Consider the following 257,038-nt stretch of genomic DNA (forward strand, 5'->3'; position numbering starts at 1 on the left):
TTTCCAGATAGCGAAAATTCCACAACCCCAGTGATGTGGAAGGGATCACTGAACTGACTTGGATGAACTGAGGCTACTTCATGTGCTTTCAGTTATGACGCACTGCTTCCAGGTCTGGGCTGTGGCGCAGTGATAGAAGCTCAGCCTGGTATTTAGAAGGTTCAAATCCCAGCCTCTCCAGTTGAAAGGACCAAGGGAGACGGGAGTTGCCTGAGACAGTGCCTGAGCCAATAGAAAGTTGCTACCAGTCTCGGTACGCAATGCTGCCTTTGGAGGACCGAGGGTCCGATTCAGCAGAAGTCAGCTTCATGTATTCACAAGCACATGACCACATGTTCAGACCGACCTGGGATTTAGTGTGCCTGTTTATGCAGGGAATGGGTCAGTCAAGCAAATGTTTGAAACATCACATTAGTTCTCGGTGGAGGAAAGGGCTGTCAAGTCATAGCCAACTTGTGGTGACCTCATCAGGTTGTCAAGGCATGAGATGTTCAGAAGGGGCATACAGGATACAACTGGGGCGTGGGATGTCCTCCCTGTCACGCTCCCAGTAAAACCCATCTGAGCAGCCAAGGCCATTTCCAGTAAAGAACTCCACAGAGGCAGCACAGCCAATTGCCAGTTTCTGGGAGTGCAGAGTCACGGAGTGAAGTGCTTTTGTAAAACAGTCAAGCTGAGCACACCCTGGAACACAACAGTCACCCCCATTACATTGCTCTGAATGGCAATAAGCTGTCCTCAGGAAGAAACCCCAGAAAGACGATTGCCCAGGGATACTTGTCTCAGCCAGTGGATGTTGTTTCATTCCTCGCACAGACAAGACACACAAAGGAAGCTTGTCTCTTTGATCCGTTTCCTAGTCAGTGGAAGTTTGCAGAAGGCCGGCCATTTCTTTGACTGTTTCTGGCTCCCTCTTCTTGTTCCTTTGTTTTCTTTCTCAAAAGCTGGGCCAACCCGACAGCCACCCGTGACACAAACAAGACCAGGTTCCTGGCAGCCAGTCGGATGGGAAGGTGGGGCGGGAGGGGGGGGGTCTTTTTCTTGAAGCAGATGATCCTGCTGCGTGTCTGGCCGGACCACAAGCACTGTGGTTGGTACCCGGGATGGCTGCTGGCATAATTGGGGGCCCTGAAAGAGGGGTTCTTTCATTCAAACGCCAGTTTCTTTTCTATTTCTTGGTATTTTCCTACTGAGAGCTGGGCTACTTGAGCGTACAGGGAGTGAGCTTTGCCTCAAAATGGCTCCAGTCTTTAATATGGTTATGATAACTATTCTGAAAGGAAAACACAAGTTGGTAATATTGGGGAATTTTAGGATCTGGCTATAGTAAGAGAAGCAGCGTGGTGCAATGGTTAAAAGCTGGTGGACTCTTATCTGGTGAACTGGATTTGTTTCCTTGCTCCTTCACATGAAGCTTGCTGGGTGACCTTGGGCCAGTCACTGTCCTCTCAGAACTCTCTCGGCCCCACCTGCCTCACAAGAGGTCTGTTATGTCCTATGGCCTGGCATCCGGGAAAGTGTGCAGGCGGCCGCTGGGTGGCCATGGCTGGCACCACACAGGGAAGAGGCAAATCTCACCCACAGCCAAGCTGGTCGGATGTGGAGAAGCAGCTCTTCTGTCGGCTGGAGGTGGAGCCTGTGCGTGTCACCCTGGCTACTGCGAAAAGCAGCATCACCACACAGCACTGCCGTAATCTCTGCCACACGGCCAAGAGAGGATCGCAGCTCAAGGCTGCCCAGTGCAGATGACTCCGTGCATCCTGAACCAGTGGAATGGCATACTTGAGCTGGTGAATGAACTACACAGGTGTTGACTGTTGTGGGTTTTCTGGGTTGTGTGGCCATGGTCTGATAGTTTCCGCTCTTAATGTTTTGCCCATCAGCAAAACATTAGAAACAAAAACTACCAGACCAGACCCACACAAGCCGGTAACCCCTCAACAGCCAGTTGCTTCTGCACATGAAAGTCTTCAACAACACAGCCCAGGTGTCTTCATAGCACGTAGCAGGCAAGTGGGGGTTGGAGGCTTCCTTGGCACAGAAGCCAGCCCTTGGGTAGTCATCCCACCTGGCGATTGAGGGTGTGGTATTGTCAGGTAAGAGAGGGGCCCTCTGCTGTGCCTGCTTTCCCAGCTGTCGATTTTTAAAAAGGGATCCAGACAGGATCCAAGGAATTACAGGCTGGTTAACCTAACATCTTCTCCAGGGAAATCAGCAAAAACTGTAATCAAAGACAGAATTATCAGGCAACTAGAGGGATAAAGCCATCTGAGGGGAAATCAGCACGGGTGGATTCCACACAGAACAAATATAACATCTTTAATATGTTATAAAAAGCATTTTGGGGGAGAACTTCATACAGCAATCTTCCCCAAGACGAGTTCCAGCCCGTTACTCTGAACCCTGGTTTTTTAAAAAATGGCTAAACTATTGACCTTTCCCCCCCAACCTGGGTGGAAAACGATTCCCGCCTGCTGAGCGAACACAAGCAGGCAGGAAATGCTTTTCTTCTCCCACCCAACCTCTTACTTTTGTTTCAGCCGCTTGCACCCAACAACTTTGTTGGCTGCGGCAGATTCTCCATGAAGATTCCCCACAGAGGTTTCCTCTGCTTGCAGCTCATGTGCACGCAATTTCACTGTAAATAGTAGACGAATAAAGTTTGTTTAGCCCAGCGATCCCCTGGACGCAGAGGCGTATCGAGTGGAAATGGTGCCCGGGGACCACACCTGCTCCAGGTGCCCCCCGCATGCACACACCGCATCCCCTGCACTTGGGGGCGGGGCTCAGGGCTAGGGGCAGCTTGGAGGGGCACCACAGCAGCAGCAGGCTGGCAGCACCCCTGAGCCCTGCCCCTGAGAGCCTGGGTATGGAAGGAGGCAGCTCAGGCAGGCGCCACAGCAGCAGGCCAGCTCCAGGCAGCAAATCGGGTTGTAGAAGACAGCAGGTTCCTGAAGGTGGTCTTCATCCACTTGCTGGAGCCGCTGCTGTCTAGTACCCCGATTTGCTTTACTATTTTTGACTCATTGACCATTGGTGATACTGACTCTTTCAATTTATTGGAACGAAATATGAATGTTACAGGTTTCTTGCCTTATGTACAATGTTTATGAGATCTTATAAGTGTTTGTTGTGAGGGGGGAAGGGCAAGGAGTGTTTGTTGTGAGGGGGGAAGGGCGAGGAGATTGTCAGCCCCTTTGAGTCTCCTACAGGAGAGAAAGGGGGGATATAAATCCAAACTCTTCTTCTTCTTCTTCTTATACAATGTTTATGAGAATTAGTTACTAAGTACTGTCCCATTACGCTTCTTAGGTTGCCTAAGTGCCCTCATTGTGTGTTTTGTTATTACCTTTATATCCAGTTGCATATTACTTATAATATAATCACAATATATCTTTATGAATGGTGTATGACTTATCTACTGACTTTATACTCAAAGTAATTGCATATACCAATTAGTTCATTGCCTTGTGTCTCTATATATACAGTCCATATTTGTGTCAATACAGCTTCACTGACACCCCCTACAAAAAAAAGGAAAAACGACATGCACACGGGATCGCTGGGCTAAACAAACTTTTTTCATCTACTTTTTACAGCGTGATAAATAGCAAACCGAGAAGCTGCAAGCAGAGGAAACCTCTGTGGGGACTCTCCACACAGAATCTGCTGCAGCACACAGACACAAAAATGTGAAACTGACAACAGATCCATGCAACAGTGGGAAAAAAGATCAATTTGGGCAGACAACACTCGTGTTCTCCTGTGCTGTGGGAACACAAAATCCCCAAACGGATCTTTTAATACCTTCCTAAGGATGTTATATTTATGCTGCGTGGAATCCACCGTGGCTTCTGCAAAGAGAAATCTTGCCTCACCAGTCCTTTGGAGTTCTTTGAGCAGGCTAACAAAATTGGGAGTAAGGATGATCGGGGTAGATAAAGGTGGATGTTGCAGATGAAGGTGGATTTTATATATTTGGACTTTTTGACCAGGCTCCTGTGTGAGCACAGCAGTCATGAAATAAGAGACCGGTCCTCTTATGGGCCAAAGATTGGCTGAATGAAAGGAAGTTGAGAGTAGGAATACATCGACGGCTCTCTCAGTGGCGAGAAGTAAGCAGCAGGGTCCCGCAAGGATTGGAACAGGGATCAATGGTACTGAATGTATTAATCATGAGCAGTAAAGTCCACTTTATGGCAGAATAAAATGGGCTCTAAGCAGGGAAGAAGGGTGAATCTTTGGTGAATTTTGAATAGTCTCCTTGCCCTGCCCTACAACCTTTAAGGGGATTGATCCGCCCCCAACTCAGCCCTGGCTACTCAGGCCCCCTGAGTCACCCCATGGCCCTTTCCTCAAGGCCCCAAGTGCCTCTCTGGGCTGCCCCTTTAGGCTGCTGCCCGCTTCCCACACCACCTTCTCCGTGGCCTGCCCCTGTGCCTGGCTGAGTTTCTCCCCTTCCTCCCTTCTCTCAGTGCAGATGCTGCTGGCATTGCTCCCTGTCCTGTCCTGGTGAATCTCTGCTGTTGGGGGGAAGACTCACAGGAGTGGATAGTCCTCTGCCACGGATGGTGCTGAGCAGCATTCACAGTGGTGGGGACCTGGCAGGAGAGGCAATTACTGGGCCCAAGTGTCTGCACTGATCCCAGCTGGCCCCTCGTGATGGAGATGCACTTGGAGAGACTGGTGCCAGTGTGCGTGTGCGTGTGCGTGCGTGTGTGTGTGTCAGGACTGAGCCTGTCAGTGCCAAATGGCAGGTAGGGGAGGTGGTTTACCATCCTCTGATATGGGGCGAAAGTCCGGTGTCTTCCCCTCGGCGCCCCAGGGTATCCCAGACACAGATCTTATCAAAGGAAGGTGTGAACTGTTCCCAGGCTCACAAAGCTTTGTAGTGAATGCTTTGTAGTTTGTAGAGGGGAGTAGGAGCCATTTGGCTCGGTGGGAGGGGGCAATGGGATATAGGAAGTGGGTTTGCGCGGGAATTGCCAGATTCCTCTTTTGACAATATTACCAACGCTCTGAAATAAAGGCTTAAGAACATATCTACAGTTTCCATGATTTCCAGATCCGAGGTCTGACCGGGGGGGGGGGGGGGGGCACCATTTCCCCGCTGGCACCATTTTCCCTTCTTTCCTAAGATACTGGGACCAGAGGAGGGCAACCAAAATGGTAAAGGGTCTGGAGTCCATGCCCTACGAAGAGAGGCTTAGGGAGCTGGGGATGTTTAGTCTGGAGTAGCATAAGTTAAGGGGTGACATGATGACCATGTTTAAATATTTGAAGGGATGTCATATCGAAGAGGGAGTAAGCTTGTTTTCTGCCGCCTCAGAGACTAGGACATGGATTCAAGGTGAAGGAAAAGAGATTCCGCCTAAACATTAGGAAGAACATCCTGACCATCAGGGCTGTTCAACAGTGGAATTCACTGCCTCGGAGAGTGGTGGAGACTCCTCCTTTGGAGGTTTTTAAACAGAGGCTGGATGAACATATATCGGGAGTGCTTTGATTGTGTGTTACTGCATGGCAGGGGGTTGGACTTGATGGTCCTTGCGGTCTCTTCCAATTCTATGGTTCTAGGATTCTACTGTCAAGTCGCAATTGACCTATGGGGACCCCAGCAAGGGGCTTTCAAGGCAAGTGAGAAGCAGAGGTAGTTTGCCATTGCCTTCCTCTTCAGAGACCAGGGGGCGGAGCAAGGGGGAACTGCGCCCCTGCCGTAGTGTCACCCGCCTCCACTTTGCCCCAGAACGCCCCAAACCTGCCCCTGCCCTGGGGCATTCCCGGGGCGTCATGCCCCCCCCCCCCGGCTCCTTGGGCACTACACTACTGGCAGAGACTTCCTTAGTGGTTTCCTGCTTAGCTTCTAACTTCTGGCGACCCCAGCAAGGGTATTTTGAGGCAAATGAGAAGCAGAGGTGGTTTGCCGTTGCCTTCCTCTGCAGAGACTTCCTTGGTGGTATTCCATCCATTGACGGACACTCAGCTTCTGAGATCTGATGAGACAGGGCGATACCATGCTACCTTCCATCCCCATAAAAGTTTGGGGAGAACAAATGTTGGTGTTTAATGTGCTCCCTGGACCTCACAAGATATCTCTAGTCCAGCACAGGTAAAACCTGCTCCAAGAGACAATTTCGAGCAATAACTCTGGGCTGGTGTTCCCAAGTCTGGCCAAATTCCCCTGCAAGCGGAGACAATTTCCTCCCCTGCTTCATCAGAGCTGTTAAAGGCCCTGCCCAAGGTCTCATGTGGGCCTCCTGTTAGCTCTTAATGACCGCCTGGCCAGGTGCAGGGGGCCTCCGGTAGCATCGCCCTGAGATTTGTCAGGCTCAACATGTTAATCAGGGCAAAGTAATTGGTGAGAACATTAATGAATACAAATTGCTCCCAAATGCTCCATTCAGGGCCTGCCAGGCATTATCCTGCTGTAACGGATCTTATTATCTCACAAGGAGGGGTTCCTGTCAAGTTACTCGAGGAGAGCTGGAGAAGATGAAGACGGATGATCTCCTTTAGAGGTACAGGGAGCCATCAACGTGTCTAATGGCCCCTGAAATGCAGAGCACAGTTTAATCAGACGCCCAGTAATTGCTGGCAGGTGCTGAAGATGACCTACATGAAATGCCCAGTTAACAAGGACAGTTTACAGCAGCCAACTCATCTCATTCACACCCTCGCCCTCCTTCTCAAGACTTTGAGAGATGCCAGCTATGCTGAAAATAATAATAATAAGCCTTTATTTGGCATAACCTATGCTGAAAATGCCCCACTGGCAAATTTTATCATCAAAATATCTAACTAGCAGGATACCCGTGCTTTGCTACGGAGATTATAAAAAATGCCCCCTCCTCTTCCCTCACTACCCTTGCATGCCACCCCTCTCTCCCTCCCCTCCCCCTCCCTCCGCTAGGGTGGGTAGGCAATGTCCAGATGCCACCCCCCCTTCCCTCCCCTCCCTTGCATGATACCCCTCACCCCCTCCCCCTCCCTCCGCTAGGGTGGGTGGGCCATGTCCAGATGCCGGGCCCCCTCCCCTTCCCTCCCCTCCCTTGCATGCCACCCCTCACTCCCTCCCCTTCCCTTGCATGACACCCCTCACTCCTTCCCCTCCCCCTCCCTCCGCCAGGGTGGGTGGGCCATGTCAGATGCGGGCCCCTCCCCTTCCCCTCCCCTCCCTTGCATACCCACCCCTCCTCCCTCCCTTCCCTTGCATCACACCCCTCCCTCCTTCCCCTCCCCCTCCCTCCCGGCCCCAAATTGGGTGAGCCATATCCAGATGCGGAGCCCCTCCCTCCCCTCCTTCCCCTCCCCTCCCTTGCATGCCACCCCTCACTCCCTCCCCTTCCCTTGCATGGCAAAAAAAACCCTGAAACTACTGAAAAATACTAAAAATATGAAATGTACCTGATAAAATTACTCTTGAAGTTTGAAATGGCATGAATTCATAAAAATATACATACTGGAAAAATACTGAAAATATAAAAAGTACGGCATAAAAATACCCTTAAAGGTTGCAATTTAAGGAATTCATAAAAATAAAGATCCTTTAAAAACAATGAGAATACTAAAACATAGTGAAAATATAAAAGTTACCTGATAAAAATACTGTGAAAGTTTCAAATGTAATTAATTCATAAACACTATTAACTGTTTACAAACGGTAGGATGAGTTTCTGTCACAGGATAAAACATTAAAAGGTGAATACAGTGGTACCTCGGTTATCATTGACTTCGGTTTTCATCAGTTTTGGTTTTCCTCGACTTTTTCTGGGCAAAATTTGTGTCGGTTTTCGTCAATTGCCTCGGTTTTTGTCCTCAAACCCAGAAAAAGTTTGCCCAGAAAAAGTCCCCGAAAACCGAAACCCACTAAAAGTCCACGAAAACCGAAACCAGCTGGGGTTTGAGGAAGCCCAGCCAGGAGGCAGAGGGAGCTCCTTATTTGGGCAGTGACACTCCCTGATGTCACTGCCCAAATAAGGAGCTTCCTCTGCCTCCCCGCTGGGGTTTGAAGAAGCCGATTAATCCCTTTCAGGCACTTTTTGGAGTCCCTCGAACTGATTAATTGGATTTACATTGATTCCTATGGGAAATGGTGCCTCAGTTTTCGTCGATTTCGGTTTTCATAGATTCCTTTCGGACAAATTATCCATGAAAACCGAGGTACCACTGTAATCACCACCCCATGTTTTGTGGTCTACACTAATAACTTGTTCAGCAGACAGTTTTCATTTCTCCCTTGGATTAAGTGCTCAAAACTTCCCTGTAAACAATATTCTTGGTTTTTCTCTCTGGTTGAAGGATGACCAAGCTGTCAGGTGAACTAACTCTGGAGCACTCTGAATGTCCCTCTCATTGTTATCACCCCCAACAAAGTATATCTGAAGAAATGACGGCTGCTGCTGGGGTCCCGTCATGAGGCTTCCTATCCTGTGGTAGACCTGTCCCTGCACTTTGAATGTTGGCATGAAATTGCTCTCTTTCACCTCTCGGGTTCCAAAAGATGTTATTTGGAAGCATCCATTGTATTTCCGGGAAGCAAAAGAAAGTGTTCTGCCATTGGATGCTGATGCGTGAGAAGGCTGTGAAGAGGTTCAGGTTAGGGTTGAATGGCAGGGAGCTGAACTTTACCGCCACTGCAGCACATTCCTGGGGGCTCATCCTGCCACTTCAAAGCATGACACCAAGCACAGGGCGATCGAAGTCCGAGATCAATCACCTTGTCTCCAGTAATCAGTAATCAATGTGAGATCCATATTCAAAACCCACCAAATATTTTTTAAGTCCAAGGTGATAATTTGATTTGTAATCTTTTTTTATTGTATTTGGCTGTAGCAGTCTGGTTAACATGAGGGTTGTTAGAGGAATACTTTTTCACAGCCTCTCTATTTACTTCGGGGTGACATTCAGCATACCTCATCACAGCCTGTCTGTGAACTTCTGGGTTGTTTTTCGCATATTTTGCAGCAGCTTCCTGTAGTTGTCTTTTTCTAATCGAATCTGTAAATCACTTTCTGTGTTTAATCCCTCTCCTCCTTTTAGCTGTTTCAACAGAAGGAACAGCTTCGTATGCAGTGAGGAGGTCGGTGGTAGAATCCAGTTGGGCCACCATTGGCTCAATCGTGCTTGTTGTTTGGTGGGCATTATCAGAACTTGTCAATTCGACACATGGAAATAGAGCGTCAAAGTGCCCTTCATTAAAATCTCCTGTGAAACGAATAATTTGTACTCCCTGTACTGCATCCTTTAGCTTGGCAGGCAGGTTTTTAACTGTCACCTTTAGGGGCTTTCCGCACTGGCAGAGTTGTACTGGTTTCTACCTAGGTTCGCCTCAGTGAATCCGCACTGCAACTGAGCTCAACATTGTTTTGTCTCAGTTCCCCCCCCCCTCAGAACTGCGACATCCTTGTCACAGTTATGAACTACACTTTTCTGCCAGAACAAGGTTGATACCGCTTCGAAGCTTCGAAGTGCAGACGCATCAAAACGACACCTCATCCGTTCAACCAATCAGGAGCCGCTTTTGTGGCATCGCGCGCCAGAAACGAGGAGGAGAGTCGTGGCGGGGACAAGCTGTAAACTGTAACCAAAACTGTAAAAAAAAAAAAGAATGCTCCCGTTTCCTGTGGTAACACAAGCTCCAATCACGATCGAGGAGCGAGACAGGCACCAAGATGATCCCGCCCACTTAGCTCGGTTCCAGGGGACCAAGTAAGTTGCTGTGCGGACAGCCTGGAATCGCCCTCCACTGAAGGGAACTGAGTCGACCTTAGCTCCCTTCTGTAGTGCGGAAAGCCCCTTAGAATGTTCATGCAGATGGCCAGAGTTCAACAGAAACGCAGATGGCCAGAGTTCAACAGTAAATGTGTCATAACTCAAGTAAAACTGAATATTTTGAAAAATCCTTTCTTAGTGAGCACCTAAACCACATAATGAACCGGTGTGCCAAATTTCAACTTTGCAGGTTCGGTGGTTTTTGAGTTCTTTTGATGAGTCAGTGAGTCAGTCAGTGGTATTTCACGTTTATAGATATAGATTGTCAGTGTTTGTAGAACAACTGTGTTTGTAGAAAAAAACTTTAAAAAAACTTTTAAAAAATACAAAACACCCAAAACAAGTATCTACTGTTCTGTGTTAATGTATGTGTACATCTGTAGCCAAGTAACCCAGAGAGATACAGACCTAGGGGCAGACTAGAAGACTCAGTGAGGGGCTTGACAGAAACACATTTGCTCGGCATGCAGGAAACTCTAGGTTCCCTCCCCAGCATCTTGACTTAAAAGTTTAAAAGCACACGCTCAGCAGATCTCTGTTGCCAAGCTCAGTTGGCCCTGTTTAGTGTTCGGATGGGAGACCACCAAGGAAGCCCAAGGTTGCTATGGAGAGGAAGACAGTGGTAAACCACCTCTGAGTGTCTCTCGCCTTGAAAACCCAATGGGGTTGTTGTAAGTCCGCTGTGACTCGACCACAGTCTCCACCATCACAGAGATCGCAAGACAGGCAAAGTTGTGCTATGGAATAGTGACATCTGCTGGTCAGTGGAACCACGTCAGATGGTTCCGTAAAACCTGAGTGCCCTTCCGTAAAACCTGAGTGCCCTTCCACCGTCAGATGTCACCCGTGGCTTTATATTACCAGTGACTTGGTTTTCCCCACATCTAAAACCAACATGATAAGAACAACAGTGTTGCACATACCTGTAACTGGTTTTTATCTAGTGGTCTTCTGAGCAGGCCCACATTGGAACCGCACATGAAGACCACGCAGATGAACCTAATTTTCACTGCCACCCTTAATTAACTCTGATGATTTTGTGCCCAGATGAACACAGCACTTTTTTGAGATAATTCAATGGTAACAGTCTAAGGGAACCACCAGAGCAATGTAGAGACTCTCGTTTCTCAAAGACGTGATGATGATAGCCAGAATTCCGTACAGTACATTCAACTCAAGCCATCATGTGGCTCTGTCAGACTACGTTTTGTGACCCTGTAGCCATCTTCCTGCATAGGCTCGGCACCCCCTTTCCCCATACCCATCCCTAGAGGCTTGCTTGCCTCTGTAACTGGCAAGTTTGAGCTCATTCAGGTTGCCAGCCAGATGGTTCTGTCAAGCAGGCCCAAACTTCATAGTGGATTTTTGTTTTCAAATTAGATTCTAAAACCTGTTCAATGGTGAAGTGGCTCTCTAACAATATTAGTAACTTTTATTGGGGTTATGTACCATATTGGTGCAGAGTGGTAAGCTAAAGTCCCGCAGTCAAAGTTCTATCCCTGACCAGAATTCAACCCTGACAGAAATCGGTTTCAGGTTTCAGGATCCAGCTTTATTACTGCTCAAGGTTGACTGAAGAAGAGGAGTTTGGATTTATATCCCCCCTTTCTTTCCTGCAGGAGACTTAAAGGGGCTTACAACCTCCTTGCCCTTCCCCCTCACAACAAACACCCTGTGAGGTGGGTGGGGCTGAGAGAGCTCCAAAAAGCTGTGACTAGCCCAAGGTCACCCAGCTGGCGTGTGTTGGAGTGCACAGGCTAATTTGAATTCTCCAGATAAGCCTCCACAGCTCAGGCGGCAGAGCTGGGAATCAAACCCGGTTCCTCCAGATCAGAGTGCACCTGCTCTTAACCACTACGCCACTGCTGCTCCTGAGCCTTCTGTCTGAAGCTGCTAGGGGTAAAGTATAGGGAACTGGGGAAAGACAATGGCAACCCACCTCATAAATCAGCAAGATTCGTGTTCAGATCCATAGTGAGGTAGCTGGAAGTCACCATACATTTGTGTAGGGATGTGCATGTGTGTGTTCTTTTCTTTTATTATTATTGTTGTAGGGGGGGAGGGGAGACCAAATGTGGACTTTTTTCTTTTTTCTGTATATGTTGTCTATATGTGCAAAATAAATAAAACTTTCTCCAAAAAAAACACCCCAACAACAACAGATCCTTTTGCACACTCAGTTAAAAGCCTCGGGGTCAGGCAGGACCCAGCTTTATTACTAGAGAAACCAACTAGTGCTGCTACAAAAAAGGCTTTCTGCCAAGGAAATGGTCTCAAATGTACAAAGGAACATCCAGCCAATGCTGGACTTGGCAACAGCAGGAGGGCTCTTTATTCGTCTGTGGTGGACGTGGAAACAGGCAAAATTGTTTTAGGATATGATTTTAAAAGAAATGCAAAAGATTTTGAAAATATCTGAGGCATTTCTGTTGGGGTTGATGGGGGAAAGTATATATGACAACTGCAGCAAGGATTTTATATGCATACAAATGGAGGGACAATAAAATTCCAATAAAACAAGTCTTGAAAGCATGCGGAGATGGCAAGGCTGATGGCAGTTGTAAGAAACAAGAACAGGGACAATTTTCTGAAAGACTGGAAATCCTTTGCGGATTACTTACTGAGAACATACACAGAGAAACAACAGCAGGATTCAAGACTTAAATGAAAACAGCGTATTGGATTAAGACAACATTATAAGAAGGACTCAAATTGAAAAAAAATGTAGATATCAATTATAAGCACAGAGTTAGATTTAAGTTTGAATCCATAGTGAGGTAGCTGGAAATCACCATATATGTGTGTAGGTGTTTGTGTAGGTGTTTTCTCTCTCTCTTTTTTTCATTTAGTAGTATTATTATGCGGGGAGGGAGAACTACATTGGGATCTTTTATTTATCTTTCTATGTGTTATCTAAATATGTAAAATTAATGAAAATTCTCATGAAGTAAAAAAAAAAAGCTTTCTGCCAACTCAGTCTAGCTCTTAACATGGCCCCTTACCTCGGTACGGCTAACCTTGTCAGCTGGATCCATGCCGCATTAACCCTGAGTCTAGACTACTGGAATGCACTGTACATGGGTCTTCTCTCAAACTCACCCTGGAAACTTCAACTAGTTCAGAATGCCTCAACTTGCTTATTAGTGGGAGTGAGAATAGCGTGCATTTTACTCCCGTTCTGCAGAAGCTCCACTGGGTTCAGTTTAAGGTGTCAGCTATCGCTTACAAAGCCCCTCATAGTTTTGGCCCTTCTTATTTGCAGGACTGCTTCTCTCCCTATGCTCTGCTAGGCAACTTCACTCATGTTAGATGGGATTCTGCCGGTGCTAACCTGCAAATGGGCAAAATCAACAGCTACCCTTACATGCGCTTTTATGTGGAATGGACCACCTGAGGTCAGGAAAGCTTCCAGTCTCCTGGGTTTCCACATGACACAGAACAACTGTTCGAGAGGACTTTTCTCCATCGGTAATAGGGTTGCGCTGCACAAAATAATTTTACCAACTTGCTGGAATCAATGTGTTGGAACTGTTGTCTATAGTTCTGTGTTTAGCTGAGTATAAGCAAGATCCAATTTGTGTAATTTTTGTAGTTCTTAGTGTGTCATGCGAATACTTACACTTTGCACCACTGCTTTCAGTGGCTCCAGATTTCTGAAATCCTAGGGTTGATGCATCGTTGAATGGCCCATTTTTGAATGTCTCATTTTTTAAACTTTTATTTTTGATTTCTGTCCTGCCCTGCCCCAGCCTGAGTGGCTCACAACAGCATAAAAGCAACACAGACAATGTAGATACATATACACTCAATAAATAAAATTAAAAAACCCTTATCCTATTAAAATAATGTAGCAACAGCAATCTTATTTTTTTCCCACTGGGACTGTCAGCAAAAGACCCATGGTATTAGGCTTAGCAGCTATGGAACAAACCTTTGATATACAGATAAAGCTGGGTAAACCATGCCATTTGTTGCAAATCCAGTTTGGTACAAATAATTACTTTAGCATGTGTGCAGTTTTGTATAGTAATGTTCAATCTGTGTACATCTTAGAAAGCAGGGAATTTTGCAATCAGTTTTGGCTAATGATGATGGGCAACAATTGAACATAAAACTATTAAGATACCCCATAAAGAAAGAGATGTGTTTTGTAATTTGAGGTGTGGGTCAATTTGTGGAAGATTCTGCTTAATCTAACCCATAAGGCTTGATCCTGCTCTCATTCCCAACAGTGGAACAACCAGGCTTTTCCAGCACCAATTTGCCCAGTGGAAATCAAAGGCAGACACAGGAGAAGCGGCTCAGATATCTACTTGGCCGTGAGTAGCCTCCAGCTGCATTTGATGGCGTCTACCTTGCTCTCCCAGTCTCCGTTATTTTATTATTGCCTTCACATTTTGTCATATAGCATTGAAGGCAAAAGGCCCATCATGGCCAATGTATAACCAGAGGAGTGCTGAGGAGAAATAGGGCTCCTTGGTTTGCTCTGGTCAGTCTGCTTCCAATTTTTTTTACCCAGATGGGAGGAAACCCCTTTACAAGAAAAAGCTCTTTCAGCATTCTTGACTTTGCAATTGCCCGGATGACAGGAATGCAGAAGCAAGAACTTGCAAGAGTATTTAATGATTCCCACCCCTTTTGGGGTCTCTTTCCAGCTGGGGAAAAGGGTCCATCCACTCCTCCTGCCTGCTGATTCTCCCCTAGCACCGAGACAGGCCTGGATGAGAGAAAAGAACTTCTCTAAATTCACGGAGAAATAGAAACCCTTCACAGACCTTTTGCGTAAAACAGGAAAAAACAATGAATTATGATTTGTGGTTTTGAGGAGTACAAGATCAAGGACAGGGTTAAAAGAGAGAAAAGTGTGAACTGTTTTAATGATATCGATTAGGAGCCAGTAGCAAACATTTAAGTATATTTAAGCTTGATGCAGATGAAATCAGGAGCCCATGTGAATGTCTGTCTTCTTCTTTATATAGTGTGATTTTCTTTTTTTCTTTAAAATATTGGGTTTTTATGTCATTTAATAAGTCTTAATTTGAAAAAAAATCACACACACAAAAGACAGACCTGGCCTGGGGAGTGCTTCTTCTGTGGTCTCTTATGATACACAGATTGCCCCCAATCACACAGTAAAGGTGTGCCGTTGTGTACAGAAATATGCAGAGGTGAGCCTGGAGCAGCAGTGCTCAGTGGTTGAGAGCAGATGTACTCTAATCTGGAGGAACCAGGTTTGATTCCCCGCTCTGCCGCATGAGCTGTGGAGGCTTATCTGGGGAATTCAGGTTAGACTGTACACTCCCACACATGCCAGCTGGGTGACCTTGGGCTAGTCACAGCTCTCCGGAGCTCTCTCAGCCCCACCCACCTCACAGGGTGCTTGTTGGGGGGGGGGGAGGGAAAGGAGATTGTCAGCCCCTTTGAGTCTCCTTACAGGAGAGAAAGGGGGGATATAAATCCAACTCTTCTTCTTCAGAGATACTTAGTGATAGCAAAAGCAGTGAATTCTGGTCAAGGATTGTTTTCTGTGTTATTTCCCGCACTGCCTCCTGAGATCATTTGCCTTGTCAGAAAAAGTACAGAACTTCCAATGTAAGTACAAAGTCTTTTTCCCCCCTTTTGCTGCTGGTTTGTGGCCTTTGGGGTATCCATGATAAAATTGGGAAATACTCTACCTGAGAGACAACATTCAAAACATAATGCATGTTATTACTTCTTCTCAGTAGTAGTTCTCCAGATAAAAGGAAGTAATATAGTAATCACAGAATCATAAGAGTTGGAAGAGACCACCAGGGCCATCCAGTCCAGCCCCCTGCCACGCAGGAAGACATAGCACTCCTGACAGGTGGCCATCCAGCCTCTGTTTAAAAACCTCCAAAGAAGGAAACTCCACCACCCTCCAAGGCAGAGCATTCCACTGTCAAATACTGCCTTTACTGTCAAGAAGTTCTTCCTAATGTTTAAGTGGAATCTCTTTTCCTGCACCTTGAAACCACTACTCTGTGCCCTAGTCTCTGGAGCAGCAGAAAACAAGCTTGCTCCCTGTTCGACACAACACCCCTTCAAATATTTAAACATGGCTATCCTGCCACCTCTTAGCCTTCTCTTCCCTAGACTAACCATACCTAGCTCCTAAGTCGCTTCTCATGGGGCATGGATTCCAGACCCTCCTCTGGACCCGTTCCAGCTTATCAACATTCTTCTTGAATTGCAGTGCCCAGGACACCGTATTCCAGGTGAGGTCTGACCAATTCAGAATAGAGTGGTACTATTACGTCCCTCGATCTTGATCTAGACACTGTGCTCTTGTTGATGCAGCCAGAATTGCGTTGAAGCTGCCATAAAACCTCACAGATGTGGAGTTAGCAAGAAGGGGCAGAAGAGCATCTGAAATAAAAGTTAAAACCCAAACTCCTTTTGTCAAAGGGATCATCCATGCAGAAGATACTGGTAAGATTTAGAAAAGGCAGGGCGAAAGGGAAATGCGTTCACAGAACATGAGCTACCTGACTTGAACCAAAGCGCTGTCAAGGATATGCCTGACATGTTCTGGATCATGGGGGTGTGACTAGATTTGAAGGTATATGGAGGGAACTCACCTTAAGCAGTGCTTGTTCACTCAGTGCTGCAAGGGAAAAAGACCTTCCATTTTATTTCTGCTGGCAAAAGCCATCTGGGAGAGAAAACGGAAACACCTCCTTCCCCCGTACAAGGGCTCCCCTGCATCACTGAGAGGACAAGAGCTTTTCAAGGTGAGTTTCCCCCCTGTGCATCTGTCTGTGCATTTAGTCGTGTGTTGGACATATTGTATGGTTTGGCCCTGAGAGAAAGAGTGGAAGCACATTTCATCAAGAGGACTGTCCTCCAGTTTAACTGGTTAAAGGTTGTGTCCTACTACTGACGCATCTCAGCAAGGATTCCAAGGATGCTGGCAGCGAAGACTGGCCACAGCCTAACCTCTCAAGCCAAGAGATGAGGTCCAGGGGCACCTTTCCTGGAGAACTCTGTCATGGGAAACAAAGCAGGTCCATCCAACATGCTGCCATTGCATGAGGGAAGTGGGGAAGAGAAAGCTCTTTGGAACCTCCAGATGTCTCAGACCCCAGGAAAATTCCCTCCCAGCCATTCACCCCAGCAAATTTCCAGGATGCCAACAGATCATTACAAATACCAGCAGAACTGAATTTGGAGTCAAGCGTGTATATTTCATAGTTTGGTCTCAGCCACATGTCTACTCTCGGCACGCCTACGTAGGTAACGGTTTAGAACGCCATGCTTTTCAAACGTGGATCTGCAACCAGCTGTGGTCGTTCGTGCTCTTGGGGCATCTCGATGGAGTGGACTGCAAGGGACAAAGAGGGAGACGTGGGACAGCAGAGCCTTCCCTCGTGTTCTGAAGGTTCGTCAAGACTTCAAGCGCTGGTTTGCAGCTGGGAATTCCTGATCAGATTGTTCTTCAGGACATCGAGCGCCAGTTCGTAGCAAAACATGTACTGCTCCTGCACATGAAGATGGAGAGGCTGCATTTCAGTCCAGAAGAGAGGGGGTGCTGGAGAAGCGGCCACACTTAGGCCGATGACACACGGGTGCTCTGCCCTGTGCTGAAGGGGGATTCTCTTCGGGACAGAGATTCTGTTACGAATGCCCCCCCCCCCCCCACAACTCATTGCTTGACAGATCTGATCATCTCCACTGTTTGTGAGCGTGGGCAGAGGGGCCTTTTCCTCGGCTTCACAGGGAAGATGAAAGAACTAGCCCTGTGTTACTTTTCGCTTGGGCTTTTCGGCTCCACCTGCCTCCTCCGTTCTATTTCCACCCCCTTGATGATCGGGAGGGCTTTTACATTTTTCCCCCAACTTTAAGCAGTTGTACAGTATTAGATCTATCAAAATAATGATAGATCTAATAGAGGAATATTGAAATACCCTAATATCAAAATACCCTGGAAAAAGGAGGACTGAGAGCTTCTCTCTCCTCTTGCAGCAGCGGCAGCAGAAGCTACAGCTGGAGAAAGAAGGGTGAGTGGTCTGGCGACTGAACTGTGCACCCCTCAAAACCAGTTCAGGGCTGGGCTCAGCTAGGTCTAGATTTAAAATGCAGGCTCTGCTGCTGGGCCCAGCCAGACTGAGCTCAGCCCTGAATCGGAGGCTCTGTTCTGGCTGGGTCCAGCTTAATACTGCTGGCTTCACTTCTGAGGTCATGCGGGCCTGGCACAGTTGGGCCCAGGCCCAATGTTGAACTGCACCTCCAAAGAGTTCAGAGTGGGGTGCAATTTGATGGTGAGGGGCCAGGGCTTGTAAGGGGACTCTTGGCTGCCTTGCGTCGCGCCCCCCAGCCTGTTTTGCCCCACCCTAGTTACACCCTTGCATTCTTGAGTAGGAGCCAGAAGTGAGATAGTGACAGTAGCCGTGTGTCGGCAGTGTGACATGTTCCCGCGTGTCCCCACTCTCCAACCCTCCTGAAGGACGCCATCCCTCTATCTATCATCCTTTCGCAGTTTCCAGGATGGAGCGGCCTGTGGAATAAAAATAGGCTCCCAGAGAGTTCCTGACTGATTCCAGACAACACTGAGTCTTTGTATATGAGCCTGATCTTTGCCACACTGAATCTGAGTGATCCACTCTCACGGGAAGCTAAAAATGAATCAGCTTGCCATTCATTGGCTTGAAGCTGAATCAACTCGAAGCCCGTAGCTCTTGCACAACTGGTCAGCTCCATTCACTTTGTGCAAGAAGGGAACCCAGCCCAGAGTCCTTACCTTGGTTTGCACCATGCCGAAGCGCTGAAGTCTCAAATCTCTTACTATCTGCTTGATGTCAAACTGCAGGAAGACAAGAAGGTTCTTTATTTGCAGCCTTGGACCACACCAAGCATCTGATCCTAGCACCTGTGATACGCAGGGAAGATGCTGTCTTTTTGACTAACCCATAAGATGAGTCAGCATTCAGCATTCCCATCCTGCAGATGGCAGGGTGGGACTGAGGGTGAGAGAGAGAGAGAAAGAGGTCATCCTGAACAGTCCAGGGCACAGGTAAGTGGCAGGTAGAGGGACATCCTGACATGCAACTCAGGGCACTCCAGTTCCTGACGACATGGCGTGGGGCAAAGGGCACCTGAAAACAACCAGGCAGCAGGACTTCCTGCTGACCTGCCATCTTCCTGGTCACGTGGGGGGCCGATTTTGTGCCCACCGCATGACCAGATTAGTGGCGCCCAGGGACAGAGGGCATTAGGCATATATGCCATTGCAAACTTGGGATCTATGAACTTTGCTAGCATAATTCCAAACTGATTGATTTCTGTTGAAAAACTGAGGCTTGTATTGTCGAAGTCTTTCACGGCCGGAATCACTGGGGGGTTGTGGGGTTTCCAGGCTGTATGGCCATGTTCCAGTAGCATTTTCTCCTGACATTTCACCTGCATCTGTGGCTGGCAGCCAAAGATGCAGGTGAAACGTCAGGAGAAAATGCTACTGGAACACAGCCATACAGCCCGGAAACCCCATAACGCCCCAACAGAGGCTTGTTTCTGGCAGCAGAATGACGTTTTAAACTCAACTCACAGGCATATCGTTTTCTATGTAGTTCAACAAAATATCTACACAGAGCAACACTCCGCTCCTGCCGACCCCGGCACTGCAGTGGGCGATGATGGGGCCCGACGTGTGAACTTTTCTCAGGAAGCGGACAAACTTGATGAGGTGCTGTGACGATCGGGGAGTGCCATGGTCCGGCCAGCTGGTGAACTGCAGGTGCTGTACCTGGCGTTTTTCCTGCGTCTGCAAGACAGAGACCCGAAAGTACACTAGAACCGTGGACTAGAACCGTCAACGCTGGCCGTAAGAAAATTAAAACAGGACAGGGAAAACATGCGTGGCTGCTGCAACCAATCTGCTGTGATAGTTGCAGATAAAGTTGCTTAAATTTGTTCTAAACCAGCATTGCTATCAGATACAAAAGGATTTCTGTTCAGCTCTGCACATAAGAACCCACTTTGGGTGGCCCAAGCTAGCCAGGGATCTGCAACCTGCAACTCTCCAGATGTTCATGGACTACAAATCCCATTGGCCATGCTGGCAGGGGCTGATGGGAATTGTAGTCCATGAACATCTGGAGAGCCGCAGGTTGCAGACCCCTGGGCTAGCCCAATTTCATCAGATCGCAGAAAGAAGTCAGGTCAGCCCTGATTAGGACTCGGACGGGAGACCACAAAGGAAGCCCAGGGTCACTACGCAGAAGCAGCCAACGGCAAACCACCTCTTGCCTTGAGAACCCTACGGGGGCTACCTTAAGCCGGTTGGGGTTTGACAGCACTTTCCGCCACCACCGCAACCTCGTGGCTGTTTTCCATTTGTCCCCAGACCCCCCCGTGCGCAGTCGGAGTGCCTTACCCTTTTGCTTGTCATTTCTATTATTCTAATGATAAAACAATCCAGGATCTGATAGTTATCCAGTCGCAGCTGAAACCGAAGCAAATCCAGGAACGTGTGGGGTGGCTCAGGCCAGTACCGATGACATTTGGTTGTCCCACGTTCAGTCTCCCTTGTAATCATGGCAATGACGTCAGAGTGGTTTTCCCAAACCATTTGCCAGAAGTCGTTCATTGTGCATGGCAGAGGACCCTGCGTGGAGATGTAGAAGAGCTCCTCTTGGCCAACTCGTACTTGGATATAGCTAGCATTGATGTATCCCTTCATCTCCCCAATGGGAACACGCGTCTCATCATCTAAAATATGAGAGAGAGAGAGAGAGAGAGAGAGAGAAGGCCCTCAATATTTTCACCTGTCTTCAATCTGTGAACTTTTCACACACAAAGCAGATTGTAAGCTAATGATCTCCTAGACCCGTGGTGGCGAACCTTTGGCACTCCAGATGTTATGGACTACAATCCCCATCAGCCCCTGCCAGCATGGCCAATTGGCCATGCTGGCAGGGGCTGATGGGAATTGTAGCCCATAACATCTGGAGTGCCAAAGGTTCGCCACCACTGTCCTAGACTATTCTTATTATTACTGCTAACTTTTAGAACTTGACTTTCTGAACATCCATCCCTCGAAAGCCCTAAAGACTTCCACAGGTGTGTGCACCAAGCTCTGGGAAAACCCTGAATGTGCTGGAAAGGCACTGTTTACTACCATGAGCTTTTGGAAGAATGGGGTATAAGGGTTAAAGTAGATAAATGCTGAATGGCCTACTGACTAGTCACAGGTTGTGACAGTGGCCTAGCCCCCAATTCTTGTACTGTCAGACTCTTCCTAAATGTTCGGCCATTTGTACTTCTTGCCTCTGCTGATTCACTGCCCACAAGTCAAGGGAGAAAGGTGAGCATGGGGTAGTAATTAAGAGCAGTGGACTCTAGTGAACTGGGTTTGATTCCCTGCTCCTCCTCATGAGCAGTGGACTCTTATCTGGTGAACTGGATTTGTTTCCCTACTCCTACACATGAAGCCTGCTGGCTGACCTTGGGCTAGTCCCAGTTCTGTCAGAACTCTCTCAGCTGTACCTGCCTCCCAAGGTGTCTGTTGTGGGAGGGGAAAGGAAAGTGATTGTAAGCTGCTTTGAAACTCCTTACAGTAGAGAAAAGAGAGGTATAACCCTCCTACTTCTTAAAAATATTTCAACTAGTATAAAATAAACTAATATTGTAGCAGCAAGTTGAGTTAAAACCCCCACTTCTCTCCCTGTTCTAGAAATCTAACATTGCCACAGCAGGATTATCCCATTCTTTTTGTATCACCAAACTATCCCTTTGTCTGGATCATGGAGTATGACATGATTTGCTCTTTTGCTAAAGGAGTCTTTGCTCGGTTTCCTCGGCTGCAATTCCCTCCTTTGGCAAGCAAAGAGTTGTTGAGGATTCAAGTCTTGACAAACCCTTCCCTGTGCCACGCTTCTAACTGATGGTCAGCATCAGTTCAACATGTCAGGATCACACCTCTTGTCAACTGTGTGGAGGCCCTGCGAAGATGCCAGCAATGTTCTAATGCAGGAGTCTCTGGGCCTTTCCCCACTTACCATAAGCCCCGCGCTACTTGAGGAGAGTAGCGCGGGGTTCCTCCTCCCTCCCCACGGCAGGGGCGGCCACAGCGCAGCCGCCCCGACGCTGCCGCTGTCGCGCCCCCTTAGCGTGCGGCATCCCAGGCACTCTTCCAAACGGCGCCTTTTGACGACCCCGCACAGAGCGCGGGGTCGTGGGGACGCCTGGGCGCGCGCCTGGGATGCCGCGTGCTGAGAGCAGCGCGCGGCATAGGGGGGATGGAAGGGAGTGGGGAAAGGCCCTCTGACGTGATGCCTGCTGACACTTCCGAGTAGGGCCTACGAAGTGTTTTTAGAAGGGGGGGAGGCAAGGGGAGGGAATAATGTCCAGCTGATTGGCCATTGGAGGTCTGATTGGTTTTACAGATTAAAATAATGCCGATCCAGGGAGAGCTGCCACCATGCCGCTAGTTTTATTCTTGCTCATTCCTTTTTCCCAGTATAGGTTTTTTCTCCAATTTCCCCTCTTCCTCCCTGTGGTTGGGCTTCTTCTGTGTGTATGTCTCTGCTTCCAGTGGCAGCCATTTTGTGATTGATTCTGCCTTCTCTGGCAGCCATTTTGTCTTTGAGCCCAACACCATTTCAGAATTCCCAAGGTGTCCCCAGGAGCAAAATGGGTGCCTGTCCTAATATAATCACTGTCTAGAAGAGAGTTCTAACTCTTGACAGAGTTTCAACCAAAGTTCAAACCAAGCCAGTTTCTCTCCCTCCCCCCCCTCTTTCAAGCTCCTTTGTGCTAAAGATCTTGAGCAGTAAAGAGGGAGCTTTTATTTCTTTGATGAAAATATGATGGAGAGATACTTAGCCACTGCCAGCATGATTCTTGGACCTCTATCCGCCAACAATAGGGGATTATATTATATTTTATTATGATAGAAGGTGGCTTAGTCAAATAAGGGGCAATCCATAAATCACAATAAGAATTATAATGAGGGCATTCCGAAATCATGTGGGAAAGAAGAGGAGGAGGAGGAGGAAGAGGAGGAGTTTGGGTTTATACTCTGACTTTCTCTCCTGTCAGGAATGTCAAAGCGGCTTACAAACTCCTTTCTTTTTCTCTCCCCACAACAGACACCTTGGGAGAGAGGTGAGGCTGAGAGAGTTCAGAGAGAACTGTGACTAGCCCAAGGTCATTTAGCAGGCTTCATGTGGAGAAATGGTGAAAACAAACCGGGATCACCAGATAAGAGTCCTGCTGATGTGGAAGAGTGGGGATTCAAACCCGGTTCTCCAGATTAGAGTCCACTGCTCTTAACTTCTACAACCTTTGCACTGACTATATAGGGTAGATTATAGATTATAGATATCTCCCAAACAAGACTGGAGAAAGTGCAGCGTTCAAAAGTGCAAATATGAATGCTGTACAATACTGTTAGGTTTCCAATGTAAGCTGGGATATTTAAAGATATTTAGAGGGGGGAAAAGGTTAAGGAGATTTTATCAATGGAGCCTGAAGAGGGGAGGGTTTCAGGAGGGAAGTGGAGAGACTTCAATGGGGTATATAATGCCACAGAGTCCACCTTCCGAAGCGGCCATTTTCTCCAGGTGATCTGACGTCTGTTGCCTGGGGATCAGTAGAAATAGTGGGAGATCTCCAGGCACCACCTGGAGATTGGCAACTCTAGTGGCAACGTTCACAGCCTTTTGTACTTACATGGCAGAATGTCGCGGTATCTGTTCTTTTCCTGGTTTTCTGGTGCTTTGCCCACCAGGCAATCGCCAGCTGGCCTGATGTGTTCTAAGTCCTAAAACAAAATAAAACCGTCAACATGCTTCATTTACAAAGTAGCCACTCCTGCTTTCCAGCACAGAAGGAACAACAGTAGCTCTGCTTGTATGCATGACCACACTTCAGTACACTCTTCCGCTCTGGGAAAGAAAAAGGGCACCTCATAAGCAAAGTCAGATGCTCCACCACTGAGCTGCGGCCTCTCCCCAGTCCGATATGCAGCCAGGGTCGCCAACCGAGAGTTGGGAAATTCTTGGGGATTTAGATGTGGAGCATTTGGGGAGGGTAACAACCTCAGCAGGGTAATATCTCCAAAGCAGCAGTTTCCTCTAGGGCAGGGGTCCTCAAACTTTTTGGGACTGCCGCCCCCTTAGTCTCATTAAACTCATCCCCAGTGCCTGCCTACCCCACCCTATAAAAAGCATTATTCAAAATAGCAATTTGCATGCCTTACTATTGACATCTGAATTAAGACCAGTAACTATTAATTGCACATCTATTCAAAATCCAATTGAAACTTTAATTTAATTTACTCAACGAAATTGATGAAGTTGACCCAGTGATATCAGCTTTTCAAAGTCAGAAAAAAATTCTGATAGTTGCCCACAGACAGATTTGCCAGCATAGTTCCATATCTTGACCTATTGTAAATAAGTGAACAACACAATTGAAGGGGCCCCTGTCCAGCACCCCCTGATGCCCCCTTGCCTCTTAGAGCCCCCACAGGTAATCCCACCACTCCCAAGGGCAGTACCACCCACTTTAGGAACCACTGCCCCAGGGGAATGGATCTCTGTCATCTGGAGACGAACTGTAACTCCAGGAGATCTCAACTACCACCACCGCCGCCGCCGCCGCCAGAGGTAGGCAAGCTTGTATGCAGCAAGGGATTATCCCTGTCTTCTAAACCAGGGGGGTCGAATTGACTTGTTACAAGGGATGGAGGTGACATAAATGTGACTTGTTTCGGTTGGGTCTGGGGGTCAGTGGCGGGTGCCTCAGTCAGGGAGTGCCCAGCAAGCTCGCCAGTCCAGAATGGCCTGAGAGATGAGGTCGGCGGAGCGGGGGGGGCTGCCTCAGCTGATAAACCAAGCTGGGCACAGAATATTGTTTGAAAACACAGAAATTCTGGACCACTCTGACAACCGCTATGCCAGACTACACAGAGAAGCCATTGAAATCCACAAGCACATGGACAATTTCAACACAAAGGAAGAAACCATGAAAATGAACAAAATTTGGCTACCAGTACTGAAAAACACTAGAATCAAGACAGTGACGAATGTACACCACCCAGACAAAGGATGTCCCCAGGCAGTAAGCAATCAAAGGGGTCAAAAGGCCAGGCTAATACATTGCAGATGCTCTCACTAATTGGCTTTCTGTATTTTTACTGTTTTTTTATTTTTGGCCTGCAGGGGGCGCAGTTTTTAGGCTAGTGGCACCAAAATTTCAGGATATCATCAGGTGACTCTCCTGATGATACCAGCCAAGGTTCGTGAAGTTTGGTTCAGGGGGCCCAAAGTTATGGACCCCCAAAGGGGGTGACCCCATCCTCTCTTGTTTCCAATGGGAGCTTCCAACGTTTCGCCTGCATCAGTGGCTGGCATCTTCAGAGGTGTATCACAGAGAGAAGTCTGTCATAAGAGAAGTCTGGACACATCATATAACAGACTTCTCTCTGTGATACACCTCTGAAGATGCCAGCCACAGATGCAGGTGAAACATTAGGAACAAGATCTACCAGGTCACAGCCACGCAGCCTGTAAAACCCACAATAACCAACATTGAAAATGATGCTGTTTGGGGGGTGGGTGGGGAATCTACCCTGAAACAGCATCATTTTCAATGTTGTTTAAGCTAGGGAGCCCAGAGTCTCTCTTTAAGGTGGATTTAAAAGGGGAATCTGTGGTCTCTCGTTTAAACAACATTAAAAGTGATGCTGTTTCAGGGTGGATTCCCCCCTTCCAAAAATAGCATCACTTTCAATGTTGTTTAAACTAGGGAGCCCTGGGTGTGTTCAGATTTGTGTCTTTGGGGCATGTTCTATAATGTGATGGTGACTTTGAGATGACTTGGTGCAAAAAATGTTGTTTGGTCGTGGTGGGGGAGGGACGCTGGGGGGAGGTGCCCATATGGGGGGGCGCAAAACTCAGATTTTGCCCCAGCCTCCATTATCCCCAGCTACTCCACTGCTTGATGGCACCTTCTACCACCACCTTAGGCTTGTGCAAACAAAGCTCTCTCAATTGGGGAGGAGGTGACTTACAATGAACTCCTTCAACGTTTCTTGATGTTTAATCTGTTTCTGAAGACTGTGGACATGGTGTTCAAGATGCTGCTGCAGGCCGTTTCTTCTCGGCACTGGCTTTATCTGTGCCAGTTGTGCCAGCTGCTCTTCGGTGACGAGGTTTAAGCCTGTTGGATTGACCCAAAGAAACAGTCATTGGTTTCCAGTTGGGGAGGTTTGGTGGACGGGGCTCTCCCTGAAAAGAAAATGCTACAGGATTTTAGAAAACTCAGCATGGGACAAATGAGGGCTGGAAAAGGGTGGGGTTCTGGCCACGAGCATTGTTGTGCTTCCAGATAAGACAGGCACTTGGAGGTGTTGTCATAAGTGATGCCTCTCTGAGGGGTGGGCAGCACAATCTTGGCGGGGGGGGGGTGCAGTTGAGTGGCAGCTGGCCATGGCACAATCTTACAGGCTCCGCAGAGGTTTGTGGTGCCACACCCAGTAAGAAAACAGGCAACCTCTTCCAATGGCAGTCAAAGGCCCCTTTGCAACCCAATGGGCTGTGCCACCCCTATTGCTGTCCTAAGTCAGCAAAGGGGGCTTTCCTGGACTGAAAGGGTTCAGGAAGTTGACTAAAGTCAGCTCTGCCCCCAGGAACAGCCCCATTAGTGCAGGTGTGCACTCTTGTGACAGAGAAACACTGGTGCTTCTGCAGCATTAGCACCTGGGTATTGTGTGTAGCTGTGTGGCTCCCCAGTGACAGCAGAAGTTCCCCAGATTACTGTAGATGCCCCTTACACACTGGGATTAAGTAGCATTCAGGCTGACTCTGGAGTCAAGCAGCATCGAGTGCCCCTTTCCCCCCTTCATTCAGGATTGCACTGTTCTGGGCCCACTGACCCTTAGTGTCCTGGTGCAATTGGACCGTGTGATATATGAAGGTCATCTTTATCTAACTTCTTCATTGTGATGAAGAAGAGGAAGAAAAGTTTGGATTTATATCCCACCTTTCTCTCCTAGACTCAAGGTGGCTTACAAACTCCTTTCCCTTCCTCACCCACAACAGCTACCTTGTGAGGTTGGTGGGGCTGAGAAAGTTCTTAGAGAACTGTAAATAGCCCAAGGTCACCCAGCAGGCTTCATGTGCAGGAGTGGGGAAACCAATCTGGTTCACCAGATAAGACTCTGCCGCTCATGTGGCAGAGTGGGGAATCAAACCCAGTTCTCCAGATTAGAGTTCACCTGCTCTTAACCATGACACCAGCAGGAAGGTTCCTCTTCTGCATGTGATTTTTAATTCCTTTCCACCTTGATGTGGAACATCAGCAACCACAGTTTCACTTAAGATGCTGTGACCTATTTTGTCTTAGGAACTTAATGGGCATTCCCATCATGCTCAATATCTGTTTAGGGACAGGAATTCTTCCCTGGTCTGTTTGGCCTTTCCCTGGAACACAAAAGACTCTGGTAAATTAGCACAGCGCGCACAGTTCAAACCCCAGACCCTCCAGAGATGAGTGTTTCAGACTTTTGGCCAACTTTCCTTTTAAGAGTGTATTCGCAAGGACAGCATAAGTTCAGAGGGGACAACACGTGCAACGTTACCTCTGGGCATAGCAGAAAGTCTCTGGGCGATGATGTCATCTTCACTTTCACATGGTTCCAGTCTTTGTTTTTCATTCTTCTGCAGGCTTTAAACCAACAGCATTAATCACTCAAGATGCTGTATTGGGTGCGGCAGCAGCAGCCAACGACACCACAGCTGTAGTGCAATACCACGCTCACTTGGAGGCACAAAAATGAAACGTCCTCCAAAGAAATGTTGACGTTTCCTTTACTGCTCAAGCACCACGTGAACCAAGCAGTCCACCAATCCCAGGTCCTACCAAGTGGGGACAGGACAAAGGCACTCCCTCGAGGCATTCAGGAGGAGAGCCCCTGCGCAGTTCAGATTAGTAGGCTGACTTTATGGATTTCCCTGGGCTCTTATGATACACCAAATACACCGAACTATCTTTACCTGGATGACCTACAATGCATCAAGAAGTCTGACACTCTCACTCAGTCATGTCTTAACCAGGACCTATCATTCCTTGACCACTACCGGAGCCTACTATCTTGCATATCCCACCCCTTTATTAAGTTAATTACTTCAGCTATAACCCTGAAGTAATTAGGGGACTTTGCATCACCCATGTGATGGGAGTTTTGCACCTCTTGTTGTGATGCAGTTGCATCCTGTAATTCCAACAGGCAAACTCACACCAACATGACATGTAGCTTTGATCTCCGGATGGAGAAACCGGAAAGGCTATAGAAATTTACCCAAAACAAGATAGGAGCCAAATGGGCACTTCAAAGGGTTGGAGGGCTGAATGGCAAGAAGGGGAGCTTTCCTGATGGATAAAAGACAAAGGGAAGGGGCATTCCATCATGGACCCAGCCTGCAGAAGCATCTCTCTTGGCTTGGGGTCTAAACAGGAACAATAAGAATGTGCTGAGCTGAGAAATCCCTGTAACTGAAATTTATTTTTATTTCTTTGTTTTGAATTTTCACAATAAAATCCTTGAGAACTCAGCTGGTTTGGAGTTATTGGAAGAAAGAACCCAGGTTTTACTGAAACAAGCGTGGCTCTCCCAGGCTTCATTTTGTCAGATAGTAGCAGCGATAGAGGAGTTGATCTCCCTGATCCTGGCTATTCATCATACTTGTCTACATATTTACCCATACAACATAGTCCCATGGTGGCGAACCTTTGGCAATCCAGATGTTATGGACTACAGTTCCCATCAGCCCTGCCAGCATGGCCAATTGGCCATGCTGGCAGGGGCTGATGGGAATTGTAGTCCATAATATCTGGAGTGCCAAAGGTTCGCCACCACTGACATAGTCACTGTCCCTAATAATGCCAACCGCGCCGTCTCAGATTCATTCACTTGATCATTTTACAATGTTGTATATGCTGTCAAGTGGCAACAATGCTTTCCTAGTCTCAGCATTGGACAAATAGGCCAGCCCCTGCACATAAGAATAAATGGACATAAGTTTGACAGGGGGTGGCTGCTGAGAGACCCTGGCCTGCCTATCGTCCCTGAGCTAGTTGAAAAACAGGGTCAGTAGAGCCAGGACTTAGTGATTCATATTAAGCCACATCAGTTCGATTGCTCTCAGTTTTTTCTTGGCTTGGATTTCATGCTGGCAACTCACGTGCCTTAACCCCACCATACCTCAATATACAATGGTACTGCAAAAGCAACCACACGCATTCCCATTCTACTAATGGACAATGCTATTGTCCTGGATAGTCCACACTAACTGGAGAATGACATATATCAGAAGCTTATCAGGGTTGGTCCTGGTTAGTTATTGCATGAGAGAACAGCAAGGAATACCAGGATTGTTATGCAGAGAGAGACAACTGAACACCACCTCTACTAGTCTCTTGCCTTGACAACCCTATTGGGTTACTGTAAGTGGGCTGTGACTTGCTGACACTTAACACACACGCTTGGATTCATCTTCTGCCCTGACCTGGATAGACCAGGCTAGCCTGATCTTGTCAGATCTTAGAAGCTGAGCACAGTCTGTCCTGATTCGCATTTGGATGAGTCGTGATGCAGAGGCAGGCCATGACAAACCACCTCTGAACATCTCTCACCTGGAACACCCTACGGGTTGCTGTAAGTCAGTTGTGACTTCACAGTGCGCGCGCACACACACACACACAAGGTAATGGACAGGGAGAACCTCAGTGTCATGGGTCATCCCTTGGAGAGTGATGAGTCCTCAGGGGATGAGCAGAGCCCAGTAAACTCAGACCAAGTTGGGAACCAATGAGAGGGGCCCTGCAAGTTTTACAGGGTGAGCAACAGGAATGTCAAGACTCAGAGCCAGAAGTGCCTGCAGACAGGCTGTGCATCCAGCCCTGCTCCAGCTGCAGAGACTCAAGCACCTAGCTCACCTGAGCCTACATGCCAGCAAAGGCAGAAGGAGTTGTTGTGTCTGGTAGCTCACAGAAGGCACCTTCTGCAGCAGGGGGAGGCAGGATGAAGTCTAACATGCTGGAACAGCCTATAATATCAAGCAGGTTCATAGAATATCCCGGCCTGGATGCAACAAAGCTCATGACTGCTGCAACGCTTCCTCTGACTTGAGGATTCTGTGCGGACCGGACTTCTGACGCTGAATTCTGACACTTGGGCTGAACTCGGCTCCCTGCTGTAACCTGATACCTCTGCCTGGAAGCTCAAGCCGGGACACTCAGTTTTTCTAATGCCTGGTGGGTCTGCTCACTCCTCCGTGCGTGTTGATGTCTGACACATGAACCACAGACTCTTCACAAATGCAAATCAGCCCCTCCCATTATCTGCCTTTGAGGGGAAGGGGCTCAGAAGGATGGGTCTGACAAAGATCGAATTCACACGGGGAAATTCAAACTAGATCAAAGCAAGTTTGAGAATAAATCGCACCTTTTCAACGAGGTTTCAACCTCCCCACCACAGCATATTTCCACTGAAGACATCTAGGCCTATCTCGCATTCAGGAAATATAACATTCCCCACTACCACGTAATCGCCATGGCTGGTCTCTCCTGATTGGCTGGCGTGCCGTGTCGGGGCGGGACCGTTTCCCCCCGCAAAAACATGATCAGACGTTCCAGCCATTGCCGACTGAAGTTCTCCCAGTCACTTGCAAACAAATTGAAGTTTGCTCATTTGTGAGAGTGAACGTTAAACCGTTTACCGTTTAATCGGCTAATCGTTTTACTGTCTTCCCGTTTGAACTATTTACTGGCTAACATTTCCTCACACACGTGCACACTGAGGCCAATATCAGAATTGAAACCTAGAGGAGGCTGCGCGCGTATTGCGCCAGCCCACCACACGCTGATTGGTTAGAAGACATTTGTGTCACGCTCAACGGCGGGAATTCAGAAGCCAGATTGGACCACCGATCCTCCCCTCCAAACTGGATCGGAGGCATGTTTGCAGAAAAAGTTGTACTTGCAACCAGGTTCCACAAAGACGCGAGATAAGGGGGAGAATGAACGACAGAACCTGGATGAAGCCTTGTTAGTCGCTCAACCAGTGGGGATTTCTTCCAGAATCCTTGATATTTTGCGTGAGTATCACGCGATTAATTGACCGTGGGGAATCGACCAAAGTGCTGGAATGCTCTGCACAGAGGGTGGGAATGCCTTTGGTGTCTTCAGTCTTTGTTTGGCGTCTCCCAGAGATACCTCCGGGCCATCTCTTGTCCTCTAATAGGGAAAGATCTGCTGCCTTTGATTGAAAATTAGTTACCATCCCCTTCCACAAAAGAAGGCAACTACAACCTCCATACACATAAACTGTTACCCAAAAAAACATACCTTTCAACGCACCCAGGTTGGTGAGGGGAGGCATTTCTATCATCTGATTCCTAGAAGAACAAACACAATCAACAAAAATGAGCAAGAGAGGAAATGAGCAAGAGACCTGGAAACCAACTAATTTGAACCCAGTGGCTAACAGTCCAAACGTACTATATAATTTATGAGCTAAATAAAACTTATTCTTGACTGAAATCGTGCCTTGCAGTCTCAATTTTAATTTAAACAAAGCATAAACAAGGATCCTAAAATAGGCGTCCTTGATAATCTTACAATCTAAATATAATCTGAGTTTATGCTCTAAATAAGTCCATGTTCATAAGCTTTCCATTGTTCAGAGTGATTGTTTGCATTTTGCTTAGATTAAAATTGAGACTGCAAGGCATGATTTCGGTCAAGAATAATTATTTAGCTCATAAATTATACAGTATGTTTGGACCGCCAGCCATTGGGTGCAAGTTGGTTGGTTTCCAACTTCCAGGTGAAGCCTGTATTATAACTGATCTCCAGACTACAGACACAGATACCACTGAAGAACGCTGGGTCAGGGGGTGGGAGGTGCATAAAACTCTAGGTAGGGTTAACAACTGGGATAGGAAATTCCTGGCAATCTGGGGGTGGAGTCTGGGGAGGGGAGGGATTAAGCCAAGTATAATTCCATAGAACTGCACCCTACAAAGCAGCCATTTCCTCCAAGGAAACTGATCACAGTGGTATTATCGGCAGTAATTCCTACGGCCCACCTGGAAACCCTAAGGGAGGAAGGGAATTTGCAGAAGTGGATCTGGATAAAGAGAACAAGAAGTGGTGGGGTTGGAGGGAAGGGTTTCAATTCCTGCACAAATTCTCTGGGGCTCCCTCTCTTTTCTCTTTGAAACAGGGTTGAACAAGGAATTCCAGACTTCTTGATTCAGGTATATTCACTTCTTTTTAGCCATTGAAGAGATTCTTCAATTGTATTTGAGTCCCAGACTAAGCTTGAGCATAAAACTATTGTCTTTTGTGATGTTTAAAATCTGTTGTTCTTGTTTTTTAACAACAATCCCACATTCCTTCCTTGTCTTTCTTTTGTAATCTGTTTGCTGCACCACGCTGGATTTTGTGTGTGTGTGGCCAATTATACAGGGAACTCTTTCCTCAGGACTTTTCTCTGCACAGTGGACTTGCAGAGAGCTTTCCTCACATTGTTGTTTACACGTGAGGAGGCAGCCCTGTGCTTGCCATGCAACTGCTTCCTAAAGTCTCAACCCTCTCCTTTTGCTGCTTCTCTTTAATTCCACCTTCTAACAACCTTAAAGGCACAGATCTCATGATATTCTCTTCCCCTCCCTTCCCCTACACACACACTCTCTCTCTCTCTCTTTCATTGTTGCTGCAAGAGAGAGGCTTGTTTTTAAAATTGAAGATTGTCTGAAAGGAGGTTTTTAAAATGTACTCCCAATCATTGGGGAGGGCAGAAACAGAGCAGAGAAGATGGGGTGAAGCTAGAAAGAGACCCTGCTTAATATCAATGTATTGATACAAGCATTTAGAGAAGTGGGAAGAAGTCAGCAACAGGGTGGAGGGAGGGAAAGCGTGCAAAGCAACGTGAGGGCTTGGGGGGTGAGATTATGTGTGCTGGCTTTGGGCGAAGAGATATGGGAACAAGTTGTGCTCGTTGGCAAAGTCTGCCCACTCTAGTTGCAAAGCAAAATTAAATTCATGCTAGAAGTGGTCTCACTTGCTGTGGGGAGAATAGAAAGAGAAAGCGGAGCTTGAGGAAATACATGTGTCCAAGAAATGTTGCAGCAATGTACATTTGCCCCAATCGTGCAGCTATTGCCTTGTGTGTAATCGGCCTGGGCGTGCATGTGTGAGAAAGAGATAATGACTAGTTGTGTTGACCTTGCTTTAGGGGCTCACACTCAGACCAAGTGTACTTTTGGGACCTGCAACAGTATTTTAAAACTATTCCACCAAGCCTGCATCATGAGGGGTGGGACCACGGAGAAATTTAGTATGATTTCTTCAGTCAACTGAGCTCATGGCAGCTGTGTAAAAAATTATTTCTGGGTTGGTGGGGGGTAGAGGATTATTGGGGAAGGCTGAAAAAATAAAATGGCCAGAATCACAAAGTTGCGTAAAGGGGTGTCTGCATATAACAAAGACGTTTAATCTCTGTACTCACCTCCATCCAAAACAACAAACACTGGATCACATGTTAACTCAGCTGCCCAGGAGAAGTTTCATTCTCACCCTACCTGGCTGTTCATTTGACTGGATTCTTCAAGGCTGAAATCCATCTGGGATCCTATCACTCCCATGCCACCACATCCATCTAGACACAAGAGTTAACAGTCAGCGAAGGAGCAATGGTCAAGGGAATCTGGAAATCCCTCCCCGCTCTATTCAGATGCAAGCTACAAAATAAAATAAAGGTGCAGGATAGAAAACGCTGCTCCTCTGGAACATGCTGGATTTAGTGAGGGAGACATTTTCTACCACGAAAGAAGCAACGTATTTACTGAGGTCACCCAATCAATGCTGACGAAGCAGGCCTAAGAGAAAGGTCGAAGAATATTGCCTTGAATTTTCACTTGCTGCGGCGGATAGAAGTAGTTGGTGAAATAACGCCCATTCTTCTCAGATCTTCTGACTTCCACAGCTTCTGACAGGAAGATCCAGGTAGTGATGCACAGTCTAGTCCCTCCTCAAAAAGCATTTAAGCCCAGCAGATTTCTTTCTTTGACATGGAGGCAGGGCCAGCACCTGGAGGGCTTGTATCTTCTGTACCCCCACATATGGGCTGGATGCGCCCTCTCCTACACTACAACATCCTTGAGAGCAGCCTTTCTAACTGCTACAGTCCCCAATAGAACCTTTCCCTCTAAGAGTCTGTGATGTCACACAAGTTCTGACCTACCCATTCTTCTCGAAGGTCCCATGTGATAGGAAAAGACCATGTCTTAGAAATCCCCAAACTCAGCTCAATGTGGGGGTTTTTCAGGGTAACAACCTGTGCAATCCTAGAGAGAACTCCAGTCTAAGCCAGTTCATTTTTTAATGGATTTAGACTGGAGTAACTTGGCTTAGGATTGCACTGAATTCCTCATTAAATTAGCTCTTTGAACAGTTCGCAGAGCTGTTGTAAGGTTTATAAACAGTTAGCATTCACAACTTCATGGATATCACATGGGGACTAATAAATTATGCTCCAAAGGAAAAGAAATAGGCACTTTAATTCAGAATACAAGGAAACATCTGGAAATAAAGGTGGTTGTTCTAGGACAGGGGTCTGCAACCCAAGGCTCTGGAGCCGCATGCGGCTCTTTCAGCCTTATACTGCAGCTCCACATGGCCCAGAGGTCGGAGGGTAGTGCGGGTGTGTCCCTCCAGCCCTTCAGAGCAGCGCTGGAAGGAAAGGTGTGTGGGGGGACCGAACCGGAGGAAGCTCCGTGCATGAGGGCGCCGCTTTTCGTGTCCCCTCCACTCACCTCTCCTTCCATTACTCTGGAGGGCTGGAGGGACACACCCACACTGCCCTCTAACCCCTGGAGGTCGGAGGGTAGCATAGGCGTGTCCTTCCAGAGCAGCCGCCATCCCCCCTCTGCCCCATGGAACCAGGCGCCTGCCTGCTCCATGGGGCAGAGGGGGCTTCCCTGCCCGGCACCGCTGCCTCCCACAGCGCAAAAGGTGGTGGCACCAGGCAGGCCACAGCCGCCATCCCCCCTCTACCCCACGCAGAGGGGGTTTCCCTGTCTGGTGCCTCCACTTCCCAGCGCTGGAGGGAAAGGCGAGTGGAGGGGCCGAACCAGAGGCGGCTCCGTGTGGAGCTGCCTCCCCGGCTCGTAAATCTTTGGGGCCATGGAAAATGGGTCCAAATGGCTCTTTGCGTGGTAAAGGTTGCTGACCCCTGTCTAGGACTTTCTTATCTCATGATATCTGAAGCTGCTTGGTCCTATGGCCCATGGTCTTATGGCCCATGTTTTCACGCTGTACCTGGATTTTAAATAATGTTTTGTTCTTACAATTTTGCAAGCTGCCTCAGGTATCTTTTTATGGAGAGGTGGCATGATATTTGTCTAAATAGAGAAATTTCATCCTCTGCCAGAACAGCATGTCTTGCGCTTGCATTTCCATCATCCAAGGGTCACCCCACCCAGCAGCAACGTGCCTTTACTCTAGCCAGGTACACTGCCATCCTCCCTGCAGCTGTTTTACCTGGAAGATTCCCAGCCTGGAAGGGCAAAGCCACATTGAAATCATTTCACTTTTTTTCCTACTGTCCTTTTTATGTTACTATTTGTGTCCATTTTATTAACCCATTTCTTTCTAATTGGGAAGGACTATCTGATGAAGCCAAGGTATCGTTTCTCCTGGCAAGCCAGAATCCTAGTACAACTCCATGAGTTGCAACATTTTTGCAGCAGGCCACAAGTCTTCATAAATCTAGGTCAATTAATTTCAAATTATATGACACTGTAGTATATGATTGTGTATTTTGCACGCTAATAAAGTTTCCGATTCGAAGGTGCCAAAATAATGAAATGCTCTCTCGTTTCTTCCAGCATCTTAGCTAGGGGTGGGGCTTGCATATCTATGGGACTGCCTCTTCCAACATGTCCCTTGAAGGTCGCTGCATTCAGCTAATGAAAATCTGTGGTTGACAGTGGCGTACCTAGGCAAACTGGAGCCCTGAGCAAAACCTGAGCTTGATGCCCCCCGCATGGGTGGCCACCCTCTCCCACCATGACCAAACAATGATTTTTTCCACGAGGTCGTTTCAAAGTCACCATCACATGCTCCAACTCACAAATCTAAACACAGCAATGGGCCATGCCACACAGCAGAAATATTTATATATATATATATATATTTAAACAATTTCAAAATGCTTTCAAAATGTTTTATTACTGCTATGAAAACATTTTATGGTGTTGTATCCAGTCCCCCCAATTGGGGGAAACAGCATCACTTTCAATGTTATTTAAACTGGGGACCCCAGATTCTCCCTTTAAGGTGGCTTTAAAAGGAGAATCTGGGCTCCCGAGTTTAAACAAGTGATGCTGGAATCCACCCCCAAACAGCATCATTTTAAATCCACCTTAAAGGGAGAATCTGTTTTGGGGTGGATTATCCCCCACCCTGAAACAGAATCACTTTCAATGTTTAAACTGGGGACTTCAGATTCTCCCTTTAAATCCATGCCGAAGGGGGTGAATTTAATAACAACAACAACAACAACAACAACCTTTATTAGTCATTGAGAGACTAAAAGAAAGAAAGAAAACAAGCATTGGCAGGAAGGGGGTGGATTTAAAAGGAGAATCTGGGGAAATTTGCGGGGTGCCTGCTGTCAGGGGTGCAATTGTTAAGATAGCAGCACCAAAATTTCACAGTATTTTCATGAGACCCTACTGATAATACCACCCAGGTTTGGTGAAGTTTGGTTCAGGGGGTCCAAAGTTATGGACCATCAAAGGTGTAGCCCCCATCTCCTATTAGCTCCCATTGGAAACAATGGGGGATGGGGGCACTCCCTTTGGGAGTCCATAACTTTGGACTCCCTAAACAAAACCTCACCAAACCTGGGTGATATCATCAGGGGAGTCTCCCGAAAAATCCCTGAAATTGTGGTGCTGGTAGCCTAAAAACTGCGTCCTCTGCAGGCCAAAAATGGAAAAACACTGAAAATACAAAAAAATCCCACAAACGAACCTGCAGTTTTTGCGCCCACCACAAGGTGGTGCCCTGGGCAACTGCCCACTTTGCCCAATGGGAGGAACGCCTCTGGTGGTTGTTCCCTGGCCAAGGGAAGTTTGGCTGGCCTCCACCAGGGCCAGGCCCTTTTCAGTCCTGGCCCGGTGGAACCCTGTCTGGGGAGACCAGAGCCCTGAGGGATTTAACACAGTTCCTCACAGAGCTGTTCCACCAGACATATGCCTGCTGGGGTCCCATTCCAATCAGATAGTCAAATTATAATAGAAGGTGGGATCCATGTATTGAATTGGACTGTGGGCCTGTGGGAGGTTTTTGCTGGTATATATTTTAAATTTAAATGGTATTTGTAAGTGTAATTTTACAGTATTTATAGTGCGTTATATATTGTTTTATTGGATGATGGAAACCACCCTGAGCCGCAGGGAAGAGTGCTGAATAAATCCAGTAATTAATAAATAAAATAAAATTCTGTGACTACTAACCTGACCCTTCTCAGATGAAAAGGCTTACACTAGTAAAGAGACCCCAGATCACCTCCCCGTCCCACACACTCCAAGGCTGGTTTTGCTCTCGTTCAGATCCTCAGCCAACGTTACCATTTTTATTAATGTGCATTCTCTTCCAACAATCCCCCATGAAGACTATCTAGTGTGAGAAAACTGTCACTAGTATCTTCTTGGGAGTTAGACTTATGGAGGAATGTCTAAAATTTCTCAAGATACCAGTTCCTTTTTCCCCACATGATTTTCACCAAGGCAGTGATCCTCAGAAGTGCTGTTATAAACAGAAACTGTAGACTGGTTCTGGTGGGTTTTCTGGGCTGTGCGGCTGTGGTCTGGTGGATCTTGTTCCTAACATTTCACCTGCATCTGTGGCTGGCATCTTCAGAGGTGTATCACAGAAAGAAGTCTGTTACACATTAGGAACAAGATCCACCAGACCACGGCCACACAGCCCGAAAAACCCACAACAACCAGTTGAATCCAGCCATGAAAGCCTTCGACAGAAACTGTAGAGCCAAAAGCGGCCTTTATGTTGGGGCAAATGTAGACGACAGGGATGGATTTGGGTGAGGAGAGGCCCTAGGGTATTCCACCTGTAAAGCCCCCCTCCCAGCCCCCCACCCTCACGACTAGAGGAAGTTGGAAGAGTGTTTTAAAGCTCAGTAAAGCTGAGGATGATGATGGGTGTTTAAAATTCCACAATTCCCCCTCTGAAGGATGGACATAAGATGTTATTGTTCAATATCGTAGTGATTGGGAAAAAATGCATAAGTGTTAAAATTAACATTGTGAAAACTTTTGCCATAACCGTGCTTTTTTTGTGGAATAAGCAGGAATGTTTAGGAAAATGAAACTGTAAGTTGACTTAAGTTCTTTAAAAAAACCAAAAAAAACTTGAGCTTTCACATTTTATTGCTTTGGAAGTGTTAATAAGCTGATGATGATGACCTGACAGTGTGACACTTTTAGATCCTACTTTATGCTGTAATTAAACAGTCAGTTTTAAAATACATATTAAGAAATAGAGAAACTACAATCATTAAATACACCAAGATGAAAAAAGTTTTTTTTCTGGCCTTCCTCATAGCAAAATGATCCAAAAGTTCATCAAAATTTGTTTGCCTAAGTTTGTCACTTTCAGTTCACAGAATGCTCAAGGTGGACATTTTATGTTTAATTCTTTTTTGTTTTGAGGAAGATGGCTTCCATATTAGGGAAGACCATCTGAATTTTTTACTTGAATATAATTTGAAATAAAAGTCTGTATGAGACAGATAATGCTCTTCAGTAGGCCCGTGGCTTTGTCTTTCGTACAAGTGAAAGTGCAAAAGTTCATTAGTAAGTTTCACGTCAGCTTCTTCCAGGTATGCTTCCATCAACAAACAGTTCCATCAACCTTGCTGAATTTCTTGCTCAGATGCTGTTAGATTAGCAAGAAAGGAAAATATTTGCACAATATCACTGTACACAGTAGCTCTCCTTAACCTGGCTTCAAGTGCATCTAGTATAGGAACAAAGGATTTAATCCTAAACTAATCTCTTGAAGGAAGTTCATCTAAGACATCAAGACCAGATGCACTTCCGTTATTTGTAGTAATGCACTGCTGACCCAGCAGCACCGTGGTAGAACGTTGGGACGCCAACGGACCTACGGCCTTCTGGTCGCACCGCACCCCCACTCCTCATCCCCCCATGAGTCACGGGTCATGAACTATCTGGCTCAATCACCGGGCGCAGGGACAATGGTCTTGCCCCCAGGTGAGGATTAGGCTCAGACGCTTACGCTCCTCTCCGCACGTAGCCAGGTGAGATCATGCATCACATGATGATCTCCCGACCTCCCGCCTCCCGCTCTCCCGGAACTCCCCCCGGTCCTCCCTCCTACACGCCCCGAGTAGAATAACAATAAAAGGTGCCAGGAACCAGCAGGCGGGAGACTTGCTAGGAACACGGACCTCCGGGCTCCCGCTGCTGGCGATCTCCACCAGATGTTATCTCCGCGTCTCGTCTCGTTCTTACGCTGACCACGTGGGTCGACTACAGTTATTTCCTTGCCATTTCCTTACTCTTTGTCTCCTTGTGACAATTCTGTAGCTAACATTTGGCAAGGTGACTTTTGCTTGCTGCTCAAGCTCATCAAAATCTTCTCTAATTTTGTTTTTAAAATCCTGAAGTGAGCTGTATAAACTTGCACAAGTACTCAGTAACAGACTTCTGAATGGCTTTGCTGACCCAGTGGAAATTACTCAGCACTTGGGTCCAAAAATGCAGCATAAATAAAAAAGCAAGTTCTTCCATTTTCTGCAAAAAACTGTTAGCTTGAAACCTGGTGCCACTCTTCCCATTAACATCAGAGTACAAATGACAGAGAGCATCAGTGATAGCACGTAACTTCCCAACACAGCTTGTGTGGCTTTTGCATGTTGCTCCCCCCAGTGTCTGACAAATATTCAGGCACTTTTGACTGAGGTTGAAAAACTGATTTTGGAACTGCCCATCTATTTGTGAAGGATAAAAGAAGGTATAAATGTCACTGATAATGCCAAAACAGTTCACTGCATCTAGGCAGCAGTCAACAGCCAAATAACCCTTTAAATTTAAAGAGTGACCAATGCATGGAATAAAGCATGGTGGTATAAGTGGAATAAAAAATAAACACTAATAGCCTATTAATATAAACAAAATTCCCCCTTCCAGCAACCAGTATAAGAAATTCTCATGCCTAGAATGTTATTATTATTTAGTTTATAACAAGGTTGGAGTTGTTCTGAGGGGAACTACCAGTGAATCGGAGAAGACTACACCTATTCTTCCTTATATGAAATACGCTGATTCTTTAGCTCCCCTGGTGAACTCAGGGCTACACAAGGAAAATTACTGAAGGATTGTTTAGAGACTACAGTGTGTTATGACAGCATGTTTAAGAAAGGCCTACATCAGTGTCAAAAATATACCCCTTGGTCGGAGACTGCACAGATTTTGAGGCCCTAGAGTTCAGCCTGCCGAGACTAGAGATAAATCCGGCCCTGGAGGACGAGCACACCATAGTATTTGCCAGTTGAAGGATACATCCTGGCGCTCACCAAGCTGCGTCGATTCATTCTGCACGGGAGACTCATCCCACTGGCTATGCACGGAAGCCCACTGAAGCGCTGCACTCCGGCAAACAGTCAGTTGTACCAACCCATGAGTTTTGCGCAAAATGTCGATCACCGTATTGCGTGTTAGCCCAGACACAAGATGCCCGTTCACCTGAATGTTAATGAAAGCAACATTCAGTTTTGTGATGTTGTTTCATCTGTTCTTGACAGCAAAAGCACACCTGACTTTCATCTGGCACACAGCATCCAACGGAAGAGATGTTACCTTCAGTAAGATGTCTCCCACTCGCAGTCTTCCATCCCGATCAGCAGAACTCCTGGGGCTGATGGCTTTTATCAAGATTGCCCGGCCGTTCTTGCCACCTACCAAAGCAAATCCCAGGCTGCTGTTGGCTGGTTTTTCCAGCTCGATGTTGATGATGCAGTCCTGTAGTGGAGAATAACTGTAGCTCTAAAGGGAGTGAATCAGCAGCCGAAGAAGGAGAAGGAGAAGGAGAAGGAGAAGAGGAAGAAGAAGAAGAAGAAGGAGAAGAAGGAGGAGAAGGAGGAGGAGGAGGAGGAGTGTCTCAAAGTGGTTTACAACCACTTTCCCTTCCCCTGCCCTCCCCACAACAGACCCCTTGTGAGGTAGGTGGAGCTGAGGGAGTTCTGAGAGAACTGTGACTGGCCCAAGGTCACCCAGTAGGCTTCATGTGCAGCAGGGAAACCAATCCAGTTCACCAAACTGGAGTCTGCCACTCATGTGGAAGAGTGGAGAAGCAACTCAGTCCATCAGATTAGAGTCCACTGCTCGTAACCATTACACAACGTTGGTGTGGTGTATGAATCGTCATATCAATACCAGGTGTGAAGGACAGTTTAATATTAGGAATATATTATCATCCCCCAGACCAAAGTGCACAAGAGGATTCTGAGATGGAAAAAGAAATTAGAGAGGCCAACAAAAACAAAAATGTAGTGGTAATGGATGATTTTAACTATCCCCATATAAACTGGAAAAATGCATGTTCAGGTCATAGTAAGGAGAGAGCATTCCTGGATATGCTAAATGACTGTGGCTTAGAGCAGATGGTTATGGAACCAACCAGGGGAGAGGTGATCCTAGATCTAATTCTAGGTGGGACCCAGGACCTGGTGCAGGAAGTCAGTGTTGTTGAGCCGATAGGGAACAGCGACCACAATGCTGTCAGATTCAGTATCTCAGCATGCGAACAAGTGGCAACTACTAATGTAGTTACATTCGCCTTCAGAAAGGGAAATTTCTCAAAGATGAGGGGGATAGTGCGCAGGAAGCTGAAAGGGAAAATCAAGAGAGTCAAACTGTCCAGGATGCTTGGAGGTTATTTAAAAACACAGTAATAAAAGCTCAGCTGGAATGTGTTCCACAGGTTAGAAAAGGCAGCACCCAGTCCAAAAGAAAGCCACCATGGTTAACAAGAGAGGTTGAGGAAATTATCAGAAAAAAGAAAATGTCTTTTAGAAAATGGAAGTCCAGTTTGGCTGATGAAGAATATGAGAGGGAACACAAATGGTGGCAAAAGAGAAGCAAGTTAGCTGTAAGGGAGGCAAAAAAAAGGATTATGAGGAACGCATGGCTGCGAACATCAAGACCAGCAACAAACAGTTCTTCAAGTACATCAAAAGCAGGAAGCCAGCAAGGGAAGCGGTAGGTTCCCTAGATGACAAAGGAACAAAGGGTGTGCTAAAAGATGGCAGGGAGATTGCAGAGAAGCTGAATGAATTCTTTGCATCTGTCTTCACCCAAGAGGAGGTGAGGAACATTCCTGCACCTGAACCAAGCTTCTTAGGAGGCGAATCCGAGGAACTAGCGAAGATAGTGATAGACAAGGAAGAAGTTCTGGCAGCCATTGATAAACTAAATGTTACCAAATCCCCTGGCCCAGATTGCATTCACCCAAGAGTTCTTAAAGAGCTCAAGCATGAAATTGCTGATCTTCTCACTTTAATATGCAACTTATCCCTGAAATCAGGCTCCATCCCTGAAGACTGGAAGATGGCCAATGTCACACCAATCTTTAAGAAAGGATCTAGGGGGGACCCGGGAAATTACAGGCCAGTCAGTTTGACATCTGTTCCTGGTAAATTAGTAGAATCTATCATTAAAGATAAAATTATAAAACATGTAGAAAAGCAAGACCTGCTGAGAAAGAGTCAGCATGGCTTTTGCAGAGGCAAATCCTGTCTTACAAACTTACTAGAGTTCTTTGAGGGTGTAAACAGGCATGTGGACAGGGGTGAACCGGTGGACATTGTCTACTTGGATTTCCAAAAAGCTTTTGACAAAGTTCCTCACCAGAGACTGTTGAGAAAACTCAGCAATGAAGGAATAAGAGGGGAAGTCCTCCTATGGATTAAAAACTGGTTGAGAAACAGGAAACAAAGAGTGGGTGTAAATGGGAAGTTCTCACAATGGAGAGATGTCGGGAGTGGTGTCCCCAAGGATCCGTTTTGGGACCAGTGCTCTTTAACCTATTCATAAATGACCTGGAAGTAGGGGTGGGTAGCGTGGTGGCCAAGTTTGCAGATGATACCAAATTATGTAGGGTGGTGAGAACCACAAAGGATTGCGAAGAGCTCCAAGCGGACCTTGATAAATTAGGTGAGTGGGCTCAGAAATGGCAAATGCAGTTCAATGTAGCAAAATGTAAAGTGATGCACATAGGGGCAAAAAAAATCCAAACTTCACATACACGCTACAGGGGTCAGTGCTATCAGTCACAGACCAGGAAAGGGATTTAGGCGTCTTAGTTGATAGTTCCATGGGAATGTCAACTCAATGCATGGCAGCTGTAAAAAAGGCAAACTCTATGCTGGGGATCATTAGAAAAGGAATTGAGAATAAAACTGCAAAGATTGTCATGCCCTTATATAAAGCAGTGGTGCGACCGCACTTGGAGTACTGTGTCCAGTTCTGGTCGCCGCATCCCAAAAAGGATATTGAGGAGATAGAAAAAGTGCAGAGAAGGGCAACAAGGATGATTGAGGGACTGGAGCACCTTCCCTATGAGGAGAGGCTGCAGCGTTTGGGACTCTTTAGTTTGGAGAGGAGGCAGCTGAGGGGGGATATGATTGAAGTCTACAAAATTATGCATGGGGTAGAAAATGTTGACAGAGATAAATTTTTCTCTCTTTCTCACAATACTAGAACCTGGGGGCATTCATTGAAAATGCTGGGGGGAAGAATTAGGACTAATAAAAGGAAACACTTCTTCATACAACGTGTGATTGGTGTTTGGAATATGCTGCCACAGGAGGTGGTGATGGCCACTCACCTGGATAGCTTTAAAAGGGGCTTGGACAGATTTATGGAGGAGAAGTCGATTTATGGCTACCAATCTTGATCCTCTTTGATCTGAGATTGCAAATGCATTAGGAGACCAGGTGATCGGGAGCAACAGCCGCAGAAGGCCATTGCGTTCACATCCTACATGTGAGCTCCCAAAGGCACCTGGTGGGCCACTGCGAGTAGCAGAGAGCTGGACTAGATGGACTTTGGTCTGATCCAGCTGGCTTGTTCTTATGTTCTTATGTTCTTATAAGGAAATGATCTTTCAAGTCGCACATTCTGAAGCACCACTATTTCCACATTCCTTACAACATCTATTGATGGGACAAAACAACAGTTGTGCTAACCTGCAGAACTTCTGGTTTTCATGTACTCTGTATGAGAACTGGATTGTCTTAAGGAAGTAAATTAGTCAAGAAGGAGAAGTGTATTTTTGTGAGTGACTGTTGTTCCTTGGGGCTTGTGACAACCATCCAAAGGTGAATGTTATTTGCTACGCCTTCCCACAAAACATTTCCTTCAGGTTATCTGCGTTCAGTTTCTCTAAAAGAAAACCTCTAGTGATATACATTTTCCAAATAAAGAAAAAGCTTCAAGTTACTATTATGAGCAGCCCAATCTGGAGCCTCCGGCGCTGGGGCACAGCACCCTGCTGCATCCAAGGAGGCTTCTCGGCAGCATGGGAAGGCTGAAAACAAAAAAAGCCTCCCCGTGGCTGAAGAGTCCTCCATGGGGCTCTAAGGGCTCACGCCATGCAAAAGGGTGGCATAAGCCCGAATCCCTAGCACCGGTGTTCCGGTGGGCAAAAGCTGGATGGAAGCCAGCTAATGTCAGCTCCACCCTTGGTCATGTCCCTGGAAAACCCCAGAATGCTCAGGGAGGGAGCTGAGGTGCAGGAGTATCAACATGGCACTCTGTGCCATGTCTGCTTGCTAGGGAGGGCCGCAGTGGCTGCAGTTTGGTGTGTTTACCTCTCTGCCATACTAAGTGCCCTGGAAAGGGCAAATGTGCTGGTGCAGCCCCAAGCTGCCTGCAGCAGATTCAGACCCCCTGCATTGACCTGACTGTTTCTCTGCATCGCTTTCACGTCCACGTGCACCCATGCACTCCCATTCTCATAGAACAGTCTGACCTAACTTGCAAAATTATTCTTATTGCAATCAATACATTTCGCACATATGGAACAGATTTTCTCACCAGAAGAGAGCAGAGCATTAGGCAAAAGCTCAGAATTTAACTGGAATCATCCTTTTGCATTTGATTCATGAGTTAATTTTTATCCCACCCTTCCTCCAAGGACCTCAAAGAGGTGTAAGCAGCCAGTCTCCAAGTTTTCACCTCACATAAACACTGCGAGGCTGGTTAAGAAGAAGAAGGACTTGCTGTCCCTGCCCATGAGGAGGCGTTCCAGGCAAGAGAGCAGCAGAAACGGGTCACCCTGACCTCAGTCTTCCCTGTTGGTCTCCCGTGCAAGTTCTGACCAAGGCTGACCCTGTTTGGCCCCCCTGCTTTTGATGAGGTTGGGCAAAACTGGGCCTGTTTGAACCACAGTGAGGTTGGTTAGGCTGACATGAAATGACTGATCCCAAGCCACCCCAACTGAGCAGGAACCAAAACACTTCCCGATCCAAGCCCAACATTCTCACTATCCCACTGGCACTTTTCCGCTCCTCGGCCATGTTATGCCATACCTCCTCCACGGCAGACTGGGACAGGCTCTGCTCAGGGGTGAAGGCGTCCAGTTCTAAAATCTTTGCTGCAAGGAAGAAAGACATATTTTTTACAGCTGAGCTATGAAGCTGATGCCCACCAGGCATGGTTCGGCTCTCGGTCTGTTGGTTCACATCTCTGTGTGAAGGGAACGAGATCCTGCACACATTACCTTCAGGAGCCTTTTCACCTCCCAGAGAGCAGTTTCCAGCGCAGCACTGCAAGCTGGCCTAAGACAGGGCTGAGACATCAGCCACAGAACAGGTAACGCCTAAAAATGCTCTCTGATACTCCGGGAAGGGGGCGCACCTAATAAATAATTAATCCATTTGCAGCCAGAAGCACCTGCAGATTTACATCGTCTTAGGGACAGACCACAAGTGATATAACAAAGATACATTGAATAGTTCAGAATAATCTCCTTACTCTGTTTATGGGGCAAAGGAAGATCTTGTAGGTTCACAGTTTCATTTGAGGGTGGAGCCATCACATCCACGGTCTCTGGAGATGGCCCTGAAAGTAAGCAGGCATGTTTAATAAAACTGACACCTCCTAGCATTTTGCAAGCTTTTAAGCCAGAGTTGAAATTCTATGCACGCTCAAGAAATTTGTGGATGTTTTCCAGATGTTTTCCAGTTTTATTTACAAGCAGCTGTTGCTTCCATTTTGGTTTTTTTCACGTATCTTGGAAAGATCACTGCTGGTCATCCACCCCACTCTGAACAGTTTGCTGCCACTGCCATTCTTTTGAAAAACAGAGACACCCCCCACCCCCACCCACCTTTGCACCATCACCAGTAAATAGAGGGCAAAGGGCTTTGGCGTTACCCATTATAAAACTTTTTCACAGCGTTTCTCTCCTCCAGCCTTCAATTGAAAAAAAATCAATTTGCAAGGAGACTTCCAATTTAAGTGTCTCTGTGGGCCTGGTTTCTGCCCCTTATTGTCACAAATTTGCTTCCACCTCTGTTTACTGATATTTGGGAAGCATGCTTCTGTAACTCAGTTTTCAGTCTGAGACAATTAGAGCTATTACACTATGCCATCATCTGAGTATTGTCTAATGGTAGAAATAGTGTAACAGCGTTATAATGATTGTAGCAAAACTTAATTGAAACTATTGACAGCCACGGAGAAATAGCAAGACCCCAAAAGCAATGACTGGGCCCTTTGAATAAGTGGCTATCACATCAATTCAATTAATTTCACGAAACATGAAAACTGGTTTGCAATTTCAACAAAGACCATCGAGGCGCTCATACTGAACACACCTGAAACAGCCTTCTTCTGAGTCTATTAAAGTTCATATTCACTCCTCTGACTGGCAGAGATTTTTGGGGTCTCAAATAGAGAATATTCTTTCACATCCTTTAGTTGGCAATGCCAGGAATTGAACTTAGACCTATCACATGAAAAGCAAATGCTCTGCCCCTGAGCCACAATCCCTTACCCTCAATGTATGCACTGTATAAAAACCAGTGTAAACTTTTAATGCAACACAGATGAGACCCCAAGACACTGGAGCCAATCAGAGCAATGATCTGATTCAGTCAATAGGAACAGGATACTGGAAAAGTTAAGTTCTGATGTGGAAGGTTAAAATAGTCAGAAATAAGGTTTTAAGGGCTGAGAGAGAAGTGTCAGGGTAACAGGAGTGTAATTTAAAGATCTCGGATGTTTGTTTAAATTTCCCTATCTGAGGAATGGAGGAGTTGAAGCAGGCCAACAGGTTTTGTGTGTGTTTGTAAGTGTGTCACTGCATACAAAGTTAGTATTTTCTTGAACATGCACTGTGCAAAACCTAATATCCCATAACTTCTGGTTAAGTGTTGTTATTTAGCTCCATCAAGTTTTTATTGAACATGCCTTGTTTTTCAGGTTAAAAAAAGATAACATTTTATCAATTCCGGTTTGGGGGGAAAGGGCGGTGTCAGGCTCAAATCCAATCTCCTAGAACTGTTTTCTCTTTTGATTTTCCATTTGGAACCTCAGTGGAGAGAAACTGCACTGTGATGGAGGGAAAAATCCCAGAGTGGCCCCAGGAAATCCATCACAATTATCCACTAATTCAAGGTTTGATTTTCCTATTTTATTTGTAGTGTCATTATTAAGCATTATCACCATTATTAAGCACTCTGGGGGCCCTAAGGACAGTGAAGCTTATCGAAAATCCACTTCTCCGTGGATGTTGTAGTGCTGATCTGCACTTGAGGAAGTCAAGGAGAATCCACAACTCACGTCTGATAGTTACACAGGGTGAGGACACCAGGTCCAAACCATGTTCTCCCTCGTGTGTGAACTGGCAGCCTGGATTGGGACATGAATGCCCCTACCAAAGAGATGGTTGGTGTAGTCAACTTTCAGAGTGCTGGTCACCCTAAGGATGTGTAAATTGCATTATTCACGACCCTCCATAGAGTTCAAGAATAATCCCCCCCCTTTAGAAGTCTGTCCATAATTTAAAATTTGACTCCCATTTTATGAGAATGCAATTTCTTGCATTTAAAAATGTAAAACACTTTATCTTAATGCCTTCATTGAGAGCGGTATTTTGTCCCACAATAAACAACAAATTTTACTTACGTGTCCTTAATGGAATCACTGGCTCGCCATTCCTATTTTTAAAACAAATATAAATGTTTTAAAATTAAAGACAACTTTCCGTAGGAGGGATGATGTGGTTTAGGTTTCAGATTTCTGACTGGCCTGACCTGTTTGCTCATATTTCAGTGAATCACGTAGCTCTGCCAACTCTCCTGTTTTATTCATCTTAAGAAACCCTTATCTTATACCTAGAACAGTGACCCTGGCTAGTTACTAGATTTGAGTTCAGCAGCACCTCAGAAACCATCCAGAGTTTCAGAGTGTAAACTTTTGAGAGTCAAAGCTCCCTGCGCTCTGCAAAATCGAGGAAACAGGAGACAAAAACGAATGTCAAAAGTAGACATAGCGATGGTGATCCAGTTCCAAGGCCTGGGCTCCCTAACCTCTTAATTTTGCTTGATAGCAGTAGATACCTAATTTGCCCACCTCTGAAATGAGACAGAAGAAGCTGCATCTTGGTTCCCTTCAAAGCCTTTTCAAGGAATTCCCTTCCCTTTTGAAATATGGTCACCCTACACAGAATAGTAGCAGCTGCCATGGTCTACCATTGTGACTCTCCATGGATTAGGCTGGCCAGATCCAGGCCTCAGAATGTTTTAAATGAATCCCCTTATAAAGCGATTCTCTGGCTGAAATGCTTTGAAAACATCTGCAGTTGCTGTGCGATCTATTGACTACATTTTCCATGCTTCCCTGCTTCTCTGAACATCCTCCTTGGTGCCATTTTAGTGCCCCTCACCTGTTTATTTGCAGAATTTCTCTGCTTGTCTTTTGTTAGCAGGGAGCCAATATCCGCAGCATTGAGTATAAGAGGAATATAGAACTCAGCACAAGGCTGTGAAGCACTGAAGCAACGATTCAATACAAAACTCTTTTTTAAAAGGGAAGAACCCCGTAAATGTGGCCAGGAATCATTTTGAGAGAGTGCATGCAGACATACATCATTGTGAAAGGGGCAGGTGGGAATTAAAAACCTTTTAGAAACATTTTAGGGGATTTGTACAGAAAGGGCTTGGGGTCTCCTTTGACAGAGAGGCCCACCAGGCTGAACAAGACAGCCGGATATGTCAGGGACCACCAGAAGGTTGCTATTTGCTGAATGCAACATTCTTTGGGGGGCATATTGGGAGAAGTGGTCCTGTAGATATGCAGGGAAACGCCTTTCCCCTTAAATCTCAGCAAGGGAAGGTGCCAAAGATTTACTTTAAAAATTAATAACATCTGGGAACCCACATAACCTGCTACAGCTATCACTGCAATGGTAAACTGATATCCTGATATTCTAGAGCTGATTTTTTAAAAATTGCATAAAAGCCTTTAATGGCCCAGGGGAAGGTGGGTGGCCACTCCCAGGGGACTGGAGCAGGGGAATCACCAAGAAACCTGTGACGTGGTAGCCCTGTTACTGCTGCAATTTAAGTGCAGCCACACCAGCAACAGGTAAACCAGAAAATTCTGACGCTGCATGGAAGACACTGGCTTGTGATCACAAAACACTTTCTTCCTCACGTGTCTGAGGAGGTAGAGAGGAGAGAGAGAGAGAGAGGGAACAGAGCTGTGGTCTTCATGTGCAGAATGACTAAACTAAGAAACTCCGTGGAATCCTGTGGGTGCCGGATGCCAGACTTACCGGGTGGCTCTGATGTGGACGTAATGGCTTGCGGCTTCGCACACCCTGACCGCGTCATCCAGAGTCATGCCTTCTGTCCACTGGCCACAGATGCAGATGATCTGGTCATGGGGCTGCAAGCTGCCCTCTTGGCTGGCTGGCAAGCCAGGCACTATCTCAAGGACCGAGATACCCTGCAGCTGGCTCCCAACACCACCGGTTAACTTCAGGCCTAGGAAGAACACGGATGCCGTTTCCATCATCTTTAAGTCTTGCTTTCTAAAACAGTCCCACCCTTCGTCTGCACGTTGTCTGTCTCTAGTTCTAAACACGGCAACTTGGAAAGAAATCCCATTAATTGCAGTTGAACTAAGTGGCTTAATGTAGACTTCCCCAACCTGTAGGTCCTGACTCAAAGGTGGGTTGCAAAGTTGGTACAGGTGGGCTGTTGCAGTTCAAATGATTGCTCTGCTTCTTTTTAAGTAGGCCACCATATCAAGTAAATCTAGCTTGTGGGTCACCACACCAAAAATGGTTGGAATCCACTGGCTTAATGCACACCATATCTATGGCCAATTATGCACAAGGTGTCTGCTGTGCAGTGGGGGTGAATGTCTGTCGCGGCAAGGTCTCTTGTACAGGTGTATTTCTTCAAGCCCCGCTTTCACTTTCCATTCTCTCTACAGCAAGCAAGACCTAGTATGACCTCAGTTTAGTTTGCTGCCAGAACGGGACAAACTTGCCAGTGAGCACAGTTTTGCCCTGGACATCCATGCCTCCCTTCCATGTTGCTGGGTGCTTCAAGTCACAAAAAATAAGCTCGCTCACATGGGCTTAGCCAAAACACTCTGACCTCTAATTCTCATACTGATATATTAAGATACTGATATAATAACAGCAGAAATAACAAGCCTCTCTGCCCTTCAAGCAGGAAGTCTGTGTGTGCAGAGCAGGGGGAGAGAATGTCAGTTCTACCGTAGGAGGGTCCCCTTCTTTAGCAGTCTGTGGTCCACGGAACTTTTTACTGGGGAGGGGAAGATTATTTTTGGAACAGTCATTTAGATATAAATGCAGCTTAAAGGGTTAAGCCAGCAATCTTGAGATCTGTAAGGATTAGTTGATGGGCAATTAATCAATCAATCAATCAATCAATCAATCACAGCCTGTCAGGATTTACTGGCGCAGAAATCATGTTGTGGGGAAGAGAGTAAGCTAGAGAGTCCCTGTTTCCAATCTTTTAGCAGCCATGACTTCACTAGATGGGCTGAGGCAAACCCTCGCTCCACTTCTGTAATGAGGGCATAATAATTCTAGCCTATCCCTGAGGGGTTGCCGGAAGAATCACTGCAATGAAGTACCTCGAATGCTCAACTATAGATGTGCCAGGTATTGTTATGCATGGCTGTGCGTGGTGGGGTCTAACATGACCACATAAAAAAGGAATATATATAGCTCCACCCAGTACCCCCAAGGGAGTGTGCTAAGGACTACTGTAGATGTCGAAACTCTTCACACACCAAGTTGTCCAAAGTCTCCCTTTGTGAGTATGATTTCAGGGACCTCCTCTGGTCGGAAAGTAGGGAAGATCTCCGTGGTAGTCCGCCCAACCACCAAACTCAGTTCACGGGGCGAACTGTACAATAGAGCCAAAGTTTCCTCAGCTGAAAGCACCCGGGCATCAGTCCCATTCACCTGCATCACAAGGAAAAGCGCAGGTGAGATATCTTTTGCCTGAGCCTCTTGCAAGGATCAGAGGCCTGAGACACACCCGAAGCAGCTTTTGTCCCCAACAGATTGAAAGCCAACAGTATCTGTTCAGGCCATAAAATTTTCCAGCCTCACTTTTGGCAGAGTCCATTGTTTTCAAAAGGGTCTCGCCAAAAGACTTTGGCCAATTACATACTGCTGCTCTGCCCTCCAGTGAGGGAAAGTTTCTTCAGGGCAGAAACTTCAGTACTGATGTGCTGTGTTATGGCGTGGCAGATCCCAAAAGCTCAACAGTTGGTGAGAGCAGGGAACCCCAGATGTTTTTACTCGCTTTGGGGTTCCACTACATCTGGTCTCCCTCCTGCTCATGCGCGTTTCTGGGAGATCTATGGGGGATTAGTGTGACAAGCACAAAAATATCAATATAACACTGAAATATCGATATAACTGAAAAATATCAATATAACATGGAAATATTGATGTAAAAATGTAAAGGGCTTAAAAAACAAAACCAGCAATTTGGTGATGACCAGGAGCAACCCAGAAGTTGGGCAGGCAAGCCGTGCAGCAGGCCGTGGGGCACCTCCTTGAGTGTAAACGCGAGGAGGCCCCACCATGAAGCAAAGAGCCCCAAGGAAAACACTCCTTGCATGGGCAGGGGCCTCTGAAACCAGCATATAATTATGTGGGAAGCAGTTCAGAAGCTGACAGCTGAAACTGCAGGCTCAAAGACAGAAGTGATCTGTCTGGCCTTTAGAACAAGCGGCTTTTGTACAAGAGGCTCAGAGGTGAACATACAAGAACATACATGAAGCTGCCTTATACATTCTGCATGCTAGAAATAGATGCTCTGCCACTGAACCACAGCCCCAAAGCTGTGCTTCATACATGGACACACATGAAGCTGCCTGATCCTGAAGCAGGCCTGTAGTCCTTCTAGGTCAGTCTTGTCAAGGCTTCAGCACCAATAGACAGTATCGGTACATTTCAGGTCTGGGTGTTTTTAACTCGGGACAGCAGACTAGAGCTGATACCCTTTGGTTCTATTCAGCCCTTACTGAAAATATTTGGGTTAAAAAAACCTGAACCTGAAATTAGAGAGAACTGCCCCCTCCGGTGCTTCTCAACATTCGAAAGGGGGGGGGGATCTCTCCCAGCTTTTGCTATCCAAGCTCAAAGGGGAGAATCTTCCATGCAGGGTTTCTGAGCCCCGCTTGGAAGACCGGGGCTGCCCTCCCCACAACTCTCTCTCTCAGCCTGACACACAGAATCTGGACTGGAAGGGCATGGGAGAGGCATGGATCTTCAGTGTCTCAGCCTGACGCACAGGATCCATCTCTTCCTCCCTCCTCTGCTGGTTTCCAAGGGCAGGGAGAGACAGCCGGCCCAAGGTGTACGCGGTTTTTCGAATACTCCTGGAGTATTTTGTCAGTTAAAGAGAAACCTGAAAAAAGCTGATATGGCTTCTTTCGGGTTTTTTTCCTCTGATTCAGGTTTACTGAATCACCAAGTCTACTGAAACTGACAGCAACTCTGTAGGGTCTCAGGCAGATGTCCTCCTCATCAACTGGTCCTTCCTAACTGGAGATGTCAGGAATTGAACCTGGGACGTTCTGCATACAAAGAGATGCTCTACCACTGAACACTTCAACAAGGACCACTGCCTTGTGTCTGAGTGACAGGGCGATTCTATGCAGAGCTGTACCCATCAAGGTCCATGGACTTAAAAGAGCATCAATCGGTTTAGGATTGCAGGATGTGTCTAGCAAGATAAGCTTGCTGTGCCAAACACCACAACACGTGTACTAGAGAGGAAAAATGGTTCTTTACCATAAGCACTCTGTCTCCTCTTCTCAACCGTCCGTCAGACAGCGCGGGCTCTCCCAGGATCTCTGATATATATAGGATTTTGTCCACCTTGTTTAAAACCACCGTGAATCCATAGCCCTTGTTGGCTGACCTTGTCAAAGTCACGCAGAGCTCAATTTCCTGCAGGAGGAAGAAATGGGATGAGCTGACAGAGCTTGCAGAGCTCATGAACTTGTTGGGTGGTCATTGGCAAGCCATCTCTCCCAGCCCTTCCTATTCAGCATTGGGACAATAGTGAGAACCCAGCATCCAGGGGCCCTGACTGGGATGGGAAACCATCAAGGAAGTCCAGGGTTGCTACGCAGAGGCAGGGAATGGGAATCTGAGCCTCTGAATCTCTCTTGCCTTGAAAACCCTACGGGAGGCTGTGACTTGACAGCTCTTTCTGTCACCAATATCCAGGGTAACTGTCAGGATTATACAAACGGAATGCAAAGTGAAAAAGGAGGAGGAGAGTTTGGGTTTATACCCCACCTTTCTCTTCTGTAAACCTGGGGCATACAGCAAAGGCCTGCAGACACTCTGGCCTCTTCCCTACCCAGGAAGGTCTGTGCCATCAGGCACCAATTGGATGCTGCACTGGTGACTCTGCTTTACACAGCTGTGGTCGATGACCTTTGGGTGCCCTTGTTCTCCCTGGGGAGGGTGCCTGAGGGCTGACAAACTGCAGAAGTCTCCAGCAAGCTTTTGACCAGATTAGACTTCTCCTGTTCCTGATACAATGGAATCTTTGACTCCACTCTGTCCATGCTGCATACCCTGGTGTTCTGTGGTTCCTCCGCGTCTTCCAGGTCATCCCATTCGCTTTCACTAGTGCAGAGTTCTCTGTCAAGCACAGCCGGTGGACTCGGGCCCAGCCTGGGAGGTTCCGCCATGGTGCCTGCCTCAGACTCCCCTCCGTGTAACAGAGAGGTGATGGATGCTGAACTGGCGCTGAGATACTCTTCAGCCACTTGTGTGGGAGAATGGATCTCAGGCCGGCCGTTTTCAGTAGGCAGGTCATCAGACAAAGGGCTGGAAGATAAATTCCATCAAGATCAAGGTTTCCTTTTCTAGAAACAGACCACAATAACAAGCACGAGGCTCTTCCAGGAAACCCCACACAGGCGACCTAACCTTCGGGTCCCACCTCGGCATGGCTCTTCCGGCCCCTCTGGCTGACTGCTTGAGCAGAAGAAGTCTGGCGGAGGGGAGGCAGGGGCTTCCTCGAGGTCTTGAACTGCCGGAATAGCTCCCACCCACCCCCCTCCTTGCTGGGAGGGTCTGCACCAAGCCTTCAGTGTTCTGCTGCATTTACTACTGCTGCATAGAATGGGACAGCTAACCTTGCAATGTTGAACTGAGCCAAGAATGCCCAATAAATCTCTCCGGAATTACCCCCTTTTGGTGGGGATGCCATTTGGCTCAAAGCTGCATGGGAGAAATGATGTCATTGAAGGAAGGGACAACACAGGAAAGGAGTCTGGGCAGGTCATGAGAGACGACCAGAGGCCCATGAAGCCTAGCAGGTTCGCTTGGCTCTCTACTGTGAAGAAGCAGAGTTTGGATTCATGCCCTGTCTTTCTCTCCTGCAAGGAGACTCAAGGTGGCTTATAAACTCCTCCTTCCTCTCCCCACAATAGACACCTTGTGAGGCAAGTGGGGCTGATAGAGTTCGGAGAGAACTGTGACTAGCCCATGGCCACCCAGAAGGAATGTAGGAGTGGGGAAACAAATTTGATTCACCAGATATGAGTCCACTGCTCAAGTGGAGGAGCGGGGAATGTTAGGTATCGGACCATGGATCAATAAACGGACTCTGTATTGTTGATCAGCAGCATTTATTGGTAGGCGTAGAGCAGCAGTGGCATAGGAGGTTAAGAGCTCACATCTCTAATCTGGAGGAACCGGGTTTGATTCCCCGCTCTGCCGCCTGAGCTGTGGAGGCTTCTCTGGGGAATGCAGATTAGCCTGTGCACTCCCACACACGCCAGCTGGGTGACCTTGGGCTAGTCACAGCTTCTCGGAGCTCTTTCAGCCCCACCCACCTCACAGGGTGTTTGTTGTGAGGGGGGAAGGGCAAGGAGATTGTCAGCCCCTTTGAGTCTCCTGCAGGAGAGAAAGGGGGGATATAAATCCAAACTCCTCTTCTTCTTCTAGGCAACAAAGCACCCAGCTTGGTAAAGCCAGTTCTGCCGAACCTGGCTTTTGCTATCCTCTTTATTCAGAAGTTGGTCCCCCCTCCGCATTTTCCCAAAGAATGTAAGAGTCATTTCAGAGCCGAGGCACCCCAAAGTCAGCAACAGATAGAGATAAAGCCACCTGCCCTCCTGCCCTCGCAGGACAACGGAAACATTCAGTTTCCCTTGAGACCAGAAGTGTCAGGGGTAAGCCTAGTTATCTACTCAGCATTTGAAGCCCTAAAGAAAAGATCAAGGAAAGAATGTCCCATTACAGCAGTGGTAATATACAGCAGGCTGGTTACATATATCTTGTAGCGATTACATTGAGGTAGAAATACATTTCAATCAACTAGACACAATCACCGGCAATACATTTTGTAACAACTACATCAAGCTAGGAATGTATCTCAACCAATTGGGTACAACCATTGACAGGGAATCACCTAGTTCTCCAGATTAGAGTCCATTTGTTCTTAACCACTACACCACATGGGCAAGAAGGAAACTCTGCTGGTTCTCGCTCCTGGGCCCAATTCACCCGGCCCCTCCTTTGCATCACCACGCTCAGCTTGGCACCTGACCAGGTAGGAGTTTGATCCACAACCTCCAGAATCAGGTCTTTCCAAAGGTTTGATCCTAAACCTTGATCTCTTCTGCCTACACCTTCTATGTCACCACTTATTTAGGTTCTTTCCATTCCACACACTCCAAACTCCACTACTGCTGTGACTCTGCTTAACCAACCCCTCTGCCATGCTCCACCCTACCAAGCTTTCCTTTCTGTTCTTCCTCCACAGATGCTGACAATCTTAGCCTGCAGACTGTTGGTGCATGCAACCAAGGATGTGATGTCAGTTCTGGGTGATGCTGTAGGAATTCCCCCAATCTCTGTCACCTTCAACAGCAGAGATTGGGAGACATTTCTAGAGTATCACCATCAATACCATTTGCCCCATTTTATCTCCCATGTCTCTAATGGGACCAAGAAAGAGGGTGGGAGATTGCACACTGCACATTATAAGCCTGCCATATTTACAATTATTTTGCAAGAAAGCTCTCTTAAAGGGACCCCCGTCAACCTCTGGTATGCATTATCCTGCCACTGCCAATCTGGATCTTTATCACTGGTACAGCCATAAATACCAGTAATCTTGACCTCTTTCCCAAATCACATTTTTTGTATTCAGACTCTACTGGAGTCACCACAAAATATGGTACTTTGATGCCTCTTACCTTTGTGCTCTTTCCAGCTCACAATGTGAGTAGCACCCCTGCCTCATTTCCTCTTCCAGCGACAGGAAGGTCTCCGTGTTGGCAGCCTCCTGGCAGGTTTTCCAGAGGTGCTTGTAGGAGAACTGAATCAGAGATGCTGTTGGAGAACTCACTGTGTCTTGCTCTGTACAGGGAGAGGGTCCTTCCTCCACGAGGTCCTGGTCACAACCTGGTCTTGGGGAGTCTGGTACCAAGAAAGAGCTTTCTTTCTCTGTAGATGTGCAATCTAATCCAAGACCACTTGGCTCTAGAGATGGCAGAGATTCTTTCACTGGTGAAGGTATTGGAGTCTATCAAAATAAAAACGCATATTTGTTACTTGCCTTTACAAGGCAAATGAGCATTCGTCCTGAGAAAGCCATTTCTTTCATTCTCCTGGAATCTCTGTCATTTTTACTATGACTGTTCTTAAGGTCTTCATGTTAGTTTTAGATGGCCATAATATTAGATATTTTACTGCATGGTATTACATACATTGCCTAAATTTCTTGGTAGAACAAACTATTTCTATGTCTCCCTTCTTTTTGTCAATGGTGCTGCTGAAACATCCTGTAAGACAGCAAAATTCTGCACTACAACATGCAAGATTAGGCAGAAGAAAGTGGCTCACTAGGAATATTTTTATCATTTTATTTTGGCAAATCATATAGCGCTTGTTCTTCGTGTGAATGCAGAAGTATGTATTTGTGGCCGCTAAGGAAGGCCCATAGGGCCAAAACACATTTACTCTTCTTCACTGCAATTGCGGTCTTGTTTGTACAGCACTAGCTTTGGGATATTCATTAGTATTATATATTGCACATGGAGGACTATTTAGTCTGGCAATTTTCAGTGTAGGGATTAAATTCAAGGCCTGTATGTATGTATTTTTATTTATTTTATTTATTGTTGCGGCTTTTATACCGCCCCATCCCCAGGGGGGTCTGTTAGCTGCACTGTACAATAAATCGATTTATTTAATCCTTTTTAAAATATAGTTTCTGTTCATCCTTCGTTGATAACAAAAAGAGCAAAAAGTAGGTACAGATAACTTTTTCTCCTATAATACTAGAACAGTGGAGGAGGGTGCACATAATGAAGATTCAGATCAGACCAATGGAAACACTCCTTTATTCATAAGTGATTAACCTGTGGAATTCACTGCTGTGAGCCCAAATGGCTTTGAAAGGGAGTTAGACACAATTCATGAGGAAGAGGTTCATCAATTGCTACCAGCCACAGTTAATAAGGGTAACCTTCCATTCATGGGCAGTAAACCTCTGAATAGTAGTGCTAGGAGGCAACAACAGAGAAGGTCTTATTTTCGATGTCCCGTTGGTTGGCCCTCGAGGGCAACTGGCTGGCCATTTGGTGTCACAAGCCTATTATGTATGTTCCACACATGTTCCACTCCCCTCAAAGAGAAGAATAATGCAGGGCCATCTATTTTGTTTTTCTCTATGATGTCTTTTCTCACTCTCGTACACAATGGAGATTATTAGATCTGCTCCACTCTGAGTGTGAGAAGGGAGGAAAGAAATCTGGAACAGAAACTCCACCTCGAAGAGAATCTACCTTCACCACAGGGCAAAGCACTTGTGTATAATCAGCCACAGGGTCCTGGATAACCTGGACCACAGAGCTGACCCTGCTGGTTACCTCCTATGTTCTTAGTTTCAAACAAACCTTTGGGACAGCCCCAGATATTCAGCTGCAGAGATGATAGCTTACCAGCGCATTCTGATCCATTTCTGGCAGGATACCTTTTGGTGGTCTGCATAGACGGAGGGTCACCTCTGGAGGAGCCCCTCTAAGCAAGTGCAGGACTTCCTAGCAAAGTAGAAAGCCAGTGTGAGTTTTGAGCCTGCATCCATTCAGTAGGATTCAGTAGTTAGTGGCATTAACTGGTATAATAAGAATCCAAGCCATGAATTTACTTTTCCAAAATGAAGGTTTCCTGAGGTCTCCTAACAGCAAGGGAAGATGCAGGCAGAAGATTAGGAGCAAAAACTGCTAGACCACAGTTCAGAAAATCCACAACAGCCAGCAAGGAAGTGCCAGGGGAAGCTCAGGAGGATCTTGGGGATCTCAGTAGTTGGGCCCTGGGGAGGGCTTCAGGTGGTCTCTATTAGTGTGATGTTGATATTAGAGTCTGGTGTGATTTTGTGCTGCACAAGAAAAAGGCTGTGCCAATTTGGTGCTGGTTCACATGCAGCTTGACTCACAGTCTGAGAGTTGAGAACAGTCCAGGGGGGAATGACACCCTCCACTCTCCCAAACCATTATCAGTTCTGGCCCTTTAGAAGGGTTGGCAGGTTTTGGATTATCCAGGGGTCTGCAAACTGTGACTCTCCAGATGTTCATAGACTAACATTCCCATCAGCCCTGCCAGCATGGCCAAGTGGCAGGGCTGATGGCAATTGTAGTCCATGAACATCTGGAGAGCCACAGTTTGCAGACCCCTGGATAGCCCAATATCATCAGATCTGGGAAGCCAAGCAGGGCTGGTACTGGGATGAAAGGCCACCAGGAAAGGCTCTGCAGAGGGAGGCAAGGGAAAACCACTTCTGTTTTTCACTTCTCTTGAGAGCTCCTTGCTTGGGTGCCCAGACGTTGGATGCCCTATGACATCACCTACATGCATAGATAGGCCTGCCACCAAACCCATGCAAAATCTACTAGTGACAATGTCGGTTTGCTGGCAAAACAGAGCAGACAGAGACTGCAGCTGGCCAGATGCAAAGGCAGAACTACTGAACACCTTTTTTGCCTCAGTCTTTTCCCAAAAAAGAAACTGCTCATCCAGGAGAAAATGAAACAGAATATACAGTAGGAGAAATTCAGCACAAAATAAAGAGGTAGTGCAGGAATACCTGGCTACTTTAAATGAACTCAGATCTCCAGGGTCTGATGAGATACATCCCAGGATATTAAAAGAACTGGTAGAAGTAATCTTAACACCACTTGTTGTAATCTTTGAGAACTCCTGGAGAACAGGAGAAGTCCCAGTGGACTGGAGGAGGGCAAACGTTATCCCCATCTACAAAAAGGGGTAAAAGGAGGACCCTAATAATTACTGTCCAGCTATGGCTGGGCTGGGAGGAGCGGCTGGTGGACTTTTGCCTGCCTACGCTGCACGGTGTGGCATTGCACTTGGCCCCATCCGTTAAAAGCCTGGGTGTCATCCTGAACTCGACGTTATCGCTTGGGGACCAGGTGGCCCAAACAGGCCAGGTAGTGTTCCATCAGCTGCATCAGACGCAGCAACTGGCCCCATACCTCTCTCGTATGGACGTAAGATACTACATTTAGGGGGAAAAAATGAAATGCACAGCTATAGGATGGGTGACACCTGGCTTGACAACACTACATGTGAAAGGATTCTGGGAGTCTTAAACCATAAACTGAACATGAGTCAGCAGTTTGATGCAGCAGCCAAGATAGCCAATGCAATTCTGGGCTGTGTCAATAGGAGTGTAGTTAATACATGGGTCAATTTAATATAAATGGGACCGCAGCAGAGAAGTGGGGGGGGGGACAGAGGGGGACATATTTAGATGTCCTTTGGCCCCATGCAACAGAACTGAACGTGAAGATTAACCCTTTCCAGAGAAGGAGCCCACTCAGTGCCGGCGATCACTACCTGATACAGCAGTCCTTGAAGAGATTTCCCATTCACCGCAAGAAGAACATCTCCAACCTCTATTGAGCCATTCTCTTTAGCTGGCTGCCCAGGAAACAGCCTCTTGATTCGTATGAAGCTTCTTCCAAGGCCTTTGCAAGCATCTGTCTCCATCTGCACAAAACTGAAGCCCAGACCTCCAGAGTTCTTTTCCAGCTGGACTTCGAAGGTGTTCTCTGGTCATACAGAGGTAAAAACCAAAGACTCTCTTACTGCCTATTACTCCCCCTGAAGTGCATCTGCGATGCTCTGAAAACAATGAAAAGGGGCACTCAGGTGGTCAACACTATGGACTCTACCAGGAGAGCCAACGTGATGTAGTCGTTAAAAGCAGGTGAACTCTAATCTGGAGAACTGGGTTTGGTTCACCACTCCTCTATATGAGTGACAGAGTCTTATCTGGTGAAGCAGATTTGTTTCCCTTCTCCTACACATGAACTCTCTCAGCTCCACCGACCTCACAAGGCATCTGTTGTGGGGAGAGGAAAGGGAAGGAGTTTGCAAGCCCCTTTGAGAAAAAGTGGAGTTTAAATCCAAACTTTTTCTTCTTCTTTTGATCAAATGTTGTCGTCCTGAGCTTGTCAACGGTCAGATCAGCTGAGCAAGATTAGCCCCGTTTTTCCTGCCAGCTTGGCTTGTTGCCTGACTGCCTGAATAGGCAACGTCCTGCAGAGCCAGAGAACAGCCTCCCTCCCTGCCCTGCCCTGCCCTGCCCTTTGCAGTTGGCTTGCTGTGGCAGGGATTTTGGAGCTTTGGCCCTGGTGCTGGCCCAACTGTGGGGAGCTGGAGGCAAGAGGTTGATTCAGCAAGGCCTTCCTCCTGGGCCTCAGTCGACTTCCTGGTGGCAGGGGCTGTGCTCCAGAGGCTGCTCTGTGCTCTGGCCAGGAAATACTCCTCTCAGAGCACTGTTGCCGCTCCACAGTGGGCTTGAGTGCAGCCAGTCTGGCATTTTGCCTCCTTTGCACTATCACAGAATTAGAAGGAACCTTCAGGGTTTTTTGGCCCAAAGCTTTGCACAGTGCAGGAAATTCCCAACTGTCTTCTCTCTCCTGCCTCCATCCCCCACCTCCAAAGTGATCCCTTCTCAATGCCCAGAAGATGACAAAAGCCCTCTCCAGGCTCTCTGGCCAAACTATGGCCCTTTCTCCTAAAATGTTTGGAAAATTCTTCAACTAAAAAAAGGGGGGAGACACAAAATGGCAGCCATGAATCATTTCAAGGGAGTGAATGCAGACAAAAGGGGGGGAGGGATCTGTCTGCACTCAACCTCTCAAAATGATTCCTGGCCGCCATTACGTGTTTCCCCCCTTTTTTCAGCTAGTTGAAGAATCTATGCTTTCATGCTTCCCAGCCACATCCTGTGATTCTCCATACTTTGTATATTTGATGCCTCAAAGGTTAGCCCCCTAAAATAACAAAAATTCTCAAAAAGGGTGGAATACACAGGGGAGGGGGGACAGCGAGCGAGCGAGCGAGCTCACGAAATGGCTCCGAGGAGGAAGCTGAGAGACAGCAGAGAGGCAGGGGAAATGCTTCAAAGAGACCTCACAGCAAGTGAAGCCCTTCTGAAAACGTTTCAGTGTCGAGAATAATTTTTAAAGGGGATTCATTAAAAACGTTTTGAAGCTGGAAATAAAACATTTTCAGAACCAAAGAGGGGAAAAAAACAGTGCGGAACTCCAGGCAGGAAACATTTTTTTCCTACCTCGAAACATTTTTTAAAGTTTGTGCCAAAAGTGCCAAGTGCCATTTTGCTGCCACTGTCCCTGCACAGCTGGCAGGAAGAGGAGAGGGGCTATGGCCTCAGGCTTGCACCCTGCCCTGGGGAGACCTGGAGACTATCTCAGGGGTCAGCTGCAAGTCCTCCACTGGAGATCCTGGCAGGGTGGTCTCTGACACTGCTGGGAGGTTGTCAGCAGGCATCTCCACTGTGCTGGGTCCAGGGGCTTGCGGGGGGGGAGGGAATGGGCCTGGGGCAAAATGGCACCCGGTCCCCACCCCCCATGCCCACTTACTTTCTTTCACCCAGCAGCTGGCTGAAAAAACAGCCTGCTCCGACCACCAAGGCCTGGCTGATGGGGCGGGGTGACTGGTGTAACCCCAATGGTGTGTGCCCGGGGCGGGGTGCCCCACCCGGCCCCATTGTAGGCCCAGATTCTAGTCTTGGTGGTCCTCTTTGGTCTCATTTCTTGAAGATTCTGAGTCCACTAGGATGATCAGAGGGGACCATGACACTCCCAGTCTCCCTCCCTCCTTTCATTTCTTACCATCTCTTGCAAAGAAGCAGCTCTTGGGACACCCTCCTGCCAAAGACAGACTCACACGTCCTTCCTTACTTGTGCTGTTGCCTGGATTAAGCTCAGTTGGCACACGGATCTGTCTTCCGAGGACCTAGCAGAGCATCACAGAGACTCAGTGAACACCCCCAGCTCCAAAAAACCAAGCTTAGCCTGTCTTGAGTCTCTTGAGAAACCAGAGGCGTAGTTACCAGGGGAACAGGGGTGCGTGTTGCACCGGGCACACGCTTGGGGAGCGCAAAAATTCAGGTTTGTTTCTGGGGGTTTAGTTTTTTCAGTTTTTGGCCTGCAGGGAGCGCTGTTTTTAGGCTAGCAGCACCAAGATTTCAGGGATTTGTTGGGAGACTCTCCTGATGATACCACCCAGGTTTGGTGAGGTTTGTTTCAGGGGGTCCAAAGTTATGGACTCCCAAAGGGTGTGCCCCCATCCCCCATTGTTTCCAATGGGAGCTAATAGAAGATGGGGGCTACACATTTGAGGGTTCATAACTTTGGACCCCCTGAACCAAACTTCACCAAACCTGGGTGGTATCATCAGGAAAGTCTCCTAAAGTCTCCCAAATTTCCTCAGATTCTCCTTTTAAATCCATCCCCTTCAGCATGTATTTAAAGGGAGAATCTAAGGTCCTCAGTTTAAACATTGAAAGTGATGCTGTTTCAGGGTGGGGGATAATCCACCCCCAAACAGCATCACTTTCAATGTTGTTTTAACTGGGGATCCCATATTCTCCCTTGAAGGTGGATTTAAAAGGAGAATCTGGGCTCCCTAGTTTAAACAACATTGAAAGTGATGCTGTTTGGGGGTGGATTCCTGCATCACAGCAGCCACCCATGGGGGGGGGGGCAAAACTCAGATTTTACACCGGGCTCCATTTTCCCTAGCTACGCCTCTGTGAGGAACGCTGCCTCTGCCCTTTCCCCCAACAAACCTGCCCAGCTTTCTTTGGTGCTAGTCCCTGGAGGCTGGTTCCATCCACTTCTGAGCGGCAGGCTTCTGCAGCAGACAAGACAAAACAACCAGAGTGGTGTTGTGGTTAAGAGAAGTGGACTCTAATCTGGAGAACCGGGTTTGATTCCCCATTCTGAGTGGCAGAGGCTTATCTGGTAGACCAGATTTGTTTTCCCACTCCCCCACATGAAGCCTGCTGGGTGAGCCTGGGTGAGTCACAGTTCTCCCTGAACTCTCTCAGCCCCACCTACCTCACAAGGTGTCTGCTGTGGGAAGACAAAAGGAAAGGAGCTTGTATGTCACTTTGAGCCTCCACACAGGAGAGAAAGGTGGAGTATAAATCCAAACTCCTCTTCCACTTTTCTTTTTATTATTCCAGGCTCAGCAGCACAGCCTGGAAATATCATGCCCATCCCCATTCACTCGCTATTGCAGTAAGTGCTAGCAAGCCTAACTTCCACAGAGTTTTGAAAATAAAACATGGTTCCCTCACACTAGGTTAGGGGTCCCCAACTTTTTCAGACCTCTGCCTGTTCGTGTGCGGCTCCATCTCCTATGGCACCCCTTTTGCCACTCTACAAGATCCACTGCAAACATCTAATGAATGCCCAAACCCTCTCCGCCTGGTCTAAAAGCATCAATCATCAACATTCCATTCATTCAAACTCAGAAATCACATCTGAGATCTAAGGAACCCACTTGTACAATAAGGCCTGTCTAAAAATTGGTACCTTTCTTAATCTTCCCATCTTTATCAGCTGATCCGCAAGTGGTAACAGATTTCACAGAGCTCTCTTCATGGAGCTGACTGGTGCTACCTCTAGCCTGCCCAACAGAAACACCAGACCATCAGTATGGCTTCAGACATCGCTTGGCATTCCAGCTGCAAGTTAGAGATTATTGCGTAGATGCATTTCCCCTTAATATGATGCATATATTAACATTAACCATAATACCTGCTGTTTCTTCTATTCTAATCTGTTTTACAGAGCAGATACTATCCATCTTGGGCTCTCCAGCTAGACACAGGCCTCCTGTTCTAACTGTGAATGTCTGTCTGGAGTTGGGAACAGACTGCCTGAGGGTAAATAAAAGTGAACCATATTTCAGAGAAGATATTGTTGCTTGTGACAGACAGTTCTAGTACGTGAACCAGCCTAACTTGGATTGGCTCACACTCAGCCCAAAGATGAGGTTACTGGTTTGAGACTTGCCAAATTAATATGATATAATTTTAAAACTATTTTCTTAGTTGCCAAGGATGTTTTAAAAGTTTAAACCCAAAATGTGAGTTGTAATTTATTACCTCATCTTGATTTACACCAGGATTCCGGTGAATTTTATGATTGTATAAATAGTCCTGTATATGTATTTGGCTAAATGCCATATTAAACTATAAAACTACTGGCTAGGGATTGCTCTTTGACCAGTTCCTTTTCCTGGATGCACAAACAAAAAAGGGGAACAAACTTAACCCTACAAAACTAAATTCCCAAGTGGATCCCATTTAATACCTAAAAGGTTAAGCAATTGTTTAAGGAGTCACTAAATATAAAACTGCTAAATATCAAAAACATGTATGTAGTTATTGCAAGTGAAAATCATCGACACTTCAAAAAGGCCCATAATATCCTACCATGTTCATACAATATCACAATTAGAATACACAGAAGAACCTCAGGGAACACTTTTTTTGACCCTTAAAAACAGATGCATTTTGGCCAATTGCCCTTCCTTCCTCAGTGGTAAAAATTATACAGTAATACAGTATTTAGCTACCAGACTACAAGTTGCAATTATAACTTTAATGACTGAGACTAATTGTTGAAGAGTTGTTTAAATTGGCACCCAGGTCTTCCACACAAAATCACATCCTCTTAAGGAGTATAATACAATGTGCCAATCATGTCCAATTCTGCTTGGCAAAATCTTATAATGCCTCAGTCATAAGAAATTATTTTAGTCTGGAGCAAATGTATTCTTGGAAAAGGAGGACTCAGCCATGGTTGTGTATGCCCTGGTAACCTTCCATCTAGACTACTGCAGTGGGTGTCATGTAAAGCTACTGATGAGTATTTGGAAACTGCAGCTGATCCGTGCTATGGAAAATCAGGGTGAGTTCTCCCATGCGTTCATGAACATGATGTCTTTGGATCAGTTTGGATAATAATGGGATCCACTTGGGAAGGTAAGCAGCTTAACTGATTCCTTTCCTATTTAACATTAGTGGCCTCATATCACCAAAGGCAGAATGAAAACATCCTCTAACAGTACTGTTCAACTAGCAAACAATAAGGTATACCTGGGACTCAAGATGGTCAGCTGAAAGTGCAGAAATCTTGGATTCAAATCTGGACGCAGAATTCTGCAATGTAACTGTCTTCAGTTCACCGTCTGCACTGCATTCTTCTTCTGGGGTTGGGGTGGCACAGCAGGTCTCTGAAATGGGCCTCTCGCAGTCAACGCTACAGGACTCAGAGCCGCGGCTACTGCTGACTGGGCTTGGCAGGCGCTTTTCCTCAACCGGGGCTTCTTCAAAACTGTCTGCAAATTCAGAATTGTGTGTGCACAACTGAAAATAACCCAGAGAAAAGGACTTCACCTTTCCCTCTCCTAACTCGCCCACCTTAGTACCGCACCTCAGAAATGGGGAGTAATTTGTTCCTGCAGAAAAAACAAGAAGCTTGAAGAGCCATGTGGGTGTTGGCAAAGAGGGCAGAAGTAGTCTCGCACCAGATCCAGGGTATCTTTAAAGTTAGAACTGGGCTAAAGGTCTGCTAGGAGCCGTGTGGCGTAGTGGTTAAGTGCTTGCACTGCCACTCACATGGTCAGGAGTTCAAGCCCCCTGTGGGTCAGATATCCTGGCAGCTGGCTCATAATCAACTCAGCCATCCATCCATTCCTTGGTCGGTAAATGAGTACCTAGCTCATAGCTAGGGGGTAAAGAATAGCCGGGGAAAGCAATGGCAAACTACCCCACAAAAACAGCGTGCCTATGAAATCACTGCTTGCAGTGGTACCCCAGGGTCAGACACGACTGAAGGGGAAACTTTACCTTTAAGGGTCTGCTGAAGCTAGGTTTGGTAAATACCCTAAAAATTCGGTAAAAATCGGATTTGGATTTATTTGGGCATAAAATTATCTGTATGCCCGAATAAGACAAATAACATATTTGGATATACACGAAAATTCAAGTATATCCGAAAAATTCGGGTCCGTTTGAGTTTTTTTGTATTTTTGATGTGTTTTTCGCATTTAGGCCTGCAGGGGGTGCGTTTTTAAAGCTAGCAGCACCAACACTTCCAAGTATAATCCAGAAACTCTCCTGATGATGCCACCCAAGTTTGGTGAGGTTTGGTTCGGGGGGCCAAAGTTATCGACCCCTAAAGGGGGTGCCCCGTCCCCCATTGTTTCCAATGGGAACTAACAGGAGATGGGGGCTACCCATTTGAGGGTCCATAACTTTGGCCCCCCCTGAACCTAACTTCACCAAACTTGGGTGATGTCATCAGAACAGTCTCTGGGTGATACCCTGACATTTTGGTGTTGCTAGCTTTAAAAATGCACCCCTGACTGAGTTTTCTCACAATTCTCTGAACTCATCCCTCCCCCTGCCCCCAGAAACAAAGTTCACCAAGCTTGGATGCTATTACCAGGAGACCTCTTGGAGCCACCTTGAAAGTCTGGCGTCTCTATCTTCAAATGGGAGCATTTTCTGCAGGGCTGCTGGTGTGAGTCTCCTGAAAGGAACCAGCCAACTTTGCTAAAGTTTGCTTGGGAGGGGCAAATGCTGTGGGCATCAGGTTCACCTTCAACTGGGTGCCCACGGCATTTTCCTCTCCCACACAAACTCTAGCAAATGTCAACGGTTTCAACGGGAGACACTCTGGTGGGGGTCTTGCTCTGGATGGGGATATTTCCTGCAGGGCTGCTTGTGTGAGTCTCCTGAAAGAAACCAGCCAAATTTGCTAAAGTTTGTGTGGAGAGGAAAATGCTGTATTCCTTCAACAAAGAAGGATGGCCTGCTTTATGAACTTATCAAGGATCAATTCCATTCCCTCTGGATGCCGGAAATAAAAAAAGAAATTGCATATCCCTAGCAAAGGAAGATGTATTAAGGCTTGGAAGAAGTGAATCTCTATTAACTATTAAGAAACATATAAAAGAACTAGACTATTTTAGTTGAAGAGTATTTCTACCACACTCTTTGGTATTCTCCGACCTTCCAAAATTCCAGCTTACATTAGAAACCTAACAATCTTTCAGGATTGTAGAGCATTCATGCTTGCACATCTGAATACTGCACCTTCAGAATCAGGAAGATACCATAATCTGCCTTACCCAGAAAGATTTAGTCAATACAACTTTAAAAAGGTTCACTTTCTACCCCATATGATTTTGAAATGCCCTCAATATAGTTCTTATAACAACAAAATCAGCATCTGTCAGGTTCAGAAGGCAGCCCTGCTGAGATCCGCATGAATACTGAGCTGATGCATTACAATGTCCTAGGCCAGTGGTGGCGAACCTTTGGCACTCCAGATGTTATGGACTACAATTCCCACCAGCCCCTGCCAGCATGGCCAATTGACCATGCTGGCAGGGGCTGATGGGAATTGTAGTCCATAACATCTGGAGTGCCAAAGGTTCGCCACCACGGCCCTAGGCCAATGGATGAGGCTCAAATAGTAATGAAAGGCCAACAACCAGCTAAAGAATTGGCAGCTGTGATATTAATCAATAAAATAATTAAATAGCAGCAGTAGTAGTAGTTGTAGTAGTTGCCGCCTCTGGTAGTGGAGAAGGATATTCAGAAAGATGGGAGACCATGTTGTTCCTCTGCAGAAATCAGTGCATTTGAGATGCTTTAAGCCTCAACAGGGAAAAAATACGGAGTCTGTCCTTACTTGTGCTTAAAGCAGCTTAGTGGACCTTATTTTTATGAAGGCTCTCACCTGTTACAGAAAACAGAATCTCATTTCAGCATCAGAAACAGACAGAATGAAGTTCTGCCCCCTCCTCCTGCTGTCCTGAGAAACTGAAGAGTGACTCTGAAAAACTCTGTTCTGTACACAACAGCACTGCCTGCTTAGGTCTCCCATGCTCTTTGTACCTTTGGGCTGAGAGATAATCAGTTCCACTTCATCCGAAGAATTCTGGATAATCTTAACTGCGGTACTAAAGGAAACTCCCTCCAGGCTAATGCTATTCACAGAAATGAGACGTCCCCCTGCAAAGAATGATTTAAAAGAGACCATGTTCAACAAGGAATGCCTTCAGCTGAATCCAAAGAATGGTTTAGAATTGAATTAAAGATCTGGAAATGGCAACCTGGTTTCATAAGTCCAGCTCTATCAGCAGGTCCTCCAGGGACGATGGAAGCAATAAATATACCAAGGTCTAATTTGCCCACATTTTCTCCTCCAATGATTACAAAGCCTGGGAAAAAAATGTTCACAAGTCTGAATACTGGAAATGAGTACAGAAACAGGATCTTAGAAGATCAAAATGATCCCGGTAAGTTTCCTCTGCTTCTATCTGCTCATTGACCTTCTTTATGATCTAAAACAGGAAAAGCTGTGTTTGGCTCCTTGAGGTTTCGCTGAGCAGAAGAGTATGTTTAAATCAGGGGTTCTTCTCAAGCTAGCAGGCACCTTTGCAATTCTGATCTAGGGCAGTGGGCACACCCAAAAATGGCTGCCACAGGAAGTGGAGTGAACCGCAAAACATTAGGGAGTGAAGTCATGCATAATTTTAGCAGCAACTCTTCAACACTTCTGGCAGAAGCCCTGTTTAATAGGGTGTCTTTTAAAAATGGGGTGGAGTGGCAGCTGCTGCTGAAGGAACTCTTAAAAACCTGCCCCGCAAATCAGAAGCCCCACTGGGCAAAGCCCCACAAGGCCCCACCTGCTTTTTAATACAACCGGGTGGGGGCCAAGGAAGATGTCAGCAGGCACCACAATGCCCACAAGCATCCCGCTGGGGACCCCTAACTGAAATCAGTCCCAAAGGCAGAAGACCATCACAGTAAGGGCCAAGCTATGAAAATGGCCTCTTTGGCAGTTTCCCCATCACTTCTCCTTGACTGCAATTCTGCGGCTGCCTGAACACGAGCCCATTATGAGCGAGGCCCAAACTTCTGTGGAATCACGGATTCAGCTCACAATAGGACTGAACGGGCAATCGGAGTTCTCCAGTTTGGACACAGGGAAGGATCCGACTCACCAAAGCCATTTCTTGGGTCGCGTTTCAAAGTGACGCAAATTATTTCTCTTTCTAGTGTGGTTAATGAGAGCTTCCTTGGGTGGCCTGGCAAACTTGGAGCTGTGAAAAGAACAGGAGCAAGTAGAAAGAAGTACAGTAAGAGCCAGGCAGGCTTCCTGGGGGTTGGAACCAAGAACAATATACTGAAGCTTGAGCCAGAAACAACTTTGAATCAAGCTAGATTTGGCACTGAGAGAGTGAGGCATGGGGCAAATGGTAGCTGGGGGAGGATTTGGACAGGTGAATGGTTCAGAGGGACGGGGGAGGACCTTTTTTCAAACTCAGTTGTTCTCAAACTCAGGGGAAAAGGCCCAAGGCCCAAGAGTGCATTAACTCTCCGATAGTCATGGTCATCTCCAGTGGGTCTGCAACCTGCGGCTCTCCAGATGTTCATGGACTACAATTCCCATGCTGCCATGCTGGCAGGGGCTGGTGGGATTTGTAGTTTGTGAACATCTGGAGAGCCACAGGTTGCAGACCCCTGCAGACAGTGAAGCTCTTAGCCTGTGATCCTAGGGCTGAATCAAAAAGGCTATTCCTGGCCAGTCATGAGGCATGAGACTGGTAGTCCCAGGTGTGGGAGGCTGGTGCCAGGGTTTGGAAGCAACAGGCAGCTGCCACTGTCCGAGCACCCTGCTCTTGGCCAGCAGCAGCTGCTCTGATCCACATGATCTAAATGGCCAAAATGGGTCAGGTGGTCAATCCAGGGAAGATCTTAGCTCCTGATGGCCTAGCTCCTGATGGGCATCAGCATGTGGGCCAAAGAGCAAAAACTCTCAAGCCTCAAAGGACAGACACCCTTTGAATCCAGATTTTCATCCTGAAGATTGACTCCTTGGGAGAAACATGGAGATCCAGAAACTTCCAACCGTGAGACTTTGATACTGTACAGGGGGGCAGGCTACCTGTGTCCTTCCCCCATGTTACTCACCATTGGCCGTATTCTGAATGGAATCAATAGAAAGATAGTCGTAACTGTTTCGCTTTTCGCTCAGGTTAATGTGTGGCTCTGACTGAGATGCCCTGGAAAGAGGGATCAGGGGAAAAAAACATAATTTCCATCAAGTTAACAATGTAATGGAGTTCATGGCACTGAGTACAGAAGGCACTTCTCAAGAGTAAGGGTGAATAGTTTCTCCTCCTCCTTGAACAAAGTTCAAAGTTCTGGTCTTAACCTTTAAAGCCTTAAGCGGTCTGGGGCCTTCATATCTATGGGAGCACCTCTCCAAATACATCCCGCTTCACTCTATGGATAAGGTGACCAGATGGTCACCTTTGTAAACCAGGACGGGCGGGTAGGTGGGTGGCCGCATGTTTTGTCAGCCTTCCAGGGCAACTGGTTAGCCACTGTGGGAAAGCTAATCATATGTGGACATAGGTCCATATCTGTCTTTCTTCTACTGATTGTCATTTCCTTGTTTGTCCCCAAAATTCAATTCTCAAGCTTTCTTCCTGCTTCTTCTCAACCACAACTGGCTGGGATCACCTCACCTGACTAACCCAGAAAGGAGAAGCAGCAGCTGCCATCAGAAAAAATAACGGCACCACACAGGATTTTCAAACAAGGATAGAGTGTTTTTCACACAAAGCATTTTAACGGAAAACATTTATGACTAATTGAAAATTATTTTTGTTATGCTAGGTTAGTCCCTTTGACTATTATAATTCCCTCTCCTCTCTGGCAAATTCCCTCTCCTCTCTGGCAAAGATTTAGTTCTTAAATCAAGCAAAAATGGGTTAATTAATTAAATTAAACAATTTTTGCTTGATTTAAGAACTAAATCTTTTGATTTGCCAGAGAGGTCACTCTCCGTGGTCAATAGAGGTGTACAAAACACAGAATGCAAAGTATAAAATGCAAACCAAACACCAGATTAACCCACACAACAGAATAAAGCAATAATACTCAACCCATAAAAATGTAAGCATTAAAAACAATTTGTGTCCAATAGTCCCTGTTTCTTTTCCCTAAACATCTTTGCTAAAAAATTTGCTACCGATCAAGAGCACTGATCAAGCGCTCACCTTGTATATAATGGAGAGAACTTGCAACCATGAATGTTTGCTGCAAGATGACACCAGATTTGACAATCCATCTTCCTGGACCATCTTTGTTCTAGAATGGTCCACTTGGGTGTTAGTGACTTGGGGACAGAACTAGGTAGATACCAGGATCCAAATGGAGCATTCTAGGACAATGTCAGCCCAGGAAATGGCAGATGAATTCTCAAATCTGGTGTCATCTTTATTCTGAAAAGAGTATTTCATTATATCCTTTTTCAAGACTTTGTTCCTTAATTGGTTTGTTCTACACTTCTGGACAAGGTCTATCATGGGTTATCATGGCTATCATGGGTTTTCTGGGCTGTGTGGCCATGGTCTCCTAACATTTTACCTGCATCTGTGGCTGGCAACTTCAGAAGTGTACCCAAAGTTCATGGGGAAGGAAATATTCCTTCAAAACATGCAGTCCAAAAGCAACAGTGCCACCTTTGGCTAATAAATCCAGCAACAAACTCTTTTATGTCCCACTGTTAATAAAATAAGGCACTTGGACAACTTGGACACTCAACAATTGGATGGTCAAATTGGACTATATGCTTTGAAGGGATATTTCTCTTCCCCATGAACTTTGGGTTCACGTTGCATGTCTATCCATTTATATGCATATATCAAATGTGAGCTGCATCTTTGCATTGTTATCTAAGACTATTCGGAATTTTATTGTAGCCTGTGGTATAGTTTGTATTATTTTTAGTGTCTGATTTGACAGCACCGTACGTATTTTTCTGCTTTATTACCTCTGAAGATGCCAGCCATAGATGTTGGTTAAATGTTAGGAGCAAAACGACCAGACCACAGCCCAGAAAACCCACAACAGCTAGTAGATTCTGGCTGTGAAAATCTTCGGAAATAGAATCATAGAATACATAGATTGTGTAATCAGGTACAATACAATGGAGGTGAGATATAGTTTTCTAAACTATACCTGGCCAGGTTGTTCTTTTCTCCATTTTCAGTACTGGCTTCTGTGCTGAGGTTGTCATCACAATACTTGCTCGTAAAACCAGAGGACAGGCTCTCCAGATTGGTCCCAAACAGTACATTTTCTGAGCGAGAGAGCCTCTGTATTAAGGTCAGGTTATCCTGCTGAGGTGCGTAGGCTGAATTTGACCTGGCTATTTCCATAAATCGAGTGTCTTCTGCATGAAATGAGACGATAAATCATTTGATGCCTATGTATCAAATTTGATGCCTTGCTGTTGAAGAACCCGGAGGTGAATTGCTCATTCCCAGACAAACTGAGCAACCAAACACACTAATCCTGTGCTAGTATCTTAGACACTGGCCTTTTACACACAGGTACAGAAGAATGAAAATCTCACAGTGGAGGAAACCAAAAATAGCAGGGGAAAAAAGGATGCTACAGACAGAAAAGCCACACTGTGAAACTAAGATTCCAAATCAACTGCTTCTCAAACTTGTGATAAGCAGCACATGCATAAACGGTCAAAGAGGGCCTTAACTCACCGGAGGAGCCCTGCAGAAGCTGCTGCGAATTCATTTGTGCACTGAATGCGTGTTGAGCGGAGCAGAGATCCAACAAATATTTACATGTTTTCGCACTGTCTGTAAGAAAGGTATGCTTCTTGCCACTGAAGCTGGTCTCGATCATAAACTTCTTTCTCTAAGCAGAACAAAATGCACAGGCCAAACAGTGTTCCATGTTTAAAGGAATAAAAACATCCATGCAAACTGAAAGCACCCAAACCAAGGAGTTGCAATTCACAGTTGCTGTTACACACATTCAGAGATACTGACAATCCAGCACCAAATGAAAAATAATTTTGAAGATTCCAGTAGTGTGTGCAACAGGTACAGAAGAAGATCTAAAGCTAGATTTTTGATTTTTTTAATCAATTTTACAACAAATGAGAATGCAACTCCTATGTTTTTAAAATGTTATGTTACCAAACACTGAGGAAAGCCACAGGGGCCCAAACGTGAATGGCTTTCATGGTCATTTGGTATTTTCATCAACTGCATGTGTAACTGTGAGGACCCCACACAGGGCCTCGCCCGAGGTGCATATTCAGGGAAGGCTGGGAGAATGCGACACCTGAATACGGGGAGGTTTATTCCTTTGCTTCACTTTGCCTTGGCCTCTGTTCATTATGTAGAGTGAGAGTTTCTTTTCCGTGAGCTAAGCAGCCCTTGGTTCCTTATCAGACTCTGACCTTGGAGACATAGCACGGCCTGGGAAAGGAGAACTGTTTTGCTGGATGGGGCACTGTGGGAGGGGGAGAGGAGCAGGGTTTTAGAGGGTGGCGGAGATGTCTGAATTTCAATTACAGCAACGCTTGAGAGCAGCCTTTCATTATTCTGATGCAATAAACCAATTTTATTTGAACCCAAGTCTGGTTACTGGGAGGTCAACGGCCGTGGCAGTTACAACACCTGAGGGTATATTGGGTATGTTATGTGCAGTATATGTTGGGCACTGGTATCCAGAACCCTTGTTTTTAACTATTCATCTTTGTTTTCTATAATGTGTACCCTTATTAAATAGTTGTTTTGATTATAAAGCATTGGGGTTAGCTGGACCCTTATAAAATTATCACATCCCCACTCTGCCAGGAAAGTTTTCTGGGTGACTCTTTCTTAACTTTATCTACCCCCAAGGGCTCTTATGATGAGAAAATAGAGGCGGGAACACTGGTGAAAATTGCTTTGGGTCCCCACTGAAGGGGGCAACAGCATATAAACACCTAAGTAAATAAATAAAAGCTGTTCCTGAACCAACTGCACAGCTGACATGCAGTCCAGGATACTGTAATTGGTAGTAAAGTTTGGGGGACATGCATTTGTTATTTTCAGATTTCTATTCCAAACATGGCTCTGCAGACCCCTGTAAACAACTAAGAGCACAACAAACCCAACAACAAAACAATGATCACATTGAAAGAAAAGGTATGCATTGTCCAAAAAAGGTTATTAGCAGCAAGCCTGCATAAAGGATAACCTCCAAAGACCAGTATCACAAGCGATTTTGACAATCTCACAAGCCTTGTAAAAGCATTCATTTAACATCTGAAGGTTTGTGACATAGACCCTGGCTAGGAAACACTGCTCTCTTGAAGGAGGGGGCTTCTACAAGGAAGCTGGGGGACAGTTTGCATGGGAACAGGACAGCAGAAGAGGGGGGTAGAGCAGTGACAAAGGGAGAGGGAACTGCGCCTGGGGCATGAGCTGCCCACACGCCCCCTCCCGACCCCACTCTGCCCCTGAAACACCCAAAAACGCCCCCGACACATCCTGCCCCCCGACACGTGATGGCAATGGTGATGCCCAGGACAAGCTGCCCTGTATGTCCCCATTGCCGCTACGTGCCTTGGGTAGAGAGTGAAAGGGACGGAACAGAGGCATTTTTCTCCCAAGACAGTGGAGAAAATCTGTGGCAGAAGCTCCAGAGGAGAAAAGGCTGTGGAGCAGCCAGAAGGGAATTTGGCCGAAGAGTGGCCATATTCTGGCACGGGCCTCTTGCTCTGCAGGGCTGCTGTGACAGTGAGAAAAAGTGGCTTGAAGGGGAGACCTCACCAAGTATGCAGGAAGGCTGCCTGGAGCTTGGCAGGCCGGTCAAACCACCTTGAGAAAGAAGGAGGAACTGATGGGTTGGAGGGGAGGGATGGGCAGGAAACACAAATGGTAAAGGGGAGGGGGCAGAATGCTCTAGCAATACTTACATGAGCTGAAATCCTCTCTGTTTCCCGCCAGCGAAACTGTCGACTGGCAATCCTAGCATTGTTCCTTATTTCATACACAATGATTCCTTTGGTACAAATTCCCAACACCAGGCCTCCTCCTGCCACTTTTTTCTCTGGGAATACATGATAGAAAACCACGCCGTATTCTGGAAGCTGCTGGGTTACCTTCGTGCAGAAGAAAAAGGTGGACGGGGTGGGGGAAGGAGTTAGGTTTATTCAACAAGTAAACCTCAGTGATTTTAGCTGGGTGTCTAAGCAAGAAAAGAAAGGAGAAAAACAAAGGGCCTAATGCTGCCCTTCCAGCCAAAAATTCTCCCATACTGGCCAGCCCATCCGCTAAGATTTGCCTTCCGAGCCCTGCTCTTGCTGCCCCTTTCAGTTACCCGTTGTGTGATGACTGGGGACAGTGTACTTTCAGTGGTGTGACCTTGCGTTTGGAACACCCTCCCCTTGAAGCTCATCTGGCACTAGAAGTCACTTTGCCCTGGTGAAGGTGGAGAATCCCTTATACCCTCAGCCCGTTTCCCACTGCCACTCAGACTGGAAGCAGGAGAAACATTTTTTTAAAATGAAACACAGACTGCATATGGTAGCTCTGGAGCATAGGATTGCTCTAGGAACTGCTGGACACTCTATGGTAAAACCAGAGCTTCAAGCGATTCCTAGAGCTTGCTGTGCCACTTCTATTTTCTTTTACTGGAATTAATGCAAGGCCAGCTGCATCCCTTGTACACCCATCCACAGCTCCCCAGTATCCCTTCCCACAGACCTGTCAGGGGTTGCCAAGCATTACCTTGCAACCTGTTAACACCTACCTGGAACAGTATTCCTCAGACTGAGAGTCCCAACCCAGAAGTAAGGCATGAAGCTTATGAAAATCATTCCCAGGCTTTTGAAGTTTTGTGCAGGCTCTGTTTTTCTTTAATGAGTCGCCATACCATATAAATTCAGCTTTTGGATCACTTCATCAGAAAGAAGAAGAGTTTGGATTTCTATCCCGCCTTTCTCTCCTGTAAGGAGTCTCAAAGTGGCTTACAAACTCCTTTCCTTTTCTCTCTCTTCACAACAGGCACCTTGTGAGGCAGGTGGGGCTGACAGAGTTCTGAAAGAACTGTGATTAACCCCAAGACCACCCAGCAGGCTTCATATGGAGGAGAAGGGAAACAAATCCAGTTCACCAGATTAGAGTCTACCGCTCTTAACCACTACACCATGCTGGTGTAAAGAAGCCCTGCTCAGAAGAACAATCCGGGTTTCCCAAAGTATTATAAGGCATCAAAAGTCTCATAGCCCACTGTGCAGCAAAGAGCCCCAAGGAAAGTGTTCCATGCGTATTAAGCTATAGACTTCCTTGAAGTGCTCACAAGACTGCAGCCTGCATTTAGTGACATTCTAGGGTACCTTGAGAAATTCGAGTTCCGCTTGGTCTCCTTCTGAGAGGGACTGGGTCACCCAATGCAGCTTGGCCAGCTCCCGCTGTATGTGTTCCAAACCCATTTTCTCAACCTGGCTTGCAGGGATGTAATCTTCAACACGATAACGAGTCTTCCCATGGACGTTAAACAGGAGGGAGACACAGAAGGAAAAATGTCACTTTGGCACGTCTCACACCAAAGGATCAGTCCCAAGGCTGAGGAATGCAGATGAGGTGGGTTTGGCCTGCCTCAGCAGAGGTTTACAAAGGCGGAGAAACGCTAATAACGCAGGCCCAGGGAGAACTCAGCTAAACACCAGACATTGGGGGAGCTCTGTCAAGGCAGCTGATAATGCTCTCCAACACCAAGGACCTACCTCAACCTGGGACTGCATGTTCTTCATAACACTGATGCAAGGGGGAGAGTGGGGGCATTTGAAGCAGGGAAAACTCAGTAGGTGGCCCCTCCCTCTGGTTGCTTCCTTCCTTTCCCAGCTATGGCTGCCATGCAACAAGTTGTGGTGTGTGTGTGAGAAAGTGTTGCAGGATAAAAATTAAAAAGAAAAACATGTCTACTTACAGGAAATTCTAGTCATAGGGTTTCTGCCAGTTCCTAGAGCAGTGGTGGTGAACCTTTGGCACGGGTGCCAGAGGTGGCACTCAGAGCCCTCTCTTTGGGCACACACAGAGTGCCCACCCCCACACATCTAGGCTGGCCTGGACAGCTGGGCTTGATTATTAGCATTAAACCTAAGTTTTGGGGAAGTAGTGTAGGTAACCCTGTTAAGCGCTGTTAAACCCCACTGATTTTCATGTGAAGAACTAAAGCTTGATCCTTTACCTGGGAGTAAGCTCGGTTACTGGCAATGGGGCTTGCTTCTGAGTAAACCATCCTAGGATTGTGATTCACCCATTGGAAGAGTTGCACGGTTGCTTCAAAGCAAAGCCACCGACTACCACCAAGCTTACTCCTGAGTAACACACGCCTTGGAGCCAACTGTTTTTTCTAAACTAAAACCTCAGTATTCGGGTTAAATTGCGGTGTGGGCACTTTGCGATAAATAAATGGGTTTTGGGTTGCAATTTGGGCACTCGGTCTCGAAAAGGTTCGCCATCACTGTCCTAGAGCTACCCTTGCCACTTTCAGGTAGCTGTAGAAATTGCCAGGAAGTCAGCGGACAGAACTTCCTCTAAGTGGATGAGGTCTTATTTTTGTCTGAAACATTCTGCCAGACAAGCAGGGTATTTAGGTGCTTGTCTGAAAACTGGAGGGACATCTGATCTGACCAACATGCTGAGATGTCCTTCACTGCTGAGAAGTGTAAGCAGAGCTAGTTAACTGGCCTGCACTCGGTTGTGGAAAAATGTAGCCTTGAACTATACCTTAGGAGCACAAGACCCCATTTCTGCTTGCAAAGCTAAGGCGCCTAACCGCAGCATGATCTCGTCACTGCAAAGCAAGCGCTCCTCCAGGAGGTCTTTCCGAAGCTGCAGGTAAAACTGGTGCCTGGTCAAGCCCTGCCTGCAAAACAGGAGAGAGCCGGGAATAGCAAAGAGATGCCCATCTCCAGTAAGGGCTGGTCAAGCTGCTCGGGGAGCCCCGGAACTCACCGGATGATGCGGAAGTCATCGACAAAGAATTTTATCCTCAGAAAGAGAGTGAAATTGATGATGGACATTTTCTTTTTGGGTTGGTCACTCCAGCCTTCTGGAGCCACTTTGCAAAGCTTGGTGTCATCGTCCAGAAAGAAAAATTCTTTACCTAAAGAAGGAAGATTTTGTGAATGAGTGGCACTGGGAACTCTCCCCTTTACCCCACAGTCAAGAGAGTATCCATCTGGAAGGAATTTTCCAGGTTGAGCAAGTTCTTTGCCTTTGCAGGTACAGAGTGTACCCTATCACAGCCTTTTATCTGAAGATGTTCCCAGGAAGACTTACTTAGATCATGCCTTACAGCTGGGAGTTTCTGATGGGAGGCATTGGTCTCTCACATCCTGGAAGATTTCATGTGGATGACTCTAGAATTGCTCATGAGAGGTCACCAGGTAAAGGCCAGTGATTTCTGTAAGAAAGCTCTTGCCACAATGATTGAGGGCCCTTCTGTTGGAATGAGTGACTCTGTATGCCTGGACACTGGGGGAGGCTGTACCTTTCTAAGTTGTTACCTCGTGGGGATTGCTTTCTCTTTTTCTGGGCCTGGGGACTGACTGCCCACTAACCTCCTCCTCCTCCTCCTCCTCCTCCTCCTCCTCCTCCTCCTCCATCTGTAGCCATTAATTCTCCTTTTATTTCCTAAGCACCTGGACATGCCGTAAAGGCATCTTTCCTGCAGAAGTAATTCATACCTTGCATGCACATGACGGCACTTTAGGTGCCCACTTGTATAGAGAAGTGTATCTTTCGATTAGGACTTTCTATCTATCCTTCAACTGGACCAAAGAATGTGAACTGAAGCTATTTGAATGAAATGTAAGTTTTATTTTTTGCATTAACCTCTTTGGACGACTGTTTTTTTTCTTTGTTGATCCAAAATGTCTCGAACACCTTCTACCCTCAATGCTGCCAGAAAAAAACTTAAGCTAAGCTCCAGAACATCCAGGCCTGAAGAAACAACAGTGCTACTGTAAGTAAGTTAGTTCTGTTCTTTTCCTTGCATCCTGTCATTACTGTACTGTGTGGCTTTGGGTTGTGATCTGGTAGTTTTGACTCTTAATGTTTTGTCCACATCTGCAGCTGGCATCTTTAGAGGCATATCATAATAAGACATTTTTCTCTCTGTGGCATGGTATGTGGAGAGGTAAGGCATGGCACAGTGGGGAGAGACACCCATCTCAGCATGACATGCCCCTGAAAATACCAGCCATAGATGCAGGTGAAATGTTAGGCTCTAAAAGTAACAGACCACGGCCACAAAGCCTGGAAAACCCACAACAGTGTGGCCATGAAAGCCTTCAACAATACCTCTGCTGTTTAAAACACCTTTCAAAATTTCTTTAATAAAGTTTTATTTTACCAACTAACAATAAATCCTGTTGTGTGAAAAAATACAACAGGCTCTAGAAAACTTTTGCTGGTCATTTCCGTCATTGTTCATGAAACATTAAAATTCAACACGTTAGAAGCATTTGCAGGATGCTGATCTTCCCCGGGCAAGAGACGCCTGCACAGCTCTTTAAAAAGGGAGTTGTCGCCGATACACCTTGCCTTAATTGTAAACAGCAGTGATCAGTGGGCCCTTTTTAGGTTGTTCAATGCGCTCACATCAGCGTGGCCTACCCCCTCCACTCACGAGTCTGTGCAGCTCTTAAGAAAGTGTGTTGTCACCAATATGCCTTGCCTTAATTTTAAACAGCAACAGCCGGTAGGTCCCGCCCTTTTACTTTATACAACACACTTGTATCAGTGCGGCCTTCCCCCTCCACTGGTGCACCTGAACAGCTCTTCAAAAAGTAAGTCGTCGCCAATATGCCTTTTGTTTTATATAGATATAAGATAATGTGGTGTGAGCTTAGTGACCAATCCCAGAGTTGTTCGGTTACACTACTGCACAGGGGCTGGCTACACCCATCCTCTGATGGCTTCACTTTCTTCCCACCACCCCACCCCTGTTGTCTCTCCTCACACTCCCCTGCCCCCCCCCCCCCGCACACTGAAACAGGCTCTCCTTTTCCTTCCACTGGATCAGTGACCTTTCCCTGGCCTCCAGGGGCATACCACTCATGGGGAAATGTGGGGTCACATGTCCCCAGGCACAGGCCATTCAATCATGGGGGGGGCGGAAAATTGCCCCTCACATGGCCACAACCCTCTACGCCCGCCCAGTCCCCGACACAAGAGGGGAGTCGGGAGGGAAGGCCAGCCAGCCTCGGCAGCAGAGGCACCCGTGGCTCTGGTAGGGTGGTGCGTCCCCTGCCGCGGTGCACCGAGAGCATGGGGGTGGGAGGGCCAGGCTAGGGCAGGCTCCTCCCCAGCAGCTGGACTGCTATGCCCCAACCCAGCAGGGCCCTTGGATAGATGCACAGCCACCCCCACCATGGAGCTGATGGGCGCTGTGTGCTGCCGAGGAGCAGCTGCTGCATGGGTGAGGGTGGCAGGTCCCCTCCTCTGGCTGGCCTGGCGAGGCTGGCAAATCCGGCGCCCTTCTTCTTCTCCCCGGGGCCCTTGGGACAGGGGCCTGCACGGTTCACCTGGCAGCCTTGTCCTTCTGCCGTGCTCCCTGTGCCTGGCTGGCTGGGTAGGGGGAGCTGGGGCAGGAAGGCTGAGCCCATCAGGGGAGGGGGTGCATGGTGCGCCTGCCCCAGCCTGCCCCGATTGGGAGTGGAGCCCCTTTCAGCTTCATGTGGAAGAGCGGGGAAACAAATCCAGTTCACCAGATAAGAGTCCACTGCTCATGGAAGAGTGAGTAATCAAATCTGGTTCTCCAGATTAGAGTCCGTTGCCTTTAACCATTACACCACACTGGCTCTCTAAGTGCCCCTTCCCCACCTTTTCTGAGCAATGGGAAAGGAAGACTTGGTACCTCTCATGTAGGCTAAGGAGAAGTAGAAAGGTTCTGTAAGATTGGCATAGGCCACAACTGTCTCAAAGACAACTCGCGCCTTTGTTTTGATGTCACACTTCACCTCTAAGCACTGTCCATTCAACAGAATCACATTGACATCTCTTTGAGCAAGGAAGGATTTCCCTTTCTTGATCTAGAAAACAGTAGGGAGAAAAGAAGATTGAATATTTCTGCTCAGTTCAGGTGGAGTGGGGGAGGTCTGGATTTACCCAGCCTGTTTCTTTCAGAAAGAAAAATGTTGTTATTGTGAAGTCCAAAGCTGCTTCCACATAGTCACAAAGTTTCTGTAGCTTCCATTGCCACTGTGGATGCAGAGACATTCACAGTGGCAACAGAATGTCCACATAGGGTGGTTTTCTCCATACTACTGTGACCTCAGTCCCCTGTGGCCACCACCCCACCCCATCCCTACCATTAGAAAGCATTTGCAGGTCTTTTAAAAACTGGCTATTGATACATAGCTACACTGGTATGACATTTTAATCATCTATCCACTAGGTTCTCTAAGTTTCCATCTGTCATGAGGACTCTGCTGCAGAGTCAGACACTGGGGAGCCAGAGCTGGCTCCTTGTGAGGAGCTGCAGGCAGCAGAGTCAGCTCCAAGCCCTTCCCTGCAAGCAGTGGCGTAGCTAGGGAAAATGGAGCCCGGGACAAAATCTGAGTTTTGCGCCCACCCCCATGGGCAGTGTCCCTCCCCCACCACGACCAAACAACATTTTTTTGCACCAGGTCATCTCAAAGTCACCATCACATTATAGAACATACCCCAACACACAAATCTGAACACATCCAGGGCTCCCTAGTTTAAACAACATTGAAAGTGATGCTGTTTCAGGGTAGATTTCCCACCCATCCACCCCAAACAGCATCACTGTCAATGTTGGTTGTTGTGGGTTGGCATTGGTGTAGTTGGAAATTCAGATCTTAGCCTAATGCCACCTGCATCTGTGGCTGGTATCTTCAGAGGTGTATCACAGAGGTGTATCACAGAGAGAAGTCTGTTATACACTGTGTCCAGACTTCTCTGAAGATGCCAGCCATAGATGCAGGTGAAACGTTAGGAACAAGATCTACCAGACCACGGCCACACAGCCTGTAAAATCCACAACATGCAGTTGAATCTGGTTGTGAAAGCCTTCCACAATACTTTCAATGTTTTTTTTTAATCTAGGGAGCGCAGATTCTCCCTTTAAATCCACTCCAAAGGGGGTGGATTTAAAGAGAGAACCTGGGGAAAATTTGAGGGTGCCTGTCAGGAGAGCAATGTTTAAGCTAACAGTACCAAAATTTTAGGCTATCTTTAGGAGACTATCCTAATTATACCACCCAGGTTTAGTGAAGTTTGGTTCAGGGGGTCCAAAGTTATGGACCTTCAAAAGGGTAGCCCCATCTACCATTAGCTCCCATTGGAAACAATGGGGGATGGAGCACCCCTTTTGGGGGTCCATAACTTTGGTCCCCCAGAACCAACCTTCACCAAACCTGGGTGGAATCATCAGGAGACTATCATTATGATACCACCTAGGTTTAATGAAGTTTGATTCAGAGGGTCCAAAGATATGGACCCTCAAAATGATAGCCCCATCTACTATTAGCTCCCATTGGAAACAATGGAGGATGGGATCACCCCCTTTGGGGGTCCATAACTTTGGACCCCCTGAACCAAACTTCACCAAACTTGGCTGGTATCATCAGGAGAGTCATCTGACGATAGCCTGAAATTTTGGTGCCACTAGCCTAACAACTGCGCCCCCTGCAGGCCAAAATTAAAAAACAGTAAAAAATACAGAAAGCCACAAACGTGGCGCCCAGGGCACTTGTCCCCGGATGTCCCCATGGTAGCTACGCCTGTGCCTGCAAGCAAAGGCAGAGCCTGATGCCATGTAGCTAGGAAAGCCATCAGAGATCTCAAAGAGCCCAGCAATGAGCCAGCTGCACCAAGGAGTCAGAGGCTACAGTTACAAAGGAAAAGGAGAAATGCTTGCTTTGCTGCTAGGTCTGGCAAAAGGCTCTGTGAGGTGGAGGCATCAGCATCTGAGGAGGACTGAGTCCTTGCAGGATCCCAGCCTCATTGGCCCAGACCTCCCATATAAACCCTGCCATTGGCTGGGCTCTGTCTGGGAACAATAAGTGTACTTCCTGGTAAGCGCCATGTGCCTGGTCCTCCTCTGACCGCCAGCTCCCAGCCTTCCTTCTGATCTCCTGCCTGTGCCTTGGCTCCAGATGGTTTTGGACTATGCTTTTGGCTGCCACTTGCCAAGTTTGCTGCCTGCCTGGACTCATCCACAAAAGCAGCTAAATCCAGGTTTAAGCGATGCTGTGTCTGGTGTAGTGACAGTGCAGTGAAAGGATGGGGGTGGGAGGAGGCATCATAAAATTGTGTTAATAGTGCAATTGCATTCAGACTTACTGTGATTGACCCAGGTAGCTGCAGAGCAACTGGAGGCTCACTGGACAGAACAATGAATTCTGGGCCTACCAACTAGGAACAAAAGAGTGTTAAGATCAAAAGATAAAGTGACAAACGTATCATCTTCATAGAAGTTCTCTTTCGCATTTCCGTACTAATACCTTCCTCAGAACCTCACCAATCACCAGCTTATTTCCACAAGACAGTTTGCTGATATTCTATGTTCCCACTCAAACAGCCTCCTTTTTGCTTAAGTTGCATTCATGCTAACCGGCTGCAACCACACGATGGCCACTGAGGGAGGCAGAACCACATACGTACACATACTCATTCTCTCTCTGGCTCGCTCGCTCGCTCACTCGCTCACTCACTCACTCACACACAGAAGTCCTAGTGTAGGGGACTTCCACTGAATACACTTTAACAAGGCATGATCTAAGCTTATTGCTCAAATTCTTTAAAAGGTCCCAGGTCAGTCAGGGGCCTATTGTGCATGAGACACTTCCCATGCCTTGGACTTGATGGCCCTTGGGGTCTCTTCTGACTCTATGATTCCAAGAGAGCCACCTGTGGGGCAGAGGGCAGGAGTCTTTCCCCAGAGAACCGCAGCCCCTCAATAAATCTGCCTCCTCCTTTGATGCTAAAGAGGATCCAGGGCCAGGCATGACAGCCAGTGCAATCCTTAGCAGAGCTACATCCTCCTCAGCTCCCTGGCTTCAGTGGATGTAGAAAGGGTGTGGCTCTTCTTAGGATGGGTCTGTCTGTGTTGTAATAATCATGGCACCCAGAATATCCAGGTCCCAATGAAAGATGGATTTCTGTCACTGCCACAGCAAAAGCCTTCTTGCTGTGGAAAGGGCCGTCAAGTCGCAGCTGACTTATGGTGCCCTCAGAGTGTTCAGGGTAAGAGATTTAATAGAGATGGGTTGCCCTTGCCTGCCTCTGCGTAGTGACCCCGGACTTCCTTGGTAGTCTCCCATCTTAGTACCAAGAGGGGCTGACCCTGCTCAGCTTCTGAGATCTGAGGAGACAGGGCTAGCCTGGGCAATTCCAATCAAGGCAAGAGACATCCGGAGGTGGCCTGCTGTTGGCTACCTCTGCACAGCAACCCTTGACTTTCTGGGTGGTCGTCCATTCAAATATTAACCAGGGCTGACCCTGCTTAACTTCTGAGATCTAAGGAAAAAGACATGCAGAGGTGGTTTGCCATCGCCTGCATAGTGACATATTGGGCTACCTCAGCAGTCTCCCATCAAAGTGCAAAGCAGGACTGACCCAGCTTAGCTTCCAAGATCGGGTTAGCCTGGGTGATTCTGATTTGGTTAAATTAAAACATCTTTAGGAGACAAAGCAAAGGTCCCAATTTACCGCTTCTAAAACCCCATTTTCAATGGTTTATCTTAGAGGCATTCAGCCCTATATATACTTCCTGCACGATGGTCATTTGTTTCCTGGCGAGGCAAGCAAGACATGCATGTTATGGATAATTTACCTTTTCCTTTCTTTGGAACAAGTGCCTTGAAGGAGCAGGAGGTGGTAAAGAATCCTTCTGGAACAGAGAGCAGGTGGAGGAGGAGCCCAAACCGGGGAACCGGTCACTGCTGTTCTTCTGGCCTCCGCTGGGAATTCCATCCATGGCACTGGCGGATCTTTTGGGGGTGGGGGGAAGTGTGCAGGGAACACGGGTTCTTTAGCCTAGTGCATCCTGATTATATGTCATGTCAATACTTATGTTTTGCTTCAGTCCTCTTTTCAGATTTGTTTGATTCGACAACCCTAATTCTAGCATTGCTAATTGGCCCTTCCACCCTGTATTGACTCACTCTGGGCGCCTCCTGCGCTGCTCCTCACCGCGCAGTGCCTTTGCAGTGGAGTCTTCTTGTGCTTCCTTGCATACATGCAAGGAGGTGCCCCACTGCCTGCTGTGCGGCTTGTCTGCCCCCACTTCCGGGTTGCCCCCTCATCCAAGTCAAGAATGAGGATTACTGGGGGGGAGGAGGGGGTGTTAGCCCTTTAAATGTAATGTTGATATTTCTTATTGCGCACGCAGCTACCACTCTTTTTGGTTTTTTAGGGAATTGCCAGCCATCAATCCCTGTGAGAAGTGGGGAGAGAGATAGTTATATTTCATTACATTACATTGAAAGGGCTAAAAAAGGCAATCTTCATTCTTGGCTTAGACAGGGGAGCAACCCGGAAGGACTGGAACCCTGAAGTGAGAGGAAATATCGGGGCCTCCCTGCTCTTGCTAACTGCAGGGCTTCCAGGATCAGCGGCACCTTAAGTGTAAGTATGTCTGTACAGGACCAGAGCCCAGCCCACCCTACACAGGCCCCATGACCTCCTGCTCCTGCCCCTGCCTGCCTCCTTGACTCTCCCCTGCCTCCTCCCTGTCGCCAAGATGCTGGGCTGTTGGGCTGCCATGCTCTTGTCCCGCTCCTTTCTGGCACGTCTACCTTCCCTGGTGTTTCCCTCACTCTTGCTCTGCTGCTGCCGTGCTGTCCTGATTTGGCTGTGCCTGGATCCTCTCACCGTCACCCACTCTTCCGCCCTCCAAGGTGAGTCCACCCCCATCCTCCAGCCTTGGGGAGAGAGTTCTCCGCATTGTGGCTCTGACCTCCAGATATGTCATGGGGGTTGCGGTGGATTATCAGCAAGCCACAGGGGGTGTGATGATTTGTCCGGGGGGGGGGGGGGGGCTCACCGCAGCTTGCCATGGGCAACAGGCCCAGCAACAGGCTCTGCTGCTGTTGCAGGACAGCATGAACAATTACATACTTAAATGCCATCCAGTAACAACTGACTTATGGCGATGCTAGAAAGGGGTTTCCAAGGCAAGTGAGAAGCCATTGCTTTTTTCTGCAGAGCCTTCCTTGGTGGTCCCCATCCAAGTCTCCACTCTGCCATCTTCCCACCCCTGAATCATTACCTGTTGATTAACAGCTTGCAGGTACTGGGGACTTTCGATTCACTGCAGTTCGAATTCCATGGCTGCTGTGGCTGTGGAATTCTGCCTAAGGTGTAAAAGAGAAAATATTAGAATCAGTGCTCCACAAACTGTATCTGGGGCTCAGGGAAAAACTTAGAGGAAATATGTGAGGCTCTTGACAGTGAGCATTGATAAAAAACAGCATGAAAGCAGTCAAGCTATAACTTCGGAAATGAAATGATGGCATTTTTTCAGTGCGCACGAACACCTGTACATCAGCTAAACATCTCTCAAAGACAGACATAATGTAACTGAACATACAATAATCACAAACCAATTGTTTTTGGAGAGTTTTATCAATGAATCCATATGCAACAATAACATAACAGGATGGGAAAGTGCATATAGGATGAAGGAGCTGAAAGCTGTAGCAAACTGTGCATGCACCAAATTCTAGAATTAACATAAGAAATCCTTCTAGTTTAAAATAAAAATGAAACATATCAGGGAGAAATAATTGAAGGAAAAGGGAGTGATCTGGGCAAAATCTGAGTTTTCCGCCCCCCCCACCCCCCCACACACAACTAAAGAATGATCTTTTTGCACCAGGTCATCTTAAAGTCACCATCACATTATAGAACATGCCCCAACTCACAAATCAGAACAGAAAGTGATGCTGTTTCCGGGGGGGGGGGGGGGTCCACCCCCAAACAGCATCACTTTCAACACTGTTTAAACTAGGGAATCCAGGGTCGTTTCCCCACTTACTATCTGCTGCGCGCTACTCTCACCAAGTAGCGTGGGGTCCCGCAGCACTCCCCACTACAGGGGCGGCGACACTGCAGCCGCCCCGACGCTGCTGCTCTCGTGCCCCCTCAGCGCGCGTCATTCCTGGCGCTCCTCAAAACGGCGCCTTTTGATGACCCCAAGGGGTCATGGGGAAGCCTGGGAGTGTGCCAGAAATGACGCACGCTGAGAGTAGCACGCAGCAAAGGGTAGTCGATGGTAAGTGGGGAAACAACCCAGGTTCTCCTTTTAAATCCATGTTAAAGGGAGAATCTGGGCTCCCTAGTTTAAACAACATTAAAAATGATGCTGTTTCAGGGTGGATTCCCTCCCCCAAAAAAGTATCACTTTCAAGATATCTTCAGAAGACTCTCCTGATGATACCACCCGGTTTTGGTGAAGTTTGGTTCAGGGGGTCCAAAGTTATGGACTTTCAAAGTGGTAGCCCTATCTACTGTTATCTCCCATTGGAAGGGGTCACAAAACCTAGGTTGTAGTTATGGACTGAAGTTTGGTTCAGGGGGTCCAAAGTTATGGACTTTCAAAGTGGTATCCCTATCTATTGTTATCTCCCATTGGAGGGTCACAAAACCTAGGTTGTATCAGCAAGAGACTGTCCTAATGATACCACCCATGTTTAGTGAAGTTTGGTTCAGGGTGTCCAGCCCCATCTACTATTAGCTCCCATTGGAAACAACGGGGGATCGGGCACCCCCTTTGAGGGTCCATAACTTTGGATCCCCGAACAAAACCTCACCAAAACTGGGCGGTATCATCAGGAGCATCTCCTAAGGATAGCCTGAAATGTTGGTGCCGCTAGCGTAAAGATTGCGCCCCCTGCTGGCCAAAAACATCAAAAACACTAAAAATGCGAAAAAAATACAAACGAACCCAGATTTTCCCACCGCCCCCCATATGATCAAATGGTGGGAGCCTGGAACATTTGTCCCCACATGTCCCTGTGGCATCTACACCCCTGCCTGAGTGACTTGGGAAACATCAGGATAAATTTAAAAAATGTAAGAGGCATGAGCAAGTTCCCAAGGATGCAGAAGATTTAAAAGGCGAATGGAGAAACTCTGGAGCACCTGCCCTTGCAGCTTTGACCAATGCCCAAAGCAGCTATGAGTGTTCTACTCAGGCAGCATAATTTCAGAGAAATGGGAAATGGCTGAGCAGTGATTTAGAAATGCTGCCCTCTGCTGTGCTGAACAAGAAGGCCAGGGGACAACCTGAGAGACCACCCTTATTTGGAAGACAGATCTATATGATGCAGCACAGGGGCCACAGATATTTCTGTTCCTACTTATTTTCATCCTTGTAGAGATTAATTATTTGCAAAAGTGCAGCAGTAAATGCAGAGCTAAGGTGCCAGAACCTTTCCCTAGCAAACATCAAGCTGTACAGAGGTGAAAAAAGGGAGATCCCAAATTAGTCAACGTGACACAATAGCAATCAAACCAGTTTTACCTTGGTCCAAATTCAGCGTAGAAGCTGAGGTCTCGGCAGCTTTTTCAAGCAGCCTCTTTCGAATGGCGTCGCTTCTGCTAAGCGGGACGAGTATGTCGTCTTCATGAACTCCCTCTTCTCCCTTGAAATTGTATACATGTTATCAGTCTCATGAAGGCCAGATGAACAGAAGTGTGCTTGTTGCTACCAGAATAATGCAGCGGTAATGGCATGGTTTCATTTGTCACATTCTAAAAACAAGATTCCCAATACAGACAGTGATGCGTGCATTAGATTTGACTGGTGAGTAAGGAGGCGGTTAGCAATGCATGAAGGGTCCCTGGAGCAGAGTGGTCAGAGCGGCCACCTACGATCATTAATTCTTACTTGAAACTCTACATGACTGCTGTGCTACAGGTCGCCATTTTACCAGAATTGAGCCTGACTGAAAATATTGGCACACCATTTCATACCTGTTGAAAGAACAATGGTTCCATATTGAAGACCTGGGTTTAAATGGTGCTAAATTTTTCAATACTTGCATCAGTCATTTGTAAGGCACTTTTTGTCAAGATTGTACAATTTTTGTCAGATTGTAATATTTTGTAACATTTTTTTAGACCACTGAAGGTCAATGGGTCAAAACGCATTTGGGCCTAAAAGTGTTGCATAAAACCTTATGTGTTATATGGTGATTTTCATCGATGTATGTTTGGGAGCCATTTTAGGGCCTTTTACTATGATGCTTTGATTTTAATTTGAATAAACACATTTGTATTTTTGCTACATAGCAGTTTCCATTCTAAACTGCCCTATTTTATCTTAATCTTTTCGTTCTTTTCCTCTGGTACTGAGGTTAAGTTTTGACCCTTTTTCTGTTGGCATTCTGAAAGAGTGGTCACTGCAGTCAAAGCTCTGCTCATGACCTGAGGTCGAGCCTGACAGAAGTCAATTTCAGGTACCTAAGCCAGCTCAAGGTTGACTCAGTCTTCCATACTTCTGAGGGTGGTAAAATGAATATCCAGCTTGCTGGGGATAAGGAGCAGATGATTGGGGAAGGCAATAGCAAACTACTGCACAAATATAGTGTGTCCAGTAAACGTCTTGATGTGACATCACCCAGTGAGTCAGTAATAACCTGGCACTTGTACAGGAGATCTCCTTTGCCTTTCAGCGATGCATGAATGTGTATGTGAAAGGCTTAACATTGTGCAGAATCTGAATGCGCTTTTGTATGAAATTTGGAAACTGAATTTTCAGGAGGTTCTGCCAGCAAGCAGCACTGGTGGACAGAGGTTCTAAATTTTACGACTACTACAAGCATGTATGCAGTGCAGTATTACTGGATGACCTGAATGAAGAATGCTACTGAAGGCCCAGCTAATTCTGAATATATGTGTTAACTGAAGAGCAATTTTTACTGTCAGATGGTAGATTATGAATGGGCAAAAGGAAAAATATTTCTTTACACAGTGAGTGACTAAAGTGTGGAACTCGCTGCTTGAGGAAGCAACAATTGTACTGATGTAGACTGCTTTAAAAGGGGATAAGACAAATTCATGGAGGAGAGATCTAGCAGCAGCTACTAGCCATGAAGACTATAGGGAATAACCACATCCAGAGGCGGTGAACCTCTGAATACCAGAGCCAGGAGGCATCTCCAGGGAAAGGCCTTAGCCTCTCTGTCTTATTGTTGGACCTCTGGAGGTAGTTTTTGGCTACTTTGTGAGATGCTGTACTAGATGGTCCACTGCTTTGATCCAATCGAGCTCTTCTAATGTTCTTGTGACTTACAGAATCTGCTCCAACTCTTTCAAAGGGTGGGAGCTCCTAGAGGCTTCATCTTCCATGTCACCTAACTTCCTGATTGACTCAGAGCATTGGCTGCCAAACACACTGATCCATCATCAAAAACCAATAGTTCAGTTCCTAGAACTATGTTTGGCTGACGGTATACAGTCCTAATACAGGCATCTTGTAAAACAGATGAGTAAGAAAATGTATCCTATGAATCCAATTTAAATTATCATAGCCCAACTCTGCCTATAATCCAGCAACAGAATCATCCTCAAAAAATATTCCATAATTTTTTGGGTAATCTCTGCTGCTAACTGCACCCAAATGACAACTTCCAAGTGGTATTTTGCAGTGCCAGGATAGTCCAGGCTTGCCGGATGTCATCAGATCTCAGAAGCTAAGTAGGGTCAGCCCTGGTTATTACTTGGATGGGAGACCGTCAAGGAAGTCCAGGGTTCCTACATGGAGGAAGGCAACGGCAAACCACTTCTGTTTCGCTCTTGCCTTGAATCCTACAGGGTCGCAGTAAGTCGACTGTGAGTGGACCACTCACAGAATGTAGTGAGTGGACTTCATTCTGCAACAGGAAAAGATGAAGATTCAAAATGAGATGAATAATGGAAGCCACGGCCTTCGGTCGGCAAGACCTGAGCAGGGCATTTGGGAGGTCATTAATTCAAAGGGAAGCTAGAAGTTGGAAGCAACTTGATGGCATGAAACACACATTCAGAAAATGTGTATGTGCTACATGCATTACAATTGATTTAGAACTCTATAGTGGGGAGTACTTAAAAAAACAGTTCACAGAAGAATTAGAAGTGTAAACCCTCATAGGGGGAAAATAGTTCATGGGTCACTGCTGGCAAACCTCAAGTTCAATTCTTGAGACTCAAATTACACCCTAGCCCTGCGTGGACAGTCTGATCAACGGAGAAATCATCTGGTTCTCTCCTGTGACTGCAAGAACAACCACCTGTTGATCAGATGAAGGAAGAACTGCTGAACTGAACCACTGGGTGGATAACAGATCAGTAAATGAAATAAGTCCAACCAATAGGATGCTCTTCAAAGTCCACAGTGCTGCTCAGGCTTTCTACAAACATTCAGCAAGCTCTGGAAAGTGCCCCTTTTTGCATTGCCGAATGAGGGAACCAGCAAGATTTCAACTGCAGGTTTGGGAGATGCAGGGCCTGAGAAGCAGTGGCAGGAGTCAGCAGGTTCGCACCACTTCAGCAGAACCAGTTGTTAAAATGGTGCTTGTAAACAACCAGTTGTGAAATTATTTGAATCCCCCCACTGCTGAGAATCAATGGCCAGCTGACTTTTCCTGCTCGCAACCGTACAGCCTGGCAAAATAAGATGCTCCTTCTGGTGCTTTTAGAGTCATAGTTTTGAAAAGGAGGCTTCAAAAACCATCTGCCCACTTAATGAGTTGTTTCTCACAAGTTCTTCTGTTGTTTTTTACAGCTTATAGCAGTGGTGGCGAACCTTTGGCACTCCAGATGTTATGGACGACAATTCCCATCAGCCCCTTCCAGCATGGCCAATTGGCCATGCTGGAAGAGGCTGATGGGAATTGTAGTCCATAACATCTGGAGTGCCAAAGGTTCGCCACCACGGGCTTATAGTGATCCTGGGCTTCCTGGGTGGTCTTCCAACAAAGTATTAACCAGGGCCAGCCCCAGCCAGACTGAATTTCTTCCCAACACGGGACCTTTCTGGGAGGTTGCTCCCTGTGCCACGCCCCTTGCTCGTCTCCATCTCCCACATGCTCTTTGACTGTCCACTTTACAAGGACTTGCGGGAGAAACGTCTATTCCTGCAATGGCCCAGCTCAACATAAGAACATAAGAACTAGCCTGCTGGATCAGACTCACAGCGAAAAGAAACCATTTGCTGTCCTCCTGTCTGACAGACAGCCATAACTTACAAGTTTGGTTGCTCAGTACTTCTCATGGATTTTAAAAATGAAAAATGTAATTATTAAATCTTAAAATTTTAAAGTGAAAACTTTTTGAATCATTAATAAGGATATAACACAATCACCAATTTTATCTTTTTATAACATCAATTTTAACCATAACTGTTACCATTTTAACCAACGAATCCTTCTGACTAAATGTATACTTTAATTTTATGCCAATAAAGGTATTTGTACTTGTACTAGGGTCAGTCCTGCTTAGCTTATAAGCTCTGACAAGATCTCACTAACCTGGGCTATGCAGGTTACTGCCTCAATATAAAATAACAGGAGTCAGGTTGGGGACATTAAAAAAATGTGAAAGAGGCCCACCTCTTTGATGCTTCCCAGTGCACACTGGACCAGACTGCGGATGAAGATACTTGCTGGGTCTTGCACAGGTGATTGCTGTTGGTGTGCCTTGCAGGCTTCCAGGATGGATTCAGGGGAAGGTCTCCTATGCGCCAGATCCTCACAAAGTGCCAGCAGCAGAGTATGTAACTGATCACTTAGCTGGAGAGACTGAATGATTGGAAAAACAACAGTGTTCAATCTGAATGCTGGCGTACGTCTTGCAAATGAGGGGCTGTGCTTCCTCCAAAGATCTGTGCTTCTCCCATGCCACTGGCCCAATCCACCAACAAATAAGCACTAGATAGTTTCAGAAGATAACTGTATTGAACTGCAGTGGACAGCTAGATTTTGAGTCCAGTGACATCTTAGAGACAAACAAGGACAAACACCAGCACCCTGGTTTCTTACAGCTGAGAATTTTCTTGCCCTTCTGTTACCCCGGTTAGAGGGAACAGGATAAGTTACCCAATTCAGATTTAGAGAATCAAAGAGACAGACAAAGAAAATGATTTCAAGAAGTTAGTAAGTTTATTAGAAAGGAACAGGTTGCAATAGCACCCTGGGAGGAAAGACTCAACTTCGGCTTTGGGGACCATCCCTTTTATAGAAAAGCATCACATGCTAAGTCATTAAATTCCTAATACATTACAAAATTCTTGACACCTTGGAATAACATACAAAAACTTAATGAAAAACATAATTTTGCCAGGCTAATGATTCTTTTGACACAGAGATGTTTTCTTTTGCCATCTCTGAGAGGTATGTCCCATAGATTGATCGCTTCTTTATTACATGTTCATTCTATTACCTTGTTAAACTCAGGGTTAATTACAGGACAATCATTAAACAATTTTCCACTTTATTAAAACAACTTTCTCCCGACGCTTCTCAACCCTTGGCACCATCTCAGTGTCCCTTTCTTCACCCACTTAGATGGATGGCAAAACACAGAATCTGGATTAGGGAGGAAATGCACTTGACAGAGGCAAGTGCAACTCTAACTCAACTCTCTGTCTTCCTAATCTTGGTTCTGTAGGCAGGAGGACTTCTACTGCTGGAACGCTTTGGCTGGTGTACCCTTTAAAGGCCTTCTTTGTTATGTGTTAGGGGCTTGTTTTAGGCTATGTTTTACTTATGCCGTCAGGGTCTGCCGAATCAGCAGAAAGTGTAGACATCCTTGTTGTCTAGCTCTCCGCCATCCAGCTCAAGTTGAGAGCTGAAGGCCTTCCCACAATAAGCAACTCAAAATAGCTGGTATAACATAGGAATAAGCACATCATAATTATTGAATATAAGTGAGTAATAAATCCACTAAATATGACTAAATGTGATTATACTTTCAGTGCTAACACTTCTACTGAAATTAACTAGGCCTGCTACCAAGTTTCACAACTCTGGTTCGAGTCAAAAATTCAAGCTTTGTTCGTAGCTCATGGTCATGGTAGCTCATGGTCAGTTGTTGCTTTTTTTCCTTGACAATATTGATGAAATCTGATAGGAAATATTGATATTAAAACTGAAATAAAAAAGTCCACAATCATGCCCTACACTGAATAATGTGGCAATTTTCCCTGTAATTGCACAGATCCAGGGCAGAGACATTGTTGTGACCTTCAGTATCAACTGTCTTGTTCACAATTCTATCTGAGAAGCAACCGAGACCTAAAAACTTGGGATAAATCCTTTTGATATGCAAATTATGTGTTCAGCAGTTTGGCCAAAAGTCCTCCCTCACTGAACAAATCCATTTCAATGGGAAGACGAGGCTCAGCTATCCTCTACATTTCACGCAAGGGAGTTATTGCGGATGGGGTGGTGGTGGTAAACTGGGAATTTTTCGAATGTCATTAAAAGAAATATTTTTTTTACACTCAAGGACATCCTTGTTCTCTGCACTTTGATTTGTGGCACCACTCTCCTCCAGAAATGAGAAGAGCCCACAACATTATGAATGAGGCATTGTTGAAGGGAAGAGAAAGGCACCTCAAAAAAGTCATTTGACTAAGTGACTTCTGAGTCAAAATTTTGTTGGTCTTTAAAGTCTCGCTGAACTCAAATTATTTTTCAGGAACCCCAAAAGTCCTCTTTTTCCCATTTGGGAAATCAAGTCTACACTCTTTGAGAAGTTCCTAAGACAAAATATCAGATCTGGATAATATAACAATTCAGAGAATTCCTGTCCTTGCTGATCACAACTCCATGTCTGTCTGGCTATACCAGTCCAAAAAGCTGCTGCAAAATTTATATCGTCCTTTTCAGTCTTCTAAAATTAAGAAAAGAAAAGCCCTGTGGCTCCTTGAAGACTGAGGCCCATTATGCACAGAGCGCTTTCCACAATGCTCCTAGCCCCACGGTACCTTTGCAGTGAGGTCTCCCCGCATTTCCTTGTTTAAACACGAGGAAGTGTCCCACTGCCTGCCACACTGCTTGTGCATTTGCCTGTCCCCGCTTCCAGGTTGCTCCCAGTCAAAACCCTTTAAACATGGTATCAATATTCCTTACATCGATATTGTGCAGGCCTTTTTCATTGATTTGACATTTTTAAGGAAATGCCAGCCATCAATCCCCGTGAGGACCGCCAGCATTTCCCTATGGAAAGAAATGGAAGCAGCCTGCACAATGGCCAAATTCCCACTGAAAATTTAATCTAGGTACAACCAAGTTTCAAAAGAATCGGCACCTTTTCATCCAGGTTCCAACATCCTCACTGCAGCATGTTTCTAGTGAAGACATCTAGGCTTGCCCCTTGGGGGGTGCCTTCTGTCAGGGGTTCAATTGTTAAGCTTTCAGCACCAAAATTTCAGAGTATCTTTAGGAGACCCTCCTGATTATACCACCCAGGTTTGGAAGAAGTTTGGTTCATGGGAGCCAAAGTTATGGACCCTCAAATGTGTAGCCCCCCATCTCTATTAGCTTCCCATTGGAGTGTTTTTTCAAAAAGGTGCATATACAAGCAGGTCCAGGAAAAACCCCTGATAAAGGGGGGGGGGGGGCAGGCGGGCTATGAACACTGAGGGAAAGGGGAAGCACCACCCCTCTAGTGGGCAAGTTTGCTTTAGCCCTGCTCGGACAGTAGGGTGTGTATGACAAAGCCCCACTGAAGGAGAAACCCTGAAGCAAGAGGGAAATACTGAGGTTTTCCTGCTCTCGCTAATGGTGGGGTTTCCAGGATCTTTGGTGCTGCAACTTGGATGGCATTAGTACCGGGGGAGGGCGGTATATAAGTGGAATTATAAATAAAATAAATAAATAAACAAAAATATGTGCCCTGCAGGAACAACACCCTTGCTGCGGAGCAGAGCAGCAGTGTATAATTGGTTACTATGTAGAATATTCTTTGTAGCCTTCAGAGGAGTTGAATTCACTCCCGAATTTGCCTTACCTGGCTGAGAGGAACACGATAGTCTGCTGACCAGTAGAGTGTCATTCCTAAGGAGTACACCAGCATCTGTAAAGGGCGCAGGGGGGGGGGATATGAAATTAACTTTTCTAATGGTAAAGGTGAGATCTGGAATTTGCAAAGTTCCATGTGACTGTCAAAGGTTTGAATGGTCCTTTAAATGCTCTTTGCTTCACTCTAGCTCAGTCAGGGTACGCCTCACCACTCATCCTAATTAGAGGTGAGGTTTTTGTCAAGGACTGGCATTTCAGCTTACAGCCACTTTAGCACTAGAGGGCTCGCCCATTTGGGATGCTGGAATTCTGCAGCAGGATCTTGAGACATTTCATTTGACCCTAACAAACAGCGGCGGAGAAGGTTGATATGGATTGGGACCAAGATACTAGGGAAAATAAGGTTAAAGCTACTCTCCCTCAGTGATGTTTCCTCAGTTGAAACCACTCCTTTATATTATTAAACATATGCATATGTTTTACCTGACTTTTCCCCTTCCAGGCTTTAAGGATTTGGGGGAGTAGATTTTCAATTGTGGAATTATACAGTTAATGCTCCTTCCCCCTTGGGAACAGTGTGGCAGCACATATCTCTGTTACTAAAATTAGAGGGAGAAGACCTTGCTAGTATCAGTGCATTATGTGAGACACAAGGAAGCAACAACATCCAGCAACTGTCTAAAGTCCGGAAGCATTAAGTCCCAGGCAAGCCTTCCTGGTAATTCCTGACAGTGAAACTGGTCATACTTGAACCCCCGAAGCTGCTTTATACAAAGCCAGACCCTTGGTCCATCAAGGTCAAAAGCCGAGGTATTTCATATCACCCACTGCCTGGTCCTTTTTAGCTGGAGATGGCAGGGACTGAACCTGGAACTATCTGCATGCAAACCAGAGAGTCTTCCACTGAGCCACAATCTCTTCAACTGATTCAAGGGATTTAACCATTCATTCATAATATGGATGGCATGGAAGGAAAAGAACCCTTCCCCGCCCCCCGCTTTACCTTTGTTAGTCCATGTTGCTTGCTTTTACTGTCTTCACAAAACTTCTCAGGCGCTCTAAAAGGGGCAACATCTGCCTGGGGCACATTGTCTCTGAAAGACAGAGTTCCTTCTGCAGACAGCACCACTGACCATGGGGAAATCACGACGATAGATGACTCTAAAAGAGAGGCACAGTTAGATGACCTGATATGGAGAAAAGGCAGAACCAGAGAAGGAAAGTGCTGCTGTGGTTCTTGACTATCCTGCTGAAGCCTGTGAAGCAGGGGCGTCCCGCCCAGTGGGATATATGGGGTCAAATGCCCCCAGGCTGCGGCCATTTAGTCACGTGGGGGTTGAAAAATCGCCCCCACCCACCCCTCCTTCCCCCCGGGTCCATACACTGTGTTCAGATTTGTGAGTTGGGGCATGTTCTATAATGTGATGGTGACTTTGAGGTGACCTGGTCCCCAAAAACGTTGTTTGGTCATGGTGGGGGAGGGCGGCCACCCATACGGTTGGGGGCAGAAAACTCAGATTTTGCACCAGGCTATATTTTCCCTAGATACGCCTCTGCTGTGAAGGAGCTATGTAGAACCAGCCAACTGTCTCCAAAGACACCTGGCAGTTTCCATATATATTAATGGTGTTATTAACAAATGATGTTCAGTGGCTAAATAGCTCAAGAAAACATTAGTACAATATACCATATCCCCCCCTTTTTTTGCTGTCAAGTCGCAGCCAACCTATGGCAACCTCTCGTGGGGTTTTCAAGGCAAAAGACAAACAGGTAGTTTGCCATTGCCTGCCCCTGTAAAGCTTTTGAAAATTTTGGTGCCACGTGGGAAAAAAGGATTGTTTTTTCCCCCTTTTTTCCTGTGGAAAAAACAAGAAATTTCAAGGAAAAATTGAACTATATGAAATACTTACTGTCCTATCAACCCTAAACTGATTTTACTGCTTTAACACAAAATGCATAATTTATAACTTATGGCCCTTTCCCCACTTACCATTTTCCGAGGGTTGCTGCATGCCAAGAATTCCCAGCTGCCAAGAAAGCATCTCCCATGCAGCTGCAACTGGCCCCCACAAATTCAGGTTATATATCAAAAGGTTTCCTTGAAAGAGCTTCTTGTGAATGCCTTCGAAGGCTTCGAGGGGCACGACCAGCAGCAGCTGCCGGGCTGCTGCTATGCTGTCACGCCGCCTCCTCCTCAGTGGGAGTGTTAGGACCCCGCCGCTACTCTCCTCGATAGCCAGCTGGCTTAAGGGAAGTGGGGAAAGGGCCTAAGTCGCATACAAAATTGCAATACTGGACATATTTACAAAATTCAAACATTATAAATGACTTGACTTGAATGGCCCAGGCTACCCTGATCTCGTCAGATTTCAGAAACTCTGAGCAGGGTCCGCCCTAGTTAGTCCTTGAATAGGAGACCACCAAAAATACCAGGGTCAGTCTGCAGAGTCAGGCCATGGCAAACTGCCTGTTCGTCTCTTGCCCTGAAACCCGGCAGGGTTGCCATAAATTGGGTGTGATCTGAAGGTATTTTACACATATTTTTATGAGAGCCAGGATAGTGTACTGAGAGCCAGGATAGGTGAGAGCCAGGATAGGTGTCAGACTAGGTTTGCCAATTGGCCATGCTGGCAGGGGCTGATGGGATTTGTAGTCCATGAACATCTGGAGAGCCGCAGGTTGCTGACCCCTGGACTAGAAGGACGGTATGGAAGCAACCACCAGGGTTCATAAATCCCACGCTTCAAATTGAAGCAAGCAGCTAAAAGCTTGCTGGGTAGCCTTTGCTACCTAAGTCAGGGCTTCAAACAAGGCAATGCTGGACCCCCCTGTCTTTATAGCAGACTCTCCAAGAAATGGGAGATGGATATCCCAGAAGCAGGAAGTAGAAGTCAAGCACCTGGGAGATGCCAACTTTTACTTGGGGATCCAAGTCGAGCGTGAACCAGATGGAAAACTATCTTCTTAGCCAGAAACAGAAAATACTGCTACAAAGTCCTGAACCTGGAAGGTGCCAATCCAATACCTACTAATGAGTTCTGATTTCTACAGACAAGGGACTACCTGATGATGACTTGCAACTGACGGCAGCGTTTACTGGGACTGCAATAGGCAAGCTCTTGTACTTAGCAATGACAACCAGATCTCTGGCCGTCAAATTATATTGTCCAGAAGGGTTAAGCACACCCACCACAAGAGACTGGACTGCTGTTAAACAAATTGGTGAAGGTACTTAAGAGGTACTTTAGATTTAAACTGAAACTGCCAGCAACTAAAGATCCCACACTACTGGGTTGGTCTGGAGAAAGAACGGAAAGATCTACCAAACATGTGATATTTTCTATGGGGGAAGTGCTGTAAGTTGGAAGTGAGGCAAGTAAACAAAGTGTTGTTGCTCACTCATCTACTGAATCCAAATTAGTATCAGTTTCACAGAAGCATGTAGATAATTACAATGAGTTGTGTATAGCTCTTTCTCTTTTCAGAAAAGAATTGGTGCATGTACTAAAACACATTGGAATTAAGGATCAGTATGTACGTGGGTTACAGGCAGAAGGAACTGTGGAACTTCACTACTGTCCTGGGGATGTGATGACAGCAGACATCTTATTAAAACCACTTTGAAGAGACAAGTTCCAAAGCCTGTTGGAATAAGTGACTTCTGCATGCCTGGATACTGGGCGGCGCTGTGTACCATGACCCCCACTGTGTTGTTGCCAGTCTTGTTTGCCCTCCTTGTCTGGAAACCAGCAGCCATGCAGGATTCCCCACTGTCCACTGATCCAATGCACACTCAGCTCAGGGGCTATCCTGATTGGCTGCTGTGAACTGGAGATGCTTGAATAAATGTAAATTTTACCTTTTACATTTATCTCTTGGGAAGTTTCTATAAACTGCACTCACACGCACTACTGGGCAGGTCCATGACTCTAAACCAAGTCTAACAGAGGGTTCTATGGCATCAGGTCACTCTCCTCCCCAGGTTCCACACCCAAATTCCTGTCAGGTACCCCCCTGACATCAAACGGGGCTACGATTTCTGCAGTGTTAATGTGCTTCCCTGAATCGTGGCTCCCTGCTGCCTTTGTACTTTGTAACTTGTAATATGTAGATTGCGCCAGTTGGGTTAAGAACCCTTCCTGCTGGCTTGAGAACGAACAGTTGTCACCTTGTTGCTTTGTAATGTTTTGCTTTGATGTTCCTGGGTATGGAAAGAAGGAGGGTGGGGGGGTTGGCACATTAAAAAGGAGTGCTAGAAGAGTCAGGCTTTAGTACCGGCTTCTTCTAGGGCTATGCCGAAGTCTGCCAATAAAGATTTCTGATCATAATCACCGAGTCTGATATTGGTCCAGATCTGGGGTTTGACAATTCCCAGGGATTTCCCAGTTGGCGACCCTATTCCCTACCCAGTTGGCAATGCTATTTCCAGAGAAGAATCAGCAGCAGTTAGCCCTCAGCTAAATGGGAGGGGGGAATTAGCTACGAGTGACTGTTTCATCCCTCCCTCCCCCTCGTCCCCCTGCACAACTGAAAATCCACTAATCAGCAACCAGAATCCAGTGTAATCTGGCTTTGAAAAACCTTTGGAGGCTTATGTCATTGTGGTATGTTCACAATTCAACAGTTTTGTTCCATACTAGGTTCATGCAGCTCAAGTGGGACCACGTTTCTTTTTGTGTTGTGAATCTCTGGCTGCAAAACGTCCTACAGTTTGGTCTAGAGAATCTTGTGTACTTGAAATTAATGTTGATTTGGTCTAGAGAATCTTGTGTACTTGAAATTAATGTTGATTGGTGACTCATCCCTAAACACATATGGTAGGGGCATGAGAGGCATCACAGCCCATAGTAGATGTGGTTCACATTGTTAATCTAGTAAACTGTTACATTATTCAGTCTTTGTACTGCTGGCCATATTTCGTGCAAGTTATTTGTTGGAGTTGTGGTGGGAAGCAGGTGGGGGGATCGTACAAAGATTGAACTCTGTGGGAGTAAAAAAAATAATTAATGCCACCTCTTTTGTTGGTGTGACATTACACAAGAGTAGAACTGGGGTGGCAATCTTTAGGTTAAAATATTCCTGGCGATTTGGGGGTGAAGCCTGGGGAAGGAGGATTTTGGGGAGAGGAGGGACCTAAATGGGATATAATACATTCGACCCTGTAAAGTAGTATTTTCTCCAGGGGGGACTGATCTCTGTAGTCTGGAGAAAAGTTGTAATTCTGGGAGCTCTGGAGGTTGGCAACTCTGGACGGTTTAGGATGCTGATTAATTTCTGCTCCTTCCCTAACCTACTTTCATCACCACCTATTCTCCTGGTCCCTCAGCCAGTCCAACTGTTCTGGCCCTAGGTTTATATGGTGCAGTCTTATATCAGGGTAAGAACTTAGCTGCCAGGTTAGAAAAATGGCAGGGTGGAAGGGGAGGAAGTAGCCCCTCCCCACTTGTGCCATAGAGGTCCTGAACAGAATCGGACTCCGGTGGCGCTGTTAAAGGGTGTTCCCCATGGGAGAATCACTCTTTAAAATGGCACAATGTTCCTGGGTAGTAGACAAAAAAAGAGGGCCACACCAAACATGGAGCAAATAACAAGAGACAGTTGGTGCAGCAGGAAGATTACTACTATTTCATCTCTGGGACCCCTACATGTTTTGCATACACTTCATAAGGAGCGTCAAATAAATACATGTGTGGCTCCCTCGAGTGGCGGGGCACTGTCCTGCACTGTCCTTGACCAGGCTCACTGGCGCCCTGGGGCCTGGTGTGGTCTCAGAAGTGAGGGAGAAGGACTCACCAGCTGCCTCTCCTTCATGGTCCACCCAATTCCCCAGTATTGGGAACAGGGGATCCCGCTTCCTTCTCAGCCTGGCTTCTCCCTGTCCCTACATAAGGGCCCCCTGCCCCTTCTGCCCCCCAGTCAGCCCCCCCCCCCAGTCCTGTCCTCAGGGTTGGTTGCGAGCCCACCCTTCTTGGGCCATATTGACTGGTCTCTCTGCCCCCCACTGTGGCCCACCCCCTCCCATGCCTTCACCCAGTACCACCCCCCATCCTTGCCCAGATGCCAAATCCTGGCCAGCCTTGTCAAATCTACCTCTGCCCAGGCTGCTCTTCCCTGCCCTTGTTTACTGGCCCTCCCCCTGCCTGTGCGGCTGCTCCTTGTCTGTCACTGCCAGACCCTGCCAGCTGCACTTGAGGCGATGGCGAGAGGTTGGGTCTCCAGGGGTGGTGGGAGGAGGGGGGGTGTTTGTGCCATCCATCAGCACTCCCTGGCTTCAGTTGGGGGCCTGAGTCAGCTCCCGCCTGCCCCAAAGCAGGTTCAGGTGGCAGAGGATGCAGTGATGGCTGGCCCACCTGAGTTCCAGGCTGCAGCACACGCCTCCATGCCAGAGGTGGCCACCATCCCGGGACAACATACATAGATAAAAACTTTAAAAGCATTAATTAAAAATTGCATTTGGGCAGCCCACTCCAGGAGAGGGAGTAGTCCTGGAGCCTCCTCATTTTTTTTTAACCTTTCTTTACATCCTTTAAAAAGTGAACGTGAAAATGGAGGGGCCAAGGTTATTCAGCACCATTCCCTCAGCGGCTTGTAGCCTCTGGCCCAGAAACGTTCCATCATCCATGCAAATCTGAGCCCCGGAACTGCAAAATCCTCCCTGAGTGTGGGAGACGGCTCCAAGCAATGACTCATCTGCTCACCTTTGCCCAAGTCCTCCAGAAGGCATTCCGTGGCCAGAAACAAGAGTGCCCATATTTCCTCTTCCTCCAGAGGACTGCCCTTCGCTTGTAGGGCCTTGGCCAGGGTCACAGACGTGTTCATCTCTACGAGGAGAAAATCCAGAGGCTCACATTATAATGCTGGAAGTGCTGACTTCTAGCCCACAGCCCCCCAGGTTTTCCTACTGCAATGGAAAGATGCAATCCCCCTCCCACAATTTTGTTCATCACCAAGACTATTTATCTTTGCTCGCATCCCGTGCCATGTGCCAGGATGTCTGACTCCTTTTCTCCTTACGTTCCTTACGTTCTCCTTACGTTCCTTACTTTCCCCATAGGGGAAAGAAATGCAATCTTCCAAGGGAGGCCAACAAGTTTTTTAAAAAAACGATTAAATCACATTTTACAACCATTAAAATCAATCTCTGAAACACACATCCTTAATAACAATTAAAAGATGGTTAAAATGCATAAGAAACATAAAAGCATTCTGCCAAGATAGACACAGGCCCTGTGCGATCTTGCTCAGTTCCTCAGGGCCTGTAAAACAGAAACGTTCCACTAGGCCTATGCCTATCTTTATCTCTGTTCCATCCTTATTATCCTGTTTATATTGATCAGGTACTGATCAGATTTGCTATTTCACTAGATCCTGCCTTCCTTGGTTAGTTACCAGGTGATGAATAAAAGGATTAGAGCGGAGGGTTTTATTGTGATTTTAATGTCACTGTGCTCTTGATTGTTTTGATGAACTGAGCGTGAGCCGCCCTGAGCTAACCCCAATTGTGAAGGGGCAGGATAAGAGCCTAATGATGTAAATTCATTAACTAAAAAACAGCAATTAAAACTTTGGTTAGGAAAGAGGGACCTCAGTGAGGGAATGACGAACAAAAGAAAAACGTCTTCACTTGCTGGTAGAAGATGGCAATAGAAAGGGATAAAAGAATCTCTCTGGGGAGGGAGTTCCAGAGTTTTAATGCCATGATTGAGAAGGCCTTCTCCCTGATTGCCACCCACCTAACCTCAAAAGGCAGGGGCACCTGAAGCAGGGCCTCCAGACAAGGGCATAGTGAGGGGGCAGGGGGCGGGGGGGTAGAGCCCCAGGCACCACTTTCCACAGTCATGTGGGGGGGGAGTACATTGCAGGACCACACACCCCTGCAACTATGCCCCACCTCTGAACTCCCCATGGAGTTTGGGGTGGGGGCACAGTTGAACAGAGGTCAGCTAGGCTCACCCTGCCCCTGAACTTCACATGGAGTTTGGGGTGGGGTACAGCTGTGGCAGGAGTGCAGTTGTGCTGGGGGTGCAGCACCCAGGGTGAACCCCAGGTGCCATTGTACACAGCTACGCCCTGCCCTCCACGGATAACCCTAGCAGTCACACCATCAACAGTCTCCCACTCAAGAACTCAAGCGGTCACCCAGTGACATCGGCCGGCAGCCAGTTCAGGAAAGGCAAAAGTCTTCCGCCTGCCACATACAATGAACTTATGAAATCTGGCTCCTTAAGATGCTGCGACTGCCGCTGGCTTAGAGGGCTTGAAAGGGGATTAGGCAAATTCCTGGAAGAGGATACTGCTCTTAGGCAAAGCGGCTAATGGAACCTCCACGGTAAGAGACAGCCTATCACTGGATTCTTGGTGCCAGTGGGCATGTGACAGGGAACAGATGTTGACTTCATGCCCTGCTCCTGACCTTTTTTGGAAACAGTTCACAGCAGTGACCCATGTCAGTCTGGATTAAACTGTTTTAACACAGGTTTCTCTGAATACAGGTAAACAGAAGAGTTTTGCATGAGTATTGAACAGGAAAGCAAGGCACAGTCGAACCCAGGCCTCTTGCTTGCCACATGGGTGCCTTCCTCTGTGAGTGAACAGAGGGAGAGATAAGGTAGCCTTTGCTGAGAATGCTGCTGTGTGTTCCCTTGTTGCCATCTTATTGAGAACATCCTCCCTGCCTGGCAAAAGGAAACCCAGATGCAGGCAGGAACTTGAAACTGGATCTGTGGCACTTCCTGGATTAGGAGCGCTCTGTGGCTCCTGCTGTTTGTGCCACTGGCCTCCTTGGGAGTGGCAGGGCACGCTGATCTTTTTCTTCCAGCCTTCTGGAGCATGCCCATTGGCAGAGGCACTATGGCATCTAAGGCGGCCAGATTTGGGCTGTGAAATACCTGGAGATTTGGGGAGTGGAGTTTGGGGAGGGTGGGGTTTGGGGAAGGGAGGGACATCAGCAAGGGTGTGATGTCATAGAGTCCACAAAGTCCAAAGCAGCCATTTTCTCCATGGAAACTGGTTCTGGTCATCTGGAGATCAACTAGAATAGCAGGAGATCTCCAGGCACCACCAGGATGCTGGCAACCCTGACAGCACCAGGGACCTATGGCCGCACCAGAGGGCAGAAGTTGGATATATGTATATTGCTACTTGCTGAGGCATCAGCCATTTATTTGTTTGTTTATTAAGCTTTTATACCGCTCACCCCCAAAGGACTCTGAGCGGTGTACAACAGAGACAACATACATAAAGTAACAAGTAGAGAACTCTCGTAATATCAAATCTAAATATAGTATAAATATAGACTCATAGCATTAAAATAATTAAAACCAGTTAAATACAGCATACCAAATATAGCGTCCAGACCAGGGGTTGGCAACCTTTACCGTCCAAAGAGCCACTTGGACCCGTTTTCCACGGCCCCGAAGATCTACTGAGCCGGAGAGGCGGCTCCGCACGGAGCTGCCTCCAGTTCAGCCCCTCCACTCACCTTTGCTTCCAGTGCTGCTCTGTAGGGCCTGTCTGGAGCAGCCGCCTCTCGCGCTGCAGAGCACTGGGCAGGGAAACCCCCTCTGCCCGATGGAGCAGGCAGCCGCCTGCTTCATGGGGCAGAGGGGGGATGGCAGCTGCTCTGGAGGGACACACCCACGCTGCCCCCTGACCTCCAGGGATAGGAGGGCAGTGTGGGCGTGTCTCTCCAGCCCTCCAGAGCAGTACTCAAGGCGCCAGCTTGACAGAGAGGTCCCATGCACATGTTGTTGTTTTCTGCAGCCCAGGGTGGTGGTGGTGGGAGTTGGGGGGGGGAGAAGTTGGCCTGGGGGCTGGGCGCAGGAGGGGAGAGATGGCAGGGGGCCAAATGCGCTCCTACATGACCCAGACAAATGACACCTGGGTCAAATGACTCCCCTCTCCCCCCATAGATATGCCGCAGCTGCTGCCACCGTTGCTGCCGCATGAGAATAAAGAGGCTTATTTGAAATAAATGTTTTTAAAGCGCTCCCAGGCATCGGTGGGGACAGAAGAAGAAGAGTTTGAATGTATACCCCGCTTTCTGTCCTGTAAGGAGACTCAAAGGGGCTTACAAATTCCTTTCCCTTCCTCTCCCAACAGCAGACACCTTATGAGGTACATGGGGCTGAGAGAGTTCAGGGAGAACTGTGACTAGCCCAAGCTCACCCAGCAGGGATGTAGGAGTGAGGAAACAAATCTGGTTCACCAGATTAGAGTCCGCCACTCATGTGGAAGAGAGGGGAATCAACCTGGTTCTCCAGATTAGAGTCTACCTGCGTTTAACCACTACACCATGCTGGCTCCTAATACAAGTTTTTAAAATTGTGGTCTTTTGTTTATTTATTTATTTCCTTAAGCTTTTATACCGCCCCATCCCCGAGGGGCTCTGGGCGGTGTACAACATAGGAATAACAATGTAGGATAATTAAAACATTTTAAAAGCAGCAATAAAACCATAAAACTATTTCTAATAGATATACCATAAACCCAATATGGCGTTCAACAGTCTATTTTAAAAGCTCCCTCCCCTCCCATAAAGGGGAGGGGTGGCGTCCAGCATTCTGATTATAAGTTCCCTCCCCCCCAAAAAGGGAGTTTAATTGTTGTCTTATTTATCTCGTAAGCCACTTTGACTTTCACAGGGTGGACCGGAAGCTAACAAAATGTTAAGATAAATAAATAAAATCAATAAAAGTTGTCCCTGAAGTCTAAAACAGCTACATTTCGAAAGAGTTCACAAAAATGAGGGGACTAGACAGAGGAAAGCTTAAAGGGAGAACCAAGAGAGTCAAAAGCTTGGAAGCTATTTAAAACCACACTAATTGAGACCTAGGTAGAGCGTATACCCCAAGACAGGAAAGATACTGCCAAGTCTAAAAGAATGTCTGCCTGTCTGCTTAATTTGGTGGGATGCAATTGAGAAACAACGTAGTGGAGAAAGCATAGAGGCAGTTCCAGTAGCTGAACAGTTAACTGAAAGACATCCTCAGCCATAGACAGCTAACAGAGAACACCAACTGACTTAGATTAAGAAGATTTGTGTGTCATTTTTAATTACGGCCAGGCTTTTAAGAAGCTTTCCTGACCTGGCCATTGTACAAGTGGTTTGGTCCATACTGGGGGAGGAGAGAAAGGATGCTTGCCTCTGGGAATTGTGGAGGTGGATTTTAGCGTGGAACAGTCTAGTTGTGTCCCCTGGTTTTAGTTTGCTGGTGGACTCTGTACTTCATTTGGAGAGTGTGTGTGGGACTTTTGTGGGAAAGCTGTTATTGCTCTGCAAACCATGTGTCTTAATTTCAACTGTGGAGGAAGGAGAAAAGACTTGCCCTCATTCAGTGGTGAGGGAAAAACATTCAGCATATGCTCAGAGATATTTTGCTTCTCATTCCTGCTGAAGAATTCCCGGACATGAGTTCCTGGACTGGTTTGGGGCTATGTTCTCAGCAGCTGTAAATGGGAACTCTGTCCTAGATTTCAAGCAGGGACTTCCCAGATCACAATTCAGTCTCTAATGGGCTGCTTTAAAATGCACTTTCTAATATCAGCTTGCAATCATGGCAGACCATTGGAGGTTTCAAAAATGTTCATGTGTATTAACTCCGTCCTTATACTAATCCTAGAAGGTGGACCAATATTGTTCCTCAGGGAGATAGAGGAGACATTGACTTGCCTAAGATGCTCTTGTGTTCGTGCAAATGCTGGGAGGGGGGGGGGGTGTTGCCATTGTTCATCACAGCTCACCTTCATAAGACATTCTCTCAGTTTCTCTAGGAAGTGGTGAACTCTTCCAATCTGGCATACCAGCCCTGTTCTCATTTTCTGTGACCCATCATCCTGGGATGAAACAGAGCATGAGAAAGAATTATATACAAGATTTATTTCTTGAATATGTATGCAAACTGCAGTTGGTAAATTTTGGATACCGGTAAATTATTTTGCCAGACTCCATTTCATAGCTGTCCTTAGTTCAAAATCAATTTGAATCAAGGCCTCTGCTTTTGAGCATCCATTTACAGCACGTGCATTCAGATCTCAATGGACTCATTGGAGAGAGATGAGCAGAGGTGGTTTGCCATTCTCTTCCTCTGCATAGCAACCCCAGTCTTCCTTGGTGGTTAGCTTCTGCAATTGGCCCGACCCTCCTCTGTGCAGCAGCCCCAGTCTTCCTGGGTGGTCTCCCATCCAAGGACTGACCCTGGCTAGCTTCTGAGATCTGACCAGATCGGGCCAGCCTGGGCTATCCAGGTCACTGCCAGTGTGTCATTGTGTTGCTACTGATCAGACCTATTAGGGCTACCACAGCACACTTTGAGTCGTTGCCTAGTATTCTGGATCACCCTGGTGATCCAGAAAGCTGCTCTGCTCTAGCGTCTGTGTGAGATTTGGCAAGAGCTTTGTTCAAATAAAGCATTTCCCGAGAATCCCACAAGATGAACCTTATTGTGGTCTCACAATGGGAAGAGAAAAGTGGCTTGCATAACCCAGAGTCCAGGTTATGTAGATCAGAAACCAATGGGGGAGGGATGTGTGGGATGACAAAATATCTTGAAACGGCCTGAACTAAGCTAAGGAGTCTTTTGAAAAAAACATGGTTGAGTCCTTTAATTTACAAATAAAATTTCCTCTGATGATTCACAGAATGTCTTCCTTGCTACATAATACCCATCTCCAACCCACCCACCCCCATTCTCACTCAGATTTCAAGAGCAAGTTGCCATTAACACAAACTTAGGGTTTTCAGGCATAGTGGCTGAGGCCCTGTATAAAGAAATTGTCTTCACGTGTTGAACTGATTCCAGATAACTGAAGGGTGGTAACTTAGTAAATTTCTTGTTTAAGTGATGACAGCTGAGAATGGTAACTAGCAGTTAACTCTGATTGGCCTGGCCATTGCTAGGCATTCGAAAAAAATCTTAAGAACAGCTGGGAAAAAGAAGATACCCGGCAGGCATGGGAGGGTCAGCTTATCAGAGCCTGCACTTTCTCCCTTGATATTTAAGGCACTGTTTGATTGTGTTACAAATTTCCTGTTGCATATTCTTTTTAATTACTTTAATTGTTATTTTTGCTGGATGAGGTTGGAAATGTCTCCTAGAATAAACTTTCTTCACACTATGTCAGTTCCAAATGAGCCTGCAGGCTCAAAAAGAGGGAGACTCTTGGGTTAGAATGTTGGACGAGGGTCTGGGAGAAATGGGTTCAGGTGACCTTGGGATGCTCACACACACTCAGCCCAACCTACCTCACAGGATAACAAGGAGGAGGGAAAACGATGTACGGTAAGTCACTTGGGTCTCCATTGGGGATAAAGGCAGGGTATACATGAAGTTAATAAAGTCTCTAGTAGACTGGTCACACTCGATTCCCCCTGCCAGTAGGGTGAACAATGGGTCCTATGGCCAAGGCTTCCCTATGTTAATTTTGAATTCCTTCATTACCAGTTTGAATTCCTTCATTACTCAAGGAGAATTGCGGGGAGGGGAGTTTCTCTTGCAGTGGTATGCATTCATTTCATTGAAATGACCAACTTTCCAAGTCTTAAAATCCTGGTGCCAGCAATCAAAGCCTCTGCCAGGATACCTGGGGTCGATTAACATAGGCCTTAGGTGCTCGCTTCCCAAGTAAAAGAACAGTTTTTCTCTCTTCAAATCCAAACAACTGTATAACACCAACCTAATAACAATAGAAATATGCAGAAATGGACACAGGGTAATTGTCTCTGGCTCATTCCGCACATGCAGAATAAGGCACTTTCAAGCTGCTTTCAGTGCTCTTTGAAGCTGTGCGGAATGGCAAAATCCACTTGCAAACAGTTGTGAAAGTGGTTTGAAAACATATTATTTTGCGTGTGTGGAAGGGGCCTCTGTTCTTATTCTATATTAACGCAAATTTTTAATCTTCTGTAACCTTTTCTGCCGGTGTTTTCATGGAGAAGGGGATCTCCTGTGCCCCCTGGACTTTAACATAACAACTCCTTTTCGTGGACTGCCTTGAGACTGGCTCTAGTCAGGCTGCTGGGGCCTACCTCTCTCCATAGCTATTCAGCCCTCCCTGGTCTTAAATTTTATTTTATCTTATACCCCACATTCCCCAGCCTAAACTGGGCTCAGGGTCTACAGCTCTCTGGCACCTTCCATCTCACAAGGGAATTCTCTGCTGCAATTATCTAGACTTCAGCTCCGTTCCTGACTTCTGAAATCCTTTGCAGCTCTTTTTCTGGGTTCTTTTACTGACTAAGCAAGTAACATATATAGTTTGGAGCCCCATGGCACAGGCCCCTTCCGCACACGCAAAATAATGCGTTTTCAAACCACTTTCACAACTGTTTGCAAGTGGATTTTGCCATTCCGCACAGCTTCAAAGAGCACTGAAAGCAGTTTGAAAGTGCCTTATTCTGCATGTGCGGAATGAGCCACAGAGTGGTGAGCTGCACTACTGCAGTCAAAATTCTGCTCATGACCTGAGTTCAATCCCAACTGAAGTCAGTTTCAGGGAGCCGGCACAAGGTTGACACCGCTTTCCACCATTCCAAGGTTGGTAAAATGAGTCCCCAGCTTGGGGAAGGTAATGGCAAACCACCCCATAAACCAATTCTGCCTAGTAAATGTTATGATGGGATGTCACCTAGTGGGTCAGAAATTGCCGCTGGTGCTTCCACAGGGGAATACCTTTATTTTTACTTTATCTTTATCTGAAGGGGGTTGAAAATAACCTAGTGATTGGCTCATCTCAAAGTTTGCTAAAAGGACTAATAAAATTGCTACATTTTCCTTGCTATCTGATTGGTTCTTTTATTACCAGGTGGGCAGCCCAATGTGGGTGGGGGGGGCAAATTCTCCTCTGGAGCTGGGACAACCCTGAACTGGAATAAATGCCCTTTTGCTGGCACAAGGGGCAAATGCTCTGGCGGAGGGGCAACTTACTTGGGTGGCCAGGTGCCATGCGGCTCTGCAGCATTTTGAATTGCTGGTGCCATCTCCCAGGCCTGCTGGACCAAAATGCTGCACTGGTGTGATCAGGGGTGGGACTGACCTTCGTTGGCTTCTAGAGCCTGGTCGATCCCCTTGTGCTGGTGGAGCCGCTGGCGGAGATCGTGGCATGTCTCTATTCCCCATTATGGAGGCATTTTGTATGCTTTTTTTTTTACATTTTAGGACTGCATGCGCCATGGGAAAGCCTTCTGGAGGAGCAGTACCAGAGAGGCGCCATCCCCACCCACTGTCTCAGTCAGAATTGGGCTGTAAGAACCAATACAACAGCTCTATTTCACCTACTTTTTCTCTGTTAACTTTATAAACCCTGAATTTGCATGATTGCTCAGCTTTCTAACACACATGAACACCGTAAATTCATTCTAATGCATACACTTTCCTGTTACAATTACACACACACACACTTTAAAAAATTATTCACAGACTTTTATCCCTGGCCATCCTTCTATTCCAAATCAAGATTGATTTTTTCACTTACTTCATGAGTAATAAAAGATACAGCTGAAGTCAAGAAACTAGAAATATTTATAAGTCAGGTATTTGGACAGATAAAACAAATGAGTGAAAATACTGAAACTCTTGAAGGGAAAACAGAAAATCTTAATATTGAATTAGAGAAAAAGACAATCTCACCTAATGGAATTAGAGGAAAAGAGTCTTATCTGAGAATTAGAGGGGTCCCTGAGTGGACAGCTGAGAATACCAGGCAGAGAGTTATACCTGCACTGGCTGAGTTTTGGGGGATGGCAGAGAGTGGAATGGAAATAGAAGTGGATAAAGTCTACAGACTAAATTTCAGGCTTGCTATAAGGAGAAAAATTCCAAGAGATATTATAGTGGTGCAGTTTGTAAGGTGAGAGGGTGAAACAGAGACCAAATAATAAAACAACATTTTGATACCAGGCTGCATATTGATGATATAGATATAATTGTCCTGTGAGAAATGCCAATTAGAATTTTGCATAAGAGAAAAGTACACATTTTTGACCGAAAAGTTGATGCAGAAGATCATATTATATTGAGAAAAACTGGAAGGCATGTCTTTTATTTTAGATAACACAGATTTATACTTAATATGATCCAAAAGGCACAAGAATTCCTTCAAACATATAAAAGTGATTTTGGAAAAGCAGAGAAGCCAGAAGTTTCAGTGTGGATTTTGCTTAAAATGTAGTTAAAGGATAATGCTGGAACAGTACTGGTTATTTTGGAACATTTGGAGAGACACAATGAAAAATAAGTTGTTTTGATATTTTTTTGGGATGCAGTGAAGGTCTTGGATAATTTGAACGGGTGCTTTATATAAGGTGTTGAAAAATATGGATTTTGGAGGGAATTTTATAAAAAAATAGGTCAAATCAATTTTCTCACCAGTGCAAATAATTGGTAATGGAGAGCTATCTAAACCATGTGAGATACAGAAAGGTCCAAGACAAAGATGCCCACTAACCTCTCTATTGTTCATACTAGTTTTGGAAGTGCTGAATAGAGATATAAAGTCTGATGGGAAGACAGGAGGTATAAAAATTAAGGATGAGTCTTGCAAACAAAGAACGTTTCAGCCCAAACCAGAGGCGGCTCTGCCACCCTGCCAGAGAGCTTTCAGGTGGTGCGAGTGTTACCATTCCGCCCTGGCATAGCGGGGCGGGGGGTGCTTATTCAAAGGTATCCCTGCCCACGTGCCAGCCTAGCGGGCAATGCTGCCGTTGCAGAGATGGGGAGCCCATTCTCTGTAGGTCTACCTAGAAGGAACTTCCAGGAATTTTTCATTCTTTCTGTTCTCATGCTCTCTGCTTACTTGCCATAGCAACACATCTTCACGTCCACAGCCAAAGAACGTGTCCTAAACACGATATAGTAGCCCTGCTGAATGGATACTCATTTCCAGTCACAAGAAGACCTCTAACGACATGGCCTCCCCTGATTATCTTAATCCAGAGGGTCTCTTCTGTGACTGACTTCTCCTGACCACCTTACAATGCACTCTATTGTTTCTCAAACAATCAATCCGGACACCTCCCAAAGGTCATCCTGACACCCCCACAAAGGTCGTTCTTCACCCTATAAATATCCTACCCCACAAAGGGCCAATCGCCCAATGCCATTGACACCTTTCCATCTTTGTCACTGTGCCCAAAGCATTTCCCCCTGGAACCAGACGCTGGCCCTTTGGTTCTGAACCCCGGATCTTTCCAACCTATTTATATCTTAGGAACTCTGTGTGTGTGTGTTTATTGCATTGAATCAAGTGCTTGTGAACCTCTTATCCCTACAATAAGGATTGTCAAACTTGCACTATATTCCTCTCTGTGGATTTTCTTCCAAGAGCTGATCTTCGTATACATTGGTATTAAAGATTCCTTTCCCAGCCTCTTGCAATATTAATAAGCAGTCTGCTCTGAACTAATTTTCCCCACGTTATTGAGAGACTGCGTCTCCATCCTGGGTAACACGGGAGTGCAGCAAAAAAGAATTAACCCCAGCCAAACAAAGTCAACTCCACCCCCGGGAACGCCCCAGCCCGCTCCCCTGCACTGGTGTTCACTGAGATGTCAGCATACCTCTGCAGTGGTGCCCAATTCTGGGTTTTCCTGCTGCGTAGCTTTGGAACACCCTGATGCTGGCATTCTTGCTCTCTCTGCTGGCAGAAGTGCCCCTAATACCAGCAGAGGGGGCAAACGTGTGGATGTGGGCTCACATAAGTTTATTCATAAGTTCATTCAGCCCTCCTCCCCCCAGTTTCTGCTTTCACTGATGATTTGATGTTGGTTTTAGAAAGCTCATTAAAGGGGGGAATTGTTAATGGGGAAGCTAAAAGAATTTAGTGCACTTGAATGTTTTAAAATTAATAAACAGAAAACAAAGATTTTAACAAAAATATGAATCTACAGGAACAAATAAAGTTGATGAATAAAACAGACTTTAAACTTGAAAAAATGGAAACATCTCGGCATTATGTTGACAAATATGAATTGTATGTAATTTCAAAATATCTATGTCAAAACATAGTGCTAGCAACTTACATTCTTTTTAAACAGCGACAGAAGGATATATCAAACATTGTTTGACAAGGAAAGAAATCTTGGGTTAAATACAAAATCTTGCAAGAAATCTAAGTTTACCTGCTAGAACTAGAGAGACACAATTTGAGATTTGGAAGCATGTCTATTTATCATATGATAATGTTAAGGTAAATAAAGATTTTAATAATCACTGCATTAGGCGTGCCATTCTGAGAATATGGAATAAACTTAATCCTAAACTATGCCAAAAACACCTCTGAGACTTTAACCACAATAAGCACTAGTTAGACAAGAAATTGCATTTGAGAACAGTTGGATGATACAGTATCATGATACTTTCAATTTTTCACAAAGAGATTGTAAATTGAAATCAAGAAAGCAGTTATTAACAGAATTTTTTAATGCACAACTACTAGAAAGATCCAAAGCAGACAAAAGACTGATTATTTTGACTGATAAATCTGAATCTGAACAGGATTTAAGTACGAATGATGAATATGCCATAGCTAAGATGTATAAACTTCTGTTGAGATTTGAAACATAAGAATTAATTAAAGACTGTATGATGAAATGGGCTATTAATTTTGGGTATAACATACAAATGGAACAATAGGAGAAAATGTTGTTTAAAACTCTCAAATTTACTTGAAGTTCTAGCCTTAAAGATATTTTTAATAAAATGATGTATTATTGACGGTACCTATCACCAGAGAAATTGGCAGAAATTTATTTAAAAAATTTGGAATCAGTGTTGGAAATGTGAACATGTTATCTATTATATGCACAAAAGTTGATAATGTAATCTACATCCATGACAGAAGATTGGTTTGTGAATTGTTAGAACTGGCAGAGATGGCAAAGCATACCTCTTTTAGAGAAAAGAATTTATCTAAATTTGTTAATAATTGAAAACCTTTGGAGGATTTCTTTTTTGCATAAAATAGAAAAAATGAACATGATTTGTGGTTAGATCAAGGAAAAAGATATAAATGAGAGAAGTGTGAATTGGATCAATAGTATCAATTAAGAGTTAATGTTTATTGATTGTAAGTAAGAATCAAGTGGTAAATGTAGAAGTGTGATTATATTTGGTGCAGAATAAATTGAGAGCCCATAGGTGTGTGTATAAATTCTTTTCCCTGCAATGTCATTTTCTATCTTTTGGGTGTTGGTTTGGTTGTGATATTTTGGGGAGTTGTAATTTTTTTAAAAAATATCATAACCAATTCAAGAGCGATGGCTCCATGCTTTAACTTCTGAGATAAATGGAAGAACCAGCCTCATCTTTGTTACCATAAGAAATTCCAAGCAGAATGTCAAATTCATCTTATTATCCTGGGTTAGAGATGTGGAACTACAGTGTAGCTCGATTTAATCAAGATGCAGAACTCAGTAGTAGGGTGGAAGACCACCAAGGAAGACTTTGCAGAGGGAGGCAGTGGCCAATCACCTCTGCTTCTTGTTTGCCTTGAAAACCCTGGGGTTGCAACCAGCTGCAGCTTGATAGCCCTTTACACATACATTCACACTGGGTTCATAAAACTACTTCATGTGGTATGTCTTCAAATAAAAACCATGGAAAACAGAGATATGGTGTGAGACATGCAAAATAGAATGAAAATCACCATATCACACTCACAAGTGCCTAGAATAAAATTAAAAATATAAATAGCCAGGATCTTTTGACACCTAAAAAATGGAACCATGACACTAATAAAATCAATGTTGCCTTGGATTGTACACCCAAAGCCACATGCATTACACAAAACTTATATACGCATTGGCACTTATTGTTGCAGATACTGTATAGCTCTGTTCTGTTTTAATTAAAAATCAACCACTTAAAGAAATGATTTCAATTAGAAGAAGCTGCGCTGAGGAACATTAACAAATCATTTTAAACAGTTTATGGACAGCTTTCAGCATAAGTCAGGATGCTGTACATTCAAAGAAAGATCTAAGCATGCGGCGAAATATCGAACATGACACTCTCAGGAGGTTACACTGCAAGCAATGGAATTCATTTTCACATTATAGTGTCAGTCCCTTGTTTGACTATGCTAAAAGAAAAATATAGGCATTTACCTGCCAATGCTGGTCAGATGCTGTGTTCAAAGCAGTCCCCATATTTTCCCTGTGCCTTCTTCATTCTTGCCAAAGCGTCAGTATAAGAAGTGCAGCCCCCTTCCCTCGTTTCTTTCACAACTTTTGTTTGTGGCTCGTAGCTAAGCGCTGAATGGCCTGGGGAGAGGTTGAGACACTTCCTTGCTCTGGCTTGGAAGCCCGGTCAAACACCTCCCAGCCCAAGCAGAGGGCAACACCATGGCTGCGGGTTTCCCTTTCTTTTTGAACCACCCCTCCTCCAGTAGACAATCTCAGATTTTTAGCAGTGACAGCATGAAGATTTGTAAAGCAAGAGGAAGGTAAGAACTCAATTGGATTATCAGCTGCGTGAAGCTGCTGAGTTGCCCCAGGCTGAGCGGTTCATTTGCTTGGCCAGGTAATGTCCCAGTTATGATTCACTGCCCTTTCAAACAGGGCCAATTTCATTTCCAAATATTAGGGGGACCCGGACAGAGTTCCTAGGACACCCCTCCCCTTCTTTGCCCACTGCTGGCCCTCATGCCCTCCTTACCACCTGCCTGCCTGCATACCCTACCCTTCTCTACTCAAAAGCCCTTTCATGGCCCACACTCATTCCCCAGTGGCCCCAGGCAGTGCATGCAGCAGGGAGCTTGGGTGGGGGAGTGGTAGCAAGTAGGTAGGGGGTGCCAGCACCAGAGGCCCTCACTTCACCGTATGCTGATGCAAGCCCTGTATCATTTTATGACTAAGCAGCTCTTGCACCAATAAGGACACTTTTTTCTCTAATAGGAGGAACAAATCAAACAAAGGGAAGAAGGGTGGAAGAGTTTGGATTTATACCCCACTTTTCTCAACTGTAAGGAGTCTCAAAGTGACTTACAAATTCGTTCCCTTCCTCTCTCCACAGCAGAGCCCTTGTGAGGTAGGTGAGGCTGAGAGTGCTCTGGGAAAACTGTGACTAGCCTAGAGTCACTCAGGAGGAATGTCGGAGTGGGGAACAAATCAGGGTCACGAGAGAAGAGTCTGCCACTCACGTGGAGGATAGTGGAATCAAACTTGGTTCTCCAGATTAGAGTCCACCTGTTCTTAACCACCACTCCACCTCACTGGTTCTCTACTGCACCATGCTAAAAAAAACTTGTAGAATTTCACATTGATTTTGGCACAAATGTTTGCAAGTTCAAACCCACTATGCGTCAGATGCATGAGGCAGTAGCCAGTTGGTATGTGAGTGCAGGTATACAAAGGTTGTCAACAGTACAGACAAGAGGCCATGAAAAGCAAAATGGTAGCAGTAGCTGACATATTTCTATGCAGAGCCAATTGCGTATAACAACATAATGGTCACTGCAAAGATTGCTCCCTTGTAATGTTTCCGGAATATCTAAGGAGGGGCAATTAGCTTTCAAGGCACAAAACACACCCCAACTATCACTGAGTTTGATCTAATACCCTGTTTCCCCGAATATAAGACATCCCCGGAAAATAAGACGTAGTAGAGGTTTTGCTGAAGTGCAAAATATAAGGCATCCCCCAAAAGTAAGACATGGCAAAGTTTTTGTTTGGAAGCATGCCCGACGAACAGAACACAGCAAAAATAAGACATACCCTGAAAATAAGACATAGCGCATCTTTGGGAGCAAAAATTAATATAAGACACTGTCTTATATTCGGGGAAACACGGTAGCGTTCCCCTTCTAGGTTTTTTCTGGAAAAGAATGGAGGCTCTGGGATCAGAAGTAGACCAACTGCTCTCACAGATTTCCAAATGTGGGCATTGAGGGGGCTCAGATTGTGTATGATGAAACTCAAAAAGCAGACGAGGATTTAGGTTTTATACCACACTTTCCTTTACCACAAGAAGTTTCAAAGCAGCTTACAACTGCCTCTTCTTGCCCCCCCCCCCCCCAACCTGGAACGTCATGAAGTGACCACATCATCCCATGGATCAGTAATGACTCGATGCTTGCACCTTTACTTTCTGCTGTGTTCAAAGTGATTCATAAATGCCTGACTTGCTTGGGTCCTTATGGCAATGCTATAAAGCTGCAACAGGAGCAGCGAGAGACTGTTTCTGTCAGAGACCATATAGGCAATGGTTCCTGACCTTTTTCACTCCTATACCCCTTGGCAACCCATTTCCCTAAAACTGTACCCCCATGTTAGCAAACCCAGTACATATTTTTTCACGTGCCTGCAACTGCTATGGCACATACCCCTGGGGGTATGCATACTCCAGGTTGGGAAGCACTGATCTAGGGGCTTTGTGGATCACACCTGATTATGTTAAGCACTATACCTGGCCGGTGGAATAGTATGTTTGCTTCCATTTAAAACCCCACTAGAGGGGTGCTGAGGGTGACTTGAAGTAGGGGGCAATGAGGCGGGGAGAGTTGTTAAGTGACTTGTACACCTGTTTCCAAGGCATGTCCTCTAGGATACTGGTGCTGAAGAGAGCCACCCAACAGGAATGCAGTGGCGTAGCGCCAAGGGGACAGGGTGTGCACGATGTACTGGGCATGCACTGGGGCGGGGTGGTCTGGGGCGTGGCCGTGGCAGGGGTGCAGGGTGCACACGTCCCCTGGGCGCAGTTCCTCCTCGCTCCAGCCCTGCAGGAATTCCCAGGATTTATGATTGTTTTGGCTCCTGACTTCTTTCTCAGGATAAGCTTAAGAAGAACTTCTTCAAAATTAGCCTTCAGGGTACACTAAAGAAGAATTGGATTTATACCCCCCTCCCCTTCTCTCCTCAAAGGGGCTTACAAACTCCTTTCCCTTCCCCCCTCACAACAAACACCCTGTGAGGTGGGTGGAGCTGAGAGAGCTCCAAAGAACTGTGACTAGCCCAAGGTCACCCAGCTGGCATGTGTTGGAATGCATAAACTAATATAGTTCACCAGGTAAACCTCCGCAGCATAAGTGGCAGAGTTCAAACCCAGTTCTCCAGATTAGAGTGCACCTACTCTTAACCACCACACCACGCTGGCAAGCAATAATATCTTTAAGTCCTGACAAAATCAGGACCCCTAAAAGTCAATGGCACTTTGTGTGACTTTCTTTTCCTATGTCTCTTCTACGTTGTTTAGGTTTTCAGTTACTAATAATAAAAAGTTAATCTAGAGAATTAGGCCTCTGGGCACCTTCTTTTAAAACCGGGCTCCTCAGCATTAAAAACAGCAGAGATGAGCTTGTGCACCAAAATACTTTTTTTAAAAAAAAGCTTATTTAGAAGGGCTCCTTCCGCACATGCAGAATAATGCCCTTTCAACCTGCTCTCAGTGCTCTTTGAAGCTGTGCGGAATGGCCAAATCCACTTGCAAACAGTTGCGGAAGTGGTTTGAAAACGCATTATTCTGCGTGTGCGGAAGGGGGCCAAGGATTTGGGTTTGGCTTTTCTGAGGTAAACGCCCCTCACAGTCAATCACTAAATTTAAGAGAGAATAAAACCCGACTTGGGAGAAGCGGCCACCTGAGAAGCCGACGGCGCTGTCCGCCCATTGAACTCGCACAGGCCTCCCTGTTGTTATTTGCATTTATTTATTGGCTAATATTGACCAGTGGGGGCCACGCTGAGGTGACCCCCCCCCCCCCCGCTGCAGGGGCAGGAGTCCCGTCCACGGTGAGGCGAGGAGGCCGGGAACGAGCCGGGGAAGAGGCGCGCCGCGGAGGCCGCCTGAAGCGAAGGGCTCGTCCCCGTCCAAGTCCGCAGCAGGCCCACCCCGCGGGGCTAGCCTGGGAGAGCGGGGGAGCGAGTCCGCGCGGCTGGAGCGCCGGAGGAGTCCTCGGCGGGGAGGGGGAGAGGCCCGGCCGGCCGGCGCCGCTGAGGAGGAGGAGGAGGCGGGAAGCGCAGAGCGGCGGCCGCCGTCGCTCCTCCCGGCTCGGCCTCGGCAGCAACGCTGACAAAGAAGGCGGCGGCGGCGGCGGGTCGGGCCACCGGCGCGAGCGAGCGAGCGGAGGCCGCTGAGGAGAGCGACCAGGCCGGGCCCGGGGCTCTGGCGGCAGGAGAGACGCCGGCCTGGGTGGGCCTCGGCCGCCCTCCGGGGCCTGGAGGTGGGCAAGGGGAGGGGGGAGGGGGGGCGGCTCGGCCTCGGCCTCTTCGCTGCCCCGCGGGGCTTTTATCCCCCCCCCCCCGGCGCGAAGGCAGGCTTTCCTGCCCCCCCCCCCCGCTTCCTGCCGGCCCAGTCGCGGGGAGGGCGGTCCGCGGGGCGCATCTTCCGCACGACACGACGCGGAGGGCTCGGTTGGGCCCCGGCCCTCTCCCGCGCTCCGCTTCCGCCCCTCTCGAGCAAGAGGCTCCTTCCTCTCCCCTCCCCTCCCCCAGCTCTGCCGGCTCCCCTCCTCCTCCTCCTCCTCCTCCTCCTCCTCCTGCGCGTCCTGCGGGGTGGGCGTTATTGGGCCCTTTTTGCTTCCCGTCTGGGCTCGAAGGGTCGGCTTCTCCGGGCGTCGCGGCCTCTCCGCTGTTTGCTCTCCGGTGGTGGCTGGGGAGCAGTGAGCCGGGTGAGCCGGAGCTTGCGTGTCTGCTTCATTCATCTGCTGTTTTTTTTTTTTTTTGGGGGGGGGGGGGTCGTTCCTGCCCTGCCTGTTACCCCCACGGGGGCAGAAGGCGGCTTCTCCCTTTCTTCTCTTCTCCGTTTTGCCCTCAGAATGGCTCTGTGAGGTAGGTGAGGCCGAGGGGGTGCGGTTGGCCCAGCCCCCCTCCCCCCCTCCCCAAGCTTCCCTGGCAGATTCGAACCCGGGTCTCCCAGACCATACTCTGGCACTCTTCATGCCACATCGTGCTGGCGTTAATAAGTCAGGGGCGGGTCGCCTTGTTGCATTGTGCCCTTACTGAAGATGTTGAGGTGTGCTTGAGTGCATGCCTTGAGAAACTTTCTGTAGATGGTTGCTTCTTTGCTTAAGTTGGTTTAACAGTCAGGGCCTAGTGCCGTGGTGGCGAACCTTTGGCACTCCAGATGTTATGGACTACAATTCCCATCAGCCCCTGCCAGCATGGCCAATTGGCCATGCTGGCAGGGGGCTCATCTAGATGCAATGGCACCTAGATGCAGTGATGGCGAACCTATGCTTGGAGTGCCAGAGGTGGCACTTGGAGCCCTCTGTGGGCAGCGCGCACGGTTAGTTATGTGGGAGGCAGAAAATCACCCTCCCACACACACACATCTAGGCTGGCCTGGGCCACTGAACGATATTGCCTAATCGCAGTGAGTGGGGAGGTTTCGGCTGGCGGGCCTGGTGCCTGCATGTGCTCTGGGTGGCTGCCAAGGGGTGCAGAGGCAGAGATGCTAGAGAGGCACAGAGCAGTCTTGGCGGGTTGCTGGAAGGAGCTAGATCGCTGGCCCCCACCGAGCAGGTGGAAGTGGGAGGAAGAGAGCCAACGGTTTGTTCTAAAACTAAACCTCAGCATTCAGGTTAAATTGCCGGGTTGGCACTTTGCGATAAATAAGTGGGGTTTGGGTTGCAATTTGGGCACTCGGTCTCGAAAAGGTTCGCCATCACTGCCCTAGTGTGATTTCGCATAGCACCCCTTCCCTAAACACTGATACTGATTTTATTTCTGTACTTTACTTTTCAGCCACACTGGCTCCCGGAGGAACTTAGAAGAAGAGCTGTTTTTATACCCCACTTTTGTCAACCTTTAAGGAGACTCAAAGCAGCTGTCAACCGCCTTCCCATCCTTGCAACAGACACCTGATGAGGTAAGTGGGGCTGAGAGAGATCAGAGAGAACTGGGGCTGGCCCAAAGTCACCCAGCAGGCTTCAGGTGGAGGAACAGGGAAACAAGCCCGGTTCACCGGATCAGAGTCCACTGCTGCTGTGGAAGTTGTGGGGAAATGAGCTTGCCACTCATGTGGAAGAGTGGGGAATCAAACCTGGTCCCCCAGATTAGAGTCCACTGTTCCTGTGGAGGAACATGGAGACAAACCTGGTTCTTTAGATTAGAGTCTACTGTTTGTGTAGAGACTGTGGGAAATCAAACACAGTACTCCAAATTAGAGTCCACTGCTCGTGTGGAAGAAAAACGCCTGTGGCCTATCACAGCAGTTTTAACTGCATTCTGCTTGCGGTCCAAGGGATTCTTCTCCACCCATTGGTCTTTTAAAACTCAGACCTTCCAATATTTTCCTGGTCCCCTTAAACGGCTACCACCTCCTTTCAATACAGAGAAAGTCCAGGAAGCAGCTATGGATTAATTCAACGTTGAGGTTCTATCTTTCTGTGAGACAAGGTGTAGTCTGACACTTTACCCATTACATGACTTTGGCTCAAGCAGAGTATATAATGCTCTCCAGGGTATTTCTCAGCTTTTAAACTGATCCCTGGGGGAAAGCCGGCAGGAGCTGAAGTGACTTCAGTTCGGAATACAGTATCTATGGGGATGCAGACAGAGAGGGACGTTTTTCTATGTCAACCACATAACTATGTGCTTGTGATAAGTGATAGTGTCTACAAAGGGCTAGAGGGCAAAGCACATAAATCCCAGGTTAAGGACAGACAGGGTATATCTCATGCTATGGTAGAAGCCCAGCCGACCTAAAATGGGGGAGCTGGAGTACAGAGTTTTGAAGGAGGACATTGATATAGTAGGCATCACAGAGACATGGTGGAATGAGGAGAACCAGTGGGATGCTGTTATCCCAGGTTACAAGCTCTACAGGAAGGATAGGACAGAGGCGTGTGGGGTGGTTGTTGCCTCGTCAAAGAGAGCATAGTGTCACATAAAATAGACAATGCAAGGGGAGCTGATTCCCCTACAGAAGCACTGTGGATATCAATACCAGGTGTGAAGGATAGTCTAATATTAGGAATATATTATTGTCCCCCTGACCAAAGCACAAGAGAGTTCTGAGAGAAGGGAAAAGAAATTAGAGGCCAACAAAAAAGCAAAAGCATTGGTGGTAATGAGTGATTTTAACTATCCCCACATAAACTGGAAAAATGCATGTTCAGGTCATAGTAAGGAGAGAGCATTCCTGGATATGTTAAATGACTATGGCTTAGAGCAGATGGTTGTGGAACCAACCAGGGGAGAGGTGATCCTAGATCTAATTCTATCTGGAATCCAGGATCTGGTACAGGAAGTCAGTGTTGTTGAGTCAATAGGAAACAGCAACCACAATGCTGTCAGATTCAGTATCTCTGCGTGTGAGCAAGTGACAAATTTCTCAAAGATGAGGGGGTAGTGTGCAGGAAGCCGAAAGGGAAAATCAAAAGAGTGAAAACTGTCCAAAATGCTTGGAGGTTATTTAGAAACACAGTAATAAAAGCTCTGCTGGAATGTGTTCCGCAGGGTTAGGAAAGGCAGCACCCAGTCCAAAAGAAAGCCACCATGGTTAACAAGGGAGGTTGAGGAAATTATCAGAAAAAAGATGTCTTTTAGGAAATGGAAGTCCAACTTGACTGATGGAGAATACGAAAAGGAACACAAATGGTGGCAAAAGAAAAGCAAGTTAGCTGTAAGGGAGGCAAAAAAGGATTATGAAGAACGCATGGCTGCGAGCATCAAGACCAGCAACAAACAGTTCTTCAAGTACATCAAAGTAGGAAGTCAGCTAGGGAAGCAGTAGGCCCATTAGATAGCCGAAGGAACAAAAGGTGTGCTAAGGGACAGGGATGACAGAAGCTGGAGGAATGAATTCTCCGTCTTCACCCAAGAGGACGTGAGGAAAATTCCTGCACCTGAACCAAGCTTAGAAGGCGAATCCAAGGAACTAGCGAAGATAGTGGTAGACAAGGAAGAAGTTCTGGCAGCCATTGATAAACTAAATGCTACCAAATCCCCTGGCCCAGATTGCATTCACCCAGGAGTACTTAAAGAACTCAAGCATGAAATTGCTGATTTTCTCACTTTAATATGCAACTTATCCCTGAAATTGGCCTCCATCCGTGAAGACTGGAAGATGGCCAATGTCACACCAATCTTTAAGAAAGGATCTAGGGGGGGACCCAGGAAATTACAGGCCAGTCAGTTTGACATCTGTTCCTGATAGATTAGTAGAATCTGTCATTAAAGATAAAATAACATGTAGAAAAGCAAGACCTGCTGAGGAAGAGTCAGCATGGCTTTTGCAGAGGCAAGTCCTGCCTTACAAACTTACTAGAGTTCTTTGAGGGTGTAAACAGGCATGTGGATGGGAACCAGTGGACATTGTCTACTTGGATTTTTCAAAAGGCTTTTGACAAAGTTCCTCACCAGAGACTATTGAGAAAATTCAGCAATGAAGGAATAAGAGAGGAAGTCTTCGTATGGATTAAAAACTGGTTGAGAAACAGGAAGCAAGGGGTGAATGTAAATGGGAAGTTCTCACAATGGAGAGATGTAGGGATCCCAAGCATCCGTTTTGGGACCGGTGTTCTTTAACCTATTCATAAATGGAAGTGGGGTGGGTAGCGTGGTGACCAAGTTTGCGGATGATACCAAATTTTGTAGGGTGGTGATAACCACAAAGGATTGCTAAGAGCTCCAAGTGGACCTTGATAAATTAGGTGAGTGGGCTAAGAAATGGTAAATGCAGTTCAATGTAGCAAGTAATAAAAGTGATGTACATAGGGCAAAAATCCAAACTTACATACACACTACAGGCATCAGTGCTATCAGTGAATCAGGAAAGGGATTTGAAGCGTCTTAGTTGATAGTTCCAGAATGTCAGCACCAATGCATGGCGGTGACTGTGAAAAAGGTAAACTCTATGCTGAGGGATGATTAGGAAAGGAATTGATAATAATAAAAGCGGCAAAGATTGTCATGCCTTTATATAAAGCAGTGCGACCGCGCAGGTACTGTGTTCAGTTTGAGTCACCACATCTCAAAAAAGGATATCGAAGAGATAGAAAAGTGCAAAGAAGGGCAGGATGATTGAGGACTGGAGCACTTTTCCTTATGAGGAGAGCTGGGACTCTTTTTTAGTTTGGAAATGTCTGAAGGGGTGCGGTAAGTCTATAAAATTATGCATGGGGTAGAAAATGTTGACAGAGAGAAATTTTTCTCTCTCACAATACTAAAACCAGGGGGATACATTGAAAACACTGGGGGGGAAGAATTAGGACTAATAAAAGGAAACATTTCTTCACGCAACGTGTGAATGGTGTTTGGAATATGTTGCCACAGGAGGTGGTGATGGCCACTAACCTGGATAGCTTTAAAAAGGGCTTGGACAGATGTATGGAGGAGTTGATCTATGGCTACCAGTCTTGATCCTCCTTGATCTGAGGTTTCAAATGCCTTAGCAGACCAGGTGCTCAGGAGCAGCAGCAGCAGAAGGCCATTGCTTTCACATCCTGCATGTGAGCTCCCAAAGACACCTGGTGGACCACTGGGAGTAGCAGAGTGCTGGACTCGACGGACTCTGGTGTGATCCAGCAGGCTCTTTCTTATGTTCTTATACCCCCAGCTGCTTTTTTTTGTTACTGTGTCTGCCTAATTTCTAGAAGTTCCACATCTCTAAGCCAGAGCTTCCCTGTCCCTTAAAACGGGTGTAATGATACTAGTACTCTTGTTGACAGCTGCCCTATTATCCTTTTCCAAGGCTTGTCTGTTAAAATTATAACCCTTTTAAGGAAGGCACTGAAATGCAGCCCTGGCAACAAGTGACTCCAAATGCAGTGAATGAGATCCTTTTTCCCCTCTCTCAAAGCTTCCGGCCTGCTGCTCCCTTGAGTTGCCTTTCTAGGTATTTCCCACCTCACAACAATTTGCATTTTTTAATACTCTAAGAAGCAAATAGGTTTTTTGTTTGTTAGTTCTTAATTTTAAGCCATCTAAGTTGATATTGTGCATAAATTACTTTGGCTTTGAAGAGATGGGAATAGACAGTCAGTTTCTAAACCTGAATGTTGCTGCCCATCCTCTTGGAGGCTCCTCATTAGAACAGTAACAGAGCAAATTGTCAGCCTGCCCTCCAGGTGCACTCCCTACTTTAGCCCAATTATGCAGGCTGTCGGAGTGCCTCGGCTCAGTCCAGGAACGCAAAGGGGCCGAGGAGTTGAATTCTGGTACAGCATGATGGGTACAGCCACAAAGTGGCTGCTGCAGGAGGCGAAGCAAACCACAAAGTGGCCACCATGGCTTACTTTCAGTCACAAGATCCTTTGGCTGTTACAGTAGCGGCTGTCAAATCAATGCTTTTTAAAAACCTTCACAGCCAAGCAGAGGCCTTGCTGGGCAGACGCTCCACCTGGCCCTATCCACTTTCTAAAAAAACACTTAGTGTGCACCGGGAAAGGCGTTGGTGGGCACTCATGGGTACCATGTTGGGGACCTTTGGTCTAATATGTGAGGCACCATTAGGTAAGAGTCCAGAGGGACAGGCTTAAGTTCATTCTGAATAGATCTGATCACAGCTGACTAAATGTTCTGGGCTGAAGAAGCAGGCCAGATCCAGGGCTTTGTAGAGCTTGATGTATTGTAGGTGGGCCCCCTGCCATGTGCTGGTACTGGAGGGCTGCACAGTTGGCCCTCGGAGGTGAACAGTGAGATTCTGGGGCCTGGCTTAGTTGAGTCCCACTTGAGCACCTTATCCAGGCAGGTAAGGCTGTCCTTTTCAGGAATGTGTTTTGTTGTTCTCAGGCTAGGTGGAGGATTTTGTCTGGGGGAGCAGTACTGATGTTTTATGTTTTGTGAAGGGTTTGATTTTTTTAAATATCTAGGTAGCTTGAGTTGTCGAAACTGAGAAAAGGGGGATAAGATAAAACCTATGATGGAAAATTACCTTTGTACTGTATGTACTCAAATGCAAAACAATTTTTTTCCAGGTTTTGTCAGTAAAAAAAAGGATGGTTTGTCTTACGTTCATATACAACAGTGGTTGCCAACCTGGGGTACATGTACCCTCGGGGGTATGAAAAAAAAATTACATAATGAGTTTGCTAATATGGGGTACAGTTTTAGGGAAATGGGTTGCTTAGGGGTAGGCAAGTGAAAAAAGGTTGGGAACTGCTCACATACTACTTAGGGGAGAATCTGTAGCTCAGGGGCAGAGCATATACTTGGCATCCAGAAGCTCCCAGACTCAGTCCCTCCAGTATACCTCCAGTTAAATGGACCAGGCAACCTGTCATTTGTTGCATAGGAAGTTAATTCTCATTAAGAGTACTTTGATTTTTCTCCCCTTCACCTATTTTGTTCCTGGGGAAAAACTTGAGATACTATGTAAAACATTGGTGCTGTTAGTTCTATTTAGTAAATATAAATCAAGTAAACATGCCTAGGGTTGAGATACAATTTTCTATGCTGAAACTTATCAGTCAGTTTTAAGAGAAATAATTCTTATCTCACATTGGAGACTGAACTTTTAAATAGAATAGAATAGAATAGAATCTTTATTGGCCAAGTGTGATTGGACACACAAGGAATTTGTTTCCGGTGCATATGCTCTCACCGGAAAAAAAAAACCCGTTTGTTATTTTTTAAAACTATTTGAAGAGTTGGGTTTCAACCCAAGAGCTTCTGCATCTGAGTTGAGAAGACATTTTGGAAATGCAGATGTTTTCAACATCAGTGCTAATACATGAGGAGTAATTTAGACATTGCCCTCCCTGAGAACGATGCGTATCTCTTCCTTTTGCAACTGAGCCTAGATATGATACAGAACACAAGCTGGATCGTCTCCTGTGAATTTACTCTTTTATGGCTGTAGGTTTATGTCAAACCCTGAATCAGTGATCCGTCAGACTCTGTAACTTGATGGTTAAGAAGTCTTTGTCAGTAGATAAGAGGGGAAAAGGTAGGTAAGAGGAGAAAAGCTGGTTCTGCCAGAACCATCACACAGCCCCAGTATATCAATCCCCGTTATTCCTCCCCCCTCCCTAGCCCATAATGCCATCCCAGGCAACACAAGGTGTGAAGAGCAGGAACGTAAGATGAACCCAAAGTCGGAGGAATGAGAAAAAGACATTAGCTGTGAGATTCTCTTCCTGGGGGAAACTAAAGTTGTAAGGAATTCCATAGAAGCAGAAATAAAAGGCTCTTTGGTGAAAAAGACCGTTTATTCAGACATCTTAGAAAGCTCAAGTACACGCAGTGGCAGGAATGACACTTCCCGCCAGAAGCACAGGTTATAACTCTATTCATCCCATCCCCCTTCCTGCTTCCCATGGGAACGGAGTCCTCATCTCCCGCGCAGAGATAAAGTCTCCGCCGATGAAGCTGGCCCATCGCCCGGGCTGTGGAATGCACTCAAGGTTACTTTACCATCAACACCATTGAAACCTTACACTCTGCCTCCCTTAAAGCCCCTCCCAGGCTTATGCGGAAAGGCGGTGGAAAGCAGAAATAAGGGTGAAGTAATATTTCGGAATAAAACCCATTGATTATACCCAGAGGAATATCCCACCCAAGAGACTTCGTATGCAAGCGTTTGCGATTAAGCGAGAGTCCAGGATGGCGCCAATTTCGTAATGCTTGTGGCCATCAATAATAGTCGGTGGGGGCCTCTCCGGCGGTCGTGCCAGGCATCGGAAGCGGGGAGCCTCCTTTGAGCAAGCTGGAATGGAAGACAGGATGAATATTACTAAGAGAGTTAGGCAGATCCAATCGGCAGTGACATCATTAATCACTTTAGTAATCTGAAAAGGTCCCAATAATCTTTTGCCAAGTTTGGAAAAATTTATGCACGCCTCTGAGATTTTTAGTAGACAAATACACCTGCTTCACACGCAGAGGGAAATCCGAGCTGCGTTTATCCGCTTGCAGCTTTGGGAATCCTTAGCCTGTTGTAAGGCGGTCTGGACCGATTTCCACCTCTTCGCTAGGGATGAAATCCATTGTTGAAACTCTGGTGGGTCCAAAGCTGTCGGGTAGTTGTGGCAACGGCGGAAGGAGCCACCAGACACAATTTCAAGGGGGGGTTTCTTTGTACTCGCTATGAACCGTGATTAGTTATAGGCGATTCCGCGAACGAATGAGCTCGCACCAGTTGTCCTGGTGGTAGTTGGTGTAACAACGAAATACTGCTCTAGGGTTCTGTTAGTTCTCTCTCCGCCTCACCGCCACTTTGAACGCGTAGTAGGCGACCGGGCGCCCCTAACAACCCCAAAACGCCTTCCAGAACTTTGAAATGAATTGGGGCATGGGGTCGGAGACCACCTTTAACGGGGCGGAATGTAGACGGTAAACATGTTGAATGAACAGCCGCAACTTAGGAGCGGAGGGGATGGAAGCACACGGAATAAAATGGGCTTGTTTAGAAAATAAGTCCACCACCACCCACAAAACCGCAAGGTTGCCATGCTGACTGTCAGGCAAAGCTGTAATGAAATCCATGGAGCTGACTTCCCAAGGGCGGAGGCCACCGGGAGAGGTTTCAACAGCCCATGGGGCTTTCCCGAATGGTTTTGGCTTCTGCACAAACCGAGCAACCTTTAATATACTTCATCGTCCTTTAGCATTGCGCGCCACCAGAACTGACGGCGGAGCTAAATGCAGAGTTTTCAGAAAGCCAAAATGTCCAGCCGAAGCGGGCATCGTGGCAGGCTTCAAGAACCTGCTTGGCGGAGGTGGAGGCATCGACCAACATTCCCCCCCTCCAAACTCCATTCTCCAAACGCGGTGGGAGTCACTTTCCTCCGCTGGAGGCTCGCGGCAGCCCGCCTCCTCGAAGTTCCACTTGGGAAAGGAGAGACGAGAACTAGGAATGGGCTGATTGGAGGAGGAGTGGACGCTTTGAGACCGGGTGACAGCCAGCCCCAACTGGGAGGGGAGAGAACAGTGCGTGGAATGTCTCAGTAAGGCAGCTCCACCCCCCTCCCAGCGTAGGCGCCCAGCGTCCAGCCAGTTTATTATTGGTTTTCCCGGGAAAAAATGGACTGTAAAGAGAACGAGAAGAAATCGCCCAACGGAGTTGTTTCTGCGGACATCTTGAGGGGTGGAAAGAGCGGCCAGGTTTTTGTGATCCGACCAAACCTGAAAGGGGTGTTTAGCCCCTCCAGCCAGTGGCCAGAAGTGGAGAGTGCTACTTTGATGGCCGCCAGTCTCTTTATCCCCCTACAGTCCAGTTGAGTTCAGCACCAGAGAATTTCTTAGATAAATAAGCACCGCGGAACCAGCCTACCATCTTTATTTTTCTGCAACAGGGCTTGCCCCAAGTGCTGCTTTGTCCGAGGCATCCAATGCGTGAACCACAAACGGGAGATCTGGGTCTGGGTGCTTTAGGATAGGTTCGGTGGTAAAAGCAGACTTTTAAGAGTTGAAAGGCTGTTTGACACTCTTCAGACCAGGAAAGGGGCCGGGCTTGGCGGACAGTGGATCTTTTACCCTTAGTCGCATTAGAAGAGGTCTGTGAGAGGGAGGGTCAGTTCAAGGTGGGGTATAAAGTCACGATAGAAATTAGGCAAAACCAAGAAAGATTGAGTTCTTTATGCGGTTGGTGGGGGCAGAGCCATTGGAGGACCGCTATCAATTTTAGCAAGCAGGATCCATTTTCAAGCCCTCGGTGAGATCCGTAACCCAAATAATCAATGGAGGTCTGGTGAAAACAGCATTTGGAGAGTTTGGCAAAGAGAGAGTTAGTCGAGCAAAGCGTTTTGAAGCACCTCGAACCAATGTTTCATGTTCTCTATGGTTTGTGAATAAATTAAAAGCGTCATCTAAGTATACCACAACTCCCTTTGTATAATAAATCATGGAGAACCCGTCTGATAAGGGCCATAAAAGCCCCGGGGCCCCACTTTTAACCCGAATGGCATTATCAAAATTCAAACTGTCCAAACTTTGTGTTAAACGCGAGTCAAGTGTTCATAGCCTTCAGCAATTCTGACCCTGTAGTAAGCTTCTCTCAAGTCCAATTTAGTAAAATGCCTTTGCCCAGTGCATCTAAAAGGTCCTTGATCAAAGGCAAAGGATATTTATTGGACAGGAGACTGCATTGAGACCTCGATAATCTGTGCAAAGCCAGAAGACCCATCTTTTTCTTCACAAACAAAACGGGAGCAGCGGTGTGTGTTTGGTAGCTGTCAGATGAACCCGCGAAATAAGGTTCTTATCCAAGAAGGCACGGTTCCTTCTCCCCTCATTGGGGCTCATACGGTAGATTCTACCTTTGGGCAGTTAGCTCTGGTTGTATAACGATTTTGCAGTCAGTGTCTCTATGGGGTGGCAACTGATCGCGATTCTTGCTCCTGAAAACTCTGGCTAGATCATGGAATGCATGATTGGGATGCCAATAGAATCGGAACTGTCGCTGATGAAGCCAGGGGAGGGTGTCAGGAGAAGTTGGGTTTCCCCAATTCATGTGTTCACCGCAGGGACGGTCCGTGAATTCTAAGGTCTGTCCTGTCCAAATGAACTTTGGCTCATGTAACAATAACCATGGCATGCCCAAAACTATGGAGTTTTGCTACTGGCGCCAAAATAAAACTAATTTTCTCCCAATGGTCGGGCGCTAAAGTTGAGGAGAACCGGGTTGTGTTTTGAACTGGGCCGGTCCTTCGCTCCCGAGGGGCTGCCGTCCACACATTTGGGTGAATGGTATGGGCTTAGCCAGGGGAATTTGGTCCAGACCTAGCTCCTCTGCCACCTGGGGCCGTGATTAAGCAATGGGAGCAGCCAGAATCCACAAGGGCCGCAGGCTATAATGCGAGTGTGTTTAGCCCGGGGTTGGCCAGAAACGCTTTGACAGTAATGCCGGGCTGCCTTCACTCTCACCGTGGGAGTCGGACCCCATGTCCATGGGGGCTGAAGAAAGGCAAACAGCTGCTTCCCCTCACTCAGACGCGCCGATGACCAGCTTTAGACGAGCCCGCCGGAGGCGGCCCGATCTGCGTGATGGTGGCTTAGCAGATGGAGTCGATAGCTGGAGCGTTGGTTTTGTTGCGGGGACAGTTGGCGGCTAGATGACCTGGCCCTCCGCGAGTAAAGACACAATCCCAGTCGGCGACGCATGCTCAGAGGTGGTTTCGGTAGGGCGCTGGGCTTGGCTTGGTGGGCGGTGGCAGGTTTGGAAGGCGTGGGCCTCGACGCAGCGAAAGATTCCAAACGAGGCGCCACCTGGGATCCCAACTGGATCCAAATCTGCAATAATCTGGTACCGAATTAAAACACCGTTTCCATGGCGCGTCCCACAGCATCCGAGAAGTATTCATGATTTCATGCTCAGGCCACTCAGGAGGAAGTCGAGCCGCCGCCGCCTGAAGTCGCGGGCAGAATTCTGCAAGCGGTTGCCTTGCTGGATAGTTTTGATGGTGGGATAGCTTCATTCGGCGCTTGGATCTTTTGAGGCGCGGCAAAGCCCGGAAGATGCGGGCTGCGTCGCGAGAGTCTTCATCTTGCAAATCCAAAGAGTCACGAACCAGTCGGCTGCAGCTCCATCCAGGACTGAACCCGATGTCCCGGCATTTTAGCGCTCAGACCGGTATAAATCATCATAGTCTTCCAAGTGGGCATTGAGTTGCAAAATGAAGTAGGGAAGTTTGAAGCGGTCCCATCAAAGCACGGGCCGGGTATCGGGGCCTATGTGCGTAACCACCCGCAGCACCCTGCTGGGGCGGCGGTTCGCGGAGTTGGTTGAGCAGGTTGGGCAGGCAGCTGTTGCAGGGCCGGGGCTGGGAAGATTAAGCGTTTAGGTGGCAGGACCTGGGTGCGTAATGTTAGCCTCTGGCTCGGCATTATCGAAATAACAGCATAGACTCCAACTTGGGGCTTCCTGGTCTGCTGCCTCCTTAGCTCCCTCTCCAACGCGAGCCAGCTCCCCTCTCCTTGCGGGTCAATTCTGCATCCTGGTGCGCATGCAGAGCAGCTTTTTCGTTCCAATTTAGCCAGTTCATCCCGTTTAAAAGCTGCAGTGAGGCTCACTTTGCGATGCGCATAAGGCCTGAAACTACCTTTGGCGTTGCAGCTGTAAATCCAATCTGGAGTGTTCACAGGACCTTATCATGGACTGACAGATTCTGCATATGTGCCGTTGGAGGCGCATCTTTGGCACGGTCCAACTTCGAGTTGGACTTCTTTTACGTTGCTGGTCGGTCCCTCTGGAACTCGCTACTTGCTGCAACTGTGCCGGTTCCTCCTCCCCATAGCTGAAGATTCCGCGGTTCCATGCTGCTTAGGCATCGCGATTAAGCCCCACTTCCTCATCCCAGTCCTCTCGATGGGAGAGGGAACAGATCCGGCTGGGAATGCAGGCTTTCTTCGGACTCTTCGTGCGTCTGGACAGCTGAGACACCGGTGGTAGCCCGGTGGCTTCCCGGGGGGTACCTCAGAGTGCGGTGGCAGGATCCAGGGGTCCGATTGGAAGACGGTGCGGATACCCCTCAATCCCAGGTTTAGTCCCAGTGTCCTTCGAGACGGGCCCCAGTGCTGTGCCGGTGGTTCTTTGGGAGCATCGCGAACCAGGAATGTCGCTCAATGGATTCCTGGAGTTTGCACATATGAAAGGTGGTCAGGCCGTCTCTCCATGACAGGTTGCATCTGAGGTTTGTAATCCACCACAGCGGGTAGAGATCCGATCCACAGGCCTTTCGATCAGGCAAGCGCCCAAAGCGACTCATGTAAGTCCCCATGGTGCGTCGCCACGTCCCTCGCTCCAACGGAGTAAAGGAAGACTTCGTGCTGTCCCCGAGGGCGGAAAGGAGCCGCAGCAGGCCCGTTCTCTACCGGTTCCTCCAGATCCAGAAGGGAAGGTCGAGCCCTCTTTGGGGCTACCTGTGACCTTCCGCCAATATCTCAACCTCTCCCATGTCGAGACACTAGAGGTCCACTGCACTAGTAAGATAGATGGATTAAGGATTCCTGCCACAATGTAAGGAATTCCATAGAAGCAGAAATAAAAGGCTCTTTGTGGTGAAAAGACCGCTTATTCAGAACATCTGGCTGGAGGTACGCGGTGGGAATGACACTTCCCGCCAGAAGCGCCAGGTTATAACTCTATTCATCCCATCCCCCTGCTTCCCTATGGGAGCGGGTCCTCATCTCAGCAGCGCCCAGGAGATAAAGTCTCCGCCGATGAAGCTGGCCCATCGCCCGGGCTGTGGAATGCACTCAAGGTTACTTTACCATCAACACCATTGAAACCCTTACAAAAGTAACTTGGATAACTCAGTGGAGCTCCCCTCCCCCCGATGCTCCTCCGCTGGGTGCCAGGCTCCAGCCTGACAGTTTATGCATGCTTCCTTAAGATAAAGCCCTGCTGAATTCACCTAGGATTCTGACTATAAGTTCATCAGTTCAGACTACAAAGCAAGATGAGGTTTTAGGATTCTGCAGTAATCTGAATGTCTATGCTTAAGTGTGATGTTAAAGCGATTTCAGAAACCTGGAAGTGCTGGGGCTTCCTCTCCCCCCCTTGACTGCTCAGAATCACTTCTGCCCTGCAGAACCCCCACTGTATATATCCAGTGGCATAGCTGCCACAAGGTTGGGGAATGCCGTGCACCAGGTGCACGCCATTGGGTTATGGGGGGGGGGTGGAAAATCCTTCCCCTGCCCCACTAGACCCGGCAGGAGCAGCCAGCTGAACTAAGGTAAATTAGGTGGTGGGGAGGTGCTACTGAATTCCCATTTTGCCCAGGTGCCATTTACTTAGCCACTGTATATATCACAAAAAGAACAGGCTCTTTGTGCTAACATTTTTGACTTGAAGCTTTATTGGGAAAATTACATTGGGGTTAGTGTAGAAGAAAATGTTAAATGCATAGTTCTTGCCCTTGACTGACTATAAATTGTGTGTTTTTGTCTGTTGGTCAGGTTCATGACTTCTGCATTAGGCTGTTCAACTAACCGAGCGTCATGAGCAGGAACAAGCGTGAAAACAACTTCTACAGTGTAGAGATTGCAGATTCTACCTTCACTGTGCTCAAACGATATCAGAATTTGAAGCCTATTGGTTCAGGCGCCCAGGGCATAGTATGGTAAGGCCTTTTCTCTTGATAAATATAAGGGGAACATGGCAAAAACTCCAAAGGTTGGCATGTCATTTGAGGAAGCAGGATATTTTGCGTGGGGGGTGGGTGGTACATTGCGTGCCGCCTTATCCATGTGAACAGAAGGAAATCTCCCTTCTGAACCAGTTCTATGCTCTGCCACAAAAATTTGATCACTGATTTTTCCAAAAAAGCATTGTGTTCAGATCCAAACTCCACCTAGCACCCAGAAGGGGGACTTGTTTATGTTTTTATTTAATTTAAAACCCTTTATAGTGTCTTTCCAAGGACCACCAAGATGGTGCACATGAAAATATTAAAGCTTCGAACAGTGACAATCAACACATAAAAATTTAGAGTAATTTGATACAAACACATAAACAAACAGTACCAGAACCAAACAGTACCAAACAGTACCAGAACCAAACAGAGAAGAGGGCCAGTAACGGTTACTGGGGTACCTTAGTTACCTTGGTGGAAGGCACATATATAGAGAGAGAGATGAATCTCTCTGGGTAGGGAGTTCCAAAGATTTGGCATGATGATCAATTTTGTGGAGAGCTTCTCCAGGGAGTTCTTGGCCCCTTTCATACCATTGTTTTAAACCAGTTATCCACTTCCAGCCGGATTCCTTGTGATATAAAGCGGAGGCAAAGGTTTCAGATAGCATGTTTAAATCGTTTGGTGAACTGTAGCTGAAGCTATACTGGTTTCCTCCCACCATTTTTGCAGTGCATTCTGTTGTGGCTTTTTTTTTCTTTGAGTGTTCTACCTTTTGTGCCATAGCACTAAACCAGTATAGCAATTCAGTGTTTGCAGCTGCCATTTGAATGCTGACAATATATGGCTGAATTTTGATATTAGTCTATTGCTGTAGCTTAGTAGTTACAACCAGTTTTTTTTAAAGCTGCAAGATGGGTGGGGAGGATAAGCAGCATTTTCAGAAGCACCACAAACATTTCGAGCACCACACTCTAGTTGGTTCAGAAGCGCCGTGAACACCTGAAAATGGAGGAAAGCAGTTTTTAGAATAAAAAGAAAAGGCTCAGCCCTGCTTTGCATGTGAGGCGCAAACAGGTTTGTTTGAAAAAGGTGAATAAACACCATCAGCAGCCGGGAGCCGAAATGGTTGGTTCTGAAACGAAATAACGGAATCGAGTGCAACGTGACTAATGAATACAAAAGGGAAAAAACACCTTGTACTCTTCTGCTTTCCCTATTTCAATCAGTGTACTAGTGCAAAACCAGCATATCCATATGGACACAGACAAAACATTAAGTGCAATTACAGTGATACAGTATATCAAATATAAAGAATCTCAGTATCTCCAAATAATATCCCAATGGAATAAATTACTACAAGCTTCCATTGCTAATGATGCGAAGTGCTTCTGGGCATTGGTAAATAACACCACTGGCCTGCATAACCCTATTACTTCTTTTATCTCTCCAGATAGGTGGTTTAATTATTTCTCAAACTTCTTTCATGAAAAGATACCTAATGAAACTGCTCTTTCAGACATTGACCAACTCCCTATTTGACCACCTGTTACTCCTGCAGAAGTTAACATCTTGATTGACAACCTGAAAGAGGGGAAAGCCCCAGGCCCCAATGCACTAGTTGCAGAAATCATCAAATTCAAATTGGTGGGCTCAACTTCTAGCAGCTCTTTTTACCCAGGTCAACTATTCAGGCCAAATTCCCAAATCTTGGCTCTCCACCATACTTGTGCCAGTATATAAAAAAGGAGATCCAAGTGATCCCACAAATTTTTGCCCGATTGCTCTCCTGTCAGTAGCTGGAAAGATCTACTCAATTTTTTTGTTGAATAAAATTCAAGAAATAATAAATAAAATAGTATCCTGGCTAGCTCACAATAAAATCCTTGGAGCTAAGCAAATTGGCTTCGGTAAAGGAAAAGCAACTCTAGATCATTGTCTTATATTGTTTCATCTAGCGAACAAGTATGTAACTATGGGAAATTAGCAAACAAGTATGTAACGATATGCAACATTTATTGACCTCAAAGGAGCTGTTATCTCTAGAGAACTTCTATGGCAGAAACTCCTGGCTTTAAAAATCGATCTACTCCATCTGATCAAACAACTTCATACTGATACATCTTGTCAAGTCAAATGCTCGCAAGAGGGCTTGCTAACAAAAATATTACCATCATGAAAGGAGTTAAGCAAGGCTGTGTTCTAGCCCCCACACTGTTCAATATCTTCCTGAATGACCTAGCCCCTGCCTTATTGGAAATTAATAGCCATCCTCCCAACTTAAATTCATTACCAATACCACTGATGCTATACGCAGATGATGCAGTTTTACTGTCACTCTCCAAAGTGGGCCTCCTCTGTCTGATAAGGCAAAGCATAGAATACTGCAAAATAAATAAACTGGAGATTAACTATAACAAATCAAAAATTTTAGTTTTCTCAGTTGAAGATTCACAAGTGGGAAGTTAATAATATCAGCCTGGAGCAGGTCAAACAGTTTAAATATTTAGGAATTACTTTTTCTGATAACCTTTCCTGGCGCCTGCACTGCAATCTTGCCTTAACCATGGCCTCCAATAGCTCTCATTTCTTTTACAACATAGGCAATGGGTACATCCCTGTAGCAGTTAAGGTGTTTAATGCCAAAGTTGGGTCACAGCTATTATATGGGTTCCCAATTTGGATCTCCGCAGTTAATCAAACTATTAACACCTAACAATCCAAATTCCTACACAAAATAATGGGCCTACCTAACTGTGTCCCCTTCGCTGCCTGGAAAGGACAGATTACATTTGAGACCTATGGCTTGGCTTAGAGAGCATTCAAATACTGGCTCAAAATCCATTACCAGCAGGACTCCTCCAGTTTCATTCACTTTTTTTTACAAGATAGCAAATCCATGTTCTGGTACAATACTATCAAAAATAAAATTGAATCTATTGACTTCTCCCTGGAATCGCTTTGTATGCTCACCTCTAGTGAGGCTTATAACACCTTAAAAGTGAAACTTCTCGACTTGGAATTCCAAACACTGACGAATACAGCCAAAAGGACTTGCTCACCCCTTAGTCTAGCAATCCCCCTGACTCAAGACCAAATAGCTAATTATCTAATTACCTTGGTTTATGCAACGCAAAGACAAGCCCTGGTTCTCGCCAGATTTAATGTTATGCCCTCCTCTTTTCTTCGTGGCAGGTTCAGCAATCTTGATAAAACTCAGACTATGCTCCTGCAACCAAAATCAGATCGAAACTATAGCCCATTCTCTCTTTCACTGCTCGAGAACCAAGGGAGTCAGAGACAGATATGCAAATTCCGTCCCATTAATCACTATGGCCCTTGCAGACTCAGTTGCTGTTCCAATCCTTCTGAACAATACCGACCCTACTTTTGCTGAGATTGTTGCAAACTTTCTCCTTGAAATAATCGAATGCAAATGATTCATATAGAATAAATGTAATTAACTCTTTCTCTTCTTCATCATGCCAACTTATTTTAACATTTTATTGTAATATTATAATATATTGTGATTGGAATGTAGCATGTTACTGTGGCTGTTTTTGAAATGTTTAGTTGCTGTATTAATTTTAGATTTATTGTGTTTTAATTTCTGTCTTTTTCTTTTTCCTTCTTTTTTAATGCCAATAAAGGCCTAATAATAATAATAGTATCTCCAAATAAACAATCTATGAGTACATGAATAAATGTTCCATTTCTGTCTCATACAATCAGATATCATTCATAAGAAATCCATATAAATCCTCTTCCAAACAATTAGTGCATCAACAAATGATGTGAATAACGTCGTTGATACACAGGTTTTAGATTCTTTGAACAATGTCAGTTCCTTATGGCTGTTTCCCATCTTCCTTAAAGGGGAAGTACACCCAATGCTGTATCTGATATGAATGGAGATATTCTACAACTTGTTCTAAGCCGTTCTGTAGGCAGCCGTCTAGCATTTCTTTGCTCAAAATAATTTCCTTCTGCAGTGACCCTGTATATGTTCGCTGATGTCAGTAATGGGTGGGAGGACACTTTGAGCAGGAAGAACACATGGGAAGGGTTAAAACAGCCCCGTTCTTGTTATTGCTCTGGAACTATTAACTTTCACCACTGTTTTTTCAGTAACATCCCCCCCCCCCACCCCCAAACCAGGACACACATCAGGAGACTGTTCGTCTTTCTCTCATATAATATTTAGTTAGACCCAAAATAAAATTTATATAGCAGTGATAATTCTTAGCGTTTGCAAAGCCCCTTATAATATTCAAGAAGAGAAGCAGAGCTTTCTGAAGCTGTGCAGGGATGGCTCTGGTCAGTGTCTGGGTGGGAGACTGTCTGGTAATCCTATGTAAGCTGCCTTGAGTTGCATAATCGAAGAAAAATGGGATTAAAACATTAGAACAGATAGACAAACAATGCCAGATGAGCTGCTGAAAGATCTCTGATTGGTCTACTGTGATTTTTTAAAAAGATTAAAAATAGCCTGCAGAAGGAGGGAATCAGATCAGTGCTGTGGAGGGTGTAGAGTTAATTTATTTTCCTGTCCAGTGACATATTAAACCACTGCAGAAGGATATTCAGTGGTTATTGTTTTGTGTTAGTGGCAAATCAGCTGGGGAGAAGTTTGGACAATGAGACTGGCATAGGTGGGTTATCGTTACCCTTCCCACCACTGCCAGGCCTCTAGCTGTCTTTTGTTTTTTGTCTCCCATGGGGACCTTTTTTTTTTATTTATTTATGCCCCTCCCCCCCAAATAAAATTGTGGAGTTCCCATTTTCTTGACTTCTTTTGCCTTGAATGCAATGAGATTTGAACTGGGAATCTGTAGTTTATGACTTGTACACTTAACCAGTATGAACAGTTGGAGGATATATGTGGGATTGTTGTTATTTACTGTTTTCTCTGTGTGTATGCTCACTGTCTATGAGGAACGGGAGCAAAACCATCATACTGCTTTTTGTGTGTTTCTTAAGTTGTGGGATTGCAGAGTGCCTGTGGCACTTAAAAATAATTTTTTGTAGCCTCGTGGGGAATGGGTTAAAATATGTTTCTTCTTTTCTTCTTATCTTCTTATATGCTTTTGAACCAAGTTGAGGGCTGAATTAGATTTGTGGTCATGAAAGCTGATCTAATAGGATTTTGTACTCATCTCTGTCTCTTGTCCTTTCTTATATTTTATTTGACTCTTGTAGTATTCATCTTCTTTCCCAGACACTACAAAGTCCTTTTTAACTGAGTAAAGCACTTCAGCAACTGTGTGTGTGTGTGTGTAGGTATGTATGTATGTATGTGTGTGCGTGTGTGTGTATATGTGTATATATGTATGTTTATTTATATAAACATATAAAAATATTTATACAAACACACACATTTTAAATGACTGCAGAGTAAAAGACATCTATGATCATAATTTGGGCTCATGCCCTTGACTGATGGATAGTGGTTCAGAATAGATCTTGACTGTGTGTCTGAATCCAGTTCCTAAACTGATAGAAAGATGCCAGGCGAAACTGATACCTTTTCTTGTAAAATGTTGCATAGTTGTGGTTATGGCAATTCATGTCTATTTACAGCGCAGCCTATGACGCCATCCTTGAAAGAAATGTTGCAATCAAAAAGCTGAGTCGGCCATTTCAGAACCAAACCCACGCTAAACGAGCCTACAGAGAGCTTGTCCTTATGAAGTGTGTGAACCATAAAATGTGTGCAGGTGTGGTGTGAGACGATAAGTGCCAAGCAGGACGTGGTGGCTGTTCATGTGACCACCCCAAAGGCTGCGGGGGAGCCTTCCCCCCCCCTCCGAAATAAAATTATTTTTAGTCTACCTGGCCTTCTGTTGAGTGCGGGGGGGGGGGGTGTTTCCCACCTCTGTTTTAATAATATGCTGCTGTTAAAACTTTCCCCCTTCATTTCATTTTATGCTTCTCCTCTAGTTTTTATGTTTATTTGTTATTACTCGGTCTTATTGCTTTACAATAGTTACAGATGTATTTTGTTCTGTATTTGATTAGTTAAGACTATCAAAAGAGTCCTACTGGCCAGTGGTCCGTCTAGTCCAGTCTCACACAGTGGCCAATCTGTTCCTCTGGAGGTCCAGCAGCAGGATATAGAGGTTGAGGTCTTCTTCTGATACTAACAAAGAAGAGTCCTGCTGTATCAGACCAGTGAGGGCCCCTCTAGTCCAGTATTCTGCTTCATACAGTGGCCAGCCAGTTTCTCAGGAGATTCTACAGCAGGGCATAGAGACCAAGGCCTTCCCCTTTTAAGGACATCAGAAGAGCCCAGTGCTCCATCTGGTCCAGCATCCTGTCTCTGCACAGTGGCCAGTCAGTTTTTCTAGTTGCTGCCTCAAGATGCGAAGCTGTCTATGGGTCATAAGTGTTTGAATAAATGCCTTGTTGGCTACATATTGCCACATTGCTACATACTGCATCGTTACCTCGAGTCCATTTTTATTCACTATAAGAGACCTGGCAAGATGCTGTATCTTTCTGATTTAAGCCCATATCGTTTCTGGGGGGAAAATTGCTCTGGAAATAGATAGAACGTTGGATAATCTGGATGGAGGAAAGGAGGGCCACCTTCAAGTCACCAGGAAAGGCCTCCAAGGGAACCCTTCTTGCTGCTGCTGCCACCACGCAGTAATGTTGAGAGGGAGATGAATTTTTCACTGCCTGAGATGAAGATCAAAGCCAGAGAAGAACTTTTGTGACTGTAATATTTGCCTCGCTTTGCAGGTAAACCTTACAAACCACTGAACAATGTAGGCACAAATTTGGGTGGAATCGCTAAATCATAGTGTTATTGCATTAGCCCAGGGGTAGGGAACCTGCTCTCCAGATGTTCAGGAACTACAATTCCCATCAGCCCCTACCAGCATGGCCAATTGGCCATGCTGACAGAGGCTGATGGGAATTGTAGTTCCTGAACATCTGGAGAGCCGCAGGTTCCCTACCCCTGCATTAGCCCAAAGCCATAGCAAAACAATAAAAGCAACAAATAGTACAGTACAATCACAGTATCAAGTAAAATCTATAAAATATCAATTAAAAGATTAAAATACACAATAAGCATTTAAAATACAAACTTTATAGAAGAAGAAGAAGAGTTTGGATTTATATCCCCCTTTCTCTCCTGTAGGAGACTCAAAGGGGCTTACAATCTCCTTGCCCTCCTCCCCTCACAACAAACACCCTGTGATGTGAGTGGGGCTGAGAGAGCTCCGAAAAGCTGTGACTAGCCCAAGGTCATCCAGCTGGTGTGTGTGGGAGTGTACAGGCTAATCTGAATTCCCCAGATAAGCCTCCACATAGCTAAAAGAAATGGAATTCACAATAGTTTACTATTTGTGTAATAATAAAGCATGATCCAGGATAAATCAGTAAACTGTTCATAGACCAAACTTCCCTGAGAGGGTTCTGATTGAAGGTTTATAACCCAGACCACAAACTTTGTCTATTGTAGTGTTGCCCATTTTTGTCTACCTGCAGGTAATATCACTAGCTTGCTCTGGTGTGACCTCTGTGAACATCATGATAAAATATTCGCAAAATATCTCTCACGGTCTACTGAAAATTTTGGGCACAAAATACTTGATCAGAGAAAAACTTCACTGCTGTATCTTCCACATTTTGTTAATTTAAAGTTGAGCTTGAAGATCAGCCCAGCCAGCTAGATCTTATACTTCAGACGGATGAGCAGGCTCAAACTTCAGTGAGTCTGTAGTGTATGGAGCCCCATAAGTGAAGGAGGCAGACGTTTTGCACCCTCTTCACCCTTTTTTCTGCTACTTGGACTGAATCACTAGCAATACGTTTTTCTCCTTCCGCTCTGATAGTGGTGTTCTTACCAAGTCCTTTTTTCCCAAGTGAAAATGAATAAGTGACAATTAGCGTTTACTGATCCTTGCATATCTGGATACCTTCTGACCTTGCCTGATTTGTTTTCTTGATGTAGAGTCTTGCACAAATAATTTTCCCTTAAAGGGATTGCTCTCCAGCAATAATTCAATATATTTATCAGAAGTGGTGTGGTTTATGCAGTGTTTTCGAAACACCTTGGCCCCTTCTGCACATGCAAAATAATGCATTTTCAAACCACTTTCCCAACTGTTTGCAAGTGGATTTTGCCATTCTGCACAGCTTCAAAGAGCATTGAAAGTAGTTTGAAAGTGCATTATTCTGCATGTGCAGAATGAGCCCTTGTTTCTTTTGTGAAGGGATTGTGGAAACCTATCAAATTAACCATAAAATGTTGTCTTCTTTTTTGTATCTAAGAAGAAACAAACTGTCTTATCTGGCTCTTATTGCTATTTCTTCTTTCTCCTAGATAATTGGCCTGTTGAATGTTTTTACCCCACAGAAATCACTGGAAGAATTTCAAGATGTGTAAGTGTGATTTTTGCCAAGCTTGTTCACCTCCTCCCTTGCCAGTGCATGATGGGTTGGCTCTCCAAGGGGCTGCTGTCATCTAATTTTACTTCTTGGTTTGCCTCAAAAGTTACATAGTGATGGAGCTCATGGATGCAAATCTCTGCCAGGTGATTCAAATGGAGCTGGACCATGAACGAATGTCCTATCTCCTTTACCAGATGCTGTGTGGCATTAAACACCTCCACTCCGCTGGGATTATACACAGGGTCAGTGATGCTCTTGAGTTCTGGAACTTTCCTATTTGCAGTGCATTTCTTGAAGAAGCTGAGTTCACCGGGGGGGGTGGGGGTGCCTCTGCTTTATTTTCTTGCAAGAATGGTACTAAGTTAAAATTGAAGTTTGTATTGCTTTTCCATGTGGCATCAATTTAAAATCAACTGTGGGAGCTTTTCCGTGACATGAACACATGGGAAACTGCTTTATGCTGAATGGGCACAGAAATTGGACAGAGTGAAGACTAAGGATACAGTAATATGTATGTAACCAAATAAACAAAAGTTGTGTCAACAATAAAGAAAAGATTCCTTATAACATTCTGTTATGATTCTTGTTGCATGCCAGTACAAGAAACAGTTATAAACGGGAGTTCACTGTTGAAGAGAAAAACTGCTTCAATGCAGAGCTTTGAGAGCCCTTGTTAAGATAAATCACAAGTTGAAAGTCCACAGTAAATTCTGAAAGCACAACATAGTCTATAGCAGCGGTTCTCAACCTGTGGGTCGCGACCCCTTTGGGGGCCGAACGAGCCTTTCACAGGGGGCGCCTAAGACTCTCTGCATTAGTGTTCTCCATCTGTAAAATGGATAAATGTTAGGGTTGGGGGTCACCACAACATGAGGAGCTGTATTAAAGGGTCCCAGCATTAGGAAGGTTGAGAACCACTGGTCTATAGCAACTGTAAACTCAACATTGTGGATCTAAAAAAAGTTTTTGGCTTTTGCCTTCTGCTTGCATTTATACCAACTGCTCTGATTTGCAGGCTCATTCCCTGATTACACAATGGGCAGCAACTGCAAACTCTATGCTGAGAAGCTTAAAAAGATTTTGATTTCACTACTGGGAAGTTTTTAATGATGTTGCTTGTGGAATTTATTGTGAAGTTTAACTTGTGATTTACTGTAACAAGGACTTTGAAAGCTCTGCATTGAAGCAGTTGCTCTCTTTAAGAGGGAAATTAACTCTTGTTTATAATTGTTTCTTGGATTTGGCATGTAACAATAATAACAGTATGTTATGAGAAATCTTTTCCTTATTGTTTATTTGGTCATATTGGGTTATACTGAATGAGACCATTGGTCCATCGGGGTCAGTACTGTCTATTCAGACTGGCAGTGACTTTCCAAAGTCTTGGGCAAAGGTCTTTCACCTCATCTGCCGCCTGGTCCTCTTAAATGGAGATTCAGGGGATTGAACCTGGGGTCTTCTGCATGCCAAGCAGATGCTCTGCTACTGAGCCACGCCCCCTCCCCCAGATGGCCAAACATCATCTCAGTCTGGCTCAGGTAGATGGACTGGTTTTAGAGACGGATCTTTTCAGCAGGAACTGAAGCGTTCTGCTAGCCAGAGACATGCAAGACAAAACAGCCACTGCATTGCACTCATAGTATGTGGGGTGGAAAGCTGTAGGCCTGTGAGTAACCCAGCTGGCTATGAGGCTTGTAAGGGGAGCTTCTGGCTTATTCAGACTGTTTACAACTGGTGAAAGTTTCTTCTGTCACACAGAAACAAGTGGCCATATGCACCTAGTGCAGAGACTGCGAAACATTCTAGCTTCAGGCTGCCCTGGATGGCCCAGGCTAGCCAATCAGATCTCAACAAATAAGCAGGACCAGCCCTGGTTAGTACTTGGAGGAGAGACCACTCAGGAATCCCAAACGTGCAGGCAGGCAGGCAGTGGCAAACCACCTCTGAATGTGTCTTTATCTTGAAAAGCCTGCTTGGTTGCCATAAGGCGGGCTGTGGCCTGACAGCACTTTCTGTTGCCACCTCCTCATGGATTAGACATTGCAGTTACTTGTAGGTACTTTACTTTTATTAAATTTCCACCCGCCCTATCCCAGCCAAAGGCCGCTCTCAGGGCAGCTTACAACCCATCAATATAGCATCCATAGATCAGATACAAGCACGGTTAGCATAATGCTATAAACAGTTGAAATGACTCAGGTTAGTCCAAGAACAATTAAAAACAAATGTACTCAGATTTAACACACCACCGTTCTCTCTTGTATTTCCTAAACGGGCATAATCCAGTAATTCCAGCTACATCAGATGCCGTTCATCCCCACTAAGCTCTGTTCAGCCAGTGAAAGAGGGAGGGGAAGGGCATAACGGGAAGGAGCAAAGGGGTAAAGGGGCTGGGGGGAGAAGGGAATGGGCAGGGAAGGAAAAGACATAGGGACATACAGTCAAGCTTTCCTCCTGCTGTGCTCCCCCCTCCCCAAATTTATAACAACATTGCTGGGTATTTATGTTTTTCATTTGCATAGTTTCCACGTTTTAATTTAATTTATTTATGTTACTAAATGTATAGGGGTCTGCAACCTGCGGCTCTCCAGATGTTCATGGACTACAATTCCCATGGTGACAGGGGCTGATGGGAATTGTAGTCCATGAACATCTGGAGAGCCGCAGGTTGCAGACCCCTGGTTGGCCCTCAAAAGCCACCAAGGGGCCTAACAAAGCACACACAACAGAAATCGCATTTTAAAACCACCCCAAATACCATCTTTAAAACAATTAAAACTAGACATTACATGCAAAACAATGGTGAAAAACCTTGGGCAAGAAAGAGGCTGCTGCTTGTTCCCAGCATGCCTAGGGTACAACCTGATACCAGCCTGGGCTTATTAAAGTCAGCAAAATGTTCTGCCCAGGTTGCTGGAACAAAAGGCTTTAAGATTGTGGCTTGAAAAAACCCTGTACGTTTCCCTCCCTCTACTTTTTACGCACACGGTTCTCCAGATTAGTGTCTGTGGCTTAAGATCTGTTGAACTAGATTTGTTTCCCCACTCCTCCACATGAAGCCTGCTGGTTGACCTTGAGCCAGTCACAGTTCTCTCAGAACTCTCTCAGCCCATGTGGAGGCAGGCAGTGGGCAAACCCCCTATGAACGTCTGTTGCCTTAAAAACCCCAAGGGTTTCCCCTCCAAGTACTAAATCAGCTGTGACTTGATGGTGCTTTCCACTACTGCTTTATATAAAATTGAAAGCCTGATGAAACATTCTGAAGAACTGGGAAATTTGCAGAGTTAGCTTGATTGGTTTTAATAAATGCTATTACTTGAGGTTTGCGATTTGTGCAGCAGTTCCGCATGACTAGCTCAGGGAGATGACGAAGGTGTGGAATTGCTGCATAGGTTTACACTGGGTCTGCTTAATGCTGTCATTCAGGGAAGTCAACCTGTCTGCTGCAGTTTCACTGAAGGGTACAGTTCTGAACACCTGGGTGTTCTGCCCTTGTTCTGATATCATTTGGACTAGAAATAGGGCCAGTTGAAAGCATCGTGTTTTGATCATGTGGCTGGGCTCAGGAGCAGGACATTCTAGGGAGCTTTTGGCCAATGTGCTAGGATGAAAGATCTCACAGTTCTACTTCAGCCTGCATCCTTTAACAGAACTTTGTCCTTTTTGTAATGGAGTTTCAAATAATGCAGCCATTGCTTTAGTTTTTAAAGTCTGCTAAGTTAATTACTCATGTTGGAAACAGGAGCTCTGCCCAGTACCAGCTTCCCTGTAGGAGAATCCTAGGTTTGATTTCTCTACAAGCATCTCGACTGTGCTACCATTTCTGCTTGTTACTGTTCATTTCAGTTGACTTGTGCCAAGTAAGCTGTATCCTGAATTGTATCTGTGGGCAAACCCACAGCCAAGGCATGCTGCCACACAGTTCTACAGCTAAAAGTAATCTTTGAAAACTCATTTAATGATTGTAAAGTTCTACAGCGTAGTGAAACCCATTCCTAGACCTGTTGTGGTCTCCTCTTTGTCCATTAAGCATGTTTACCAGATGGCATAAGAGGGGGACCATGAGATACTTACTGCAGATACAAATTGTTCCTATCATATATATGATCCCAGATTGTAGCTTGATTTTTGTATTTGGGATTTTAATGCTTGTCTTAGGCAGATTCCGCATGGGCCAAAAACAGCTGTGTGAAAACGGTGTAAACCCTTTAAAACCATTTTACACTGTTTTCACACCGCTGTTTTTGGCCCATGCGGAATCCACCTATGAATGACACGTCTTTCTCTGTTGTCTTTTTAAAGGATTTGAAGCCAAGCAATATAGTAGTCAAATCGGATTGCACTTTGAAGATTCTTGACTTTGGACTGGCCAGAACAGCAGGAACAAGCTTTATGATGACGCCTTATGTTGTGACTCGTTACTACAGAGCGCCAGAAGTCATCTTGGGGATGGGGTACAAAGAAAACGGTTAGCAGCTTTCACCTTTCTCCCTAATACAGTGCAGCAGCACACGTCTTCTGTCTTTCCACCGCCCACTTTTCCACACTGCATTTTACATTTGCCTCAACTCCTCTAATTTTTTTTTAAAAAAAATAATAAGTCTGTGGCCCAAATCTGTAACACGTTTAATCTCGAGTGGAGAGGTTAAAAACTGGTGAGTCATTTTGTGCTGCATTGGTGGCGTTGAGATAAAATGTGAATGAACGGCCTGCGGGGTGTTTTGGTCTACCTGTGGCAATAAGAAACTTTTTGTTTTGAAAGTTTGCTCTGATCAGGTGTTTAAGTGTTGTTGTTTTTAAATTCAGCTCAGTTGTTGCCAAAGAATAATATGTAAATATAAACTGACATGCATGAACAGTATTCAAGAATGCAGCCAGGGGTTTCCTAACCTTCCCCAGAAGCTCGAATGGTTATGAGTAATAGTTGAGAACTGTAGTCAGAGGTGAAGCGAGGGAAAACTCCACCTGGGGCACGGGCATACTACATCCCTGCCACAGCGGTGCCCGCCCTGGAACACCTCAATGAGCAAGTCTTTTCAAAAACAGTGTGTTGCATCCTATGCCGCTGCTTTTAGGCGCCTCCGTTTTGTTTGTAAACTTGCCTTCTCTTCCCTGCACAGCTCTGCAGGAACAAGGGGAACATCCCTCCTGCCGTCCAACCCCCGAGGTGTTCCCATGGCCATGGGGGCGTGTCCCCTTGTTCCTGCAGAGCTGTGCAGGGAAGAGAGGGTACATTTACAAACAAAATGGAGGTGCCTCTGTGCGAAGGTGCGTTTGCGGGCTGCGGCAGCTCTGGGATCACCCGCACGGGAGCGTGCAAATGGTCCCAGGGCTCCACCAGTGTCATATATGCCGGTGTGTCGCCGCTTCATAGGCCCGTGTGGAACGGGCCTCTGAGAGGTCTTTCTGTAACCAGTTCTTATGTGTTACTGGAGACAGTTTTGGTGACATCTGCAGTTTTTAATTATAACAAACCACCAGAGTTCTGGCACCTTGGTGTCACATTAAAACTGCAAAATTAATTAATGCTTGTTGATTCTTCACAGTTGCCTTTTCTTTCTTTTACATGATTCCCTGCTTCAGTGGTATTGCAGAATCACTCTTAACATCAGGAAGGTTAACTTAAATGGCCTTTTCCTTTATGCTGAAAATCTTACTCTGCCCTCTGTGGAGAGATTGAAGGTTTAGTTACTCCTTTTCCTTTCTGCAAGTTTTCGAGGTGCTTCCAGTACAATACATGGCCAATTGGCCATGCTGGCAGGGGCTGATGGGATTTGTAGTCCATGAACATCTGGAGAGCCGCAGGTTGCAGACCCAAATTGTTTCAAGTGGTTAGCTGTGAAAGTGGCCGTCTTCAAGTTGCCACCAGGTTTCTCGTTTTGTTTGTGACACCAAACAACTGCAGATACTTCCTTGTAATCTAGACTCTGAATTTTTGCATTGGGATGACCCCTGCAGCTTCCAACTCTTTTTGCCATTCCGCACCTGCCCGACGCAGTTGTCAGCCTATTCTTCTTAATAAGGATGACATGTTTCTACTTTCATGCGATCAGCCAGAATTCTTCATTTTTCTCTCGTCGATGAAAATGTGTGGTTAAATTTTAAATGCTGCCATCCCGTTTTTTTTCTTCCACTAAAGTAGGTAACAATGTGAGTTTTTAACAAAGTACATTGAAACAAAAAACCAGATTAACGAAAGGGAGTGACAAGATGACAGCGCCTTCTTGGTAGATGTTGTCTTCACCTTCAAGCTGGCTCTGAAGTTAGCTCACTAAAAAGTAGGATGGTAACTTGGTGCAGACAGCCAAAGCTAGAATGTAGCACCCCTCCCGCTCTGGTGGTCAGGTAGCTGCAACTCTTGATGGCAAGGTGGATTATTTCACAGTTAACAGTTAACCAGGTATGTGCAAACTCCTTCGACAGAAATCACAGTCGACAGGAAATCATTCCCAGGAAATGTTTCTAGTTTGCTAATCACATGCAGCCAAACCTCCAAAAGGTGGTCAGATTTAGACAGACTTGCCAATTAAACGAAAGTGCATTCTAGGCCAGCTGGTTCCTGAACAGCCGGATGGCCCAGTCCTCTAAACCTGTTCAGAGTAGACTTGCAATTGCCTACTTTGTGAGCCTTTGAAAAGCAGTTGAGCTACAACTGTTCCTTCACCTTTCCCTTGTGAACCAAATAAGGGGGGGAAAGACCACGTTCGCAAGTCTTCTTATGCCAGAAGTTGAATGTCTGAGAGCTATGCGAGAACACAGTTTTTCTAAGAAACGGTTCCTTTGTGCTCCCAATGGGCTAGTAGAGTGCATGTTGTGTATGTGTTTGTGTGCTCTCTAAAATAGATCCATGGCTCAATACCACGATTCCTTCGGTGTTTTTTCTGCTGTTTAATAGAATGCAATCATGTCCTGCTGCTTATTTTTTTTTAATTTCTAGTGACGGTTTGCTTTGCTTCTTTTTTGTGCTGCAAACATAGTGGATATATGGTCTGTTGGGTGCATTATGGGAGAAATGGTTTGCCACAAAATCCTCTTTCCAGGAAGGGACTGTATCCTTATGCTGCTGCAGCAGGCTGAATTTTTAGTGGCTCATCTTTTGTGGTGGCTTTTTTTTTGGTGGTGGTGGTTGTTGCTGTTTTACAGATTCTTCCTTGTAAAAATGCTTACGGGGCACCTGTTTTACTTCCTGTGAATTATTTTCTTCTGAGGAGCATAAAAATTGGATTGTACGGAGGCTGCATTTAGCAGTAGGAAATAGTCTCTGCTGGTACAGTAGCGAGCACATGTTCACCTTCACCCATCTTCATCTGGCATCATTGCTTTTTATTATCACTGTTTTGTTCATCTCCCCCCTCCCCTCCCCCACACTCCCCTGCCTGTCCTTTAGAGTCCTTTCTGATTTTCTTTCAATGAGTTAACATCATTGCATTTTGTTTTCAGTTGACATTTGGTCAGTGGGGTGCATCATGGGAGAAATGATCAAAGGTGGTGTATTATTTCCTGGTACAGACCGTATCCTTGCTATGAGCCTAGAATGGAGATTGGAAAGCTCAAATGTGTTCAGGCATTTTCCTTTTCAGCCATCCAGTAAGCCTATCTGCCAGCTGCTGTAGTTTTTAAATCATCCTGCTTTAAAAATATTTTCATTAGGGACATGGCAGGTTTTTTAAAAACCTGTTTGTTTTTTTAAAAAAAATAATGATGGAGTGTATTGTGCTGCTTAGCTGCGCTATTGACCAAGAATATCGAATGAGCTGCGCTTAAAGAGGAGAAGGTGGCCCTCAAGGCATGCCGGTCCCAGGACGTAGAGAGGACTTCAGAGGTCAAGAGCAACAGATTGGAAACCTGTGCAGGCGGCACAAGATGGGAATGATGCAGTCCCTATAACTCTGTCCAATCGGCATTCTCAGTGCTGCGCTTTATACCAACTGTAGCTTCAAGGGCAACCCAGTCTAAAGCTAGATGTTGCCTGGGCATGTACCATAGTGGCCAGATCTTTCTTACTCAGGAAAGGCCCCAACTGGCTCACCAGCCAAAGCAGATGGAAGGTGGCCCTCGCCAACCGGAGGCATGTGTCTGGCAGCATTCTAGATTGGGAACCTGCTCTTATGGGGGGAAGTGAAATCCCAAGGCAACCAGACACTAATCTGGAGACACCGGGTTAGTCATTCTAGCCACCAGTAGCTGTCTCATGATAGAGAGTTAATCTTCAGCTTATCAAGATGGAGAGTTAATCTTCAGGCAGCAAGAACCGCATTACACACGGGGCTATGGCAATTATTTCTGTAACTCAGTTTATAATATTTTAGATTACCTTTGTCCACTTGCCCTGCTCCAATAATTGTATATTTGAGACTGGATGGTTATGATTCAAATTCCCTAGATCCAGATTAGATTTTTTTTTAAGGAGTGGAGCTGCCACAGCCTGTTTCAGGAATAGGGGAAACTGATTTCTCTTTCGCTGAACACAGTCAACTTCCTCTCCCCAGCAGATTTAAGCAACCCAGAGGGGCAGGCCCTGAGTCATGTGAACAAGGGGTAGGTTTCAAATGTCCAAGAATCCTTTCTGCATGCTCAGACTAAATAAACTAAGAATCATCCCGCATACCTTGGCAAGGTGGCAACCGAGCGCCATCTGAACCAGTCGGTTCTAATGTGGAGTCCATGTCTTTACAGAAAAGGGAACTTTCATCTGCCCAGCGTCAAGCAAACTGGTCCACTAAGGGGGACCCCCGAACAGCACCTCCTGCAAGCTGCAGGCCAGATGCCAGCAGGCAACCTGCCAATCTAGAGCAGCCACAGTGGCCTGCAGTCTGTCTGTGTGTCCTTCCGTCCGCTTCAATATATTTATATTATATAAATTGTAACATCAGGCCTCTAAGATTATAACTTTGTGTGTATAAAACTATTCACACACTGTTGCCACTCATTGCAGCTTGCTTTCTCTTCTTCAGGACAGCTGCCATGGTGGGAGCACGGTTTTAGTCCCTCTGTCCTCTGGAGCCAGCTGACTAATTTCCTGGCTGCTGAGGCAAGAGCTCAGAGGCGGGAGGGAAGGACAGAGCTTCTTGGAGAACAAAGGCCTGTTGCTTCCCGCCCTGGCACACAGACCACAAATCAGAGGGTCTGCCATCTCCTGTCCCAATGCCAGTGGCTGCTGCAAGATGAGAACTGCTTGCCACCCACAAGAGCTGGTGGTTATGAGGGAACAGTGCTCAGAAGAGCCACGGCATGTAAACACTTGTGGCTCCTGGACCACAGAGCAAGGGTCTCTGGTTTTATGAGCTGGAATGAAAAGATAATAATTTGACAGATCCTCCTTCTTTCTTCTTGCTTTGATGGACAGATGAATGTGTCTGGCTAGTCTCCTGTGTTGTGGTTGTGCGTGTGGTAGGAGGGGGGGCGAGTCCCTGATTAACTGGAGCTGGACATTTTGAACAGTTGCTTTTCCAAACCGCTCCCGTGTGATTGTGCTGTTGTGATTGTTGGAAGTGAAGGACTTTGAGCTGTCTCCTGCCTCAGTGACAGAGGGAGACTGATCAGTAAGTCAGAGAGCTGGAACAGAGCAAGACACTGAGCACCTTTTCTGTACTGCTCTGACGCTCTCAGGGAACTTCCTTCCTTCCTGCTGCTCCTCCACGCTCCAGTCTTCTTGCACACATTCCTCCATCTTGCCCCACGTGCGCAGAGGGACGCAGACAGCATCCCTCACTATCCAGATAGTTAGATTTGAATCTCTCCACTTTTCTATCCAGAATGGAGTTCTCTAATCCACGCTCCTCTTATCAGTTAGAAACTATGAATTGGCTCCAAGTTTCTTTTGTCTCCAGTACACACGCAAATGCGTGCGAAAGCACCCCTGTGTTTTGCCTCTGTGCCCTCTGCTGTAAAGAAAAGGTTTCTCTTAGCAGGGAGAGAAGTACCAACGGTGATGGGGCGCTAAAAACCAACATGTCAAGAGGGAGATGGTGTGATATGGCTGTCAGAGGGGTAGGCTTGGATGAGAGAAGCGCAGGTTCAGATTTCCACTCAGCCGTGTTGCTCCCGGGGTGGCCTGGGGCCAGTTGTGCACTCTTAGCCTCACCCACCTGTTAGCGTGGTGGAAAGGCCAGATGCGCCACTCTGGGCCGCTTGCCAGAACGGTGGGATGAAAATGTGACAGGTGAGTAGACAAAAGAGGAGAACAGCTTTGCATAAGGTGATTATTGAGCCATGAGTGTTAAATTGCGGCCTCGTCCCGGCCCTTTGCTCTGAATATGAGACTCCTCATGTTTTCCTGAGCTGCTTGATATCAGATATTGATCAGTGGAATAAAGTTATTGAGCAACTAGGAACCCCGTGCTCTGAATTCATGAAGAAGCTGCAACCAACCGTCAGGACCTACGTGGAGAACAGGCCTAAGTATGCTGGCTATAGTTTCGAGAAGCTGTTCCCCGATGTCCTTTTTCCAGTTGACTCTGAGCACAACAAACTGAAGGGTAAGATTCCTCTGCAGTGCTGCAATTTGGATTTTTTCTGGCACTCTTGGGAAGCTGGTCTCTTGAAAGGGGTGGGTGGGAAAGGCAAAGCATTTTCATCCTACGGGGAACCCTTGGGAGAGGTGTTGTTTCCTTGCTCCTGTAGCACCTGCTCAGCTAGGAGCAGAGAGGGGATTTGTCCTTTGACCAGTAGTCTCCTCCGTATGCCTGTGAATCTGCTACCAGAATGTGAGCAAGAAGCCAGAGGAATGGTAACTGCCAAGACCTAGGGCAGGGGTATCCAACTCTGGCCCTCCAGAGGTTCATGGATTACAATTCCCATCAGGCACTGTGGCACTGTCCATGAACCTCTGGAGGGCCAGAGTTGGACATCCCTGCCCGAGGGTGATAAACAGGGTACCTGCTCTTTCCTCTAGTACCTTTATCATTCATCTCTGCTGCCTGGAAGCGATAATGAAAAGGCTCACTCCCTATCAATAAAAATGTTGTGAGGAACATAATGTTGGTTGCTAAGTAGCACTCTGGGGCGGGAGCTGTTTCCTCTTCTTCCATGGTCATCTTGATGGCTACCATCTTGTATTCGTTTCCTCTGATTGGAGACCTAGGGTCAGGAAAAACACAGCATACAAATACTTTTAATTGGGTACAGGCATTCACTGGTCACCTAAAAACCTCACATGTGACTAATGCTGTGAGTAGCCTTTCCTCTTTGTGGAAGTTTGAGGTTAAGAGCCATACTCTGGCCCTCTCTAAATTGTATACCGCCCAGAGCCCTTCAGGGGTGGGTGGGGTCTATTAAATCCAATCAATCAATCAATAAATACTGGAGTCAACCATTCTTCCTTGCTACAAATATTTTTTTATAGTTCATGGTTTCTGTGATGACTTTCTGTATCTGGATGTTTGGTTTTGGTGCTGAATTCCTACTCCCCCGGGCCCCGCCCCATTGAACAGATGAGCCACAGTCCAGCCCAGAGTTAGGCGCATCTGAAGGCCATCAATTTCACTGGACTTAAGCATAATAACTGTGTCAAATTGTGGTCACATCTTTGACCTATTAATATTACCATATTAGTCCTTATTATTGCCACTGGGACTAACACAAAATCTCCTTCAAACGTTGATCTTTAATTCTGGAAACATCATCTCTCCTATGCGATCCCGTTTATTAATTCATTAAAACATTTATATACCCTCTTTTCCTTCTATTTCAAGGCAGCATACAATAATAGGAAGCTGCTTTATGTTAACATCAAACCAATGAACTGCAAGAAGCCCCTGATTTGCTTCTAGCCCCTAGTGAGATAGATCATCAGTTTTCCCCTGCCGCTTTATACCTCTTTCCCCTTCCACTTCTTAAATGTGTCATCAATTCAATTCTGCCCTTGCAGCCAGTCAAGCCAGAGATTTGTTATCCAAAATGCTGGTGATCGACGCATCAAAAAGAATCTCAGTGGATGAAGCCCTGCAGCATCCATACATCAATGTCTGGTATGACCCTTCGGAAGCCGAAGCCGTAAGTCGTCCGCTTTGGATACTGTACGGCCCCTTGTGACAATCCTGACGCTTAGTATCGGAAGTGCCCTTTTCTGTGTTTCAAGCAGCTCGTTTGATGGCCGTTCCTTTGCTTATAAACTGAGTTTACAGTCCCTCTGCTCTTAAGTTTCAAAGAGGATTTCAAAATGCAAGAACAGTTCGTATATGAATGAGTGAGTGAGTGAATGAATTAATTAATTAATTAATGAAGCCATTGGGCGTAACATTAACATAAACACAGGATTGTGGTGAAGTATTAAAACCATCCCTACAATGATCTAAAACCAATGTGGAAAAATAAATGGTATAAAATCTGTAGTAGATAAAAGGATATGCTGTCAATTTATTGTTCCTTCAGAGTTATCAAAAATGAATTTCTCCCTTAGCATCATTGACGAACACTTGGAAGTAGCAACTATAAAGGATGATGAATAGATGACCATTAGCCATAAGAAAGCCAATATGATCTTCGTCTGAGCCAGAAAAACTTATCAAGCCCTGATTCATTTTAGTCTGAATGGATGCCTATATTAGACAGCGTAATAAATAATGAGTAAGATCTTCAACCTTATTAAGCCCGCAAGGGCAGAGGTGGAAGTCCAAAGGGATTTCATTAAATCTCCTGTAACAAACAGCTGTAGGCATGGATTGAAATTGCGCAGTAGGGAAGGCTTTCCTTAAAGAAGGCTTGGGAAGATCTGCTAAGTATCTAGAATAGATTTTCCAAGGCTTAAAATGAGGATCCCTTGTAGAATATTTAGAGTTTCAAACTAAACTGTTATTGCATAATTCCTCCTTCTCAATTAACCATTTGCAAGTTTTGATAGGGTGCTAAGATATAACAGGCTTTAAAGGAGGTAAAGAATGTAATTGCAAAATAGGAGACAATTGCTTAATCTATTGTCGAAGGCTTTCACGGCTGGAATCACTTGGGTGCTGTGTGGTTTCCGGGCTGTATGGCCGTGTTCTAGCAGCATTCTCTCCAGAATGCTGCTAGAACACGGCCATACAGCCCGGAAACCACACAGCACCCAATTGCTTAATCCCCTGATTCTTTGCCAGGTAAAACTGAAATGCAGATTTAACCAGATGGGTATCAGGAGTTTTGACACGTTTAGCATGATGTTTAATGAATTTCAAATGTACTCTCATTATAATTGAGAGTAGGCCAGCTTCTGATCTTAAATGTGCTGTTGGGGTTCTGTGAAGGAGATGCAGAATGTTCCTGGTGGAGGTATTCTGAATAGCATCCAGCTTCACTAAGATCTTAACATTCTAGGCCCAAATTTCTACTCTACAGAAGCTGCAGGATAACTATCCTGAAAAACTTTCAGTGCTGTAGCAATGAATTAGGTTGCAAAAATCAGAAAACAGGTTGCCAGTATTTAGATCTTTCCCCATGTGTGGAGGTGGCCATTTGCAGAAGCCTTTGTCACAGCTGAGAGAAGGGGCCTTTAGACATGGGGGGGGGGGGGGCTCCAGAAAAAGCCCAATCCTTACAGTGATCCTTGGGCTCTGCTTGACCCAGTAGTGTCACCAAACTTCAAAAATTGATTTGCTGCCCAGTATTGCATTATCTTTGCATCTAGTATGTGATTTCCAATTGGCTTGGATCACTCAAGGAGCATTGATGAAAACTGTGGTCGTAGCCAGTTCCAAACACCGCGGGGACCAGAGGAAGACGACAAAACGTGTCTGCAGAGGCAGAAATTGAATTTGCCAAACTTCATAATAGCTGTTGCCAATTACAAAGTGTAGAACATCCAAGCCACGATTGAGGGATAATGACTTAAGTCTGTCCATTAAAATAATTTGATCTAACACTTTCATAGCAGTTTTTACTCTCCTCCTGCTCTTGAATGTTCTCTGTTTGAGAACGTGAATGTTCAGGAGTTGAAGTTCTGTTATCCCCCCCCCCCCCCCCCCAAGTCTCCCTTCAAATGTCTGCTTCCAGGAGGAAATACTTCTTTACATAAGGAGTGATTTAAAATGTGGAATTTGCTTCCAGAGGATGTGGCATACTGGCAGCTAGAAGTGGTTACTAATTTTTTCTGAGTGCCGAGAAGGGGTTACTAAAGCAACCTCCCTGCCCAATAGGGACTGGAGGTGTGTGTGTGCGGCGGCGCCACTATTTGAATCCCACCACCATCGGAACCTGTTATTAAAATTTTGGGATCCCACCACTTGGGTGGGGGGGTGTTAAATAAATTCATGGAAGTATAATTGTATCAATAGCTGTTAGCCACGGTGGCCAAAGGGAGCCTCCACATCCAGAGGCAGTAAACCTTTGAATATCAGGAGGCAAAATTAGGGGAAAGCCTCAGCCTCTCTGTCCTGTCGTCGTGTGTGTTTGCACAGTTTTGTGCCTCTGGCTGAGGAGTCAGCCATGGGATACGGGAAAGACAAAGAGTTGCTGCACAGGTTCATGTAGCGGTAGCCAGTTTCTAAGGAGGGAGGGAGGCCCCAGGTCACAAAGGTGAAAACCTGCACTTTGAATCCAGTGTGGAAGTGTGGGGGGCCAACGTTGTCATCAGCTGCCTCAAGCCAGGCTCTGGAAAGGCAGCGTATGAACTTCCTAAACTTAAGTGCAGTGTAGCAGTTAGAGTACTGGACTAAAGTCAGGGAGACCCAGATTCCAGTCTCTCTTCTCCCAGGGAAACTTGCTGGCAGACGTCGGGCCTGTCGCTCTTTCAGCCCAGCCAACATTGCAGGTTATGTGACAGCGCAGAAAACCCACAGCAGCCAACATCACAGGTTGATGTTGTGTGGATAAAAAGGGGGAAAGAAAAACGTGGTGGTCAACTGCTTTGGGCCCTCCTTGAGGAGAAAGGCAGGCTGGGAATGAAATACAGAAGGGTCACATTCATAGAATGCTCGGCCCCCAGAAAGCCAGCGTGGTGTAGCGGTTAAGAGGGGTGGACTCTAATCTAGAGAACCGGGTTTGATACTCCACTCTTCCACATGAGTGGCAGTGGGCTCTTATCTGGTGAACTAGTTTTCTTTTCCTGCTCCTACACATGAAGCTTGCTGGGTGACCTTGGACCTTTTCTATGTAGTTTTTGGTTTGTTTTAGCATCAATTATAACATGTGATTTTCTATGTTTTTATCTAACTTACTGATATATTGCCAGTGTCTTGTGTGTGATACTGAAGTGTTGTTAGCCACCCTAAATGTAATAAAATAAAGTACAGAGGTAAGCCCGCCACTGCCAACCTGTTGGAGCCAGTAGTCCCTGGTTATTCTTAAGGAGCTAGCTTCTCTTTAGAGTGTCATGTACTAACTTCATTCAGTCTGAACTGTTCTGTTCTGTTTCCAGCCTCCTCCAAAGATACCAGACAAGCAGCTAGATGAACGAGAGCACACAATAGAGGAATGGAAAGGTGAGAGTAATATTTTCTCCTCTTTGTGAGAGGCTAGACAGTGCTGTTGTGAAAGCCTTTGCTGTGTTGCTCATGTGATTTTAAAATGCCAAAAATAACTTATCTGATCCTTATAAACCATGTTTGGAAAAGTGTTGCTTGGGCCCCCTTCCTGCTTGCTAGGGGTACTCAGGTAGCCAGTTAATCAGTGGCCTTTTCAGCTATTTGCAACCTGATTATGTGCATCCACAGGATCAGGCTGCTGGCATTGTAAGGCTGAACACACTCAGACAAAGCTAACTTTAGAAAAGTTAGTACAGGGTGCTGGAACTGAGGATTCTTGTCCTCAGTTCCAGTATTTAAACTATTTACAAAGACAGGCAGCAACCAATCAACTCTTCCCCTCCTCCCAGCTCCTGGTCTCCCAATGGCTCTGAAGTTCTGGTGGAATGTAGCTTCTCAGTTTGTTTTTCCGCACTTTTTGGGAATAGGCGGGAACCAGTGCATGTTGGGAGTTGCAGTCCTGACAGGCATGAGGTATTATCTGGGAGTTGGCTTCAGAGCTGCTGGGGAAATTTTGCTCTGTACCCTGCAGAGGTTTGTGTTTTTGGGGGGGGGGGGGGGGGCAGGAGCAAGCCCCCCAGCTGATCCGCTGGAAGTCAAATTCTTCTGACTTCTCATTCTGCAAATGTTGCTGCCCTGCAGACTTGCTAAGGTGCAGCAAATTAAGGGGTGGTGGGGGCGGGGGTCAGAAGTCCAGTGGATTTGTTTCATGTTTCTCTACCCCTTGCTTGTCAGTTTAGGGTGCTGAAAAAGGGAGAGAACCCAGCTCTTTCCTCTATCCCTTTTGCATCCCTGAGATTAAAAGCACTGCATCTGTCCTCCCCAAGCTGGGAGGAGTGGGGAAGAGAAAGGAGCTGTTAGTTTTCCAATGGTTTCAAGGTGTGCATTTCATATTTCCCTGCTCAGCTTCGAGGGGGGGAAGGCAAATTAGCCGTTTTGTGATGCAGAAATCCGCTTGAATGCTAGGGGAGAGGTCCCTTTTGCAAATTAAGAGTGTAAGTAATTTTGCTGAGGGAGTGGGGTGGATAAGGTCCCCACTCACAGCTGGTTGGGGATCAGCTGTGAGTTGGCTTCTTTTGACCCTAGGGAGCATGTGCCACTGACTGACGCCTGAGGAATGCCATCTTGTTCACTGCTCAGGTGTGGTGGGGTGCAAAAGGTGCCTGGCTTAACTCAGTGAATGTGCTTCATTCTCTGCCAGTTCCTTGGCCTCCAGAGTTGCCTGCTGCTGGGTGTTCATTTGAGAGCTCTTCTCTGGCGCATTTGGAATACTGTGCAAGTAACGCCGAGAATAATCTGTTTTCAGAGTTGATCTACAAGGAAGTCATGGACCTGGAGGAGAGAACCAAGAATGGAGTTATACGTGGACAGCCGCCTCCTTTAGGTTGGTTACAATAACGGCACTGTTGCCCTGGCAAAAGAAACGACAGGCAGACTCGCTGTAGTCTGTTTGTTGTACCTGCTTGATTTCTCCTGATTGCACTTTTCATGAGCAGGCCCAGATCTCCCGGGGGGGGGGGGGGGGGCGGCAGCTGGCACTTTGGGGCTGGCATCTCCTCAAGGCGACAGGCAGGGCTGAGTTGCTAGGATATCCTTGGGAAGGGGCTACCCAGTTCCCCAGCCCTAGAGTATTGTATTTGCTTTTGGGAACCACAGTTTGAGAAAGATGCTGATAAGCTGGAACATGTCCCATGGAGGTCAATCCAGTGCTAATCCAGTAAATTATCTTGCAAGGCTAATTGGAAAGTGTTTTGCAGGAGTTTGGTGCCACTAGAATAGTTCTGTACTTTAGTCTTAAGAAGCATTTCGCTGAATCATTCTAGAAAATGTTCTGTGAAATTATCCTTTTTCTTAGGTGGCCAATCTAACTCCAGTTGGCTAGTGGGGCATGCAAGCAGGATTTAAGTTTAATGGGTCATGCAGGGCCAGCACACCAAGCCTGAGTAGCACAGACCCCGAATCTCTCTGGCGCTGACTTGCTCCTCTGTTTCTCATAGCACAGGTGCAGCAGTGATCAGCAGTTCTTGGCACCCGTCTTCATCGTCCTCCGTCAACGACGTGTCTTCGATGTCTACCGACCCAACCTTGGGTTCTGATACAGACAGCAGTCTAGAAACATCAGCAGGTCCTCTGGGATGCTGCAGATGACTACGAGAGAAATTGGAGGGGACGGGGGAGGGAGGGAGGGAGGGGGTGGTCTTAGTTTCCTAAATCAATGGTGGTATTTTGGGGAGTTCAGAAGTAATTGTGGGATTCGTTCCAGAGTGCTACTTTCAAACCGTCAGTCGTGTTAGAAGCAGCCGCAGTGCTTTCCTTTAATTAAGTGTACAGTATTAATTTTTTTTGTCATGGGTTTTTAAATCTGCATATGTTTTACTACTGTTAAGGCTGACCTTATTTTTTTTAAAAAAAATTGCATTTGTAAGACTTTATTCAGCATAATGTTCAGTCTGTTACAACATGGCTTTATTTATGGTTTTCTCGTTTTTTCAGAACTGTTTTTATTTAAGGTGTCTGTCTATGTTTACAGGCCCTTTTTGCAACCCATAAGCTAAAATCTTCCCTTCTAGCCATGTGGCTAATTGTCACTCCAGGGACAGCAGCTCTGAACGCACAGGATTCTGGGGTCCAATGAGAGCATGACGAAAGGTCCAGCAGCTTTGCATCAGGCAGCCCAAAGGAGCTGACCCGTCCTGCCTGATGCCGTTTCTGACCACCTTCGGCAAGAAGGCCACCCTTGGACGCACAGTCCTGCCAAGCAGATAAAGTGTCCTCTGTGAGTTGCCATTAGCCAGCCACTCCACTCTCCTCACCCCGCTCCGCCATGCAAATTCACCTTTCCCACACCTCACACAGGTCTGTGGAGTTCTCTTTGGTCTGTTAGCTCTTGTGTACACCTTTCCTTTCCCTGAAGCACTTTTCTCACCCAGAGGGCCCTGCAGTCCTCAATTCTTTAACAGATGTATCCTGCCAGGCAGGGGTGTCAGCTGCTAGTGTAGAGTCCCTCGTTGGACCCGACAGAGCTATAACTCTGAGAGCTGGCCCTGGGATGCTCTGAAGCCATGAGAACGGAGTCGTTTTCAGCACTGAAGTCCCCTTTTTTTGAGCTCCCTTTTTAGAAGGAAAAAAGTAATAATGAACTGTGTAGAAATGTTAAATAGTAATGTAAAATGGTGCTGCTCCTTATTGAAAATATGTTAACTGTTTACAAATGTATATTATTGAATGATTTTGTGCAGCTGACCTGTGTATGAGTAAAACAATCATTGAGAATTTATGTCCTTTGAAAATACGATGTTTTGTTTATTTTTAATTTAGGCTATACTGACTGCCTTGTGTAGATAAAAGTATTTTGTGTAGTGAATGTAAATGTGAACGAAAATGTACATCAATGCCGCCTACGGAAATGAACATTAAACAAAATAGCACAAGTGTCTGGTTGAACTGAGACTGAGAGGATTGATGTTTCAGTCCTGCAAGTGTTGACCTGAAACTTTCCTGTGTTTGACCTGCTGGATTTAAGGGTTTTATGTTTTGTTTTGTTTTAATTTGGAAGAAGGGCAAGCCCTTTCAAAAATACGTTTTATGGTGTTGCTCACGGTAAGAAAACCAGCAACATTTTTTTTAGCCTCTGAAATTGGCACTGTTTGATAAACCAGAAGATGGCTGTGGTATGTTAATAAGGTTTCTATCCTGCCTTTGCATTGGCAGGGTCAGGCCAAGTGACCGAGAACAAGAGAGGTTGAGGTAGAGAGGTGTGTGCGCATGTGTGTTAGTTCAGGCTAGCCCTGGTTTCTTCAGATCTCAGAAGCTCACCTCTCGGGGAGGGCGGTATATAAATGTAACAAATAAATAAATAACTTCCCTGCTAAACACATCAATATCATTTAATAAATCCAGTCTTCTGAGTTGCCAACCAAGATGTGAAGTTGAGATCAAGACTGAAAAATAAAGGGGGGGATTAGAAAGGGGGGAGAAAGAAATGAAGAGAGATTATTTAAAAAAAAAAGGCTGGTTCTCCATGTCCAAAGATTCTGGCACCACTAATGACCAGCAGTCAAGAATGGTCAAAATTAGCTCCTGCAGGGCTTTTCAGGGCCATATTTATCCAGTAAATGTTTTACATGCATTTGTTAAAATTGGGAAAGAATTCCCTATTTAGGATGGTCCAAACTTGCCCTTCTAGGTGAAGAACTGGAAAAAGAGTTGGTTTTTGTACCCCACTTTTCTCTATCATTAAGGAGACTCAAAGTGGCTTACGACTTCTTTCCTTTCTCCCCACAACAGACACCTTTTGAGGCAGGTGGGGCTGAGAGACTTCTGAGAGAACTGTGACTAGCCCAAGGTCACCCAGCAGGCTACATGTGGAGGAGCAGGGAAACAAATTCAGTTCACCAGATAAGAGTCTGCCACTCATGTGGAGGAGTGGGGAATCAAACCCGGTTCTCCAGATCAGAGTCTGCCACTCTAAACTACTACATTATGCTGGTTCTCTTGGAGGAGGCTGAGAAAGAAAGGGGTGCACCTGGAAGAGAGCGGATGCTTAAATGGAACACAACCAGTGGGACAAAAGGGGGTCACACGTGTGTAACAGATCTGAGGGAGAGTGAAATAAGACTTCCTATGAGAATATGCACATGTCACAGGCTGTTGATTCATCAGCACTGTGTTGTACCGATCCGTGCCAAAAAGAACCCAGTGAACAGGCCCAAAGTGCCTGTGAACAGCTGAAGTGGCAAACGAAGAACTGGTTCCTGTTCCACAGTGAGCTAAGCTAGAGGATATTGGTGCATCCTTATAGGAAACAAAGCAAGTGGAGAGCTCAGAGCCTGATTTGGTTAACTTGAGTATGTGAGCACTTGAGAACCTAGCCTCATACAAATACCAAACCTCATGTTCCCTGCCCTAAGCTTACTGAAGTCAAGGAGCAGAGGTGGACTACCAACGAGGCTCAGCATTTTTATCAATGACTTGCAGGTAGAAGGATTAGCATGCAAGAGGCTTCATTTCACAGTGGTGACAAGCTCCAAGACGACCTGCACGTAAATGCACATGCATGACCTGTTTCCCAGCAATTCCTTTCAACCCATTTGCATTTTCTGACCGGAGGAGGCTTTCCGTATAGTTTTTGAGGACAGACCTGTGGCAGCCGTTCCAGCGACTTGTGCTCATGTTCTCAAGAGCCGCACAGTTCTGGCTTTCTAGTCTGATTGTCTCTCTACAAACACCAAAAGTGTGCTTCTGTGTCCCAGAATGCAGAGGCATGTTGTCATGTAAGAGGAAAGGTGTGCTGACGCACTCTCCCAATCAACAATTATGTGATTCCGGTGGAAACATTGAGCCGACGATGTTTAGAAAATGCATACTCTGGATTTATACATTGATGTATTATTTGGTCATGTGGCAATGTTTTAAGTTTAAAGTAAAAAAAGGGCCCAGGGAGTGGAGTGCTGTGGACCTTTGCCTGCTAGAATGGTATTCTAGACATCCCAGTTACTTGGACAGACAATCTATTCTCCTGGGGCGCTGAGTTTTCAGGAGGCCAGCACTCCACCAAATCAAGGCAGCAGTTCTCAGGGCTACGTCTGACGTTCTCAGCCACTGGTTACCTGAGGCGTGTCTTGGGGTGAGGCAGGACTTCCATGTGTCCTAATTTGATGGCCAGGTAGAGGAGATAGCTGGGCCTCCTGCCTGCTGGTTTTGCCACCTGTGTTTCCTGCCCAGGAAGCACCACCTGATGAGGCAGGCAGAGCAGCAGGCGAGAGCCTTTTCATTTTCGTGCGCCATTAGTTCAGGGAAGGGTGTAGCCCTGTAGAATGAGGACTCCACCAAGTGGGGCTCTGTTTCTCGTCAAAGATAGCAAGAGTGTTTCCTTTTTGCACAGCAATAAGCCCTGGATGGGGTCAATCCTCCGAGTTCAAGCCCAGATGCCCCGCAATATCCAGGGATGGCCAGAAGGTGGCAGTCAAGCCCTGCTGTATTGGGGTCAGTTCCCGGTGCTGATTTTATTCCACAGCAAAGGTCCCGTCTTTGGCACAGTGATCCAGGTCACAACAATGCCTCCAGTCTTGTGGCAAACTGCCTGATTCTCACAGGCCCAGTTGTTGCCTCCTGTGCCGTGGCCAACGGCACGAAGGAGATGCCTTGTATGGCCAACACATCACAAAACAGGCTTGCTTCAGTTCAGCCACCTCCCTGTGGGAAGGGAGGGCTTTGTGTTGGCTGCCAGGCCTCAGATACCAGTGCTCTCCTTTGTGACTCTGCCAGTTTCCTCCGTCTTGGCCTCACTGCCGTGGATGCTTCCACTCCTCAGATAGCCAGATGGGGAACCTTTGCCCAGAATCTGACACCTGGCCGCTGGGTAATCCTGGCTCCCCAGATGAATCTCCCACAGGCCAAAAGGCATGGCCGGGCAGAAGTCCTGGGGCCTCCCTGCACACCTGGGCCCAGGGTGAGGGAAACAAGTAGGGGCAGATTCTCCCTTTAAGGTGGATTTAAAAGGAGAATCTGGGCTCCCTAGTTTAAACACCATTGAAAGTGATGGTGTTTGGGGGTGGATTCCAGCATCACAGCAGCTGCCCATGTGTGAGTCTCCTACAGGAGAGAAAGGGAGGATATAAATCCAAACTCTTCTCTTCTTCTTCTACAGAAAGTAGCCATGCTGGTCTGCAGTAGAAGAACTAGCCTTGAATCTGGTAACATCTTAGAGATTACAAGATTTTCCAATGTAAGCTATCACATCCCCTTTGTCAGATACTTCATCAGAGGGGTTTGACCTCCAAAAGCATATGGTCTGTTGATCTCTCCAGGTGCTAGTGGACTGGAATTTGCCTTTTACTTGTCATCAAGTTCAGCTAAAACCAACATTATATGGTGCACCAAAACAGTACAAAAGGCACATGATAGGCAAGTGTTCTCAGATCTTGCCTGTGCCACTGGCATGCTGCATCCCCCTCCCACACCATGTCTTGCGCCTGCATCCTTCATCCTAGCAGCCAGCCCTTTATCTCACGGAACCCCCACGTCTTTGGCCAGAGGGGACCTGCTTTTTCGTGCCATAAAGTGCAGATCAACCAAATCTCCATCTGAAACTCCAGCAGTTTGACTACTGCTAGGAAAAAGGCAAAATACGACCAGTGCTGACAGACATTTTATTAACTTTTTCATTTTTTAACCAATCTCTTTCAGGTGAAGTCATAAATCACTTAAAAACACAAAACATTAACATGGCCAATGTACAACAAATTTTACCCTATGATGCTTCAAAGGAAGAAAAGCACCAATAATCTCTAGATGACCTAGAGCAGAAGAGGCACTGATTCAAACAGCGCAAGCTAAAATATTTACAAAGGGGCCTCTTGTTGCAGGCCTTCTCTTTCATTGACATCTTCATATGCTTTAGGAATCTGTTATGGTGCAGGACACTTTCAGGGTTTTCCATCCTGGGCTCTAAGGGAGGGGATATTCCATCTGGACTGCTGAGGAGGAAGCCAGCCATGTTCCAAGATCACCAGGTGACCTGGAAGATGCACCATCTCAATCTCTGAGGAAGGTTCTTTTAAATGCAAAGGGTGGTAGTATCTTGCCTGTGGCTTGGTGTGTGTGTGTGGGGTGGGGTGGGGATGTTGGGACTTGCATTACAGCAGCCAGATGGCTCTGATTTTAAGAGAGCAGGGACCACTCCAATGTGGGCGCAGAAGGACTTCCACTGCCACAAGCAACTCCGGCAGGTCCAGTAGCCATTAAGGTTTGCTGGTCAATTCAGGAAGGAAGAGATGCTCGTGAGGCGCTGCGGCCCATAATCTGCAGAGAGGTGGCAGCAATCCTCCGCCTCTTGAATGCGGGTCTTGGCATTCTGCTTGCTACACTCCACTATTTCAGCCAACTCCAATCAAGACTCTAGAAGGGAAAAAAGCCACAGTTGTGTTCCACATGTGGTTAGGGGAGAGTGTGTGTGTTCAAGTGAGTGAGCCAATTGTGTAAGGTCTGTCGGGGGGGGGGGTGTTTTTGTGACCAATATGGCGACTGCGCACCAATTCCTTCCCATCACTGCTGACTTGGGAGGAGGGGCCCCCACAAAATATTTGTGCCTTCCTCCTTCAAGCTGAGAGGCTTGGCACAAAAATGTCTGCCCCACACATGTTCCCTCAAATAAGTCCTCCTTGTTTTAGAGACTTTAAGAAAAACACCTTATGATAAACTGGCAACAGGTATATGATAAAAAGATAAACGGTGCAGCATATTCCTGAATCACTCAGAATCGTGTGCAAAGTGCTGTCCAGCTGCAGCCAACTTGTGGCAACCTTGTGCCGGGGGCGGGGCGGAGGGTAGAACATCGTTTATTATGAGGGCAAGATACGACATAAAAGTAACTTGGTTGGGCCAGGGCCGAGGGGGGATGTGTGAGTGGCTATCTTGGCTGAGCCCAGAATGGTCTAGGGGTGGCCAACCTATGGCGCTCCAGATGTTCACGGACTACAATTGGCCATGCTGGCAGGGGCTGATGGGAATTGTAGTCCATGAACATCTGGAGTGCCATAGGTTGGCCACCCCTGGTCTAGCAAGTTGCAGCAGGGTGGGGTGGCTGCCTTCAGAGGGCTTATCAGGCCAGCGAGCCAGTAGGCAACCCCACCCCATCCCACTCTCCCAGACCGGGGGGGGGGGGGGGAGTGCCTCAGCGGTCTTGCAGCCCTGATAAGTCCCCGGATCCACCCACTGCTGTAAGCTCTCCCACTCCTACAAAAGTGGGGCCAAAGACACGTATGTTAAGGAGGAGATCAGGATGAAATAGGAAAAAACACACTCAAAATATTCTCATATAAAATCCAAAGAGACATTTCAATACTGTGAAAACCAGAGGGACACAGAATTACTTGTGAAGAGCTGTCCCTGCTTTTCCAGCAGCAAGAAGAGAAAGCGCCTCTTTGCATTTGGCTCTCGAGGGGGTCGGAGAATCAATCCCCTGGCTCCTAAAGTGCTGTTCGTTTTTAATAAGTCCAGTTCCTGCTCCTACCTGCACCTGGGATCCTCAGTCTTACCATCATGCTGCTGTTCCGGTCACTTGCGGCATCTTGTATAATTGAACTAAAACTGCTGAGAAAGCTGAGATTTTCTTCAAGCAATTGTGAAAAGGGAGCCCTAAGAATGTAAAACAAAAAATGCAGAGAACAACTTTAAATTCTAAAAGATAAATCTTTCAGGCAGAGCAAAAGTGAAAACAGCTGGCTTACAGTCGCTCTGGAGGAAAAGGTTCCTCTTTAAATATCTACATTTTTCAGGTGACTTTCAACAATCACCAGTGGAAAGACTGCTGGAACAATCTGGGGAATATCCACAGATACCAGATTCTAATATCCAAATTGGAACAATACAAAGAGTGTATAGAGAAAAGGAGAGTAGTTCTGGTTTTGTCTGCCCATTTTTTGACAAGTTTGTACTAAATTCTCTTGCCCAAAATGTTTTTTTTTAATTTGCAAAATAATTCTCACTACAGGCCTATGCTAGGAAGTAGGGAGTTATAATTAAAGACAAAGGAAGAACAAACTGGACTAACATCAATTTAGCAAGATGGGCCTTATGCATCAAGTTTCATCTTGAAAAAGAAATTCAGCATCAAGCTATCATACCTTGCACAAAGTAAAGGTTGAGTCAATGTGCAAATTTTGTGTATAATCGACAATAAATGGCAAATCAAAAAGAATTATCCCAGTCAACAGGGAGTTCTTTAGTAACTTCTGGTAAACACTACCAGTGTAGTGTAGTGGTTAAGAGCAGGTGCACTCTAATCTGGAGAACCGGGTTTGATTCCCTGCTCTGCCACTTGAGCTGTGGAGGCTTATCTGGTGAACCAGATTAGCTTGTGCACTCCAACACATGCCAGCTGGGTGACCTTGGGCCAGTCACAGTTCTTCAGAGCTCTCTCAGCCCCACCCACCTCGCAAGGTGTTTATTGTGAGGGGAGAAGGAAAAGGAGTTTTTAAACCCCTTTGAGTCTCCTTACAGGAGAGAAAGGAGGGTATAAATCCAAACTCTCCTCCTTCTACATTAGGGAAGTTCCTCATATAAGCCTCCTGAGCAGGAGTTATCTCTCTCCTCATTCTGGAAGGAGCATAAATTATCTAAAGTTTAAGGATGTTTACAAAATGAAACTGTCGCATTCCCTGAGGCTTACTCGTTTCTAGAGGCTGCCATAGAAGAAAGAGGCTGAAACACGTTTCCTGGAGCTGTCTGCGAGAGCCATGCGGATGCTGCAGATGCCTCTACGCTGGAACTAGCCGATTTAGCAGAGCTTTGAGTCTACAAAGGGAAAAAAGAGAGGCTGGGGGAAAAGAGTCCCACAAGACCACTTCTAGACTTGGCTGGCTGGTAGCAACTGTAGCTGTAAGATGGCAGGCCTCAGTAGTAGCATGTGAAACCCTAAATCAGGGGTCCCCAACTTTTTTTTGAGCCTGTGGGTACCTTTGGAATTCTGACACAGAGTGGTGGGAGTCATCACAAAATGGTTACCACAAAATGTCTGCAGCAGTTTGCTTTCAGTCACACAAATGAATCTCCCTGTACTAGGGCGGCCGCTGCTGCCTAAGAAACCTTCTTTAAAAAACATGCACAGCCAATCAAATCTCCAATGGCCAATCAGAAGCTTTGCTGGGCAAAAGCCCTACCTGGCACCACCCACTTTCAAAAAACTCTTGGCAGGGACCAGGAAAGATGCTGGAAGGCACTGCGTTGGGGGCTCCGGCCCTAAATTCATGAAATCACTAGTTCAAGATTCTTCAATATGGGGCAGAAGTGGAAATGCGTCCCAGCTTTTCATGACATGTCCCTATATCCAACAGCAGTGGCGAAGGAGGTGTATCTAATCTGGAGAAACCGGGTTTGATTCCCTGCTCTGCCACTTGAGCTGTGGAGGCTTATCTGGGGAATTCAGATTAGCCTGTGCACTCCCACACACACCAGCTGGGTGACCTTGGGCTAGTCACAGCTTTTCGGAGCTCTCTCAGCCCCACCTACCTCACAGGGTGTTTGTTGTGAGGGGGGAAGGGCAAGGAGATTGTCAGCCCCTTTGAGTCTCCTGCAGGAGAGAAAGGGGGGATATAAATCCAAACTCTTCTTCTTCTTCAAACTCTAATTTCCCTACCAAGCTATGATGGTGTGACATTTTACGTACAGAACTGGGGCGGCAGAAGCATGCAACTATTTCTGGCATTCAGCTTAACAACTTTAGTCCCACTTCCTATAAGCTTTGTCCGGGAGATTCCCATCTCCTTTCCTTTCATGTAACTACTCTTTAATTTTATGAACAGCAGCATCATAGAGACTGCAAGACACTCATCTCATGGGAACACCCGTCCTGCGGCTTCTCAGTTCTTTCAAAAGAAACAAAAAGGTGGTTTCATGCTGTGTATAATTAATTCAAGATCCCCCTTTGTCTCAAGAACTGGGAAAGGGTTTGCTGGCACTTCTGGAGCTAGAAGAAGAACACTTACGCAAGCTATTTTTAGCAAATGCCAGATTTCCCGCTGTCTCTTCCCCTGCATCTGCATCACGGAACTGTCGGCCTCCTTGATATTATTCAGAGCTACTTCGATCTTTGGCAGCAAATCAATAATCTTCTGCTTACAACCTAACAGCTTGCTGGGAGACAGGAAAAAAATGACGTCACCAATCCGGCCCCAGCTCACTCCCAGCTGATCAGCAGAACTGAAACAAAGGAGGCTTCCAGGATATGGTTGCCAAAAGTAAACCAAGTGAGACCGTGCACCTTTCAGGGATGCAAAAATCCTGGTTCAGAAAAGTCATGTTTGCGCTCAGAGGATCCAGAAGTCTGAATTAGTGATCAGAACCCAGAAACAGAGGAGACCACACATTATGTAAACATGCACCGGGATTCCAGTCCTCTCTTTCTAGGCTGCCATGAGAGTCTTCCCTGCTCCCTGTCCAGACGGTATGACTTCCCAGACACTTGTTCTCTTTGGCCCCTGATTTTCTCAGCACCATTCTTCCTCTGCTCCTTTTTCACCGAAGCTACCGATTCCTTCACCTCTTGCCCCTGGAGTCTTTCTAATTCAGCCCTGGACTCTGCATCCTCTTCTCTCTCCAGTCAACCGCCCTTATCCACCCAAATCAGGAGGCAGCTGCTTGTCTGATTGCAAACAACATCTTTCCACCACTCAAACCAGATCCCCCACTTCCATTAAACAAAAGAACAGGAGACAACAGACTGTCCCTTTCTGCTGCTTCCCCACCACAAGAAAAACAGGGCTCCCGGCAGACTCAAAGCAGATTTACTTTCTCCAATATAAACATGTGCATAAGCAAAGTAGATATAGGGTGCTGTGTGGTTTCCGGGCTGTCTGGCCATGTTCTAGCAGCATTCTCTCCTGACGTTTCGCCTGCATCTGTGGCTGGCATCTTCAGAGGATCTCCTCTGAAGATGCCAGCCATAGATGCAGGCGAAACGTCAGGAGAGAATGCTGCTAGAACAGGGGTAGGGAACCTGCGGCTCTCCAGATGTTCAGGAACTACAATTCCCATCAGCCCCTGACAGGGGCTGATGGGAATTGTAGTTCCTGAACATCTGGAGAGCCGCAGGTTCCCTACCCCTGTGCTAGAACACGGCCAGACAGCCCGGAAACCACACAGCATCCCAGTGATTCCAGCAGTGAAAGCCTTCGACAATACAAAGTAGATATACTTTCTCTAATATAAGAATACCCATGGCTACCAAATGAAGCGGGATACTTCACTGATCTAGCAAAGCCTTCCTATATAGACCAACACCCCACAGCTCAATATTGTTTTGGGGGAGAGGGGGGTAAAGGAGAATTTCAATGGGGGGGTGGGGGAGGACAGACTGTAAGCCACACCTGAGATGTCTGTAGAGTTCCTTCAGGACCCAGTCCTGGCTCTGCACTGTCTGGACGATGATCCTCACCATCTCTGTGCTGTCACTGTAGGAGTTATCTGAAAGGAACACCGGTCGTGTCACTTATTGCTGGAACCATGCATTTTGGCGGGCTAGATTGACCGCGCTACCATCTGCATGAAGGACAGGAAGATTCAAAAAGAGGCTATCTAATTGTAGACTGCATCCGTGCTCAGATAACTGGAATGAATCATCAATTCATGCATTACTTCACTGCAGATCACAGTATTTTGTTCTAAGAAGTGCTGGCAGGCCATCTCTCTTATGATCTGCTCCAGAATCTTCCCTGGTGTTGATGTCAGGCTGACTGGGCGGTCATTATTAGGGTCCTCCTTTTCCCTGTTTTTGAAGATGGGGATAACATTAGCTCTCCTCCAGTCCACTGGGACTTCTCCTGTCCTCCAGGAGTTCTCAAAGATTATAGCAAGTGGCTCTAAGATGACTTCTGCCAGTTCTTTTAATATCCTGGGATGTAGCTCATCTGGGCCTGGAGATCTGAATTCCTTTAAAGTAGCCAGGTGTTCCTGCACAAACTCTTTATTTATTCTGTGCACAATGATGAGGACCGTTTCCTTTTTGAGAAAAGACTGAGGCAAAGGAGGTGTCAGGGTGTATTGTTTCCTTTGTTTCTATGTTGCAACTGCGGCACGTAGGCAGGTGGGGGCGGGCCCAAGGTTGTGGGGATTTAAGATCTATCTCTTACCATATGGCCTCAGAAATCGTCTATCTTTTGTTATGCCTTGATCTCCAATAAAGTCTATGGTTATAATCCTACAGCTTGCTTTATTCTGGGACTGAGGTCTCACAGGAGGTGAGTTCTGCCTTTTCTCTATCCCGTTAGTATTTTGCCATCTCCTCCTTGCAGTGACTCTATCCTATAATTTTTCTTCCTTTTGCTCCGGACATAAGCAAAAAAGCCTTTTTTGTTGTTTTTAACCTCTCTGGCAAGCCTCAGCTCATTGTGAGCTTTAGCTTTTCTGACATTCTCTCTACACAGCCTGCTTATTTGTTTGAATTCCTCTTTGGTGATTTCCCCCCTTCTCAATTTCTTGTACATGTCCTTTTAAAATCTTAGCTCAGTTGAAAGTTCTTTAGACAGCCATCCTGGTTTCCTGAGACACCTCCCATTTTTCCTCCTCATTGGAACTGTTTGAAATTGTGCCCTCAAGATCTCACTTTTAAGAAACTCCCAGCCATCATGCACTCCTTTCTCTTTTAGTATTTTTGACCACGGGATCGCACCCAGTAGATTCCTAAGCTTACTGAAATCTGCTTTCTTAAAATCTAGAATGCGTGTATGACTATGCTTAGCCCTTTCCACTGTATACAAACTCCAGGAGAACATGATCACTCCCACCTAAGGATCCTACCACTTCCTCTCCACTAATCAGATCATCAATATTGGTTAAGGGCAGATCTGAAATAGCAGTTCCCCTTGTTGCTTCTTCCACCTTCTGGACCATGAAATTGTCTGCAAGGCAAGTGAGAAATTTGTTGGACCTGACTGTCATGGAAGAGTTTGACTCCCAAACAATATCAGAGGCTCATTGCGCACATGCAGAATAATGCACTTTCAAACTGCTTTCAGTGCTCTTTGAACCTGTGCGGAATAGCAAAATCCACTTCCAAACAGTTGTGAAAGTGGTTTGAAAATGCATTATTTTGCATGTGCGGAAGGGACCAGAATAACTGAAATCTCCCATGACTGCTACTTCTTTCCTTTCTGAAAGTTTGGTCATCTGTTCCAAGAATGCATCATCCGCCTCTTCAGACAATGAGATCATGCTGTTTCTCTCCCCCTTAATTTTTACCCAGATGTTCTCAACCTGGCCTGCAGGATATAAGTCATGGACCTGATCACAGCTGTAATAATCTTTTATGTATAATGCTCCTCCTCCTCCTTTCCTATTTGATCTGTTTCTCTGAAATAGGTTATACCCTTCCATTCTTATGTTCCAATCATGAAACTCATCCCACCAGGTTTCAGTGACATCTATAATATCAAGATCCTAGAAAGTTCACAGGAGTCTGTGCCGTACCTGGGGCCCTGGGCTTTAGCTGCTTGTAGAGTTCTATAGCTCTTTGTTCACTGTAAAGAGATATTATAAATGCAATCAGACTTTCTCCAGTTATGTTTGCTATTGAAGACAATTCTTTGCTATTTGTTCCAGTAAAGGCTGTGGGTGGCATGTTGGCTCCAAAACATAAGAACATTTTTAAAGAAGTAATGTCATCTTTCTTCAGGCCAAACTGACAGTGCAGGCGTATCTAACTATTAAAAATAGACTCTTTGTATTTTTCTGGTGGACTCCGTATTTGTTGTTTGCTGCTCCAGGAAACCTACCAAGTATGGGATGACATAGCTTAAAAATTAAGAACATACTTTCAATTTCTCACTTAGTTTAAATGCCACAGGATGGACATTTAACATACTGGAAATGACAGTTTATTTTTTTTTAGCGTCAGGATTCAGGATCCACAGGCATTCACTCTCAAACTATTGCCTAAAATTCCTAATATAATACATGTGGCTTTTAAAAATATACAGCATCTTGACTTTGTAGAGCTGGGGTGTCAAATGCATTTGTGACGAGGACTGGATATGATATAAATGTGACTTGAAACAACTCGAACCAGATGCAACGTTGCAAACATGTATCCAAAAACCACCTGCGTTGCACCTTACCCGCTGGCTCTCAACTCCCTTGTAATACAATTGATATTTCGTTAATTAACTCATTCATTAGACAACCAAGTCATTCTTACATAACATGTATTAGAAATTTCTCACACTTCATACTCTGACAGAGTGACTGGTGATTCCACCCACTACTTTCAATTACTAACAATATATGTCTCTTTTACTTCACAGAGCTGCGCCTCCAACCACAGGAGGCATCCAGTCCGTAAGCCTAATTTGCCGGCAGATCACAGTCCTGTAAAGTCCAGGGCACAATCACATCCAAACGGAATGCGCTCAATGACCGTTTTCAAGCTTTCTCTTCTTCAGTGATGTGATTCTTAATCCTTTATGCATTTTTGACAGCCTGGGGATATTAATTTTTCAGTGACAACCATCACATCTCTTGCTTATCCCTTTCCTGTTCTTTTAGCTTAACAGCTGCAGCTGTGATCCATATCCTCATCCTATGAATGAGTTAATTAACGAAATATCAATTGTATTACAAGGGAGTTGAGAGCCAGCGGGTAAGGTGCAACGTGGGTGGTTTTTGGATACATAAATGTGACTTGGCCAGGCTGGTCCTGGGAGGGGAGCCGGGGGGCGGGGGTGGGGAGAGTGGCTGCATCAGAAGCCCCAGAACAGCTGGGGGGGGGGGTGGCTGCCTTGAGAAGACTGATCAGGCCCGCAAGCTAGCTGAGGGACACCCCCCCCCCATCTCAATCTGGCTATTGGACTCGCCAGGCCCGATCCGGACTGGGGCGGGGGGGGGAGGGGGACAGGTTACCTCAGCGGGCTGAGGGCCTAATAAGTCCCTGCAAGGGATTGGATCCAGCCCCAGGCCACATGTTTGACGCCCCTGTGGTGAGGTCTGAACTTTTAATGCAGGACTGTACAACTTGTAGCCTACCAGGAAAAGTGCAAACAGCTGCTATATATGTGGCTCTATTTGCAACATATGCAGCTGCACTGGAATTTTGCAACGGAGTCAACATGCACCACAGCAGCACTTTGCAGAGCAGAATAACAGTGTGAATGAGCAACAGTTGCCCCTTCTGCCCTTGTGAGGAGACAGCACCTACGGGCGTGCAGGGCGCCCAGAACTTCCACTGAGCGCTTCCAAATCCTGGTTTCAACGCTCTACAAACATGAAGACTTTGCAATGTGTAAAGAGACACTGAGCCCTTGAGCTGCTAAAAAACCCAACAACCCTGCATATCGATGAAAGGCAACGGGCAACCTATAACCGATCGCACAGCAAAAATGACTCCTGCTCTTACAGATTTTCCATGATCTCGCCTTGCCGTCGTGCGTGGGGACTCCTCTGCAGTTCGACAATCTCTGTGTGCAGAGCCATGATCTGGTCATCGAGGCAGCCGATGTCTCCAGCCTGAAAAGGACAGAGAAATCTACACATTCCAGACAACAGCAAGAGGCTGTTTATACTGATCCGACAGAGCCTGACTGTCACTGTTAATTTTGAGTACACCTGATAAAGCTCAAAGCACAACAATATCCATTCCACACAGATAACAAAAGCTACCATTAAATCTAACCCAGGGTGGTGGGAAGTGCTGACAAGGAGCAGCTGACTTCTGGTGACCTCGAAGGGTTTTCCTGGAGAGAGGTCAACAGAGGTGGTTTTGCCACTGCCTACATCTGAACAGTGATCCTTGGCGGACTCCCTCCAAAAAACAACAAGGGCCGACCCTGCTCAGCTTCTGAGATCTGATGAGGTTGGGCTAGTTCGGGCCATCCCAGCCAGGGTGAAATCTAACCCACAGCTAACTCTGAAAGAGCAAGAAAAAATTTACGTCCCACTGTAACTCATTCAGTTATACAAATGTAAAGCCGTTCTAAATACGATGGTTACAGTTGGTTTTAGCAACGTCAGGAGTTTTCAGGCCTCACTTGTGAAATTCCACAAAACGAGAACTCCTGACGCGAAGGGACCTGTTCTTAAGCCCCGAAGGTGCCCTGACCAACACTTCTGCCTAGACAGGGCCCTGACCAACACTTCTGCCTAGACATTCCAGCCTGAAACCGTTCCGTGTGTTTGGCTGCCTGGGGAAAAGGCCTGACAACAGAAGGGCTACACTGATGAGAAGACGGAGGCCTTCTTCTTACACTATCTTGTCAGCAGGACAGTCAGTCTGGCAGGGCACCTTCCTGGGCTGCTTGAAAAACCCAGGGCCAGACTGGTTTACAGCTTCTCCTCAGCCGGCCATTCTTGTGCGAAGTGGGCAAAGGGAGAGGCAGCGCCCACAGCCTTCTCACGCTCACTCGCTCAGTTGCCTGCATTGGCTCCAACCCTATAAAGAGTGGGAAGGCTGCCAGGCGGGGGTTGAAGATAGTTCAGAGGCATTTCCTGTCCTTTCTTCATCTATGTGAGAAGCTGCCTCATTGAACCAAGAGGGGGAAAGTCAGTCTACAGCAATAATGAGCCTGCAGAGCAACTGCCTGATGTGTCCTGATCAGCCCTGGTTCGATCCTGCCATGTCTTCGGTCTCCTGCCTGGATATGGCAGGAGATATGGGATATGGGGACCCTTCCTTTCTCATTCCCCCTCTGTGCTGTGCTTGCGTTTTTCCACTTTGCTTCTCAGGCCTTATCAGCTCATAAGACACCTGCAGTTGTAGCTCTGTCAGTAGTGTGGAGTGAAGGTTGTTTTGACCCTGGGGGAGCCCTTCGGGGATAGGCGGCCTATAAGTTTAATAAAATAAATAAATAATAAATAATAGAAGGAATCTTCTTCTCTAGACTGTGGCACTGGAGGGGTGCCATCCCCCCTTGGGAACCTGGAGGGGGGTGAGGTGATGTGGGAGATGACATGGGGTATAATGGTGGCTGCAATGCTGGCTATGCTTTAGTTCTGGCAATAGAAGTCCAAATGCTTATTCCTGATGCTGTTTCATAATAAAAATACCAACTGAATACAGAGTCTTGTTACTGAACGGTCCAGGGGCACAACATCATAGGCATTTGTTTCACTGATTGAGACACTTGTGTCCCAGCTTTCCTATTTAGCCGGACACACCATCTTCATCCTCTCCCACATACCTGTTCACACTGCAAGGCCTTCTCCTCCATCTCTTTCCAGGCTTTCAGCATTTTTTCTGAGGCTTAAAGAAGCAGATTGAGATTCACTTAGGAGAAGCCACTTGAAACACAAGAGCAGGCACGATTTCAAAACCCCAGGGACACCGGATAATTTTGGAATTGAAAGCCCATGCCCAGCTAAGTCAAAACCATGCATTTCTGGAAAAATGTAGGAGACAAAACTTTTTATTAATGCTCCAAATCGTAGGACAATAATGCCAGGATAGAAAATTCAGCAAAGAGGATACCTTTACTCTCTTTGCTCACTTTGAAAAGGCTGCGGACAGAATGGAGCAGGTGCAGGGGAGAGTGATGCGCATGATCAGGGGCCTGGAGCCAAACCCTAGGAGGAAAGGCTGAGGGGCCTGGGAATGTTCAGTCTGAAGAAGCGGAGGTTGAGGGGGTACATGATTGCTCGCTTCAAGAGCTGTCACTTGGAGGGCAGGGAGCCATTCCTGTTGGCAGCAGGGGAGAAGGCTCAAATTATGGCTTTCTGTTATTGACAGAAAGGTTCCAACTGGATATGGGTGGGGGGGGGGGGAATTGTGCAACAGTGAAATCAGTTACCTAGGGAGGTGGTGAGCTCTCCTTCACTGGCAGTCTTGCAGCAATGGCTGGACAAACACTCATCAGGGATGCTCTAGGCTGATTCTGCATTGAGCAGCAGGTTGGCCCAGATGGCCTTTATGGCCCTTTCCAACTCTATGATCCTATATGCATATTCAAATACTAGAAGTGCACAGGACGTGTCTTTACAGCAACCAGCCAAAAATTGACAGCTGCAATAGTTGTAACAGCTGTTAATGAAGAAAGCCTCACCTCGGCCACCACAGTGACACAACCCTAGAACAGCTCTGAAAAACTGAACCTCTGACCTTTCTATGTTTACAGTTTGCATCAAGCAAGACAGGTACCCTGTGAAGTACTTGAGGCATCACCTTGGCCCTGGAAACGTGAAGCGGATATAATCCATCTTCAACATAACAGCACTGTTCAACTGTTCAAGTTGACAAGTTGACTCAAACCATTTGTTTTTCAAGAATTCCACATCAGAAGGGACACAGACCAAATACAGTCTACACGTTGTTATTAACGCTCGTTATGTGCACAAACACAGGACTCCGCTGCTCTTAGCATTATTAGGTGTCAGGAGATATTTTTCAGGAAACTACAATCAATTCCTGATCAAGAGTGGAATGGACCAGCAGTAATTACACAAAGGACATTAATTCCCTGAAACACTTACATATCCCATAGGTCATCTGATCACTGTATTTTTCCAAGTCAAGGTGGATGCTCTGCTGAAAGAACTTCAGTTTTGCTTTCAGTTGCTGCGATGCCGATACCAGGTTGTTTTTCATTTTGGTTAAGTTGGCGTTGTATCGAAGAAGACTCAGCCTGGACAAGTGAAACATACGAATTTGCGTGTGCACACTGAACTCGTTTCTAACATGTTTGAACTGGCCCTAAAAGGCACGTGCCAGTTTTTTCACAAGAAAACATCCTTGTTGCTTGGAAAAGTTGTCCTTACTCTCTCCCATCTTACAGTACCCAACAAAACATCAAGGCCCACAGTTCCTGTCATTGTGAGGCTACTATACTGACATTAAAATAAAAAACACTATGGCCCCTTCCGCACACGCAAAATAATGCTTTTTCAAACCACTTTCACAACTGTTTGCAAGTGGATTTTGCCATTCCGCACAGCTTCAAAGAGCACTGAAAGCAGTTTGAAAGTGCATTATTCTGCATGTGCGGAATGAGCCTGAGTTGTCCAGAAACCACATGAATATATGCAGCTGATACCGAATCAGACTATCAGTCCCTTGGTCTAAAAACATGTTTATTTGATTTCTAGATTGCCCTTTCCCAAAGGGCTCAGGCTGGCTTAAAGCAATTAATTAAAAACACAAAATAAAATCCACAATCAATCCGATAAAATCCTGGGAGAATAAGAGCCCACAGCAAGTGGGAACCAGGCGTGGGGCACGAAAAGAGTCTCCCCCACTCCTCCTTACTACTGAAAAGATAGACCGATCTTCTCTCCACCCAACCTGTAAATTCCGTGTACATTCTGACTTCCTTTTAAAAACAGGATGTTTGGGCAATTCTGCACCCATGGCAAGGTGTTTCCTAGCACAATCCCTTTCCAGAGCACAGTTCTGTAAAGACCACAATTATGAAATGTGGTAAATCCTAGGATCACAAAAAGCAGATGGGAACACAGAATATCGAAGACGCTTGGAATAAAAGGGAGCAGTCCTAGACAATATGAATTCTGTATACCAAAAGGTTCTGGCTTGCATGAAGTCTAGAACTGCTGCTATGAACTGGATTTGTTTACCAAGATCCAAACTGGCTAGAAGTTGCAGAGTTCCCAAAAATGTCCAGCTATATTCCAAAGTGAGGCACCTTCCTTTCAGTGTGCACTGGTGCCCAAAGAACTGGACAAGAAGAACAACACAGACATACAAGCACACTGGCGAGGGGCTACCTGAAAGAAAGGTAAATATAACTGTTTTGTGTATTGTTGAAGGTTTTCACAGCCGGAATCACTAGACGGTTGTGGGTTTTCCGGGTTGTATGGCCGTGTTTCAGTAGCATTTTCTCCTGATGTTTCGCCTGCATCTGTGACTGGCATCTTCAGAGGATCTGATGGTAGTAAAGCAAGTGGAGTATATGCTACTGGAACACAGCCATACAACCCGGAAAACCCACAACACCCTATCACTATTTTGCTATGGACATTCCTGTTCTGAGGAGTTCAGCATCTGCACAAGTACTGACAGAAAGAAATCCTTGAAAGAAACAAAGGAGGGATGACAAGTGTTTGGGTCCGCACATCCTTTTACAAGGGCTACCATCTTTCTTGCTGACCTTTAAAACTGGCACTTACATTGCAGCTCTCTGCCCCTGGAACAAGCGACTGTAATCTTCTTTTAGTCCCATTACGTAATGCACAGCTTCAGCCCATATCTTACGAAGACGCAAAATGGGCAACTGAATTTTGCTGTCCTGTACTGTGTGCAAAGAACAAAAGAACAAAGCCATCAGCACTAGGTACATTAACTGCCACAGCAGTTCCATTCACCACATCAGGGTATCTAGGCCTCAACATAGCCAAATCTAGCATACTTAAATCTAGAGACTGGACCAGTGAACAGAAAAGGTCATTCCACAAACATGAATAAGCCCCAAGTTTGCAGAAAACTCTGAAATCTTTAAAAAAATGGGGTATTTTAAACAAAGTAATGGATTCAAGGTACAGGAGAAGAGATTCCACCTAAACATTAGGAAGAGCTTCCTGACCGTCAGGGCTGTTCGAAAGTGGAATTTGCTGCCTCGGAGAGTGGTGGAGTCTCCTTCTTTGGAGGTTTTTAAACAAAGGCTGGATGAACATATGTCAGCAGTGCTTTGGTTGTGTGTTCCTGCACTGCAGGGGGTTGGACTTTAAGGCCCTTGGGGTCTCTTCCAACTCTATGGCCCTTTCTGCACGGGCCTCTATGCGCCCTCACACCGGCAAGAATTCTGCCGGCGTGGGGGTGGAGACCGTTCGCACGCAAGCGTGCAAGCGGCCCCAGCAGAGGCAAGCGCAGGAGAGGCGGCTCCGCACAGAGCCACCTCTTCCCCGTCCCTCTCCCATTTACCTCGTCGCCGTCATCGCCCTGCTGGCCTCCTAAGCCCCGCCCACGCTGCCCTCCGACCTCCAGGGGTCGGAGGACAGCGAGGAGAATGCTTAGGAAGGACAGCAAGTGGCTGGCTGTGACGAAATGAAAGGAAGGGGGGCTGGCTAACAAGGCTGCGCTGTTTACTCAAAAACTACCCTTTAAACGGGTGTTTTTGAGGGCGGCCTGACGCCACCCTGAGGGAGGGGAAGGGGAGCCAGGTCGGCGCTGCTGCGTTTCAGCAGCGCCGCCTGTCCGAACGGCAGCCTGGAGACGGTGTTTTTGCCGTCCCCAGGCCGCCGTTTTTGGCCCTTGCGGAAAGGGCCTATGATTCTATGAAACACCCCAAAATAAGAGAAACAGTGCCTGTTGCTGCAAGAAATAAATGCCCTCAGTCTCCAGGGGAAAAGGTAATCTGAATAAGAGGACTTGTGAAGTGCTCCAGGGACTTTTCCTCGTGGGGGCTGTTTCATGTGAAGGAAGGAGCATCAATCATTCCCTCACCTCTCCAGGCAGAGACATATTTGTCCGGTGAACCTTGTCAGACCTCTGCAGGCTCTGACACCAACTGAACCAAAATTGCACAATACAAGGCTAGCAGTCAATATGGACTGAATAAGTTCAAAATTTACTTGACAATACATGTAACGACTATTTATAACAAGACCTTTCAAGCAAGCTTCATCATGGCCACAAACACAGAGTGACATACAAGCCTGCTTGGAACTATCTAATATTATATCACAGAAGCCAAGAAGCTTGTTTGGAACTCATATTGCCATGATAGTGTTTGTCCCATTGGTTCAAGGAAAACGACATATATACATTGCTCTGTACTGCTTGAAAGCTCTTGTTGTAAAAAGTTATGTGCATTGTCAAGTAAATGCTGAACTTATTCAGTCTGTATCGACTGCTAGCAATTCTGATTCAGTCTTGACCTTAGTTGCACACAAAAAAACAACCCTTCCCTTCTGTGGATTACATCTGATACCAAAAGGACAGTGAGGTAAAGGTAAACTTCAAGTCTATAAAACTGACCTTCCCCTTTTAAAAATTCTTTATCCTTCTTACTTTTTTCTCTATTATATGGACTTCACATGGACTTCTGATGGCACGATAGGGATGAAATTGTTTTTATTTCTGGAAAATAGTGAAATAGGGTATTCCGGGCAAGACTTCTGATAACCGAGTTTCAGAAATACCATCAAGTAATTAAGCAGGGAACCAAAATTGTCATCTCCCAAATCCTTAACAAGTTAGGAGAAAAATACTTTCGCTGTTACATCTGCCACAATATTAGACTTTCCGAAATCCTGTGAAGTTTAAATAACTAAAAAGCAATGTTTTATGTGGTGCGTCTGACAGTGGCAAATATTTTGAATATCTGAGACTATTCTGGTGAATTCCTCAGTTATTTTGCCCGTTATGCCGGCAGAGGGGAGCAGCCATGCTACCTCCGTCGGCCCGTTTGCCCCCACTGTAGGATTGGGCTGTCAAGCAAAGAAGAAAGATCAGAAGGACAATAATGGCATCAGGGACGTTTCAAAAAGAGAAGAAAAGAAAAGAAGGAGTGATGATAAACAGGATGTCCTGGACAGTCGTTTGGAAAACTGATACAACAAATCCAAACAGTTGCAAACCAAAATAAACAATCAGAAGAACTCAATAATATTTTTTTCTCATGTTAATCCTTTTTTATCTTTCCTTGTGTGCTCTCTACTGCTTGTTTAATTCATGCAAGAAAGGATTTAAAAAGAAGTTATATGCATGGGACGGAACTATTAGAAATTTTTAAAAGGATAAAAGAAAATACACAAGAAATCAGCAAAGTCAAAGAAAGATGGAAAGGAATTGAACTACATGTGATGGGAAAGACCTTTAGATGGAAAGGGGAGGTCCACAATTTTGGATGTTTGGTGAAGCAATAATCTATACTTTAGAGGAATTCCAGAAGATCTTGATAGGACAAATTTAGAAGACAATTTTTGCAGACTAGTACAGGACTACATGAAGATTCAATGAGTCTTTCCGGAGACTGACTAGATATTCAGAATAAATTCAAGTATTGCATTTAAGAATAGATTGCCATGGGATATATTAGTGAGATTTACCCAGAATAAAACATGAGATGCCATAACGAGTAAACAAAGAAAAGCTCCACTCAAAGGAGCAGGGAAATTTTTCCACGACTTACCTATATGTTTGTTGAGAAAAAGGAGGGACTTTGATTTCTTAAGACAAATTCTACAAAGGAAAGAAATAAAGTAGTGTTGGAGAAACCCATTTGCTACAGAAGGTGCATTCCTCAAGGGCAAAAGAATAATCACTAGAGTAGAACAAGTTTAGCAACTGGCAAAAGAACTATTAACTGAAAATATGAACAAGGAATCTGAGAGAGAATTGGAAAGAAAACCTCCTATTAATTCAATTCAAGAAAATTCTCCAAAATGACAAGGGGGGAGGGGAAATGAAGTGCTGGATATAGAAGAGGACCAACTAGAACAAGCAGCAGTATTAGAATAAAATGGACAAAATGAAGATTGTTTAATAAATATTAATGCTCTAAACTCTCCTTCCCAACGAACAAAAATAATTAACCAATTAAAAAACCAATACTCAGATATATTATGTATCCAAGAAATTCATGTAAAGAAAAAAGATGAACATATTTTAAATGATTTAAAATTATTTTAATCTTTTTTCCTATTGATTTTATAATCTGAAAATGATTACTCCATCAGCAAATGGGGATTTGAGACTCTCAGCATCCCATCACCGGCAGAGCTTTTCAGTTCAAACTCTTCCCTAGAAGGACGACACGATGCAGTTAAATATGTGGGAATCCAGTTAAATATTTGGGAATAAACCTGACTGGATAAAACAACACACTATCTAAACAATGAGGGCGGAGATACAAGAGGACCTGCAGAGATGATCTAAATTTTATTTTTTAATCCTGGCTAGGAAGAATTTCAACAATAAAAATGAATGCACAGCCAAACAACATTTTCTACTTCGGATGTTACCAATCTATATACAAGAAAAAACTTTGAAGGAATGGCAGAAACAGATAAATAAATCCATATGGAACAGCAAAATGCCAAGAATCAGATCAAAAGTCGTACAACGTCAGAGAAAGAGAGGGGAGCTGGCAGTACTGTCAGGACTGAACCTGTCAGTGCCAAATGGCAGGTAGGGCGGGGGGGCGGGGGGCGGTGTACCATCCTCTGATGTGGGGCGAAAGTCCGGTGTCTTCCCCTCGGTGCCCCAGGGTTTCCAGGACACAGATCCTATCAAAGGAAGGTGTGAACTGTTCGCAGGCTTGCAATGCTTTATAGTGAAACCCACGGGAATCACCAGATTCCTCTTTTTACAATGTTACCTACGCTCTGAATTAAAGGCTTAAGAACAAATCTACAGTTTCCGTGATTTCCAGATCCGAGATTTGACGAGTACCTCTATTAAACTATATCATCAAGCAGCTGGCCTGGTTTGAATTGTGGACTGAATTAAAAACGCAGATCAAACAGTAATAAAATTAGAAACAGATTTGGAAAAAGGTTTACATAATTTTGTAAGGACTAAAAAAATCAAGTACAAAAAAACAGTGCAAACTAGAAGCCATGAAATTAGAGATGGACTACTCAGAATTTGGGACTTCATGCAAAGAAGAATCAGTCCTTCAATATCCCCATTAATGTCCCATACAGAGGCATATTATAAGAATGAGAAGATATAGACTTTATAATACATGGAGTTATAATAAACTCTCAAGGAGAACTCAAGTCTTGCCTAAAGATGAAGGATGAAGGCAAAAAAGTACAGTGGCTTTTACGTTTTCAACCAGTTTCAAGCTTAAAACAGGGCAGTCACACAGCAAGAGGCGTAATAAGGGAGCTGATTGTATTCAAAGAGGTGATGACACAGCAATAAGAACATTTATTAGGAGGAATTTATAAGTTATTACTTCAATTTGACACAAACAGAACAACTTAAAACATGTGGTAAGATAGATGCAAATTGCTGAGGAAGAAATATGTATCCAACAATTATTTTATTATTATTATTATTTTATTGGACTTATATACCGCCCCATCCCCGAAGGAAACCTCATGGCCCGTTATGCACAGTGATCTTGATGCAGTCCCAAACAGAATTCCAGGGTGAAGGAATCCAGCATTTTGACAGGTTTCCAAAAGTGGGGGAAAGCACCAGAAACCCCCCACCCCTGGCCTTCACAAAATGAAGCATAATTTTTATATTGGTGACACATTTACATTGCGACAGATCAATGTACTGATATGTCGCTATAAAGCTGGCACTCAATCAAACAAAATGTCTGACTGTCTCTTATGGTGAGAAGAGAGGGGGGAGTAATGGCAGCGCACCCATCGCAAAGGGATGTGAGCCGCCCTTCCCCACACTTTCCAGATTCCTGATCGCTCCTTTCTCGATGTGCCAGAGAAGCACTGGTGTTTAATACTGATTAAAAATGCCAACTTGTACCCAGAGTGTAGATGAGCAACATACAACCCCAATATCCACTCAACCCCACTCTAGTCCGTGGGGTGGGTGGGGGAAGGGGGCTTCACACTATCCCTGGAAAAAATGGGTCAATGAGCGTGAAGGGGAACACTGGATATATGGCGAGATCAACCACTGATATTATGCTGTGCATTATGGCATCAAGATATCTACACATCGGTATAAGAATTAAAAGACAAAAAAGACAAAAGTGTAAAGAGATGTGTAGATGTGACCGTCCAGCTGGCCACGACAGGGCAGGAAGCAGGGGGAGCACGAGGGATCCAGCAGCATGAAGAAAGCAGGAAGGAGTCGGCAACAGGGAGAGGGCCAAGGGGGAAGGCGTGGACAGTGGTGGGAGGGAGTGGGAGGGGTGAAGCTAGGTGGGCTGGCCATGGTGGGCGGAAGAAAGATGTCCAGGGCAAAGCTGTGCTCACTGGCAAATCTGCCTGGCTCTGGCCGCAAAGGAATAGCAATAGCAAACTGGTAGTGCAAAATGACAGTATATTTAATGTCTATGTCAAATGTACACAGTAACAATTGGCAACATGTTTGTGCAGACATTAAGTATACTGTCATTTTGTGCTACCAGTTTGCTATTGCTACAGAGTGCAGCCAAGGTACAGAATTGTTTTTTTTAATGTTGGTTTCATTTGACATATCTATACCCAGTTGGATCTTTGCTGCATGCCTCTGAAGATGCCAGCCATAGATGTGGGCAGAATGTTAGAAGCAAAAAACACCAGAGCCCGGGAATATGCGCTTTGAACAGAAGGGCCCACATGATGAGCAAGTGTGGCAAGGAAGGGTCGCAGGGACCAAGTGGGAAACGGGGTCCGGTGCCATTCCCCCTCTGCTTTCTGAAGCAGGAGGGGGCGGGGGCCAGCTTGCTCTTGTGCTGCTGAGGGGAAGTAGACTCAATTTCCCTCCTTTTTTATTATTCTTGCAGAAATGAATTACCTTTCCTATATAAAATGTACAGGGTTTCCAAAATGCTTATAGCGATTTACAACAATAAACACAAAGTCAACGTAACATCATCACAGGAAAAAACAAGGTTTTAGTCCAGCGGCAGATTTGATGTTGGGACTTTTGGCTCTCGAAAGGGTGTGCTTTCAGGACTGTGAGGCGCTTCTGGACTCAAGTCTTGTGCTTATTGCAAACCAGCACAGTTACCCACCTGACACTATGAAAGAATAACAGAAAACAGCAACATGACAGGGATTTTTTTTAGCAACCGTAACAGACTTGAGGGCAATTAAACAGAATGAGCCATGGAAAAGGGTCTGCTAGACTAGATGGGCTTGGTCGGGGGGGGGGGGGGGTTAGCTCACTGGTTACGAGGGTTGGATATGACATAAATGTGACTTGGTTGGGCAGGTTCCACGGGGGGTGGCTACCTCAGCGGCCCCCAGAACAACATGGGGGGGGAGATGTGCTTGGACTGGTGAGCCCACAGTGAGGTGGGGTGGTTGCCTTGAGAGAACTTATGAGACCCACGAGCCAGCTAAGGGGGGAAAAACCCACCCCTTGCTTCCACTGGGCTCTCCAGGCCAGATCGGGACTCCGGGTGTATGCGTGTGTCTGTGTGCCTCAGCTGGCTGGCAGGCCTGATAAGCCCCTCAAGGGACCAGATGCAGCCCCTGGGTCTCATATGTGACATGCCTGGACTAGAGGGTCAGATCAGGTATGTTCTAATTTTGGCACCTGTTATGGGTGAAGCTTCTGAAAGCTTTTGATCACTACACTACACTACACTACACTACACTACACTACACTACACTACACTACACTACACTACACTACACTGCACTGCACTACACTACACTAATGATCACTAATGAACTGTGGTTCATTACACCAGACCAAAACATATGTGAAACTTTAAGGAAGTTTAGAGCTATTTCTAGCAAACACACCCCTGTGGCCCCCTAACCGACCATTTGGGTTTAAACCGCTCTCTACTTACCAATGCAGTTTACACATTCAGACAGACTCCTGGAAGCGAAGGGGCCGTCGTATATAGTTTTGCTTTTATCGAACAAATAAACCATGTAGCTATCCCAGCCTCTCTGGCAAAGAAACAAATTATTAAGATCAGAAAAGGTTTTTAAAAACCTCCAAGAGCCACTCTGTAACTCAATCACTATGTAGCTAATGAAGAAAGTTACAAAGAGAACATCATGATGCTCCAGATGTTCATGGACTACAATTCCCATCAGCCCCTGCCAGCATGGCCAATTGGAGGTGCCGATGGGAATTGTAGTCCATGAACATCTGGAGCACCATAGGTTGGCCACCCCGATACAGGACGTGCAGGCTGTGAAAAACCAGGAAGGAGCATGCCTGGATTTGTTTCAGGGGTATAAACACACCCAGAAAGTAGTCACGTAGGAGGTGGAGTGAGCAGGGTCCAGGTCCCCTTCTGTCCCTGGGCTCAAGCATAGCTTCAAATCAGCTGCTCTTGGCAAGGCATCAAATGAAGCAGCCATTTCCAGACACTGGGCTGCTGCTGGGCATTTTCCCCCAGACTTCCCTTTGCCCTGACCTGAAGCCAGGGCCAGACTGGGCTGCCCTTCCCCTGGCCAGCCCCATTTTTCCTGTTTTCTGCACCACTTCCTGTCTTTGCTACAGAGGGGAGGAGTCTTGCAACTGCACCAATGGAATTAAAAAGGAATACTCTCTGCCAGCAGAAAACAAAATCAAGAAAGCGAAAATGCTTCCCATGCGTGACAGCGATTTATTAACGGTAGTTCAATAAGAATTGTTGTTGTGATTCACATACACCGGCTTCGCGTTTGTCACTGTGAAAACTTAAGCGTATCTTACTACACCATCGATAATACACTGAGAGGCCGGCTTCCGGGGGTCCAGGCAAATCCCCATCTCCAGCAGAAGCTCCTGGTTGACGGTGCTGATGCCCGTCTCAGACTCAATCCGACACTGGAGGGAGTGGAGACTTTCCTCCGGATGCAACTGAAAAGACAGGATCTTGGCAGAAGTCATGTTCAAGATGTGGACTATCTGAAGAGAGAGAGAGAGAGAGATTTAGCAGAACTTTTGCCGGGGAACATTTTTCCCCTCCAAAAATATATATCAAAATCGGAGAGAGACACACAAAACAGTTTATTACATGGATTTAGTTTATATTCTGATCTGTGGTCTACAGGCTTCACCTCAATATGGAAGAAGAAGAAGAAGAAGAGTTGAATTTATATCCCCCTTTTCTCTCCTATAGGAGACTCAAATGCCTTTCCCTTCCCCCTCTCACAACAAACACCCTGTGAGGTAGGTGAAGCTGAGAGAGCTCCGAGAAGCTGTGACTAGTCCAAGGTCACCCAGTTGGTGTGTGTGGGAGTGCACAGGCTAATTGAATTCCCCAGACAAGGCTTCACAGCTCAGGCAGCAGAGCGGGGAATCAAACCTGGTTCCTGCAGATTAGAGTACGCCTGCTCTTAACCACTACGCCACTGCTAAATATAAACATTCCAAAAGTAAAGAAAAAAAAAACAGCAATTAAAAAAATCTGGAGGCAACATTAATGAAGAGTAGCTGTAGAACTAGTTAAATAGATCTTAAATACTGTTAATTTTGTTACAGGGGACAGCAGAATGCATCGTTCTGTTGCCAGTCAAAAATGTTAGAAAGATTTTTTTGTATTAATTTGACCAGCCTATTCAGAGATACAATAAATTAAGTCAAGCAAAAGTTACTGAAGGTCAGAAGTGCCTCTTTCTAAAGGTGAGACAGCCTCTTCTCTCTCCTTGTCACCTGTCTCCACCCCCCAGCCCTTCATATCAACACCACCGCTACTGGAGTTGCTCCAAGTGCCAACACGAAAGACAGAAAAATCTTTTTTTTTCAAGCAAGGGAGACAGTTCAGAGGTGGGATTCAGCAAGTTCTCACAGGTTCCCGAGAGTAGGTTACTCATTATTTGTGTGTGCCGAGAGGGGGTTACTAATGGGTGATTTTGCCACGTGGTTTTTGCCTTAGTTTCGCCCCTCCTCTCAGCAGTAGCGCGCAGAACTTGAAGCAGTCTAGCAGGAGGTGCACCGGTGAGCGTGGCAGACTACGCCTGCGTGCATTCGTTTCCTGCCCAAGGACTGGCGCAACGGCTGCGTCCTTGCCACAGCCCTGCCCAGGAATGCCCCTCCCCTGGAGTGCCCGGCCCAGCCCCATTGGCACTACGCCAGTTTGAATCCCACCACCTTGGGAACCTGTTACTAAAATTTTTGGATCCCACCACTGAGACAGTTGTACTTTTTATTGACTCTACTTATTAACTATTTAATCCAAGGATACTACAGCATAACTTACTTTCAAGCCTAAAAGAAGATCCATTAATTGGAAACATCTCAACTGACCCACTGCCAGATCTGAACCTCCCCCTCTTTGCTGCGGATCCCAATTCAGCATCAGCTGCAGCCAGCTCTCCATTTCGGGCACAATGACACTAAAGCAAAGACAAAACAGCATGTGAACACAGCAGGGAACAAGCAGATGCAGCATGGCCCACTCTTCCAGGACAGATGCCGCACACAAGCTCTGGGACCAGCACCTCCTCCCAAGCCTTTCTTTCGAAGCCAAGGACTGCTACTCCGGGGGCCGGGAAGAGCAAATACGTCCACAGGCAATGTGTGCATTCACATTGAATAAGTAACAGCTGTCAAACAGGGTTTTCAACCTGGGAAAAAGTGCACGGTTTTTGTTTGTTTTTAATTTGATATCCTCCACCCCCTGGGGGAGTACATCAAAAGCAGGAAGCCAGTTATATTCTGATCTGTGGTCTACAGGCTTCAACTCAAAAATCTTCTGTTTGTGGCAGAACCTTCCTCTTCTGCCACAAACAAGATTAGCAGGCATGTTGGCAGTCTCTAGCAGGAAGGCAAGCCAGGACGTTTGGAGAAAGACATGCTTCTCCAGATGCTTTGGCAGTACAAAATTCTAGCAATTTAAAGAAAAGAAAGAGATCGAGTGTCACCTGCAGAGGCTGTTGGGCTGCGGCAAATGAGCACTGAATCGAACATCGCCGTTCATCTCTTCCCAGGCATGGATGAATTTGGGATCCTTCTTTCTGATCTTCTCATGCCTGCAGGAGGAGGGAAGAAAATGCGGGTAGAGATGAAAAGCAGAACAGGCACCAACCAAGCTCACCTCACCCCCTGCAGAACTGAACACCCTCTCTCTGGGGCACATCCCTGACGACCCTCTCTCGAAACAACTGCCCAAGCAGCGTGCACACGAGGGCCAAAGGACAAATGAAGGCGGGCACAGGTCCCTCTCATGGCTGACAGACACCATCTAAGAAGGATCTGTCATTCTTTACAAATTGCTGCAAGGCCCTGATCCAGATCGGGCAAGTGGCTCGGCATCCCCAGGAGACAAACCCCCACTGCACCTTTTCAAGAGCAGAAGCTATTCCCCTCATGGTAGCTATCCCCCTACACTTAAAAGGGCATGTGGGGAAAACAAGATCACCTTGGGCTGCTGGACTGCGTGATCAACCCCGATCGGGGTCTTGCAGCAATTTTTTTAAAATGACAAATGCAGCAGTGGCATAGGAGGTTAAGAGCTCGTGTATCTAATCTGGAGGAACCGGGTTTGATTCCCAGCTCTGCCGCCTGAGCTACGGAGGCTTATCTGGGGAATTCAGATTAGCCTGTACACTCCCACACACGCCAGCTGGGTGACCTTGGGCTAGTCACAGTTCTTTGGAGCTCTCTCAGCCCCGCCTACCTCACAGGGTGTTCGTTGTGAGGGGGGAAGGGCAAGGAGATTGTCAGCCCCTTTGAGTCTCCTGCAGGAGAGAAAGGGGGGATATAAATCCAAACTACTCCTCCTCCTCTTCTAGAACGGGGCGGACTGCTGCGGCGCTTGTCGTTTGGCTCTGGCAGTGAGGATGGTTCCCCGACTGTCTCACTTAAACTTCCCTCCCGGAACTCAAACCAACACTCTGGTTATGGTGATCCAATATGGGCCCCCAAGTGCTTGAGAATTACGTTTCAAAAACCACTGAGAACTCTGAACACAACTCCCAGAGCTCATTCATTTCTAAGAGGGAGGCTGCCCAATTTTCACACACAACAGTGGCCCAGGAATCCAGAGTGCTTTGTGTCAGCACAGATACAAGCCCACCTGATCAGCTTCTCTACACACAGGACATGCCAGCAATGGTCTCACACACAACTCTTACCAGGTGAAAGGCTGCTGATTGTGTAAAAATGGTCTAAATCCTGTAATGCACTCAAAGACCACAGTTCCAAAGCTCCAGAAGTCCACAGAAGTTGTGTAGGGCTTATTGTCAAAGAGTTCGGGGGCCTTAAACAAAACAGCAACAAAATGCATGACAGCAAAGAATCTTGGGACAATGTAGCAGATTTCCCCCTCCCAGCAGGCAACCTATTATTATTATTATTATTATTATTATTATTATTATTATTATTATTATTATTATTATTATTATTATTATTATTATTATTATTATTATTGGATTTAATATACCACCCTATCCCCGAAGGGAAATAAAAACTTGTGATAGTTTCTGGCCAGATATACAAACCAGTATAAAAAATCTCACCAAATACTGTAAGGTCCCAACAAAAGATGTGCATAAAGTCCCTTGATCCAGATCTTTGGCATATCCCAAGTCTATGATTTTGTGAATTATCTGGAAATCAAACAGAAATGCATTCATTTGTGCAGCCTGGTTTTTCTGCTGCTTTTGATGCTTTGCTTTTCTTCTCCTTCGCTCCCCACCAAATATTCCTTCACTGTCTCCACTCCGCCGGCTCCTCTCGGTTCTTGAGTCTTTCCTACGAGCCGTTCTGCCAAATCAACTCTACACTGGCTTTTCCTCCTAATACTAGCAGATTTCTTGACAGACGACAACCACCGTCAGCTGTGTGCGTCAGAATCCATATCGTCCTACATGACACTGGTGCATTCCGCACAGGACAAATATAGCAAACGGAGGGCGCAACACAAATATGGGGGTGGGGGGTGGGGGACTTCGCACAGATCCCATCTCTAAAATGAGTCTGGTCTGCTTTAGTTCCATCAACCTAGGATTTTCGAAAATTGCCAAACCAGGCGCTCCCACGCGAACAGCAGCGGGTATGACTGACATGTGTACTATTGCCCAGCTGTTGCAGGGAGGGACCTCGCTGCAATGGGAGGGCAATAATGAATGTGTTCCTGTAGATCATAGGTGTCAAACTCGCAGCCCTCCAGATGTTATGGACTACAGTTCCCATCATCCCCTGCCAGCAGCGTTCTGGCGGGGGGTGATGGGAACTGTAGTCCATAACATCTGGAGGGCCGTGAGTTTGACACCTGTGCTGTAGATCGTTCATACTCACGGCCACGGGGAGTGTACACTGCCAGGCACTCAGAGAATCTGCCCACAACCTGCTAGGCGACCTGCACAGAATGGTGGGCGGGCATCCCTGACGTTGTGGACGGCACAGAGCCTAAAGTGAACAGGTGGAAGGGAGGGAAATAAGCGCCTCCAGCCTGTCGTGTTCGTGTGGGAGCGCCTCCCACTTGGGATTGTGCAAAAGGATTGCTGCCTTAGCGATTTTCAAAAATCCCAGGTTGAAGGGAATAAAACAGGCCATACTAATTTTGGGAACGGTACCTGTGAAACCCAACCCCCCCGTCCTACACTCATTATATTTGGCCTGTGTGGAATCCACCAGCCTTTCCCTCACACACGGGCCTCTCAGCTGATTACCCTGAAGGCCCACGTTTCCCCTCCAAGACTGAGCAAAAGTAATAGCCCATCACTGAGGACAAGGCAGAGCTGCCAAGGGAGGGAGGGAGGGCTGCAGTGACGTTGCTTTGGGTAGAAGTCTGCTTTGTAGGAATCCAGTCAGTTAGTCTTAGTTTACCAATCTACACCCAGACGATCTGAGAAGCAATGTTAGTGCCAGCAAATCTTTGCTGCAATTGGTTATGGAAACGGGCACAGATCTGGAGACGGCACAAGGATCTTTTGCGAATTCTTCCTTCATGGAATCTTCCTAGTCAACCAATGATCTCCAGTGGCCAGTCTGAAGCCCTGCTGGTAAAAAGCCCAACCTGGCCCCAACCACTTTCTAAAAACGCTTAAGGGGTACCAGGAGAGGTATTCCCAGGCACCCTTGCATCCACAGGCAACACGTTAAGGAACCCTGACTTATGTTCTTGATATGGCAGACGGCTGCTGGAAATTCACTGTATCAAACCAGAAACTGAGGAAAGACTTCCAGATGTGGTGCCTAGATCCCCCAAGACTTTCACTCACGGTGGGTGTGGATGGTGGCACTCTAGGCACTTGCAGCGCAGGAGTCCATAACAAGCAAGGGGGTAAGAGAGCCCCCAATCTCACTGATTTGGATAATAGATGCTTCAGATGCATCCATTGTGACAATAAACATGTCTTTATGGCCATTCATGACAAATGTGCCCCAGTCCCCTCTGGGGAAGTTCAGCTTCACTTCCCTGCGCCCTCAACCCACTGGTCAGCCTACGGTTCCTCTGGCCTCGTTCCACAACTTCTTCGCGCCGCCTCCTTTACGGGACTTCCTAACAACTGGAGACCCTGCCTACCTATTTGCCATCTCTCACAGCTGCTTCTATACAACCCCAAAGGCACATCTTCCCTGCCCAGGACCACAGACACTGCTAGTCAACCACACCCAACATTATGGGTTCCCAGCCAGAACTGGTCTATAGGTCTGTCCCCCCATTTCTTTCTTGCCCCCCTGAATGTGCCTGTGCCAGACAGACTGGGGCACTCCGCCTGCCATGGCCTGGGCCTGACTTCTGACCCTGAGGCAAGGCTGGGCCACGCTTACCTTTCCGCCTTCGTCCTGAAGAACAATATTTTCAGGTTTCAGGTCTCTGTGTATTATTCTGTTTTCATGTAAGTACTGGATGCCAGACCCTAAAAGTGTTGGGAGAAGGATCCTTTAGACAAATCGAGATCTGTTTGCCTTTTGACTAGCTATAGAATATCCAAAATAGCAAAGCAGCAGCTGGTCAGGCAGCAGGAAATCGCATTCTGCACTAATTTGCTGCGGTTCTGCAATCTCTACCTTTGTATATAATTGAGCAAGCCTAGAAGGTGGAGACAACTCGCTTTCAGCCAGTCGCCACACGTGACTCATTTCCTGCCAATAGCCACACACACACGGCCTGGGGGCTGGCACTGAGCAGGTAAAAAGCAACATAAACCAAGCAGTGAAATGTGGCTGCTACTCTTGAAAGGAGACCACTAGAAGCAGCATCTGCCAGGCCTCTCTGCCTTCTGCCACCCAGCAGGACACCAGCTCCATACATGGGGAAGGGGGTGGGACTCTCCTGAGGAGGGCTGGGTGCTGCTGACAGCAAACGGGGTGAGGGTGGGGGTGGGCAGGCCTCTCGGTGCCAGGGAGTGATGGAGGATGAGGGAGAGAAGGAAGGACGTTGTCTGCTGCCCACCCGTCTGCTAAAACTCCTGAGCCGCCAAAGGCGAGGGACAAGCGCCTGAGAGTGTGGAAAGGACAGCCTCTGGGTTACCGCCATTTTGAAAAGGCCAGAAAGTGCCTCACAACAAACACCCTGTGAGGTAGGTGGGGCTGAGAGAGCTCCGAGAAGCTGTGACTAGCCCAAGGTCACCCAGCTGGCGTGTGTGGGAGTGTACAGGCTAATCTGAATTCCCCAGATAAGCCTCCACAGCTCAGGTGGCAGAGCTGAGAATCAAACCCGGTTCCTCCAGATTAGATACACGATTTCTTAATCTCCTACGCCACTGCTGCTCCTATAAGGAATCAAACCTAGTTCTCCAGATTAGGGTCCATTTGCTCCTAACCTCTATACCAATGGTTCTCAACCTGTGGGTCGCGACCACTTTGGGGGTCAAACGACCCTTTCACAGGGGTCGCCTAAGACCATCGGAAAACACATATTTCCGATGGTCTTAGGAACCGAGACACAAATAATTTTATGGTTGGGGGTCACCACAACATGAGGAACTGTATTAAAGGGTTGCGGCATTAGGAAGGTTGAGAACCACTGCGCTACACCATGCCAGCTCTCAAATATTGTAATAGAATATCATAAATTCAAACAACTAAAAGCAACGGCTTCTCAACTATACCGTACCTCCCTAAGTTGCTTATAATTTTATAAATGAAAAATGTAAACATGTCTAGTCAGGTCCCATATTTTATTTACATCTGAACAAGTGTTCGAGACTGGATGGCTCTCCTCCTCCTAAAGTAACTGGGCTCTTTTGTGCTGGATCCTCATTTCCGGTCTGCTACACTTGTTACAAGAAAGTCTCTCTCTGCTCCTTAATGCTGCCCAGGTCTTGGGCCCAAACAGTTGTATGAGTCTCTTAATATAACTCTCACTTCAAACCCTTGATAAAAATATGGATTTTTCTGATTCCCAATATATTTCAATTCAAATACTGAAATGTGACTCAACTGTGCAAATGAAGACAGAAGTTACATTTGATAAGGTATACTCACACAATTAAAAACATTTCGGCATTCAGAGCGCATTCATTTTTAAAACACAAACTTTTGAGGTCATGCGCAGACCAAACACAACATGAAAATGTTCCGGTCAAGAGGCACAAAAGAAAAGCAACTGACATACCGATGTCACTAAGCACAGAAAGGATCTGACTCTCCTTGAGTCCACAGCAATTTTCAGGCTTGTTTAATAACTACAAGAAAGACCAACACAATTAAATTTGATACACAAAATGCCTCAATAAGATGTCACAAAACAAACATTTCTTAGGCCTGAAAATTTTTGAAGAAACTACTGCTTGATACAAAGAACAATACAACAATGTGTGTAACGTATAGATACGTAAAAACCAAGAATCGCGTCACACACTAAGGCGGAAACTAAATAAATGCAAAGCCAATAAATCTCTGAAGTTACTGCTATAATTCATAAAGTATTGTATAACATACAAATAGACCAAAGTCATAATTCAAGTTCATCAAAATAATTATCTAAGTCTCTGTAAGTAACTAGAGTCTCTCCTTCAAATTCTTATAACAAATCATACAGTGTAACATGACATGCAAAAGGCCAAAATAATGGTTCAAAGATCGTCAAAGTAAATATCTTCAGTCTTATAAATCCTTTAGAGTTTCTCAAACGCCTCACGCGTTTCAAAAAGTGTTTTCATGGAGACTTAGATAATTATTTTGATGAACTTGAGAGATGAACTTCAGAGATTTATTGGCTTTGCATTTATTTAGTTTCCGCCTTAGTGTGAGACGCGATTCTTGGTTTTTACGAAACTACTGCTTGGACAGCACAAAATCTGTTTGAAGGAAACATTAGGAGTTTGGGGGAGGAGGGAGAACAATGAGGATTTTTCCTGTGTTATTTTCCTTCACAGTTTTTTCTCTACTATTGCTCACCCTTCTGCCCCATTCGAATATAAGACACAGGTACTACCAGGAAGACATACTTGCCTTCATGCAAGTCAGTAAATTAAAATCACAGAAATGAAATAGACCACAAGAGCCATCGAGTCCAACCCCCACTAGGCAGGAACACACAGTCAAAGCAGGCCAGCCTCTGTTTATAAACCTCCAATGAAGGAGAATTTGGTTTATTTCACTGGAGGCGAATTTGGTTTATAATGGCAACTGTACTATGTGGCACGAGAGAAGTTGCCATAGTTGCCGTGGTGTGGCGATGGTGTGAACCTTTGGCACTCAGATGTTATGGACTACAATTCCCATCATTGCCTTCCAGCAATTGTGGCCATGCTGGAAGGGAGGCCTGATGGGAAATGATCCCATAACATCTGGAGTGCCTGGGATTATCCACCCTGCTAATCTAGAACAAAGCCTGAGGAGCAGTGGGCAGAACTCTTGACATCTGGAACTGAGATGAATTTTTCAGAGTATTTTTATAGAGCATCCGATTGATTCTTCTTCTAGGACAAGATGGTTGAGTTGGTTTGTGCAGTATATGCTGAAACTGCAGTTGAATTAATTTTTTTAAGGTGACTGATAGCACTTCCCCCAGCATCTCATCAAGCATGAATATTAGCTGAATATTAGCAACAACCAAAAAGTATTTTCCATAGACTTCCTGCTCACAATTGGTACTGCAATACAATTACTATAGCAATGTTATGTGCAGGAAAGTAATGTCAGCTAATGAGTCAGCTAATATAATTCTATTTTACAAATAAAATTACAAATTCTATTTGTAAAACCATTTTCAGGTTGATTTTATTTTTGCATTTGTATCCTGTTCTTCCTCCTTTTTTCATGGACTGTTGCTCTTGTCAGGATTCCTGTCTTGCATCTTCTTGTCTTGTTTCTGTCATTTTTATTGATATCAAAAACTCAGAAGAGATTCTCCTCCAGTTACTGTTTTCCCAGGATCTCTGCTTCATTCCTGTTTTCCCTTCATTCGTTCCTGTTTTCCCAGGATCTCCCTCATTCCTCCAAGGCAGAGTATTCAACTGTCAAACAGCCCTCACTGTCAAGAAGTTCTTCCTAACGTTTAGATGGAATCTCTTTTCCTGCACCTTGAATCCACGACTCCTTGTCCTAGCCCCTGAGGCAGCAGAAAACAAATATGCTCCCTCTTCATCATGACACCCCTTCCAATATTTAAACAGGGCTATCAGGTCACCCCTTAACCTTCTCTTCTCTAGAGTAAACATCCCCAGCTCCCTAAGGCGCTCCTCATGGGACATGCAATCCTTTGACCATTTTGGTCGCCCTCCTCTGGGAACGCTCTAGCTTGTCAACATTCCTCTTGAAACTTTTTGGCAGGTTCTACTCCACTGCCCCTTTTATTGCAATCTCAGACATGATATTACTAGTCCTATTCCCCCAAAAAAGGTTCCGGGTAGATCAGAGGAAGTGTATGTTTCTTTTTTTTCATCTGGACCGGATTCTGTGCAGCTGCTCCAGCAGGAGGTATTAGTCTAATAGGCTATATTTCTTTATTTCAACACGTTACAAGAAGGCAAGAGTCACGGGAAAAGGCAACGATGCTTGGAAAAGTTGAAGATAGCAGGAAGAGAGGAAGTCCCAACATGAGACAAGTGACTCTATTAAGAAAGCCACAGTGGCCCTCAGTTTGCAAGACCTGAGCGAGGCTGTTAGTGACAGGACATTTTGGAGGACATTAATTCATAGGGTTGCCACACACAAAAATACATGTCATGAATATGCTTTTGAGCTAGTCTTTGTAATAGATCATTCACATAAAACACAGGGGTGGGATACAATCTAATGCTTGGAGGTTCACCCCAAAAGCCGGCTTGGTATCAAAACTAGACTGGGATAAAAGTATCTGAAAGCAGCAGCCTGTGGAGAGGTAAGGCAAGTAAGTCAAAGCAGGATTTCAGCCTGTTTGAGGTGAATGTTAGCCCTCGTTCCCAGTTTTACCCTGCACGCCACATCCCACCTCGCCTGGCTCTTCCTCCTGCTTCCCCTCTTTTGCAAGGCCCACCTTCTGCACAACACAGGTGGCCAGAATCGCCACTCAAAACTGCAAGGGACACCTTTCCTGGCAATGCGGGGCCTCTGACCAGACGGGTTCAAACTGCAGACCCACCAGCCACAGGGTCAAAAGAACAGACAGAAATTACCTTCCTCAGATCTCCTCCAGAGCAGTACTCCATAGCTAAAAGGGGGACCTCGTTTACAAGGAAATTCATTTCTTCAGGCACATCACAGGCTTTTACCACACTGGGATGGTTCAGTCTAAGCAAACAGGGAGACAGAAATGGCACAGTCAGCAAACGTGCAGGGCTGCATGGAAGCCAAGTCCCACCTGTCCAAAGCAGTTGGCAGCTCAAGAATTAACAGAACAGTTCCTTCCACTTTTCACAAAAATGCGCTTTTAGGAAAAACTGATGTTGAGCCAGTGCTGGCAACATCAAAGACGGAAAAAACAATTTTAAATGTGCAGTTTACTCAGCTTACCTGAGAAAGGGAGTGGTTTCAAAAATGAAGGAACAAAGTTCATCTTGAGCCTTTAGGCTGCTAGAAGCTCCCTCAGGCTATCGCCCATCTAGTCCAGCACCCCGTCTCACACAAGCTGCCCAGGAGGGCTAACCTCAGGGCATCGGGGCTAAGGCCTTTCCTGATGTTGCCTCCTGGCTCCAGGATTCTGAGGTTGACTACCTCTGACCTTGGAGGTTCCCTTTACTAGTCACTGACAAACCCCTTCCCCATGAATTTGTCTAGTTCTTCACAACGGTCCCAGATGAATGTTACACCAAATACAGAACAGGAAAGGGAACCCCTTTTTATGTTTTAAACTATGACCAGCTTTGTTGTCAGAGAGGAAAAATATTCTAATGCATCTTCATTCTATAACATTTCAGACCTATTTGAAACTGAGAACCAAGCGAAGGCCTTTAAAAGAGTTTTTATCGAGATTTGTGCCCATGTAGACTTCCAGCCCCAGCTAGCCTGATCTTATCAAATCTTAGAAGCTACACAGGGTTAGAATTTGGAAGGGAGACTGCCAAGGGCTGCCCGCATTGTGCCACGGAGGCAGGCACTGGGGAAAAATGCCCTCTGAACAACTCTTGCCCTTGAAAGCCCTAAAAGGTTGCTGTACCTTCTTATATGTTCAGCCAACAGGTAACCTTTTATATCTTCCCTTCAGTAAATCACACTGAAGGGCAGACACAGAACCCTACCAAGGTAACACTCTACGGCAGCCAGGCGGACGGAGAAATTTTCGGAGCTTCCATTTCTACAAAAGCAGAGGTGAGCGGGTGCAGCTTACTTTAAAGCAACGAATACTTCAAATACTTTCTCTTTCAGAAAAGGAAACGTTAAAATGAGTTCATTAGATCATATTGCAATGGCCTTTTCCATACAGCTCCAATCCTTCTAAAAGACTGCTTGACTTGGACCAGTCTTCCGTTATATGCATAACAAAGGCCAGGAAAGAGTTTCTTTGTTTGAGTAGGTTAGCTCAAAGGTGCAAAAGCTACTCAGTGGAACTATACTACACTGCACCTTTACTGAACCATTTGTTGTTTAGTTTGCAGACACTGAGGAACTGATGTTCCCAAGCATGCCAGGGCCATTCAAGACAAAATTCAAGACAAAAAGAAAGGACCAGGTTGTCTGTCTCCCAGATTCCTACTGCTGACTGGTGAAGCAGCAAGAACAATATATGTGTGTTGTCGAAGGCTTTCACAGCTGGTTCTGGTGGGTTTTCCGGGCTGTGTGGCCGTGGTCTGGTAGATTTTGTTTCTAATGTTTCGCCTGCATCTGTGGCTGGCCTCTTCAGAGGTATATCACAGAGAGAAGTCTGTTACACATTAGGAACAAGATCTACCAGACCACAGCCACACAGCCCGGAAAACCCACAACAACCAATACATGTGTGTGTATGTGTGTGTGGGGGGGGGGGGGGAAGGGACTTGCATTGTGCAAAGCCACTTCCACAAATGTACGGGGAAATGGAGCCACAGCATGGTGAAATGTTTTAGGAATTTTTCGAATCTCGATGTAACCGTCCGGGCTCCCAGGTTCCCTCTTGGGCCATTTTCTCAAGCCGAAAGAGTTGCAGGGAGGGGCCTGTTACATCGTTAGGTGTCATGTCCCAAGGTCTAGTATTACGGGTGAAAAAAATCCTTTCTCTCCACTCCATGCATAAGTTTATCAACCTCTGTCATGACAACTAAGCTGGGACTTTTTGCTCTGAACTAAAAAGCCCAGAATTTCACAAGACATTCAATCACTTCTGTACTTTTTCCAATTCTGAAATATTCTTTTTGAATTCCGGCAAACAGAAGTATTCACAGTTCTCCAAATGAGCCTGCACCAGAAATCTATGAGGGTCATTATTACAATGCTGGCAGCGTTATTTCCAGTCCCTTTCTCAATATATGTTGCCATGGCTCCCTGAAACAGAAACTGAAAGGAAGTATAGAATGGAAGTCGAACGTGGAAAAAGAAGTTCCAAGATGCACACAGGCCAGTTCAAGGAAGTATATACACAGCTACTCATTCTTTGACAACTGATGCGTGGCTGGATTGTAGAAAAGGTGTAGAAAATAATCTGGCAGGCATCTCATCTAAGAGGGTGCTGCGCCGGGGTATCTGTAACTATTATTATTATTATTATTATTATTGGGTTTATAGACCGCCCTCCCCCGAAGGGCTCAGGGCTTATTTTTGGAGTACGGCTTATATTTCAAGCATCCTCCAAAAATCCCAAAAAAATTCATGCTGGGGCTTATTTTCGGGGTAGGTCTTATTTTCGGGGAAACCAGGAATATTAAAAGATCCTGCAAAGAATTACTTTTTCAGAGCAAAGGGAAAGAATATTCAAACCCAACCTGAAAAGCAAACTAGGAACCAAAAAAATTGAAAAGTTTAATAGTTATCTATCCAATACGCATTTTACTGAACTGTGCTTTACTCTTAATAAAAAAAGCTATCCATAAAAATCTAGATGGAAAATATGAATCCATATAAAAAAACCCACATAAAATATCCCAAACCATATCACAAATAACCACAAAGCCTCAACTTTTTGGATATTTTTGTGCTACATTTTGGAATATTTTAAATACCACCCTAATAGTTGAGGCTTTGTGGTTATTGGTGGTATATTTGGTGCTACTGGGATATTTTATGTTTTGTTTTATATGGTTGTATATGTTCTATTTGTACTTTAATGTATATCTTTTTATCATTAACAGTAAAGCACAGTGCAATTAAAAAACACATTTTAATCTATTTTAATAGGTATCTATTAGACTTCTCAACCTCTTTAACACGCAGAGAGAGCACCACCCTGTGGCCTAAGAAAAACAACGAAGAGGAATCAAAGAGCAATTCCTCTTTAGAAAAAAAAAAGCTATTTCTTAAAAGGGAGTTTTGGAGTAAGAAATCCTCCTCCGGGTGACAGGGCTCGGCTCCTGCAAGATCTCTTCCCTGGTCTTCATCTTCCCAGCAGGTCCATCAGTCCCGACGCCCCCACGTTTAAGAGGGTGCTTGTGGGACCCCCCACTCACTTCTGCATGATCTGGATCTCCTGGCACCAGCGGTCCTTGTTCCTGACGCTCAGCTCCAGGCGGCAGGACTTGATGGCCACCTTCGCGCCCAGGTCCTGCGGGCAGGAGGGGAAGGGGGGGCATCAGAGAGAGGGGTTGCCAACCTCCAGGTGGGGCCGAAAGATCCCCTGCCGTGCCCAACACGTTCTCTCGGCCGGGAGATGGCAGCTTGGCAGGGGGGCTTTGTCGGGCAGGACTGCCAGGTCCTCCTCTCCCCGCCCCCCCTCCCGGGCACTGGTGGAGAGTGAGGGGGGGGGAGTTGCCAGATCCCCTCCCCCCCACCGGCACCCTTTTTGCCCGCCTCTGCCCTGTGACGCTGGGTGTCCCCCGGCCTCCCCCCCCCCGTTAGGCCAGGATTCCCGGGGAAACCCCTCCCGCCTGGAGGTGGCCACTGGCTCCCCCCGCGCTGGGCAGAGCCGCCACTTTGGGGCCGGGACGTGGACGAGGAGGGCGCCCCGCCTCTCGCCCGCCGGCGACCCACCCGGTGCTGGTAAAGCGCCACGTTGCCGAAGCCGCCGCTGCCCAGCCGCTCCCGCATCTCCCACGGCCCGCAGGGGGCGCCAGGAGGACCCCCCGGCAGGGCCACGGCGGCGCCCGCGGGCATCCGCTCCATCCTCCCGCCGACGCCCCGCGCCGCCTCTCGCGAGACTGCCCAGGCCCCGCCCCCGCCAGGCCCCGCCCCCACGGCCCGCACGTGCGCCCGCCGACTCGTGTTTGGCCTTCGCCTGCAGCCCCGCCCCCTCCGGGCTCCCCTGCAGGGGAGTCGCCGCCTCTATTGCGGGAGGGGCGTCTGTCGGCGGGCGGGTCTCTGGCCCGGGGCCCCACGGTCTTTCCGGGAGATCTCCAGGCGCCGCCTGGAGGTTGGCAGCTGTTCCAGGGTCGGGAATGCGGGTGTTTTCCTGCCTTGAAACCCCTCCTGCTTTTCTTGCGACCGTCCCCCCAACCAACCCCCCCCCCGCCGCGCCTTCCCTCGCAGCACTTTTAAAGGGGCTGCGGAGACCCCCCCTTCCGCTGCGCGACCACCAGCCCCTCGTCGCTCCCCTCCGGCACAGCCACGGGCGGCCAGCGCAAGTGAATGAGGCCCCACTGGAAGGACAAAGATATATTACAGTGGTGGCGAACCTTTTCGAGCCCGAGTGCCCAAACTGCAACCCAAAACCCCCTTATTTATCCCAAAGTGCCAACACGGCCATTTCACCTGAATACTGAGGTTTTGGCTTAGTTGGCTCCGAGGCGTGCGTTACTCAGGAGTCAACTCAGTGGTAGTCGGTGGCTTTGCTTTGAAGCAACCGTGCAACTCTTCCAACGGGTGAATCACGACCCTGGGTGGATTTACTCAGAAGCAAGCCTCATAGCCAGCAACCGAGCTTACTCCTAGGTAAAGGATTACGCTTTAGTACTTTGCATGAAAATCAGTGGGGTTTAACAGCGCTTAACAGGGTTACCCATACTGCTTCCCGCAAACCAGGTTAGGTTTAATGCTAATAATCGAGCCCAGCAACCCAGGCAAGCCTAGATATGTGTGTGTGTGTGTGTGGGGGTGGGGGTGGGTGGGGGGGGCATAGGTTCACCACCACTGATATATTAGAAAGCTGCAAAGATCCATCTAAAATCCCCTACCTTCTCCCGATGACCTGGACGGGGGTGGGTGGGGTGTCAATGTGATGTGAGGAGCAGGGCCCGTGGATCTTGACAGCAGTGAGATGCAGTGGAAAGGTCCTCCTTTGCCTCCTGTCATCCTCACAGGGTTGTTGTGAGGACAAAAAGGAAAAGAAGTGAAGGAGACAGGCAGGGGAGACATGAAGCTGGTACCTTCTCTTGCTTGGTGTGTGTCTGAATGGGGAAGTGGGGTGCCGTGTGGTTTCCGGGCTGTCTGGCCGTGTTCTAGCAGCCTTCTCTCCTGACGTTTCGCCTGCATCTGTGGCTGAATGCATCTTCAGAGGATCTGAATGTGTGGGTCGCAGATGCCAGCCACAGATGCAGGCGAAACGTCAGGAGAGAAGGCTGCTAGAACACGGCCATACAGCCCGGAAACCACACAGCACCCCAGTGATTCCGGCCATGAAAGCCTTCGACAATACATTAAATGGGGAAGGTTTAAGACCTGTGCTGCAGCCCACTGGAGGACCCCGATCTTGCGATGGCTTCTGGCAGCCAGCAGAGGTGAACAGGATTGGGACAAGACAATTAGCCCTGAGAGTAAAATCCCAACGTTTACAAGTCCTTAAAAACAGCAGTGTCCAGCGAATAGGAGTCCAAATTTAAATGGGAAGGAGTTACCCTGTGTCTCCTTCACAGAGACTCGGGAGTGGAGCGCAGCATTCTCCTTTCCTTTTTTTTTTCATCCCCACAACAACCCTGTAAGGATGCCTGGGGCAAGAGGCTCACAGGAAGCAGGCCTGCGATCTGCACAGAATCGGGGCCCATGAAAGCCTCTACTCCAACCTGCTGCTCAGTGCCAGATCAGGCTAGAGGGCATCCCTGGCAAGCGTTCTTCTGGCCACTGCTTGCAGACTGCCCACAGCCTTGTCGAAGCGAAGCCTCCGGAACTGCACACAGGATTCCAGGTGTGCCCGGCCGATGTAGGGCTCAGCAGAACTATGACATCTTGTGATCCCCGGATTTTGTGCCCCTTTTGACATGCAGGTGTGTATCTATGCATCATAGATTACAGGATTGCCACCCTCCAGGTAGTGCCTGGAGATCCCTTAGAATTACAGCTGATCTCCAGACTTTAGAAATGGATAAATTGAATGCTTTGGAGCATAAGTGTCAAACTCGTGGCCCTCCAGATGTTATGGACTACAGTTCCCATCATCGCCTGCCAGCATGATGCTGGCAGGGGATGATGGGAACTGTAGTCCATAACATCTGGAGGTCCACGAGCTTGACACCTGTGCTTTGGAGCGTGAGCTCAGCACATGATGGCATTCTATCCTGCTGAGGCCCCTCCCCTGGTGCCATCCCTCAAATCTCCAGAAATTTCCCAGCCCAGACTTGGCAACCCCCTACGGGTGCTGGTTTTGTGCCCTGCTTGCGAGCACGTCGAAGCACATGTGGCGTGCACATATTTGATGTGCGTGTGGCTTGCACGTTGGATGTTCTCAGATCGAACGCCGCAGCTGTAATCAAAACGTCGCCTCTGAAAATAAGGACACTGGGATTATTTCAAGACATGCCACAGTTCCCTCTGCTCTTTGCCGCTCGCACGTGGCTGAAAGCTCTCCTCCGCCTGCTGTGCATTAAGCTGACGAGAGTTATCTTTAAAAACATACACGCAAAACGGGCTGCTGAGTCTCAAAACGGACCCTGTTGCTCTCACTGTGGAATACCCACCAAGTAATCTGTTCCATAATCTTTAGTATTTGGATAAGCAGTTGTGTAGTGCAGAGGAGGAGGGTGAGAGCCAGCATTTTGTGGCCAGGCCCGCATCTACTCCCCATCATGAAATTTCTCTTGCAAAGGCTCAAGATGATCCCTCAAAGGCAGAGCGAGGACAGCGACTTCCTTGGCTTTACAGGAGTGGTCACAACAGAAGTTCTTCATCTAAACCGTTTGTGTTTATTCTGCCTTTCCTCCAGGGTCCTCACAGCAATGGCATATTTTATCCTTGCAACAACCCTGGGAAGTAGGTCAGGCTGCCCATGATCTTGTGGCCAAATAGAGGCTCAAGCAGTGATTTCCCCAACAGAATGTTGGCCCACCCGCATCAGCGAGGGCAAGACCACAAGAGCCGGAGCTGCTCTTGGGAGACGGTTTTTCAAGGCAGCAACTGCTCCCATTTTCTCCGGGAAGCGGCGTCGCGCACAGGGCCAGGCCTAGAGTTCAAGAGAAGAGCCCTCATGAATGATCCTGTGGTGTCAGGATGCTGATGCCATACCACGAGACCACCCATGCGCAGACACAGCAGCTAGTGCTGCCTTCAGCTGCATCTCAGGACGGAGGAAGCAGGTGGGGCAGCCCCGCAGTTGGGAACACTTCCACCCAAACACTTACTAATTGGTTCCCCGCCCTGGGACATGGACAATATATACCCCAAACATTTCCTTCTCTCTGGACAGTGTGTAACAGACTTCCCTCTGTGATACACCTCTGAAGATGCCAGCCACAGATGCAGGCGAAACGTTAGGAACAAGATCCACCAGACCATGGCCACACAGCCTGGAAAACCCACCAGAACCAACAAAGCTTTTGTCTGAATTGACCTCTCTTCCTGGGTCTCCTCTTATCATATATTTTTCATCCTTCCATTCGGGAGACCAGGGTTCTCTGCTCTGCTTTTGGCCAGTTAATCTTTCTCGACCCATCCTACCTCACAGGACTGTTTTGCAAATGCAGCCCTGAGTAACTGATGAGGAACAAGAGGGGGGAAATGAAATAAGTAACAAGGCATCTTCTAAAATCACACTCACTTCCCTATTGTGGGATAATCCATGACCCTAGTGGTAGACACAGAATCAGGCAAGGTGGCAGACCTATATAATCACATTTGGGATAGACCCCCCTGCCCAACAGTTTGTTCAGGTGGAAGGTGAGGGATGATTCACTGCAGCTCGCCAATCTCCTTACTAAAAGGAAATGAAATGGAAACTGAGGCAATACCAGATGATCTGCATTTCATCGATATAAAGACCCTGAGCATTTGTTTTCTGGTCAGAAGAAAAGTGAGTTTCAGTGACTAACACTTTTTTTGAATATAATAGTAGTCTTCAGCCAACATATGGCCACCCCATAGGGTTTTCAAGGCAAGAGGCAATCCAAGGTGGTTTGTTGTAGCCCACCTTTGAATAGCCCTCCCCTCCAAGTGCTAATTATGAAGGACCCTGCTTAGCTCCCAAGCTCTGAGAAGCCTGGACTAGGCTGGGCTGCTGCTCTTCTGAAAGTAAAATGTCTTATTTCCCATCTATCCTTCCCTCCATAGAATTCTAGATGATGGTGAAGATCTTTTCCCTTCACACCTTGTAAGGGCGAAGCACAGGCACGGTAGCCTGGCCCTGTCAAGCAAAGTCCAGGGCTGCAAGACAAGAGGCTGGGAAGCCCTCCAGAAAACTGGGTCTGGGTGGGAAACCAACTTGAGCAGCCCATCCGGAAGAGCTCATCCCTTCAGCAAGAGGTGGTGTCGTCAACAGCATTTCATTGGAATGGAGGGAAGTATCCAGTGGGGACCCACACGGCCATCTGACACACCAAATTGGGAGGAGAAGCAAAGACCCCAGAAGATAGAATACACCAAGATCTGGACACACTGGGAAAGGGGGCAGATGTGAACAAATTGCAACTCGAGAAGGGTAAAGGCAGTTCTACATCTGGGTAACAAAAAGAAACATGCAGACTGGATGATGGAAACACTTCTAGGTAGCATAGTGTGTGAACAAGATCTTGGGATACGGGTGGACTGTAAGTTAAATATGAGCAGCTAGTGTGATGCAGCAACAAAAAAGGCTAATACAATCTTAGGGTGTATCACTAGAGGCATAACATCTAAACTGAAAGATGTCATCGTCCTGCTGTGCACTCCAATGGTCAGGCCTCACCTGGAGTGTTGTGTGCAGTTCTGGGGGCTTCGCTTCAAAAAGGTTGTGGACAGAATGGAGTGGGTGCACAGAGGAGCAATGAGTGGGTGCAGAGGCTGAGGGACTTCAGAATGTTTAGTCTGGAGATGAGGAGGTTGAAGGGGGAGATGACTGCTCTCTTTTAATATCTGAAAAGCTGTCTCTTAGAGGAGGGCAGTGAATGGTTTCTGCAGGCAGCAAAGGATACGACTCATAATTATGGGCATGAACTACAGGCGAAAGGTGCCAGCTGGGCGTCAGGAATTTTTTCTTGCGGTGAGAGTAGCTCAGCAGAGGAATCAGCAGCCTAGGGAAATGGTGAGCAATTCCTCTCTGGCTTCAAGCAGCAGCTGGACAAACACTGGTCTGGGATGCTTTAGGCCAGTGGTGGCGAACCTTTGGCACTCCAGATGTTATGGACTACAATTCCCATCAGCCCCTGCCAGCATGGCCAATTGGCCATGCTGGCAGGGGCTGATGGGAATTGTAGTCCATAACATCTGGAGTGCCAAAGGTTCGCCACCACGGCTTTAGGCTGATCCTGCATTGAGCAGGGGGCTGGACTAGATGGCCTGTAGGGTCCCTTCCAGATTTATGATTTTTCTGGCCTAACACAGTGTAGGGAAGTATCCAGTGGGGACCCACACGGCCATCTGACACAGAGAACCTGCAACTCGAGAACCTGCATGCTGTTTCCCGCAGCATGCCAAGTGGACGTGTGCTTCTGGAGGAAAGTGAGAGAATGCTTGCAGAAAAGTACCTTCTAAGCATTAGACTGGGCGAGTGCAAAGATTCCTGGATGACTGAAAAGATGACTCACGGAGAAGGCGCATCCACATCATCTTGAGCTGCGGCAAGAAAGCAATGCATGCAGAACCTGACATTTCTCTAGAATTTTCTGCCTCCACTTTCCTATGCACAGAGAGTTTTTCTTGATATGAAGGAGGATTCAAACATGGAAGGAGGTTGCCAATCAAGGCATTTCCGGTGCAAAGCATGCTTAGAACTGCAGGGTGACCCCCCCAGTCCTCCTGCATGCCCAGCAGAAGCTCAACCACTGAGCCATGAGCTCTCCTGTACACCAAAGGGGGAAGGAAGCACAGCCTCCTCCTCTGGTAACCCCCCCCCCCACACACACACACACAATCCTCACACAAAGATCAAAACTCCAAATCCACTCCAGTTCCCTGTTACATGCGACTGTAGATTAAAATTCCCTGCAAACTGTTGTTGCATTTAATGATGCTACTTTTATTCCCCTGTGACTAGTAGAAATGCACCCGCAAGGCACGCCGTCAAAGCCGTCTTCAGATAAAGGCTGTTCCTGGAAAGCTGGTTTAACAGGAACTCAGGACGATTGCGATTTCTGATTATTTCCCAACCAATGAAACAGATCACTGGAGTTACACACTATGGAACGGCCAGATCCCCTCTCTGGGTTCCATTAAAGCACATCAGCTTCCCAGCTTGCAGCTGGACCTTTCCTGTGGCAGAGGTGTGGTATCTGGAAGAGGTCCGCTGTGCAGATCAGAGCCAGCCACGGCCTTGAGGGAGGCAGCCAGCGACCACAAGCCCCACATCTTCATGACAGCAGCACCAGGTGTCCTCCTTCTGCAGAACTGTGTCAGTGGTCTGTAAAGTTTGCCTTTCTCTTCTCCACAAAGGCACACATCCCTTCCTTCCGGTCCTCCTGAAACAGGCAGGCAGAAAGTGTCACGGGACAGGCAGGGGGGGCCACATGCCTGCGCATGGAAACTCCCCAACAACACAAAAGAAATTACACTGAAGAAGACTCGCAGGAATTGCTGCCAACTTTCAGATGGAAGTCTTTGTTGTAAAGGCAATACATATCCAAATCCATAAACAAAACAACTGTATCACAAGGTATCTGAAATACAGACCCTAATAACATTGATAAAAATCCTGTGTGATACAAAGCAAAGATCCTGTGTAATACGATGAAAGTGTTAGGCAAGGACGTAGGTTTTTTTTCTCCTGGTTCAACCCCCCATTACATGTCTGAAGCTGAAGTTTGTGTTTTTGTTGTATTTTTTAGTGTTTTTTTCAGTTTTTGGCCTGCAGGGAACGCAGTTTTCAGGCTAGCAGCACCAAGATTTCAGGGATTTGTTGGGAGACTCTCCTGATGATACCACCCAGGTTTGGTGAGGTTTGGTTCAGGGGGTCCAAAGTTATGGACTTCCAAAAGGAGTGTTTCCAATGGGAGCTAATAGAAGATGGGGGCTACACATTTGAGGGTCCATAACTTTCGACCCCTGAACCAAACTTCACCAAACCTGGGTGGTATCATCAGGGTGGTATCATCAGGTAAAGATACCCTGAAAGTTTGGTGCTGCTAGCTTAACAATTGCACCCCTGACAGCAGGCATCTTCCAAATTTTCCCAGATTCTCCTTTTAAATCCACCCTCTTCAGCATGTATTTAAAGGGAGAGTCTGAGGTCCCCAGTTTAAACATTGACAGTGATGCTGTTTCAGGATGGGGGAGAATCCACCCCCAAACAGCATCACTTTCAATGAGTACATTAAAACAGGCAAAGCATTCTATCCCCCAGTGTGGATACGTCAGGCCCACAACTCCTCCTTTCCTCTCCTGGAACGGGAAGGTATGTTTCACACTCATACATTCCTCAGTCGGTGAGAACTGGGATGAAAACACACAGCTTCCACCAATACCCCTCCACAGCTGCAGAGGTAAGGGCAGCCAGGTACGGGGAAACATTCCCAGGCCTGCTAAGCAGTAAGCATTCAGCAGACAGAGATATGGCAGAACCCAGGCTAAAAATAGCAAACAGCAGCAGAACCAATTGTTGTATATAAGAAGGCAAGGCACATACTGCGATGAGATCATCAAAGATTTGTACAAATATATACAATATCCTAGAAACAACTGTAAAAAATCAACCTCGCAGGGTTGTTGTTACTGCAGATTTTAGTATATAAAATTACAACTGTGATATAAATGAAGATGTGTCCATCAACATAGTAACAATGTCATCATAATGTAAGAAAGTTATGCATTTCCAATTATTCCAGTATCCAAGTGCTGCAACATTTAAAGAAACAAGTTCATCAATGGATATGCGTTGGTTTCCAATTAGTTCACTTAAAGTGAACCATTAGTGACTCCAAATAGTAAGTGAAAATATCCATTCTAAAAAGCAGGTATTGTACTGGGATATAATAGCATTATTATCCCATAAATCCGTGCTATGCAGATTTCTGGACCTGTATATGGAGATCACGTGACAACCCTGCGAGGTTGATTTTTTACAGTTGGTTCTAGGATATTGTATATATTTGTATAAATCTGATGATCTCATCGCAGTACGTGCCTTGCCTTCTTATATACAACAATTGGTTCTGCTGCTGTTTGCTATTTCTAGTTGTTGCTTGTTGTATATTGTTTGCGGTATTTGCAGAACCCAGGCTAAGACACTAGAGAGTCATAACAGAAAGTCCACTTAGCTAGCCGAAACCCGGATTGAGATTGGTACAAATCCAGGTTCCAGTTAGCTTAGTAGACTTTCATCATATTATTAGGATCTTAGCTTTGTATTACACAGGATTTTTATCAGTGTTATTAGGGTCTGTATTTCAGATACCTTGAGGTACTGTTGTACTGCTTATGGATTTGGACACGTATTTTACTTATAACAGAGACTTCAGCTGGAAGCTGATCGCAATTGTGGCGAGTCTTCTTCAGTGTAATTTCTATTGGATTGTACTGTGCGCACTAATCCATACTTAATTCACATTGTAGAAACTCCCCGCTTGGGATGTGTGTCTGGACAGCTGAGTATTGGGGAAGCAGCAGCCAGCTGTTCAAGAAGATGGAAAAAGGAGCAGGCTGAGAAACTCGGGACAGAGAAAAGACTCACTGTAGCAAACGTAGCATGGAAGAGAATCTTCTCCCTTTTATTACCCTCGGCCAGTGTCGTCTCAAAGGCTGCAAAACAAAAGCAGACGGTTAACATTGCTGTATTCCAAGGAGGTACATCAAAGGGGCGTAACAGAGAAGCTTCCCCTTCTGCCCTGGGCTGCCTGCAGAGGGAGGAGAGCGGAAAGGCCGTGTGACGTGACTCTGGCTGGGAGACCAGGTTCAAGCCCCCACTCTTGCTCGGTGTCCTGGAATCAGTCACATTCTCAGCCTAGCCTACCTCACAGGGTTGTTGTCACGATAAAATGCAGGAGAGGAGAAAGACATCAGCCCCTTCTGGCAAGGATACATACTGTACTCTTGACACTCTCAGTAACTGCTTGGTTTGGCTGGAGGAGCAGACCTAAGTAGCTGTTTGAATTCCTCTTTGGTGATTTTCCATTTCTCGTACGTGTCCTTTTTAAATCTTAGCTCAGTTGGAAGTTCTTGAGACATCCATCCGGGTTTCTTTAAACACCTCCCATTTGTCCTCCTCACTGGAACTGTTTCAAATTGTGCCTTCAAGATCTCACTTTTAAGAAACTCCCAGCCATCATGCACTTCCTTCTCTTTCAGTATTTTTAACCACGGGATCACACCCAGTAGTTTCTTAAGCTTACTGAAGTCTGCTTTCTTAAAATCTAGGATGTGTGTCTGACTCCACTTAGTATCCCCTTTCCACTTTATAACAAACTCCAGGGCTGATTCCGCATGGGCCAAAAACAGCAGTGTAAAAATGGTGTGAAAATGGTGTAAAAGGGTTTAAAACGGTGTAAAAGGGTTTATACTGTTTTCACACCGTTTTCACACCGCTGTTTTTGGCCCATGCGGAATCAGCCTAGGAGAACATAACTGAATCATAACTCCAGGAGAACCTAACGATCCTACCACTTCCACTCCACTAATCAGGTCATCATTATTGATTATTGAGCCTTTCGAGGGTAGGGCAGTCTATCAAATCGAATAAATAATAACAATAATAGATGCAGATCAAAAATAGTCGTTCCCATGGTTGCTTCTTCCACCTTCTGGACCATGAAATTGTCTGCAAGGCAAGTGAGAAATTTGTGGAACCTGACTGTCATGGAAGAGTTTGACTCCCAGCAAGTATCAGGAGAACTGAAATATCTCATTACTACAACTTCTTTCCTTTCTGAAAGTTTGGTCACATGTTACAGGAAGACTTCATCCACCTCTTCAGTCTAGCTTGGGGGTCTGTAATGGACCCCCACAATGAAATCACTGCTGTTTTTCTCTCCCTTAATTTACACAGATGCTCTCAAACATGGCTTCCAGGATTTAAGTTGTGGACCTGCTCACAGCTGTAATCATCCCCAATGTATAACGCTACTCATCCTCCTTTCCTGTTTGATCTATTTCCCTTCCGTGTTCCTGGGCACTCTTGCTAATGCAGGTGTGGTGGCCCTGCATCTGTGCAGAGGGTCTCTGGGGATGCTCCTGTGGAAATAAGGACCAGTTTGGTGTGGCATTAAGGGGCCTATGACCATACTGCAAATTAATCGGCCAGTTCCAAAGCTGCCCCTTAATGCCCCTTCGTTTCCCCCTGCATGTGTCACGTGCCTCCCCTTGCATCTGAGGTCCAGAAGGAAAGGTTCCCTTGCCAGCACATGGGCTGATCTCAACACCCCACAGGGCCCTGTGGCAAAACCTGCCAGCCTGGGAATGGCCCTTCCAGACCGCCCAGCACAGGGAGTTACCTGCATTCACCGCGTCTTTGGCCATTGCGACCACCAGCTTGGAGTTCCCAGCTATCTTTTCCGCACAGCTGACGGCTTCGTCGAGCAGCTTATCCACAGGGCAGACTTTACTGACAAGGCCTAGGGAAGGGGTGGGCTCCAGTGAACACATGAGTGGCTTCGTGCAGAGGGCTCACGGGCAAGCGCAGCAATCTTCCTTATAACCCAGACTCGAGGGACAGGCAACGGGTGGGCAAGCCACAGCCACTGCGCCATCTGGGCACGCAGAATTGGCAGCTGGGCCCAAGAGCCACTGGACAGAAGAATAAATGGCCTCAAGAAACCAGATGGCTGAGAGGGACCAAATCCACATGCAAAGAGCTCTCTGCACTTTGCCCGGCACAGAAAACAACACTTTATGTATAATTTTAGGCTTTATGCCAGTGCAAGCTGCCCTTTGGGGGACAGGGCGGGGCAGAAACATAATAAACAAACAAACACTGTTTGGCTTCATTATGACAGGCATGCATCACATGCTCGCTGATGCACCCGCTGCTCCTCGAATGCACTGACTGTGGCAGGAGTGGGCGTAGCCCATGCAAGACTCCATCTGCTCTGGCCTCCTGCCCTTTTAGAACTTGCGGGAAAACAGAATGGCCCACATTACCTGCCTGCTTGGCCTCTTGAGCAGAGATGCGCTCCCCAGTCAAGATCATCTCCATAGCCAATGACTTGCCCACCGCCCTGGTCAGCCGCTGCGTTCCACCGGCACCTGTGTGAGATTAACGTGGGGACTGCTGTGAAGGGCTCCCTGCAAAGGGCTGTGTGCAGAAGGAGCTGGAGGGTGAGCCAGCAGGGTGGGACGCCACAAAGAGCCCTGCAAAGTGGCAAGGAACATGACTTTGCCTCAAGGCTGCTAAAGATGGCTTCACAGGCACTCGAGCCTTCCTGTCCCCATCACGGCCCCCTGCCCAGATACAGCCATTTTCAACGCAGGGAAGTCACAGGCTTCCCTGGTACTGAGGCCAAAAAAATAGCTCAAGTAAAAGCCTACAGAGAGAAAGACATGAAGACGGCCTGAATGCAGAATCTGACCCTCGCTCCATCAAGGTCAGTATTGCCTGCTCAGACTGGCAGCCACCCTCCAGTGCCTCGGGGGGAGGTCTTTCCCCTCCCCTCCCGCCTGGTCCTTTTACCTGGAGGTGCCGGGGATGCATCATGGCACCGTCTTCATGCCAAGCAGAGGTTACACCACCAAGCTGTGGCCACACACACACACACACAGCTGGCTGCCTTCAGCTGAACCAGGTCCTTGGCTCATCCGGTCTACTCAGACTGGCAGCCGCTCTCCGGGCCGAGGTCTTTCACATCACCTGCCACCTCACCCTTGCAACTGGAGATGCCGCTGGAGACGGAACCAGGGACCGCCTGCAGGGCAAGCAGATGCCCCCCACAGCCCTCAACAACCCCTTCCAAGTATTTGCACCTGATAGCAACAATGACTTTGCACCAAACTGACTTGGCTAGTTAGTGTTAGAGTGTGATTGGTCTGCTTAGGCCACCTGACCAGTAGTTTTGCATAACTGCCCTTCAAGATTCAAAGAAACATTCTGATTCTCATTCCTCTCTCAACTTGTCTGAACTAAACTTTTTTTCCTGCCTGCTGCCATCTTAGACATTTTGAAGCTGTTGGACTCCGCCAGGCAGCGCTTATCAGCAAGACTTTTTTGTCTTTCACTTTGATTGCTTTTTGCTTTGAAAGCTACGCTACCAACGTTTTATGTTGTTATTTCAATCTTTAGCTGATTTTCGGATGTTGCTTGCAACTGGCTTTATGTGGGTATAGCCAACGTCACTTTGTTTATTAAGCATGTGCTGTACTCAATAAACCCTAAAAAATATTTTACTCCATTTTTTTGCCTGAGTTGTTTGTGCAACCCAAAATCCTGACCCACGTTGAGAAGTGGTTGGTCAGCACTTTCCCTGCAGATTCCTTTATCATGACTGCAACCCGTTATACATTTTCTGTGCAGAATTGGCCTGAGAGAGAGACAGAAAGTGAGAGGCTGTCTGTGCTAAACTGAAGGGGGCTGGATGACGTTAACAGCCTAGATATGTAGTGTAGAACTGCCAAAGAAATAGGAAGAAATACTGAGAGACTAGAAAAGGAGTCAAATCCTAATAGGGTCTTAGAGATGTAAAGGAGAGTAGACTGATATGAAGTGGAAGTCACCTTAGCAGAAAGTGGTTGCCTCAGATTGTTTTATTTATTGTAAATTATTTCTTGAAACCTTTAAACTAAACAATGTACATAGCCTTTGAAACTGCTTTAAAGCTCAGACACATGACTTCAAAAGGAATTATAAAGAGGTTTGGAATTAAATTCCTGGTGGCAGCGAGATATAGATAGAGAAAGGGGTAAATAAACATTATTTTGCACCTGACATATTTAATTACAAAAAATTAGACAGTGAGCATTGCAGCAGTACTTCCTATTTTCTTTGGATAAACAGTAAATACTTCTATGTATCGTCGAAGGCTTTCATGGCCAGATTCAACTGGTTCTGGTGGGTTTTCTGGGCTGTGTGGCTGAGGTCTGGTGGATCTTGTTCCCTCTGTGATACACCTCTGAAGATGCCAGCCACAGATGCAGGCGAGACGTTAGGAACAAGATCCACCAGACCACGGCCACACAGCCCAGAAAGCCCACCAGAACCAGTAAATACTTCCCTCTGTAGGCTTTTGTCTGGGTCTTGCAAGTCTGAGAGAAAGTGGGAAAGTGCATTTCTAAGCTGCGTCCGCACCGCAGGCAGCAGCACAGGATTTCCACCCTTGGCTCGAAGAAGTGAAAGTCAACACAGCCCCACGCTCTTTATGAAAAACGAGAAAGGGGCCCTCTACTGGGCTCCTGCATGGGCAGACTGACGGAATGCAGGTGTGCAAACCAGGTTCTGCTGTGATTCTACAGCTCTTGCACAGGTGGTCTCAATCTTGTATCTGGAATGAATGTTTTAAAAAGACAAATGAAGGGGTGCCTGATTTCAAGATGAGCACGTGACCTTGATTGCTCCCCCCGACGAGCCCTACCTGGAATGGTTCCCAGAAGGATCTCCGGTTGACCAAACTGGGCCTTTTCCCCAGCATAAATGATGTCGCACATCATGGCTAGTTCGCAACCACCTCCAAGCTGTTGGATAATTAAAAACAAATATTACTAGAAGGGCTATAATCAAGGGGGGAAGTCAATGCTGACCTGCTTCTTCAAAAGTTGCACGATTCCCCCTTCTCATTCTCACTGGGATGATGGCTCAGAGAAAGAGACTGCAAAGAAGCAACAATATCTGCAGACGTTCTAGGGGGGAAATGAAGGTAGCAACTGTAGTCATCGGGATCCAAGTAAACTTTGGTGGAAGACAGGTCTCCTTGCCTTCCTCTCCTGTCCCAGTGAACGCCGAGAGCATAAGATGGCTTGGAAGCACATCCTTTGCCCCCACTTCCCCAGCCATTAGGGAGTGGGGGTGGGCAGGCCTCCCAGAAGCAGCGACCTTAGCTCAAACACTAGCTTCCTCCATGCAGCATGGTACCCAGCGCTTCCTGGTTCAATCTGTTCCCTGGAATGGCTGGAAGAATGCCCAGGCCAGCCTGAGAGTCCGCTGTGGCCACGGCCAGCCCTCCCTTGCCCAGATAAGGCTGAGAAGGCAGGAGCTGGGGGTACAGGGACGCTAGTGGGATGGAGCTGAATCCTAACAGGGGCCTCTGAGAATGTGTGGCAGCTTCGAACTCAGATCCGCAGGGCTCCCTCTGCTCTGCCATGACAGCTTTGGGCAACCCAGCAAGGCCTGCTGTAGGCCTCCTGGACAAGGTTAGGGAGGCTCCCCCGCCCCTGGCTTTCTGCAAACCACGCAACATTGAATTATTCCAGAGGGCTTTTTTGCACAGGCAAATGCCCATTCTCTGGCAATAGCCAGGTCTACCTACAAGGAACTTCCAAGATTTTTAAAAATCTTTCTGTTCCCATGCTCTCAGCTTGCTGGCCAGAGCAGCACATTTTCAGCTCCACAACCAAAGGAGAATGTGTTCTCAACACAATACAGCAGCCCTGCAGAACGGATACTCATTTCCAGCCACAAGAAGACTTCTGATGACATTTCCTCCTCTGATTATCTTAACCCAGATGCTCCCTCCTGTGACTAACTTTTCCTGACCACCTTTCAATGCACTCTACTGTTTCTCAAACAATCCATCCAGACACCTCCCAAAGGTCATCCTGACATCCTCTAAGGATGGTTCTTCACCCTATAAATATCCTACCCTCCAAAGGGCCAATCTCCCAGTGCCACTGACACATTTCAGTCTTTGTCACTGTGCCCAACGCATCGCCCTCTGGAACCAGACGCTGGCCATTGGTTCTGAACCCCAGATCTCCTTCACATTGTGATCACGTCAATATTACCTACAACCTGATCGCGACATGATATCCCACACCTCTTTCTATGCCAAACCTATTTTCCAACCTATTTATATCTTAGGAACTCTGTGTGTGTGTGTGTGTGTTTATTGCATTGAATCAAATGCTTGTGAACTTCTTATCCCTACAATAGAGACTCTCAAATTTGCATTATATTTCTGTGGATTTTCTTCCAAGAGCTGATCTTCGTATACATTAGTATTAAAGATTCCCTTCCCAGCCTCTTGCAATATTAATAAGCAGTCTGCTCTGAGCTAATTTTCCCCACATTATTGAGAGACTGCGTCTCCATCCTGGGTAACGCTGCCTTCCCTCCCAAATAAGACTGTGCAGTTATCCCTTCCACATTGCTGGGGTTCGGGGTGTGACGCCCCCTCCTGCAGCGATCTGTAAATCTGCATGACATTTTTTGGCCCTCCCTTCAAACCAGACTCTGAATTTTTTTTCTTTTAAGTTTAAAAAGAAATTGTGTACATTTATGGTATTTAAAGATAAAATAAGTTGATATTATACAATACGATACCCGTGTTTCATGCATTCCTACATTTTTCAGTGTCGTCTGGTGGCCTTCTCGTGTCATCTGCAGTTTCCACAACACTCCCCCCAAATTCCCATTTAATGTCTTATGCCAACCCACCATATATCAAAACTGTGATAGGAAGAGTTGCAAGATGAAAGAGGTGACTGTGTGGTAATGAAATGGGCAGAAAGCGACACTGGCTAGAGGATGAGGACTGTGGTATCCACCACTTCACTGCTGCCTATCCAGACATTTAACTTCTTATGTTTGAAAGTCCTTGATTCATTTCAGTTTGTTTGAGATATCCATTTGTTTGCAGATTTCTGTAGTTCAAACCTTATTGTGCTGTTACTTGACTTGCCTGATGTGATCCACCTGGAGACTCAATAGGAAAGGTGGACAACAAATAACTGAATAAATGGAATAAAATGCAGGCTGCTGGAGAACTTGGGAAATGGCACACAGCCCCAAAATACCCCCTCCTTGTTCTAATCGGCTGTTTAAACATTCTTCTATGTGCATTTTAACTTTCATGTTGTTTTAATGATCTGTTTGTGTTTCGTTGTAATACTGTTTAAGACATGTACCTGTGAGCTAGGTTTTTTCATCTGTTAGTCATCTTGGTGGCCCTGATGAGGGCTGAAAGGTAGGGCATAAATAAACTAAAACTAACAAACAGATGTATAATCTATGAGGTGAGCATCAGAAGCACTTGCTAGACTAGATCAGGGCTTCCCTAGCCCTGCATTCTTTGCAGAACTCCCACCAACCAGAGGTCATTAAGTGGGTCACTTTGCCTATCTCTGCGCAAGACAGCTGTAAGAACTTCTTACACACAGAGACTCACATGACAGCCAGAGTGGAAGGGTAAAGAGCAGGTGGACTCTAATCTAGAGAACTGGGTTTGATTCCCCACTTCTCCACTTGAGTGGTAGACTCTTCTCTGGTGAACTCGATGTTTCCCCGCTCCTACACATGAAGCCTCCTGGGTGACTTTGGGCTAGTCACAGTTCTCCCTCAGCCCCACCTGTCTCACAAGGTGTCTGTTGCGGGAAGAGGAAGGGAAACGAGTTTGTAAACCATCTTGAGTCTCCTTACAAAAGAGAAAGGCAGGGTATGAATCCAAACTCTTCTTCTTCATCTGCTTCCTCTGTATGTGAGAGATCAACTCTGGAAGTACAACAGGTATCACAGGATCACAGCTCTGTGAGAAGGGGCTGAGCCACTGTCACCTGCTGGTTTTTGGACCCCCCCCACCACCACCACCACCACACACACACACCTTTGACTATAAGACAGAGTTTTTTCAAAGAAGCAATATTCTTAATTGCAGGCTTAAGGTCAGGCAGAAAGAAGAAAGAAGACTGCATGAAACTCACAGCATATCCGTTAACGGCGGCGATGACCGGCTTCCGGGTGGTAGAAATTCTGTTCCAATGAGCCAAAAAGTTCCCGCTGTAGCACCTTTGGAAGGTTTGGTCTTGCATCTCTTTGATATCTGCTCCAGCTATGAGAGAGGAGAGCTCGTCAAACTTGGGTACTCTGATGTCACACAAAGAGAATGAAGCGGACCCAGACGCAGGACACAAAGCTCTCAAGCAAATCAGGTCCCCCCCCCCCCCCCCGCTGGAGAAGACCGGTGGACACGAGTCTCGGAAAGGGATGCTGCCCTGGGGGGAGGCAAGAAACTCTTTCTGTTTCTTTCAGCAGCAGCGTCAGAGAGCATTCCTGAACTGAGGTTTCGTGGCCGGTTTCAGCTCTCCAGAGGCTGCTGAAAATGTTCAGAGGAGGTTTGGGGGAAGGACATTTGTAATGGGAACACATGAGCCTCTTGACACCCTCACACACGTCAGGAATAAGTTTCACCAGAGGTGTCAGACATATGGTCGATGAGGGGGCTTATCAGGCCCACAAGCCAGCTGGGACACTCCCCCCACCCGGCTGGATCTGGAGCAAGGGAAGGGGTTGCCTCAGCTGGCTTGTGGACCTGAAAGCCCCCTCAAGGGGTTCTGATCTGGGCAGCCAGCCTGCTGGGGACTCGCCGAACAACCCGGCCCAACCCAGTCACACTGATGTCATATCTGGCCCTTGTAACCCACGAGTTCAACACTGAGTCTAGCCATTCTTTTTAAGAGTCCTGTTGCTTCTTTTCCTCCAGCACCGCCCCCCCCCCCCCCCCCCAAGCTGGATCAGGGATCCCTTCGCCATGAACGTGGCAGCTCAGACTGTGACACGGGCCAGGAAAAAGCATTTCAGGTCACCCACGCAGCCACCCCCCTGCCTCTGGAACCGGGGGCTGCCCACGGGGCTGCTGGCTCCACCCCTTACCTGCAAAGGCTTTCTCGCTGCCAGTGATGACGACAGCCCCCACGTGAGGGTCCTGCTCGAAAGAGTCCAGGGCCTGGCTGATTTCATGCATGAGGCCATCGCAGAGCGCGTTCAGGGCCTTGGGACGGTTCAGCTGGATCACCCCCACGTCCTGTTTGACTCCCTTCTTTTCCACCACAATATACTGGAACGGAACGCCTGCCAAGGAGGAACCAGATTGGTTGGGGGTTTTTTTCAAGACACCCCCTTCCCTTTTCACTACGCTGGGAGCAAAATGCCCCTGCGCTTATTTAGATTCGGCTTCACTGTGCAATATGGCCATCTTGAAGGGCTGGAAACGTTCCCCGACATTTGTTTTTATTTAAGCATTTATATTCCTCCTTTTCTCAGGCGGCTTGCAACAGTTGAAACATCTTCAGTTAAAACAAAACAAACAGCAACACACACACCCCTTGTTGTCGTGTTCCCCTCCCAAGATAGCCACCACTGAAATCCCCAGGCCGCTCCCCTTGAAGGTCTCCAGGAGCCCATTCTACAAAGCTGGAGCCATGGCAGGAAAGCCCTGGGCCCTGGCTGATGCCAGACCGGCCACTCCAAGGGGTGGGAAAGCCAACAGAGGGCTGTCCAACGACTGAGCTGGCGCACAGGGGCATAATGAAGGAGAAGGCCTTTCAGCACTGCAAGACATACTTCCTCTTGGGGAGTGGGCGGGGGGATCCATGCAAGAGATTTTCCTATCCAAACTAGTCTATGTTCCTCCATAGCCCTATTCAAACTAGTCTATACTTTTCTGCAGGAAAAGAGAATTCTGCGAGGGGCTGACTCTTGTGTCTGGAACAGTCAGATTTTGCTTCCACCTCCACTTAAAGTCAGCGGCGAGGATTCTTGTCCCACTCAGCCCTTTCCAAACTGCATTTGCACAAACAGCAGCCGCTTGGCCCTCTGGCGGTGCAAGTCCAGCCAAAAACCCGCCTCATTGGCTGTTCCAACAGCTGTTTGAAGACGCTGTTTGTCAGCAGCCCAATGAGTTGGCATTCAGGACTTAGAATGTTGGCGTCTTACCTGGGACAAAAGTTAACTATTAACACAAAGCGTTTTGTTTTCCTGTGGGTGGCTGCCCGCCCTGCAGGGCTACCACTGGCCAGGAGCAAGCATGCGTAGGCCCAAGCAGCCAGGTCAGCCCTGCAGCAGCAGCTGGGCCCTGACCCTCTCAGCTCACCAGACCTCCAGCGACACAAGAAGCGGCAACAGGCAAGCCTCACGCACCCTGGGTGGGCACCGACCAATTGGCTCCTGCAGCGCTGGGTCAAGAGTGGCAGGTGCCACAGAGTTTGGTTCACTCCTGAGCCATTCTCACTTCCCAGTTTGCCCCTGGAAGCAAATGCCAGGTGATTGGCGAGAACTGTATTGTTGCATAGAGCTCGTATATGTTTTGCTATTAAAAGTTTCATGGGAGGATCAGGTTTTCGGTTGTTGTTGTGGAACCTTTCCCATTCGATTGCTATCCAGCAAAAAACAACTCAGATCCTCCACTTAAACTTTAATGGCAGAATGCACAGGGGCTACGCATGACAACAGAGCTGACCCTGCCACCTTCCCCCCCCCCCTTTTTGGCTTGCTGGCATGCTGCTCGCGGCAACCCCGTTTTTCTTCCCTTTTGGGAAGGGCGGGGCACGCAGGCAATCCAGACTGGGAAGGGGGCAGCTGGCGCTTCTGACTGGCCTCCGCAAGACGCAAGACGTGCCACACGGACAACAGCATCACAAGCAAGGGCACATATGCACACAGGGGCTGGAAGCTTGGGGCTTGAACCCCCCACCGATTTTTTAAAAACTCACTTAAAAGGGGGTCAACTCTGGTTTTAATTGCTGGGAGCTCCCAAAACTGGCCACTTGCGGCCTGTGAGCGGTGGGCAGGGCCTGCCACCAGGGATTAACCAGCGTCTGAATCGGTGCCAACTCAGGTTGCAGACAAGCGGCAGGTTCTCCCATATAATTTATTTCTTTACCACTGCTGTACAGTTGTCGGAGGTCTGCCTCAGCAAGAGTATTGACCGAAGGGCACCCCATGCCAGGAATGACTTTCAGGGAGGCTTGCAATTTCCCCACTCCTCTGGAAAGAGGGGAACCCCTGGCCGACCCAAAGCCCCCCAGGTGTCAGGAAAGCGCCTTTCCTGTCCCAGAGCTGGTGAAGGAGAAGGGAGGCTGGGGGGAGGAGGAAGAGGAGGATTTATATCCCCCCTTTCTCTCCTGTAAGGAGACTCAAAGGGGCTGACAATCTCTTTTCTCTCCCCTCCCCCAACAAACACCCTGTGAGGTGGGTGGGGCTGAGAGAGCTCCGAAGAACTGTAACTTGCTCAAGGTCACCCAGCTGGCGTGTGTTGGAGCGCACAAGCTAATCTGGTTCCCCAGCTAAGCCTCCACAGCTCAAGTGGAGAAGCAGGGAATCAAACCCAGTTCTCCAGATTAGAGCGCACCTGCTCTCACCCCACGCTGGGTAGGTGCTCACGTATGCACCCTGGCTTCCCCATGCCTCCAACACCCCTGCGTGGTAGGACCCTCTGATGCGCGCCTTTCCTGTCCAAGAGCTGGAGAAAGGAGGGGGAGGCTGGACTAGGCGCTCGTGCGTGCTCACTGCCTCCAACGACCCCGTGAGGGAGGACAGACCCGCAGACAACGATAGGCCCCCGATTGCGCCCCAGCGGCGGCGCGGGCCTCCTCTGGGCATGCGCAGGAAACGGGGAAAGGGGAGCCTCGGCCCCCCGGGCTTTGCTGCCTGCTGCTTCGACTCACCGGCGGCCAGGAAGCGGCGCGGCTGCAGCGCCCCGACGGCTGCCCAGGGCGGGCGGGCGAGGCGGAGGGCGAGGGCGGGCAGGACGGCGGCCATGCTGGCTGGAGGGGGCCGGACTGCCTGGGCCCGCCCCCCTCCCTCCCTCCGGAGGGCGGGGGGAGGGGGAACGGGACCCGGCGCCACCTGCAAGGGTCGCCCGCCTTGCCTGCCTGCGCGCCCCCCCCCCCCCGCGCTCCAAACCGGGTGCCGGTGCCCAACTCCGGCCCGCCGGGTGCTCATGGACTACGATTCCCATCATCCCCTGCCCGCGGGCTGATGGGAATCGTAGTTCATAAACACCTGGCCGGACAGCAGAGCTGGACACCCCTTTTCCAGCCCAAAGAGCAGGTATCCTGGGGTGCGTTTCTCCTGCAGCGTCTTCTGCCGCTCCCCTGGTTCTCAACACAGATTTTTTTCAGGTCGAACTCTTTATGGGATGGTTTTGTTTGTTGTATGAAGCTGTTCTTGACTGCTGTTATTTTGGTTGCAGAACAAAGACTTTGGAGTCTGATATTTTGGGTTTTTGTCTGCTTTAGGAAATTCATTTGTGACCAATTAGCCAGCTGCGTGGTTCTCTTTGATTTACCGCTCCTGAAAACAGCCGTTTTGAACTAGGTAAACCCCATCCCCCATTTTCCACTGTGAAAACAGAGGCTCATTCCGCCAGGGGCGTACCTAAGCAAACTGGCACCCGGGGACAAAACACACTCAGAAATTCCCCATTGGCTACAATGGAGCAAAGTCCCTGCAAAACAAAGAATCTTGGGCAAATTTCTTGGGGGTGCCTGGAAGGGGTGTATTTTTAAAGCTAGTGACACCAAATTTTCAGGGTATCATCTGGTAACTATTCTTATGATGCCACTCAAGTTTGGTGAAGTTATATTCAGGGGGACCAAAGTTATGGTCCCTCAAATGGGTAGCCCCCATCTCAGGTTCGCTCCCATTGAAAACAATGGGGATGGGGGCACCCGCTTTGGGGGTCCATAACTTTGCTGCCCCTGAACCAAACATCGCCAAACTCAGGTGGTAATTTGGGTGGTATCATCAGGACAGTCTCTGGATGGTACCCCGAAATTTTGGTGCCGTTAGCCTTAAAAATGCGCCCCCTGCAGGCCGGAACGTGAAAAAAACACACTTTAAAATTTTTTAAAAACACAAACGACCCTGAAATGTTGGCGCCCCCCCCCCACGTGACCAAATGGGGGGCGCCCCGGGACATAGGGTACCCCCTGTCCCTAGGCAGGAACGCCACTGCCCAGCTCCGTGAAGTAACTTCGCCTGAGGTGTTGCATTCTGGCTTTCACGGCGGGAATCAACTGGGGGGGGGGGGGGGTGGGGGGGGGGGGGGGTGGGGGGGGGGGGGGGTGGGGGGGGGGGGGGGTGGGGGGGGGGGGGGGTGGGGGGGGGGGGGGGTGGGGGGGGGGGGGGGTGGGGGGGGGGGGGGGTGGGGGGGGGGGGGGGTGGGGGGGGGGGGGGGTGGGGGGGGGGGGGGGTGGGGGGGGGGGGGGGTGGGGGGGGGGGGGGGTGGGGGGGGGGGGGGGTGGGGGGGGGGGGGGGTGGGGGGGGGGGGGGGTGGGGGGGGGGGGGGGTGGGGGGGGGGGGGGGTGGGGGGGGGGGGGGGTGGGGGGGGGGGGGGGTGGGGGGGGGGGGGGGTGGGGGGGGGGGGGGGTGGGGGGGGGGGGGGGTGGGGGGGGGGGGGGGTGGGGGGGGGGGGGGGTGGGGGGGGGGGGGGGTGGGGGGGGGGGGGGGTGGGGGGGGGGGGGGGTGGGGGGGGGGGGGGGTGGGGGGGGGGGGGGGTGGGGGGGGGGGGGGGTGGGGGGGGGGGGGGGTGGGGGGGGGGGGGGGTGGGGGGGGGGGGGGGTGGGGGGGGGGGGGGGTGGGGGGGGGGGGGGGTGGGGGGGGGGGGGGGTGGGGGGGGGGGGGGGTGGGGGGGGGGGGGGGTGGGGGGGGGGGGGGGTGGGGGGGGGGGGGGGTGGGGGGGGGGGGGGGTGGGGGGGGGGGGGGGTGGGGGGGGGGGGGGGTGGGGGGGGGGGGGGGTGGGGGGGGGGGGGGGTGGGGGGGGGGGGGGGTGGGGGGGGGGGGGGGTGGGGGGGGGGGGGGGTGGGGGGGGGGGGGGGTGGGGGGGGGGGGGGGTGGGGGGGGGGGGGGGTGGGGGGGGGGGGGGGTGGGGGGGGGGGGGGGTGGGGGGGGGGGGGGGTGGGGGGGGGGGGGGGTGGGGGGGGGGGGGGGTGGGGGGGGGGGGGGGTGGGGGGGGGGGGGGGTGGGGGGGGGGGGGGGTGGGGGGGGGGGGGGGTGGGGGGGGGGGGGGGTGGGGGGGGGGGGGGGTGGGGGGGGGGGGGGGTGGGGGGGGGGGGGGGTGGGGGGGGGGGGGGGTGGGGGGGGGGGGGGGTGGGGGGGGGGGGGGGTGGGGGGGGGGGGGGGTGGGGGGGGGGGGGGGTGGGGGGGGGGGGGGGTGGGGGGGGGGGGGGGTGGGGGGGGGGGGGGGTGGGGGGGGGGGGGGGTGGGGGGGGGGGGGGGTGGGGGGGGGGGGGGGTGGGGGGGGGGGGGGGTGGGGGGGGGGGGGGGTGGGGGGGGGGGGGGGTGGGGGGGGGGGGGGGTGGGGGGGGGGGGGGGTGGGGGGGGGGGGGGGTGGGGGGGGGGGGGGGTGGGGGGGGGGGGGGGTGGGGGGGGGGGGGGGTGGGGGGGGGGGGGGGTGGGGGGGGGGGGGGGTGGGGGGGGGGGGGGGTGGGGGGGGGGGGGGGTGGGGGGGGGGGGGGGTGGGGGGGGGGGGGGGTGGGGGGGGGGGGGGGTGGGGGGGGGGGGGGGTGGGGGGGGGGGGGGGTGGGGGGGGGGGGGGGTGGGGGGGGGGGGGGGTGGGGGGGGGGGGGGGTGGGGGGGGGGGGGGGTGGGGGGGGGGGGGGGTGGGGGGGGGGGGGGGTGGGGGGGGGGGGGGGTGGGGGGGGGGGGGGGTGGGGGGGGGGGGGGGTGGGGGGGGGGGGGGGTGGGGGGGGGGGGGGGTGGGGGGGGGGGGGGGTGGGGGGGGGGGGGGGTGGGGGGGGGGGGGGGTGGGGGGGGGGGGGGGTGGGGGGGGGGGGGGGTGGGGGGGGGGGGGGGTGGGGGGGGGGGGGGGTGGGGGGGGGGGGGGGTGGGGGGGGGGGGGGGTGGGGGGGGGGGGGGGTGGGGGGGGGGGGGGGTGGGGGGGGGGGGGGGTGGGGGGGGGGGGGGGTGGGGGGGGGGGGGGGTGGGGGGGGGGGGGGGTGGGGGGGGGGGGGGGTGGGGGGGGGGGGGGGTGGGGGGGGGGGGGGGTGGGGGGGGGGGGGGGTGGGGGGGGGGGGGGGTGGGGGGGGGGGGGGGTGGGGGGGGGGGGGGGTGGGGGGGGGGGGGGGTGGGGGGGGGGGGGGGTGGGGGGGGGGGGGGGTGGGGGGGGGGGGGGGTGGGGGGGGGGGGGGGTGGGGGGGGGGGGGGGTGGGGGGGGGGGGGGGTGGGGGGGGGGGGGGGTGGGGGGGGGGGGGGGTGGGGGGGGGGGGGGGTGGGGGGGGGGGGGGGTGGGGGGGGGGGGGGGTGGGGGGGGGGGGGGGTGGGGGGGGGGGGGGGTGGGGGGGGGGGGGGGTGGGGGGGGGGGGGGGTGGGGGGGGGGGGGGGTGGGGGGGGGGGGGGGTGGGGGGGGGGGGGGGTGGGGGGGGGGGGGGGTGGGGGGGGGGGGGGGTGGGGGGGGGGGGGGGTGGGGGGGGGGGGGGGTGGGGGGGGGGGGGGGTGGGGGGGGGGGGGGGTGGGGGGGGGGGGGGGTGGGGGGGGGGGGGGGTGGGGGGGGGGGGGGGTGGGGGGGGGGGGGGGTGGGGGGGGGGGGGGGTGGGGGGGGGGGGGGGTGGGGGGGGGGGGGGGTGGGGGGGGGGGGGGGTGGGGGGGGGGGGGGGTGGGGGGGGGGGGGGGTGGGGGGGGGGGGGGGTGGGGGGGGGGGGGGGTGGGGGGGGGGGGGGGTGGGGGGGGGGGGGGGTGGGGGGGGGGGGGGGTGGGGGGGGGGGGGGGTGGGGGGGGGGGGGGGTGGGGGGGGGGGGGGGTGGGGGGGGGGGGGGGTGGGGGGGGGGGGGGGTGGGGGGGGGGGGGGGTGGGGGGGGGGGGGGGTGGGGGGGGGGGGGGGTGGGGGGGGGGGGGGGTGGGGGGGGGGGGGGGTGGGGGGGGGGGGGGGTGGGGGGGGGGGGGGGTGGGGGGGGGGGGGGGTGGGGGGGGGGGGGGGTGGGGGGGGGGGGGGGTGGGGGGGGGGGGGGGTGGGGGGGGGGGGGGGTGGGGGGGGGGGGGGGTGGGGGGGGGGGGGGGTGGGGGGGGGGGGGGGTGGGGGGGGGGGGGGGTGGGGGGGGGGGGGGGTGGGGGGGGGGGGGGGTGGGGGGGGGGGGGGGTGGGGGGGGGGGGGGGTGGGGGGGGGGGGGGGTGGGGGGGGGGGGGGGTGGGGGGGGGGGGGGGTGGGGGGGGGGGGGGGTGGGGGGGGGGGGGGGTGGGGGGGGGGGGGGGTGGGGGGGGGGGGGGGTGGGGGGGGGGGGGGGTGGGGGGGGGGGGGGGTGGGGGGGGGGGGGGGTGGGGGGGGGGGGGGGTGGGGGGGGGGGGGGGTGGGGGGGGGGGGGGGTGGGGGGGGGGGGGGGTGGGGGGGGGGGGGGGTGGGGGGGGGGGGGGGTGGGGGGGGGGGGGGGTGGGGGGGGGGGGGGGTGGGGGGGGGGGGGGGTGGGGGGGGGGGGGGGTGGGGGGGGGGGGGGGTGGGGGGGGGGGGGGGTGGGGGGGGGGGGGGGTGGGGGGGGGGGGGGGTGGGGGGGGGGGGGGGTGGGGGGGGGGGGGGGTGGGGGGGGGGGGGGGTGGGGGGGGGGGGGGGTGGGGGGGGGGGGGGGTGGGGGGGGGGGGGGGTGGGGGGGGGGGGGGGTGGGGGGGGGGGGGGGTGGGGGGGGGGGGGGGTGGGGGGGGGGGGGGGTGGGGGGGGGGGGGGGTGGGGGGGGGGGGGGGTGGGGGGGGGGGGGGGTGGGGGGGGGGGGGGGTGGGGGGGGGGGGGGGTGGGGGGGGGGGGGGGTGGGGGGGGGGGGGGGTGGGGGGGGGGGGGGGTGGGGGGGGGGGGGGGTGGGGGGGGGGGGGGGTGGGGGGGGGGGGGGGTGGGGGGGGGGGGGGGTGGGGGGGGGGGGGGGTGGGGGGGGGGGGGGGTGGGGGGGGGGGGGGGTGGGGGGGGGGGGGGGTGGGGGGGGGGGGGGGTGGGGGGGGGGGGGGGTGGGGGGGGGGGGGGGTGGGGGGGGGGGGGGGTGGGGGGGGGGGGGGGTGGGGGGGGGGGGGGGTGGGGGGGGGGGGGGGTGGGGGGGGGGGGGGGTGGGGGGGGGGGGGGGTGGGGGGGGGGGGGGGTGGGGGGGGGGGGGGGTGGGGGGGGGGGGGGGTGGGGGGGGGGGGGGGTGGGGGGGGGGGGGGGTGGGGGGGGGGGGGGGTGGGGGGGGGGGGGGGTGGGGGGGGGGGGGGGTGGGGGGGGGGGGGGGTGGGGGGGGGGGGGGGTGGGGGGGGGGGGGGGTGGGGGGGGGGGGGGGTGGGGGGGGGGGGGGGTGGGGGGGGGGGGGGGTGGGGGGGGGGGGGGGTGGGGGGGGGGGGGGGTGGGGGGGGGGGGGGGTGGGGGGGGGGGGGGGTGGGGGGGGGGGGGGGTGGGGGGGGGGGGGGGTGGGGGGGGGGGGGGGTGGGGGGGGGGGGGGGTGGGGGGGGGGGGGGGTGGGGGGGGGGGGGGGTGGGGGGGGGGGGGGGTGGGGGGGGGGGGGGGTGGGGGGGGGGGGGGGTGGGGGGGGGGGGGGGTGGGGGGGGGGGGGGGTGGGGGGGGGGGGGGGTGGGGGGGGGGGGGGGTGGGGGGGGGGGGGGGTGGGGGGGGGGGGGGGTGGGGGGGGGGGGGGGTGGGGGGGGGGGGGGGTGGGGGGGGGGGGGGGTGGGGGGGGGGGGGGGTGGGGGGGGGGGGGGGTGGGGGGGGGGGGGGGTGGGGGGGGGGGGGGGTGGGGGGGGGGGGGGGTGGGGGGGGGGGGGGGTGGGGGGGGGGGGGGGTGGGGGGGGGGGGGGGTGGGGGGGGGGGGGGGTGGGGGGGGGGGGGGGTGGGGGGGGGGGGGGGTGGGGGGGGGGGGGGGTGGGGGGGGGGGGGGGTGGGGGGGGGGGGGGGTGGGGGGGGGGGGGGGTGGGGGGGGGGGGGGGTGGGGGGGGGGGGGGGTGGGGGGGGGGGGGGGTGGGGGGGGGGGGGGGTGGGGGGGGGGGGGGGTGGGGGGGGGGGGGGGTGGGGGGGGGGGGGGGTGGGGGGGGGGGGGGGTGGGGGGGGGGGGGGGTGGGGGGGGGGGGGGGTGGGGGGGGGGGGGGGTGGGGGGGGGGGGGGGTGGGGGGGGGGGGGGGTGGGGGGGGGGGGGGGTGGGGGGGGGGGGGGGTGGGGGGGGGGGGGGGTGGGGGGGGGGGGGGGTGGGGGGGGGGGGGGGTGGGGGGGGGGGGGGGTGGGGGGGGGGGGGGGTGGGGGGGGGGGGGGGTGGGGGGGGGGGGGGGTGGGGGGGGGGGGGGGTGGGGGGGGGGGGGGGTGGGGGGGGGGGGGGGTGGGGGGGGGGGGGGGTGGGGGGGGGGGGGGGTGGGGGGGGGGGGGGGTGGGGGGGGGGGGGGGTGGGGGGGGGGGGGGGTGGGGGGGGGGGGGGGTGGGGGGGGGGGGGGGTGGGGGGGGGGGGGGGTGGGGGGGGGGGGGGGTGGGGGGGGGGGGGGGTGGGGGGGGGGGGGGGTGGGGGGGGGGGGGGGTGGGGGGGGGGGGGGGTGGGGGGGGGGGGGGGTGGGGGGGGGGGGGGGTGGGGGGGGGGGGGGGTGGGGGGGGGGGGGGGTGGGGGGGGGGGGGGGTGGGGGGGGGGGGGGGTGGGGGGGGGGGGGGGTGGGGGGGGGGGGGGGTGGGGGGGGGGGGGGGTGGGGGGGGGGGGGGGTGGGGGGGGGGGGGGGTGGGGGGGGGGGGGGGTGGGGGGGGGGGGGGGTGGGGGGGGGGGGGGGTGGGGGGGGGGGGGGGTGGGGGGGGGGGGGGGTGGGGGGGGGGGGGGGTGGGGGGGGGGGGGGGTGGGGGGGGGGGGGGGTGGGGGGGGGGGGGGGTGGGGGGGGGGGGGGGTGGGGGGGGGGGGGGGTGGGGGGGGGGGGGGGTGGGGGGGGGGGGGGGTGGGGGGGGGGGGGGGTGGGGGGGGGGGGGGGTGGGGGGGGGGGGGGGTGGGGGGGGGGGGGGGTGGGGGGGGGGGGGGGTGGGGGGGGGGGGGGGTGGGGGGGGGGGGGGGTGGGGGGGGGGGGGGGTGGGGGGGGGGGGGGGTGGGGGGGGGGGGGGGTGGGGGGGGGGGGGGGTGGGGGGGGGGGGGGGTGGGGGGGGGGGGGGGTGGGGGGGGGGGGGGGTGGGGGGGGGGGGGGGTGGGGGGGGGGGGGGGTGGGGGGGGGGGGGGGTGGGGGGGGGGGGGGGTGGGGGGGGGGGGGGGTGGGGGGGGGGGGGGGTGGGGGGGGGGGGGGGTGGGGGGGGGGGGGGGTGGGGGGGGGGGGGGGTGGGGGGGGGGGGGGGTGGGGGGGGGGGGGGGTGGGGGGGGGGGGGGGTGGGGGGGGGGGGGGGTGGGGGGGGGGGGGGGTGGGGGGGGGGGGGGGTGGGGGGGGGGGGGGGTGGGGGGGGGGGGGGGTGGGGGGGGGGGGGGGTGGGGGGGGGGGGGGGTGGGGGGGGGGGGGGGTGGGGGGGGGGGGGGGTGGGGGGGGGGGGGGGTGGGGGGGGGGGGGGGTGGGGGGGGGGGGGGGTGGGGGGGGGGGGGGGTGGGGGGGGGGGGGGGTGGGGGGGGGGGGGGGTGGGGGGGGGGGGGGGTGGGGGGGGGGGGGGGTGGGGGGGGGGGGGGGTGGGGGGGGGGGGGGGTGGGGGGGGGGGGGGGTGGGGGGGGGGGGGGGTGGGGGGGGGGGGGGGTGGGGGGGGGGGGGGGTGGGGGGGGGGGGGGGTGGGGGGGGGGGGGGGTGGGGGGGGGGGGGGGTGGGGGGGGGGGGGGGTGGGGGGGGGGGGGGGTGGGGGGGGGGGGGGGTGGGGGGGGGGGGGGGTGGGGGGGGGGGGGGGTGGGGGGGGGGGGGGGTGGGGGGGGGGGGGGGTGGGGGGGGGGGGGGGTGGGGGGGGGGGGGGGTGGGGGGGGGGGGGGGTGGGGGGGGGGGGGGGTGGGGGGGGGGGGGGGTGGGGGGGGGGGGGGGTGGGGGGGGGGGGGGGTGGGGGGGGGGGGGGGTGGGGGGGGGGGGGGGTGGGGGGGGGGGGGGGTGGGGGGGGGGGGGGGTGGGGGGGGGGGGGGGTGGGGGGGGGGGGGGGTGGGGGGGGGGGGGGGTGGGGGGGGGGGGGGGTGGGGGGGGGGGGGGGTGGGGGGGGGGGGGGGTGGGGGGGGGGGGGGGTGGGGGGGGGGGGGGGTGGGGGGGGGGGGGGGTGGGGGGGGGGGGGGGTGGGGGGGGGGGGGGGTGGGGGGGGGGGGGGGTGGGGGGGGGGGGGGGTGGGGGGGGGGGGGGGTGGGGGGGGGGGGGGGTGGGGGGGGGGGGGGGTGGGGGGGGGGGGGGGTGGGGGGGGGGGGGGGTGGGGGGGGGGGGGGGTGGGGGGGGGGGGGGGTGGGGGGGGGGGGGGGTGGGGGGGGGGGGGGGTGGGGGGGGGGGGGGGTGGGGGGGGGGGGGGGTGGGGGGGGGGGGGGGTGGGGGGGGGGGGGGGTGGGGGGGGGGGGGGGTGGGGGGGGGGGGGGGTGGGGGGGGGGGGGGGTGGGGGGGGGGGGGGGTGGGGGGGGGGGGGGGTGGGGGGGGGGGGGGGTGGGGGGGGGGGGGGGTGGGGGGGGGGGGGGGTGGGGGGGGGGGGGGGTGGGGGGGGGGGGGGGTGGGGGGGGGGGGGGGTGGGGGGGGGGGGGGGTGGGGGGGGGGGGGGGTGGGGGGGGGGGGGGGTGGGGGGGGGGGGGGGTGGGGGGGGGGGGGGGTGGGGGGGGGGGGGGGTGGGGGGGGGGGGGGGTGGGGGGGGGGGGGGGTGGGGGGGGGGGGGGGTGGGGGGGGGGGGGGGTGGGGGGGGGGGGGGGTGGGGGGGGGGGGGGGTGGGGGGGGGGGGGGGTGGGGGGGGGGGGGGGTGGGGGGGGGGGGGGGTGGGGGGGGGGGGGGGTGGGGGGGGGGGGGGGTGGGGGGGGGGGGGGGTGGGGGGGGGGGGGGGTGGGGGGGGGGGGGGGTGGGGGGGGGGGGGGGTGGGGGGGGGGGGGGGTGGGGGGGGGGGGGGGTGGGGGGGGGGGGGGGTGGGGGGGGGGGGGGGTGGGGGGGGGGGGGGGTGGGGGGGGGGGGGGGTGGGGGGGGGGGGGGGTGGGGGGGGGGGGGGGTGGGGGGGGGGGGGGGTGGGGGGGGGGGGGGGTGGGGGGGGGGGGGGGTGGGGGGGGGGGGGGGTGGGGGGGGGGGGGGGTGGGGGGGGGGGGGGGTGGGGGGGGGGGGGGGTGGGGGGGGGGGGGGGTGGGGGGGGGGGGGGGTGGGGGGGGGGGGGGGTGGGGGGGGGGGGGGGTGGGGGGGGGGGGGGGTGGGGGGGGGGGGGGGTGGGGGGGGGGGGGGGTGGGGGGGGGGGGGGGTGGGGGGGGGGGGGGGTGGGGGGGGGGGGGGGTGGGGGGGGGGGGGGGTGGGGGGGGGGGGGGGTGGGGGGGGGGGGGGGTGGGGGGGGGGGGGGGTGGGGGGGGGGGGGGGTGGGGGGGGGGGGGGGTGGGGGGGGGGGGGGGTGGGGGGGGGGGGGGGTGGGGGGGGGGGGGGGTGGGGGGGGGGGGGGGTGGGGGGGGGGGGGGGTGGGGGGGGGGGGGGGTGGGGGGGGGGGGGGGTGGGGGGGGGGGGGGGTGGGGGGGGGGGGGGGTGGGGGGGGGGGGGGGTGGGGGGGGGGGGGGGTGGGGGGGGGGGGGGGTGGGGGGGGGGGGGGGTGGGGGGGGGGGGGGGTGGGGGGGGGGGGGGGTGGGGGGGGGGGGGGGTGGGGGGGGGGGGGGGTGGGGGGGGGGGGGGGTGGGGGGGGGGGGGGGTGGGGGGGGGGGGGGGTGGGGGGGGGGGGGGGTGGGGGGGGGGGGGGGTGGGGGGGGGGGGGGGTGGGGGGGGGGGGGGGTGGGGGGGGGGGGGGGTGGGGGGGGGGGGGGGTGGGGGGGGGGGGGGGTGGGGGGGGGGGGGGGTGGGGGGGGGGGGGGGTGGGGGGGGGGGGGGGTGGGGGGGGGGGGGGGTGGGGGGGGGGGGGGGTGGGGGGGGGGGGGGGTGGGGGGGGGGGGGGGTGGGGGGGGGGGGGGGTGGGGGGGGGGGGGGGTGGGGGGGGGGGGGGGTGGGGGGGGGGGGGGGTGGGGGGGGGGGGGGGTGGGGGGGGGGGGGGGTGGGGGGGGGGGGGGGTGGGGGGGGGGGGGGGTGGGGGGGGGGGGGGGTGGGGGGGGGGGGGGGTGGGGGGGGGGGGGGGTGGGGGGGGGGGGGGGTGGGGGGGGGGGGGGGTGGGGGGGGGGGGGGGTGGGGGGGGGGGGGGGTGGGGGGGGGGGGGGGTGGGGGGGGGGGGGGGTGGGGGGGGGGGGGGGTGGGGGGGGGGGGGGGTGGGGGGGGGGGGGGGTGGGGGGGGGGGGGGGTGGGGGGGGGGGGGGGTGGGGGGGGGGGGGGGTGGGGGGGGGGGGGGGTGGGGGGGGGGGGGGGTGGGGGGGGGGGGGGGTGGGGGGGGGGGGGGGTGGGGGGGGGGGGGGGTGGGGGGGGGGGGGGGTGGGGGGGGGGGGGGGTGGGGGGGGGGGGGGGTGGGGGGGGGGGGGGGTGGGGGGGGGGGGGGGTGGGGGGGGGGGGGGGTGGGGGGGGGGGGGGGTGGGGGGGGGGGGGGGTGGGGGGGGGGGGGGGTGGGGGGGGGGGGGGGTGGGGGGGGGGGGGGGTGGGGGGGGGGGGGGGTGGGGGGGGGGGGGGGTGGGGGGGGGGGGGGGTGGGGGGGGGGGGGGGTGGGGGGGGGGGGGGGTGGGGGGGGGGGGGGGTGGGGGGGGGGGGGGGTGGGGGGGGGGGGGGGTGGGGGGGGGGGGGGGTGGGGGGGGGGGGGGGTGGGGGGGGGGGGGGGTGGGGGGGGGGGGGGGTGGGGGGGGGGGGGGGTGGGGGGGGGGGGGGGTGGGGGGGGGGGGGGGTGGGGGGGGGGGGGGGTGGGGGGGGGGGGGGGTGGGGGGGGGGGGGGGTGGGGGGGGGGGGGGGTGGGGGGGGGGGGGGGTGGGGGGGGGGGGGGGTGGGGGGGGGGGGGGGTGGGGGGGGGGGGGGGTGGGGGGGGGGGGGGGTGGGGGGGGGGGGGGGTGGGGGGGGGGGGGGGTGGGGGGGGGGGGGGGTGGGGGGGGGGGGGGGTGGGGGGGGGGGGGGGTGGGGGGGGGGGGGGGTGGGGGGGGGGGGGGGTGGGGGGGGGGGGGGGTGGGGGGGGGGGGGGGTGGGGGGGGGGGGGGGTGGGGGGGGGGGGGGGTGGGGGGGGGGGGGGGTGGGGGGGGGGGGGGGTGGGGGGGGGGGGGGGTGGGGGGGGGGGGGGGTGGGGGGGGGGGGGGGTGGGGGGGGGGGGGGGTGGGGGGGGGGGGGGGTGGGGGGGGGGGGGGGTGGGGGGGGGGGGGGGTGGGGGGGGGGGGGGGTGGGGGGGGGGGGGGGTGGGGGGGGGGGGGGGTGGGGGGGGGGGGGGGTGGGGGGGGGGGGGGGTGGGGGGGGGGGGGGGTGGGGGGGGGGGGGGGTGGGGGGGGGGGGGGGTGGGGGGGGGGGGGGGTGGGGGGGGGGGGGGGTGGGGGGGGGGGGGGGTGGGGGGGGGGGGGGGTGGGGGGGGGGGGGGGTGGGGGGGGGGGGGGGTGGGGGGGGGGGGGGGTGGGGGGGGGGGGGGGTGGGGGGGGGGGGGGGTGGGGGGGGGGGGGGGTGGGGGGGGGGGGGGGTGGGGGGGGGGGGGGGTGGGGGGGGGGGGGGGTGGGGGGGGGGGGGGGTGGGGGGGGGGGGGGGTGGGGGGGGGGGGGGGTGGGGGGGGGGGGGGGTGGGGGGGGGGGGGGGTGGGGGGGGGGGGGGGTGGGGGGGGGGGGGGGTGGGGGGGGGGGGGGGTGGGGGGGGGGGGGGGTGGGGGGGGGGGGGGGTGGGGGGGGGGGGGGGTGGGGGGGGGGGGGGGTGGGGGGGGGGGGGGGTGGGGGGGGGGGGGGGTGGGGGGGGGGGGGGGTGGGGGGGGGGGGGGGTGGGGGGGGGGGGGGGTGGGGGGGGGGGGGGGTGGGGGGGGGGGGGGGTGGGGGGGGGGGGGGGTGGGGGGGGGGGGGGGTGGGGGGGGGGGGGGGTGGGGGGGGGGGGGGGTGGGGGGGGGGGGGGGTGGGGGGGGGGGGGGGTGGGGGGGGGGGGGGGTGGGGGGGGGGGGGGGTGGGGGGGGGGGGGGGTGGGGGGGGGGGGGGGTGGGGGGGGGGGGGGGTGGGGGGGGGGGGGGGTGGGGGGGGGGGGGGGTGGGGGGGGGGGGGGGTGGGGGGGGGGGGGGGTGGGGGGGGGGGGGGGTGGGGGGGGGGGGGGGTGGGGGGGGGGGGGGGTGGGGGGGGGGGGGGGTGGGGGGGGGGGGGGGTGGGGGGGGGGGGGGGTGGGGGGGGGGGGGGGTGGGGGGGGGGGGGGGTGGGGGGGGGGGGGGGTGGGGGGGGGGGGGGGTGGGGGGGGGGGGGGGTGGGGGGGGGGGGGGGTGGGGGGGGGGGGGGGTGGGGGGGGGGGGGGGTGGGGGGGGGGGGGGGTGGGGGGGGGGGGGGGTGGGGGGGGGGGGGGGTGGGGGGGGGGGGGGGTGGGGGGGGGGGGGGGTGGGGGGGGGGGGGGGTGGGGGGGGGGGGGGGTGGGGGGGGGGGGGGGTGGGGGGGGGGGGGGGTGGGGGGGGGGGGGGGTGGGGGGGGGGGGGGGTGGGGGGGGGGGGGGGTGGGGGGGGGGGGGGGTGGGGGGGGGGGGGGGTGGGGGGGGGGGGGGGTGGGGGGGGGGGGGGGTGGGGGGGGGGGGGGGTGGGGGGGGGGGGGGGTGGGGGGGGGGGGGGGTGGGGGGGGGGGGGGGTGGGGGGGGGGGGGGGTGGGGGGGGGGGGGGGTGGGGGGGGGGGGGGGTGGGGGGGGGGGGGGGTGGGGGGGGGGGGGGGTGGGGGGGGGGGGGGGTGGGGGGGGGGGGGGGTGGGGGGGGGGGGGGGTGGGGGGGGGGGGGGGTGGGGGGGGGGGGGGGTGGGGGGGGGGGGGGGTGGGGGGGGGGGGGGGTGGGGGGGGGGGGGGGTGGGGGGGGGGGGGGGTGGGGGGGGGGGGGGGTGGGGGGGGGGGGGGGTGGGGGGGGGGGGGGGTGGGGGGGGGGGGGGGTGGGGGGGGGGGGGGGTGGGGGGGGGGGGGGGTGGGGGGGGGGGGGGGTGGGGGGGGGGGGGGGTGGGGGGGGGGGGGGGTGGGGGGGGGGGGGGGTGGGGGGGGGGGGGGGTGGGGGGGGGGGGGGGTGGGGGGGGGGGGGGGTGGGGGGGGGGGGGGGTGGGGGGGGGGGGGGGTGGGGGGGGGGGGGGGTGGGGGGGGGGGGGGGTGGGGGGGGGGGGGGGTGGGGGGGGGGGGGGGTGGGGGGGGGGGGGGGTGGGGGGGGGGGGGGGTGGGGGGGGGGGGGGGTGGGGGGGGGGGGGGGTGGGGGGGGGGGGGGGTGGGGGGGGGGGGGGGTGGGGGGGGGGGGGGGTGGGGGGGGGGGGGGGTGGGGGGGGGGGGGGGTGGGGGGGGGGGGGGGTGGGGGGGGGGGGGGGTGGGGGGGGGGGGGGGTGGGGGGGGGGGGGGGTGGGGGGGGGGGGGGGTGGGGGGGGGGGGGGGTGGGGGGGGGGGGGGGTGGGGGGGGGGGGGGGTGGGGGGGGGGGGGGGTGGGGGGGGGGGGGGGTGGGGGGGGGGGGGGGTGGGGGGGGGGGGGGGTGGGGGGGGGGGGGGGTGGGGGGGGGGGGGGGTGGGGGGGGGGGGGGGTGGGGGGGGGGGGGGGTGGGGGGGGGGGGGGGTGGGGGGGGGGGGGGGTGGGGGGGGGGGGGGGTGGGGGGGGGGGGGGGTGGGGGGGGGGGGGGGTGGGGGGGGGGGGGGGTGGGGGGGGGGGGGGGTGGGGGGGGGGGGGGGTGGGGGGGGGGGGGGGTGGGGGGGGGGGGGGGTGGGGGGGGGGGGGGGTGGGGGGGGGGGGGGGTGGGGGGGGGGGGGGGTGGGGGGGGGGGGGGGTGGGGGGGGGGGGGGGTGGGGGGGGGGGGGGGTGGGGGGGGGGGGGGGTGGGGGGGGGGGGGGGTGGGGGGGGGGGGGGGTGGGGGGGGGGGGGGGTGGGGGGGGGGGGGGGTGGGGGGGGGGGGGGGTGGGGGGGGGGGGGGGTGGGGGGGGGGGGGGGTGGGGGGGGGGGGGGGTGGGGGGGGGGGGGGGTGGGGGGGGGGGGGGGTGGGGGGGGGGGGGGGTGGGGGGGGGGGGGGGTGGGGGGGGGGGGGGGTGGGGGGGGGGGGGGGTGGGGGGGGGGGGGGGTGGGGGGGGGGGGGGGTGGGGGGGGGGGGGGGTGGGGGGGGGGGGGGGTGGGGGGGGGGGGGGGTGGGGGGGGGGGGGGGTGGGGGGGGGGGGGGGTGGGGGGGGGGGGGGGTGGGGGGGGGGGGGGGTGGGGGGGGGGGGGGGTGGGGGGGGGGGGGGGTGGGGGGGGGGGGGGGTGGGGGGGGGGGGGGGTGGGGGGGGGGGGGGGTGGGGGGGGGGGGGGGTGGGGGGGGGGGGGGGTGGGGGGGGGGGGGGGTGGGGGGGGGGGGGGGTGGGGGGGGGGGGGGGTGGGGGGGGGGGGGGGTGGGGGGGGGGGGGGGTGGGGGGGGGGGGGGGTGGGGGGGGGGGGGGGTGGGGGGGGGGGGGGGTGGGGGGGGGGGGGGGTGGGGGGGGGGGGGGGTGGGGGGGGGGGGGGGTGGGGGGGGGGGGGGGTGGGGGGGGGGGGGGGTGGGGGGGGGGGGGGGTGGGGGGGGGGGGGGGTGGGGGGGGGGGGGGGTGGGGGGGGGGGGGGGTGGGGGGGGGGGGGGGTGGGGGGGGGGGGGGGTGGGGGGGGGGGGGGGTGGGGGGGGGGGGGGGTGGGGGGGGGGGGGGGTGGGGGGGGGGGGGGGTGGGGGGGGGGGGGGGTGGGGGGGGGGGGGGGTGGGGGGGGGGGGGGGTGGGGGGGGGGGGGGGTGGGGGGGGGGGGGGGTGGGGGGGGGGGGGGGTGGGGGGGGGGGGGGGTGGGGGGGGGGGGGGGTGGGGGGGGGGGGGGGTGGGGGGGGGGGGGGGTGGGGGGGGGGGGGGGTGGGGGGGGGGGGGGGTGGGGGGGGGGGGGGGTGGGGGGGGGGGGGGGTGGGGGGGGGGGGGGGTGGGGGGGGGGGGGGGTGGGGGGGGGGGGGGGTGGGGGGGGGGGGGGGTGGGGGGGGGGGGGGGTGGGGGGGGGGGGGGGTGGGGGGGGGGGGGGGTGGGGGGGGGGGGGGGTGGGGGGGGGGGGGGGTGGGGGGGGGGGGGGGTGGGGGGGGGGGGGGGTGGGGGGGGGGGGGGGTGGGGGGGGGGGGGGGTGGGGGGGGGGGGGGGTGGGGGGGGGGGGGGGTGGGGGGGGGGGGGGGTGGGGGGGGGGGGGGGTGGGGGGGGGGGGGGGTGGGGGGGGGGGGGGGTGGGGGGGGGGGGGGGTGGGGGGGGGGGGGGGTGGGGGGGGGGGGGGGTGGGGGGGGGGGGGGGTGGGGGGGGGGGGGGGTGGGGGGGGGGGGGGGTGGGGGGGGGGGGGGGTGGGGGGGGGGGGGGGTGGGGGGGGGGGGGGGTGGGGGGGGGGGGGGGTGGGGGGGGGGGGGGGTGGGGGGGGGGGGGGGTGGGGGGGGGGGGGGGTGGGGGGGGGGGGGGGTGGGGGGGGGGGGGGGTGGGGGGGGGGGGGGGTGGGGGGGGGGGGGGGTGGGGGGGGGGGGGGGTGGGGGGGGGGGGGGGTGGGGGGGGGGGGGGGTGGGGGGGGGGGGGGGTGGGGGGGGGGGGGGGTGGGGGGGGGGGGGGGTGGGGGGGGGGGGGGGTGGGGGGGGGGGGGGGTGGGGGGGGGGGGGGGTGGGGGGGGGGGGGGGTGGGGGGGGGGGGGGGTGGGGGGGGGGGGGGGTGGGGGGGGGGGGGGGTGGGGGGGGGGGGGGGTGGGGGGGGGGGGGGGTGGGGGGGGGGGGGGGTGGGGGGGGGGGGGGGTGGGGGGGGGGGGGGGTGGGGGGGGGGGGGGGTGGGGGGGGGGGGGGGTGGGGGGGGGGGGGGGTGGGGGGGGGGGGGGGTGGGGGGGGGGGGGGGTGGGGGGGGGGGGGGGTGGGGGGGGGGGGGGGTGGGGGGGGGGGGGGGTGGGGGGGGGGGGGGGTGGGGGGGGGGGGGGGTGGGGGGGGGGGGGGGTGGGGGGGGGGGGGGGTGGGGGGGGGGGGGGGTGGGGGGGGGGGGGGGTGGGGGGGGGGGGGGGTGGGGGGGGGGGGGGGTGGGGGGGGGGGGGGGTGGGGGGGGGGGGGGGTGGGGGGGGGGGGGGGTGGGGGGGGGGGGGGGTGGGGGGGGGGGGGGGTGGGGGGGGGGGGGGGTGGGGGGGGGGGGGGGTGGGGGGGGGGGGGGGTGGGGGGGGGGGGGGGTGGGGGGGGGGGGGGGTGGGGGGGGGGGGGGGTGGGGGGGGGGGGGGGTGGGGGGGGGGGGGGGTGGGGGGGGGGGGGGGTGGGGGGGGGGGGGGGTGGGGGGGGGGGGGGGTGGGGGGGGGGGGGGGTGGGGGGGGGGGGGGGTGGGGGGGGGGGGGGGTGGGGGGGGGGGGGGGTGGGGGGGGGGGGGGGTGGGGGGGGGGGGGGGTGGGGGGGGGGGGGGGTGGGGGGGGGGGGGGGTGGGGGGGGGGGGGGGTGGGGGGGGGGGGGGGTGGGGGGGGGGGGGGGTGGGGGGGGGGGGGGGTGGGGGGGGGGGGGGGTGGGGGGGGGGGGGGGTGGGGGGGGGGGGGGGTGGGGGGGGGGGGGGGTGGGGGGGGGGGGGGGTGGGGGGGGGGGGGGGTGGGGGGGGGGGGGGGTGGGGGGGGGGGGGGGTGGGGGGGGGGGGGGGTGGGGGGGGGGGGGGGTGGGGGGGGGGGGGGGTGGGGGGGGGGGGGGGTGGGGGGGGGGGGGGGTGGGGGGGGGGGGGGGTGGGGGGGGGGGGGGGTGGGGGGGGGGGGGGGTGGGGGGGGGGGGGGGTGGGGGGGGGGGGGGGTGGGGGGGGGGGGGGGTGGGGGGGGGGGGGGGTGGGGGGGGGGGGGGGTGGGGGGGGGGGGGGGTGGGGGGGGGGGGGGGTGGGGGGGGGGGGGGGTGGGGGGGGGGGGGGGTGGGGGGGGGGGGGGGTGGGGGGGGGGGGGGGTGGGGGGGGGGGGGGGTGGGGGGGGGGGGGGGTGGGGGGGGGGGGGGGTGGGGGGGGGGGGGGGTGGGGGGGGGGGGGGGTGGGGGGGGGGGGGGGTGGGGGGGGGGGGGGGTGGGGGGGGGGGGGGGTGGGGGGGGGGGGGGGTGGGGGGGGGGGGGGGTGGGGGGGGGGGGGGGTGGGGGGGGGGGGGGGTGGGGGGGGGGGGGGGTGGGGGGGGGGGGGGGTGGGGGGGGGGGGGGGTGGGGGGGGGGGGGGGTGGGGGGGGGGGGGGGTGGGGGGGGGGGGGGGTGGGGGGGGGGGGGGGTGGGGGGGGGGGGGGGTGGGGGGGGGGGGGGGTGGGGGGGGGGGGGGGTGGGGGGGGGGGGGGGTGGGGGGGGGGGGGGGTGGGGGGGGGGGGGGGTGGGGGGGGGGGGGGGTGGGGGGGGGGGGGGGTGGGGGGGGGGGGGGGTGGGGGGGGGGGGGGGTGGGGGGGGGGGGGGGTGGGGGGGGGGGGGGGTGGGGGGGGGGGGGGGTGGGGGGGGGGGGGGGTGGGGGGGGGGGGGGGTGGGGGGGGGGGGGGGTGGGGGGGGGGGGGGGTGGGGGGGGGGGGGGGTGGGGGGGGGGGGGGGTGGGGGGGGGGGGGGGTGGGGGGGGGGGGGGGTGGGGGGGGGGGGGGGTGGGGGGGGGGGGGGGTGGGGGGGGGGGGGGGTGGGGGGGGGGGGGGGTGGGGGGGGGGGGGGGTGGGGGGGGGGGGGGGTGGGGGGGGGGGGGGGTGGGGGGGGGGGGGGGTGGGGGGGGGGGGGGGTGGGGGGGGGGGGGGGTGGGGGGGGGGGGGGGTGGGGGGGGGGGGGGGTGGGGGGGGGGGGGGGTGGGGGGGGGGGGGGGTGGGGGGGGGGGGGGGTGGGGGGGGGGGGGGGTGGGGGGGGGGGGGGGTGGGGGGGGGGGGGGGTGGGGGGGGGGGGGGGTGGGGGGGGGGGGGGGTGGGGGGGGGGGGGGGTGGGGGGGGGGGGGGGTGGGGGGGGGGGGGGGTGGGGGGGGGGGGGGGTGGGGGGGGGGGGGGGTGGGGGGGGGGGGGGGTGGGGGGGGGGGGGGGTGGGGGGGGGGGGGGGTGGGGGGGGGGGGGGGTGGGGGGGGGGGGGGGTGGGGGGGGGGGGGGGTGGGGGGGGGGGGGGGTGGGGGGGGGGGGGGGTGGGGGGGGGGGGGGGTGGGGGGGGGGGGGGGTGGGGGGGGGGGGGGGTGGGGGGGGGGGGGGGTGGGGGGGGGGGGGGGTGGGGGGGGGGGGGGGTGGGGGGGGGGGGGGGTGGGGGGGGGGGGGGGTGGGGGGGGGGGGGGGTGGGGGGGGGGGGGGGTGGGGGGGGGGGGGGGTGGGGGGGGGGGGGGGTGGGGGGGGGGGGGGGTGGGGGGGGGGGGGGGTGGGGGGGGGGGGGGGTGGGGGGGGGGGGGGGTGGGGGGGGGGGGGGGTGGGGGGGGGGGGGGGTGGGGGGGGGGGGGGGTGGGGGGGGGGGGGGGTGGGGGGGGGGGGGGGTGGGGGGGGGGGGGGGTGGGGGGGGGGGGGGGTGGGGGGGGGGGGGGGTGGGGGGGGGGGGGGGTGGGGGGGGGGGGGGGTGGGGGGGGGGGGGGGTGGGGGGGGGGGGGGGTGGGGGGGGGGGGGGGTGGGGGGGGGGGGGGGTGGGGGGGGGGGGGGGTGGGGGGGGGGGGGGGTGGGGGGGGGGGGGGGTGGGGGGGGGGGGGGGTGGGGGGGGGGGGGGGTGGGGGGGGGGGGGGGTGGGGGGGGGGGGGGGTGGGGGGGGGGGGGGGTGGGGGGGGGGGGGGGTGGGGGGGGGGGGGGGTGGGGGGGGGGGGGGGTGGGGGGGGGGGGGGGTGGGGGGGGGGGGGGGTGGGGGGGGGGGGGGGTGGGGGGGGGGGGGGGTGGGGGGGGGGGGGGGTGGGGGGGGGGGGGGGTGGGGGGGGGGGGGGGTGGGGGGGGGGGGGGGTGGGGGGGGGGGGGGGTGGGGGGGGGGGGGGGTGGGGGGGGGGGGGGGTGGGGGGGGGGGGGGGTGGGGGGGGGGGGGGGTGGGGGGGGGGGGGGGTGGGGGGGGGGGGGGGTGGGGGGGGGGGGGGGTGGGGGGGGGGGGGGGTGGGGGGGGGGGGGGGTGGGGGGGGGGGGGGGTGGGGGGGGGGGGGGGTGGGGGGGGGGGGGGGTGGGGGGGGGGGGGGGTGGGGGGGGGGGGGGGTGGGGGGGGGGGGGGGTGGGGGGGGGGGGGGGTGGGGGGGGGGGGGGGTGGGGGGGGGGGGGGGTGGGGGGGGGGGGGGGTGGGGGGGGGGGGGGGTGGGGGGGGGGGGGGGTGGGGGGGGGGGGGGGTGGGGGGGGGGGGGGGTGGGGGGGGGGGGGGGTGGGGGGGGGGGGGGGTGGGGGGGGGGGGGGGTGGGGGGGGGGGGGGGTGGGGGGGGGGGGGGGTGGGGGGGGGGGGGGGTGGGGGGGGGGGGGGGTGGGGGGGGGGGGGGGTGGGGGGGGGGGGGGGTGGGGGGGGGGGGGGGTGGGGGGGGGGGGGGGTGGGGGGGGGGGGGGGTGGGGGGGGGGGGGGGTGGGGGGGGGGGGGGGTGGGGGGGGGGGGGGGTGGGGGGGGGGGGGGGTGGGGGGGGGGGGGGGTGGGGGGGGGGGGGGGTGGGGGGGGGGGGGGGTGGGGGGGGGGGGGGGTGGGGGGGGGGGGGGGTGGGGGGGGGGGGGGGTGGGGGGGGGGGGGGGTGGGGGGGGGGGGGGGTGGGGGGGGGGGGGGGTGGGGGGGGGGGGGGGTGGGGGGGGGGGGGGGTGGGGGGGGGGGGGGGTGGGGGGGGGGGGGGGTGGGGGGGGGGGGGGGTGGGGGGGGGGGGGGGTGGGGGGGGGGGGGGGTGGGGGGGGGGGGGGGTGGGGGGGGGGGGGGGTGGGGGGGGGGGGGGGTGGGGGGGGGGGGGGGTGGGGGGGGGGGGGGGTGGGGGGGGGGGGGGGTGGGGGGGGGGGGGGGTGGGGGGGGGGGGGGGTGGGGGGGGGGGGGGGTGGGGGGGGGGGGGGGTGGGGGGGGGGGGGGGTGGGGGGGGGGGGGGGTGGGGGGGGGGGGGGGTGGGGGGGGGGGGGGGTGGGGGGGGGGGGGGGTGGGGGGGGGGGGGGGTGGGGGGGGGGGGGGGTGGGGGGGGGGGGGGGTGGGGGGGGGGGGGGGTGGGGGGGGGGGGGGGTGGGGGGGGGGGGGGGTGGGGGGGGGGGGGGGTGGGGGGGGGGGGGGGTGGGGGGGGGGGGGGGTGGGGGGGGGGGGGGGTGGGGGGGGGGGGGGGTGGGGGGGGGGGGGGGTGGGGGGGGGGGGGGGTGGGGGGGGGGGGGGGTGGGGGGGGGGGGGGGTGGGGGGGGGGGGGGGTGGGGGGGGGGGGGGGTGGGGGGGGGGGGGGGTGGGGGGGGGGGGGGGTGGGGGGGGGGGGGGGTGGGGGGGGGGGGGGGTGGGGGGGGGGGGGGGTGGGGGGGGGGGGGGGTGGGGGGGGGGGGGGGTGGGGGGGGGGGGGGGTGGGGGGGGGGGGGGGTGGGGGGGGGGGGGGGTGGGGGGGGGGGGGGGTGGGGGGGGGGGGGGGTGGGGGGGGGGGGGGGTGGGGGGGGGGGGGGGTGGGGGGGGGGGGGGGTGGGGGGGGGGGGGGGTGGGGGGGGGGGGGGGTGGGGGGGGGGGGGGGTGGGGGGGGGGGGGGGTGGGGGGGGGGGGGGGTGGGGGGGGGGGGGGGTGGGGGGGGGGGGGGGTGGGGGGGGGGGGGGGTGGGGGGGGGGGGGGGTGGGGGGGGGGGGGGGTGGGGGGGGGGGGGGGTGGGGGGGGGGGGGGGTGGGGGGGGGGGGGGGTGGGGGGGGGGGGGGGTGGGGGGGGGGGGGGGTGGGGGGGGGGGGGGGTGGGGGGGGGGGGGGGTGGGGGGGGGGGGGGGTGGGGGGGGGGGGGGGTGGGGGGGGGGGGGGGTGGGGGGGGGGGGGGGTGGGGGGGGGGGGGGGTGGGGGGGGGGGGGGGTGGGGGGGGGGGGGGGTGGGGGGGGGGGGGGGTGGGGGGGGGGGGGGGTGGGGGGGGGGGGGGGTGGGGGGGGGGGGGGGTGGGGGGGGGGGGGGGTGGGGGGGGGGGGGGGTGGGGGGGGGGGGGGGTGGGGGGGGGGGGGGGTGGGGGGGGGGGGGGGTGGGGGGGGGGGGGGGTGGGGGGGGGGGGGGGTGGGGGGGGGGGGGGGTGGGGGGGGGGGGGGGTGGGGGGGGGGGGGGGTGGGGGGGGGGGGGGGTGGGGGGGGGGGGGGGTGGGGGGGGGGGGGGGTGGGGGGGGGGGGGGGTGGGGGGGGGGGGGGGTGGGGGGGGGGGGGGGTGGGGGGGGGGGGGGGTGGGGGGGGGGGGGGGTGGGGGGGGGGGGGGGTGGGGGGGGGGGGGGGTGGGGGGGGGGGGGGGTGGGGGGGGGGGGGGGTGGGGGGGGGGGGGGGTGGGGGGGGGGGGGGGTGGGGGGGGGGGGGGGTGGGGGGGGGGGGGGGTGGGGGGGGGGGGGGGTGGGGGGGGGGGGGGGTGGGGGGGGGGGGGGGTGGGGGGGGGGGGGGGTGGGGGGGGGGGGGGGTGGGGGGGGGGGGGGGTGGGGGGGGGGGGGGGTGGGGGGGGGGGGGGGTGGGGGGGGGGGGGGGTGGGGGGGGGGGGGGGTGGGGGGGGGGGGGGGTGGGGGGGGGGGGGGGTGGGGGGGGGGGGGGGTGGGGGGGGGGGGGGGTGGGGGGGGGGGGGGGTGGGGGGGGGGGGGGGTGGGGGGGGGGGGGGGTGGGGGGGGGGGGGGGTGGGGGGGGGGGGGGGTGGGGGGGGGGGGGGGTGGGGGGGGGGGGGGGTGGGGGGGGGGGGGGGTGGGGGGGGGGGGGGGTGGGGGGGGGGGGGGGTGGGGGGGGGGGGGGGTGGGGGGGGGGGGGGGTGGGGGGGGGGGGGGGTGGGGGGGGGGGGGGGTGGGGGGGGGGGGGGGTGGGGGGGGGGGGGGGTGGGGGGGGGGGGGGGTGGGGGGGGGGGGGGGTGGGGGGGGGGGGGGGTGGGGGGGGGGGGGGGTGGGGGGGGGGGGGGGTGGGGGGGGGGGGGGGTGGGGGGGGGGGGGGGTGGGGGGGGGGGGGGGTGGGGGGGGGGGGGGGTGGGGGGGGGGGGGGGTGGGGGGGGGGGGGGGTGGGGGGGGGGGGGGGTGGGGGGGGGGGGGGGTGGGGGGGGGGGGGGGTGGGGGGGGGGGGGGGTGGGGGGGGGGGGGGGTGGGGGGGGGGGGGGGTGGGGGGGGGGGGGGGTGGGGGGGGGGGGGGGTGGGGGGGGGGGGGGGTGGGGGGGGGGGGGGGTGGGGGGGGGGGGGGGTGGGGGGGGGGGGGGGTGGGGGGGGGGGGGGGTGGGGGGGGGGGGGGGTGGGGGGGGGGGGGGGTGGGGGGGGGGGGGGGTGGGGGGGGGGGGGGGTGGGGGGGGGGGGGGGTGGGGGGGGGGGGGGGTGGGGGGGGGGGGGGGTGGGGGGGGGGGGGGGTGGGGGGGGGGGGGGGTGGGGGGGGGGGGGGGTGGGGGGGGGGGGGGGTGGGGGGGGGGGGGGGTGGGGGGGGGGGGGGGTGGGGGGGGGGGGGGGTGGGGGGGGGGGGGGGTGGGGGGGGGGGGGGGTGGGGGGGGGGGGGGGTGGGGGGGGGGGGGGGTGGGGGGGGGGGGGGGTGGGGGGGGGGGGGGGTGGGGGGGGGGGGGGGTGGGGGGGGGGGGGGGTGGGGGGGGGGGGGGGTGGGGGGGGGGGGGGGTGGGGGGGGGGGGGGGTGGGGGGGGGGGGGGGTGGGGGGGGGGGGGGGTGGGGGGGGGGGGGGGTGGGGGGGGGGGGGGGTGGGGGGGGGGGGGGGTGGGGGGGGGGGGGGGTGGGGGGGGGGGGGGGTGGGGGGGGGGGGGGGTGGGGGGGGGGGGGGGTGGGGGGGGGGGGGGGTGGGGGGGGGGGGGGGTGGGGGGGGGGGGGGGTGGGGGGGGGGGGGGGTGGGGGGGGGGGGGGGTGGGGGGGGGGGGGGGTGGGGGGGGGGGGGGGTGGGGGGGGGGGGGGGTGGGGGGGGGGGGGGGTGGGGGGGGGGGGGGGTGGGGGGGGGGGGGGGTGGGGGGGGGGGGGGGTGGGGGGGGGGGGGGGTGGGGGGGGGGGGGGGTGGGGGGGGGGGGGGGTGGGGGGGGGGGGGGGTGGGGGGGGGGGGGGGTGGGGGGGGGGGGGGGTGGGGGGGGGGGGGGGTGGGGGGGGGGGGGGGTGGGGGGGGGGGGGGGTGGGGGGGGGGGGGGGTGGGGGGGGGGGGGGGTGGGGGGGGGGGGGGGTGGGGGGGGGGGGGGGTGGGGGGGGGGGGGGGTGGGGGGGGGGGGGGGTGGGGGGGGGGGGGGGTGGGGGGGGGGGGGGGTGGGGGGGGGGGGGGGTGGGGGGGGGGGGGGGTGGGGGGGGGGGGGGGTGGGGGGGGGGGGGGGTGGGGGGGGGGGGGGGTGGGGGGGGGGGGGGGTGGGGGGGGGGGGGGGTGGGGGGGGGGGGGGGTGGGGGGGGGGGGGGGTGGGGGGGGGGGGGGGTGGGGGGGGGGGGGGGTGGGGGGGGGGGGGGGTGGGGGGGGGGGGGGGTGGGGGGGGGGGGGGGTGGGGGGGGGGGGGGGTGGGGGGGGGGGGGGGTGGGGGGGGGGGGGGGTGGGGGGGGGGGGGGGTGGGGGGGGGGGGGGGTGGGGGGGGGGGGGGGTGGGGGGGGGGGGGGGTGGGGGGGGGGGGGGGTGGGGGGGGGGGGGGGTGGGGGGGGGGGGGGGTGGGGGGGGGGGGGGGTGGGGGGGGGGGGGGGTGGGGGGGGGGGGGGGTGGGGGGGGGGGGGGGTGGGGGGGGGGGGGGGTGGGGGGGGGGGGGGGTGGGGGGGGGGGGGGGTGGGGGGGGGGGGGGGTGGGGGGGGGGGGGGGTGGGGGGGGGGGGGGGTGGGGGGGGGGGGGGGTGGGGGGGGGGGGGGGTGGGGGGGGGGGGGGGTGGGGGGGGGGGGGGGTGGGGGGGGGGGGGGGTGGGGGGGGGGGGGGGTGGGGGGGGGGGGGGGTGGGGGGGGGGGGGGGTGGGGGGGGGGGGGGGTGGGGGGGGGGGGGGGTGGGGGGGGGGGGGGGTGGGGGGGGGGGGGGGTGGGGGGGGGGGGGGGTGGGGGGGGGGGGGGGTGGGGGGGGGGGGGGGTGGGGGGGGGGGGGGGTGGGGGGGGGGGGGGGTGGGGGGGGGGGGGGGTGGGGGGGGGGGGGGGTGGGGGGGGGGGGGGGTGGGGGGGGGGGGGGGTGGGGGGGGGGGGGGGTGGGGGGGGGGGGGGGTGGGGGGGGGGGGGGGTGGGGGGGGGGGGGGGTGGGGGGGGGGGGGGGTGGGGGGGGGGGGGGGTGGGGGGGGGGGGGGGTGGGGGGGGGGGGGGGTGGGGGGGGGGGGGGGTGGGGGGGGGGGGGGGTGGGGGGGGGGGGGGGTGGGGGGGGGGGGGGGTGGGGGGGGGGGGGGGTGGGGGGGGGGGGGGGTGGGGGGGGGGGGGGGTGGGGGGGGGGGGGGGTGGGGGGGGGGGGGGGTGGGGGGGGGGGGGGGTGGGGGGGGGGGGGGGTGGGGGGGGGGGGGGGTGGGGGGGGGGGGGGGTGGGGGGGGGGGGGGGTGGGGGGGGGGGGGGGTGGGGGGGGGGGGGGGTGGGGGGGGGGGGGGGTGGGGGGGGGGGGGGGTGGGGGGGGGGGGGGGTGGGGGGGGGGGGGGGTGGGGGGGGGGGGGGGTGGGGGGGGGGGGGGGTGGGGGGGGGGGGGGGTGGGGGGGGGGGGGGGTGGGGGGGGGGGGGGGTGGGGGGGGGGGGGGGTGGGGGGGGGGGGGGGTGGGGGGGGGGGGGGGTGGGGGGGGGGGGGGGTGGGGGGGGGGGGGGGTGGGGGGGGGGGGGGGTGGGGGGGGGGGGGGGTGGGGGGGGGGGGGGGTGGGGGGGGGGGGGGGTGGGGGGGGGGGGGGGTGGGGGGGGGGGGGGGTGGGGGGGGGGGGGGGTGGGGGGGGGGGGGGGTGGGGGGGGGGGGGGGTGGGGGGGGGGGGGGGTGGGGGGGGGGGGGGGTGGGGGGGGGGGGGGGTGGGGGGGGGGGGGGGTGGGGGGGGGGGGGGGTGGGGGGGGGGGGGGGTGGGGGGGGGGGGGGGTGGGGGGGGGGGGGGGTGGGGGGGGGGGGGGGTGGGGGGGGGGGGGGGTGGGGGGGGGGGGGGGTGGGGGGGGGGGGGGGTGGGGGGGGGGGGGGGTGGGGGGGGGGGGGGGTGGGGGGGGGGGGGGGTGGGGGGGGGGGGGGGTGGGGGGGGGGGGGGGTGGGGGGGGGGGGGGGTGGGGGGGGGGGGGGGTGGGGGGGGGGGGGGGTGGGGGGGGGGGGGGGTGGGGGGGGGGGGGGGTGGGGGGGGGGGGGGGTGGGGGGGGGGGGGGGTGGGGGGGGGGGGGGGTGGGGGGGGGGGGGGGTGGGGGGGGGGGGGGGTGGGGGGGGGGGGGGGTGGGGGGGGGGGGGGGTGGGGGGGGGGGGGGGTGGGGGGGGGGGGGGGTGGGGGGGGGGGGGGGTGGGGGGGGGGGGGGGTGGGGGGGGGGGGGGGTGGGGGGGGGGGGGGGTGGGGGGGGGGGGGGGTGGGGGGGGGGGGGGGTGGGGGGGGGGGGGGGTGGGGGGGGGGGGGGGTGGGGGGGGGGGGGGGTGGGGGGGGGGGGGGGTGGGGGGGGGGGGGGGTGGGGGGGGGGGGGGGTGGGGGGGGGGGGGGGTGGGGGGGGGGGGGGGTGGGGGGGGGGGGGGGTGGGGGGGGGGGGGGGTGGGGGGGGGGGGGGGTGGGGGGGGGGGGGGGTGGGGGGGGGGGGGGGTGGGGGGGGGGGGGGGTGGGGGGGGGGGGGGGTGGGGGGGGGGGGGGGTGGGGGGGGGGGGGGGTGGGGGGGGGGGGGGGTGGGGGGGGGGGGGGGTGGGGGGGGGGGGGGGTGGGGGGGGGGGGGGGTGGGGGGGGGGGGGGGTGGGGGGGGGGGGGGGTGGGGGGGGGGGGGGGTGGGGGGGGGGGGGGGTGGGGGGGGGGGGGGGTGGGGGGGGGGGGGGGTGGGGGGGGGGGGGGGTGGGGGGGGGGGGGGGTGGGGGGGGGGGGGGGTGGGGGGGGGGGGGGGTGGGGGGGGGGGGGGGTGGGGGGGGGGGGGGGTGGGGGGGGGGGGGGGTGGGGGGGGGGGGGGGTGGGGGGGGGGGGGGGTGGGGGGGGGGGGGGGTGGGGGGGGGGGGGGGTGGGGGGGGGGGGGGGTGGGGGGGGGGGGGGGTGGGGGGGGGGGGGGGTGGGGGGGGGGGGGGGTGGGGGGGGGGGGGGGTGGGGGGGGGGGGGGGTGGGGGGGGGGGGGGGTGGGGGGGGGGGGGGGTGGGGGGGGGGGGGGGTGGGGGGGGGGGGGGGTGGGGGGGGGGGGGGGTGGGGGGGGGGGGGGGTGGGGGGGGGGGGGGGTGGGGGGGGGGGGGGGTGGGGGGGGGGGGGGGTGGGGGGGGGGGGGGGTGGGGGGGGGGGGGGGTGGGGGGGGGGGGGGGTGGGGGGGGGGGGGGGTGGGGGGGGGGGGGGGTGGGGGGGGGGGGGGGTGGGGGGGGGGGGGGGTGGGGGGGGGGGGGGGTGGGGGGGGGGGGGGGTGGGGGGGGGGGGGGGTGGGGGGGGGGGGGGGTGGGGGGGGGGGGGGGTGGGGGGGGGGGGGGGTGGGGGGGGGGGGGGGTGGGGGGGGGGGGGGGTGGGGGGGGGGGGGGGTGGGGGGGGGGGGGGGTGGGGGGGGGGGGGGGTGGGGGGGGGGGGGGGTGGGGGGGGGGGGGGGTGGGGGGGGGGGGGGGTGGGGGGGGGGGGGGGTGGGGGGGGGGGGGGGTGGGGGGGGGGGGGGGTGGGGGGGGGGGGGGGTGGGGGGGGGGGGGGGTGGGGGGGGGGGGGGGTGGGGGGGGGGGGGGGTGGGGGGGGGGGGGGGTGGGGGGGGGGGGGGGTGGGGGGGGGGGGGGGTGGGGGGGGGGGGGGGTGGGGGGGGGGGGGGGTGGGGGGGGGGGGGGGTGGGGGGGGGGGGGGGTGGGGGGGGGGGGGGGTGGGGGGGGGGGGGGGTGGGGGGGGGGGGGGGTGGGGGGGGGGGGGGGTGGGGGGGGGGGGGGGTGGGGGGGGGGGGGGGTGGGGGGGGGGGGGGGTGGGGGGGGGGGGGGGTGGGGGGGGGGGGGGGTGGGGGGGGGGGGGGGTGGGGGGGGGGGGGGGTGGGGGGGGGGGGGGGTGGGGGGGGGGGGGGGTGGGGGGGGGGGGGGGTGGGGGGGGGGGGGGGTGGGGGGGGGGGGGGGTGGGGGGGGGGGGGGGTGGGGGGGGGGGGGGGTGGGGGGGGGGGGGGGTGGGGGGGGGGGGGGGTGGGGGGGGGGGGGGGTGGGGGGGGGGGGGGGTGGGGGGGGGGGGGGGTGGGGGGGGGGGGGGGTGGGGGGGGGGGGGGGTGGGGGGGGGGGGGGGTGGGGGGGGGGGGGGGTGGGGGGGGGGGGGGGTGGGGGGGGGGGGGGGTGGGGGGGGGGGGGGGTGGGGGGGGGGGGGGGTGGGGGGGGGGGGGGGTGGGGGGGGGGGGGGGTGGGGGGGGGGGGGGGTGGGGGGGGGGGGGGGTGGGGGGGGGGGGGGGTGGGGGGGGGGGGGGGTGGGGGGGGGGGGGGGTGGGGGGGGGGGGGGGTGGGGGGGGGGGGGGGTGGGGGGGGGGGGGGGTGGGGGGGGGGGGGGGTGGGGGGGGGGGGGGGTGGGGGGGGGGGGGGGTGGGGGGGGGGGGGGGTGGGGGGGGGGGGGGGTGGGGGGGGGGGGGGGTGGGGGGGGGGGGGGGTGGGGGGGGGGGGGGGTGGGGGGGGGGGGGGGTGGGGGGGGGGGGGGGTGGGGGGGGGGGGGGGTGGGGGGGGGGGGGGGTGGGGGGGGGGGGGGGTGGGGGGGGGGGGGGGTGGGGGGGGGGGGGGGTGGGGGGGGGGGGGGGTGGGGGGGGGGGGGGGTGGGGGGGGGGGGGGGTGGGGGGGGGGGGGGGTGGGGGGGGGGGGGGGTGGGGGGGGGGGGGGGTGGGGGGGGGGGGGGGTGGGGGGGGGGGGGGGTGGGGGGGGGGGGGGGTGGGGGGGGGGGGGGGTGGGGGGGGGGGGGGGTGGGGGGGGGGGGGGGTGGGGGGGGGGGGGGGTGGGGGGGGGGGGGGGTGGGGGGGGGGGGGGGTGGGGGGGGGGGGGGGTGGGGGGGGGGGGGGGTGGGGGGGGGGGGGGGTGGGGGGGGGGGGGGGTGGGGGGGGGGGGGGGTGGGGGGGGGGGGGGGTGGGGGGGGGGGGGGGTGGGGGGGGGGGGGGGTGGGGGGGGGGGGGGGTGGGGGGGGGGGGGGGTGGGGGGGGGGGGGGGTGGGGGGGGGGGGGGGTGGGGGGGGGGGGGGGTGGGGGGGGGGGGGGGTGGGGGGGGGGGGGGGTGGGGGGGGGGGGGGGTGGGGGGGGGGGGGGGTGGGGGGGGGGGGGGGTGGGGGGGGGGGGGGGTGGGGGGGGGGGGGGGTGGGGGGGGGGGGGGGTGGGGGGGGGGGGGGGTGGGGGGGGGGGGGGGTGGGGGGGGGGGGGGGTGGGGGGGGGGGGGGGTGGGGGGGGGGGGGGGTGGGGGGGGGGGGGGGTGGGGGGGGGGGGGGGTGGGGGGGGGGGGGGGTGGGGGGGGGGGGGGGTGGGGGGGGGGGGGGGTGGGGGGGGGGGGGGGTGGGGGGGGGGGGGGGTGGGGGGGGGGGGGGGTGGGGGGGGGGGGGGGTGGGGGGGGGGGGGGGTGGGGGGGGGGGGGGGTGGGGGGGGGGGGGGGTGGGGGGGGGGGGGGGTGGGGGGGGGGGGGGGTGGGGGGGGGGGGGGGTGGGGGGGGGGGGGGGTGGGGGGGGGGGGGGGTGGGGGGGGGGGGGGGTGGGGGGGGGGGGGGGTGGGGGGGGGGGGGGGTGGGGGGGGGGGGGGGTGGGGGGGGGGGGGGGTGGGGGGGGGGGGGGGTGGGGGGGGGGGGGGGTGGGGGGGGGGGGGGGTGGGGGGGGGGGGGGGTGGGGGGGGGGGGGGGTGGGGGGGGGGGGGGGTGGGGGGGGGGGGGGGTGGGGGGGGGGGGGGGTGGGGGGGGGGGGGGGTGGGGGGGGGGGGGGGTGGGGGGGGGGGGGGGTGGGGGGGGGGGGGGGTGGGGGGGGGGGGGGGTGGGGGGGGGGGGGGGTGGGGGGGGGGGGGGGTGGGGGGGGGGGGGGGTGGGGGGGGGGGGGGGTGGGGGGGGGGGGGGGTGGGGGGGGGGGGGGGTGGGGGGGGGGGGGGGTGGGGGGGGGGGGGGGTGGGGGGGGGGGGGGGTGGGGGGGGGGGGGGGTGGGGGGGGGGGGGGGTGGGGGGGGGGGGGGGTGGGGGGGGGGGGGGGTGGGGGGGGGGGGGGGTGGGGGGGGGGGGGGGTGGGGGGGGGGGGGGGTGGGGGGGGGGGGGGGTGGGGGGGGGGGGGGGTGGGGGGGGGGGGGGGTGGGGGGGGGGGGGGGTGGGGGGGGGGGGGGGTGGGGGGGGGGGGGGGTGGGGGGGGGGGGGGGTGGGGGGGGGGGGGGGTGGGGGGGGGGGGGGGTGGGGGGGGGGGGGGGTGGGGGGGGGGGGGGGTGGGGGGGGGGGGGGGTGGGGGGGGGGGGGGGTGGGGGGGGGGGGGGGTGGGGGGGGGGGGGGGTGGGGGGGGGGGGGGGTGGGGGGGGGGGGGGGTGGGGGGGGGGGGGGGTGGGGGGGGGGGGGGGTGGGGGGGGGGGGGGGTGGGGGGGGGGGGGGGTGGGGGGGGGGGGGGGTGGGGGGGGGGGGGGGTGGGGGGGGGGGGGGGTGGGGGGGGGGGGGGGTGGGGGGGGGGGGGGGTGGGGGGGGGGGGGGGTGGGGGGGGGGGGGGGTGGGGGGGGGGGGGGGTGGGGGGGGGGGGGGGTGGGGGGGGGGGGGGGTGGGGGGGGGGGGGGGTGGGGGGGGGGGGGGGTGGGGGGGGGGGGGGGTGGGGGGGGGGGGGGGTGGGGGGGGGGGGGGGTGGGGGGGGGGGGGGGTGGGGGGGGGGGGGGGTGGGGGGGGGGGGGGGTGGGGGGGGGGGGGGGTGGGGGGGGGGGGGGGTGGGGGGGGGGGGGGGTGGGGGGGGGGGGGGGTGGGGGGGGGGGGGGGTGGGGGGGGGGGGGGGTGGGGGGGGGGGGGGGTGGGGGGGGGGGGGGGTGGGGGGGGGGGGGGGTGGGGGGGGGGGGGGGTGGGGGGGGGGGGGGGTGGGGGGGGGGGGGGGTGGGGGGGGGGGGGGGTGGGGGGGGGGGGGGGTGGGGGGGGGGGGGGGTGGGGGGGGGGGGGGGTGGGGGGGGGGGGGGGTGGGGGGGGGGGGGGGTGGGGGGGGGGGGGGGTGGGGGGGGGGGGGGGTGGGGGGGGGGGGGGGTGGGGGGGGGGGGGGGTGGGGGGGGGGGGGGGTGGGGGGGGGGGGGGGTGGGGGGGGGGGGGGGTGGGGGGGGGGGGGGGTGGGGGGGGGGGGGGGTGGGGGGGGGGGGGGGTGGGGGGGGGGGGGGGTGGGGGGGGGGGGGGGTGGGGGGGGGGGGGGGTGGGGGGGGGGGGGGGTGGGGGGGGGGGGGGGTGGGGGGGGGGGGGGGTGGGGGGGGGGGGGGGTGGGGGGGGGGGGGGGTGGGGGGGGGGGGGGGTGGGGGGGGGGGGGGGTGGGGGGGGGGGGGGGTGGGGGGGGGGGGGGGTGGGGGGGGGGGGGGGTGGGGGGGGGGGGGGGTGGGGGGGGGGGGGGGTGGGGGGGGGGGGGGGTGGGGGGGGGGGGGGGTGGGGGGGGGGGGGGGTGGGGGGGGGGGGGGGTGGGGGGGGGGGGGGGTGGGGGGGGGGGGGGGTGGGGGGGGGGGGGGGTGGGGGGGGGGGGGGGTGGGGGGGGGGGGGGGTGGGGGGGGGGGGGGGTGGGGGGGGGGGGGGGTGGGGGGGTGTGGTGGGTGGTGGGGGGGGGGGGGTGGGGTGGGGGGGGGCCGGGGGGGGGGGGGGGGGGGGGGTGGTGGTGGGGGTGTGTGGGGGGGGGGGGGGGTGGGGGGGGGGGGGGGGGGGGGGGGGGGGGGGGGGGGGGGGGGGGGGGTGGGGGGGGTGGGGGGGGGGGGGGGGGGGGGGGGGGGGGGGGGGGGGGGGGGGGGGGGGGGGGGGGGGGGGGGGGGGGGCCAGCATGGCCATGCTGGCAGGGGCTGATGGGAATTGTAGTCCATAATATCTGGAGTGCCAAAGGTTCGCCACCACTGCTCTAGACCCACTGTTTGTAGACCTCTAGGCAAGATGGGTGAATGGATGACTCACTTTTTAAAAAAGACAACTTCATATACTAGTAACTTTAGCTCCCACCTTGTTATTTCCGCCACAGACTGTAGGACTGAGGCCCCCAACGTGGTGCCAAGGACGCCATGGCACCTGCTCATACCTTTCCTGCTCCCCACCAAATGCTTTTAGAAAGTGGCTGAGGCTAGTGGTGGTAGTGGGGGGGTGTTCACCCAGCAAGGCTTCTGATTGGCCAATGAAGACTTGATTGGCCATGCGGATTTTTTTAAAAAAACTTTGCTACAGCCCGAAGGTTTTCAGGGTGTTATTGTGGCAGCCATTTTGTGGTTGGCTCTGCCTCCAGAACCTATCTAACCTACCTCCTAGCAATACAGTCTTAGTGAAGTCAGTGGTACTTCCATTCAAATTCCAATAACTCACTCCATTCCAAACTGAAAGGAAAGGGTTGCAGCCCCCCAACCTGACCTGAGGTACCCCAGGGTCACCTGAAGGGGCAGGACCTTAAGGGTGACTTAGAACCCGTGCCTGGGCAGGAGGCAGCCGGCCAGCTTTTTCGGGTGGTCTTGCATTCTCTTGCTCTGCTCTCACTGCTCAGTGATCACTGCCAGCTCCTACACAAAAAGCCAATCTCCGTGTAAATAGCCTTAGCTACTTCCCTGTGTATTTTGTGTTCCACTGAACTTCCCATCTCCCAATCCACAGGGAAAGACACGCGTGTTTGGAATTAAGCCAGCCTCTCCACATCGTGCAGCTCCTCAGCCCACTTCCCCTGGGACCACGTGTGGCCTGACAGGATCTCTTTGCTCATATGTTTTGCAATGTGAAAACGTGAACACTTTCAGTTAGATTTTATCACAGTTGGTAAGAACTCTACTGATCCT

General features: G+C 52.1%; 4 protein-coding genes across 13 annotated transcripts; 1 reads left to right on the forward strand and 3 right to left on the reverse strand.

Annotated features, from left to right (window-relative positions):
• Positions 1–16,958: 16,958 nt before the first annotated feature.
• FRMPD2 (FERM and PDZ domain containing 2) lies at positions 16,959–120,107 on the reverse strand. 6 transcript variants are annotated; one of them, XM_048505911.1, is made up of 47 exons: positions 119,075–120,107; positions 116,776–116,931; positions 108,417–108,509; positions 103,373–103,495; positions 97,678–97,835; positions 96,664–96,729; positions 93,261–93,449; positions 89,192–89,312; positions 86,936–87,020; positions 85,499–85,655; positions 84,007–84,078; positions 81,554–81,728; positions 78,646–78,796; positions 78,418–78,556; positions 77,022–77,165; positions 75,600–75,785; positions 73,387–73,543; positions 72,845–73,058; positions 70,787–70,878; positions 69,817–69,915; positions 68,923–69,030; positions 68,705–68,821; positions 65,894–66,135; positions 64,323–64,416; positions 63,572–63,636; positions 62,613–62,736; positions 60,307–60,521; positions 58,395–58,493; positions 56,646–56,974; positions 54,009–54,264; positions 53,212–53,370; positions 51,192–51,366; positions 49,696–49,906; positions 48,045–48,076; positions 45,888–45,974; positions 45,443–45,507; positions 40,710–40,895; positions 40,427–40,595; positions 33,381–33,457; positions 31,141–31,190; positions 27,374–27,459; positions 25,805–25,953; positions 23,461–23,551; positions 20,162–20,496; positions 19,334–19,549; positions 18,530–18,592; positions 16,959–17,270 (listed from the first exon to the last, which is right to left on the reverse strand). In XM_048505911.1, exons 3-47 carry the CDS (start codon positions 108,472–108,474, stop codon positions 17,184–17,186), a joined length of 6,273 nt encoding a protein of 2,090 aa, XP_048361868.1. In that variant the 5' UTR covers positions 108,475–108,509; positions 116,776–116,931; positions 119,075–120,107; the 3' UTR covers positions 16,959–17,183. The 6 variants fall into 6 exon arrangements, with proteins under 6 accessions (XP_048361868.1, XP_048361869.1, XP_048361870.1 ...); XM_048505912.1 differs by lacking the exon at positions 119,075–120,107 and having other exon boundaries at positions 72,845–73,055; positions 116,776–117,680; XM_048505913.1 differs by lacking the exon at positions 119,075–120,107 and having other exon boundaries at positions 40,710–40,871; positions 116,776–117,680.
• Positions 120,108–120,685: 578 nt separating this feature from the next.
• Positions 120,686–162,894, forward strand: MAPK8 (mitogen-activated protein kinase 8). 5 transcript variants are annotated; one of them, XM_048505918.1, is made up of 13 exons: positions 120,686–120,824; positions 122,347–122,470; positions 135,448–135,611; positions 141,204–141,332; positions 143,959–144,017; positions 144,130–144,268; positions 148,329–148,494; positions 151,004–151,075; positions 154,322–154,504; positions 155,896–156,020; positions 159,358–159,421; positions 160,770–160,847; positions 161,466–162,894. In XM_048505918.1, the coding sequence occupies exons 6-13, from the start codon at positions 144,140–144,142 to the stop codon at positions 161,609–161,611; spliced, it is 963 nt and encodes a 320-aa protein (XP_048361875.1). In that variant the 5' UTR covers positions 120,686–120,824; positions 122,347–122,470; positions 135,448–135,611; positions 141,204–141,332; positions 143,959–144,017; positions 144,130–144,139; the 3' UTR covers positions 161,612–162,894. The 5 variants fall into 5 exon arrangements, with proteins under 5 accessions (XP_048361875.1, XP_048361874.1, XP_048361876.1 ...); XM_048505917.1 differs by lacking the exon at positions 151,004–151,075 and adding an exon at positions 151,467–151,538; XM_048505919.1 differs by lacking the exons at positions 120,686–120,824; positions 151,004–151,075 and adding exons at positions 121,257–121,431; positions 151,467–151,538.
• A 3,706-nt stretch (positions 162,895–166,600) lies between these two features.
• CHUK (component of inhibitor of nuclear factor kappa B kinase complex) lies at positions 166,601–204,046 on the reverse strand. Its single transcript, XM_048505916.1, has 21 exons — positions 203,889–204,046; positions 203,369–203,463; positions 199,970–200,084; positions 196,984–197,053; positions 195,195–195,283; positions 192,935–193,024; positions 192,551–192,675; positions 191,339–191,446; positions 190,675–190,810; positions 189,186–189,380; positions 188,326–188,428; positions 181,064–181,187; positions 179,414–179,565; positions 178,129–178,190; positions 176,349–176,458; positions 174,428–174,477; positions 172,330–172,426; positions 170,950–171,097; positions 169,635–169,759; positions 168,502–168,601; positions 166,601–167,362 (listed from the first exon to the last, which is right to left on the reverse strand). Exons 1-21 carry the CDS (start codon positions 204,018–204,020, stop codon positions 167,336–167,338), a joined length of 2,253 nt encoding a protein of 750 aa, XP_048361873.1. The 5' UTR covers positions 204,021–204,046; the 3' UTR covers positions 166,601–167,335.
• A 6,143-nt stretch (positions 204,047–210,189) lies between these two features.
• ECHS1 (enoyl-CoA hydratase, short chain 1) lies at positions 210,190–224,991 on the reverse strand. Its single transcript, XM_048506838.1, has 8 exons — positions 224,700–224,991; positions 221,908–222,105; positions 220,959–221,086; positions 217,679–217,778; positions 215,259–215,363; positions 214,613–214,732; positions 212,857–212,924; positions 210,190–210,649 (listed from the first exon to the last, which is right to left on the reverse strand). Exons 1-8 carry the CDS (start codon positions 224,974–224,976, stop codon positions 210,584–210,586), a joined length of 1,062 nt encoding a protein of 353 aa, XP_048362795.1. The 5' UTR covers positions 224,977–224,991; the 3' UTR covers positions 210,190–210,583.
• Between the last annotated feature and the right edge of the window lie 32,047 nt (positions 224,992–257,038).

Source organism: Sphaerodactylus townsendi, linkage group LG08 (genome assembly GCF_021028975.2).
Source record: "Sphaerodactylus townsendi isolate TG3544 linkage group LG08, MPM_Stown_v2.3, whole genome shotgun sequence".
In the NCBI taxonomy this organism is placed as follows: Eukaryota; Metazoa; Chordata; class Lepidosauria; order Squamata; family Sphaerodactylidae; genus Sphaerodactylus; species Sphaerodactylus townsendi.

What these genes read in the sequence shown, in the direction of transcription:
- FRMPD2 (XM_048505911.1), bottom strand. Translation starts at nt 108,474, where the DNA reads ATGCCAGATTGGAAGAGTTCACCACTTCCTAGAGAAACTGAGAGAATG. An exon ending in TCTGGAGGACTTGGGCAAAG is followed by an intron (nt 97,836 to 103,372) that starts GTGAGCAGATGA and finishes CCTCTCTTTTAG; the next exon opens with AGTCATCTATCGTCGTGATT. An exon ending in CGGAACTCGAATTTCTCAAG is followed by an intron (nt 75,786 to 77,021) that starts GTACCCTAGAAT and finishes TTCTGCACGAAG; the next exon opens with GTAACCCAGCAGCTTCCAGA.
- MAPK8 (XM_048505921.1), top strand. Translation starts at nt 135,490, where the DNA reads ATGAGCAGGAACAAGCGTGAAAACAACTTCTACAGTGTAGAGATTGCA. An exon ending in CCTCTTTCCAGGAAGGGACT is followed by an intron (nt 151,076 to 154,321) that starts GTATCCTTATGC and finishes GCTTGATATCAG; the next exon opens with ATATTGATCAGTGGAATAAA. An exon ending in CACAATAGAGGAATGGAAAG is followed by an intron (nt 159,422 to 160,769) that starts GTGAGAGTAATA and finishes ATCTGTTTTCAG; the next exon opens with AGTTGATCTACAAGGAAGTC.
- CHUK (XM_048505916.1), bottom strand. Translation starts at nt 204,020, where the DNA reads ATGGAGCGGATGCCCGCGGGCGCCGCCGTGGCCCTGCCGGGGGGTCCT. An exon ending in CAGGGGCAGAGAGCTGCAAT is followed by an intron (nt 179,566 to 181,063) that starts GTAAGTGCCAGT and finishes TCACTTGTCCAG; the next exon opens with GCTGAGTCTTCTTCGATACA. An exon ending in ATTTGCTAAAAATAGCTTGC is followed by an intron (nt 169,760 to 170,949) that starts GTAAGTGTTCTT and finishes TTCCCTTTGTAG; the next exon opens with ACTCAAAGCTCTGCTAAATC.
- ECHS1 (XM_048506838.1), bottom strand. Translation starts at nt 224,976, where the DNA reads ATGAGCACCCGGCGGGCCGGAGTTGGGCACCGGCACCCGGTTTGGAGC. An exon ending in CCTTCTGGGAACCATTCCAG is followed by an intron (nt 215,364 to 217,678) that starts GTAGGGCTCGTC and finishes AATCTCACACAG; the next exon opens with GTGCCGGTGGAACGCAGCGG. An exon ending in CAAAGACGCGGTGAATGCAG is followed by an intron (nt 212,925 to 214,612) that starts GTAACTCCCTGT and finishes TTTGTTTTGCAG; the next exon opens with CCTTTGAGACGACACTGGCC.